Source organism: Apteryx rowi, unplaced genomic scaffold, assembly GCF_003343035.1.
Source record: "Apteryx rowi isolate R43461 unplaced genomic scaffold, aptRow1 scaffold_534, whole genome shotgun sequence".
NCBI lineage: Eukaryota > Metazoa > Chordata > Aves > Apterygiformes > Apterygidae > Apteryx > Apteryx rowi.
In genome coordinates, this window is record NW_020450799.1 from 415040 (window position 1) to 632071 (window position 217032).

At 36.4% G+C, this 217032-nt stretch overlaps 1 protein-coding gene across 1 annotated transcript; it reads right to left on the minus strand.

The window, feature by feature from the left end:
- Positions 1-51404: 51404 nt before the first annotated feature.
- LOC112973317 (A-kinase anchor protein 6-like) lies at positions 51405-213252 on the minus strand (the record flags this gene model as incomplete). The annotated part of the gene is made up of 11 exons (XM_026081047.1): positions 51405-51423; positions 53422-53461; positions 56544-59949; positions 81572-81787; positions 98647-98871; positions 102338-102484; positions 132458-132578; positions 138367-138515; positions 194242-194405; positions 195670-195766; positions 213130-213252. Coding segments are annotated over 9 exons (4608 nt in total), but the record flags the coding sequence as incomplete, so codon positions are not given.
- Between the last annotated feature and the right edge of the window lie 3780 nt (positions 213253-217032).

Consider the following 217032-nt stretch of genomic DNA (forward strand, 5'->3'; position numbering starts at 1 on the left):
CATCCCGCCCAGCGGGGCGAGGGGCCGGGAGGCCGCGGTGCGCGGCGGCGGCGGGGGGGCCGCGCTGCCTCCCCGAGGCCGCGGTAACGGGCGGCGCGGGGTGCGGAGCGGTCTGAGGGGGGCAGAGCGGCGGAGGGCGGCGCGCAGCCCCTGGTGCTCGGCGAGCCGAGGCAGGGGCAGCTGGGGAGGGGGAGGAAGAGGGCCCGCTCCCACGGGAGCGTCCCGCCACGGCTCCCCGAGCAAGGGCAGTCTCTACCCTGCTCCTCGGGGACTCCGACACCGCGACCTGTAGCTCCGCGCTGCTGCTGCTGGAGCTTAAACTGTAGCGTTAGACGTGTGCGGGAGAATGAGCCTTTTCGCCAGTCTAGTCACTGGACAACTGGAAAAGCACCTTACACACGCAGCAGCTGTACTGCCGGCTGCTTCCTGAGGAAACTGAGGCCCGTGCGACCCGCGACCCAGAGGAGCTGTGTGGGACAGGGTGCAGGTTGCACTCTGCAGTACGCCTGGTGTTCGGGAAGGCTATGGCAGCATTGCTGAGTGAGCAGATGTCCCAGTCTGTCCCATCACCCCAAAGGCATCATAACCTTTACTGCCATAAGTCAAAGCTGTCACCTGGTCCTGTCCCTCCTTTTCCAATGCAATTGTGTGCCTCCTGGAATCATAGGTTGGCTCTTAGGCTAACAATATCCTCTTATCTTGACTTTTCTTTCCATTTCTGTTCCAAACCAAATTAAGACACACCAACTTTATGTTAAAACAGAAACTTCATTCAAATCTTTTGTATTAAATAGCATCTGTGTTTGCATTCTGTTTTAATACAAAATGCTTTGGATTGCAGCTAATACCAGGAGATATGAAACTGGTTAGTCCCCACATGTTGCACATAAAAAGAATTCATAATGAGCATCTGTGGGATGTGGAATGGATCCCATGAGTTAGCTGAAGACCTCATAACGTAAGAGCTGAGAAGCCTAAGTGAATTATGACTCTCTTTCCTCGCAAGTAGGATTAATTTTCTATCCCACTTATATTCATTATCTATCCTGTTTATACTATAGGGACATCAATTGTTTGAGTGTTAAATATGAAGACTTTACAGAAACGTGTAGGTTAGCTTGTGGAGAAGAGGGGGGATGTTACTGCTAGGAAAAATGTTATTCCAACTCCATGTTTAAAGACCACATTAGATAAAGCTGCTCACTTTTTTGAAGGACTGCAAATTCTGCACTTTTCTCTTACAACATATTTAAAGTTGTAAGGTTTACAGAGTACCCTCCATCTGCCTGTGGCCCTCCCAGTGATGTCAACAGGAATTTTGCATGCAGATGAAGGCCCGTATATGGCCTTTAGAGAGCAGGTCARTAAATGGCTGGAGAAATAATTAAAGACTTCTGAGCTGCTCCTTTCCTTTTTCTTACAATATAGTACAAGACTGGCATGAATATAGGCTGGGATACCACTCTAATTGGCTGTGGAATAACACTGAAAGGAATTTAAATGTGGGCAGTAGCCATTTTCCAAATGATCAGTCCATTAGAGTAGTTTTGTCTGTCAATGTATGGCCAGGCAGTAGAGTGGATGTAATCATTTAGAAGTCCCCATCCATTGATTGTCACTCTCTACTCTGCAGTGGCAACTCTAACCAGATTTTCGTGTTTCAAAGGGACATCAAGGATAGAAAGCCTGCCCTTAGCCAAGCTTGCTTCAGCTTAGTCCTGAATTTCACCAGTTTTCATCCACACGAGCAGAACCAGACTCCCTTGATATTTAATAAGACCGTTTATGACTATTGCTTAATATCTTAAGTTAGCTGTTTATGTAACCAAAAAGCCAATCCTGGTAACTTTGCTACACGAGTAGCCTCACCAAGTCAGTGGAACTATTGACAGATAGTTTTGTCTGCTGTAAGACTAGCAGGATTCAAAGGTAGGTTTGTGAATGTCTACAGAATACAGAAGCRTTTTGTTTTTCATAGCCCTTAAAAGATAGCAAATAAATAATGTTATAACTGAAGAACAGTCCGTTTTGATTGTTCATATATTTTCTCCCAAATTAATCCAACAATAGTAAAACAAAGTAAGAGTTTTTGAGACTTTTACCTTATTTYGTCCATCAATGAAAATATCCATCATCAAGCTTATACTCTGTGCCATATTAAACAGTGTGGGCCCAATTCTCCTTGTTTTTCACCAGTGCTACAACATACTAAGATTAATTTAAATGAATTCACTGCAGTATGCTAGTGCAAATGAGAGGAGAATCAAGCCCTATATTTTTAATTCAGCTTATTTCTCATTTTGGTCAGATTATTGACAGATTCTAGTGTCTGAATGACATACTTTTTGTCTAAATACTGCATACTATTGTAAGATATTCTGCAAGTTGCTTTAGTATTGATTGAGCTAAGAAATGTTCTGGTACAGTGCTGCTGTTTCTTACAATGTGCTGTAGATCTTCCTCTCTTAAGGCAAAAACATAGTAAAGATAAAAATTAAAAACACATGACAGTGTAATATAATAACATTTAATATTTATGCTTTACATATATCTATCACAATTATATATTATATCTTTATTCTCGTTGTCAGTGTACTACTGTTCCTTTCTTTCACAGGTGAAAAAATCTCCTCTCTGGAAATTCATTTCCATTTACTTAAAGTTAAATGGTTTGACTTTGAATTTTCATTATCTGCTGTTGGAAGGAGCTTGTGACAGGTAGGAGAGAGAATGCTACAAAGCTTCATTCTATCATCTAATTTTTGCTTCACTTTAGTCAGATATCATTTAGGTAGAGAGTAAAATACTATACGTAGAACAGGATAAGATAGAACAAAACAGAACAGAAATAAAATAAAATAAAATGAAAATAGGATATATAATGAATTACAGTAGAAAAATGCCTTTATCTTGAAGTGATTTATTTTTTTTAGTTATACTGATTCCTCACTAGTGAGAAAATTGAACTAATTTTATATAAAAGGAATATGTCATAACAGGATATGGCATTTATCTTCCTCAGATAGGGGTGACCTCATCATTCACAAGTGGCGTAGCTATGAATGAGTAATCAGCCTCCCCACCCATTAAATGTAGATAAAGTCCACATCTTCTGTCTAAGTATTAAATATTCGATTTATTATTTTACAACTCCCCATCTTTACAAGTGTCTGCTGTTGCTTGAGTTGCTGCTACCAATATGTGTCGTTAGTGTGAAGCAAAAGGAGCTCCTCAAAAGGAACCCTGTGATGATAGTGAATGGAAGATGAGAAGGGAAGTGAAAATAACAGAGGAGAATGAAAGAAGAAGGACCATGCAGGAAAAAAATTATGGGCAGAACAGGGATAGGGAGATTCTTTAACTGACTTGTATTCCAAGAGCTTTATAACATACATGCAGTGAAAATATTTTTCATATTAATACCTCACATATATCAGCTACCTCATATCTCAAGTTATATTGCTGAAGTTATTCCCAAAGGAATTAATATATGTATAATGTGAGGGAAATATATAGTTAGGAAAGAATTTCTTTTCACTGTTTATCAGCAGTGCACATTAGAGAAGAGCTGCAGTTAAAAAATACAGTTTCTTTCCAGAACTACAGAAGATAACATAATTTTCTGCTTCAGATGATGTCATGTGCTGCATTTTGTTTTCATTCCTTTGTAAAACCAATGAGTGCAGTTTAAAGAAAATATTTGAAGTTTAATTTTAAATCAAAAAAAACTGTTCATCTATTTAGAGGGAAAAAACAAAGAAAGAATACCTTTAAATAGAACATGAAGTCAGGAAAAAAACATCAAAACTTAAATACAAAGTACTTAAATATTTTCCTTCTTTAGAAATCCTTGACATGTACTCAGGGCTGGAAGAGCAGATGAGGGAAAGGTTTTTTTCTGAAAGGTTGCCCTGGGAATGAAGGGCAAGATTAAGGTAGCCCCCATCCCCCCATATATTCAAAGGAAAAGCAAGCACAGAGTAAGATAGAAGGAAAGTGCCTGGGGAAAGTAGCATCACTATCGAAATCATAAAAGATGTGTAAGGACATCAGTGGAAGAACTAGAAAAACTATTAGAAGAATGCCCTACAGGGCTATCCCAATGGCTCAACGATTAGCACACTGCGCTGCCACTGGGAAACTACAGCTACGGTTTGAGGMTGATCTTAAGATCTTGCTCATTGGTATTGGCAGCCGAGAGCGTTGTGAGGGTGGTGAGTCCACAGTGCAGGAAGGATGAGACGTTGCTCGCACACCCAAAGGTACCTAGGTACCATGCTGACCACCAGAGCTATCTATCTCGGGAAGGAGTATCAGTCTTTTGCATTGTCAGCTATCCTAATTCCCTACTTATGTGGAAGCAAAAGAGCTGCTCTGGCCTACTATGTAATGACAAAGGACAGCTAATTTTCCCAGGCTAGAACAACTGCATTATACTTAATTTTTCCTGTGTTGTATCCTTTGCTCTGGCCAGAAATTTTAATTAACAGTTACTCTCTTAGTACCAGAGGATTCCTGAAGCATTGATCTCTCACAAATTGTCCAGCCACTCTAGTGGAAGATCAAAGGACAGCCAGGTAGTTTCTCCAGACTCTACCTGCTCCTGCAGTGAGCATGTAACTGCACATGTTCTCTGATATTAATCCAGGCAGTTTTTAACACCTCGCTATCCATTTCCCACCTCCTCAAGATCAGTGTTGTATGTCCAAAGTAAGATAATCTGCTCAATTCTTATCCTTTCCCTTACTGAATAGTCCTTCCCTTCTAATTCAGAAGAAACAGAAACCAAACATGCTCTGTTTCTCTTAATTCTTTTTTGATGAATGAATCCAAGTTAATTACACATACAGCATAAAAAGAACAGAGCTTACTCTCCAAGCTCTTTGAGACAAGCCTGATTTAGTCCAATGTAGCACCTCTCTTCTTTGGTGGCTACCAACAGTGCCGCTCTGCTGAGTCATGCAGCAGCGATCATGAAACAGCAAAATTGGCAAGACTACCTGTACCCAGGTTTCCTCCCCTGAGAAGCACATTGGAAGTCCTGGTCAGCCCCCAAGCCAATAGTGTGATAAGTGACAGAGTTGGGATCTCTCAGCAACAGGGGTGGTCAACATCTAATGCAGTTTAAAGCTGTGCTAGGTCCTTGAAGCCATGCTTCTCCACAGTTTCTCTGCTTTATGCTAACAGCATTATTTTTCCATTCACTGAAGACAATAGTGCATTGTGTTCCTGTGTAGCATGGTCCCAGGTGGGCAGCCATGTAAAGTTGGGACTCTGCTAATAGTTTCTGAAACTTCAAGCATATATAAGAGTCAGAAATAAATACTTTGATCATTGGTCCTAGTGTTCTTCCAAAAAGAAGCAAATCTTTCTCCTAAGGAAATGTATGTGTCAAAGACTTGAATGCAGGCTAGCCTTTCGGAAAACAGATCCTTGCCCAGGCACAGGAATCTCTAACAGAGCACCATTCTTATTTACAGTTATTTATTATTCCACAGTTTCGGTTCTCACTATTAAGAATCTGTGAGTGTCCAAATTCCCCCTTTATTTTTTTTTAATTAATCAAGTAATTCAAGTACTGAACTTACTCATAGGAGGCCTTCAAAGTTTAAACACATTTCAAATCTTATTCTTTCCATTTCAGGCAAGTTCTCTCATATTAAAAAAACAAACTACCTTTTCTGTACTATTTATAGATGGCCCATCAAAAGATAGCTTTATTCACTTCCAAGTTAGACCTACTTCCACATAACTTCCATTTCTGTCATTACTACCCATACTATAGTAACCAGTTAGAAGAACTGAATAAATGTGACATGCAGCACTCAGCCAAGTGTCCTTATTTTTCACTCTAGAATTTTCTTTCTTGAGGCTTTCATTTTGACAAGACAAGAAAATGATCTGAGATCTTTTTATTCTACTGCTAGACCTTTATTTTCACAGGTAGGGTAGCTCACAGACTGGTCATAAATTGCACCAAATTCAGAACACGCTGAACTCAGTCTCTAAGAGTCAATTCCTTTTTTGTTCTTTGGTCATAAGTCTTCTCACCACTTTAGAGTGTATTTTCATTATCAGAAAGTAGTCTGGACAGTAATTTCTGCCTAAATAAAGTTGATGACTTTACTGTATTCACTGGAAATTACCCAAAAAGGCTACCTAACATTTTTATCTTTTTATTGCCAGATGGCTCATATTCTCTCATTTTTATATAGATGAATGAACAACATAGAAAATGTCTTTATGACTTTTGAGGCTGACTCTGTAGGAATGGGCAATGTATTGGATGAAGAACTTATGTACTCTTTGAAGAAAATCAGACATGCAGTTGCCTGGTCATCAATACACTATTCCACTAAATATGGAATTTAGCCATTATTTTCTTGGTTAGAAAGTTTGAGGCATCATAATTTTCAATGCCTTTTCATAATGTTTAGGTGTAGAGTGCATGCATTATACAGATGTATAGGCAAAAAAATTATGACTTCTCTTAGGCCAAAATTCACTGAACAGGTTTTACTGTACCTTTTTTATTCCCCCCCCCCAAGACTGTTACTCATTTGTATTTATTAGCTTGACATTCAGTAATGTCTGCTTACTTTATTTTGTACATCCAGTAATGTCTGTTTACTTTATTTGTACAATTTTTTTGTTTGTTTTTAATTTGTTGACTATTTTACTAGCTTCCCGATAGGCTTGATTGGTACAAGTTACTGCTTGCTAAGGGTGTCACCTTTTTTTTCTCCATACCAGTGGATCCAATGCAGAAGAAAAAGCAAGGGAACTCCTACAGCCAAACTTTCATTTCTTTTGACATGGGTCCTTTATTTGGGAGACAACCTCCTACAGGTTTTCAAGTATATTTCATTTAATATAGATTTGGCCTTTTCAGGCTGGAACAAGAAGAAATATCAGAGAGTTCATACAAATAGATGTTATAATAACAACAACATCTGCACAATGACAGTGTTTATTTTTAGTTGCAACTTTTCAATTTCTGCAATAATTTTCTGGAAGAAATGTTTGTTTCAAAGTGTGTACTATCATGAGAAGTTTCATCATTAAAAAATAAGAAGAAAACTGACTTCATTTAACTGGACTAAATCAATATTTATTCCCCAAATAATTAAACCATATGTAGATACATAGATACGTAGATACATAGTTAACATACACACAGGTAAAACTACTTTTAAGTCTTTTGGGCAATATCCGTACCAGATAGCAATAATTCTTTCATTATTCAAATGCAATCACTGAATTCATTAAAAAAAAGTTAAAATTTTGTCTTGAAGAATGTTGCTAACAGTCCATTTTATTTTCTGTACTATCAATTCAATAACAGGTTTTTTCTGTGCATCCAGTCCTTCAACTATATGCTAACCAAGTATAGTGACTAAATTTATCGGGATTATACTATTATGTATTACTCTTTCTGAAGCAGAACTTTTGATTCTGATGAGTTTCATTCAACTGTTGTCAGTTTATGGAGAAGTACAAGGGGTGAAGATCTGCATAATAAAGAAGTTATTATATGCAAAAAAATCTTGAATTAATAAAATGACTAAAGTTGATATATCAAACACTCAAAGTAGAAAAAACAAGGTTAAGATTTTTCTTGAACTCACTGTGCATCTTACACTTTTCATGGTATACATTAATAACACGTACCTGAAAGTTTGCATATCTGAAGATATGGAAATAATTCAGTTTAAATAAGGATTTTCTGAAAGTTAAGAACAATTTTATTTACAGGTCCTTACTATTTCCACTAACATTACTTTTTTGCATTTGCTTTTTAGGTGAGGGAGATTCCGTGAGTGGGAGTAATCCAAAATAATTTGACTCCTGAGAGACTGTAAGCTCTTCAAACCTGTTGTTATAACAGATGATGCTTAACATTGCAAATCATTCTGTTTTCCTTTTATTTAAGTCCCAGTATCTCTAAGATACTATGTACATTCTTTCATATGGTGCTGTTTGGCTAGCAGAACACACATGGCTGGAGTCAGACCACCTGATTTATAGAGTTTAAAATTTCTGCTATCTTCACTGTTAGTTAGGAAGGTCTTTAAAAAAAATCCTTAATAGGGTTTTCTGGAAAAAAAAATATGAACAAAGGAAAAACATATCATATACATGCAAAAATTGCTAACTTGAATGTACCTTTATAACTAGTGAATGGTGCTTCGTCAGATTTGGACTGCATTTTGGTATTGCACGTTTTTTCACACACACATGCCATTCCATAATCTAAAACATACAGCTTAACATGGTCTTGGAAGTGGATGCCTACTGATTCGTTATTAGGTTCAGTTATGATGCTGGAAGAAGATGAAATTACTGCTAACTTTTCAAAAGGGGTCCAGGATTGAGTGCTCACTATTAAAATTGTAGAGAAACTAGAATTAGACTCCTGCATCTCCCATTAACTTCATTTAGAATCATGCGGGGATCAGCATCTTTGAAAGTCAAACCACCGCTGTTCATGAGCGAATATTGAGAAACCCAAGATGAAGACCACTTTTGATATAACATGCACTGTTTGGAAAGCAAAACTGAGGATTTCCTGGGGTTTTATGCTGGGGGAGAGCGAACTGTGGAGCAGATGAGCCAAGGCCTTTTCAGCTGTAAGTACTAGAGTTAATGTGAGTGTGAATCTATATTTCTTTGTTCAGAATTACAGTAAACGTTCTCTTGTGGAGAAATTGCTCAGACTAAGGATAATTACAGTTACGCAGTCATTCAGGTGAATTAGTGCAGGGAAATGAAGAAGACTGGCCTTGTCACTAATAGCACAAGTGGTATGCAGCAACTGAGTCTAAACACTGGGTATTCTGAAGTGTCCTAGCCTGGATATCAGCAATAGTATCTGCTCAGATAGCAGATGTATATGCCATTCTCAAAGCTAATTATTTCTGCAGGATGACAGTGTGATGGTGATTAAAATATATATTAATATATATGGTATATTAGACCTATAAATACATCTGTTCTGATTTATTTGGTCTGAGCTCATCTGTGAATTGTCTGGCTTCTGAAGAAAAATGGCAAAATTGTCTTGCATGTAGAGGGATAGATTTCAAGCTAAATCAGTAGTTACAACAAAAATCCAAATGAATGACCAACTCTGAAAGAGCTCAAACAAAGCAAGTTGTAATACACAAATAACAGAGAACATGTCTTGAACAGATACCCAACCTGAGAGCTGGATGGAAGAAGGAGGGAAAAGGTGAGATTATACTTCCCCTCAGAGAAACCAAGAACAAGAGCATTATGCTACAGAGTAGTGGTTAGAATTGCAGCACTCCTTATTCAATAATGAATTGGAATAATAACTGAGTTGTAGTCTATTGCAAGGGAGCAAGCAAGCATACTTCTCTTCCCCCAACTCTCTCTATGCTGTCAGTTTAATTTCTTGGAAGAATTAGACAGTTCTCAAGAAAATTAAAACTAAGCATCACAAAAAAAACCCCAAACCTAAATAAACATTCTGAATATGCCATGTCAGGTTTTTCATAAAGAAAAAGACAGGCCTTCTTAGTAGGGTATATAGAAGAATGCTGCTTTTTTTTGGGGGGGGGGGCAGGACGGAGGGGGGAAATACCATTCTAGGTTTTACAAAAAAGTATTTTAAAGAGTACTACCAAAAAGTCTGCAAGATAATTCTCATTTTCATTAGAGCTAATATTCAGCACTGTTTGTCTGGAGTCAACAAGCTACTACCACAAGCAGCAAGTTACCATCAAAGTATGCTGAAGTTTGTTTTTGTCTTTATGAATTGTTTGAATATTTGGTCTTGACAGTATGATAGTGGAATCAATGGTCTAATGCTATTAAAAATTAATCTCTATTGAAATGAATGGAGAATAATTTTCAATAGTGTTTCATTGAAGTCAATGGGCCAACACTATCAAGAATGAGTCTCATTGAAGTTGACAGAGATTCATTTTTGATAGCAGGCCGTTGAAGTCAAGGCTGGAGGAAGTAAACCCTATACAGTGCAATTACATTCAATACAGCATTGTCTTGTGGAGAAAAAGAGGCTTTAAGTACTGGATTTCTGCATAGTCACTTTCATGCAATATATAAAACCACTTACAGAGAAGTATCTTATATGTTAGTAGTGGAGTGACTTTGTAAACAGATGTTGCAGTTAAGCTTTCAGGATGTTCGTACAATATCATGTAACGGCACAGTTTGCATGTTTTTGAGAGAGACAGAGAATGTTAGGCAAGATATCACATACCCTGCACTCTTTGAGCAGTGCCTCAAGCTCTCACTTTTGCTAGACAGCCGTCAGAATGAGGCCACTCGAGTCTGATGTCTCATGCAAAGGGTAGCAATTGTAAAACACACATTCTCTGCTTTTCTCTCCCAAGACAAGAAGAATAAAGTCTTCTGGCATTGATCAAGAGTACCTTCATTTTAGAGTAATGCACGCACAGAACACTTACAGGGCTTGCAGCATTTGCTAATGCAGAATAAATTCAGCTGCTCTCAGCTAGGAAAAAGAATCTTCAACATTTCTTTTTTTCTTTTAAAACTTTTTTTGTTTTTTAAAAAGAGGTTTATTAGCTTTCTAAATGTTTAAAGGAACTAGTTTAAAAAGGGCTGATGCATGACTGCATCCTACTCTGAATATTTTGTGTGAGTTCAGAGTGACAGTGTTCCTTTGCTTTACCATTTCGTGCATGCTGTCATGCCCCAAATACTTATCACTATGTAATCACATTACAGTAGAAAATTTAATGTCAATGGGCAAATACTATACACAAACATGAATTAGCTGTGTGGGAGTATATAAAGAGCTCAAAGTGATTCCATGTTGTATAATTGACATGAGGGTTGTTTCACCCCCCCCCTCCAAAATGCTGCCTGTGCTCTGGGTCTGTTTCCCATTGATTAAAAATTATAGTACTGTACACAACAATTTAAATTTTAAAGTACAAGTACAGCAGTGTTAAGTTTCATTGAACAGTTCATTCTTTTTATTATTTTTATTCAATCCTGAGTGTCTTTGCAGCTCAGGAGTTACAACTTCTGTAGTTGCAGACCCACTAGAATAAAAGTGCATGGAGTGTTCCACCAACACTGGGACAAAAAGCACATATGCCAACTTAGATGGTATATATGATAACAAAAGATAAATAAAAGATGTGAAACCCAGTCAACACAGAACTTGACAAGCATACAGTCAGCTGATGTAGATTAGTTTAAGTGGTCTCACACCTATCCTCCAAAACTCCAGGTGGGCAATGATGAGAAAGAAACTGCAAAAAGTTTAAATGCCTTGTCTCCTTCAAGCATAATAGATGAGTTTTCTCATTCTGTCTTAGCTGCAGGGAGCAAATCAGGTATCTCAGTACAGAAGACATTTGTGTAATTTTAAAGTCACACCACCATATAACATGCTTTTCAAGACAGCATGAAAATGTTGGGTTCTGACCAGCCGCACTACTACAATGCTCTGTTACACTGCCCACACTGATAATTAGTCTATTAATGCCAACTGTCAGCAAAGGTTGCACAGAGATTTTCTTTTACCCTCATGTGGCCTTCTGATACAGCTGCATAAAAATAGATAGTTCTAAGGAAATGTCATTATTTTGGCCTTCATTACTTTTTTTTCATTGTTGTTGCAAATTCACCTAGATTCTTGTCAGTTTATAAGTCTTAAAAAACAAAATGAAACACAAAAACAAAGCTAAGAGCTATAAGGTATATCTGGAGGTGTCAGTCTCAAAAACTCTTCAGAAAGCAACATGGAATTGCTGAAAAATACCATAATCGCAATGGATTTTGAGAGAACATCACAGTCTATCCTTGTGCAGGTCACTGAACTGTGCCTGGCTGGATTTGGCTGGGGCAGCTTTGTCAGCTGCGGATATGGTCTGTATGCTAGCAGCTGCGCCTCTGTTCCTCCTGGGGCAGCACAAAGGCAGGACAGAGGCCTGATGATTCACACTATCAATAGTTTCTGAAGGACTAATATTACTGAAGAAAGAGTGAAAACTATGTTTTGACAGTTTAATACTCTTCTTTTTTATATATACAAAAAATAAACAAAATTAGGAAGTTAGGTGCCAGGATTAGTCAAATCAATGTGACTTGAAATGTCAGAGACAATAAACGCTAAAAAGCAAAATTTTTAATGGCAACTTTACCTCAATGTTCATTGTAAAAGGGCATACATATAATTATGTATGCATGGTAGAACCCCTATAAGGTAATAACTTCTAATGAACTAGCCCTGTTAAAATAATACATTTCTGGGCAACAAACCAAATATGTACAGGAATACAGTGCAAACCTTCTGAATGATAAAGCAGGAAACTTTAAAAAGAAAATAAAGAAAACTAACAAAGAAAACATTCAATAGAAAATTGAACTGATAAGCCTGCTTATATTAGTAGATGTACTTGTCTTCATGAAATCAAAATAAATTTGATAAAAGAAAACCTGTTAAAATTACTACMTGCTGAAGAAATATATGTATTGAAAACAAAAGCTTTGCCCTGTCAAAGTTGCTTCTAATTTTTTCTCTTGTTTTCTTGATTTCAGGAGAATTATACTAGGGACACATTTGTTCCTCTTAGAGTATTTGTTTCATACTATGTTTATGTTTGGCTTTATTAGAGCTGCACTGACACTGTTTGACAGAGATCCTCTCTCTCATCAGGAAACCTTATTCTACTTAAAAAGCCTGACCCTSTGCAGGGCTTATATCCAGGTCCTCAAAGGGTATTAAGTGCCCAACTCCTTTTGAAAATAAGCAGAGATACTACCCAAGATCCAGCTCTTCAGAAATACTTGGTTTCCTGAACTCTGGCAAGTGCTGAGGTCATCAAATCTCAGGAGGCAGCTGGCGCATTGATGCGTCAGACCTATGCTATCCTTCTCACATGCTGTTCAACTTTTTTCCCCAAACTTGGGAGCCAAAGCTGTCCGTGATATTATTTTGAGTTTGAGATTGATGGGATCAGGGTGTGTGCATGCATTGTCTTAGTTTTACAGAACTGACTGACCCAAGAGGGAGGAACTGAACGCCCAAAGATCACGTCAAGAAATGCGATTGGCTTATGAAGGTTGTCATTCAGATTAGAGCTTCCGGCACCTCTTGTTCTAACATTAGATTAATTTGTTGCTGAAATTCATTCTTATTTTAAAAGGGGTGGAGATCAGAGCTCTAGGAGCTGAAGAAGTAGCCCACCTGGTCAGCAAGCTTTCTTTTAAGTGACAGAAAAAGCCCCAAAAATAAAGATAACTCAAAAATGACAGGAAGTAAACTAAATTTGGAGAATGAATATCAAGGTGTGAGGGGAAAAAAGACCAGAGCCACAAATACTGTGGAGTAAGACAGCATCATAGTGAAGTAGTTTTTATAATTATATTTTGAAGTTTAAATATTTCCATAATAACACTCAGAGTGGCTTCAGAGTCATTTTTGTGCTTCATGCTTTCAGCACTTTGTTTTTCACATATTCTTGTATTTCAAAAAAATATTTTACCCACATACCATTGAAAACGTATTACTGGAAAGTTCTAATATATTATATGAGACAGGTTAAAAAAAGAAGATGTTTTAAGGATGATAATCTTTCATATCAGTTAAAATGGCTTCTTTTACATCTCTTTGTGGTTCTTTCCAAAGCCAGGACTATCTCTGTCTCCTGTTGCTGACTGTGATGTAGCCTTCTGCTACCATGATTTGTTCTGAAGTTCCATTAAGAGGCAGGTGGCAGAGCCTTGGATCTACATTTCTGTGGATGAAATATAGTAGATTAAGTGATTTGGAGCTGATAACTTCAGCCTCTATTCTTCTAGCTATTTCAGAGCTCTTGTGACTCATTGCCATTCTCCTGAAGTCATAGGGAAAGGACAGACGGTTTTAATTATGATCACAAAAAAAAGTCTATCAGGCATATGGAGATAACAGCCCAGAATTTTTACGAGACCTTAGAGAAGTTGGTTTGCCAGAATTTGAAACTCTGGCAGTTGACTTATTTTAGCTTGAGAGAAAATTTCCTGAGTCTCTGAATTTTTGCCAGGAGAATCTGAAAGTAAAATTACTAATATATGACCTTTGCTTAAAAATGGATGAAAGAGCAAAAGTATAGGTGACAATAGCTGTGGGTCACTATGAAGAATAAAGTAGAATATATATTTTTAAAAAAAAAGTAATGACAAGTTATTTTCAACTTTAAAACCCTTACTCATGAGACTTACTTGGAGCCCTACCATGTTTGACTGAAGTCAGTGAAATTTTTACTGTTCTAGAAGGATTGGGTCCTTGAGAATAACATTATAATGGCTTTAAAGGATTTGCAGAGTAGCACAGCATTTAATAACTTAAAGGTTTTTTTTTTTTTTTTTTTAAGTTCAGGTGAGAGGGCAAATGTTTCCTGATTTCCTGTGGAGTGTTCAAAACATGTATTTAAAAAAAAAAATTAGATTTGATAAAACTCAGAAATTACTTTCCTAACGGAAATGATAGTCCAAACAACAGTATCCCTGAAAGAAAAAGAATAGGATTATTCCTATTCTTGTGCGGAATATCTTCATTTTTGCTAATTTCCATAGGAATCAGCACCTTCTAAGGGAACATTTTTTAAATACRCTTGATTTACAGAACATTAAAAAGAGTTCAGAATCTAGCTAGATTTAACTTCATAAGAACAAGCTTTAGGAAGAACACATATTTAGCCAAAAATGCTAATATTTCAATCTTGTGATTTTAAAGAGCCTCATAATCTGGACTTTATTTTCCATTTTATTCATAGGAGGCTATTTTAATGGCATCCAGACAATATAACAGTTTGTAATTCCCAAAACATAGTGGAGGCAGATATATTGTATCAGAAGAGAAGCCCCTAATGAAAAGATACCAGAAGCAGAGGGTTCAGTTCATTTTGCAGCACATAAAGCTTCATTAAAATCCATGAATTCCTTAATTTTCATCTAGAGTAAGCATGTAAAATAATATTTWAAAAAATCACAGAAAACATAATGTGGAATAAAGTATATCAATGAAAAGGAGGAAGGACTTCTTTAAACTATTAGGCAATGTGCATAGTCAGCTTCCTGTTTGTTTCTTTTCGTGAATGAACACTACTGTCTGTGGGAATGTGCTCTGGCTCTATTTGACTTCAGGGAGAGAAGGGTTAGACTCCGACATAACAGAATTCCCGCTGGCATCGGTGGGTGCACTGCTCTTTTAAGGACCAGAAGTTTTGTCTCCATAAGGAGAAATAACCTAGCAGCAGTAAATTATGAGCAATCATTGAGCATTCAGAGTAATAACCAGTTTATTAAGGGAGCTATTTACAAGGGTACTGCAATTACAGCTAGCCTTCTAAGTGAATATATACAGACTGATTTCTCAGTGCCTCCTTCAAGTTCTTCCCTCCTGCAACCTACATTTCTCACAGACACATACAGACATGCAGGATAAATCCTGAGTAAACACAACCGTTTGTGTCTTTTACCTGAATCTAATTTCCCCTCCCTGCAAAGAAATTCAAGAAGAAACAAGAGACAATAAAGACTAAAGCCTGAACGTAGCTACAACAATGCTTTTTCTTGGATAAAAATCTAGGAAAACCAGAGTTAATCCCGCCAAATTCAGAAGTTATTATTCAGAGCCAAACTCTTGTACTTACAATAACTTGCAACTTACAATACTGGCTCAGCAAGCTCTCCTTGGAAACTGTGCCCATTGGCCCCCTTCTCCCACACAGCTGAAGAGGCCAGGCAAAGATACAGAGGCAGGCTTCAGGTGGAGCAGATGATTGCATGGCTCTCTTAACATCCACATAAATCTTGGGTAATCAGTGAGTCAGCTGGGTTTACAATTCAATGCTGCCTCCTACATGGAAAGTTGCTGTCCTGTTGATAAAGCTCTAGGTGGACTGTGTTTGGTCTGTGAAGCTTTCTCTATRATTTGTACAGTTGTGACTTCTCAATGTATTTTTCCCCATACAGTGAGTCACCTAGGTGTTTTCTCCTACTTAAATTCAATCTTTACTGAATGTGTAAAATTCCACATGGTGGCGAACACCTGCAGTGTCCACTGAAATCAAACAGTGCTGAAAAGTATTCAGTCCCTAGGTATCCCTGCTGGGTTCGACATCTCTCCCCAGGACAAACTGATAATTACTTTGAAATGCATGCTAGTCAACAGGGTTCTCTTTTAAAGGCATAGATTTGGGAATTAAGTACCTCTCAGAGCAGAGTTTTATGTCCATCATACATGGTGTCTGTCTAAGCAAGCAGGAGAATTGTGTCTTCTGAGGACAAGGGACCAGTGACCAASCTGCTATTGAAGCAGCTGAACTATAAGGACAATGAAGCCTGGAGCTGTAGCCATTTGGCGAAGAGCCTTATGATCTGTTGTACTGTGGCATGGATTCCCTGCAGAGTTTTGGCTTCATCATGAATGCCAGCAGCCATTGCCATCACTGTATGATTGAGGTGGGGATGGATTAACAAAATGGGAGTAGCATTGGGAAATTCAGATTTTTTTCCCCCTTCCTTTTTCARCTTGTTTTTCCCCTTCCATGTGTTTTTTATTCTGATTTTGAGGGCAGAAATAATCATGCACTTACCCTGTAATAATGTAGTAATCTGTCTTATAAATACCCTGCCATTATATGGTAATTATGGTTTCATTAAATGATCAACAGCTACCATGTTAGCCAAGAATAATTACACATTTGTGCCCTGTATCTTAAAGTGTTCTAAACTCCTTTTTTTTATTGAAAAAGGGGGGAAAATGTTCCCTTGTGAATAAGACCACAATTTGGCCCAATGTATGCATTTATTCAGTATGACTTGGAATGCCACAATCTCCTATTTTGACTTTATTCCACAGCATACCAAGGTCTCATTTAAAGGAGCTTCACCACAGCTATTATGGCTGCACATTTTCAAAGTTTCCTGAATAAGGGGCCATTCCACATTACTGCTTTTTTTCCTTTTCATTCCCAGTGCCAGAAATTACTTTCCAGAAATCTAATAACACACCAGTGTGTGGATTACAGCTCTCTGTACAAGCTGGTTTAATATTTGACACTGACCCAAACAATCTAGTAACTTGAAAATTTGTGCGATTGTCCTCAGCTCTGAATATCTTCTTATGGTTAGTAAAGAGAGACATTCTCAGTTTATGAAATCTTTACATTTCTTTAAGTCGAAATTGCAGATATAAGGAGCATATATAATATTCATATAAGAAGCATTAAATTATACTGAATAGCCTACTGTATGTAGATCAGCTAAATCTTACTGTGTAGACATGGTAAAAAAATTAACATTTTAGCTGTATGTTTTCCTACTGGTGACTTTTTAGCACAAATGCAAGATTATTCTTTGCATACAGTTTTTGACCATTCATTGAAAATGTAATGGGTATCAGTTGTTCTAATATGCTGGATAAGTATATGATGAGTGAATTTAGGGTGCAATTCAGATGCCTTACCTGGATCTAGCAACTTCCATTGAAATCAATGCTATAAATCCATTTCACTTAACTGGACCAAGATTTCCTCTCAGAGACATATGCATAAAAACTGGTTATGGAGGAAGGAAGGAAAGGAGCAGAGGAGAAGGGGGAGGGCAGGAAGGAAGGAAGGATGGAAGGATGGAAGGAAAGTTTCACAGATTCTCTAGTTTTTTCCAGTGATATGTATAGCTTTGGTCTTGCATTCCTGCATTTCTCTCCTTTTCTTCCACCGACTCATTTTTCTTATTCCAAATGCATTTCTCTGCAAAGACCTTACCCTTTTCAGATAGATACACTTTTCATCTTGATTTTTTCCTTTTTCTGCTCTTACTGAGGAGCCTCTGTTTTAGTTGGTTTGACCCATTTGTCAGCATTTTCCCTTTCCTTTTCCTGTGTAATCTGAATTGTCAATTGCCAAACTTAGGGAGCCTTCTGCTTCCAACATACTCATAGGCTCTGATTCAGGAAGATACTTGAGCCCATGCATAACTTGAGACATGTGACTAGCTCAAATGATTTCATTAAAAATACACATAAACTGAAATAATTTAACATGTACCTTACAGGACATTTTTCCAAAGCATTCCAGTTCACTAAGTAGAAAGAGCAAGGTTATTACAAGACATACTGTGTGTCATTTCTTTGTGTTTGTAGTAGAAGAATCTCTTTTCCTTCATGATAAACACAGATGACATTTACATTAAGTTAAATGCAAGCAAATTCTCAAATGCAATGCAAACGTAATGGTTGAAGATTGTCTTTCTGAAGTGTAGACTTTCACCAATGGAAAATTATTTCTTCATTTTACAGATATTTTCTCATATTAGATCTTTTATTTATTTCTTTTAAAATGACAGGAGGACTCAAATTCTGTAATACAAATAATTTATGCTAAATTAATAGGACCGTTTGGATTTTAAAAGTTCAGGACAGAATTTGGATGTTGAGTGTTGTAGTCTGGTCATAACATGCTTTGTCCAGGGACAACATTTGTACTGTTGTGTCCCATGGTTTAYTCATTTGTATCTGCACAACGTCACAGTTTCAAGTGAGATACAACACGCTTAGTAAGAAAAAGGTATCCTAATGCAGTCTTTCAGACCATATTGGTGCAACAGCCTGTTGTTAGTACAAATGCCTTTGAGGTAGGTGCTTCTTGGAAATAATGAGTACATGTATAAAAAAGGATAAACGTATATAACATAAGAGAATTGCGAATATGCAGATGTAATCCTTAATCTTTGTAAATCACCACGGATGCCATGTTAGGACACACAATGATGTCTTGGGCATATTACTGAATATCTAGGGAGGATCAGAAAATCCAGAGAATTTCTAGATCCTGTAGAGATATTTGTCCTCTGCTCTTATGTTATACTAAATCATAGATCTTGTTTATAGACATTTTCAGGGTATCTAAAAAGTATTTTCCAAGTGGAATTTATTCCCAGTCTTTGTTATTACTATGTGTACATATGGAAAAGAAAAACCTCTGCAACAAGGAGGAAAATGCAATCAAGAAATTCAAAGCTAGATTTGTACTCCCCCTCCCCAATTACCATTCAAGAGAGAAAACCTGACTGTTGAGAGGGGAACAGCAGCTCTGTTATGTTTTATTTATATATTTATTTATTTTTAAAAAGCTTTGCTAAGAAAGGGAATAATTTAATACCTGGAAACACACAAAAGAAAGATGACCACTGATACTATATGCAAGTAGAGCGTACTCAGGTAACTTGACCTATATTTAAAAATATATATATTTATTCTGTCAGTGGTTGCCAGCACAAAGGCTCTGGTCTTGCAACTGTTGACTCCGTGTTGAAGTCCCAGGCCTCTGTGGAACCCTAGCGGCAAAAGCATCCACAGATGTGTCCTAGATTGGGAGGCAAAGCCTCTAACAGAGCAACAACAGCTCTAAGGATGGCTTAATTGAACTTTCTGGATCCTTATAAACTGACTGTTTAAAAATAGCTGAATATAACAGCTGCACAGAGCTGGCGTCTTTTATCTTTATGTATCAGTCTTCCCCCCCTTTTTTTTCATTTATGGCTTGCACATTTTAAAAGTGAGCAAGTTATTAAAGATTTTACTGATGTAAGGGAAACATTGTCCAGTGATATAACAGAAGTGAGAGTAAAACATAAGAAGGAGGTGAACAATGATACAAGCTTTGAACTTGAAAACATTTTGTGTTGTAACTGAATGCCTAGGCAACCARCCATATGATATGCGTACAATCCACATGGGTGGTTCAAAATGCAAATGATAAGGATGCAAGGACACTTTCTAACACATTTATTCTGACACATAATCTGTTCTATAAATGTATATTACATCAAAAAGTTGTGCATTTAAGCTATGTTACAGTGAAAAATCAAATCAGGTAGTAAAACTGTTCAATAAAGGTGAAAATACAACCATTCCTACTAACATTGCCTTTTAGTGCTATGTCAAAGCATTGTTTTGCTTTTACCTTTACCTTTTTATTTTTGCTCAGTTTTTGAGAGGTTCTGTCATCTTTTGAAAGAGTCCTCCTTTTCAATATGGGAAATCCTGTTAGTAAAGAGTATCTCAAAASAAAAAGAATTTGAAGTGTGCATGAAAGACACTTGAAGTGTGACTAGTCCACAACCTTACAGATCATGTCAGGTGCAACCAGGCAGTGTTTAACAAGATAAGCACCTGAACTCAAGTGGGTGGCCCTCCATGGTTCCTGCCAACACAGAGAATTGGAATTGTCTTCACAAATCACTGGCTTTCAGGTTATCTAATTGTTGTGCTCTTTCTTTTGAGCTTCCTCAAGTAAATACTTATTAGAAACAAGGGGTACTGTCATTCTGATTCCGACCTCAAACAGATACCTTGTTCTTTCTTTTTTCTTTTGGCTAGACACATTCAAAGGAAACTCATGCTAGGATACCAATGACATTTTAGGTACCCCCCCCTTTATTTATAATGAATTAATTTTGGGGGAGACATTCAGACTAATGGGTGTTTGACATGCAGTATTCATTACAAGATAGTAGAGAAAATATCAGACTGTCAACAGTCTGAGTAATGGCATCTCACATAAAAGACTCCTCTTAGTGCACTAGGTTTGAAAAACAGTCAACAAGATAGTGTAGAAACTGATTTTAGTTTATGAAGCATCAATACTCATTTTTCTCTTGTACATTAAATCTTCTGGGGTTTGAGGAGTAGTAGTAGTAGTAGTAGCAGTAGCAGTAGCAGTAGTAGTAGTGGTAGCGGTAGCGGTAGCAGTAGCAGTAGCAGTGGCTCCTTTAGTCTTAAAGAGTAAGACTTGCCATTCAGGGACAGAATGGAAACCCATGCAACCCACCATCCTCCTTTCAATGGAGTAGTCAATAATGGATGCTTGGGGAACAGTATAGCCAGCAGCGTGTAGAGTAATCCTTTTCCTGGTATACACTCTTAGCAGTCAATGTTTTTTTCCCCAGGTTCTGCTGTCTTGCCAAAGTAGCTTATCCTAACCCTCAGAACTTATTTTCTGGAAGATGCTGAAGATCCCTATTGTAGGTACAGGACAAATTAGGGCTTAGTTCATCATAAATACTTTCTATTCAGAACTTCTAGATGTTGTACAATTATGCAGAGAAACCCTAAAGTATTTGGGAAATCTGAAAACCTAAAACAGCCGTATTTTACTCAGCAAGATGGCCCCTCTGTAGCAAAATTTATCCCTGAAAAAATGGTGTCACGGTAACAACAGGGAAAAAAAAATCCCAAACAAGAAAGCTTAAGTTTCTCTTCTAAGATCTCTGACATGGTGGATGTAACTAATGAACCAAAACCAGATCTGGTGTTTTTATCCCTACTAAGTTATGTTATAAAATACTTCGTATATTGTGAGAAATATTGGTGGGTTCTTCCTGTTGTCACATTTGATTAGTGAAAATAATGGTAGGTGCCAAGAATAAATTCAATTGTAGGGGAAACACTGTTGGATTAGATCACAAATTCTGCACTTTTGTTCATGGGAACATAACATCTAAGAAAGGCATTATTTCCCCTTTAATGAATAACAGCAAGGTTATTTAGTTTCTTATTGGTCTTTCTTTTGTCTTGCTATAGAGTAGTAGCTTTGTAAGTTCCTAGGTGACTCAGGCGCTTGACTCTTATTTTCCACAGTGACTTTGGCACTTAAAAAGTCACTGAAGGAAAATCAGTGGTATTTAGGGATTGCTTTTGAAAGTGAGACCAACACCTGTAGTATTTATGAACATACTATTGCATTTAGTGTTAAACTGTCACTTTTGCACATCTGAGTCCAGATAAAACTGCCAGCTGCTTTATTTTTTTCTCCCATTTCTTTGAATGGTAAAATTAATGATCAATTTTTAGATGCAGAGGGCTGGTGCTTAAAATGAAGAGAGCCCAGATCATCTTTTTTCCAGAGAACTCCTGAGTAATCCTGGGGAAACTGTTTACTCCCTCCCTCTCCACTGTAGTTCTTTTCTTTTTGTAATGGAACTAATGATGTCAAACTTCTCTTCTTCCTAGGTATTAGTCGGTGTGGAGTGGTCATATATTATGGGGAGTCATACTATAGAAAAGTCCATAAATACATTCTACTTGAATTATGTCACTGAGTGCAAGTGTAGTCTTCCTTGCCTTATGCACTCAGTATTGTCTTTGTCATAACTGGAAGTAATTGAGTGAGTAAGAATTAATTTCATGAAGGATTTAGGAACAGGTACTTGGATCCCTAGCTGTCTTGAATGGTAAACAGTAAAGTGCCTAATATGATTCAAAAAATTAAATTAATCCCATTCATGTGTATTTTTTGCATCTATCCTTTCCTTTCTCATCTTAAAAAAAAAACAAAAACCAAAAAACAGGTCTAATACTCCCAATGTAAAACAAAACCATATGTCATACTTAATTAAGTAATTGCTCTAAATTGCCATAACTAACAGATGCATGCCTAGGTAGATTCACATTGTGAATCCACAGAAAAGGGCATAAGAAATTAAGAAGTTTCAAATGGAAGAGAGATCACTAGATGAATTACTTTACCCTAAATATTGTAATTGGCCTCTTACAAGAACAGATATTTTAAAATTCCAGAAATGATGAATGAAGAACTTCACTTTACCCTTGCAGGAAACCCTCTTTATATACATACAATTTTTTTCCCCTCACTCCCTTCCTTTCTGATCTCTTCTTTTTTCTTTTTTCTTTTTTTTTTTTTTTGGCTGTAGATATACAAAGGAGTATCATTGTGATCCAGGATTTTGTTTAAAGAGATTTCATCTGGAATGGAGTCAAGCAGAGCAGTGGCAGGGGAGCTTTTACAGATTATGACCTGTAATCTGGTTAATACTCTGAAACACAAAGATCCAAATGTTGAATAATTTTGGACAAGACCACAGCCTATGTGGCTAACTGCCCTTCTGATGAGAGATCCTAGAGGCCAAGATGAAACCAGTTGTCTTAAAGGTCCAATATGAGGTGAATACTGTTGATATAAGTACTGACATTTAAATGTAATGCTTTCAACAAGAACAAGATAAAATTTTGATCACCTGACCATAYCTTTTATGCTGTGTCACCTTGCATGACATTTCTCCCAGCAATAAAAGGCTGCACAAGACTTTGTGCTAAACTTAGAATTTCATCCGGTACTGCTGAAGACAGCAGGGCAGTGACCATGGTTTGGTGGGACCAAAGCTTTTAATTTGCCTTTTGGCATTCACAGGACAGCAAACTAGTTCACAGAACTAGTGTTGGCTAGTTCTAGTTGGCTAGCTAGTTGGCTAGAACTAGACCTTGGCTCAGGTCCTCTATTCTTGAGTAAATTTCACACCCTTATGAAAAGCTAATTATGGAGATAGAAGGTATATTTAGCATCTCATGCTTGAGTAGCCATGACAATGTCTGAAAGAAGCCCTGTGACGAGATCAGAATTTTGTCTTATTGTCAGATAAAGAACACCAGAAATGTCATTACAGTTAGTAAATAGCTCCTGAATAAGTAGATTCATACTGAAGAAAACTTTCCTGGGATAGATGTATATTTTATATGCTGCAGAGCCTCACTTTGGAGGGACTTCTGGCATGATTGAGAACAGGTGGCAAAGCAACAATAGCTGTGAGAGGTAATCTCTCATTTTATGGGTTCTTTGGTCCTCTTCCCTCATCACAGAGAGAAGTATAAAGGCTATGGAGTACTCTAGCCAATACACTTGAGYAGCTAGATTTTTTACTCCAGATTATCTCTTCTTTTTGCAGAAGGATAAAGGATGCCACAAATTTCTCTCTTTCTGCCTCATTAATCACACTGAGTACTGAGGGCAACTTTTTTTTTTAACCACATCTGCACTGTAGGCTATTCCCGATTTTCATTTTTCTTTAGCCTATATCCAGGAATTAAATAAAAAATTTGTATTCCATTATTATTCAGCAATTTTCATAATAAACTTCTAAGATCATAAGTAGCTGTTCTGGATGACTTAGCTAATTCCAGCATAACAGAGACCATAAATTCTAGTTGAACTAGAAAATATATTTTAGAAAGACATCCCATCTTGACTTTAGGCTCAGTACACCTTCTTTTAGAGGATATAGGAAGCTAAGAAGGCCTATCCAGCACTTGCTTGAACGATACCCTGGAACTATGAAGTATCATAGGCACAAACTAAGGAGATCTGACCAGACCACTGATGCAGGATTCATCACTTAATCTTAAGTGTGTAAATTTTAGCTGTGCCAGGCTAAAGTTGTTGTCAGCATTACCTCTGTAGTTAGGGCAGAGAAGCAGACATCTCCTGAAATCAGTTCATCACATCCAAGATAGACATCCAAAAGTCTTAGACACCTGAAGTTAAGGGTGATGAAGCCCACCCTGAACAAGCGGTAGACCACAGAACAAAATAAGCTGAAAAGTCTTTATTTGCCTAGTTATTGTAATAATTAAAACAAACAAACAAACAAGGATTCCATCTTGATTTTTAACAAGAATCTAACACTCCCTGTAGTAAGTTAAGTGTCTTTATTCAACGATATTACTTTACTTAAAGATATACATGTCAAAAATATTTTCAGTTTGAAGTTTTCTAGCTGTACTTTTCAGTCACTGGCTCATTTTATGCCTTGTCTGCTTGAGTAAATAGGTCCTTATGATTAGATACAAACTTCCTRTATAGGTACTCAAGTCTGAGCATTTTGACAAGTAAATATATAGAGAGTAGGAAACACAGTTTCTTCTGTTTTCAACTTTAATGCAGGTTTTCTCAAATTGTTCCTGTGCTTCTCTGGGTCCTTCCAAATTTTTCCAACATTTTTTTTGTTTTGGGGAAAATAAGGAGGGATTATTTAAGTAAAGGTTTATCCAGAATTAATTATACCTCTTTTCTCCTCTCTGTTTTCTCACAGATACCTATTTATATAGCTAACTGTCACATTAGCTCTCTTTGCCATAGCTTTGCACTGGGAGCTCATGTTCATCCAATTGTCTGCAAAGATCTATGCCCACCCAGTTTAAACTATATTATCTCACCACCAAGTTTACAAAACAGACTAAAACCACAGTGTTTTAAAACAACATGGTTTATACAAGTGTGACTATAGAAATGTAAAAATATGCTCTGGACCAGCATATCCTAAAAAGTGATTACTGATATTTGATTCCCAATTTAAGAAGATCTGGACCAGCTTCCAAAAGCCCCAAAACTTAATAAATTAATCTGAAGTCAGTGGGAGCATTCATGATAAAATCTTCACATCAAACCAGTTGCAGGGAGTCTCAGGACAAGTACCTCAAAACCAGGACTATTTTTGAGACATTTTAGCCCAAATACATTGAATTGTCCAGATCTTTTGTGAGTCTCTTTGGCATAAATGTCTTCAGTTGTTTCAGAGTGATACGGTGCCTGCTTCTTTGATGGACAGTTGTTCTGTATCTCCTGCCTTCTCACGATATGCCATATATATTGTCAGCTCATATCACTGTAAATAAGGTCTGTTCTCAAGCCTACAGTGCTCCCATATGTGGTTCTGCACAGCTGCTTAACAACTGCCCTGTCTGCTCGTGGCCTGTACATGTCCACAATACCAAGAAGATTTAGGAACTGGATACAAGATGCCCCTACTGGAGGGAATTGACTTGAAAATAGGCTGTTGAGCTCCAATCAGCTGATCTGATTTAGTTATTTTATCTAGATGGCCAGCCCTGTGGAAAGCAGGCAGAATGTCAAAATTTTGCCTTTTCCCCTGTACCTATGATAGTAGCCATTTCTATAGGCAGCTAGCCACACACTGACTGCCTAGCTCTGAGTAATTGTGTCCTCCTAGTACTTTTAGATTGGTAGCCGTAGTACTCTCCTTTCATCCCTTCTCATTTATTTTAATAGCTTAGTAATAATAAAGGAAGACATGGAAAAACTATCAAGTGGTTGAAAACTGGAAAAGATGACAAGAATTAAAGTATACAGGATATTTCTCCTTAGTAACATGTATTTGAACTAGATGTCTGATTTAAGTTTCTTAAACCTCAAGTTATTCTAATTTTAAGGTCATTTATCACTTAAAAAACAAACTCTATACATCTGCTGCTGATGTTTAAAAGAAAGAAAAAAAAAAGGCTTTTGAACTTGCTGAATGTCAGTAGCCATGTACCTGGAGCCAGCATTTGTTGGAAAGCTAAGCCAGCTCCTGATGGCAGCCCTGCCTATAGGTTCAGGAAGATTATTTCCTTTGTTTCAGTTTCTCTAACTGGTTCAGTTCATTAGCTACATCTTTCAAAGCTGAAAAACTCTTTGCAATTTTTAAAAAGCAGAAAGACTTCTTTTAGGCTTCTACAGCTAGAAGAAAAGAATGAAAGTAGGGGAAAAGAATGAGTTTAGTTTACCACTCATAAAATATAGGACATAGTAGTCACAAAGTATCAGTTCTCCTACTTCCTGTCTTCAGTAAAATCAGTTTTAAATTAAAAACATATTTATATAAATGTACTGATAATTGCTTCTTGTCAGTTAAATAAAACAAATTTACATTTGAGGGATCTTAAAGAATTTTATTTATCAACATGTACCACTCACTTATTGGAAAGAATAAAATTTTCTTTAAGAAAAACAAAAGAAAAAGTACAAATGCACAACAAGACAATATCTAATTGTATAAATCCAGGCTTCCTGTGTGCTGATTTAAATCAATCCACCCTGAATTCAGTCTTTCCAGTCCCTACGCTTATGGTAGTGGAGTTTTCTGGCCTTCCTTCAGTTTCTGTGTCTTTGCGGTAATGGATGTGCCTAAGAAGGGAATGCAATGTTCCAGGCAAGTTCACACAGACATGCCTAGGGCCTGGTCCAAGCCCATTGACAGGGGTTGGAGTCCTTCCATTTGCTTCAGTGGACTTTGAATCAGTTATTGTATAAGGACATTACCTCCTGGCTTCCTGATGTGATAGATCTGCGTAAAGAGGCCAAATTTGCAGTGTTCCCTTCTTTTGTACTGTATCAAATAGAACATTCGTATCTAGCTTGTTCTCACCATAACTTACTATATCATTCAAATAACTGTTTTAGGTCTCCTTCYTAGCTTTAGGACATTTAGGATTAATGTACTAATTGCGTTACCTTGTATTTTTCATGATTGAATCTGATTTGATTATTTTTCTATCCACAAATCTAATTTTTCTAGAATTTCCTCTCTTATTACTTCTCTGTTCCTCAGAAGTAATGGCTGCTCCTCCCAATTCAACATCATTTATGAAAATTGTTAACTCTGTTTACTGTCTTTAGGAGATCATTAATGAAGTTAAACAAGGCCAAGCATAACACAGATTCCTGTGGTAACTTAGGGTTCTTGTTCTCATTTGCTGTGCTGCTGTTATCAGTGCACTTTCAGTTTGTCATATCAAGTGAAAACTATCTTCCAAGTCAAAATAATCTGAAGTAGTAAAAACTGGAAGTGAATATAGCCTAATACTTTATTAAAATCCAAATGTAATACACCCAGCACTATAAACTTCACCTTATACTCAACAAAACATTTAAACAGATGCCTATAGGCTTTCTTAGCTTACTAAATAAGGGCATCAGTCATTTTGTCAAAAAGTAATCATGTTCAGCCTGTAAGTTTTGTTAGTTTTAAACTCACAGTGCTTATTTCATAGGGCTCCTTTGTCCTCTAGGTGCTTATTGGTCTTGTTTCTCCCCTCCATGGGATACAAAGTAGTCGTCTGGGGCAGTCGTCCTCAAAGGTCAGTTAACTTTCATTTTTGAAAGTCCAAATGCTCTTTGCTCTTCTTCAGTTCTTGCAGCCCTGTGTGTCTTACTTTTCCAGGAATTAAAATAAATAAATACATCAGTGGTGCAACAACTTCATAGTTTAACTCATTTAGCACTGTTAGGGTGTCAGTCATCCTAAGCAGGCAACTTGCCAGTGCTTATATTTTTCAAGTATTCCTTTTTTCAGTCTTTACCAGTATAATTTTTACACGGTCTCTCTTATTTAATTTTTCTGAATCCTTCCTGTTTTTCATTCCTCTACATGCTTTGGAAAACTTATTTTTAAAGTGTTTGGTACAATGTCTCACACAGTTTTGAGGCATCACYTTTCTAACGTATATAGGAGTATGCATGGTTTCCTCTACTGGAAGGTTCAGGAATACTACCAAGCTCATGAGTCTTGCTATGTACTGTAGCCCAACTCTGTGTCAGGGTGAGATCCAGGCAGGTATCTCCCCACTTTACAACTTAGCTTCCATGTAAAGATAGCTCAGGAAAGGAGCTGTGACACACTCAAACAGATTCTTGATCTGGTCAATAAGGTGATACCTGAACACACACAGTGTAGACCCTGCCCATTTAGACAGACTGAATTTACCCCTGGTGTTACCAAGACAAATTTCTCATGATAATCCATTATCATTAAAGCAGTCATCTGAAATTCTATCATCTGCCTTCTCACTTCTACCAAGTGGTAGGATGTCTTTTGCACCATGTTAGCTTTATATTAAAGAAGAGCTGCTTTCTATTATTTTTTTTTCCAGATGAAATAATTTTATCTTATTTCATACATAGCGCTCCCACTAATATCAGTAGGAGACCTACCTGTGCTTTGATGAGGAAGTAGACACTTTTTTTTTGGAAAAAAGGAAAGAAAGAGAAAAAGACATCCGATATATTAGTTGAAGGAATAACTGAAATAAGTTCAAGAACCCTTGGTGAATAACTTTCATTCAGTCAAAAAAGTAAAGTGACAATGAGTCATTGTACGTCTTGAAAAAATAGAAGGCAATACCTCTGAGGACTGTAAGCAGTCTGCTCCTGCCAGGTTCTTTGTAGCATTAAAAGGGTGTAAGCCAACTTAAAAACATCAGTCACATCTAGATGGACAGCCTTAGAAGTGACTGAACTTGAGCTCTGGAATCAGCAACCATAGACAAGTGTCTAAACTTTACCCCTGATGGCAAATAATATTCTTCTCCCTTTTCTGGTACCCTGCTGTAAATGGTGACTGGTCCTCCTGGTATAGCTGTTTTCTTTCTTTCTTTCTTTGTAACGTAGGAGATGTTAAAATATAGATAATGTTTTAAAATAAAAAATCTTTAGAAAAGAAATATTAGTGAACAACCTTCCTGTAGAACACAGTGTCAGCTGATGTGAGCAGAGTGCTCTTTACATGTGATTTAACTTCAGCCTGTGAGAAAAAGTGACTGATTTTGTGACGGTCTGTGTGGCTGACTCTCCCAGTCAGCAGGTGCTCTTGCTCACCACACAAGTCCTAGCTGACTTCACGTTCACGTAGCACTGTGTGGAGTGGCAGGACTCTGGTCCTGAGTGCTGGTGCCACTGGGCAGAGCTCAAACACCAAACTCACCTTATGAGCCTTATATGTGGATGCAAGGCAGTTTCCTTTTGGCATTACAGAGCAGATTAAGAGGTCTGTGAACATCTTGCCATTGGGACTGATGCAACGTCCCAGGTTTTGGTAATGCTCCTTTGAGGAAAAAAAGTAATCATGAAATATGGTGGGGATAATTACCAAACTGAGAAAAGCGAGCTTTCAAATGAGCAGCAAGCATATTCTTGGGGAGAGAGAGGCGTGTGTTTGTTGTTTTTAATTACAGCTCATTAGACAATAGAGAATCAGCTTTCAAATCAGTGGGGAGACTGGCATTATTTCAGTAGAAGTCAGATCAGCCACCAAAATATCATATAAATCTGAAACTGCTTGCTTTGTTTTGAATTGTTTTCCTCTACAGATCCACTTCTATTGGCTGCACTATTTCATAGCAGTCAGACTTAGACATAGCCTAAGTCAGGTCTGTAGAGGAAAGCAGCTGGTGCTGAGGACCCAGCAGCTGCACTATATATTTTCTAATGTATATCCACCTGGAGGGTGGAAAAAGGGTTCTTTCAGACTAGTTCTAATCTGGTCCTATGCACTGAGAGGTCATTAATGTTTAGCACAGTAGATAGATACACTCTTTGGCATATTTTTAAAAATGTTTTACCTGAGAGGAATCCAGATTGCATGCTCTCATGCCACCTTGTAATGTGAACCAATGCCTGGTAAGTGGAACTCATTGGGAGCTACACTTCAAAAGTGCATTTTGAATCCAAACTAAAATGCTATTATAGGCATACTCTTAGATGGTCCTAAATATGAATGAACTGCAACAAAATGAGGCTAATGGTTGTAAGGGGTACTTTTGTAAAAATACCCTCAGCAAATGCAAGAGATATGGCAGCTGATTTTTGACCAGGAAATGTGCAAGCAAAAGCACAGGAAACTGTAATACTAATCCCACATTTGTCTTCATAAAGATAAACAGCTCCTTATTAAGTGATGTCATGAAATCACATCTCTGAAATATTCCTCAGTGCAATATAAACACTGCTAAACACACATTTGGTGGCCTGTCATTTGATTGTTGAAATTCTTCTTGATGTAAGTAGGAGTCTTAGGGCAGTGATTATAGAAAATTATTTACTCTCTTGAATGCAATCTCACATTTTAAATTCCCTGTGTTAGCATTCTTTTGAGTCCCTCATTTTTGTCTTTGTCATATATTTCTCCTTTTATTTGAACTGTGGAAGTTGATGGATTTGGTGTAAAATTGGTTTAATTGAGATTCCATTTAGATTCCACTCTATAATATGATGAAACACCAACTAGTCTAGCACTTTAATTAATTAGAAACCTGTTTAGGACATGGAATGGTATGTCTCAATTTCTAAATTGCCTATCAAGAGTATTGTATGAAATTTTTGCTGATGTTTTCATGAGGAAGCAGTACTGATTACTGCAATAAAACTCTTGGGGATCTCAGTTCAGGGACCAATCCTGAGACCCAAAGGAAATGAACTCCAAAGGATGCATAATATGTAAAGTCCTAACCTACACATTAATTTTGAGCAGTTGTAACCTTTGTCCCTCTTCTTCTCCACACTTTTCTCCATATCTCTTCCTTTTCTCACTTTCCCACGTGATTTATGTGAAAGATTCTGCCACACATAGAGGACATGAAGATTTCTCTTTGAGCTATGAGAGAAACAGGCAAAGAAGGAACTCCATTTGTAAGATATTTCAGAATGCCCTTGTGATCCCATGTGGTCCAAGATACTCCTCACAACATGTCTCAGATTTCAGAAAAAGACAGGCCCTTCTATGCTTAGTGCTCCTCCTGGAGGGCAGGGCCGGGGGGGCTGGGGGGTGAAGAAGGTGAATCTTATAAGCAGTTAGAGCATGATCACAACAGGCAACTGGACTGGGGAATTTGGAACAAAAATGGTCACTGTTGCAGTTCCTCTTGTGCTCGTACTAGGAAGTACCACAAAGGCTGACCTAAGCCTATATGTCTGCATAGAGCACTGGTCTAATGATTTTCTGGACCTAATTACCGTAATACCCATCTGTAAGAATTTATTGCAGGAAAGAGTGTGCTACACTGCTCTTGTAGTCCTTTGCTATCAAGAGTGCCAAGTGTGGCAATATTCTTGCCACAACAGAAAGGGAATTGATAAACATATATATTTTAAACCAGAGGCAGTGCTGGCTTTTTAACTGCAATTTACTTGTCTCACAAAACTGTTCAACAGAGAGCACTTGCTGTACTACACAAAGGTAGGCATTTCATACTAGTTAGTCTTACTTTAGCTTCTTGTTTAAAGTATTTGAAAACTGATTAAGTAATCTTAATGCAGGAAAATATTTTGAATAATTGTGGCTGATGTTTATGTTGCTTCTCTTGAAATTCCAATAGAAATATAAAGTGGCTAGCATCAGAAGAACAATAYTGCAGGATGCAGTTATTTTTCTGCATGCAAAAAAAAAAAAAGCACAGTAGAACAACTGTTATTATAGAGTGAACAAATAGAAAGATGAAGCTTTAAAGGTTATGGAGCAGCAATAGCTCTTGACTATATGTGTTGCAGCAGGATGGTGCARTGTTCAAATATGCTTTTCTGGTCCCCCTCCCAGAGAAGAGAGCAATAGTCTTTCTTCTGTGAAACACCAGAGCCTCCAAGCAAGGATTTTCAGGAAGCTTGGAAAGGAAACAAACAGGTGTCTGTTATATGTACTTCYGGCGGAGGTAAAACCTCTTAAAGAGGGAGTGAGTTACAGGGAGGTTATTCTTCATCCTCTACACAAAAAGCAATATTTTCTTTTAGTGTCAGACACTTCTGCTCTAGGAAATATCTTTGATATAGTAAGATAAGTATGGGAGGTTGGTTCCAGAGTACTAGATTATGAAATACTCATTTCAGTTTTTAGTTCACTTATAGTTTGATAGTCATGTTTAGAGTGTTGTGGACATAAGCCCTGGTGTAGTAAAGTCAATGTGCACTCTAAGACCTTCAAAGCCTTCTACCTTTTAATTTCTACAGCATTCCCACTGTCTATCTTCTCAAAGCTTGGCAGGAATCAAATTCTCTTTCTGTTCTCCTGCTAAGTTCCATTCCATTTTTGAGGCTTCTAGAAGCTCTTGAGAGAACAGAAACATTCAGAGTTTTGTCAAAGTTTCTAGAAATTCAGAACTTGATAATGTTAATTTCATTAAGCTACTGCAACACAGTGGAAATCTGTCTCTGATTATCTAAAAACTTAAATCAAAATGCATTGTATTTTCTTCTTGTTTTCCATATCTTTTATACTAAATCTTTTATACTAGAGAAAATAGAAGCTCAGCATTTGGAGAGGAAGCTACAGGGCACTGCAGTGGTTTCCTTGTCCCTAGTTTAGCCTAAATAAAAGAAAGTTTTCTAATATTTGTCACCCAAGAGACAGAGGCCAGGCTGTCTTGGCCTAATTTAAAATGTCTGTATAGATAGAAGAGCAACAGATAAGTACTTAAGCCTCCTTGATTTAAGATATATCTAAATCTATATAGCTGTCTTTAAACAGATCCATTTTTACTAGCAGGATTTACAATTAAAAAAATAGCAAAATTTATTTATCAGTAAATTAGTACATTATCATATTCATCATATGTATAAAAGAGCTAAAAGGCTTCATCTAGTTGAATTTTGGCAAGTGTCACACATTAGCTAACATAATTTGGCTAACAAAGTGGTCATTGAAGTAATTTAAAATTTCATATAACAAACTGTATATTCAAGACCAGTTCAGGAAGTAAGGAGAATCAGTTTTGCACTTGTTTCCTAAAGCATCCAACAGTARTATTTTCTTAGTTACCTTAAAAATGTTAGCATGTGTTCTTAAAAGTAAGGAAAAACTTCTAGCTCATAAACTAAGCCTACAGACAGCTTGAATTATGAATGTCATTTAGCAAAATCCAGGTGTTCTAACAAGCTTACTTCAAGTATGTCAGAATAGCTCCCTTAAAAAAATAAAATAAAAAATTCAGATTTCATAACCTATTTAAAAATCCTATCAGGAAAGTCCTGTCTTTGACAGGAAATAGCATAAAGTGTCACTAGAAGGATATGCATATTTTGTTACTATATTTGGAACAGTTGCGATGCTTGCAAACATCTCCTATTTCTTTAGACAGTATTTCTTTGCCAATACTTTGGTGCCAATGCAAGAAACCAGCAATGTGTAAAAAGAGAATCTTTTTTTCTTATCTTTCTGACACATATAAGTTCAGGAAAAGAGAATCCTTTAGCTCATTGTTTGAATATAGCGCTTTTGAAAGGTAATTTGGAGACTGAAGTCTGCTCTTGATCTACGTGACAGAATTGGTGACAGTTGTACTAATTTACCGATTACCACGTCACTAATTCACTCTTCAACCAAAAATTGATTGTTTTTAGAGCAAAACAGGCATTCAGATTGGAGACTTCTGCAATGGTTGCTCTCTCTTTGTCCAGACTTGACTAAAAACAATGATATTAACTCAAAATCTCTGATGTAATCAGTTTATTTATGAAATAAAAATAATTGCTGGAGTTCAAAACTCATCTTTCCTATGGTATTAGTTCAGTCAGCTGAGTGCCTGTCTACAGGAGACTCTAAAATACTGCAGTTGTTAACCTGTGTTATCAGGCTTCTCTTTTTTCATGGCTTTCATTTTCTCAGCCTAGAGAAGGGCTCTGTAGATTGAGACTGCCAGGGATGACACCAGTTCTTGCCGTTAGTTTGGCTGCTTTTGTAAAACATCAGCTAGGAAGCAGAACTACGCTTCCCATTTATGAATATATCTGTTCTAGATAATCTGAAGTTTCCCACACAGCATACGTGAAGTACTGTCAGYACGCAGGTCTAAGAAGTAGTTGCGTAAGGGTTGTTCTGATGTGGGTCGTTCTGATTAATAACAAGTTAATAGCATGTTAAAAAAATCTGGGAAATAATGTCAAGGTAGATCACAATCCAGTTTCTGCTCTGTATGACACAGGTTTAAATGCAGGATGAAGATCCTTAAGTTAGTGGACTTCAGACAGATGTGGTTACACGCAGCAGAATTTGTGTGGATTGGGAAATATCAAATAGAAGAAATCTGAATTTAACATTATTTGCTCAAAATAGAAGAAATGCATCATGTCTGCTTCCATGAATATTTTCTYTGAGGAAATAACTGTGTGAGGGGCTAATCCTCTTCTCTACACAGGCAAAACTCCCTTCAAGTCAGTGGGAGTTTTGCTGGCGTTAGGACTGCCTGATTGGTATCCAAATGTATTCAGTTTTCAGTTTGAAGTGTCATATAATCTTTTCAGCAAAAATACAATGCTTAACGGTCTCAGTCCAGTRAAGACATCCACACAGGCAGATTCTTATTTACAGCCAGGGTGATTCACAAGAGCAGAGACTAAATCTGCCATTAAGATCATTGACATAGCCTTGGTCAAAAGCAGGCCAAGAAACATTAGCGTAAAACTCTTCTTATTACTGAATGTTGTTTATAGTTATTCTGCCAGTGCTCACCTCATATAGATTCAGTACAACTGTTCATCTATCCATTCCCCAATGTCAATTTTTGTGTTTTATTTCCCCTTCTGCTAAAGAGGCCTAACTGCAATGAAGTAAATATTATTCTTCTGGTACTAGGAATACGGAATTCATACACAAATTCCATGAGAAGCTTTTATATTTAGGCAGGCCACCAACTTAATCAGATGATTAACTTCATCTTGTTTCATTAAGCTGCAAGATCATTCCATGTACAGTGGCTTTTTGGACACTGTGATAGTGCACCATTGCATATGAGCTTCTGCTCTGAATAGGAACTTCAAAGCAATCTAAAGATTTTTTTACGTAGCATTTCCTGAATATTCCAGAAAGATAGATTCTGTTCTCCTAGCATTGTTACAAGCAATTAATTAGAAAAGGAAACAGTTATTTCCTTTACTTGTAAACCAAGCCAGTATATCTCATATGGATACATTTTGTAGATWCCAATTTCAGTAGAGATGGTGAAAAAATGATCTCAATGACAGCTAATGTCTTTATAATTTTGAAGAAAAAGGTGGGGATATTTTTATGCTAATAGCTTAGACACATAAGCTAAGAAATGTCTTTCAAGTAAAGAATCTTCCAAAAACATGGGATTGATAGTTTTATACAGTATCTTGCTAATTTGAAGATACTTGATGATGTGTTGGGAAACCATTTTTTCCCTTTAAAGTCCCAACAACCATTGTGATGGCTGGTGTTCTTTCAAAAGAAGAAGGTGTCATCCTACTTCCAAAATCTCTGCGATAAGAGCAAACCCAAAGCATGGGAGAGAGAGTTTAATTTACTCTGCCTGAAGAGACTTGAACCTTCGTTTTCAACTGTTTGTCTAATGCTCTATCTGCAAGGCTGTCAGGATTTTGGAGTGAAAACTCTTGTGAGTCCTGCCTGTTGAATTATTAAATATTTATAGAGACAAAGATTGTGAGCGTAGCTCTGCACTGGTTAAGACACATATTGAACTGGATGGGGATGTGGTACAAAAGACCTCAGTTTAAATCCTCAGCCTTTTTCATTAAGAATGCAATGAAAGCAGACACTTTTCCTGGATCTTAAAGCTGAACTTTAATCCCCTACTGAATTTAAAACAAAAACACCTTGAACATTTGAGTAACTCCAAGCATGTTTTGACTATAGGATCAACATCATCCAGGACCAAGTGCTGAGTTAGAAATTTGAATGATACCTGGCCTTATGAAGGCAATGCACAATCATTCTGTTTTTGTGGCCTTTCCTGCAAGTGTAGGCCACATGTAATGGTTATAAGCAATGAGTTTATTTATATGCAGTCAGAACATTACATATTTTATCAAACTCATATACTGTTGTTATCTTTCAGAATGAACAGGCCTTATTAATTTTACTGCTGCTGTCTGTCATATTATACTTTTACCCCTGTAGGAGTATGTTATCATAATAGACACTAACTAGATCGTTGATTCTTTGCAATCAAGTCTATATTACTCGAGCAACATATTTCAGTTCCAGCCTACTGCATGCCAGCCATTCCAATAGCAACCCCTCTCAGTGCAGAGAGTTGCCAGTTATATTGGCTTTTGAGCAACAAATTACTTTTCAGAAAGTAACCTATAATTATAAGGTGATGCAAGTTGCAACCCCTGATATTTGAAAAGCTACTGTTGCACTTAAACAGAATTAATTTGAGTACAACCTAACTTCCTCCAAAGCAAATAGTTAAAAGTTAAATCAGACAAATGTGGCAAGTTATACAATTAATTATTGGAAGAGCATCTGGATCTTGAAAGATTTAGCAAGCACAAGGAAATAATTGTAGTAGGATCTTCATTAGTTTTGATATATTTTACATAACTTTTTTCTATTAAATTAATCRTTGCTATTTGTCACTCAACTATTTCTGAGGTAATTAACCTAACACACATCCTGGCTCTGGTCCATTACACACATCCGTAATGCTCAGGTCAGTCTCTGTGGGATTCTTGCTTCTTTCTGATATATCAAGGCAGAAGCATGATTTTGTTCTCCACAGCTCTGCTGAGTTTATAAAAGATGCTGAGCACAATGAGCCAGGTCATGCCTGCTCTTTCAAATGCACTTTGAAGAAGATTTAAGAGAAGAGGGACACACACACACACACACAAAAAAAAAGTGCTAAGTACAGTAGTCTGTACTCATTGCTGGAAGCATAGTCCATATCACAACAGTCAGTTTGTATTACCAGTAGTCTCGAGCTACATGTTGAGCTTTGTTTGCTTAGCGCTACATTGCTAAAATGAAGTATGATCTTTGAGATAAAAAGAGGAAAGGGGAGGAGGGGGCAAGGCCACAAGTCTTTTTCCATTGACAGCTACAGTTAATATTGCCCTCGATATTTAAGAGTTTTGTGACAGCTCTACACAGTATGCAGGTCATTAGACTTAATGACTTTGGGCACCTAAATTAGGTATTTTAGGCCTAGGAGCCTAAAGGAGTCTAAGTGGCCTAATTTGAAAGATTCACTGTCATTTAAATAGGGCCTAACCAGAATTTCTGAAAATCCAGTCTGTTACTTTAAGATTCAGATATGGATTGAGATTCTCAAATTTTGGAACTTACATTAACTTATTTTACTCTAGACCATTATGTCTTTTTTGTTTTTAGGTCTAAAATAGAAGGGGAAAATTGGGAGGGAGAAGGAAACCAACAGTGCTACAGCAGTATTTCTCTTCACATCTTGCTTTTGTAAGAATGGATGAGTTTGTGGGTTTGGGGGGAGGGGGGAATTTTTTTTTTTTTCTCCCTGTTTGCTTGAAGTGAAATGAGAGGGTATTTATAAGGGGGTTATAAAAACATTGGGGGCATATGGTGAGAAACTAAAGGAATATAGTGAAATTCTAAAACCTCTTCTGGGAAGATACCTATGTAGAATAAGGGGGGGAAAGACTGTTCTTTTGTCAGCCTTGATATGAAATGCCATAATTTAAGAGCTTTTAACATGAATTGTAAGCAGTGAGACAAATAGTTGCTGTTGACAGAAAGAACTAGGGCCCAATTATTAGAGAGGCCAAGAAAAAGTGGCACCTACAGGACTGAAGACATTTAACATCTTTGATTAAACATGACAGAAAGATGCTAACTGTGTCTTAACTATAAAATATTTATTATATATACACCAACTGTCATCAGCATCTTGTTTATAAAGATCCTCGTTCATAAAAGAGAAARGAAATTAGAAGAAAGTTTCCAACCATCAGGAATACAATGTTTTGAAGCAGCCCAGAAACTGGAATAAAATAGTGAGAGTTTTGTCCCATTAAAATGTTTTTGATTCATTTCAAAAGAATATTACCTGATGTGAAGATACTCAAGGATAAGATCAAGTGTCTTTAAAGATCTTTTCCATTCCTAGGATTATCCCTTTAACTGGAGTTTTAGTTATTGAAATGCAGCTCAGTATGTGTTAGCAAGGTTATGCTCCAAAATGGCAACAAACTGTGGATCTGTGCAGGAAGCCTTTTGCTGGTCGKCTCTTCACAAGGACTTCCCAGCCCACTCCTCCCCTCCCCTCCCTCATTAAGGGATTCTTAAGAGCCCCTCCTAAACTGAAAAGGCAACTTGAACCTGTTTACTTTCTAAGGCAGGCAGAATTTTCCATCACTTAGAATAAGAGTTTTAAGCCGAAATTTAACTGCAAAATTGTCCATTAGTCATGGGAATAAGCATGAGGTATTAATCTGCTTAGATTCCAATAATTTATCCTCCAAGGCACCCAATGGATAGCAAGTTTAGCCAAGTAGCTTGAGGGAATGTTAAATAGAATCATTCCACGTGTTAAACAAACATTGATGACTGACAGTAAAACATAAAGTCATAAGAAAAATAATCACAGAATCCATTGCTATGATAGAGAGTTTGCAAAGGTACGTGAAATCCCATTTGAAGCTAAACAATATAGCCCATTACTGTCAGAATTTCTTCTCCTTTCTTATCCTCACATCCTACTGACTTACTGCATTTTAAAAAAAATTTATGTAGCTTTGGAGTGTTTGGCCATAATTTGAGCTTCCCAGAATGGAGATATTATCAAGTGGCATTTGGATTGTTAACTACTCTGTCAAGATGGGAGTATTCAAAAATTTCATCAATTGCTATTTTTGCAGTAACTCAGGGAGTTTATCCCTTATATCCTGTATTTACTTTGAGACATATTTCTAAGTTGCCTCTATGCAGAATTTTTCTTTTCCTCATCCTCGATCTTGGAAAATTAGGTCAAACTTGATTTTTAGGTCACACCAGTGAAGCACAAAAATCAGCAACTGCCTCACACTGTGCCTTGTAATAACCCTTCATTTATCGATGATCCTGATCTTTTATCAAAAAGGGGAGAAGTCATGAGTTTCATACTCACTACTTATAAAAAATTCATATCATTTTAAATGACAAATAACACATCTTATCAACATATGATAACCTGAAGACTTCAGTGAGAGCTCAAAAATTTATTTTTTGTTTCAAGTTCAAAGACTGAACATTTTAAAGCTAGAATAATTTTTGGATGAGAAATCTTTTAAGTAGTTTACAATCAGCTAATACACTTCTATAAACTGCTATCGTATTATTGCAGTGTCTTCTGAATAGCTACTGAAAGTCCTTCTTCATGCACAATTTTGTATTTGCACCCTGTAGAGGTGGGGCCTGCGATCTAACAGATGAAATAAAGATGGCATTGCAAACCCCCTATTCTCTGAAATRTTCTGACATCTTGAATGGAGTTGATGGGAGCCAGAAATATAAATCAGGTAAGTTCATTTCAAGCTACAGTTAAATATCACAGTGATGATGCAGATGCAAAGCAGAAACACCTTATATACATTCAGTACCTTGCAGAATGCTGCTGACCAATGGCTCCTAGGTGCTGCCACTGTACAAACATTAATTCTAGAAACTGGGGGAAGGAGTACAAAAAAAACCAAACAACCCCCTCAAACCATACTCCAAACTTATTTCAAGGTTCTAAGAAGGGCTTTAAAATGTTAAATTACAGGCACTTCAAACTGTCCTTTTAATTTCTCTGTTCGCTTTATATATTTTCACTAGATTCTTATGAAAGAGAAAGAAAGAATGGCAGAACAGAGCTCAGCTCTGGCTGGAAGACTAGCAGAGGAGGGATGAGGAAAGCACAGTCCCTCTTTCTTTGTAGCACCTCTTTGCTATAGAAAACTCTTACCACTTCTTTTGCGATTTTGAGAGAGGTCAGAAAAGAAGAACAAACGTGACCCCTGGAAAATAATCTCTTTCATCTCCCTTGCTCCACTAAGGATACACTTCTTGTCTTGCAAATGGAGCCGTTTGACAATCATTGCTCTCAGTGTCTGGTTAAGCTTCATCTTTGGTGCTAACAACTAGCGCACTTTTGACCTCCCTATGCTGTCAGAGACATACAGTGCCAAAAAAGGTCAGGGAACAACTTTTCCACAAAGATTATAGTCTGACAAACCTTTTCCTCTGGGCAAGCCCAGAACTTGGATATTGGCCTTATTGGACTTGATTTTAAGATAATTCAAGGTTGCTCCAGTGAGAGCAAAGACAGTCATTCTTCTACAATTGCTGCAGAGCCCTCATTCTAGTCCCTTTTTTGAAGCACGCTTTTCTTTAGGCTTTCTCTAGTGTGTTTACATCCAGCTTTCTGTGCCTTTAAAAAGGGATGGGATGAGACTTTTCTGTTTCCTGAAAAAGTATGGGCTTTTCTAGCTGTGGTGAGAGCAAAGAGGCCAAAACTATTTGAAAAGGAAAGTAAGTGCATAGTTTTTGGAATCACTAAAATATGCAGCTGCTCAGAGTTCTTATAAAAACATTAGAGATATACAAAAAGTATTAAACATATAAAAAAATTTAAGGCTTTTGCTTTTACACTAATAAAAGATAAGCTTTTTAACAGTCTTCTGTAAATACTCTTAATTCATAGACTGTGAAACAAATTAATAGTGCAATCAATACCAATTCCCCTTTTCTGATTTAAAAAAATTATTAAAAGCTTATCCTCACAAAAGCGGCCAGATATTCAGGCACCATTCCATCATCTAAGCTGGGGGACTGATCCGAGTGATGCATTTAAAGGTCTTCTCCTGTCAGTACTTTCTTTTCTCATGTTTATATTCTAGGACACATAGTATGCCTGTATCAGGTCAAATGCAGTACACTTGGCCCATACAAAGACTGAGAAACTAGATTCATTATATGGGAGTTAGTTGATTTATTATTTAACTGGTATAATTTCTTTAGAATACAGCCAGTTATAGTTCCTTCCAGCATGGACTGCTGAAGCTCTTACTGCCTCTTTAGCATACCATAGGTGGTTATCTAGTTGCTCTATATACATTAGAGTACTACTGATATTTTAGATTCTCAAAACAATCCTGACTGAAGTATACTTGCAATTCCATAACATCAGTTTCATTTTTAAATGGATCTTTACAGATTAATAGAAGTGTGGGTTACATACTGATCACCTGTCTAATGGGAGACTGTGCCTCTACAGTCATGTACACACTAAGGTTAATTCTGCATCAGCAAGACTCTGAGCCTCTTTCTCCATTGCTGATTGATAAACACTAACAGCGTACGTATTTTCTACATTCCAGTTCTGCAAGACACTCACATTCTTATTTGTATGAAACAAACATATAACAAAAGCCTAAAAATACAAATTGACCTGTGGATCTATGTACTGACACAGCAAGTCAATAACTATTTCCCTCAAAAATATTATGTGACTCAATATTCAAATTCCAAACAACTATTATTTAATGTTTCCAAAGATACTTATAACATTAAAAAAAATAAAATTTGGTTATGAAGTAAGTTAAGTTTAAAGCCTTCTATTTATAATTGAACTTTCATTCTATATCCAGCTTGAAATCAGAAAAAAAAAAAAGTTCATTATAAAACTAGTAAGTAAGATGTAGCACCATAGTAGGCTTATCATGTTTAAAATGCCAGATTGTTAAATAATCAAAAGTGTTAACATATGATGAAGTATAGCATAGGTACAGCTGTTACAGCACAACCCCCCCCCCCCAAAAAAAAAAAAAACCAAAAACCAAAAAACAGTAGTCATATTTTAAAGAATATTGTATATAATCATGTTTAAGAATTTGGGCTAAGTAGAGGTGCTGCAAAATTTTTTTCAGTCATTTGTCACAACTGAAGTAGGTGCAGGCCCTGTGATACTATGGGCCAGATTCATCTCACAGTATTAGCACTCCACTGAGTTCAGTTTAGTTGATTCTGGTTTAGGTCTATGATGTAGTGGAAAAAAGTCTTGGATGAAGACTAATTATTTATGGGGGTTCTTTGGCATTTTTTACATCATAAGAATTATGCCTGTTAAAGTGACAATTTTCTAATCTCATCCTATTTCCCATAGTTTTATGTTGTATTACGACTTATTTGTTTATTTACACATTGTTTTGCACTAGTGAATACAAGATCTCACTATCTATTGTTCCACTTTCCAACGTGACAAAGGGAGAAGTACTTAGGGATCTTTTCTCCCTTTCTGTGTTGAAAACTGAATTTCCTGATAAGCAAAACAGCCAATGAGAGTCTATAGCCTGCTTTGTGCTGCAGCATTACTAGTAAAGGAAACAGCAAGAGCTCCCTTATCAGAACCAGTATTTATGGATTGTTATGCTGGAAAAACTTGGCTTTCATTCACTAACCTTGTCACAATGAAATTACATTTAAAGACTTAAGACCTGGTTTTAAATGTGGATAAGCACAAATGGAATAACTGTATACTATATAATTTTGCTTCTTCTAGATTTTGTAATTTGGCTGATGAGAAATGTTTCATGTGTCTATTTGGGAGTAGGAATAGAGAGGAAGTGCTGACAGATTTCTGCTTTCTTTTCTCTTTTTAAGAACAAGCAGATACTCTTCCAAAACCCAGTCTCGTTTCCTTTTGTGCAAGGCAAAAATAACATAGTCATAAAAAAAAGAATTGGAGAAAATAACTTGTAAAAGGGATGTTCATTTGAATATTTTGTTGTGAGGTCCCATTGGTAATGAAGCATAAGTTAATGACATTTTTATCCAAACCGATACTTCAGCAAATAATATTGTAATAACAATATCCTTCTCAACCCACTACATTTTAGATGCAAGAATATAATTGTGTAAGTATTAATAATTCTGTTAGTAGCCCACACCTACCTTGAAAAAAGGTCCTCTTGGTGTGTTCAGAAGCACCACCAAATTCTCTCTTCTCCATGTGCTGGCTCATATGCATCTCTTATCAAATTTGACTTTCTTAGCACCTGAGCTGTCATTTCATTCCTTCCTCTTAAAGATTGTCAGCTGTGGTTCACCAGAATGGCTGGAGAATTTATCCCATGCTCTTAAGCCTTTGTTTTCCAGCTCAACACACATATTCAGTGCTGAAAGTCAAACTTTTCCCTGAGGGCCTATTTTTCTGCAGCACCAGATCTATATGTGTTTGTTGCAGATACTAAATAACCGCAGTTCTAATACCTCTAAAAATGTCACATGTCAAACCTTCTTTTAGGAGAGCTGGATGAAATCTCAGCTGCTTTTCACAGATGCTAGGGTTTAACTGCAGATCTTTTTTAATGAAATCTCAGCTCCTGTTCAGAGATGCCAGTGTGCCAGAGTGCCAGTGTTTGCATTCAAAACTGTTTGTAGCAGGTGAGACAGGGCAAGCTACAAACACCGTTTTGGTAGTGGCAAGAGCAATTGGAAGGATGTTTCTGAAGCTACATTCCTTTATATCCTTCAGCAAACCGCCTTAGCACATGATAAAATGCGTAGATTTCCACGATTAACACAGACTTTCTTCACATCATCCTTTCAGTTTGACTAAGGTTAAGACATACACACAGAGATATTTCATTAGTGTGTTACTGTGGTGATAGGGATCAGAAAACATAAATACTATCAATCATCACTGAAAACCCATAAGAAAACCATTGTAATGTACATTGTATTCTAAAAGAACCACCTGAATCTTTGGGTGAGGATATATAAGTTTGGCTTGCAATTGTAACTATAGTGTCTTCTAAGAAAGTCTTAAAATTAAGAGTTCCAGKTGTATGTAAAATGTGGTTTGCATATGGCCTTGTTTTAAAGACTCATAAAGGAAAAGTCCTGGTATAAAATTTTCTTGAGGAAAAAAAAGAACATATGATTGCATAAAACTTTCAAAGTACAATGGAAGTCTAAGAGAAATATAATTATTATTGTCGGTTTATCACCTCAAACATGTTGTTGTAATGTCATTATATCAGATGAGTTTGGAAACAGGTTTTCCATTTTGCACTTTATTTGACAAGGTGATTCATTGTTTAGAGCAGTTTAAGATGTCAGTCCTTGTGGAAAGAATTGAGTTGTGCTGATGTGTATATGAGCATTCCTCCATCAAAGTATATGATTAAAGAAGGGTTATTCTTCTGAAATATTGTTACCCAACTTGCCTGAAATATGAGTGTTTTCTTTATTGAAATATAATTTATCACAGTTAGCTCTTTCTAGGTAACCATATATATATGTTACATATGGCATATGGAAAACTGGTTACAGTTATCCACAAAATCATATTTGAGATAATTTCTTATACTGCAGCACAATAGCTTGTCAAGTAATTGGAATAATTTGTTTCTGACAGATCACATCTTTACTCTCAACAGGGAATGAAAAGGAGAAAAAAAAAATCCAGGCATCTTCTAGGCATCTTGCAAGTATCTTGTGTCTGTCAGTGGTCCATTTTTAATTGCTGCAGAATGGCAGAAATCTTCCATCTTGCTTTGGCCATTTTTGCATAGGGTTTGGGAAATTTCCCCTGTTCTTTCAATGGACAGCAGCTTTCATCATGAAGAATGAAGTTTGCTCTCCACTGTCATTAGTTCGAACTAACCTGCTATCTTAGCACAGCTGCCTATTCTATATTTAGACTCCTTTACAATCCCACTAAGCTATTTGACTCAGTAATTTCTTGCAGAAATGAAATTCCACAGATTAATTATATACCGTGTAAAGTACAGTATCTCCTTCCATCATGCCTGAAATCACTAACAATCCATTTCTGTGATTGACTTGGTATTACATGGCTCCAGGATGAAGAAAGACAGATTTGTCTTAACCAAACTATTCATTATTTTGAATACTATCATGTCTGTTGTGTTACAAAATGCTATCAAATAGTTACAGATACATATTGTACACATAACTTTTTTTCCTCTTTCTTCTTCTGTCCTTCCCTTTCTTTTTCTTTCTTTCTTTCTTTCTCTCTGTCTGTCTGTCTCGACATATTACTTCTACAGTTCTCTCATTTGGCAACCTCTACATTTCCATATGCTGTTCTGTATATGAAAATCCAGTATACAGGGCTAAGGACAGCGCAGTCCTGCATTTGTCTTCCCCTTTTACTGCGGCTGTAAGAGTGGCGAGTGGCACAGAAATATGTACACACAGATTACAGATTGACTTTGCTCACAATTGAGGATAATTATTAAGACCACATCCATCCCCCCTCCAAAGAACCCCCACATAGATACCCCTCCCCCTCCAAGAAGAAACCTCCTCTTCAACACCCTATATTTAATGCAATCAAATGTTAATTAACTGACAATGGTACAACTGATTGATATGCTTGGCATACTGAACAGTAGATTCAGAAAAATGAGTATTCATGAATAGCATCACTTTACACTTTGCAATAACAAGTCTAGCAATAGAGATAAATCTGTTTCAACACAGTGTATGCTCCTATCATTCTACAAATATTTTTATCAGAGTCAGTTCCCATCAACCATCCTTGAAGCTCCTCCTCCTCCTCTGCTTGTCTCTTCTTTTTCAGGCACCAGCCAGCATGACATTTGCAGATCCAAATCCTCCCTCCAGTGTAGCTGGCACAGCTGCAGTCATTACATATGTAGCAGCCACCTTCTCTCTACTCCAACCCCCTATTSTTCCGCCTGCCACTTGCCCACCTTTCCAAAATGTTGCCTGGTAATTGCCTGCAGCTTTTGGAGCYTATCAGTTGCAAATGTGAGTTGCAAACCCTTTCCTTAATTACTGAATTGTGCATGTAGAGAACTGTTCAGCTCAGAGCTGCAGCCAGGGTAAAAGATGCAGGAAAAAGTAAAATGAGCAGCAACAAGTTTGAGAAGCATTTATACTCTAATTTATGGTAACCTCCCAGCCCCAAAGAAGTTTTTTTTTATATATATATATAGTCATATTAATACTGGAAAATAGAGCTCTATGGGCATGAAAAAGCTAGTTAAAATCTTTGTCTCCACAAAATATGGCCAAAAGCATCACAGATCAGCTGGAGCTGGCCCAAGTGCTCAGCAACCTAACAGAGCTGTGGGATTTGCTATGACTTTTGCCACAATTTAAACAATTGAAAAGACATTTCCATATCCTGTTTGGTACTTTGAGGTAAGTAAACCAAATGCTATGGAGAAACATGGAACTGTCTGGCATCAGTATGTCAGGATAAGTAATGATCAGTTAATAGAACTATCATAATCCTTAAAAAACTTACAGCACTTTTGATTAAACCACTGGCAGGGAACCATTAGGATTTACAGAAAGCTGCTTTTGGTTTTCTTTTCCTTTTTTACTTTTTTGTCTGCAAGCATATATTATTTAAAATCTGCTTGCTACAACTTCATTGTCAAGCTTGTCAGAAATGCCAGAGGCAGATATATCTTGGCCCTAATTTGGTCCCATTCCTTATGGAAAAGCAGCAAAACCTGTATAGGCAATTCTGGGATCAGGTTTTTGATGCTGAAGATATGGAGCAGAAGTTCAGGTACATATGCACAGTAGCCTTGTATCAGAAATTACCATACCACTTCACTTTAGGGCATGTTATTTCTAGTAACATTTATGTCCCTACCCCAGAAAAGGGATAGATGTGGGGTAGATGGTTGCTGCTCAATATGATTTTAATCATTCTGTAAATGAGGGGCATGATGAATGGTTTCTACTTTTCCACTACTGCTTGAAATCCTGTTAAATTCATTTCCCTTTTCCTGTCAGTCCCATAATGCTCTTTTGGAAAATGCTGTAACTGGATCCCTTGCTGCATTCAAAACATCCTCACACTAATTACAAGAAGGGGAAAAATCTTAAAAAAAATTGAATATGTTTTTAAAAGTTAGTTTAATTTAAGTTCACAATCCTAAAATGCCATAGAGACATGATCTCAATACAAGGCAGAAGTAGTCATTTGCTTGTATGACTGTTCTTTCCATACCATATCATTTCATTTTAAGTATAATGTAATTCTGTACTTCTTGTATTTTTAATTATTATTTTGGGAATAACTATAATATCCCAGTAATACTTATACATTTAAATTGCTGATTTATACTCAATTCTAACTCTATTTTTAACTTTCCCCACCCTGCAGAAATATAGTAATAATACTAGGAAATTACTTTTTTAAAGCATTGAAGCACTTAGAACTCATCCAGTGCACAGTCCTATGCAATACCAAGTCCATTTATGGTCTAGTCCTTAAAGATTTTTTTAAATTAGGAATGAGCATGCATATACTGAGCAAATAGTTAGTGGTCACATGAAAAATGTACACAAGTCAGGCTGACAGAGAAGGTATAAAAGATAGGGTGAGCCTGAAAAGCTAGAGGCACAGTACTGAAGGCAATAGATCAGATGTCATTTGTTGGCCAAAATCCCTCTCAAAGTGATGCTATTATTAGGAATAAGTTTGTAGAAACTTGTCAGTGAAGGAGATTGACTTGGCTAAGAACTTGACATCCCCTTTAATCCTCTCGAGCCAAGTATGAGTACTGTCTGGTCTAAACATTAATAACCCTTTTTCTGTGTACTGCAGCACAGATACCTTTACAACATTATTCTTGATATCTTCRATTCAAAAAGAATGCCCTTTTTAAAGATCCATTTAGTCAAAATACATTGCTTTGCTCAACACAGGGGAATTGGAATGAAATTCTAAAATGTGGGACACAGGACAAGAGGCTACGTGCTGTGTGAAGCCCTTCATCCCTCTGAAGGAGGAAGGGGGAGATGCCCTCCAGCTGACAGTGCCTGCTTGAGTTTATCGTGAAACAAACAGCAGCAGCAATGCCAGTATCTYTGCTGGTGGGCGTGCGATGTGTTTGTATGCTTAGGTTTACATGTGTATAAAATGAAAAGCACAATCCACAATACAGACATAGAGATGCCACCTGAATTTCTCTTACTATAACAAAGAGGCAGAGGCACTAGTCCATAAATACTCTTCGACCTACCTTGGGGAAAAGGCAGAGCATTAGGTGAGAAAGAGCCTGGGGACATGGTTCACAAGGCTATCCCAATATTAAACTACTGTGATTACAAAACACCTTTTAAATCATAGTCCCAGGCATGTGCTGTACCAGCAGTGTTAGTGCGCATTCCCTTTGCTCAGAGCTGGAGAGGTCTAGCTCTCCGTGGAAGGAATGTGAAGCAGGCAGGAATGGGAAATCCACGTGTCAGGGCCATTGCTGTCAAACGGGCTCCTCACACATTGCAGATGTTGTTCAAGCGTAAGCCAGAGAGTGTGTGGAATAAAAAGCAGCCTATGGAGCTTTGGGTGGGGATAAATGTTGCAGAAAGCTTGTAGCATGCTTCTACACCGCAAGAGAATTTCAGCAGAACGGAATGGGGTCTGTAAAGGAATCTATGTATGGGTTGACATTAGAGGTAATATTGGTACATCAACATTATTTTTACACTATACTAATATTTTTCTTTAGGGAGTTAGCACTAGAACTTCTTCCAGGTAGTATGCACAATTTGGCCATAAGCATATGACTTTACTAAGACAAGAACAAATCCTGTAGCATATGTGTCAGATATGTCTTTCAGAAATCCATTTTTATTGACATCAATATCCAATAGGTTCTAAGTGAGAAGAAAAATAAAAAAGGATAAAGCTTATAAGCTTGCCAGAAAAAGAAGAGTTGATAATGATGGGTCTTGCATCACAGTCATAAAAATGATAACTTTATCTCCTGAGACCAGCTAATATAGGCCTGGGAATACCACTTAAATTAAAATGTTCAGCATCTCTCAGAAAGGAACCACAGAGCCACAGAAATTTGAGTTGTGACCATATAATATTCCAGATATTGTATGATGAATATGTGGTTTATTGATTTGACAAGTACTGCTATTTTCCCCTAGGAAAAAAGTGATTTTGTGGCAAATAGCCTAATAGAATGGTACAAGTAATTGATGGAGTTCTGCACAGTCTGTTGGGTGAGGTGACAGATCTGAAAAGCCTCTGACTTCTTAGTTTTCCTGTCATCATAGTGTAAGATATGATTATAGTCAAAGTAAGTTTAAAAAAATACAATATAAACCAGAAAATGCTAGGGAGACAAAAGAATGATTCAGAACTCAATTCCCATGTCAAAACCATTTTACAAACCATGCTTGAAATAACTGATAAAGTAACATAATTGGCACTATAAATATTTTACTAAATTAGGTGTTCTATTCGGAATTACATTTTATATAATTTAAAAAATAGTTGAAATATGTTACAGTGATCTTTAGCTAGATAGTTATACGTTTTAGGTAGTTATAAGTTTAACCTAACAGATTTGTACATGATACAAAGATACGCAAGAGCAGAAAACTTTCCAGATCCAAAAGGCTCTCAAAAATTGACRCATATTATTAACATTTTTCTTCAAGCTAAGAGTTGTTTCTGCTGCCGTACCCATGTCAAGGTTATGTTGTGGAAATCTAAATTGGGAGATAAATAATTCACTCATAGCAGTAATAGGAAGTGTTAATCATTTGAAAAACACTTTTTTTTTTTTAATACCTGTTCCTTCAGTATTGTACAAATATATCAGGTGGTCAGTATAGTTCCTCTTTTAGGTACTAGCTAGGCTTATAACCTGACACTGCTTCTCTAAAGGAAGAAGAACGTTGGAACATTTTATAAAAATACATACATACATGGAAAAAATAATGATAAAAAGATGGTATGGGAGAGCATTCCCTGCCATTTAACTTTCCTGACACCCCTTCACAATAGTGCTTTTAGGAGATGAATGTCATGTTTTCAGAGATAGGTAATAAAGCTATCATCTGCCTTGTTTTAGTCACCCAATATAGTTTTAGCACAAGAAAAAAACACTTAAAATGTACAGTCCAAGTCATTGAAACAGCCAACTGTAAAAGTTATTACATAAAGATATATAAAGCTTATTTGATGTAGTTATGCAAATGAATGAAATTTTAAGAGTCAGAAAATGTCCTAAAACACAAGATCAAAGTATTAATGATAAAGAAATAAAGGTCCGATACAAAAGTGTATCATTGCCCACYGATAACTGCCATTGGCAGTGTACTAGTTAATCCACTAAATATTTGTGTCTCCCTGTTTGACCTAAAAGACCTGCAGAATCTTTAATGAAAAGGATCTTTACCTCTGAGTCAGGTAACACAAACCTTCACCTGGTATACAATCTCATGTCTCTAGGAAATATCTGCAAACAAAAAAGGTATCCTTTGGGACTTGGATGCAGTATTCTCTTCTTGGAACGCAGGTAAAACAGATCACCAGTTCTGCTTTTTTTCCCCAATAAAMTATGTTTATTATGTCAATTCTAATTACCATGCAATCTAATGGTTTTAAGGCTTATATTTTCCACATCACTGGACATCACAAACATGAAAGCATTTTATACTGTCATTATACATCAGTGTTTGCACTTGGTTATACATATATACAGAAATTATTCACACATCTTAACCTTGCTATTTCCTCCTTTCAAACCAACATAATTTTACTGTGAAAGCAGCTTTTTAATAAATGGTGTAAGAAATACAGCAAGGCACACATTTTTTAAAAACTTTTTTTCTCATTACCACCTCAAGAAGCATAAAAAAACAAAATGTTGTACTTAATTCAGTAGAATGTCAACAGTTCCTAATATACAACACCATGTAGTTGTTTCTTGAAGTGTTGCATAGATTAAATTTTAAAATAAAATAAATAAAATGGCATTTACTTTAATTGCTTAATTTTTAGATGTACTGAATCAGGAGAGCTTATGATTCTTTTTGCTGCAATCCAACAAAATTGTCATTTTAAACATAAAATAGTTTCAATAAACATATGCATTATACACATAAATATTAAATTTGATACAGAAAATATAAGAGCACTGACAGGTACAGTTCTGAAAAGATGAACCAGACTGATCATGAATTCTGTGGAACTACAAAACTTTAAAGAACATAACCGGTGATAAGTAGTACCAGAGCATCCAGTTTAGGAAGGGGAGGTCATTAGAGGTAGCTTGGGAGAGGAATCCATATGAAAGCAAATGGCTTTGCTACAATACAAAATAATCACTGAAATAGGACTAGCATATGCAGCCTGATCACAAAGCCAACATGGACGAATCACATTTGGAAAGAAAATTTATCTTGGGAGTCAGTATAATGAAAGGCAGTGATACAATGGAATTGGAGGTCATCCCAGGGTTTACAGGATGAACCTGCACCTGAATTGCAGCCAAGTTTCTAAAAGGAAACAAAAAAGTAATAGTAGGTTACAGAAAATGCAGTTTTATTTGCAAAACATAGCTCTTCCAGAACAACCACAGATAGTCATTAAATGATCACATGCCAAAGCCTTTAATGCAGAAGCATACAGTAGTCAAACAATAATTTTTAACAGCCTGAGGTACAAGTTAGTGTAAAAAATTGTATTGATGTAGAAAACTCATTGATTTTTGTAAAGACTTTGTTTCTAAAGAAACATGGGAAGTCATCAAATCTGACCTTTTCCCTGGATCCTGTCCTCAGCCTTACCTGTGAACTTACCTTCAGCACATTCAAAGGTGCACCGATCAATGAAAACATATGAATTTGCAAACGCCAAACAACAAAAATGGCTACCCAGCATTGAGTTCAATATTTATGTAAACATATACAATGAGATTTCAATGGAGAGGAGGAAAGGGTTGTCACAGAAATGGTCCATGAATAGAACTGTCAATGTCATTGCTATATTTTAAACTGTAAATTGCTACTTAGACACTTCTGGTACCAGCAATGAGTTAAATTTTCTTACTATAGAATTATCCAGCTTGGAGTTTAGGGTTAGACTATTCATCAAAGAGCAGAGGCTTATGATGAGGATTATGAAGAAATAACTGTCAGAATACGGCTCAAAGATTAGTGCAAAGTACATCTTGCAGGCATTTCCTAGGAGGCACTCCAGACATGCATTATATGTCTTCCAAATTAAGCAGGACTATCTGCATCTATCCATTTACCTTCTCCTTTGATCTTATTTGTTGTAACTGACCCCCCTCTATTTACAGAAAAAATATACTTACATGAAAATAGTAACAGTTTGTTTAGAAATCAGTGCAGAACAGATGCAAACAAAGAGGAAGATTGAATCAAAATGTTTCTAAAACTCTGGCATGAGTTTCATTATATCAATAGTAAGAAAAGTCTCACTGATGGACTATTTCATTTTTTTCAAAAATTATATCATTCCCAGACAATATGAGATTATCTGTTTATTCTATTTACATTTTTTGAATTCAGCTGCTGTAATGAGCTAAAAGGTCATGAYTGTGTTTTGAGCTCAGTAAAGAAACATTACTGCATCCAGTTCCCTATAAAAACTTCAAGAAAAAACGGTAAGAAAAGATTTAGACTACTTGTATAGTTCCACTTTCTAAAAGAAAGTTATTACATACTAGCTATTCTGTAAACCAACAGTACTTTGCATTTATGCATATATTTTATCTGTGGATCTCAAAAAACTTGAATCATGCTTCACAGGTCCCATCAGTCATTACTCTCCCTATATAGTCACTAAAGAAACTGAGGCAGGGAGGGAATAAGTCATACAAAGTGTCTATTGCTGAGCAGGAAATAACAGTCAGACCTCCTGAGCCCCAGTCCTGGGCAGCAGCCACCCTGCCTCCCGGGTTCCTTTGGGGTACAGTAAGTGGCAGGATATTCTGGCTAACATTGTAGTGTTGTCAGATAAAACCCATTTATTCTTAAGCCCAAGTAATATATTTTTTTTCAAATTAAGTTAAAACTTAAGTTTAAATTACACATTCTCTACAAAAGGAAGGAAATGGCTTTTGTGACTTATTTGTAAGCACTAACAGATAACGCACAAAAGTCTAAGGTATTTTCTAGAAAAGACTTTGGACACATCACATAAACCTCCTTAATGTATTGATCTCTGCACACAATGAATACGCGACTAAGAATTCCCATCCCATTGGTAGTCATGGGTCACAGTGACAGCAGAAGATTGCATGATCTAGTATCCAAAAAGATTGCTCTTTCAAGCTGTCCACTACTTGAGAAATAAAATCAGCACAGCTTTGTGAGCACCTCTGTTGAAGAACTCATGTTGGCTCATACAAGAGACTAATCAGTGCTGATAGGGGTATTTTTGAGCCCGCTTATAGAATTGCTAGTACTTTCTCATAACGGTCATTTTTTGTAGCATACTGCTAAATAACAAGATTGCAACTTACTTACATTTGGCAGAAATATTTTCTTCACTATTGCTTTTATCCTCCTGTACAGCCAAGGCAAATAGTATAAAATCAGACTACATTTGAAACTTTTTTTACCTTTGAATTCTGAGTATGCTTTTAAGGTACACATATACTATAGATTATTTTTTCTCTAAGTATTGCAGCTACACATGGAATTACACATTTAAATGAGCTTACAGCACAGGTGCTACAGGAAAAATAATGGTGTTTGCCATTTATCTTTCAAATTAAATAATGTGTTTTTAAATAGTAACTTTTTTCATAATACACTTATGGGAACAACATTTATCTGTCACATTTTAAAAGATGTATTAGTAATAAATGTAAATTACCTTTGGAAAATCAGTAATTAGCCTCATCAAAAAATAAACAATCTGCCACCAAAAAGATAATCTTTAGCATAGTTAAGTATAATAACTGTTATTTGAATAAGTTAACAAATTAGGATAGATTGCTTCTGTAATTCATTCCCCATAGCATGGGAGATGAAGTTAAAGCTCCAAGCTTGCAAATGGGGGGGGGGGGGGGGGGGGGGAAGGGAGCTCAGACTTTAGTGAAACCATATCTAGCAGCTCAGATTTTCAGTTTTTGATGTGCTTGAGATGCACTATATGTATCCTACGGCTTTGCAACTGGGAATAATACAGTACATAATTTCCATGGAAACAATGATATATATCACTTAAAAAACAATAAATATCTCCTTAAAAGCAAAAAGCCGGATGTAGTGCGATGGGCTTTGCTGTCTTAAAAATATCTTCCAAGCCTAGGCAAAAATTAAAACTGTAATACAACTCTATCAAACTGTCACATACAGCCTTTACATAACATTGCATTGCATTGCAGGGCATGTGCAACTGTCTCCATCTTCTATGCCCAGTCTTAGTCCTTGTGCCTTGTTAACTGCATATTGTCATATCCCAGTCCAATGAAAACACAGCTGGTCACCATGTAAGTATCTATGGAGTTCTGAAGAGTGAGGGGAAGTTTATACATTATTTTGAGATCCTCAGATGAAAAGTACTAATGAAGTGCAAAGTTATGTTATTATCTTCATCAGTGAAAGAATGAGAACAAGAAGAATATCGCACTCACAATAGTAACTATTCTTCCTCAAATTAGTATTATAAAAGGAGTGAAAAAAATTAAGAAACTAATAAAACATTAATTTAGGAAAACCTTATGTTTACAGTGTAATCACTTATCAACTGCAGAGTTTTATCATCTCAGTTTCCAGATAGAGACTTCCATATACACATTAACCTTTTAATGTAATCCTAGAACATAAAGTATCATCTTTAGGTTTTGTAATTTGCAGTTGATTTCTGTTGCTTCTCCAGTTATTTGGATGTGTTCAATTATTAACTTAAAAGTGGCAATCAACAGGCCATGAAAGCCCATTTCAAAGTCATTCAAGAAATATCCTTTCTCTTCTATCACAGTTCAAAGATAATGCATTATTTAAATAGATAGTGTCTGAAAGTGATAGTGGCAAGGTGTAGACTATTGCTGTCATAACCCTAAAGACTTTACTAGACATATTCATACATATGTAAATGTGTGAATGGTGGGTGAGCCACCAATATGTGCAAAACAAAACCCAAAACATAATAAAATAACATACCAAAGTAGGAAATGCAGAAGTTAAATATCCAATAGCAGCAATCTATTTTGTATGAATAGGCCCAGATCCTCTGTCACAGCTATACAGTTCGCAATAGGAGTGTACTAGTGGTTTTTTTGGGCAATGATAAATAACATACTGTTCCCCTAGAAATATCATAGAATCATAGAATAACTTTGGTTGGAAGGAACATCTGAAAGTCATCCGGTCCAACCTCCTGCACAAAGCAAGGGTATCTTCAAAGTTAGATCAGGTTGTTCAGGGTGTTGTCCTGTTGAATACTGAAACTCTCCAAAGATGGAGGTTCCACAGCCTCCCTGGGCAACCTGTTCCAGTGCTTAACCTTGTGTCTTATTGTAATTTCCCTTGCTACTGCTTGTGATAAGCAGCAGCATTTGGAATTGGAGTGGCATTTGGAGCTGTCATGATGGATCTGGTTTGCTGGAGAAGCATTTCCAGGCTAATGGTGATTCTCACATGCTGGCTCCTGGGCTGCTGAATAAATAGCAGGACACAAAGCAGCATTGTTACATGTCAGGATCTGGCCCAGAAGTTGCTTGGTAGATCTTTCTTTCACTGTTAAATGTGCAGCTTATTCTTAGACATTTATGTGAGGTCAGAAACTACATATCTGAACCACTTTAAAACTTTGGCAGAGATTGAAGCCACTTTTTCACCTTAGGCTCAAACATTTTACTTATATGTCAAAATGCATATCACAAAACAGAACTGAAGCAGTCAATACTGCTGTTGTGGCTACCAGTTTCCATCTGCTTCGGTGTTTGGGTCTTTACATTATTCTCATATTATACTCTTCACTGATGTTGCAAAGATTTCTTATTTTGGTAACCTCAACTTTTGGCCTGACATTGTGTCTGAGTAATTGTGTTCTTAATAATGGCTTAGTGATCTTAAATCATGGTAAACTGACATCAAGAGATGACTTATTATCTTTCTATTTATTCTCCAGTCTGCTTAGCCATTCTTCATGGCTTGTCTGTAAATATTGTAGAGCTCCAACTCACTGGTCACCCGAAATGCTTGTAAAACCAGAAGTTCAGCTTCATCAAGTGCTTTTGAATACCTCATAAGGCCAGCTGACTGTGGAGAAGGGGATCAGTGAGTAGAGCTGGTTTCTGATAGATTCCACAGCTCAGTTGATAAGGGAAGAGGAGGCTGATATAGAAATACCCCTTTTCTGGGATTCCCAAGTTCTGCAAGATAGTAGATTTGAATTATTCCAGAAGACAGCAGCTCCAGTCAGTGCAAAGCCAAAGGGCAAGAAGCAGTTCGTATTCACTGCATTTGTTGACCAGTGGCATGTAAATTGGGAATACAGTGTAATCAAATCAAATGATACGGCGCTATCTTAAAACAAAAGCCCTGTATGGTGATTCACCTTCTTTCACTGTACAAAAATGATCAAAAAGTAAAAAAAAAAAAATTAATGTGCAACTTGTATATTGTAGAGTACATACCTGTTCTTAGGATAACGTACGTGCCTGGAGAGGTTACATTCTATCTGTGCATATTTATGTGCCTTTCCTTATGAAGATTCAGGAGGTTTTCTTCACAAGTAAGAGTTTTAGTGTTCTGGTGCAAAACCTCCTTATCTTGTGAATGGCCAGGCTTTAACTGAAAGTCTACAGCTGAAGCCTCTTCAGAAGCAACAACGCATCCTTTGGGCTCTTCAATTCCAGGTGATTTTCCTGTACTACTCTTTTCATGTCCAAAACCTTCACATAGGCTGTCTGAAATCAGCAAATCAGCTGCAGCATTTTTCAAATTGTTTAATGATTTCTTTTTGTTAGCATTGGGGACATCTATATCAACATCATCATCACGTAAGAAAGATAAATCCCTGTCTTCTGTTGAAGTTTTAACTTCCCCTAATGACTCTAAGTCTTTGCATGACTCCAGAGATGCTTCAGGAGTACTGTTAGAAATGGATTGCTGCTGCTCAACCCGTTCTTCCTCAGGACAAGCTTGAAAAAAGCATTCAATGCTTTCTCTCTCATCTGTTAAGTCCAGTGGTATGGGAGTGCTGCTCTTTTCCTCTATATATTTGGTTACCTCTCCACAGTCACTATCATGAGAAGAAAGTGAAAGATAAGAATAGAAGTCACCTTTTCTTAGCTGGATGGGTCTGTGAGAATGTTCTAACACTTTTTCCTTGATCTGTGCTAAGGAAGCTGGAGCAGATGACTCACATTCAGGTTGTGACTTACTCTTCAAAGCTGTTGATGCCATGTCAATTATTTCCATCACAAARTTGTGTACTGAGCCATCTTCCAAGTTTCTTTTGTCAGAAGCATCAGATTCACAGTTACAGCATGAATCATGACCACTGGCTGAGGAGTTATCTTCTGCTTCACTAGATTTCAGGGCGGCACAGCAATCAGTAGATTTTTCAGTAATGCTTGTTCTGTGTTGTTGACCATTAAGTAAGGATGTTAGTAAAGCAATATCTTGTGCCTCTACAGAGTTCATTTCTGAGGCAGATTCAAGACAAGGCTTTTTGGCAGGAGAGTAAGCAGCACTGTGACCATCAGACCGAAGATAACTTTGACATTCTTTTGGAGGGTTTCTGGATCCGTCTGATGGCAGAACAGTCTCCTTGCCATCCATATGTGAATCATCTGAACTATCTGTAAGTGCTTCACAGACACAATATTCATTTTCAGCTTCCCTAGCATCAAGTGACCCATGAGTTCTGGGAGTTGCGGATGTTCTAACAAGCTCTTCCTTTTGACTGCCAAGAGTATTTTCAACATTGCCATTCTCCACATCATCCACAAGCTGATCTTTAGCAATCTGAGAGCTATCTTTCATCATGTGACCCTTTGTCCCCTTTTCATGATCACCTGATACATTCCTACTATTGCCATTATTTTCTGATATTTTCTGAACTGAACCATTCAAAAGCGTTTCAATGCTGAATGTATCTGTGGCTTTTGATGTCTCATTACTAACTTCTTTACTGCTCTGAATTTCATCACTGAGGTTACTTTTTCTCTTCTCTCTTGTCAAAGAAAATTTTGGTCTAATCCAAGTTTGGAGTTCATTTTTTATATAATCAAGCCCTGAAATTAAATTGCATTCTTCATAAATATCCTCATCAGTTGCTATACTGGAGTCATCATCTTCATCTTTGATACCCAGCTCTTCCTCAGTTAAAGTAAGGGTGGAACTTGAAAGCAAATCACTGTCATCTTCATCATCAGTACAAGCAGAAGTGCAGGAGACATTAACAATCATGCTGACATTGACATCGCTCTCATCAGCTACAGATCTATTAAGATGTTTTCTAAATGATGCATTTGAATCTGGTACTTTATTTCTGTGCAGTACAATGTCTTCAGAGCAGATAGAAAGATCCTCACTGCTGCTGAGTTCAGTGAGAGAAGCCACCGAGTCTTCATTGATTGAGGATGCAATATCTAAAGACAGCTGTCCAGTAAAAGACATTTTTTGAGAACTACTTTGGAGTGTTATATCAGAGATGCTGCGCTTTATCTTTTGATCTAAAGGACTCTGGATATTCTCTAAACGATTCAGAAGATCTAATGTCCTTTTGCTGAGCTCTCCAACAGAATCACTGCTTGCACTTATGTCTTCTGAGTCAAGATGACTAAAAAGATCTTCATTGCTTTTGTATGAAGTTAGCCAGCTCTCCAAAGAGGTACTTCGCTGAAGACCATCACCACTTTTAAAAATACTTGAGCTGAACAAATCACCCACTACAGAAAGAGATTCTAATGAAGAACTATGAGATAAAGTTGAAACTTGTCTTATATTTTGTGTATCAGTTAATTTCCTTACAGTTTCTGCAGATTTACAAGAACTGGGATCTGATTCTCCAGAGATATCTGTCAAAATATGGTCATGAATAAATCCATCTAGTTGTGACTCTCCAGACTGATGTTCAGATTTACCAGGTATTTTATCAAAACAAAATCCATGAAGAAAAGTGCCCTCTGTATGTGTTTTTTCAGTTTGCGACTGTTTCATTATCATCACTGGTAATTTGAATTTGGAGCCTTGAAGATATGAGTAATCATAGAATGTAAACACGTCATGTTTTCCTTGCAATTCTTCTAGACAGACAGGGTTACACTTGGTAATACTGTTCAAATCTCCATCATTTTCACTTGCACAACATGCAGAAGGTGCCAACTGGAAATTATCTGAGAGATTAAGGTGGTCATCTTCATCTTGTTCTATTTTTTGTTTTATTACATCAACTATGTCATCCATTTGAATTTCTTCAYGCCCAATTTCAGGATTACTTTGTGTGCTTTCAATACCATTTAGCAAAAAAATTTCTGAATTATTTGTAGTTTCTGTATCACATTCACTCACTATTCCACTCTCACTCTCAGAATGCCTGCTTATTTTTCCACTGTGGTATATATAGTTATATGGTTTTGCCAGTGTGGTCCCCTCTATTAGATCTGGCAGGGATTTGGTAGATGAAAATGAAGAGTCTTTACTAAGACTTTTATTTAAAATGTTAGACTGTGTTACACTGGGGAGTCTGGATGTTTTTTTCAAGAAAGCCATGTGTTTTTTTTCTGATAATTCAATGTTATGAAGACTATAGACTTGATAGATGTGAGGATTTGGAGGGGAAGTAATGTTGGGACAATAAAGAGGACTTCCATGATCACTGATACTTTCATCTTCATTCAAATCATTTTCACCACATTCTCCTGAAGTGGACTTCTGGCTTAGATCATCCTTCTTGAGCTCTTGATCAGATTCATTTAACTCTTCATGAATACTGATAAGCTTATTACTTATGTCAGTTTCGTCCCATTCTAGCGCATCTTCACTTGGACCATTTAGGTCCATCAAACTGGGATCGATAACGTTCAGAGACTCCTGTAAAAAAATTCAAAGATTAAAAATATTTACAACTCTATTTTAAGAGTGCTTCCATTGAAATCATATCAATAAATTAATGGAGTAAAGTGCATTTTTGGAACAATGATCACTAAGAGGTTTTTAAATTTATTACATATTGTGTACTATTAAAATGGTCAATTAAAATGAAACCCATTATGTTTTACATGATTTCTTAATTTTCTTATTTTTTCTTTTTTCCTTCAAAATATAATACAGAAATTTGATTTTTCTTTAACAGAGATTTATCTTGGTTAGTCATTTGACTAAAATATGTATAATAAGCTTTAGCCAATCCATGGAATCTCATAGAAATGTATTAGTAAGTAAAAAACACGCTATTAGCATTTTATTACATTGGATATATGAAATTATCTCTTAGCCTACTTAAGTTTAAAAGAGTTGAGATGTAAAGGACTTATTAAAGGATTTTTAAAATGTTTATAACAGAAACTTTTGTGGTGTCAGTCTTAAAACAACTATTCTAAAGCAGTGGCAGTCACAAGACTTGAATAAATTCACCATGATGAATTTCTGTTAGAATTTCTGTTTATTCTTTACTTGCTAATAAAGGCAGTACTAATAACCAGTTAGTAAGACTAATGAATGTTAAAATCTTCAGCTGTAAGAACAATCAATCAGTCTAATCACGTATTACATGAATTTCAAATATTGTCCATGCTGACACTATTCTCTGGGAGAGTGCTAATAAATAATTGAGCTAAGCTTAGGGTTTTGTTTTTTTTTTCCCCCCCAAGACTTTTGTAACTTTCCAGTAATATTTGCTATTATGGGCTCAGAACACCTAATCTCAAAAGTTGTTCCTTCTAGAAACACCTGCAGGAGAGAAAGAGCACCTTCGCAACTTTTCTCAGTCCTTCAATCCGGGTGATGTGCCAAACGGCCACAGTACAGATTCATGTGAAAATCCTCAAAATGGGACAGAAATGGTCCCTGATTTGGGGGCTGGCTCTCTGAGCACAAATTAGTTTCATTTTATCTTTCTGTTCAYTGAGTGGTCTCCGTTTTAAGGAAGATACTTGGCTCATACAGTAAATCTTGTAATAGGACTGTTACCTAATGCAGAACTATTTAGTTTAAATAATCTTAACAGAGCAGTGATAACTATATCCAGAAAAGCAAACACTTTTTCCAAAAAAATTTTCAATAATGATGTGTCTCTAGAGCTTTCTTGGAGCATGGTTTGTTTTTCAAATACAGCATTGATCACATGCCAAACAGCATTCTAAATCACAAATAACTCACGAAGTTATTGAAATACAAGCAGATAAAATGAGGCTATGGTCAAATGAAATACGGTTGTATGTAAGTTGGGTACTAACTTAGATTCATAAAGACTCAGCCAAGGTTAACTGTACAGAGGAAGGCACATATCTCTCTGACTGGGATTCTCAGCTGTGAATTCTCTCTTTAGAGTAGAAACTAAGCCTGTTCAGCCCTTTCAGGAGAAATCATGAGATATTCTCCAACAGCTCAATAGTTAGGGCACTCATTTTGGGTGTGGGAGACTTTGTTAAACTGGGCACAAGAGACATGAACCAGGTTCCCGATCTGTCAGAAGAAGTCCTAGCTACAAGCTGTTCTGAAAAGAAGCCTGCTGATGCTGTTTCATTTTCATAAAACAGTTATATATTAATTGGGTCATAGAGAGACGAGGAGATTTTCATCCTACAGTGCAGTGCTCACATTTGACTGGCATGAGGGATAGATAGGTTCAAATCCCTGCCCCAGTGTCTATTTAATTATGGATACAGGGTGGCACTGCTTCTGTGGGAGACACGAAGGGCAACCCATCCCAATATCCAGTAGACCAACGGCAAAAATGCACAACTGACATAAAGAACGATTATCTCCAAACTAGGCAGAATAGCTATCCACCATTCAGCAGAATGATATGATAATTGGTATATTTGATAAAATCAGACAGCTGCCATGTGAGATATATCTGTGTTCTCAGAGTCCCTTGAGCTTAGCTGTAAGGCAAGCCTCTGAGCAGTTCAGCTGTATTCAGATATTGCAAATAATCACAGGCAGAAATTTGGGTGCCAAAGAATTTTTGCATCCTGACAGGTCAGGAGGCTTTGGGGATCTTGACAATCATCTTTCACATCTAATGTTGAAGGCAGGTGTCTCTTTGTGGACCTATCCTAAAACTTTTATGGAGTAAATTCATTAAAGAGCTCTTTTCTACTGTGAGACATTGGCAAGTGGTAGTTTACATCTTAAATTCCTGTGAAAACACCCATTTGCCAGACAACTAAGGCTATCAGAGCAGTGCTGTATATTGTGGAGTTTAGCAGTCCATATTTGGAGTTGTCAGTTATGTTTTCATAAAGGCTTCTGGTTGGTACTTAGTTGGGCCTAGTTTCCCACTCATAGCTAAGGAGAGGCATATCAATTTATCAATCCTCGAGTAAAAACCAGTGCAAGGGAATGACAAGATTTAAATTAAGTTTGTTTGAAAGCCTGTTAAATTAAACAAAAAATCAGCTAAATGTACTCATTTTCTTTGTGGCATGTTTTACTACTCTGTCACACTTTGCATTAGGAAGACATTGCTATGCAAAGCATCCAAAACTGCACAATTTATTGTTTTAAGCTTCTGCCAGCTGCTAAAAGAAATTCCTGAAGGCAGGAAATCAGCAGCAGGTTCCAAGGATTTTATGTTCCACAGAATCTGATTTTGTTTCTTAAAAACAAAACATTTGGTCCTTATTGGTCAGGAAGATAACCTTCCCCCTGTAAATCAGCACTTGGCTGCCTTGTTTGTTCTGCAAGTCAGATGGACTAAAACAATAAAACATGTAGAGTTGTGACCTCAGCCCACTCATCTTCACCGAGTGCTCCTTACTTCAAAGCCTATTTTTTAGCCTTCAAATGCAGATGCTCTTCTGAGGCCTGGTATATACTTAGAAGTTTTACAGGCATAACTATGATGGTAAGGGATTTGATTTTTTTTCTGATTGTCACAGCTATACTGCCAAAGACTCTTGTGTATGCAGGTATGGTCCTTTTGCCAGCATAGCTTTCTCTGTCCAATGAACTGATTGAAACTGTACTGGTCAATCACTACTTTTCTTGTAAGCACCATGTCCCCTAAGGAGATATACCAGTATAACTTTAGTGGTTATCAGCTACACCGGCAGTCCTTATCAAGTGCAGACCAAGTTTTAACTTTGTCTGAAACAAACCATCCAGCTCAAGTCACAAACATTCTGGAAGTCATTTGGCATTTTTAGGGGTGGTATACAGTTCCCCTTTCTTTTTACAAAGTTTAGCAAGCTATTCAATCAAGAAAGAGAGTTTAGATATTGCGGTAGCTGTTGGAAAGAGCAGCATCAGGTAAACTCTTGAGTAAAGCTCTGGCATGAAGAACAGAAGGTGGTATCGCTCCAGCCCATGTTTGCACTGAGCAAAGTAGCAAGGTGAGAATGAGGAATCTCTGATGATTACTCTTACAATGTCAGATGTCTCCTTATCAGGCTGCTCAGTGCTTAGGTAGGATGCCATAGTATTCGAGCTATTGTGATCTTAATAGATCAGGTCTTCTCAACAGAACATTTAAAATTCCCCAAACCAAGCCTTTACTCAGTGTTATGCAGAGGATGGGAGATACAACCCTGCACTTGGCAGCTAGCTACATTCCGATTGCTCATGTCACAGTTCCGTGGAATGAGAATCAAGACAGAGAGGAGAAGAAACACCAGCATTTTTTTTCCGGTAAAGTACTGCATGATGCATCCTTTACATAAAACAGAGACAGATCTTTTATTGGGGTAAATTGGGAAACCTTTACTAACTTGAGTGCTGTACCATGCTCTTTATCCCATTTCAGTTAAGGATGAATGTGGATTTCCTAGAGAGTTTGCACTTACACACTCCAAAGCATGTTTTACTTAGTATGGCTCAAGATATTACTCCTTGAGCCACAAAAAAGTAGTACCCAGCAAAAAAAAAGTCTGTTACAGACAGACATGCTGATCTCCGTGTGTAAGACAGACTACAATTAAAGAAAAACTTTGAGTGTGCTACAGAGCCTCAGACATCAGTGGTGTGAGCTCTTACAGTCACTGCTAAGTCCTGGTCTTGTTGGAGGCCATGACAGAACATGGAGACCAAATTCCACCAAAGCAAAATGAGCAAATGAGCTTTCTTTGGATATCAGTGAGTGTAACCGATCGCATGAGTACTTAAATTTCCTGGAAGTTAGAAACTTGTTTTATATATATGTGTGTCTGTGTGTGTGTGTGCACACATATATACACACATTTATATGCATGTATGTGTGTGTGCATATACATATATATATATATAAATCATCTAGCTCAGAGCTTCATACTGTTAACTTTATCATTATAAAGTCACTAAACACAACTACTTCTAGAGTAGATCTCAATGGCCATGTGGTACACAGTAAGAAAAGGTAAATAGTTTTGACCAAGTAAATAAAAAATAATGATACAATAACAATAAAAATGCAAATATTATGCATATTCCTATTTTTATAATATTACTGCTAGACAAACAATACTTAGGAGGCTTTTACTGTCTCATGAAAAGTTTTCAATACAGTTAAACTGGCAATCAATTAAATTACACATTTGGAAGTGTGAAAGGTTGAAATCATTTTACTGCTATTTGAACGTGTTGCTTTAAGGAGTTTGGCTATTACCAATTTGAACCCTGAACTCTGAACGACTTTACTCAGGAGACTAGTCCCATTTCAGTGGGATAACTCACGTGAGCGAAGTTAAGGGTGTACTTAAATGCTCTAAACCACTAATCTACCAAAAATGTTAACGGAGAAAGGAAGATTATAAAGCCACATAAAGATGTTTCCTTAACCCTAGTGCTCTTTAAGAAAAAGACTTTTAAAATACATTTCTTTCTGTTTGTTTCCTTTACTAAAACACAGACAGTTTTGCTTTTTCTCTGGCAAATTTTATTAAACAATGATTCTCTGTTTCGGTCTCATTTGCATGTGCTACTCCAGTACAGATACTTTGTGTTGGTGAAACAGGCCTGTAATGTAACCCCTACGTACCATTATATTTTTTTAAAGGAATTAACATGAAAAAAAGAGCTTTTACAATAATAAATACAAACTCTGTTCCTCCCTCCCCCTCCAACATATCCTTCAGTTGCTGTGGACAAATTATCCAAACTCAACTGCACTTAGGGGCCAGGGGAAAAAAGAAAAAGAAAGAAAGAAAACCATCCCCCATCTCCAGGAATGTGTGCACATTCAAGGAAGACAAACATGATTTTGTCTTTTGAAAAATGCGAGCATGCCAAGTACTTCTGCTGAGGGAAACAGTTATGTGTACAGTACCCATTTCACCTCTGTTTCTCTTCTGCTCACGTTCTAAATGGGGTTCCCTATATTATAGCCAGTAAGAGAACTGTCCTCATTTCCCAACACCAATATTTTAATATGAATAAGCATATGCACAATATTGCATGTGCATGATACTGAAACAACCTACACATTACAATATGGTCTCAAAATATATGGAAGCAGTATACTTTATCACAGATCACTAGAGAAATCAATCCTTAACGCACCTATTTGTTATAATTACAGTTAAAATAGGAAGATATGTGTTTATATTCTAAGAAAGTAAAAATCCAAAACTGTGGTTCATATTTTCTCTTGCTTCATTTTACACACGTTATTTTGTCCCTCAGTGAAATAATATGCTTAGTCCTGCACATGCAGAACTTCCTTACATTTTTCTGTTAAGCGTTATGGATGTCTATAGGTATTGCCAGGGTCCTGCGTGGAAGGTGGTATGAACAGATTCTTGTCCCACAGAGGACACTGACTTCATTTGTGCTCCCTGCAGTCACAGATGTCACCTACAAGGGTCTCAGCTGGGTCATATGGGAACAGCTGAGATTTGACCATTGCTCAGTTTCCTCTCTTTAGGACAATGTTTGGAGTTTCATTTAACACTCAGAAACAGAAGTCCAGAGAATAGCATTGTCAGATCCAGATTTTAAAAATGATAATTTTCTTTATCATGGTAGTTGTTTTGTGGGCTCACTTTCTAAGCAATAGATGTAATAATTGCAGGGACTTTTTAACGGGATGCCCATCTGAAAAAAACTCTCCCTACTAGCAGCAGAAGCATTCAGAAGTCAGAGAAACCAGCCATTCCACTGCTCTTTAAATGTTGCTTAACCACATTCAGTAATGCCTGCATATGAGTGCTATGGGGGTCCCCCAGCTTTCCTGATGAGCTGCCCATGGTACCAGATGGCCAAAGGAAAGAGAGAAAGGCCCGACTCCAGTCCTCTACCCCTCCGCACCGCAGTCCATACAAATAAGTCAGGCTGAAACAGAAAGTGAGCTGTGTCAGAAAAAGACCTGCGGGAACTTACTCCTACCACAGACCAAGGCGAAAGTGGGGACTAAACATATTTTGTCACCACACTGCGCCTGGAGCACCACTGCTAACACACTATTCCTCGTCTGTCTTCCAGGCCTTGCGGAAGCAGCAGGCTCCAGTTCTGCCACTGTATCCTCACACAATTTTCTAATATCTTAGTTCCTCATCTGTTGAAGGAGCCCTTTAAATGCTACTAGAGAGCAGAAAATCATCTATAACATTTTTATGCAGAATCATATTGTCATCTGAATAGGTTTACAATCCCAGACCTATATTCTGAGTTGTATATGTGGGGCTTTTTTTTGCCTTTTTATGATGAGAAAACCTGGCCACATGGCATATTTTACTGACCATTGTTTTTGCTGCTTTGTAGTTTTCTTTTCATCTGTCAAGAGGTTACGTGACAGAGTTTTTCGCCCTTGAATGTCATTTTGGTCTCACCTTTACTTCTGAGGAATATATGATTTTCTTTGTGCAAGAATCCAACACAAGACCTTTATGAAACTCTTAGAAAAAACATTCCTAGCTTTATCCAAAAACAAAATATTGCGATGTACACCTAGTTCAGGCACTTCACCTCAGATGCACTCTCATGCAAGTTGGTGGGAGTTCATCCATGTGTCTCAGAATGTGGGCCAAATCACAAATAAATCAAAGATCAGTCTTTATGGTTAAGTTAAAGAAACCAAAACCAGGAAATCTGTGGAACTGACCATGCTTAAACAGATTTAACCACTGCTTGTCTACACTGCAGAGCTTCAACACAATTTTATACTGCTACACCCATATTGACAGCAAATCAGTTATATTCTGGAATCAAATGCTCACTGAACAAAGTTATAGTGGCAAAATAACACAGTGGCATAATAAAATCACTAATGTTTTGTCAGTCAATGGGCAGACCTTGAAGTGTATTTTAAAATCACTTCAGTAAAACCAGAGTGATTTTATAGAGATCTTTGTACTAATTGTACTAATTCAACAATATTTTCAATCTAGTATCATTTATTCTGGAATTAGTACACCTTTAATGGTGTACTCTTAGTTAAACCAGAACAACTCTGGGGACTCAGTAGACACAACAGCCATCTCCAACGTGCAACAGGCACATCAGGACACCTGGAATCACAGGGCTTTTAAAAGTGTTGTTTCAGTAGAATGGTACATTTGTGAGAAACACCAAAGATTGAGAATCACCATAGAAACAGATAGATATAAGGTACAAAAGGATAGGACATAAGCCTTGGGGAGCTTGACCTTAGAGAAAACTGGAGAGAAAGTTTCCTCACACAGCGCTGGAGGACAGGGGTTTGAATTTCTAAATAAAAATTCTTCCTGTATACAGGAGAGGGAGAGACTCTATATTATTTATGAATAACAGGACTGCATCAAGACTATCTGGCTCTATCATCAGTTTCTCCTCCTCAAGAAGCAGTCTGGAGACTACCAAATTTAGCCTCATTGATCTCAAAGAAAAGTGACTATTTTTTTCCTCTTTGAATTTTTGTCAGACTTTCTTTGTAATCTCAGTCCAGACACATCATGATGTCACTGATTCACCACCTGTAAATTTGGGGTATTGACAAGTAAGGTAGAGGGGAATCAATGACCAAGTATTGTGAAGTCAGAGGCTAGAAGAATGCTGCGCATTGTAAGTATTTTCACAGCCTGCCTACCTATGGATTTCCAAGCATTAAGTTAAACACCACTGCTGTCAATACTGGCAGAGAGTTCTCCTGGAGATGAATCAAAATGCCAATGGTAAGCACCTTGAGGCTACAATAATACTACTGCTCCTTGCCATTACAGAGCCTATATTTAGGAAAGGTTGCTTTTCAAATGTTGCAAAATAGAAACACCAGCCTTATCTCCAGGTGTAAGAGGTCCATAGGCAGAACTTTTTCACTAAAATCATCTTAACCTTGAACTTCCAGAAATTTATTCTTCTCTCCATCACTTATAAAGTGCCTGCTGTTCATAGTTGTTTCTGTACATAACAGATACCAACGCAGCCTGGAGCTGGCTGGAAAAAAAAAGGATTGGAATTTTTAATCTAATCTAGATTAATCTAATCTCTGCACAATGTGTGAAATACTGGTTTTACATATACTATTTAGTCTGGACCAAACTGAGAAATGACTTAGTATAAGCATACTCTGCAGAAATTCACTTAGAAGAAGACAAAGTAATGGACAACGGTGTTTGTTATGGTGAGAAGTTTCAATTTGCCCATTTTAGTTTGGCTGAATGCAGAGTTACAATGGGGAGTACTTCAGCATTACAACAATGCTATTATCTTTTGCCATTATGCAATTTTCTTCTATTACAGGAGGGTAATTACAGAGAGTATTAAAATACAGAGAGTATTAACTGATGTTGCTAATATGCCTGTCTAAAGTATAGAGCTCAAAGGCTTTTATCTGGCTGTGGAGCAACTCGGGTTTGCACTGAAACTGAATGTTTGTTATGCACTTTTGAGTAATGCCTAGATGTTCTGGAACAGTTTATGGTACTTGGTTCCACACTGAAGCAATATTTCCCCCCCCCCCTTTTAAAAATAAAAAAGGGTTTTCAAAAGAAAGAATCTTCCTGCATTGTTGAGTAAACCTACCAGATGAGCTGTGACTCCATAAAGTTTAGGAACTCATTTATTATGTTGCTAGATCAGACACTGCATTTATTCACACAGCGCATCTCTAAAACATAGCTTTCATTAGTGCTGTGGGGAGGCCCACTCTTTTGTCACTCGAGAAGGTGAAGCTCAAGAAGATAATTAACCATGAAACAATGAGGAGGCTTGCTGGGTAAGCACGAGTGTGAAAACAGTTACTCCTCACAAAAGAGAGGAAATTAGCTGGCTGGAAAAAAAAGGAAGTGTCAGATGGGAAGACTGAAAGGACTGCCAGCATAAGTAGATAGCTCTATGCATCATTAATGTAATTTTTTTTAACACTTAAACTTCACTGCTTTCTAAATTTAAATGCATTTAAATGTTATGTGTTAGGGGAGATTAATATGCCATTTTAAAATAATTTCTCTTAAACTTTCCATTTTCACGTTTCACCAGTTTTAGTCACCCTTCCCACATATAAAAAATCACCAGCCTCTTAGTATTGTATCCTTGTTTACAAAGCCAGCGTAAACAGAGCATTCTAAAAAGATTCAGCTTGCCCTTTCTATTTTACAAGCACTTTTTTTGCATTAATAGAGATATTTTTATGAACAGAAAGTTTGTTTTGATTTTACTGTTTCATAGAGTAAAGACTTAGGATGTGCATTTCCTTTCAGAACTTCCTTCTACTTGAACAGTGTTCCCTGAAGCAGCCGCATTTTTGGCAGAAATTCAGTTATATGCTATGCCAAAAGAAATAGAATAAACAAACACTGCTTAATGCAGCTGGCTAGGTAATTTACATATTACTGCACACTAAATACGAAGACCTGAATATGGATTAGAGCTACAGTGATGACACAAATGTCTTACATGTAAAGAGAAATAAAATTCAGATCATTGCTAATGATTTACATGTTATTATTTAATGTATATTATATTACCTCTGATATATAAATGTCTGTTCATATTTAAATATTAAATAGATGTATGTATTAAATTTTCTGTGTATTTTGCAGAAAAATATATTAGAAATATCTTTAAAAATGTAAGTGGGTACACTTACGTTTTCCTCTAATGAAAATAGCATACCTAAATGGCCACATTCCAGTCTTTGGAAATGGTGAAAAAAACAACAACAATGAAAACCCTCTAGGCATTCCTTAAAATTGTTTTGCTATGCAAAAAAATTTTTCGTAGGTAGGCCTCCAAACCTGCAAGCTTGTGTGCTTGCAAAAAGCATCTGCCATTTTGGGTCAGATCAACAGTCCAGTCAGCTGTCTTCCCCATCTCCTGTAGCAGCCAGTAGTGAATGCTTTCAGAAAAAGAAGAAAAAAAAAAATCAAACACCTATAAAATGGTATAGAGTCTGCCACCCCAGATGTCAGAAGCCAGCCTTTCCGAATTGGAATTTAGTGAGCTTTAATTGACCTCTCCTCCATTAATTTGTCTAACCGCATAGTGAATCCTTTCGTGTGCTCTCCACAACAACCTGTAGCAACAAGTTCTGCAATTTCATTACGCATTGCATGCAAATAGAATTCCCTTTTGATTGTTTTAAATCTCCTGCCTGATAATTTCATTGCCTACCTTCTACTTTTTGCATTAAGAGAAAGAGTGAATAATTGTACCTTATTCATTTTCAAACATTTTAAAAAAAATTTTGTTGTATTCCTCTCTTCTTAAAGCTGATGCAGCTCCTAGAACATCCTAAAATATTGAACAATGAAACTCTGATTATGCATATACTTACTGAAGATCCTGCCAAACATTTCCATAATGGTTGGAGGATGGGGGTCCTACCATCCAAAACTGAAGGCTCTTGTAGGGTGAGAATAATTACTGTACAACCTGTTAGAAAATAAGACTTCTTCCCTTCTTTCTAAAAACTGTTTTGCTTAAACAATAAACAATATATCAGAAAATTAGCTTTAATCATACTCACATATTGTTCCTTGCAGAACTGGGGCCCTTATTCTCCCCAGTACAAGAGGGATATGGCACTACTGGAGCAAGTCCAGCGAAGGGCTACAAAGATGATTAGGGGACTGGARCATCTCTCTTRTGAGGAAAGGCTGAGAGAGCTGGGCCTGTTTAGCTTGGAAAAGAGAAGGCTGAGAGGAGATCTTATCAACGTGTACAAGTATCTGAAGGGAGGGTGTCGAGAGGATGGGACCAGACTCTTTTCAGTGGTGCCCAGCGACAGGACGCGAGGCAACGGGCACAAACTGAAACACAGACGCTTCCATCTGAACATGAGGAAAAACTTCTTCACTGTGAGGGTGACAGAGCACTGGAACAGGTTGCCCAGAGAGGTTGTGGAGTCTCCTTCTCTGGAGATATTCAAAACGCGCCTGGATGCAATCCTGTGCAAGGTGCTCTAGGTGACCCTGCTTGAGCAGGGGGGTTGGACTAGATGATCTCCAGAGGTCCCTTCCAACCTCAGCGATTCTGTGATTCTGTGATTATAGCTGCAGTGTAACAAGTCATTAAATGCATTCAATAGTCACTATTTTGTGACTTTCTCTTTTAACTCTCATTTTTTAAACATTGCTGGCCTGAGGCATGATCTTATGATTAGCGGACGTTAGGTATCTGAGCAAAATACCAACTTCATCCTGTAATCTGAACACCATGCACTGCAATGAGAGTTGCTATCTGCTGAGCACTTTTGAATATCTGGCCCTATAGTTAAGTACCTAAAGGGGAACTGAGTTCTTTTGAAATATGTCCTCTGTCTTTGAAAACAAAAACCTAGTCTTATTTTTCTCTTTCATTTTTTAATGAGTTGTTTTTGACATTTAAAGAGTGACTGACAGCTCTTTCAGTATCTGCACGCACTGGAAACGTCAGATATCCCATTTCTGAATTGTACATACTTTGCTACTAAAACTGATCATTCCTGAGTATTCACTGGAAGATTTTACACATCTTACTGTTCTAATGCACAGGTTTCTGGAGCAGGGAATGTATTGTTATCAAAGCTGTGGAAAGGGCTTCACCCACGCCACTTCAGCCATTATTTAATTTGTTGCTTAGAAAAAAAAATGAACAGACTGACAGCTAGTTAGCGAAACCTATGCCACTATGCACTATAATGACCTAAATCTGCTGCTGTGATGTTGACTTTTCCCATCATAAAGTATAAAACTCATATTTCTAAATTTTATAGGATTGAATACTGCTGTCCTAAGACCTGGATTTTTGTAGTTATTTGATGAAAATTTGTTTTAAAAATCCTGCAACAAGCCAATTCACTAATACAGTAGTAATCTGAAAACACTCAGAAATTGAGAATGTTAGATACAGCACCAGTGAGGGTCAAATGCCATTACCCATGAGAGATACGCTACAGTGTTTTCACGATCATATGCCAAATTACAGAGCCATGTGATGAACTGGCACTTTTGATGGCCTTACTTACATTCTAAATATTTGAGGGTCTGTAAACACCAACCACTTAAAAAAAAAATCAGGTTGGTAGAGAAGTATTTCCAGCTTTCTACCAACTATGAAATTCCCCTACCGAACCCCAAAATGGCACTAGTCTGAAACACAGAGTAGTCAACAGTTAGCTGAGAAACAGGAAGATTATCTGCCAGCTCTGCATGGATGAACATAGAAGCTTTGTATACGCCGGAAAGAAAAGATTCCCAGCTTCTCACTGGGTAACGTAGCACCACTGCCTGGCCTTGAAAGTTCCTGAGATATTTCAGTTTGACTTGTTTAAGCAACTTTAAAATATGTTAGTTTTCCCTCTTTCTGAATCTATATATTGAACAAATTAAGACTGCATTAACCAGAAAAGGAATACAAAAGAAATCCAAAGAAGTAAACCTTTTAAAAAAATTCATATTTATATATATTAYATAAATACACCCCAAACTTTGTGGTATTATGCCAGCAAGTTTACATAATTCTTCCTCTAATATAATAGAGAATAATTGAGAAAAAATACAAAGTATCTATGATTTAAAGACAAGTCTTGTCAGTCACTGAAGCAGATTGCTCACATAGTACTACTAAAAACCATGAATATAGATGCACCATTTTATACCCACTTCAGACATACTATGATTTCAGCTAATTATAACAAAACACCATGAACCTAAACCTGTAATGCTGTGATCATGATATTTTCTGCCTTGAATACCTCAAGTCAGTTTTTCACTGTAGTATGAGCCGTACATAGTAGTTGTATGAGATCAAGCAACCATGTGCAGTTTAAAAATAATACTGGGAAATATATGCTTTATTTATTTTGCATTTGTAGCCTTTTTTCTTTAAAACCATAATCAGCCATTATGAAGCATTCCTAGTCTCATAAGAAAACCTGTCTTCTAAAAAGACAAGTAACTTTCAAGTACTGCACAGAAAGGTGTGCTTCATCAAGAAAAAGAAAAATCAAGGGGATTTGAGGGTAATAAGTATTGCAGCAATTGATTTTCTCATTAAAATAACTCATAATTTTTAATGTAATTCCATTTATCTTCCTGTGCTCATGCTCCCCAAAAGTAACAGTCACCTCTCATGCTACAAACTTTGCAGGATACCACGGAGAGGGCAAAAAAACTAAATGTGTTTGGGGAATTAACAAGGCATCACAGAAGAGGAACATGCATCTCAAGGGCAGTTATTTTGAGCCCAGTTGAGGTGGAGAGTGATTGAAACCTGTTACTATAGGCTGATGGTTGAATAAGCTGCAAGAAATGTTCTTGTAGGTTTCAGTATACTGGAATCCACAAATTCATTCATAATCAATGCCATCCTCATTAGCAGGAAATGTTGCTGTATTTGGAAATTTCAATATAGAAAAAAAGATTGAAAAATCAAAAATGCTGAACTGCTCTTTCAGCTCTAGGTAGTTTGCCTTATGGAGCAAATATAAGCTGCACTGAAAGGGTCCATGCTGAATCTGTTGCTTAGAAAAAAAAAAAACAAACAGACTGACAGCTAGTTAGTGAAATCTATGCCACTATGCACTATAATGACCTAAATCTGCCTAAGTTTGACCTAAACAGGAAGACTTTCTTTTCAGTGCTCCTTTTTCATTAACAGAAAAGAACAAAGGAGGAGAAAAAAAAAAACAAAGGAGGGGAAAAAATACAGGATGAAAAAATCTTCTTCAAATGTAGCTCCTAGTATAAGAGAGTACCTTCTACTGATCTACAAAGAAGTCTGCAGATGCACACACATATAAGCAACGAAGTAAAAAATTTCAAGTACAACATTTGCTTTCAAGCTTAACTGTTCAGCCTGTTCCCAAGTTGTCTTCACCTGGGACTCTACAGAAAGTTTAGGAGTATGGACCTTTACTTTCCATCCTCTCCAAAGGGAGAACTCAGGCCTGCTATGGCTCAACAGAGACTATGAAATAGTGCTGCCTTAGTCTCTGGACTCTGCATTAATCATTAGCCCCTTCTTGCCTAATCCAACCTAGTTCATTAGTTGTGACTGAAAGTTTCGTATCCTCTGGGGATGGAAAAGAAACTGCTAAGAAATGGCCTAAATTTATTAAATTTTCTTTCTATTCACTCTAAAACACTACTGCTGCAGATGACCACTCAGGATGTTTTCTCAGGAATGTAAGATCCACTAAGATTCTCCAAGTCTGCTAATTTTTACCAAGATTTGCTCAACAAGAGTTGCACTACCTTCAGTTTTGCCAGATCACCCAGACACTGCATACTGCCATGATGGCTGCATCATAACTGGCTGTTCCCCGAGAAAATCACGAGAAATACAGGATTTATTGCAAGAATATGGGGAATATCACCTATCTTCAATTAAAGTCCAAGAAAAATTTAAGCCTGAGTTCATCATTTAAGTAGTCCTGTTTTAGATCCTACAGATTACTTTTCCAGGTCTGAAATTGGGCATGCAAGGCCACTTAGAAGATGAAAAAGACATGGCACCCATTAGGATGGTCCAGTCTGATGCTTCTCATCACCTGCTCAGCTGAGCCTTGTATCTTCTGTCTGAGAAGAGGACATGTTTCTTGGCCAGGTCTCTTTCAAGAGTACACAGAGCTTAGAGAGAGTGATATACATCGCAGGCTCTACAGTCATATATCCACCCACTTAAAGAAAAATGTATTTTAAGCAAGCACCAAAGCCAGCAGTTTTCAGTGTTGAAATACAATGATTAGAACAAGATGACTGTGACAGAAACAAATACAAGCAATCAAGATTGTACTGTCATACTACAAAGAGGCCCAATATCAAAACAAATGTGACTTGTGATAGATAATGAAGAAACAATTTGTGACGGATTAAACATAAGTCATTAAAAAATTACTTGTGAGGGCTAGATGATGTAAGAGGTGTTCATCACTTTACAACATTCAGTGTGCCCTCCTCGGCCAATTAAGTTAATCTTTTCTCGGCACTTTGTTGTATCAGGCACTTTTGCTGAACTTCTAAATTCTTATGCAAGATTTTTAGCTAGATCCAACCTGACAAAATAATGGCTTGTGATAAAAATCGAATCATTCAGAAACTAAGTTTTTGTTTAGTGGAGCTTCCTAACAAAATAACTGAACAATAATGAATACATTTGTCACCTCTGCAGGTGGTTTTTTTGGTTTTAATTTTTTTTTAAGCTTAGATCAAGTATCAGTCCCTGGCTTGAAAAAAATATTGCACCAGTGAATTAAATATAGAGAAGCGAGGGGGATACTTCAGCTAGCACCATTCCCAGTATTATTAAAAACAGTTTTCTCTTACAGAAGGCCTCAGAGAAACAGATGAATAGAGAAAAGGGATAAAGATACCAGAGCAGAAGCGAAATAGCATTGTTAAACAACTTGTTTTTCAAAGTGCATTATAAAGAAAGAAACCTAGAGGAAGCTGGGAAAAATCCTAAACAGTGCTTTAAGGAGGCTCTTTCCCTTCTAAGAAGCAAGCACCCAAGAAACAAGTCTGTGGTAAAGAGAGAGGCGCCTTTTTTTTTTTTTTTTTTTTAAGTGAGCTGTCTCACTATTGCAGATTTTCCCAAGTCCTTACAACTCTAATTAAAATGTGGTAATTGGTTATGTTACCTCAATTACCATGATGCATGGACATTGATGCAAAGCGACACCAATTGAATCCCTTGGGTGTTATACCCCAAGGCCACCCCATTTATTGTGGCCTTATTATTTTCAATTATGTGGCTGGGTGTACAGCATCCTTTCAAGCCAATATACATGGGGTTTTTGCTGGACATACAGTGTAGTGTACACATAGGATGATTCAGGAGAAAAAGAAAAATGAGAAAAAAATTTGCATGAAGCATAGGAGTGAACTTAAATGATCAAAGGCATGAATATTTCAGACATTTTCAGGACCAAGTGAGAATTACAGCACGTTAACTCAAATTATCTTAGCTCAAAATATCCATTTTAAAAGCATGATTAATACTGTTCTTTCAATAATTAGCTCTCTCTGTTAAACAAGAAAAAAGATTGGCTGCTCCATAAAACAGATCACCTTTCTCATTCAATGCAGTCTGGAGAACAAGCAGTTTCTCCAGTCAGCAGTAAGGTAGGAATATGGAACTGCAACTTAAGAAATAAAATCCATTAGATAACACTGTTTTGGCTCCCTGTCACAGACAGCAATATAATAGCTTTATGTACTCCAACACTGATAAAACAGTCTTAGTGATAACAGCATTCACTGGTAGAGGATTCTCTCACACTGAAAAGTGAATTCCCATACTCAGTGCATTGTGGCTCCCTTTGCGGAGACATATCTGACATGGACAGTGCATCCCCAAACTGTCAGCAACTGTGGCTGCTGGAATAATCCACTGAGGCTAAAGGCATAAATTAGATAGGGTATGTCATTGGCTAAACACAAGATTAAAAAAAACTACATAAAACAAATTACATATTCCCACTTTGAGTTAGCTGTGGTAAACTTGTGGACACAACCATGATCAAGTCTGTCCCAAATCCTCCTTTAACTATCCAAAGTACTCTAGATCCTCTAAAGCAAAGTGCCTCATGAGCTAACGCTTCTCCAGATGTTGAGCAGGAATTTTAGACTGCAGCTTTGGGTTGAGTTAACTGAAGATTGCTGCTATTGCTGTTGCTATTGCCAGACAGACTCCTTCTTCTTTTAAGATGATTGCCAACAGGGTCTTGTTAAGCAAACTGTAAGGCATCTGTATAATTCTGAAGCTACAATTTAGGTGACAGATAACATTATATCAGCCAACTATGGAATGATATATTAGGGGTAAAGGATTTACCGCAAAAAAACAGATGGGGGAGATAACCTCTTCTGCTAGAAGAGATTAAAACAGCTTCCAGTAACAGAYAAGTGTCCTACAGTTTTTTAAATGTAAGTCTTGTTTTTATCATTGTGGGAATATCACGTTCTTTATAGCTAGATCAACCAACTGAATCTAATCACATTTCATCCTTTTGGGGTGATTCTTGAGAATTTAAGCTTCTAGGCATAACTTCTGGTTCATGAGAAGGGCATTTTCTGCCAGACTTCAGGTGTTTGTAGTACATGTTAATCTCTTGTYATTTGTAAATTTATGGTGCTTGCTATTGCAAAGGTTGAAAAAAACCTAAATACTATTGAAAAACATCAAGAAAAATGATTTGAAAGAAATGTAAAAGCTTTCTGTGGTCAGTTCTAGTATAACTTTGCAATGCTGTAAGTGTTCCAAATAAATGACTGAATGTAACAGGAGAKAGAAACAGGACAAAGGAAGATCCCAGTGCACAAATTAAGAAGAGAGTAGAAGGTGCAAGTGACTCTTGTACTTCTGTAAGGCAATGTAATCATCTGGGCTATCTTATTTACTGTCAGCAAGTCAGATGCCATGATTGAGTCAGATGCCATCATGGTATAAAAACATCTCATTTGTTTTCATAAGTTACAGTGTTTTGTGGGCAACCACACATAAAGACTTGTTACTAAGGGATACTGTTTATGTGCCAAGACTGGCACACCATCAAATGTAGAGAGATAGGGAAGCAGAAGAAACAATCCTGGTACCTACCCAAGAAATGACTACACAGGAACCGAGTGAAAAGGAAGGCTAGAACATGCCAACTCAGGCCGGGAAGACAAAGAAACCTGAATTCTGCAGTGGCTGGGGCATCTTTCGGATGCTGAGAATACAAATAGTTTTATCAACACGAGAAACTTGCAGATATCAACATACTTCAAAGAATCGTGTTATTATAAAACAAGCCTAAAATGAGAGGTTCTGAAACAAAACAGCCCACAATGAAAATTAAATGAGCATCATCATAGCTCTTAATGGCTGCCATTTCTCAGCAGAGAGAATGGTACACCCCCTGCCCTGTGAAAGACAACTCAGTCCAGACTCCCTCAGGCAAAGTGGGAACAAAGCAGCAGGCAGCTTGTGAAGTTCCACAGCCTTCTGACATCAAGCAACGCACAGCACTCATACCCCCGCTCTGCCTCAACTCCCCATCGATTGCAATCCCAAACTGAAACACAAGGCTCACTTCACTCCGGCTGCAAGAGCAGCGCCAAGCTCTAATTAGCACATAACAGTTTATTTAGAGCAACTGCAGCTACAAACAGCAAACTGCTTCTGCATGGCAGCTGCACACATGCAAAAGGTGAGAATACGCTTTCATCGCAGTAACTTGGACTTCTGTTTGGCACTTTCTGGGCTATCTCACAATTGCAACTGTTTCTCCTCCAGACCTAGGAGAACAGCTTTATTTATTACAACAATGATAAGTTTTGTAGATGAAGTCAGTTCAGCTACTCTGTGGTAGCTCCTCTAAAGGACAAATATAGAAGAAACCCTATCCAATCTCTCCTGGGGAGTTACAAACCCAGTAGAGACTCAGCCTCTAGCAACCAAAATTCAGGATTCTGAGAAATACCTTTTGGTATAGGCTGTTGCATAGTACTGCATACACCTGTTCTTGCAGCTCCAAAATTCACCTATTTTTTTTACTGCAGGTCACCTCATTAAGCCTTTTGTGTTCCATAGCACTAACCAACAGTTTACTATTGATATAATATATTAGCAATACGAATAAAAATAGTCAAAAGATGGAACTATTACAAAAACATAACAAACATTTCTCAAGAGGGTTAAAAAGCTTTACTATGGTATTTTCTTTGTTTAACAATCTTTTCTACTCCTCAGTCTTACATTCATCCTCTAATCCATTCACTTGCCAGTCTATTTTACTGCTGACTTCCCTTACTTCTGTTCCCATTTCTTGCTCTCCCAGATTCATTACCCAGAACTCAAGAAYGTTGTCTCTCTGCCACTGGTGAGATGGCATTTGTCTTCTTTTATTTCTTCACTTTCTTCTCATTTAAATGTGAATATATTGTTTACGCACCAGTTTCTCTTCAGCTTCATTCTGGATCCTCTCTAATTCTGTTTCTTCCTTTCATTCCACTGAAATGTCTCTTTTTCTCATAACCTTAATTTTGCCACTTTCTGTTTAATTTTTGACACCACTTGATCATCTTCTCAACAAATTACTGCCTTGGGTTTCTCTGCTCTCTAGATCTGTCTTTGACCTCTTCTGAATCTTCTGCTAATACCTCTTTCTTCATCTCCTGCTCCTCACAGGACTTTCTAACAAGCCTTTTTCCTTATCTGTTTCACTTCCTTCTTTCTAGATGATTATATATGTTCAGATACCTGCAGTTCCCGTCTGCGAACTGATGGCTCCTATGCATCTAACYCCACTCTTCTGCCTGTTAAGCATCTCCTTTCTCATGCCCTTAAACTAAGCACAGTCAAAATGGAACTCTTGCTCTTTCCTCCCCCAAATCTCCTCTTTCCTTAAGCACTGTCAGTATCACCGTTATCCCTCTTACTCAGTCTGGTAATCTACATCAGCTGTGACACTTACTTACATCTCTCTCTTACCAGCCCTATGAGAAGAATCCTCCTTCTTAGCATCATTAAGATTTGACTTTTTTCCTCTGGTCATATAGTGCAAGCTCTAGGCTGATCTCCTCTGGTTGTTTCCAATAACTTCCTCCACTGTGGCCTCTTCAGGAGATAATTCCCTCTCCCACAGACATGTATAAAGAAAAGCTGAAAAGTAATCTTTGCTTTTCTCTATATCCTTGTACAATCACACATGGCTTCATCAGCCTTTTATACTCCTCCCAACCAGGTCAAACTTTCAAGGACTTAAACTCTCCCCAATTATCTATTGTTCTTGCTTTACCAGTTGACTACTTCCATGCTCATCACACCAGCCTTGCTACTCAACCGCTTTTCAGTAACAATGTCTTGCTTCCGTGTTGCCTCAGATACATGCCCTTTTTGACTTAGTCTGACAGACTACTCAAACCCTGTTTTTTTCTCAAGTCCCATTTCTATCTCAATGCCTAAAGCAAATCAGCTAAACAGTTAACCAGACTGGCAGAGGAGCACTCCTGTTTTCTAACATTTGTTAAAGGTAGGCAGACAACAGATCATTATTACCTTCAACACTTCACTTCTCCACAGCATCCTCCTCATTAACTCACTATCTCTTGGTCTGTTTAGAGTGATAGCATTTTCAGTCAGGGACTGCTAGTGTTTCTGAACAATGCCTTGTGTATCTTAATGCTACACACTAACTCCAAGACAACTCCAAGAGAAATACAGCTTCTGTTATTTTTTAAAGGAACCTTACCAAAAGAAGTAAAAAGCAGTATTCCACTGTTAGTTACATAATTGTCAGGAAGCACGTATGTCAAGCACTTTGTTTATTTGCAAGATATACCTAAAAATTATGTAAGCTAAATATATGTCACTTGTTCCCATATCTCATCAAGGCTCTTCAGTGTATGTATTACATAGGGTTATTGTTGCTGCCAATATAGCTGCAGTATACAGACTTCAGCATTATGATAGCGGCACAAACCATGCTGAGCCAATTCATCCATTACAGTCAATGGTGTTACAGTAGGGATTATTTTGTCCCCCCTATGGTTTATTGTTTAAATGTAGATACTGCATTGTAATATGGTTTTATGCTGAGGAAACCTGTCTAATTTATGCCACTTAATGGCTGGTTTAAGCAGAATGCTATTTTGCCTCTTAGGAATCTTTTCCTTGAGATAAAAGCAAATTAATGCATTTTCTTTACATTCAAATAACACAGAACTGTATATTCATCACATACCCATGGCATTTTATGTGAAATACACATCTACTGCTGGGATGGTAATTAAAACCAGTCTTACTTACAGAGTAAAGATTTCTTCTGAAATATATTTGCAATTGATGAAAGATGACTCTGGGCCCAGTTCTGTTAAGTGTTGAGCAACTTGGCTTACACTGATCTCAACAGTAGAAGATTGTTCTCATTACAGGATCAGATATGATGAGACTAAAAATCCAGCAACAGGACATGTATACTGTGAGTTTATCTTCTCAGTCAATCAATCAGCTGTGTCCACAGAACACATTGCTTTGTAAAGAATACAGCTTTATTTGTTGTTAGGAAAGACTGCAAGTGGCATCTTCAGTCAGAAAATATACTGAAATGAATGTGTTTGCCTAGCACTGAAAAAATGTTTCCCATACGGAAACTGAAATGATGTAAGATCTTTTTAAAGCAAGCATCACTTACTGAGTCTTTTTCCAGTCTCTTCTGTAGCCTTGTCTGCCACTGGACAGCTTGCATGACAATGGCTTCCCACCTTCTCTCAAGGTTTACAATTATCAACTGCATGGATTGGTGATCTGCATTTAGGTTGCAGGTCTCCTGGTCGTCCAGGAGGTGCTGGCATAATCGCAGCACAGAGGCTACCCCGCGACGTCTCTGTTTGATCTCACAGCAAAGGGACTGCAGGACAGAGAGATGACAGATGTCAGTGTGGAATACTTGGCAAATGAAAACATTAATTATTGTTTGATATTTAGTGCAGACCTCTGTCTTACAAAAGTTTTTTCAGCTCTTCCATAAATTCCCATGCTTAGTGTCAAAGCTTAGTGTTTATTTTCAGATAACCACAATCTTAATAGCCCAGAAGGAGCAAAGCTACTTTCAGTTTTCTTCAAACAAATGCCATACATAACTAACTGTCTCAATAATGTTGAAATTTTTATGGTGTAGACTGGTTTATTCTTCCTTTTTCTATTCAGAAGGGACACATCTGAAATGAGTTACCCTGACAGTAATCAACTTCAGAAATTGTTCAGGAAAAAAACAGAAAAAAATTACATTCATACAATCAGAATATATATATATTTATAAAAGAATCAATAGAAATTATGTTTCATATGCAGCTTGTCAGAGGAGAAACCTTAAGAAAGAAGAGTAGAGAGGTTGGTATGAAATTCTTTATAGACGTTTTTAGTTATCATAAAATACTTCCAGGATAGCTCTATATTCAAGTAAATGTTGTAGGAATACTATGATAACTGCATCCTTCTTAAAGGTGTGTCATTCATTGCATTTATTTCATCATACAGATTACAGGGCCAGAAGGGATGCAGTCTGACACGAACTGCATTATGGGAGACAATTGCTAAGCCCTAACATTGCTGAGTATTGGTGGGAGTCGGGATCTGCTGTTTATACTCCAGAACCTACATAACTGCACTGAGAATCTCATTGAATAGCAGTATAAATAATGCGTCCTCCATRACAAAACTAAAGAGAGATCTACCACCCTGAAGTAGTTAATGGCATGGAGTGCTTTTGAGCATGGTTTTATCTACAAACAAAATCACACACTACAGTCATTTTACACCAAATCAAGATTTTTATTAACTCATAATATCTTTTTTACAATAATATCTATGAAGCTGGGTTACACAAGGTGCAAATGCTTATGAGGATCACTGCTTCAGCCCGGCTTCTGAGGCTTGAAACTTCAGAGCATTGCAGGGTTCAAGTATTCAAATACTATCACAGGCCTGTGCTACTCCTAACTTTAACCAGGACTGTGTTCCACACATGGGAGCTTTCCAGATAATTTAAATTGTAACTTGCCAACATCTGTTTCCCTCTGTGGGATGCCACAGATGAAAGTGCATGACCCTGTGAGAAAATTTCAATGAACATCTTTTTTGAAGACAGGGTACTTGCCTTTTAGCTTCCAGTTAATCACAATAAGCAAAAAAAAGCACCACCTCTCTCAAATCTGTTCAAAAGTGTTAACTGATAAACAAATAGGACATGCCCTCCTGAATTTTGTTAGCAAAAAAATAACATTCTATAGCCAGTGAATTCAAGTTCTAGATTTTTACATCGGTTTTGCTTTAAGAATGGGAAGTTAGAAGTGTTATATGTCAAAGCAGTATTTTGCTGCTGGAAGTATCTGCTTCATCAATAACCCTAAGCTCAAAGTCTAAAGGAAAACAGCGGCACACACATCTAAAAACACGTATCTTTTCTTTGCCTACAGATAGTGTGCAAGTGATTTTTTTATTCAAAGTCTTCAAGAGAAATGACAATTAAACCCACAAACGTTGCTGAATTACTAATCGACTTTCACTGGCACAATTGGACCGTTCTAACAGTTAACAGATTGCTTATTAATCAACAAGGGTAAACAAGACAATGCAATCTCATTTAGAGCAGAAGTTTTAATGCCTAAAAGTATTTGTGTTCAAAATGTTAATCCCGATAAGGCTTCATTAGAAGGCGTCTTAAAATGATTAAGTGCATTTCATTGTAAAGTACACTGAGTAGTATATCAGCAGGTGGACATTTCATACAGATGTTCCACTTATTGATATAATGCATTCTATAGCTATTTAAATTACCTAACTCTGTAATAGCTGGAATTCTATTATTTCTATAATGAGAGAACCCTGTACCTTTAATATTTCTGAATTTTAAATAAGGTGAATGACAAATTCCCAAACCACTATTTATGGCAAAATATGACCAGAAATTTTATTATTCAATTTATACCAGAGCTGCATTTTCACTTACATTTCCTGAACTTGCCCTTATTTATTTTCTGAGGGTTCATTACTAGTTTCCTACATAGTTCTTGATGTAACCACCATGTCTGACACATTTCCTTTCTGATGCTGTTCATTAGCCTAACATCACATCAGAAAAAAAACTACCTAAGGATAAAGTCAAGGTTCTTATTTAACACCGTACAACAGCTAAGCAGTTCCGTTTTATGAAAGCCATGATAAGTTATATACTGATGTCAATTAAATCTATGTAAATCTGCATTAACTTCATGGAAGTCAACAGAGCTCAAAATCTGGTCCCATAACATTAACTTATCTTCTTACCTGGATCTGATTATGTCATCCCTTATAAATATTGTTTGTTTTTGATACAATACCATATAATATGATGAGGTAAGGAGTATTTCATTCATAAGCCGTTATACAGGAGTTTAAATGAGGCCTTTACATTGTATTATCTGAAAGCAGAGCTACAGGACCCAAGTCATCTCTAATTTACATCAATTTTACACCAGCATAATAACACTAGCTTTACTGAAGCTATTCCTGATTTACATGGCCATGACAGTACAATTAGGCCTATGGCACTTTTGTTTCAATTTTATTACGTGATATTATGGTTAATATTAAACAGAAGAATGAAGTGCTTGTATCTAACCGTGTGTTGAAAGGGTTGACTATAGCAATACTTTAAAAGCCAGAGAACTTAATCATGTAAAGATGTCTTTAAATCCTGTGTAATAATACAGGCAACAGTGAATCTAAGCAGTACCATGGTCTGTTTTACAGTGTCCTAAAGGGACATAATAATTGCCTGTATCCTATGACATGACATCTCATAATGTGGTATATCCATTCATGTTCTGCAGCTGTTAAAATGGCATGCTTGTATAAAAACCTGTCAATATGGCAATTGTACATGCAAAGTATGCTTGCAGGCCTACCACAGTTATTTCTGCAAGGTACATTCTACATTGTGAATTAACAGCTATAATTCATGATTAATTAAAAATAAAAAAGGAAAAGAAAGCAAGGAAAGACAAGATTTTTCTGACAGAGTGTACAGCTGATAAATATCTCTGCTGAGGCCTGGGTCTGATATTCTACAGCTGCTATAGTAAGCTGTTGGGTACTTGACAGATCAGGAAATTAGGAGCTGGTCTAAGAGTAGACTGAGGAGCCTCACTTAGGGTCTTGTGTGTGAAAGTCTTGCTGAAGTATAAATTAAGAGACCAGACACATTTGATTGTGGCTCCTCGCATTATCGTGTGTCAACTGAGCTGCGGTAACTGTAAATACACTCCAAACCTTTGCAAATGTGGAAGAAACACATTCACTTAAATCATTTGCACTGAAACTTAAATTAACGTGTTTGACTTTGTCTGCTGCAGGCTAAGAGCATACACAGTAACTGCAGCTGCCGTGTATGAACTTGACCTTGTGTCTGAATCCTTTGCTTTCTAACAGATACCCTGATAACACTGAGGTGTTATTCATTACAATGTTATTACGAGTCATGTTTTCCCATACTGTGGATTTCTGTCTGTGCTGTCAGAATCTTGGGAGATTTTTCTTCCCTCTGCCTACTCCTATTTTCAGTGCTTTGAAGCTATCACCTGCATAGCTAAAAAGGGCTAGCTGAAACTACTTTCACAGCTTGTTAATATCATGCCTTAAATCATCTGGAAWAGCTCCTGCTGAGTGGAATGACATCTAACACTCTTTCCAAGCCATGGGCTAATGGCACTATCTATGGGGATGGAAGTAGCCATGATCTGAACAGAAGGTGTTCTGCACAGCTGCGTGACTCCTAAGTGCATGGCATAAGACTAGAAACATGTGTGCAGCTTTAGGCAGTGCCAGAGAGTGCAGGATGCATAGAAAGGGAATATCAGAGCCCCTCGAGCCCCAGTCCTCCCCCATGCCTCAGCCTTTGTGCAGTATATCACAGCCTGAGTTACGCAGCACCGCCTATTCTGCGTGACTGAAGGACAACGAGGTGAAGCGTGCTTTCTCATACAACATGGTAAATGAGCTGGCCACCGAGGCACTGCTACATCAAGGTTCTTGAGGAGGTGTTTAATATTAATCGTTTAATATAACTAAGATTCTACGTGAATTCAGTGGACTACTTGCACTTAAAATTAGTTTAAAAGTTACCTTAGTTTAGCTTAAATCCACATAATCCACATGTAACTACCACACAAAATGTTTAGATACCATTTTTGTAGCACCATTTATGGCTTATAGTTGTGGAATTCATTTGTATGAAGCCTAAGTTGTTTCAACCATTTCCATCTTTCTTGCTTTCACTTTACAATCAGGAATATCAAAGGTCCATGCAGAGGTGTCCAGAGCTTTGAAAAGTGGTTGGAAGATGACAAATGTTAACTTGCACGGATGGATTTTCTTTGTGCTTACAGGTTCAGAAGAACTGCCAAGCTATTTTGAGGCAAATGCTATTTCTAGGCTTATGTTGTGTTTCTGTATGGGCAATACTAGATGCTCTTAGGAAAGCACGAGAAGCTCCACTGTAGATAAATCTGGAATTACGAGCTCTAAAAGGAAGTTCCTGCCTAAACTTGTTTTGTGAAAGGTTTCACTCTTCCTCCTTGTTACAAGACGTGTGTATGGGAGGGAAGAAATTATATCCTTCCAATTGCACCAGTTGTTGCCCACAGCTAATGATGGAACTGTTGTTATTTAGTACAACCATACACAGACATTCAGGCAAAATCTGAGAATGGAAGCTGCGCTTCTCACTACAATGATCAAACTACAACTCTTTCAAAAAAAGTAATTTCCCCTTTTACACATGCTTTTTGGCTAGTGCAGCACTTCAGTTTTCATCAGAGCTAATGCAAAACCTGAAGAGTCATTGCTAATGTCTCTAATACAAGAGTAAGGGGAAAACAGGAAACAATACATCTATCAAGTTTTGGTAAAACTTAGTTTTCAGCATTTTCTGTGAAATGGCAATGCCTGTTGGAACTCCTTTTGCATGGGGTGACGTTTCCCCTTATTTCCAATTTCATTCTTACAGGACACGTGCTGAAAATACCAATTTCTATTAGTGAATAAAAAAGAAAACCAGTAATTCCTCAAAAATATTAGTAAGAAAGTAATTCCTCAAAATAAAAAGGTCAAATGGCAAAGATAGGAAATGAATGATGACTTGTCATCTTTTAGAAAAATACTGGCAAACCTGGGTGCTTTTGTTGATTTCAAGGTTAAAAGAAAATGTCAGCTAATATAGGAACTCTACTCAGTTGCAAACTGTGGGACTTAATCTATACTGAAGCTAAATATTCTATAAGTATGCAGTGAAGTGCAAAAAACAGCAATTGAAAAATGACATGATTAAATGGCACAACATGCAATCATTTGCTCTCAATTATATCAATGCATCTTCTTCATTTCAAGGAGTCAGGCAGAAATATTGTTTTTTAAATGCCTCTATTAAATTGGGCACCAATAATAAAATAGATGAGAGTCCTAATAAGCTCATTTACATAACATACATCACACACCACAAAACTATTCTCTCCAAACAGGGTTGCTCATAGATTTGTCTCCTGGTTGTCACCAGTCTTGGCTATATTAAAAGATTTTAAAAGCACAAGGCTTTGCAGACCATTCAATGGAAAACCTTTCTACAACTTTTCTGCTTAACCCTTGAGAGATCTTTAATGCTAATTATGGAAAAAGTACTGATATAATATCTTTGCTTTTATTACAATGATGGTCACAACAGAATCTTGGACTGACATTTTAGAAATATCATCTAACTGCAAGTCAGAAACACAGAATGACAGTTTAAAGTAGAATATGACTTCTTTCAAAACAGTGAACTGGTTCTCTTTATTTAAAAGCCATACTTTTAATAGCATTAGAACCATTAAATTCCTACACTGAGGATCTCTTTCTGTAGCTCACTGCATAGCAAAGTGTTACAATATTTCTCTGACAAGTCTGAGCACAGCTCACTATRTTTCCTTGAAAAATGTCCAGATTTCTAGTGATAAACTTCTCCTTTACATACACATTAAAAAATGACAAAGAACTAATAGAAAAAATATTTCTTTCTTCCTCTAGCTTCATGAATCTATACAGGAGCTTATACTCTACATATCATCAAGTGCCTAACACCATTCAGTTAAACATTAATTCACTCAGTTCACTAGCTATAAAAAAGTACAAGGAAATTTGTGTTTATGTTTTTTTCAATCAACAAYGCTATTAAATTTATTAATTAGGTAAATATATTTATTTAAAATATTTATTTTAAAATAGCATTCTAATAGTAACTGTGTTCTTTCTCATGTATCTCCAGAAGCACAATACATGGACTAAAAAACAGTAACTATCCAGAATTGATGCTTCTGGGCTCATTCCATGAAAGTTCCTATTACATCTATATGAGATTCTTTAATTTCTTCATTCCATTCCTTATGCTGGTTTAAGTATTTTAAAATATTTGTTTGTAAGAACACAGTCCAGTGGTCTGATACTTAGCTCATATTGACATGTAACTAGTAATATGTAACATACTTTTCTTCATAAATTAAAAACTATTAAAATTCTAGACATATAAAACAATATGAAGATTAAGTTACTATAAAAGAAACTATAATAGCTTACAGATTGCTTGTATCATTACTAAAGCGCTGGTATCTATTACAGTGTCTCCCTGGAATAAAGAATGCACTTTTGGCAATAATCTGTTAAAAAAGTGCCCATTATTGTTAAGATGTTCCTATCTTAACTCTAAACTAGTACGCAATTACAGGTAGGTAACTTTTAAAAATAAGAGAAAAAACAGTGTCGGATGTAAATGCATCTTCCCTACTGAACTACAAAGTACCTTTTCTCAAGCCTTTTTTCTGTGTTTCATTTGGGCATTAATTAAATTCATTTTCACATTGAAATATTTTAGGGCTATTTACTATACACTGCAAAGCTGGGGTTAACTTCCAGGGGATAAGTCAAAACATTTGGATGGAAGAGTAAAGGTGATGGAAGAAGGATCCATTTTTCTAGCCTGGCGCTCTTTTTATTTCTAAATGCCTTCAGTTCATGTCCTCTTTTCATTCAGTCTGAGAAGAATCTTTCCATAGAAAAAGATCCAAAAAAAAAGTACTGAAAGAAGTGGTACAATTTGTTAGGGTCAGCTCCCCTCCCCCTCCCCAAATGCTAAAATAAAAGTAGGGGAAGCATCAGATAGGTATGATGAATGTCAGTGCTGTGTTTGGCTTTTGTAATGAATCCTGAAGCATGTTACCCCAAAAGTTCATTTGCCTGTAGTGGACATTACAAATTTGAAATTTTTGCTAGGTCACTACATTGCACAGACCTTAAATGAACATGGGTTGAAATTCAGGAGAAGAAACAACTTAAGGTACAGCTAAAAATTTTCTAATACCAAGTGAGACATAAGTTGGGTTGGACTTTACTTCCAATTGTTGGCATTCACTTACATATACAGCTTGAAATAAACTAAGAAGTTTCTCAACAAACATCACAAGCAAGATGCAAAGAAACCCTTCAATTGCCTGAAAACAGTTAGGTATGTGAATTTCACCCATGTTTAATGAAGAGCTAAAATTGTTAAAGCTTGGTATCCTGCCTCAGAGCCATCTAACAAGTTGCCAAGGAAAAACTTCATTGCATGGAGGTACATCAATACCTGTAACCCTCAGGCTGAGGTTCAGATGTTGATATTGTACTTGCTCCCTTTCTTAATCTAGTTTTCCCACAGATGGGAGACCAATGCATTTTTGTTGTCCCTGTGCAATGGCCCCGGTATATTCCAAACTGAAGTGAAAATTCACCCTATTCTGAATGACAGGAGAAAAGCATCCTGCAGTTCATTGGTATTACCTTCTTATAGGAAAAAAGTGAATATAAAATAAATTAGACCATTTTTTAAGAGGTTTCAGTACCRGCAGAGTGGCAGGAAAATAAACACATATAATGAGTAAGGAAAAAGATTTCCTCTGTTTCCTTTGTTGTTTCTGGGAAGCACATTTAACCTGGATGCAAAAAGGTACAGCTTGATCTGCTCAGGGGTAAACAGAGAAAAAGATATTACGGTGCTTTCATGTGTATCCATATACACCAATGACAACAAGCAGGCTTTTCTAGAAATGGTGTTCCTCATTTTATTTCAAAAATAAAACAACCCACCCCAGAATGGATTAGTCATTAAATAAAAACATTATTTTCATTCTTTTGCCATATCTTAATCATAAATACACACACAGTTTGATTTCAGCATAAGAAAAAACTAAAAGTCCTCAACAAGGGCAGTTACTTGTAGTAGAATCAACCAGAGCCTGGCAGCATTGCACTGAAGTAGATTCATCCATATCTAAAGGAAGCGAGGCAATATCTTACTTGCATGAATAAGTTTTATACAAATGTTTGCTCAAATATGTTAAGTTTTAAATTAGCATTATCTTGCTTCTTGTACAAATTAGAAAGACATGATTGGGACAGCCAAGGCTGGAATTAGAGGTGAGGACAGAAGCCAGTGATGTCAAGATRAACTGTGATTAGGAGTCAGAAAGTTAAGGGCTGCCAAAACCCACAGGTCTGGATGAGATGACTCCTAATGTATGATGCTCTTAAAGGCTCCTCATTACTCAAATTATTGAACTTCCCACGGCTTGGAAGGTTGGTGTAAGGAGACCAGAGAGAATGAAAGAAAGGAGGACAGAAAATATGTTTTCTTTCCTTCAGTGAAGTTTAAAATAGAGAACACAATGAGGTTACTTTTCTGTGCTCTGAACATGAAAATAAGCATCACTGACAATGGGAAAGTTGGTACACTACAAATGACAATGCATTGCCATCAGCTGGTGAAAAACACAAAAAAATCCATCAGATTAGAGGCCAAGCCTTCAGTTTTAGTCTGAGATGAGGAAATGCAGCACTTTCCTAGCAGAGCAGTAAGGGAATCATTCTGTGAAGAAATCTACATACACGTTTATTTTCTTCCATTAACTTTATGCAGCAGGTATAATCCACGCTGTTCTGCTCTCTCTAGTAATATGTTGCCAGTCTGCAAATCCCATTCCTGACTGACATCTCATACTTGTGATACATAATATACCTGATAAGGATTGCAATAATGCTTCAGAACGTATACTGAAGGCCTGTTCTTTTCACACTCATATTCCTACTCATACTGAATTACACCGTGCCCTTCAAATAATTCTGCTGAAATCAATGGGTTCCCTGGCAGTCTGCAATGATATTTGGCGTGAATACCAGGTACTAATATGGTCTATAATATTCCCTGTTGGGAAGATGATCTATTATCTTACATGTAAAGATGAAATTTGGGAAACCTGTCTGGTACTGAGGCCAAAATTAGCAAATGGTCCACTAGGTCAGTGATCCAGCAATTAAAGAAAATTCTCCTTAGTAGGATTTAATGGCTCCACAGAACACTATTAAATCAATAATCCACTAATATTGGAGAGATTAGCACCTGAGAATGCAATACTATGGCTTCAAAGGGACAGTTATAGACAGTCAAATAAATTGTATAATCACATGCAGTAGTTATAAAGTGGATCCTTATGGAGACAGTACAGTGAATTCTTGTTAGCTCTCATATATTTCCAATCCAGACTGTACTTATTTTTCTATATGTTATCACTAACAAAGGAAATAAAGCTGAGAGACCAACAGTAGGACAATAAGCAGTAGCATTTTCTAGGAGTCATTTGGGTGGGTCAAAAGAAGAAAAAGAATTACATCTTCAAAGATTTTGACAATAACAAGTGATGGAACTAAGAATGTTCTCTCAGAAGAAGCCAAGTCACCCATTCTCACTTCCACATATCTGACTCTTCAAGACACCATGACTGAGATGTGAAATATAGCTGACAATCTGCAGAAGTCAATGATGAGAAAGGCTGGAAAAGGAACTGTAAGCCATTTGCCATAACAAAATTCCAGGTTTTATTTTGCAGTGGACAGTTTCTCTGTACGCCAGGATGTCCTCTGTGTTACTCAGCTTGAGTCAGACCTTGAGTCTTACATGCCCACTCATGACATGAGAATTAAATGCAGACCATCCCTGTAAAGTAAGGAAGACAGGGACGAGTGTGTCTCAGCCCCATTGCTTCCTTCTGACCAGCTGTAGCTAACAAGAAGGCCAGTGGTTCAGACAAGCACCCTATTGCATTTTCAGGAGGGTTGACAGGGAAACTGGGGCTCAACTCTTTGGGGGGAAAAAAAAGGTTGTAATTAGTGTGGGAGAACCTCATGGATATTAGCAGTCAATATTTCTGAGTTGGGATTGCAGTTATCTTGACACCTTCCAGATGCTCAGGTCTTAAAGGTATTCCTGCTGACTCCTTGAGTGGGATTGAGCTGATCTAATGGAGAAATCTACATCTGAGCTGGTCATTTAGAAGCAGGCATTCTGAGGTTCATCTCCTTTATAGGCATACGTCTACAACAGCAGAGACAAATTGCATGCTGGAAGTATTTATTTCTTTCCAATTACTATAAAAGAGACTCAGACAGAGATCTCAGCACTGTAGGTRTCTAAAGTTTGTCTGTTTTATCCTGCCTCTATCATATGGCTATGCTGACTGCAGGGTAATCATCTTGGTAAATCAGAAATAAGGGGATGGTGCATAAAAAAAGAGATAAGAAGGAAGTAAAATATGAACTAGTATTCTAAAAATAGCCACCAGGCCATTCTCCCTTATCAAAGGATTCAGTGCTTTACCTTATCTGAGCTCAGCTGAATTCAGGGCTCAATGCAAAAATAAAAACAAGATCATACTACAATAACATAATAGTTTGTAACCTCCCCCCMCACACACTCCAATCTTCATCCAGAAGCCTACTGCCACTACTGAATTCGAACTGGATGCAGATGTTTTATGATATATCTATGCAAACCCACAGCATACCAGATCTAACCATCTCTTGTGGCTAGATCGTCTGTGTCCCTTTTTTTTCCCAAGGATAGCCAGTAAAGGCAGCCCTAAGGCAGAAATGATTTGTGTGGAAAAAGAGTTTTAGACAACCAGATAGCACTTATAATTAATTTTGAGATTTTGACTGCTTAAAAACTAAGTAGCGAGTAATAAAACTCAGAAATTCACAGTTCAGGGCTCAGTCAAAATAGGATGATGGAATGCAAGCTGCTCTCTCAGATAGCATATTTAGTTCTAAATGGCAGTTATAATTCATATTATTGTTCCCTTAAATAGGGAGGTCTTATTGAAACACAAAAAGAACTGTCCTGGAAAGTAATAAGTACATTAAACTGAAATTTGAGATATAAGACATCTCCACTTCTTGGGGTTAAGGCCAAAATACCAYGTTTTTGACAAAAAATATGTACAGCAGCCTTATTGTAAAGAGGTGTAGCACTAAAAGGTTGGATTCTCATATAAGTGCTCTACAGAGGTGCCACTTTGGGATGGTGGGTCGTGTAAATTCAGCTGGAGTTCACTTCAATCCTTTGTAAATGGCACCCAGCTATATTTGACTTTGGAATCCTACCTTTTTTTCATAAAGTATATTACTGTATGACTTCCAGTTTGTTAAAATTTAATCCAAACAGAATTTGGGTAAACGTTTCTTCATCTGTGAAAAGATTTAGGGTTCTGAAGCCACACTCTCTTTCTGAGAAATTTATTAAAATTATTACAACAGTTTTTTTTTATCATCTTAGATATATAAAAAAGATTAAATCCTGCTTCGCTTATTTTGGACTTTCTGTTGGAAACTGTTTTGCATGCTTTTGTTATATGCACATTGAATTTCTGTAATTCTTTGATTGCAGCTCTGCCAGCAACATCATTCCAAAAATTGCAAAGGATCAAAAATGCAGTAGTGAAAGTGATTTCTGGCACCTGTAGGAACTGTTAATACATTTGTCCAATCTCTAAATCTCTGAGTCTTCAAACCTTTACTCAAAGTTAAAATTTGTCTTTGATTTCAATATGGCTATAATGTTATATGCTCTGAAACTCTGTTTTATTAGATAGAATTCTGTTTAACTGAATTGTTTTTAAAATGGGTAGTGCTGACTATCATGCAAAGTTTTCAGTTACAATGAAAAGCACCATACAAAGGTATTGATTAACTGACTGATTGTTAATTACTAATGCCATCTATATTTTTTCATCAGAAAGTTCAGTTGCTTTAGGCATCAGAGCAATAAGAGATGGTTCTGAGAAATACTTTTTTTTTAATGACATTGTGTCATCTGCTATGCTTAATCACAAATTTAGTGGAAAACACACACATTTCTGAGTGAGTCTAGTCATTAGAAGTACAGTTACCAGCATTTGTATTTTACTCTAATTAGAAGGCAAACAGAAATGGCTACAAATACTGCTAGCTATGGAATTCAATACACCATTTACTTTTAGAAAGATTATATGAGAAAATGTTTCCAGCATTTTTTGTTACAAATAAACAGTCCGATTTCTGGAATGAATACACTGACCGAAGTCAATGGGAACTACAGGCTTTCCGAACTGCTGAAAATCAGGCCACTCTTTTTTAAAAGCCCAAATACAGATTTTGGAGACAGGTATGACAATGTAGTATGTTGCTTATTGGTTCACATAAAACCAGATCAGAAAACTACAAGAAGWACATTATTGTTGCCAAGGAACATCATGTCAGAAACCTCTGCTAACATCCTGTTTCAGTGTTTTAACCAAGGCTGGAGGGCAAAGAGAACAGGGTATTTTATAAATTTGACTACCAACAAGCAACAGAAACTTTCTGAGTTCCACATGATTGAGAATGGCTTCTGAGATGGACAGATCCTTGCAAGTCTGAGCTTGCTCTTCAACAGCTGGTCTGTGAGCAAAAGCGATAACAACTACCTTTCTGATGCTGGTGGATCATTTCTTTATATTGAACACTTAGAGTTATGAGTTTTATGACAAGTGACAGAAATGTATGACTAATTATTTAGGCTCTCTTGCTCTCTTTTGGAGGGTATTTTGCACAGAAAACAGCATGCTTTTTGAAGTCCCAGACACATAAAAACAAATGCGGCAGAACACTCCTACTCACAAGCCAACAAGCACACAAATTTCTGGCTAGACTTTACTCAAATAATGAGATTTACTAAAACTTTCATGAAAGAAGGAGAATTTCTTTTTATTATTGCTCCTCATCCTTTCCTGCTCCAAGTCTCTCCTGACCCACAAAATTGCCGTACATCATTAGGTTAGGAAATCAGCTTTGTCAATTATTAGTCTCCTGACATTAGGTCTTTCAGCTGCTAGAATTATTTATTTACCTGAGAATCTTGTATTTCATTTAGAAAGTATGTTTCTCATTCTAGTCCTTATAGTTTCAGTGAAAAGCTGGAAAATATGAACTCTACGGACTCAAAAGGCAGATCAAAAATAAAAAAGACGAATAAATAAAATAAATATATATGCTCGTAGTTACAGAAATATCTTGAATATTAAGCCAATCTCTTGATTTTCTTAGTGTTTTTCATGTGTTTTTCAAGTTGCAACAGAAGAAAACAAATCAGGAGTAAGAGATCCATATTCCTTCTGTTACAGCAATAACTTCCATGCTGTACAACTTCTCTTCACTCTTTCCCCCTTTTTGACAGCAGCCTGGATTAGGCTAAATTTGGAATTTCACTCAATGTTGCTGTGAAATGGCCAGCAAGTGTCACTATAGACTGAAGTAAAGCTAATGTTTTTCTTTTGGAAACAAATGTGAAAATGTCTGAGGCAGCCAGTGGCACTGAAAGCTGGTGGACCATAGAGATTATGGGGCAGAGTTTCACCACAGAGTTTCCACAAAACCAAAAAAACCCCACAAGTTGGGTGATGGCTGCAATTAATAAAATTCTAATAATTCTAATACCTAACTATTGTAATAATAATGGAAGAAACCAACCAAACATATCCAACAGGAATTGAACTTTAAATATAAACAAGTAACAGTGGTTTGCACAAGGAAGCAGTCTGATTTAATCGCATATGAAAATGGAATATACTGAGAGGTAATCTAGAAGAAGGAAGGAAGGAAGGAAGGAAGGAAGGAAGGAAGGAAGGACGGACAGCCTTGTGGTTAGAGCAGAAGATTAGGGTCACAGCAGCTGGGTTCTATCGTAACACAGCCATTGACTTTCTGTAAAAGCCTGGAGAAGTCACTTAATCTCCTTGCATTTTATTTCGCTCATTTCTGAAAAGGGGATAATAATACCTACCTTAAAGGTTTATTGAGACTTAATTCACTAATATTTGTACAGCATGTACAGGTCCTTCGTTTGATGGTACTATAGAAATGCTAAGTATTATTATTGCACAGCAAAATTCCAAAAGAAAATTTATGCAGCAGTACATTCTTTAATAAAAAGAATGTTCCAGTTAATATGACATGATTTTTTATAAAGGAAAACAAAGAAATCAAAATAACTACGTACTAGTGAATTTAACAACCTCTCCTTACAACACAGTTTCTCATCTTAGGTCCCAACTGCATAAGAACTATACATTCAATTCGTCCTCCAATTGCCAAATGAAAGGAGAACACCCTGAAAAATGAAATAACTGTTTTTCCTAAGGCATAAGTGTAATTTGAAATATAATGTGATAGAATGAAAATCAACAGCATTGTTGAGTTTATTTTATTAAAAATGTTTCTCTGTGTACAGTGGCTACGTGTATAATCAGGATGGTGCAGTACAATAAATTTCCATTAGGAAACAATGATTCACTTACCACAGTGAAAGCAGTAATAAGGTTAAACTCTTAAGTTAAGTGGAAAGTAAGTCAAACTAAACCCCAGCAGGTTTCCTACTAGTGGCATAGCTAATGTTTTTGAAAATGTTCTAAATGTTCTTTCTCAAATATATGTATTATACATTGCAGTATTGTTAATTATATCCATTTTCTGTTTTATACACTTCCCCAGGAGATCAGTGAAGAATGGAAAACTTACTTATAGTGGATTTCAGATTTAATGAGACAAAGATGGTTTTAATATATATGACAAAGTGATGTGCTCTTACCATATTTGATAGGTAATTATTTTTTATACTYGAATGGCTACCATTTTGAAAATAATTAATGTATTATTTATGTAATTAATACATAATCAACCAAGCAATGAAATACTCTGGTTGCAACATGGTGGGTGGTACTATCCTGTTTAACATCTCTAGAGTTTTTGGCATGACATCATTTCTTATACATTTTAAAACATTTCCTTTGAAAGATTTATGCACATTCCAAATATGAAAGAAACATTGCTATGGTATTTCTGTTCATGTGTATATGCCTGGCTAAGACTTTAAAAATACGTTTTTTTGAAATTGGATTTTTAAATCCATAGTTAGGTACTTAAATAAATGCCATAATTTTCCACAGAAATAACAAGCATCCAGCATTTCCTACTGAAAATACAGATCTGTTGCTGCAAGATTCTGCAGGTCTATCAACAGTCCTGCATTAGGATTTAAGCTAGCATTTAAATCTACTCATAGAACAAACAGAATCAGCCTGAATATTTGCTTTTTTTCCTCATTAGCAGAAGACTACCAACCAGAAAAATACAAAACAATGTGGATGTCATAGCTAATCTTAAAACTGCATGCAAAGGGACATGGTCAGAAACTTGAATAGAGAAAAAACTTTATCTACTTGGACACAACCTTCTTTCTAACCCTCATAAAAAGAGGGAGACTTAGAGAATATCTAATTGGGAAGACTGTTGCTTTTCCTGCAGTTATTTTTTTGAACACACACCTGTGCAAAGATTATTTGTTTAAAGTGTTTGCTACCTGTGCTTTGAGGCAAACACTTAATAAACTCTCYGTCACCTGAAGAGTGCTGTTGCCCTAGACACCCTGATGTGCCAGCAGAAGAGAAAAACCTCTTTACCTCTAAAGCTCAACAATTACTCATGATTTCTTTCTTATTTCTTTGGTCAAAGATCACCTGCAGAGTAAACTGACCTGTGATGATGACACAGGTGAGTAACTGTTTAACAGTGATAGCTATGAACAGAAGAAAATCACATGGTTCAACCAGGTTTGTTTGCTAACTTAATAGCACTCTTTCCTAAATTGTCTCACTACTTTTGGGGAATGGAACAAAAGATAGACCTCCACAAAATCACTGGCAAAGCTGAATCCTGGCCTTCAGCTGAAGGAGCTTACCGGTCAGAATGTAGTATAATGACTACAATTTTTTCCTTCCTTTCCATAACTCTCCAGGCTTAGGATCAAGAGGTGGCCTAGATTGCTGCAAATCTCACAGCGTACATGTCTTTTTCCACATACCTGTTCATACCAAACTTGAATGTTTTCTCAGGTATGCTAAATTTATACCTCTGTAAACGTGATTTCAAATGGGCTATTCTTAATTCAGATGTGCAGAGAAATAGGCTATTAAACTGAACATCACACAACACATTAATTAAAATAAACTGTTGTGGGAAGTGAAATAAATAGTGAGGCTTTTCATGGCAAAACCCAAGTTCAGAGTCAGGTAGAATGGAAGACCCACATTGCGTTTCAAATTTTGGTGTTATTAGCCCTCTAAATAGTCTAAGAAACAGATGTCATCGTTAACAATCAATAAAATCCAAAATGAATGAACGCATGGTACAAAAATGTATGTGAAAATATGAATGTATGATTACATATGTACATGCATTGGATTATTTAATGTATCAGATAAATATTTTATCCTATTATAAAGAGAAGTCTCTCTATGAAAACTGTGATTGTTTTTTTATTACCTTAAAATATTGCAGTTGTTTCTCAGCATTCATTGTTCCTTCATTTTCTTGTCTCAGACAGGAATTGAAGATGAAAAGCTCTGTATCTCTCAGCCACCCTTTCAGCTCTTTGATCCTGACCTCCAGCTGCCTTACCAGGCTGCCGCTTTCAGGCGAGAGCAGGTCACGTGGACCTAACCCACTGTGCCCTACCATTGTGTCTTGGATCTTCTCTCCTAGGGTTTTCTAATGCATCAGATAAAGAAAACACAGATTAGTCTTACGTACCAAAACATATACAGGTTAGTGTGAAACAAGAAGCATCTGTTAGAAGATTAGAGGGTTTTTTTTAAATTACTACTAATATCAATTAATTTCATTCTTTGTACCCTTGTTTCAATCTCATTCTTTGCATCCTTGTTTCTCACTTCTGCCCCAGTGCTGCTCTCTCTGCAGTCAATGGACAAGCCCATTGACTTTGCTGGAAGCATGATAAATCCATGTTTATTAAGAACCACTATGGACAAAGACGACAAAATGGTACATAACTTTGCGAAGTAGTTACCCTACAGAATTTGTCAGTTGCCTTATACATCTGTGACCATAAGACTTACTGGTTCCTAGGCAGTGAGAATGGAAACTATGGCAAGCACCGAATTCACCAAACTTTTAACCAAGGTACAGTCTACATTTTTAAGGAAACACTGAAATACTAAAATGTTTTTTCTGAGGATGAGCTGTCAGGTTATGGTTTCCAAACTTGTAGACCCCCTAAGGTTGAATACAGGAACAGTTAGATCACAAAAGAGCTTGTTTGCTTTTAAAAGTGCATAAATTCACTCAGACACCAACAGGCTAGAAAATGCAYGGCCTCAATGTTCCTGAACATCAAGCCAGTTATTTAGGTAACTAAATTTGGATTTAAGTTCTTCATGTTAAGCATCCACTTGAAAAATAATGGACCAGAATAAACATTCATGTCTGATCTAATGAAATCAACTTCCTACAGCTTTTCAGGGTAGTATTTCTAATAAAAGAACCACTGAATAACATTTTGATAGTGGACATTGTGAGCATGATGAATATTCTGAAGGGGCCAAGGATAGAAAGTTACCTTCCTTTTCAGTATTTTGAAAGGCAATCCTTTAACATCACAAGGGAGATATACTGTTGTCTGCTTCTTCTATGATAAGCAGTATTTTATCTGACCTATAAGAGGCTGTCAGTCTGACACTTATTATAAGCACTAGATCTGTGTTACTGATTGTAGAATATTGAATATACACTGACAATCACATCCAATAACCTTTTAAACTGATAATTAGCAGTGGTTAATTGTTGTAACATGAAGATACAGTTTTAGGTGACCCAGTATGGCTGTCTGTTGAAAATATATGCTTTAGAAACTCACTGGAATATAATTTATAATGATGAAATTAACCTCCAAAAATAAGCTTTAAAAAAAAATAAAATTAGATCAACAGACATTAATCTATTATGTAGCATTCTGTAAATAACATCTTTAGGMGATCATAACTGAAAAACATGCTTTCTTGGCAACACCCTTCTATTTTCATGGTGCAAATATTGATAATTTGAAGACCCTCAGTGGAATCCRGCACTAGCTATTGTTTTTATGCTGTAACAAAAGTAGCAGCAGGAGGTGAAATCAATGCCCTTGGAGGGTAGGGTCACAAAAAAGAATTTATTGCCACTTTTTTGTTCTGGAACAGTTTGCAATCATAAATTCTTCATAAACAGAATACTTCAGAGAATGGTCCGTCTTCATAAATATACGACAGAGGACATCAATTTCATTTAATTCACAATTTGTGTCAGCACAGCAGATGCCAATGCCTGCCTTGATAGGGTTGTTTAATATGCAGTTGAGACAGAGTAATATTCAGCACAGGGGACAAAATTTCACAGATTAAACTGTACGCACCACTGACATTTCATTCTAATGTATTTCCATTCCACACTGTTCACCTTAGATGAAAGTAATATTAAGAACCATATCCCTCTATTTTACCATTGTTAGAAGTTAAAATCCTTGTCTTTAATTTTTTTCATGCCAATTAAAATGTAATCATGCCAATTAAAACAGTATGCCTAGTGCTGTTAGTTTCTGCAGAGGTTTTTATTAAATTATACAAAACTCTATCAAACTCTGCTTATTATTCATGAAATTGCATTTAGCAGGAAAACAGTAATACTTATTTTTTATTTTTGTGTAAATGCTGAAATTAATGGCAAAATTTGATCTAAAGGTATATTTTGATTTTAACATACTGAGAAATGATTTTTTTTTAAGAAGGTGTTTCTAGACTTCTAGAATTATTGATCAGTTGTTTATCTTAAAGTTTTATAACCTACCAGCTGTAATCAGTGCCACTGAATTAAAGTGATTAAATACATTAAAAGTCATAAATGTATAAGGCTTACAATGAAAATGAAAAAAAAAAAGCTGTTATGTTTATATTTAAAAAAATGGGTTAGTAAGACCTGTTTTTTATTAGTAGTAAATTTACTCATGTTCAAATACTGTGAAAATGCACCTGGTGATGCTGCATATTACTTTTTACAAGTAATAAACTAACTAGGTATAAGACAACTTCTATCATTTTCTGACAATTTCCCCATTTAAAGAATCAAGTAATTAGAAACAGCTGTAATCAGCTAAAAAAGCCCCACCCTCTGTAAAATGGTTATTGCATTACCAAATAAGCTAAAGTGACACAAGTCAGTATTTAAAATGATGTTGGCAGGTTGTACATACAGCTTACTTGCAATATATTAGAAATGTTTTTTAAACTAAGATAATAGCATGCAAAATTATGCAATATAACCGTATTGCTAATATCACACATCTATAATTAATCATTTAAAGTAATTTATAAATTTATCTTACCCTTGATTTGAAGTGAAGGTAATTAAGGAGAGAAGTGGATGGAAAAATATATAGTTTGACCTCTCTCTCTCTCAGCTGTTTTACAACAATAGGACAATAGTGTCTCCCGCACGGTGCCATCACTGGTCTCTGGGTAACAGAATCACTATATTGCTTTTTTTGCCAGATTCTTATATCTCACTCTTTGGCTGAGACCCAGCCCATCATAGCGTGAAATGAATTACATGAAACTTTTTTTGGCTTTTGTCAAAAGTGAGCTGAATACAGCAGCATGAAACACATCCCTGGTTGTATTCTTAGCTTCAGGTATTCAGATTTGTACTGAATTTGCATATTTGTTTTTGAGCCATCAGTGTGACCCGAAATATGCAGTGACAACCCCACTTTTCATCTTAAGGGTATAGTAAATAGTTAAACAGTAGATGTCTCTAACATGTACCTTCAGAATAAATTCTATTAACATTCACTCAAGCATGACAGTCAGTGTATATCAGATATACTGCATTATAGTTGACTTGGTGCATACCCATAATACACGGCATATTTTACTTACATTTTTTATGTATTAAAGAACTAAAATTATTAAAGTTAGACAGGAGACAAGCATGGAATAAAAAAAAATCAACAGAAGAGGAAAACACTATGGAGTTTTTATAATAGCATGAGTAACTTGTTTGAAATGTACGTGGCGAATTGAAAGAGAGAGATATTTGTGCCTCAAATTAGAAATCAGACAGACAGCGTACTTCAAAACACAAAAATGTACACATAACCCACAAACAGTAATAAAAATGCAAATACCCCAAGCAGTTCCCATTTTTCATTAATTGAATCTACTTTTTCAAGGAGATCATTTGGTAGTAAAACACCACTTTTCTTCAGAGCTTCAACCTTACTAAGCAGTTCCATCTTTTTCGGGAGCCTGATTGACATTTCTACATTGTATCTCTAAAATGAAAAAAAAGATAATATTAGCTGCTGAGAAGAGTTTTCTCTATAAAAATTTAAACATTAATTTTATATGCCCAGTTATGATCATGCTCACAGTGCCATCCTCTTCCTTTTTTTTTCTTTCTTTTAGCACGCAACCTTCTGATGACACATCTGGTGAGATTTAGGTACCAAACAGTTTGTCTTCTGGGTGATGTGCATATGAAGGCAGTTGATCACATATAGTAATACCGGACAGATCTCCTAAAACTCCCTCATCTGAAGCTTGATCTGCCTTTGTCTCACTCAAATCGGTTGCTGTCTTATTTTTTAAATGTGCTGTTTCAGTGAGAAATACTGATGGTTTCCATTGGGAAAAAAACAAGAAAATAATTTCATAATTATGCTTCCTGTACAGTTTATTTCTTCTCTCTCTCATTCTGGATTCTGACTTATATATGGGCCTCAAAAACTAAGGCATGTGAAAACATGAGCATTTCACCTTAGAAAAACAATTAGCCGTAACTTCATTGCCACAGAACAACAGTAACTTGATTTTATTGCATCGACCAACAGGAACAGTGAAATGGCACACAAACTAAACAGCCACAGTGCTCAGACAGTCCAATATTTTCTTCAGCCTGCAACTCCCCTTTATTTCCTGCAAGGCTATTTATCATTTAAAAAAAGGACAGAGGAAACAGAATTAAAAACAGAAGTCTCTTCCAAAATTACTTTAATATGACCTTCTAAATATTTAGCTGTTTATTACTTACATACTTTTAAAAAATGCCGTGTTGTCTACATGAAACACTGGCAAATGAATCTCTTCAAAATCCTTATTCTCTGAAAGCCTATATTGAGTACTACATATGATAGTTCTATAGTGATTAATTATGTTTCAGTAGCTGGTACAGTAAATCAGAAAATAAAACCTAACACACAGGCATATAGTCATATACATACACTACATATAGTTAAGCTAATTCCCTCTTGCTCTTACGCAAAGCATACTTACAGAAATAGGCCTGATATGGCCAAAAATGCACCTTTTATTCAAAGAAGAAAATTCAGCACCTATTCTTACAAAGGCGTTTACAATACATATGTAAATTATGCATAGCTATTAGCAAATTGCATCCTAAACATTAAGCTTTCCTTTCTTTAAAACCAGCCAAGAAAACTGCTATAGTAGCTCATATTGAAAATATTAATAACTAGGCTAAGTATAAAAAAATTAAACTAGAATAAGGAATGTTTAAAACATGGGTGCCTTTGCCAGATCCAAGAACATGTTCTGTAGGAAAACAAAACAAAAATACAATTGGAGACAGCTTAAAGAAAATAAGAAAGGTGTGAAATCACTGTTTCAGCTAACAGGTCCTCAGCATTTCCATGCATATGTTTGCATATTGTTAGTTTCATATTTTAATCTTTCATTTACACAACACATGCACATCATTTATATTATGTAAACTTCAGCAAATATTAGTCATTTGTGGATCATAGAGCAAATGTTTTAAATGAGGTGATTTAAACCATTTCTCATTATTAATGAACACTGATCAGGTGTCTGCATATCCAAAATTACATGAATATGCATAGTAAAAAACAAGGAATTGTTTACAAAGAACTTGTCTTTTGATACATGGCATACTGAGGCTACGGTTTTAAAAATGTACAGTATTAGGAAACAATCAGATTTGGCACTAAGGAACTGGATCAGCCAAGAGATAACACTGTTTTATTGGACTAAAATGTTCAACAAGTATTCTTCTTGGTCCTATATTATTGCCTTTTCAGCTAGAATGGTTACTGCAGGAGATTACAATCTTCTTTATGTAATCTGATTTCTATTTAAAGATGATATAGCTGAAAAGGATTTGCATAATTATTTCCATAAGTGCATGTAATATCAAGGGGAATCCAGAGTCCAATTCGCTAGGCACAGAAATCCAGTTCGTGCTACTCTCTCTCTTTTGTCAAGTGAATTAATAGACTGAGGGAGTCCTCTAGCTGTGTGACACTGGTGCAGGCATAGCTAGTTAAGACTTGTCACCTGTTATAGACTGGCAGTTGTTGCTGAGTGGACTGGGGTTCGTTATGTTCTTGGACAGTGTAGGGCTGGTAAAGAAATAAAATATGTTGCAAATGTTTCTTAACTGCAATGTTCTTGTTAACATAAAATGTTTCATTTAATTTTGGACTAGATAAAATAATTCTTCAGTGCAGCATAATCCAAATAGTGTGACATATTATAAAAGGTTATTACATTAAAAAATAAATAAGCTAGATTTTATGTACACTGTCTTTTTCACCGTGTAACCTACTGTATAAACAAGCATGATGAAAGTGCTGATTGACAGAAAATGCATTATACTGTAACAGTAAAAGAGGAAAGAATTCAGTTCATTATTAGATGTATTGGTATGTGACTGAGAGTCAGTACTGTTTCACTTATGGAAATTAACATGCAGTATGTATTTTAATTTAAGGGAAGAGCTTAATGTACAGGAGGTACAGTTTAAGAACTGATAGCACTAGATGCTATGGCTAATGCTATTTTTTAATCCATTAAACACCTACACTCTAAGCAGTTGCATGACAAAATTAGCTACCAGCTCTATCAGTGCTGCACAACCCTAGTCTAGTAGGACTACTTTATCCTGTGGTGAGAAGATAATTTAATCTTCAGATTCATTCTTTCCTCCGCTTTAAGTGAGCAAGGGCTGCTCTATTGTGACAGTCTGTGGATGCTACGATATAGATTACTATTTAATAGCCAAAAATGAAATTAAGAAAGTTAAAGCCACAAGATTTCTCACAATGGTTATAATAATAAATTAATGAGTATATATTTAATTTCCCACAACACCTGCCACATCGAAAACTGACAAAAACATACTGGAAAAACTGCAAAATATTTACAGCATGATTAGCTGTGTGCATGCATGGCTGATTTTGTGTTCCTGAAGCAATACAAAACACGGATATCTAAGTTAAATAATTTTGACTTTTTATTCCCTCTCACTCCACTTGATCTATATTTCTCAGAAGAAAAATAGTGGACTTTAAAAAAAGACAGTAACATTTATCCATGAATAAGTTTGGCAAGAATATTTAAACCACAAGAAGTTGAATTCCAAAACAAAGGAAGTTAAAACCTTATTTCCCCTGATAAAAATATTCTAAGAAATCTTAGCAGGCTTGATTGAGACACATTTTTTGACACTTCATACTAAAGCTATGCTCTTTTTTTTTTGCTTTAAAAATTATATAAAACATTTTTTTTGTGTGAAAAATCACACCCGAAAATTCTGCCCAAATGGAGACTGGAACAATGCCTTGTAACAGTGTTAATTGTCACCATGGAAACCAGAAGAATAAGCCATTTTGAAACTGGTATAGAAGGCACACATTGAGCAACTCAAGCATTTTTCAGCCTCCCTCAGTGTTAAGGAACAAGATGCCTAGTCACTGAGAGGTCAGAGAAAGAAATCATCGTGAAAGGTTCGTAGATGTGCACTGTCTGGTAAATAATAAAAAAACCCTGTACACAGTTAACAACTCTGTAAGACTACACGCTGCATCTTTCAGAAAGAGAAACACCACAAAAAGATGATCAGGACTGGGGTAGAGATTCCACCCCTCGAGCAAAACTTTAGGGCAATATTATGCGAACCTTGCCCCTAAAGCTCCCTGGGAATTCTGTTGTTGTAATAAAACTTCAGAAGAGGAAAGAAAAAAAGCCTGCATGATGGAATTCAAAATAATGCTCTAAAAGCACACAGAGAGATTAAGACATCCATTGTAAGACTTTTGTATGGTGCTTCTGTTGGTTATAGTGAAAGGAGACTAGACATACTGAACACACAGTGGAGCTATGGCTACGAAGTACAGAAGAATTAAGCCAGTGAACTTTCTCCATTATTGCAATAAGGGTGTACTATTTGTAGATGTTCTGCGTTCTATCAGTTACATACTAAAAATACATCTTCAATCAAATGACACTGTATAATACACAACTCTCATCAGGACTGCAATTTTATTTTTACCTGGATTATATCTTCACATTTTGAAAAACGTGCCTGTTAGAATGATTCAACCGCTGCAGACAGAAACACACACACACACACGTGTGCAGTGTATATATGTGCACGTATAGTCACCGTTGGCACACATTCACAAAATACATACTACCGGCATAAATTTGAGTAATAAATACTTCAGAAGCATATTCACCACACCTGAATTATAAATATACATAAACATATAGCAATGCATATGTAACGATATTTGTCCATCATCTCCTCACACACATTCTCACTTTGCTTTCTGGATAATGTTTGCACTCTTCATGCTAGGCTTCATGGTGGCCCCTTAGGAAGCCCATGCCTAATGCCATTCAGTGATGAACAAAGAGTCTTTTTATTCCAAAGTCCAGGGTCCAAAGCTCAGCTGTATACAAGCAAAGTGAAGGAATCTGCTAGAGGCCAGCCTCCCCTTCACAATAGCTCTTAAAGCTTCCACCTTTTTGGTACTATCAGGGTGAAACATTTTAGAAACCATCTAGAAGCTTGGTTATATTTCTTATGCTGTCAATACTACTAGAACCTCTGGACAACATTCAAGATCTTGGATGAGTGATCTGTCTAGATAAATAGCAGTCGCTGTTTCTTGCAAACTCCATGTATTTCACTACTAGCGATTTATGGCAAATAATTGCACAGGGAAATTATGAAGACTCCTACAATTGTCCTTGTAAATTAATAATAGGCTTTCTTGATTGGGATAAATTTGCTGCTGAGCCTTTGGAAAAATTAAAAAGTGCAATGTCATTTAAAATTGCCAGAACTCACACAGTAAATTACATCTGAGGTTAAGAATCAGTTTTTCCTCTTCTAGCTTATTCCATTTGCATGATCTGGAAATCATATTACATTGGCTATGTATTGTTAATTGGACATAGATTGCATTATCTTTAATATAAATCAAACTACATATATTAAAATGAATTGCAAATTCTCTAATAGAAGATCATAAAACAATCTTTTTTTAAGTATCTCCCATTAATAATTTAATTCCAATTATATCACTCAGAAAACTCAAGAAGGAGAGCGCTAACTTATTTCCATTTGCTTCCCCCCCCCACCACACACAAATAAGCACAGTAGTAAAATATGTGTTTATGTGTATGTGCATGTGTGGGTGTGTGCGCGCATGCAGGTAAAAGAAAACAAATCTTAGCACTTTTGTCATAAACCCCCACAGACACCTTGATTTTCTATTTCAGAAAGTAGCAAATGTGGATTATACTTCTGCTACAGATTCCCTTTTCCAGCAGCCAGTGAAATAAATATGTTGAAAGAAAGATTAAGTAACTTCATGAACTAAATTTTTCCTACATTAAAAAATTATGCAGTCAGTAGCCGTTGCTCTGCCTTTTTTTAAGGAAGGTGATCCCAATCCTTTAAATTTTACTATAAATGTACTATCTTTTTGAAGACTTTGTATGCCCTTTAATGAATTTATATTAAATATTTAATACTGTTTAGGGCATATCCACTACTACCAAAAACAGTTATATTCCCAGCAGTCCCACTGTTTCAGGCAGAGGGCTTGATTGATCCTCCTAGCCTGAATTGAGTAGAATGAAAAGAAGCAGTTGGAAAATAGCTGCAATCATTTAATGCAGATGACCTCTGACAGGCTCACAGCTCTTCTATCTGAACAGAAATTTGCATGGGGTCTCTGTGCAGAGGAACAATGTAACCTAAATGGTAGACAATCTTTATTCTAATGAAGTGGGTGTCAAGGTCAATGTAAAACTGCAATGATAAATGGTGCACCACTAGGCAAGAGAAGTTGCATAGGCATTGTAGTGCTTTCACATTAATTGAAGGCTGAAATGCACTGAGTGAAAGCACAAGACTCTCTTTTCACCATAATGTGTTAATGCACAAATGTTTAAATGTTTTATTCAAGCCTCTAGCCTGTTGGCACAAATCTTATTGCAAACAAAAATACAATAGTTGGCCAATAACCAGAAAAATAGAACTTTTTTATTAGCTTGCCTTATTTCTCAAATCCCTAACAACTTCCACAATCTACTCAGAGTACCAAAAGAATAACAAGTCTCCAGACACCTAATGTAATTCCCATGATCCTTTTTCTATTTAGGATATCTGTCTTTAATTAGTTCCAAACAAGCAACCCTTTAGACGACTCTTCATTAGATACCATTCCCAATGAACTAACGGCAAGAAGAAAAGTCATGCTTCAATATTATTATTTCCTAGATTTCAAGTTTTCTTTTAGCATATAGTTAACATCTCCAGGTGCCTTTTGTTCTCAGTAAGAATTAGACCAGTAAAACTGGGTTTTGTAATGCAAAGAGTTGTGTGCCTAGAGTGGGGACTAAACTACAATCTGTTATTGTGGCTTTGTCAAAACTGCAATACAACTATAATTATAGTACTTCATCAGTCGATCAAGCAATTTGTAGAAGGCAGTACATTTTGTCTTATAAAAATGAGGAGGACAGTAAGCTGCTTTTTAAAATCCTGAGCTGCTTAAGCTTGTTAAGGGTATATTGTTTGCTAATACACTCATTAGCAGCCAAGCATTTTAACTTCATCAATTAAACGGGAAATGGTGTTGCACCATTAGTTTCACAAAATGCTAAAATGCAGATAGCATTTTACAGCTAAGAATTTTAGAAAATCTATTTTCACCTGCAAGCTGCAATATACACTCCAATAGTTTTCTGCGCACTGGCATATACATGGGGTGTGTGTGTTTGTGCATGAATGTAGGTGGTGAAAGCCTTGTATATAGTTGTGAAGCTAATTATATATGTACACATATACACCCACTTAAAATTTCTCAAGTCCCATAAGGATTGCTGTTAAAGCACAGACTCATTTCTTGACACCGATGAACATTTACTCATCTGAGTAGTCCCAAAGATGACAGAAAGTTTGTTCCTGTGAGCAACTAACAGCTCTCCTGTATAACTAACGGGTTCACAATATGGATGATAAATTTTGCATATTTATCAGCYTTTATAGTTTTAGGCTCTTCTGTGCAAATAGATGTTAACAATACAATTACAGTTATTAGACAAGGAGCTATAGCTTATTACTAATTAAGAGTATCTGCAGTACTTTCAGTTTCTGGAAGACTCTGAGCGGCACGTACTGTACAATGCCATTTCTCTTTTAGAACTCGGCTGTGAAAGGGAATTTTCCATACGGAAATCAGTCTTCAGGATATTGCAATTCAGAGAATAAACTCCAGTGAAAAAAAGTATAGTGTAAAGAAAAAAACGTTACTGATTAAACTGTTTAAAAAACTGTACAGCTTCATCTGTGTGTGATTTGTCAGGTCTGAAGCTTTGACGTGCCCAAGGGGCAGACCCCAGCGGGGAGTAGGCTGCAGAGCTAAATAGCTGTGAAAGAAGTCTTAATGTAGGATGGAATTCAAACTAACCTTGACATGACCTCAGGAAAAATATGCAAAAAGTAAAATGAATGCACTCTGCAAGATACATCCTAATTTTGTGGCCAAGCTGGTTAGTTTCACAAACATAACTGGGACTTTAAAAGCAAAATAAAATACAAGAAAAAGGGGAAACTTAGGAATTCAGAGTAAAAACTTGAGCAGGCATGGTGTGTTACTGTGGAGGCATATGAACCATTTGGAAACAATCCAAATAAAAACCAACACTGAACAATATTGTTGTCAGCCTGTCTATTCAGGAAAATTGTTTTTTTTTAGGTTGAATATAAATGACACAAAGCCAAGATTACATCACTGCATTACAAACTCTGTTGTGGCTTTTAGCCGAACAAGCCCCATGGATCTACTGGCTGATGGCCGTAATTCAGTAAGAAGTTTTAAGGGCTTCTCTTTTTTTCAGCTTTATTACTGTAAATATAGAGGAATTGCATTTAAATACTGATTATTTTAAATTTTTTCCAATCACATCCCACATCCTGAGTTTGTTCTGCAAGCTTTCTACTTGATGCAAACAATAAAAATTTGAGTGGGTATATTAAGTCTTGATTTGGCTTTATTATGCACTTTGCCTGTCTTGCTCAGTGTTCAGTTAAGCAGGAAGACATCCACCCTAATACAGCAGCCAAGAACTGGCTAATTCACTAGATATATGGAAATTTTAATTGAGTGTCAACTTGTGTTGAAATTCAATCCCATTACCTTCACAATGCAATTTTGTAGCAATACCGGTTATTTACTACACTATTAACCAGATTTTAAATATAATTAAATTGCTAAGAACATATAGCCAAAAATACAGCAGTTTGAATTCCTATAGCAACGGTAATCAAATATCAGGTGCATAAGATTCCATTAGATGTATAAACGGTGGCCCATCTACAAATGAAGACAAACCCTGGCAGATGATATTAGAGCATGGTCCCACAATACAGGTTATCATGCAGTTCAGGGAAGGCCACACAGTTTGTACTTCACAGTGTGAAGTACACACAGTGTACTTCAAGTTATAGCAGCATCTTGATCTGGTAGATTGTTTATTTAACTGGGATCTTTGGCCAATGATGTACTAAGGAATTTCTGAGATTCATCCTGCATTGCTTGCAACAATACTGTTAGAGCTTTGACTACCATGTTGTTTTTTCACACTTCACACCAGAGGTGTGTCTTTTGCCACAGACTAATATTGATGCAATCTATAGACATGCTTAAAACACCAAATTTAGATTTAGCTTAATTTACATTTATTTAGTTGCCTGGAAAAGTATTGATGTAAGATAAAAATAGTGTTCTTCAGGACTTAATATCTACTATATCTTGGGATCAGTGCACATGTATATTTACTGAGGAAAAACCACAGAGTAAGGAGGATTCCAAAATATCGGTGTAGATGGTAGTTAGCCCATTACTGACTAGAAAATGTACTTGATGGCAGGGAAACTGCTTGACCTGGAAACAAAACGGTGAAGTTTCACATCTCCCTGGTATAATATTCTGAAATGCTGACCCTACATGTACCAAATCCAATATAGCTACACTTTTACAAAATAAAATACATTACAATATTATGGAGACATTTAAGAAAGTAACCAAAGAAACTAATTTATAACCTGAAGATCTCAACTCATCCTCCCTCCTGCTAAGCTGTGCCTAGTTTCGCAGTATGTATGAAACACAAAATCGGAACTCCTCTACACAAAGATTTAATTCCAAATGTACCTACTACTGTCAGACTGTGTATTACAGGCATCATTTTATTTTGAAATGGATGCTCCTTTGCATTTATCTTTCACAGAGTCACTCTTCTAAAGTCGTCCCTCCATTATTACTCAGCCAGAATGCTAATGGCGGTCAGTAACAGCCTCTTGTGAGTTAAGTCTGACTGAAAAGTGACAAATAAATTATCCTTTCTTCTAGCAATACCCACTGGGACATGCTTGACGGTAGAAAATCTTGAGGTCCTTCTTCTCTCCTATTTCCTATATTGTTTCACGGGAAAAGAAATTTCCCACTGCAAGAAGAGCCAAACTGATATCAGAAATCCTCAGATGGACATGGATAGAATGCAAAGTCTTTGCTGAAGGCCAGGAGAATCCACAAAGGACTTCTCGGTCCCTGATGGCTCCAGTATCCCTCCTCTTAAGGCACATTGACTCCTGTAATGTCATGCTACTATGCCTTGTCAGCCATGAAAAAAGAAAAAATAGCACTGGCCTGTGCTGACAGCTCTGCAGGCTGGTGAATGGCCACCTCCCTACTCAAGTCAAGACTAGACACACTCTACATCCAGCTTGCTCAGTCTCTAACCTCAGAATATGTGGATCCAAGTTCTCCTGACCTGTAGTATCTAGGGTAACAACAAGACGTTTGARGTATGCGAAATTTTTTCTACATGGGAGAACTTGCACCTATCTGTTAGAGGCCCCATCTAGGTACTGATCAGAAAGGCACAATCTGATGTTGACAGCAGATTTCTCAATTTGCCCCAAAGTTATAATGAAAAATATCAGTTTTATTTTACATGCACATACAGTACTGTATTAAGTAAAGTGAAAGCTAATAGTTTCTATAATGTGCTCTTTGTTTTGTTTCTTATAATTTCCCTTGAGTTATGTCAAAGTTGGCACACTCAGCAGGTCCACAAGGAGTGCTAAAACATCTTCACTGACTATCTATAACACTGGCAACCATCATCATTTCTCCTACAGCCATGCAATTATAATGTACTGCACCAAAACTATTTTTAAAGCATGTTAAAAAGAAATTTATGTAGTTAATTACTCAGTATCATCTCCAGACAGACATATACTGAACACTTGAAGAGACATAACAGTGAATAGCTATTCACTTTCCTAGTACAAATTAGTTTCTTATTAAAATAAAATGCAAAAGTTACCATCCTAATGTCGTCATCTGTGTTAACAGTGGGCTAATCCCATTTTAAGCTGAATTTTGAAAATTGTTAAGAATTCTACGTTTAGTTTGCAATACTATTTTAGGAAAAATTTAGTACTTTTATAATAAAAGAAAAATTATCAAGCTGAAAAATTATTTTTATGATCAGCTACAAGCCTCCTTCAAGAGCAAATTTATAATGGAAATGCTGACACAGCATAAACTATGGCTGTATGAATGATACAGAAACAGCTATTTCAAAAAATATTTCTAGCATTAGGAGAAGTCCAACTTCGTTTAAACCTGGACTTATTTTTTACAATAGCAAGTAATGTTAACAGCATGCTGAAAATGTTAACGCTAAGTGTACAGTGTCAAAATAGACTGAATCTCTCTGAAAGCTGGAAATTCAAGCTTTTTAAACATAATCCAGGTGTTTGGCTTTTAATCACATTTCAAGAAAGGAAACTTATGTGATACAAAATTCATACATACATATTTCATTAGTGCCTTTCCTRTCACTGAATTAAAAATTTCTAACATATGTTTTCCTCAACCAGATAATGTTTTAAATTAGAAACGTTGGCAAGAAGCTGTACACCTCACAAATGTCATTGAATTATTTTCACATGGAAGAAAACACTTCATTTTTGTAGAGTATTAATAGCGAATGCTGCTGCAGTGATCGTTTTTCCCTTATTGATAGGAAGTTCAGTAGTCCCTGAAACTAAGTATATGAAGATGACTGAACAGCAAGAACTAACAGCTAGTATTCTTCAGAATATTTGAGACTGATAACACCCTAAAGGACCCATGGGCATTTAACCCAGATGCTTTTCTCCTCCTCACTGTTRTGCAACACAGCATGACGCTAAGTCCAAGAAGCTTTTCTAGTAAGAGTCAGACTACCTTGCAGATGGAGAAATTGCTTCCAAGATGTATTTCAATTCTAGAACAGATACCAGTACCCTTATATTTGCTGAATAATATGTAAAGGATATTAGTGTGGTCTTTGTTTGAAAAAAATGACACGCGATAAATTATGATTATTTTAACCTTCAGTGCCTTAGAAAATTAGACACTGAATCCATTTCTAAAAGTGGACTTTCAGAAGGTAATAATATTTTATTTTTTTATATAATTTAAGATAGACAAAACCTAAGCAATAAAATTATTTGGGAGAAAGTATCACCACATAAAGGCCAAAGAAAAGGGAGAAAGACAAACAAACTCTGCTTCTGATTGCCTGCATGTTGCATTGGGCTTGCCCTTTAAAACCTTCAGAACTTCCTGGGGTTGTGTGAAGTGTGATCATGAACAGTCAGGAACAGAAATATGCACTCTGTTATTTTGTGAAGTGATGGAATGAGATGCTTCTGAACATAATTATGAACTTCACTTCTGTCCAGAARTATTGGGAACTAAACAATCCTGGGCATGCTCGAAGTCAATCTCTCAGTATCTCAAACAGCTGCTCTGCCTAGGAGAGGTGSTTAGCTTATTGCAGAATGGCCATCAGCAGGGGCATGTCTAATGCAGTCTGTTAGGGGCAGACTCTTTGCTCTTCCTATGCTCCAAATAGTTGCAGGCTTGCAACAGTCCTGTGAAGTGGAGAAACATTTTTCTCAATTTAAAATGGGAAACTGAGATACAGAAGGACTAGGTGTCCAGTGTCACAAGTATCTCTGAAGTGGGAACACAAATCTTTTCAGATCCATTCCAGTGTTCTGTCCAACTGAATATAGTCTAGTGTGGCTGAGCTCAAAATTAGTTAACGTTGTTTGTTTTCTACTAGACTGAAAAAAATAAAATGTATTATTGTACTTGTGATGCATTTTAGTCATATCTCATCTCTAAACTTAATAAATTTTTAGTACTACAAGATATTTTAAAAATCATACTAATACTTACCTCTAAAATGTACATGAACGCAGTGACACTGAATTCATTCTGTCTGCTGAACAACAACTTGTGAGACAGAAACTTCTGTGCTCCTGATTTCAGATAACTTTTCAAGGATTTATGCTGCTACTAAATGTGATCTCTCTTATTTGCTGGCATGGCAAAAACTGAAAGCTTCTTCTCATTTCAAATGGCATTCTGCCAAAATATTTTCTGACAAAACTTGGGTTGATTCACAGGTCTGAAGTCCAAGAAATTGTGACAATCTAAGCTAACCTGTATAAAATGAGCCTTAGAGTCTCACCTTCTCACCTGTATCAAGCTCACAACTTTGTGGGTTAGAAGAGATCTTTCAGGATTGCATTTAGCCCTGATGTAAAGATGCAAAAGATGGGAAATTCGTAACATTCCTTGGTAAGAAGATAACTAGCTTCCTTCACTGTTAGAAATTGTATGGCTTGCTTCTACTTTGAATTTGTTTAATTCTAACTTCCAGCTTTTTTTTATCTTATACTTTTGCCAATAGCTTGAATGTCTGTGCAAAGCATGACGGTACTACAAGAATCAAACATGAAACCAGATGACTTGCACTGATCTCAGATGAATTCTTTTTGGTGTTTCTGGGATTGCAACATACAGAATCAAAATATAGAGTAGTAGAACAATTTTGCAGAGGCTTATGAACTCAAGTACACATATTTTGGACATTCCTATGGCTCGATTCTTCCTAGGGCTATCAGAAAGCCAATTTTCAACAATCTGGCCCTGATATAAATGAAAAATAATGGATTTGGATTTAACTTGCACTTATGGACAATTCTGCCTATACTGACTTCTTGGTTTTTACTTGTTTGGCTCTCCTGTTTCAATTTATGATTTTTTCTGCTCCTGTTTATGCTGAGAAGGAGGATGGTGGGGATGAGAAAAAGGTCATAGTAGCAGGCAAAGTGGAGAGCAATGAAAATTTCACCCACAAGGAGAATATTTTTTAGTACATACTGCTGACTGTTCTAGATTCACTTTGGAAATTATAAAGTTGAACGTGAAGTGTTCTTGACAGACCAAGAATCTGCCCCTTTGTGTTTAGCATTTTGTAATGAGCCTCTCTGAAACCCATGTACAGCCTAACTGTATATTAATAGAACCTGTCTTTCAGTAATTAAAAAAAAAACCTTCTGTAAAGATACTACAATGAAACTGTACAGATGGATTTTAGAAAACAAAACACAAGTTCATCTTGACTTACATGGCCTCCATTGTTGAAATGCTAGTCTCCATGCCCTAAGCAGACTGATAAACTGGTGACTATAGCATCAATATTCAACACTACATACGATTTTCAACATCAGTGCCTTTAGAGTCTGGTAAATTATTGGTATTCTAGTATCTGAATTCTACATAAAGAAATGTAAAGGGCATGTCTTAAAAAATTGGAACAGTTATGCATATATTTGAGAAAGAAAATGCTTAAAAGGACTATAGCAGTAGGAAATATCAGGACACAAAACCAGTAGTGAAGTAATATGAAGCAAATTCAGGGTATTTTGAATCTACTTCAGCTGTAGAGAACACTAGTGAAGACATATGATTTTTTTTCTTTCTGGCATTCTCTCAAGACATTCTGGTCCTGCTTTTGTGGACAGCTAATCATGGTAACCATGCATGCCATGATAGCTGTGTGGCAGTTCAAATAGTAATTGGAAAGACCTGTGACCATTAAGACAAGCTAAATGCTTAAAGTAACCTGTACTGATGTCTTCAACTTTAACTGTTGCCTGCCTAGTTAATAGATGTTTATTATACTTAAATGTGTATTTAGAGAATTTATTAATTCCAAATAAATAAGGAAAAATGAAAGGAAAAAGAAAAAGGTGAGGGGGGGCAGAAGCAGATCCTATTGCTTATCCAGTGCTTTTGAGATTTTTTTAAAGATGACATTCTGTGAGAATATCAGGAAAAATAATTGACTATTTCTCATGGTGGCAGAACCTCATGAATGAGGTTCTCTCTGCACTTCAGTGACACATAAATAAAGTGGTTTTACTTAATTTCATATTTCCTAGTTTAACAATCATTTTATAATTAGTGATAATTATAAAAGAAAAAAAGGCACTGTTGAATCCCTCATGTTTTTAACAGTACTAGATTATTTTCATCAAATCTGTATCTGAATCTTAACTATTTTAGGTTATTCCTTTAGCTGTTATGCTAGAGGTATAATATGTTGCTACAGAACTGAAGTTTAAAGAAATTTAAGCAATGAATACATATTTCAGAACAGGCCATAGAGCTTTTGTACATTAAGAGACTACACTAGCACTACATTAACCCTATTAAAGGTAATTTTTCCAGCTCACTGGTGATTGGCATTAGGTACTGACGTCTAAAGAATTGCCATTGCATTGATTTTATTCTTTGCCACTTTAATAAAGTGTTGAAGAAATAGCGGAGGCAGAAGTTAACTGTCCTTTGGTAAAGTCATTAAGCACTTAAGAAAAAGGTTTGAACATCTAAGCCATGCAAAAATCTTTAAGAACATAATATATGTTTTTAATTTTGCAACCTTTCATAGTTAGGCCTGAAAAAGTCCCATTAGTATGAATACATTTACATTTGACTGGTACAACAAAAAGAGCCGACTTAACATTACAAATGCCACACTTCTGCACTCACAGAAGAACACCATCTAACAAGAGAAGTTTTAATAAATATTATTGTACACCCTTCTCAAGATGTGAGTTAGGGCATACGATGAACAATACAGTGTAGTAGGCCACCTAGTGGTCAAATAAGCTAATTATCTATTTTAAACTAAGAAAATTAGAGGACCATAGGAAGAAAAGATAAACATGGAAGAAATGCATTAAAACAATCAGTTAAAACCCACTGAAGGTAGAGTAAAGATATAGACAAGAGAGACTTGCTTTAGCTTATCTCAGGACTTCAGGGACTGGTTGCTGCTTAAGGCAGGATACCAAGGTCGACTGAGTAATGGTTTGCTGTGCTAAAAACAAACTGTAGCTAATTTCCTTGGCTTTTCCCATACCATTTTGTAAAATAAGGTTTCATAACAGGTCAGCTTGTCACAGCATACCCCTCAATTCCCTAGATAAATGTGGACTGAATCAAAAAAACCCATAACTCTTTTCCAGGAACTACCTTGGGAAGCCTGACCACAAACTATTCTGAAATGTGTTGACCAGTGCACTGCTTTAAAGGACCTTAGGAACTGAGACAACTTTGCCTCTAAATCTGTGCCCTGATATCCTATAGCCATACAAAACAACCACAAGAAGTATCAGTACAAGCTATTGTTGACACTGCACATTCAGACTCCAAGAAGAAGCGGACATGAAATGCAAGATAACTGGGGACTAGTGACAAGCAGCTGAGCTGTCTGAACAGAAGAGTTAAGGCCACAACTTTGGAAGGATCATCAACTGTTGGATGTCTGACAACTGAGGATCAAAAAATGGGACATTGACTTGAAAACCAGCATAATAAATGAGGTTTTGAGACTTAATAAGTCAGAATCTGCCAGTAGTAAAATCTTTAGCACTAGGGTAGTAAATTCTGGCCTTAGTCAGATGAAGTCAGCAAACTAAAAGGTACAGCTACAAAAAKAATTAAAATGAAAGATGCAGAAATCTCCGCAGGAACCTGGGAAAGGGAGCATATGCTTCAGGAGGGAAGAATTTAGAAAGCACCAGAGAGCAAAGCAGTATGCATGTGACTGAAAATGTTAGGTGTTCTGTGCTATTTTTAGCCTTATAAAATCATAAATATTAATATGAAAGTCTTTTCTCATAAGACCTCCATATCAAATCTATAAACAAATCATATGCATGATGTAAAGAGTCTTTGATGACTTTAAGCAAACTGAGTGCCAAAATCATGTGAAGATCTCCCATCACACTAGGTTTCCACATTTGGAGGGTACTCAGATAGTGAAGAGATATGCAGAATACAGGCATTCATGAGCACAGCAGCTTTTAAATGATGTGTAAGTTATCATAATAGTATACTTCCACTAACTGGCCTGAGGGGAGGGAAACTGGAAATTGGTAGAAGAGAGATTCTCTGGCATGAATTCACCTGGGTAAAGAGCAGGGAATTTATTTTCTCACTGCTTAAACATGCAGGGACAAACCAGAAAATGTTAGCTATCATTTCAGCATGCCTCAGCAGCAAGGTCAGGATTTCCACCTGCTGGCTTACCATGGTCCTAAAGAGGTCTGCCTATGGATCTGGTTCATCCATTGAGAATAGCCTACAGCTGAGTCAAGAAATAGTTGGGGGACACATTCCTTTTAAAAGAGACGCAAAAAGCTCTTCACATGTATTTCACCTGTCTTGCCTTCCTTGACCAGCTCTGTTCTGCCTCTCTTGTAATCTGGCTGCTAACAGGAAGAGTTGAATTTTAATTAATGTGTGCCAAACAGAGACATTTTCCCTAAAATGCCCATTTGGTTGCTTAACATTTTAATACTCTGAGTAACTTTGAAATGGGCCAGGAATACCAAAGCTCACTTATTTAGCATATGTGCTGTTAGAAAAGAAATATGTATATAGATGTGTCTTACAAAAAATGGACTAAATGGACATAATTGTCTTTAAATAACTGTAGTCTCTTTACTTTGCATCTATAGTAAGTTCCTAAACATGTCAATCTACTTTTATGGAGGACTCAGTACTATCCACTAATTTGTAGAGACACATCCAGCACTTGAATTGAGATGAAAAAAAAAAAAAGCTGGGGTATGGATGTTTGCAGCTAGCGGCAGTAGCTGGTGTCTTAAAGGTAAGATACTGCTCATCAGTGGTATATTACCTCTCCAGAGAGAACAGCATCCCACATTGTGTGCATAGAGGAAGCAAGCTGTGCTGTTGCTTCTGTACAAGGCAGAAATTTCTGTGTTCCTACAAGTTCAGAAACCAGGGCTAGAAGCCACTGCTTTGCAAAAACAAGATACCACTGATGAGCTGGTGCACAGTATTTTGCCTCTGCAGAGCACTGATTCCCACCTCATGCTGGGATCCAGGAGCCCCTGCTCCTCAGAGAGGCAGTCAGTCTGCATATATCAACTGAGTCTGTTACGTGTAGAAGGTCCAGTGTGGGATTCTCATGACCTACCATTTTCACATCTACAGGAAAGTGAAGGAAAGACAGTTTTAATTTACTACCTATAATGTTTCTCTCACCTTTAGATTAAGTCAACAATAAAATCACAATTGGGTAACATAAATCAGTTTACAGCTTTCTCTATTGTAAGCCAATTGATAGCTATCACTGGGAGGCTTTGGGGRATCTCTGTAAGAAGGAATGCCATTTTCATTCTTACCTCCTCCTGCTTATATTCACTATTTCTACTGTGATGTGAGGAAAACTGATATAGGAGCTGCTACAGGAGCTCTATATCACTAGGAAATTCTCCTAAAGCTCTGGAAATCTGTGTTGGGGATACCCTGCTTTTCTAAAGTGGAAGACCATAGCTCTAATTGCTTGAAATAACTGTACTATTAAAGGACTGATGTCTTGCTTCCAATTTTCTTTGCTCTTTTTATTTATTCCTTGTTCCTTTACTGTTTTCTCAATCACTCTGTTTTGACTATCTCAAGGTGCTTCTGTAAGGTGAGCAAAAAATTTGTAAAAATTGTTGTTCGTCTTTGTGAACAACTAGACTCTCCTGTCAAGTGCTCTGCCTGTTTCCTGAAGGGCTCCTGGTTTCTCAGGGCCAACAGCAAAGTCCCTCAAAAATCAACAGATGCCACCCACAAGAGACTCAGATTCTTTCAAGTTTTCTGCATTTAGATTCATACTCCTGTCCAGGTATCTGTTGAGGAGCTGCTGATGGATTGCCTCTTCCTTGACATTTCTGTTTCCTGTGTTTAGCTTGCCATCAGCTACCCACTTGAGGCACAGCAGTTTCTTTAGTGCCTGGTTCATATTATACCAGAATACCTCTAGGAGCTGGCTGAGACTGGTAAGCATAAAAGCCTGTGGGTATCTGACAAAGCATGTGGCAAAACAGTGGTTGCTGTTGTTCATTCAGATCAATATGCCAAAAAACATTTTTGACATCACAGTGAAAACTTTTGCCCTGAAAAAGTCTGGGAATATGCCCCAGACTTTCAGTATTTTGTTCAGTGATTTTGTAGTTTACTCTAGGATTTCCTGACCATAAGTAGATAATCTATCCACTCTGCATTAGTGTCTATGGGTACATCGCTACTTTGCCACCTTACCTTTTCCAGCACTTTTACTAGACCTAACAGAATTCTGTGTTTTGGTGGATTCTAGGGTGGTAATGTGGGATTTTGTACTAGCTTCAATGTAACATCTAAGTGCTCATCTTCTTCAAATATGATATATAGTCAGCTAGAATGCTAGGGAGGGATCACAGTGACTGTCCTCCTGTTTCTTTCAAATACTGCTTTGAATGTTGCCTTGCAATTGAAACCAGTGCACAGACCTGTGGCCCACTTGCATATAGAATTCTTGAAAAACAACTACTATAAACTTTAAGCGATGACATCTCTTATTTCAGGGTTCCTTATTGACTGACTGCATTTATCCACTGGCCTCATAATGATTTCATTGCACATCTGCAGTGCTTGGTCGCATCTCTCCAGTCTAATTTTGCTCCTTATCAGTGTTGCGCTGCAGCTGGCTCCACAATCCAGCTGGTATCAAATTAGTCATTGATCTAATAGCATAGTTGCAAATATAGCAATTGAATGCCTGGCAGCCTTCTGCATTGCTAGAACACTGAGAATCTTTAGATCTGCTTAAGTCACATTACAGATATTTCATTCTTCATTAAAACCTTAAGTTCTCAATGGTTTCAGACATTATATTTTAATTTCAAAGGTAACTGCAATATTCAGTCTCTCTGCCTGGCTCTTTTCTTCAAAAACATTTTTTTTTCTACCTTTCATGTTGCCTGTTACACTACATATGTTGCACTAAAATGCCTACATATTCCATCAATCTGCATCTACTCTGCTTCATGGGTTCTTTTGATTTACATCTATGTGTGTGTTTTCCTGTTTCTGTTTTAGCACTTTTCTGGAGAGTTCAGCCACTGTAACTAAGCATATATTACATCAGTTTCACTCTACAGTCTGCCCTGTGAATCGAAATTCTGTATTTCACAAGAGATCCTGGGAAAGAGATACAATTAAGAAATGTTTTATGTCTCCAGTTACACATGGGTGCTCTAGTTCCTGGCTCCATACCATATTCACTTTTCTGTTTCTGGTTTTGGTTAAGAAAACCTTTTTATAGGTTTTTATTTATATAGAAATATTTGTATCATTTGAATCCGTTCCTTTTACACACTAAAACATTGTTTCTATTGCCTCAAATCAAAGCCTTTTTTGTCTAGAGTTCCAGTTTTCCTGGAGCTCAGAGTCACTGTTATCTATCTTCAATTATTTTTGGCGTGTTTTGTTATCTGAGTAATCACAGACTCTTCCTTCCTTTGGGTCTCTCTAATGTGACTTTTGTCCCATATCTCATATGCTACATTCATGGAAATAACATGAGAGGATTTGATATTTCTAAAATTAAACTGTCTCTTTATTTACCTCTTGATTGATTCTTGAGCTTTGGTGGGCCCAGGCAGATAGTCATCATCTGCACTGAAATCTGCTCCTCTGTCTCTAATTGTCTGGACACCATAAGTTAATCATCAATCTACGGTGTGTATTCATGTGTTTTTACAATCAATTATTATGTTTTAAATTAGTAACTTTACTTAGTAACTTTTATATTAGCAACTTCAGAAGTGCTGTGGAACGGTTATTTGGCCATTTTTACAGAAAAAAATCCTGTATGTATATTAAAAGTGAATCAAATATTTATCATCACATCCATTCTAATTTTTAGTAGGCATCTTGTGAACTAAGGACACAGGAGACTATAAGGCCATACAAAAGCCATAGAATTTAGCCGATAAGGTTGCAAGGAGGAGAAATGGACAGAAATAGCTCAGCTCCATAGCTCAGCATACAAGGCAAAGGTAGAAAAGAGGGGTGATTTTCTTCACCAGTTTTATAGGGTTTTTTCTTTTTTCTAACTATTACATGTTTCACCCTCTGCCATTAATGCCTTACATATTCTACTAGATAGCTAACAAAAACCAGACACCTGGAAGTCATAATTTAAGATAAAATCATATAGAAGTTCTGAAAGTGGAATTTTTCTTTGACCGCAGCTGAAGCAATAAGGCAACTGCATCTTTTCAGAAAGAATGCTTTTCTATCAATGTTTTGCTGGGACCTTGAGTTAAATAAAGCATTTACTTTAAAAAACAAAATAGCTGAAGTGGAGTTCTTCAAATACCCTTCCTGAATTAATTATTCAAGTTTAGGCTCCTGCCTTTTGCAAAGTCTAAAGAATTAGAATTCTGCAATTATTCACATGTTCTTCTAAATAGTAGCAGGAAGGCACATCCACAAATTCGAAAATTTTTTTGGGGGTGGGTGGAGAATCTCACTGTTAACTATTCTCATACTTCCTTACATAGTATTAAAAAAAAAAAAAAAAAAAAAAGCTAAATTCTTCCATGCTCATACGCTGAGGAATTCAACTAATTTGACTATTGACTTTCTGGAGAAAAATGAAGCCTGTCTTTAAATTAGGTACATTTACCAAAAAATAAAAACAAAACAGTACAGATGTACTTTTGAGACAGAAAAGTGTTCAGGACCACACGACTAACTACTCTTCTCTTCTGATGGTGTTCATTAAATCCTTTCACACATGACAACAACCTAAGAGATCTTGGAAATTATTGTTCTTCAATATCCATAGCAGACCTATAGACCTCCTTGATGAAGGCCAGCAAAACACGTGTGTCAGTCCCAACACCTCATTCAAAAATATGAATGCTCATCTTCAGAAAGTCACCACCTGAAAAACTCTAACAGCTATCCTGTATCCATCATCTCCCATTTCTAAGTAAAATCAATCAGTAAAACAGAGAAGATCAGACTCCAGTGTAATGCCTGTCAAATTCTGGATGCATCACAGCAGGGTTTCAAACTGGGATATTGCATAGACGTGACACAATGGTACTAAAAGAACCTCTTTTCATGATAACTGAAGGAGTCAGTGAGAGGTAACATTAGGTGAGTGACGCTGATCTTTGTAACCTCTTTATACAATCAGTGGAGAGAGAAATAAGAGAGAAAAGGTTTCTTCTGAAACTATTTCAGAGTGCTTGACTTAAGCTTCTGTTCTGAATCACCCTTCAGAGGAACCTCCTTTTCTCACTGACTAGAGAGGCTAGTCTCCTTAGCTCCTGTGGTACTCTAAATCAGTCTTCATAAATGACCCCTTCTCCCAGTGTATCACTGTCCAAACTAAAACCTCTCCATAGCTTTCCCTGCGGTCTGCGACAGCATGCTGCTGGCTGCCTTCTCTGTGACACAGCTGGAATATGTTGTGCAAAACTGTAATGGCATCTATTCATTCTGCAACAATGAGCTGTGAGGGGTACAACTGCTGTCTTCCCCCAAAAGCATTTATCCATTGAGCCAACTTTAATATTTACAATTCATGGTCACTGGAATACTATAACAATCATGTTTTCTGTAATGCTAAAATATAAGTGCCCACAAAAGCTAAGAACACCACAGGTGTTTCTCATGCTGGCCACAGGAAGTGCCTGGAGCCTACGCCAGGATTCCATTGGACCAACTGCATGCAACTATGACTGCAACAAATATGAATGAAATTATAATGATTCCTTATTTTACCTTGTTAGATAGAGGGGTTAGCACAAAATACTGTAGCTATTTTTAGTATCGTGTATTAAAAATGTAGGTGTACAATGTAAAACCATCACCTGATCTTAGCAGGTGAAAAGAGTTTTTCAGGGGATTACAAACACAATTACTCTAAAATGAACTTCACATGCAACTTACTTATTAACATTTATATATATTTATGCATCGAATTATTGGGACTGCAAGTTTATCAGGAACTAGTGAATTTGGGTTTCATCTAAAAAATCTGTTAAAGAGGTTTTCCGTGATCATTTGGGTTTTCTTTATTTTAGAAAAATTACATCATCTCAATTATTTATGAGGAATACTGATGAAGAGTAATTCAGAAGGAAAATAGTATTTCATGTGTTATATTTATGAAACCAAATATCATGGATAGAGCACATAACCCCTAGGGCAATCTAGGGCAAAATACTAAATACTAGTCTCAGAGTGGGCAGCTCTCATGACTCCACAGATTTGTACTGTTTACATCTGGTCTACATGTGATCCAGTGGGTCAGGAAATAAGAAAATGCAGATAACCTAACTCCTTTAGACAAAAGAGTAAATTTTTGAAAGGTTGTGCTCAGAACAATATACATCAGAACATGCCCATGTTTTAGAGCATCATATGACCTCTTTACTCTGTTCAGGGGACAAAAGAACATTGCAGTGCGATTATTCTTGTCCCTACTGTTTAACTGCAGGTATAATAGCACTACAGACACCTTTTCTTAGGGACTCTTGGTCCAATGATTAAGCCRGAGTGCTGCTATACTTCAGCTATTCTTATCTGCTCTCTAGAGAACATGAATAATTTAGTCTATTTGAGACTAATCTTGAGCCCCTTCCACTTTGTTTGGACACTAAGCAGGCCTAGAATATTGAAAGCAATGAAGGTGGTAATTTTCATCATCCTTTGGGGTGAATTAAGGCCCTGTTTTCATTTTTTTTTAAACAATAAAAATGCTTAATGAACAGAAAATGGCTTTGGGCAATTTACTGTTGGGCATACGCACTCAAACCAGCATAACCGAGTGTCTAAGACCATTGCTTCAGTGTCGAATAACTGACAATGCTCTAAGGTCTCAATGCTTGGGACCTTATCCCACCATTTTACACCAGCAAGGGCACAAAGGCAGAGCATGTGGAGCTGACTAAGATGCTCGATGTGATGACTGTAAATTGTCCACGTTTTGCAGCTGTAGTAAGGAATGGTGATGACAGTCATGTGGTACACATTTACTTTTGTTTGAAGTCGAATGCCTCTTTCATTCTAGACGCACTGCTTTAATCTCCCAGAAGCTGTGCTGGCTTTTGCTACAAGCTCAGTAAATGCTGCTTTTCTACACTGTGAAGTTCATCTTCAATGTCATGCTGGGCAGAAATGGGAGAAACCCACTTACTCTTGTGAAATATGTAAAGCCACTTCTTTCAGAAATACAGAGAGCCTGCTCCACAGAAATTAAAACACTGCCTTAGAAATGCACGTATACATTTGAAATATATCATGGAAGCAASCAAGAAAGTGTAAAAATATTTTTCATATTCTTCTTTCTTCATCCATTCTCTAGACTTACTTTGTAATTCTGTAGACATGGTAATCAGTGTTTTCCTGTTATAATTATATGGGACATTAAAACCTAACATTTATCTGCTTTAAATAAGACTTTTTGCCAACAATTTTTCTTTGCTGCTTCTTAAAATATAAAATTTGCCAGAGAAAGCAAGAAATTTAATCATATTACAATGTTAAATACATGCACCACTGAAAAATGAGCTGGTTGTTATAGTAGGTGTCATATAAAGGAGTTTTTACTCTGTTCCCAGTGCAACTGAAGAGAAAATACTTATGTAGAAAAAGTTAAGCAATTTCATCACTCATTGCAATAAAAGACTAGGGAACTTTGCTGTGTCAGGTCCTGAACTCGTTTAGTTGATGCTATAATAGCAGTCAGACAATTATTTCTACTGCTGCTTGGGATTTCAGACATTTTGGAGACCTCTCATACAAAACAGTTCATTTTCCTAAAAAAAAAAACAAAACAAAACAAAAGCAAAAAAAGCAGTCTAGCACACAGAAATTACCAAACTTAGTCAAGAACAAAAACTGAGCTTAGAGTTTTCTGCACAACTAAGCTCAGTCATTCTACTGCATATAATGACAGTTAAAAAGATACTACAATTACAAAGTCAAAGAATAATTTCTATCAACACATGTATCAATCCATGTGTAGACATAAATAAGTGCTGTAATTTACTATTGTTAAGGAATATCTTCACCGATACTATCTGGCAAATTAAGATTTCTGTATTTTTTTTAAATGCAAGAAAGAATTACATATGCTTCATCAGATAAGCTTTTACTTTGGGACATAATTTGGGACGTAATTCACTAGTAGTATTAAAGTCATATTTCAAAATGGTGGCCATTTTTGCAAGCTAGCCTAAAAGTTTATTAGCAAGCTATAATGACTAGTCTGATTGCAATTTAAAAAACTCCCAAACAGGTCAACACACATAAGTGCTATCTGCAATCATTCAGATTTTAACATCATGGTTATTACTTATTATCAGGCTACACAATGAGATATTGATTACTTTTAACCTTTAGATCTAAGAATTCAGGAAAAGTCAAGGTAGTAGAACACTGCTTTTCCTGTCTAGTGAACTTATGGCCTTTAGTGGAATTCTAATGATTCCTATTGGCAAGGCAAATCTGAAATTAGTTTATTCTCTTGGCTCATACAGAAATGATGACATATTTAAAAATACTGCATGCATAGATTTGTAGTTACTACCTACAAGAGGCTTAATCCTGCAGTGTGCTGAGAGCCTCCTCAGGAGTGATGATCATCATCTTCTCCCACTGCCTGTTAACAGCTTTGTGTAGGCACTGACAGATTACTAGACAGACAGAAGGCATCCCGGACCCTGCAGAATATGCATCGTAGGAGCAAAAAGCTTCACGTTCTGTAGACTATAACCAACCCTCTAGGCATATTGTCCAAATATATCACTTTTCAGGCTGTTAATCTTTTAATAAGTTTTCTTTATAAGGAAAATCTGCTTGAAAAAACAACTGAAACACAATGTCGCTTCAGTAGGTATGCAGCACTTGTTTTAAATGGAACAAAGTAATCCAATTAAACTAATCTGTTTTACAAGTTAAAACGATACGAAGCACATTAACTGATCCTCATAGGCTACTGCAATTTGAGACTTCTTTCTATTTTAGTAGTATTTGGAACTGCTTTGCACATTTGTATCCTCTAACTGAAGAGAGCTCAGTCCTCCAGTTCAGAAGAATTACGGGCGAGAGAAACATAACTGTTATGTGTTAGATTAATTTGCAGAACACTTGGCATTATTATTGCCAAGTAGTCAAATTGTTCCAAGTTGTTCCGGAAGGTTGTTATTAATAGTATGTTTTCTGAGGAAAGTTCTGTCTACTTTTGGAACTGCATTTCTGTTGCCAAGGAAACTCCTTTAAGCGGAGCATTCTCGGAGCACACTGCTGCTTTTGTTTGCCAGTATCCTATTCATATCATCTAAGTAAGCACTTTACATACTTCAGCCTCCAGTTTCAAATGTTTAAGTTTTTATGTATTTATATTACTGCTTTAAATATAGTTTGCTCTTCTTTTAAACCCAGGAACTTGTCTAAGATTATTTTAGCTGTTGCATTAAAGGCCATTTTTTTCACAAGTTTCCAATAAATTAGTTTTAATTTGAATAATAGCTCCACAGGTTATAGCATTAGTCCTTAAGTGTTACTTATCTTTTCACTCTAAAATTAATGTAGTCATTTCCTACTGACTCCTCTACACCATTATGGAAGTGCTGAGGAAAACATGTCATTGAGTTCTGAGCCAGAACTGTTGTTGTGATTAATCCTGGTCACATGGCCAATCTCTGCCAAAAGGAGATCACTGAAAAAAGGTGACAAAGACAGTGATTTCCTGTCAGCAAAGAGTACGACAGGGCTGTCTAGAAGTGATGCAAATGAGCGAAACTTTCACCACGGTTTGTTTGATCCACTCGGGGCCACAGTGCACAGAGCCGGGGAGAGAGGCACAATGGAGCAGCAGCACACCCAGAGGAGAACGGGAACTGCACCTTCCCAGGAACCAGAGCTTCCAGCAGGAAAACAAAAACTGCTGGGAGGTTTTTTCCCCTCCACTTTTTTTGAAAGGTATCCTTCTGATGTGCATTTTGATGTTATTTAATACAGTGAACTGCTTCCCTTTGATGGAATAGTTTAGTAGTTAACCTGGTCAAAAGCCATGTCAACTAATTTTTCAAAATCTTTTAAGTTTTTTTTTCCCACTATCAAGTCCATCTTTGCTGAAGACTTAGTATTGCAAGACGTGGCTTACGCAGTTTGTATTACAGACACGATACCTTACTTGTAATCAAATAGAAAAATATAATTTCCTTTATTTGTTTTTTTAAAAAATGTTTGGTTAATTTTATTCTGACTGTACTAACAATTTTAACAATCATATCGTACTTATTTAAATGAGGTTTTAATCTAACAAAATTAAGTTTTGCAATTAATCTTCTGAGGAAAATGGAAGGAATTATCATTAACTTTTCTGACTAGTCTACTCATTTCTAATCTCCACAGCTCCAATAAATACTGATGTGCTTCATTTTTGAACATTCAAGGTAGAGAATTACTCAAGTTCCTGCTAAAGGACTAATTAGCAGAGTTTAAATTCTTTGGGTTTGATCCTCCAGTAATGGCATAAGAATCCAGCTGAAGTCAATGCAAGTTCTATGTACTTAGAGCTTATGAGATCAGGCTCACATGCAGTAGATTAAAATGAAGTAAACACTATACAATTGGCATTAAACTGAGCTATTAGAGCAGTACAAGGACGTGAGATTCCAAAAAACAACAGAGATGCTCCTTTTAAATTTTTTCTTAGTTAATAGATAAAGCATTATAGGACTAATAAACTGTCAGCTATTCATTCTGTGACTGGCTGCCATTTTAACAAACACTAGCTGATTTTCCAAATCATTAGTTAGTTTAACAGCATAAAGCTGAAATCATTTAGGGCTACAGGGCAGGGCAGGGAGGGGAATGAAGAATAGATTTCTCTTTTTGGAAGTCTGCCCTTGAATCTAGGAGATTTTAAATAAGAACCAACAATACTAGCCACTTTTGTGTTAGAGAGAGTCAGCATACATATTCAGAGTTAAAAAAAAATATGGCTGCGCTATATACTCCTCTTACATTTATGGACAAAATAAAACTTAGTTAAAGAGAGATAATAGAAATCCTAATAAAAACTAAGAAGCTCCTAGAATATTACAAAACAAAATTAAGCTGAGAGTTGACTTAAATCTATACTAAATCTGAAAATAGAGTACTGGGAAAATAGTCTAACCATGAAAGTACATTCTATTTTCCCATATGCAATTTTAGCATTTATATATTATGTTATGCTGCTTTAATGTATGCTCTTCCCTTCCGATTTACCTGTTTTATCATAGCTCCTTCCCATTCATAGATTCCTCAGGGGCAATGATTACTGTTGGTAATAGTGATACCACAGCAGGTTTCCTGGCAGAGGCAGCTTGCTGAGCTGGCTCAGAGGTACAATTACTTGTCAGCTCAATAACTGAGAAGAGGGATCTGTGGGTGTAGGAGAATCCACCAAAAAGCAGAGAGTACAATTAGCAGGTTCATATTTGAAGCTGTAACTGATAAAGAATGACTAAAGCAAGACCTGTGTTTTCATAACACCCCACATCATTGAGGAATTCTGATTATAATAGGTGCCTGAATGTCTCTCTACAGATTTCTTTCCCTACAGAGTAGAATGACTTCTGTGTTCACTGTGAAGTGTGGGCAGTGCTGATGCCACATAGCTGCTAGCACTAGGCAGACCAGCTAGGACTCTGAATAAGACCTCCTGAATAAATAGGGTGTCACTATGGATTAGAAGAAAGGTTTGCTAGGCTAGTTTTCTAGAACTATTAATACTGTTTTAAGGACATGATTCCTTTTTTTACTTGAATGTCTGAAATTAAGGATGATAAAGACTTAGTGATTTATGTGATCTTTCCTTTGCCAGTGCAGAATTGTTGCCTCAGTTACATTTGCTAATGTTTCCTTTTGTCTACTTTTAAATGTCTGAATTATGGGGATTTCAACACTACTTTGGGAGGTTTTTTTTTTTTTTAAAGGCTAGTAGATCTTAATGCCATTCACTCAAGCTTTTTACACTACCTGCAAATACTCATCCTACTTCATGGACACTCCTCAGTCATCTCTTAACCAAACTCCAAAGTTCTAGTTGTTTAGAATATTTGGGCTGACTGCTTAAGCTTTGTTCTTGTTCATATTGGCAGGTGGATTGTTCTCTTAAAATTTGATTTACATTTGTTGATTTTTTTAGTATAGGACTGAAACTAGTAGTTAGACTAGGCATGGTACAAACTGCTCTTATATAGACTAGCCCTACCAAAACACCTTATTCTGGACTCAAAAGAAACTTTTTATGCATTTCTGACATTGTTTATTCTGCCAGGACCAGGACAGTTAATGTGTAATTAAGTATGATTCGTATTTAGTGAGTTATAAAAAAAGATGTTATTACCTTTAAGAAATGACTGCCAAAGAAGAAATGGAGGCCACTGAATTAAACTCACTTGCAGCCTTATAGGCTGGATCTGAAACACATTTTCTATTTTAAAAAATATTTAACTCCTTTGACAACCTCCTCACTAGGTATGTTAAATAAAAGGACTAAAATTAGAATAAAATTTATGAAGAGCATCAAGAAATTAGGTTGCCAAAGCAAGAAAAAATAAATTATATTTAATAAATTATCAAATCATGCAACCACAGAAGAAAGAAAACAACTTCTATTTGACCTTGAATGTACCATTTATTCAATAAGAAATAAAAAAAAGCTAGAGGGTAGTTGTTTCTTGTCATTATACTGTTGCTGATTCTGTGGTTAGTTATTAATTTTATTTTTTATGATTCACAATCTGCTCTTTGAAATATGCCATATGCTCAAAGCAATTCAAGGATGACAACTGTCAGAATTATTCCAATAAAAATTGCCTAAATGAGGAAGATTTACTGCAGCCTGATATTTCTGTGGCAAGCCCCTCCTTTCTTTCCCCCACCACCCCTTATACACATAGACTAAAGCTTCTCAGACACACAGTGAAGCCTGAAACAGATCTAAGATCAAATCACGCATTTTGGGGAACTTCTTAAAAGTATTCACTAGCTAAAAGAAGTGATAAAGCTTCTGGGCTAAGCCTTCTATGACAAATAAGGGAAACAGTGTACCTATATGTTAGACAAAGACCCTACAATCAATATGCAAGTTCAAAATCATTTTGCTGAAATCACAAGCAAGTGTATTGACTTAACATGACAATGTCTGCTTTATGTATAACTAATAAAAATTAAATTGGAAGAGTCCTGTATCCTGGCAGCAGCAAACCAAAAAATCAAGGCAAATTTCTTTCTTCCCAGAAAAGGTCTGAAAGGTGGATAAAAATCCAGCTGAAAGCTCCAATCAAAACACATTTTGTTAAATGCAACCATTTCATTTTTTTTCCTTCATTTTGTTTCAGTCTATTTATTAATGCAGTTTCATTTATTTCTATTCATCTTGAAGACAAATCTTTGTCCTTCTATAGAATTACACCAAATAGAATGTGATAAAGGGAACTTTCTTGCAATTATGATGTCGGTGCAGGCTGTCAGCGCACAGGGGATGGAAATGAGGTTGGGGACAGGGAAGGGAATTCTAATAGACACCATGATACATACAATGAACGCAGAGATATCCTGTGAGAGAAAGACTTGTCAAGCTAATCAGATCTTCTATAGCTAGGTAAAGGCAGTAACGGTAGCGCTAACCTTGTAAAGATGCTGCTGCTGCTCCTCTGACATCATCAGGTCATGGCTGTCCATCACGATGGATTCCATGTCAATCAGCCAATCCCAGAGCTCCTGGTATTCGGAATCAAAGTCCAAAAGGCTGTAGATAAGGAATAAAATGTATTATGCATAAATACAGGGTAGTTGTTAAAATCTTGTATTAGAATAATATATTCTTGAAAACTCGTGATGTTCCTAGTTCTATTTCTAAAGAGACGTTCTGTATTTATACAGAGTGGATGAAAATGAAAACTGAAATCCAATTTAAGCCAGTGCCATGACCTAAATTCAGTGGCTGATGCTAGATCCTGACAACTGTTGGCATACTGCATTTGCTTCAAAAATTTTGAAATAGAAATCCCCCATAAATAATGTTGTTTAATAGTTTTTAAAGTGCTGACTTTATATTGAGCAAACTTTGCAACAATCATCTTGATATAATTCATATAAAAATATTACTTTCATAGAAAAATGACTCAATCCATTCAACCATCCCTCTGCTGTCTATCAGCCCATCTCTGTAAATATCCTACATTTATTTTCATGGATGAGTAGCTAGCATTTCAACCTAACGCCTTAAGATAGGCTTGAGTGAATATGGTAAGCCAGTGAGAACTAAGGCCAGATACAGTATTAGACAGGTGTTCCCTACAGACATGTAAGAAACAAAGGTAAGGACAGGAAGTCAAAACAATGAATCCTTGAATAGCTGGCAATCATTAAAATTCAAAGGAGGATCACTACGGTTTTCAACAAAATAAATCATTAGAATAAGGAGCTTAAAAGGATTAATGTGATTCTCTATTGAAAGTCTAGTGAATAAGTAAAGCATAGATTCTTCTAAAACACTGTGATACAAGACAGAAGGTACATGCTGAAAAACTGCACATTCGTCAGAAAGATACCCCTTGGAAAGGAATCTTTAAACTTGCAGAATTGGAACTAACAAAAGCCTTGTCGTAGCACCAACATCCCCCATAATAATCAAACAATATTGCGTGTTCCACCAAAGCTCATTTCTCCAATTCTTAAAAACTTTCTTAATTTTCCACATCTTTAGCAAATACCCGTGCAAAAATTAGCAGTATTGCAACAGAGAAACAAAAAAACCCCATGTTTTTATATGTTATTAATACTATAGCAGTTTCAGTTGTTATTAACTAGAGTATCATATGCATGGTAGTTTTGAAACCTTATAGATAAAGGTGTGACAAGTAGAACTGTCTTTTTGGAAGAAAGAAAGCAAGACAGAAGAAAGCACAGAAGAAAGCATCTCATTTTCAATGAGATGACAACAAAGAAACCTTGTATAATGCACAGGTGTCGATTCCTGCTTCTGAAGTAACTCTCTAGATTAATCCACTGTATTTAGTATACTTATACTCAATAATTTATGAGAGGCGTACTTGCTAAAGATTGCTCAGTGTCCTGAGAAGATAAGCAATGCTGCTATTATAAAGAAGAGCTAGCATAAAAGGCCAAGTTACTATTGTTGAAAAATAGTAGTTTCATTTGGAGTTCGGGGCATTTCTCCTGTTTCAGAAGGTATTTGGCTCAGATCTCATTTTGAAACTAAAATAAAACTAAACTCCATTTCAAATGGTATATATGCAATGAAACAATCTTTATCCATTCCTCAGAGAAATGTATAACCCTTCTGTATCTTCAGTATCTATTGCTTCTTTTTTTCCATTATGTCTTATCCAAAAATTATCCTAAGTCATAAAACTGACAGGTAGTTACTAAAAAACATATTTTATGTTGTAAGAGGCCAGATTTCATTTTATGTAAATTGGTATAGTTTCAGTTGCGCTTGGTCATTTTGTACCCGTTGAAAATCTGAATCAAGACAAGAAGATGACTGGAATCAAACCCTAGATCCAATGCTCAACACCTTCTGCCGCGAGAATGGGATGGGATGTGTTTGGAAACAAAACCAGAAGGTGGCCTGGAAATTTAACACAACTTGTAGAATACATGTATGTGCTCGATCCAAACACCTGCTTTCTCTGTGGGTCTATAAAACCACAGTCTAGATTTGTCCTCTTATCAGTGTAAAAGAATTAATTGATCCTTTAAAGACACAGGAAAGCAGTTGGCCCTGACCTTTACAAAACACATGTAAGCACTAGGAAACAGCTGAGCAGTCTGATTTCTAACTAACCTTCTAAACAGCAACTCAACCCAAAATGACGAGTGAGGGAAACAGGATGCATTGGAAAAAGCCCAAGAAGGGATGTAAGGCTTACAGGGATTTTTTTCATAGTTTAAATACTTTTCTCTTTCTTGTTTTCTGCTGTAAAATAAAGTCAACTGGAAACACTTTTAGGCAAACTATGGCAGTCATCTGCCTGAGCCTGAAGATAGTGAAGGCAGCCTACGAGCATCATCTATGTATTTTTTTGAATTTGACTGCAATATTTTTAATAGTTCTGAAATAACTCTGATTTTTTCAAAAAATACTTTCTTTTTAAAATTAATGCCCTACATCTAAATTGAAATGCTGATTACTATCAATTTGGAAAAGGATGTAAAGTAATAAGCCCCTAAAAAGATATTAACAAAAACCAGCAAATGTAGGATCAGTGACCAGTTAAGATTAAAATGTAACTGTCAGTATTTCTGTGGTATATTGAAAATTCCTTTTATATTGAGAATCAAGTTTTTTCTGTGCTTAGCAGGTCATTTTCATATTGCCTCAGGCAGAATCAAGGAAAGCATAACTTCTGAAATACTGTATCTGTGTTACAGATGCAGGAACCATACAAATGAACTAATTTTGGTAGATTATCCAAATCCACCAAGTGCTAAAAAAAGTCATCTTTTTATTTTATTTTATGCAAAACATAGTCCTCCATTAAAAGTACCCAAACATTGCCAGTAAGMATAGTATAAGATTAGCTAAAGGGCAGGTAACTACATCTTCCTTAGTGTAGATTATGGTTAATAAACTAAAATCATTAGCTACATAATAATTAAATGACATTAAGAAGTGTGTTTTATCTTGGTAAACAGGGAATCAGATATGCAGAGTTACATGTCTAATCCCTTGAACCCTAAACATATTTCTTAAAATGTGGACATCAGTTTATTATTTTGAATGAAAATTCATGAGCGCCCTTCTCATGAGAAAACCAGCTTGTCTATGGCATTAATAAATAAAAAGGAATGTGGAGCTATTTATTTCCATCAGCTTTTTTCCCCATGTTTAACACATACTTCCAGTCTGTTTTATTTCTTTGATGGCAAAACTCACATGGCATTTAGAAATACTGTAAGCATACTGGTACACCTGCCAAAAAATTCAGCCAGACAAAAAATTCTTTCATGTTTCTGGATCATCATTTGTTGGAACTCCTTTCCATACATGTGTTTTTTTATGGAGGTTATAGAAGAAATCAAATTTCTGACCTTGAAAACTTTAAAATTGCTTTATATTCTGTGCTTATTTGGAGCCTTCTATAATGCATTTACCTCAGAGCCCCATCCATAAAGCCCCAATACTAGCTGACGAAAAGATCCCAAGACCTGGCTTTCATGCTATGAAATGCTGTTATAGCATAATTCCCAGTGATATCTCTACAAATTCCTCACTGGTTTTGATGGGGTGGAAGATCTCCAACCATATCTGCCATAACGTTTTGCAGTTGCTCTCAGCTTTTCTTGGTTACTCCCTGTTGCCTGGATAGACATTGTTCTCATGCAATGGATACCCACTCTCTTCTCTTCATTGACCCTTTAGCCATTTTCATGTCATTGCAACATTCAAACTTCTACAGGAAATCTTCTGTTCTTCACCTTGGTCTGCAGATACCACCTTAACTATCTCAGTTTAGCTATTTCCTACACAAAATCTCCCAATCTTTTACCCAACAATGTACACAATTTTCCATCTACAGTAATGCTAGTTCTCCCTGTGAACACTTTTTTTTTTTTTTTTTTACCTAGCCCAAACTTCCATAAGAACAAATGGAATGATACTCTAATTTTCCCAGTTATTTAAACTGGCCCCTTTTTTGTAGAGACCTCAAAGTCTCTAGCTGATCATCCTGCTACGGAAATTCTGTCCACAGCTTTCATGCTGTAGGGAACTGTTGTATAAACCTTATTTTCAAAGAGCCATATGTTTGCAATTGAAAGACAATTCCATAGTGCTCAATACAATACTTCAAGCTGGTTCAACTAGAAGTTTTCCATCTGAATTCAGCCCAACGCATATTCTACACTGGCTGAAAATGTGGTATTGTATCCGTCTTTCTCCAGACCTTTAGCTCCGCAAGCCATTGTTGAGCCTACAAGGCCTGGCATGGCCATGAAGGCCCAGGGAGTTGGCCCAAGACTTAAATCTAGGTCACAGCATAGGAAAGATGGGGAACCCTATCAGATTACCATCACCAGTAATAGGCATGAAATTACAGGTGCATTCAAGTGCCACACTATTTGTTTTACCTGCAAAATCAGGTATGTAGAGGTATAAGTTGGATTTTTGCCATGAGGTTTAAAGCTTTGGAGTCCCTGTCCTCAATAAAATCAAAGCCTGTTAATGTCTGCCAAGACATTCCTATGTCCCATGCAAAATCCCAGCCTTAAGTCTTGCTCACTTTCAACTGTGACTGCAAAATTAGAAGCTGTTTTTGAACATTTAGCCTCCAGTGCACATTTATATACATATACACACCAATTCTGAACAAATTATTTTTACGGTTGGCACTAGCTACACTAGCACGCTTGAGAATCTGACAGATTTCTGCATATGTAATCAAGATCTCAGTAATCCTACATAATTAGCCCACATCAACTTTTCTAAAACAGTCATCTTTCCATATAATAGGAGGGGATGTTTACAAGGCTCATTTATCTTTAGAGTTGGTAATTTAATAAAACTGTTTCCAAGACCTCAACACTGAGTTAACGATTGGAGAAGGAAGTTCTGGAGATAAAGAGCTCAAGAGCACCTCAGTAAATGATTTTCCTTACAGAGGAAATAGAAGGGAAAAGTTCCACTGTATTTACTCGTTAGCAGAAAACTTGTATCGGGATGAGGATGTACCCAATCAGTAAGCACTGGTCAGCTCCTTTGAACTATCTTTGTCCAGCACTATCAGTGACTAACTGGTATGTTTTCGTGTACGTTTAGGGGAGCTGGCAGTTGGTAGGTATGGTTTTAAAAAGGTCTTCAAGAAAGTCTTAAACCAGAACAACAAGCAATTCTTGCTTGTGAAAAAGGGAGGGGCAGCCATTCTAGAAAAGCTTCATTTTAGCACATTTCAGTGATTAATATGTCCATGATTCTTTGCTCAAATTGCCAAGTAGTTGTGCATACATACATACATAAATACATACACACACGTGTGTGTGTGTGTGTTGGTTAAAAAACATTGAGATGACCAACTCAAGAGAAAACAGTTAAAACTGCATCTTTCTAAGCATACAAAACTGGGTAATATTTGAACAGGTAAACTGTAAGTGACCGTCTTCACATTCATCTTTCCTCTTCACTAGTGGAATTATGATTATAGAGAATTGGCTTTGAGAGGTACTAACATGTTATGAAAATACTTCACTGAAAGATACTAAGAAATAAAAAGAAATGAATAAATTGGAGGAGAAAAGCCTGAAGCCTAAGGACATGTAACATGTTTTAAATGGAAATATTGGATTGCTATTAGATAAAATTAGGTAGTCCTATGAACAAAACATAATTTAGATAAATTAGCCAGAACTCATTAATTTTTGCATTAATATATGAAAAAAAAGTATAGAGAGTTTCCCCCTGCCTCTTGGCCTAGGAAGGAAAATCCTGGTTAACTTAGAAGTAAGAAAAAGTATATCATGTAAAAAAAATACAGATCAGTAAGAATAAAACAACAAAAAGAATAGTTCCCTACCCATTACTTCCCACTGTGTGAACTTTTGACATATCAGCAAACTCTTCCTTTCGCTTGCTACTACTGTTGTACTGCTCACTGTACAGCTTTAAGGACATCTGTTCAACAGCATCTCTTTGTGCTTCCAGATAGCATAGCTGAACCTCAGCCTAGAGAAAGAAAACAAAGAGAAAAAACAGATTTATTTTTTTTAATTCAGAAAGAATGCATTTAAAACAACTACTTTTAGACTGCAACAAACAATTTAACCAAGAGGAATATTCACACTATAATTTTTCTCTTTGCATGATACTCAAAAAGGCTGAATCAATAAATCAGATGAAAGTACAGTGTATTCCCAATTGTTAGAAGTGAACTATTTAGGCTTCCACTGGAGCATGTGCTACATATTCCATGAGACGTACATCCAATCAAATGCTGCATAAAAATGTTTGGACGTGACTGAAAAAAATATTAGAAATCATACACTATGACAGAAAAAGTAGGTATATAAATAACATTTCCACAGGTTTCAAGACTCATCTTGTTAACACATTGCCTGTGCACCACAGTTAAAGCCATACTGCTGTAGATATTTTTGTTTTAAATAGTAAGTGTAAACAAAAACAAGCAAATTGGCATTATTCACATTCTGCTTTCTCCTATCTGGTTTCCACTGATTACTCAGCAATTTTGATTGCAAGGAAAAAGGCAATAACTTAGAGGTGCTGTTTTCCATCAGACTCTGACTGTCCAAAAGAATGTTGAATAATATTTGGCATCATAGCTTATTGAATAGACTATTTATTGCAGCTGTGGTGATCAGTTTGATTCTGGGGCTCAGCACCAGATGATATGAGGATGAAATCTGCTGTTTGCCACACTTGCCCTTAGGAACAGGGAAGAGAACAGAGGGTAGAAGAAGTTAAGAAGTACTTTGGGACCGATATGCTATTGTTTTCTTCTAATATGCTTTACCAAAAAAAAAAAAAAACCAAAAAAACCCACACATTACAAATTCTGATAATGCTTCAAAACCTGCTACTTCTGTGTAACTACATACCCTATTCCCATTAGGAGAATGCCTGCTTAGCTATGTGATACTACGACAAATAAATGCAACAAACATTGAGGAAATGATGTACAGGAGCTCTCCTACAAATTCTACTGCAGGAGGCAGGGAAGAGAAGGGCGGGGGGGGATGATGGGTGCTTGCCGACAGCTTGGCAGAGCTGCTGGTCCGTGGAGCCAGGGCAGCTGTAAAGAGAACAGAAGGAGAAGGGCAATTGCAAAGTCTAGACTAAGGAAAAATGCAGGCAAGTGAAGAGAAATAGGCATTGAAGACTGTCAGTAAAGTAAGTCTGAAAGAAAGCTGGAATGTCTTTATAAGCTTGTGATGACAGCAGTTATGAGTGTTTGCTTATACCTTGCTTTAGCACTGATACCATTTTTGCTGAGTAGTAGTATAACTGATGTGGAAATGCCATTTCCATTTTAAACTTCTCTTTCAAACATATACAGCTTTCTCTCCCAGTAGCTTCTTACAGTGAAGTTTGCTACATTTGGCTGTAAATCCCAAAATGTTTTTGAGAAATTTAAAAAAAAAATCTAGCAATTTTCCAAGGAGATAGGAGATGAAAATCTTAATTAAACCATTCAGGTCTTTTAGTGCATATGTAAATGAAATACCAGGTTTCCATACCTAACCCAAAGCAACATGGAATGAAACCACGCAAAGTTACCAGTGCAGAAGCAATACTTGAATACAAGACAACTAGTGGGGACTGGTAGGGACCATCCAGTTTGTGAGAGTAGATCACTACAGTTAAATAGAGCTTTAAAACATACTGTTTTCAGAAACTATAACTAAAACTGCTGTTTACAGAACTCAGAAACTACCAAAAGAAGCAAATAAACAAATAACATCTTATTCTGACTCCCCCACCACATACAAGTACATTTTCCTTTAGGTTGGTAAACAATCTCCTTCCATAGGCTAAAGGGGTTCCTGGTTGAATTTCCTTTTCAGAAGGATTTTTCACCAGCAAGGATAATCTTTCAGCTGAGCTTTACTTACTTTGATGCCTTTCTGCATTCTGCGCTGTCCGTGTAAGTGTTTGCATTTGCTCTTTTATTTTTACCAGAAAGCACTTATTCATTAACTTTTTATTTTAGTTAGGATTGAGGTGGCACTTTCAGTCTAAACCCCTATTGTGAGTGACTGGTAACTTTCCAAACAATTACCTTAAAAAAAAAAACTTCCATGATTACTTTAAGCCTAGAGGTGAATTTTTTTGGAATAATTAAAGCAAATAACTTCACTGGTTCTCAGGATGGAATTGGAAATGGAGATAACTAGAGCAATTATTMTTCTTGTTTTTTTTCCTATTTCAATTTTTTTTTAATTTAAATTATATACAAAAAACTCAATTCAAACTCAAAGTACTCTGAAAGCATGGAATTCCAAAGATTAGGCTTTCGCATGTAACCTAAACTCTAGAACATCCTGCATATATGAATTAAAACTCAGGTCTAAATTATATGAACACATGCTATTTCTCAAATAGCACAACTATTCCAGTACTTCAGACTCACATTTTTGGTATTTTCTAATTTCCCTTCCATATTTATTCTATATTTTAAAAGAAAAAAAAAAGAAGAAATAGAAAAGTCAAGGCAGCTGACTCTTTCAGTCAGCTTTCTCAGACTTTCAGTCTCTGCTGACTTGCAAAAATGTTTGCAAACAGGTAAAAACTTTAATGGATATGAAAAAYAGGAGAAGAAAAAGGAAGATGAAATAGAGTAGTGGGGAAAATGAAAAACAGGACAAAAAGAGTAAGTAAATATGCGGGGAGGGATGTATGAGTACCCACTATTTCTTCCTCACCGTCTCCACAGCTATCAGGCCCTCCTGTGCTGAAGATTATGAACTCCATTAACACCATATTCTATGACTCCTGCTCCTCTACAAGCAATTGTGTCCCAGATTCTCTACCTCAGAAATATGGTCCCGCTATAAATCAACTACTTTTATTTTCAAACCCAACTGCTCTCTTCAACTACTATGAACATTTACAGCAACTGAAACTCAGGCAGCATAGACTTTCAGATGGATCTCTCTGATTTCTTTTGTGTATGAATTCATCTATCACACTGCTGTACTTTTTCATCCCTGTTCTACTGATTTCAACTGCAAATGCAGAGAGGCTTTGAAGACCTTGAGGGGGTATTGATCAGCCTAAGTTTCAAAAAGCTACATTCTGCAGAAGCTGAACTAACAGGCACCGTCTAGAAAATGTTTGGTATAGCACAGATGTACAAGTAAATCTACTGCAGTTTATTCTCATCTTAAGATCTGTAGTGGTAATGAAGCACTAGCTTTGCAGTATTCTGGCAGAATACAGTAGCTTCTTTATTAATTGCTAATCAAAGATAGAAAAGTTACTTGTTTTACCTTCTACCTTATTTTGAGAGCGCCATGGAACAACGTCTGCATTTTCAGATAGATACACTTTCTTTTTACTTAACAGAACAGTGAGAACTTAATCTCTATCACTAACACACCACTATGAACATGGATGTCTAGCAAATCCTGAGAAAGGCTAATGAGATATGCATCACCCCAAATATATATAATAGAAATTGGGTGGGAGACAACTGTTCATCTTAATGTCCCAATGCAAAAGTGGAGTTTAACTCCTTCTTTCAGAGGAAGTAGTTAGTTAAAGCATGTGAAAAAACCAACTACATTAAAAGAAAAGAAAAGCAAGGAATGATAATCAGCAATATTGACGACTGCCGGGTCACCAGCTACAAAACAGAAATTAACTTTGTGCTTTCTGCTTCATGATGCTTTGATAAGAGATCATTCTTCCAATAAAGACACAGCTGAAAAGATGCTGGTGATGGTCAGGTTAAACACATGTACAGATTCTGTAATAGTCACTGTCCTACCATGAAGGAATGAGTTTACAGTATTCATTTGTAAATTAAATGGGGATACTTCCAGTAATCTGAGGACACAACTCTGATTTTTCTGAGTGTGGAAGATCCAGTCTCTGAACAAGACTGAAAAAACCGTTTTCTGTGGGGGAAAACTACACTAGTGCCAAACATTCTGTTTTAGTAATCGGTTAATAATGGTAAATATTAAATAAAGGCTGTCTTCAGAAAGCTCATTTTTCAAAAAGCAAGAGTTTATAAATAAACTGAGGGAGCCTGGGTGCAGATTCTGTTCCTTAAGACTGGCTCTGCATGTCAACATAAAATGTCCTTTACTATACAGGACACTATATAACACAAAGGGGTAATCACTGACAATAACAAATCAATGAAAATACATTGTATTTCTTGTTAGACCTACATGTTAGAATGACCTTATTCTGAAGTGAAGAAAGACAAGACACTGGATAATGGCTGTTGCTGTGTGAGGAAGGAAGGAGACGGAGAGGTTATATTGTATACAGAGTGTCAACTGAGAGACTCAAAATTTACACCAATGTAAACTGGAGATGAGAACTCAGTGCTAGTGTTGTTCTGCTGTCAAAAATTTTTATATTGGAATACACTAAAATAAATATTACTGAATTGCTGTAGAAAGGAAAATATTTTCAAACACTGTTTCCTAGGGAGCATAAGTCTTCTGTTATGAACTACGTTACTGTAAGCAAACTATTCTGTTTTTTAAATATTCAAATTACAATACAGTCAGTTGAATTTGAATTATGGAAGTAGCATATCTTGCATTATCCCTTCTGTACAGTGCTGTAGGAAAGCTATATTACTACTCTAGACTGTAATTACTATAGAATTACATATGAAATGCACACAAAGTTTAGTTCCTCAGCCATTAGTTGAACTTAAGCTGGATAAAAATACTGTCTCTTAAATTAAAGCACATGTACCAGTGTTTGCCAGATAAGGAGTGGTCGGATGGTATTCTGCCGCACGTACACTTCGAAGGTTCATCTATATGTATACTTTATAGCAATGCAAACTGAGTTGCATCATTCTAAAAGGATGCACATCCAAAGAGCTTGGCACTCTTTATATCCTTATAATTGGTGAATTTCTTGACAAATTTTATCCTTGTTAGAACTGGGAGTAATTCCTTACCAGAATTAAGTTGCATCACAGCAGCATTTATGTGGTCATATCTGTGCCTTGAAGGATTTTTCTTCTGTTTTCCATCAGAGTGTTCTGACTACTTATCCACATTATAAAGTTGTGGAGAAGGTTTTATTACCGGATACAAAATAGACCCTGACTCTGTCTCAGATGCAGCCACTGAATAAGATGACGTTGAGGAGCACAGGGCTCACAGTATCTTCCATGGAGATGCAGCTTACAGATGGACTTCTTTGGTACTCAGGAGTTTGATCAAAGGCCCTGCAAGGAGCTGATCATCCACCACACCATCCCCACTGCCAGCCAACAGGTCTTTTGTACCTGAAGACACTTAGGATGCAAGGAGCACTTCCAAGGCGTCATCTAGGCATTTTAAGTGTCATTATATAACAAGCATTTGTTTTTGCTCCTGAAGCAGGATAGTGACTCTTCTTTTTTTGTCTTTTTTTCCCCTCCCTCTCCATAATYTAAATGGGGACCTTGCTGCAGCTTATTTCTTTTTCAGTCTGTTACCCTTCCTGGTTTTGGCTCCCCTGTCTCTTCCATCTTTCATCCTGTGCGCTCTCTTCAGGACTGAATCAGATTAAAAAATAATCCTGTATCATAAAATGTGTTTACTGAGAGCTGAACATTTGATAGTCCTATTACAAAGGACACGCTGTGTTTTGATCATGCAGGAAATTAATTGTTAATCAGGGCATGCTTGTTACCAGTTAAAATCTTAGCAAAGTGTTTTTATCAGCATAAATCTCAGAAATGCTTTTATATCAGTAATAACTTTATCACTTTGTTTTTCAGCGTACTAAAAGTTTTGCAACAATATGAAACCTCCACGTAGAGGACTGTTACTGGTCAAGGTATTTAAACTCACTGTAGACCTACAGTAACATCACAATGAATTTTAAGCCTGTCCATGGGGCCATAAAATGAAATTTTAGGTAGAGTAGGGCTGTGTCATAGCAAAGAGGGCTGCCTTCTCCCAGGTTCCCAAACAGAGCCATAGAACTAGCATTAAAAAAAAAAAAAAAAAAAAAAGCCAGTAAATAATAGCAATATGTTTTTGCAGGTTTCCCTTGGCTTTCAGAAATATGTAGTTTTTGCTGTTTTGTTAAAAAGATTATGAACATGCTCTGTGACTTTACAACTGTCTGTAGAAGCACAAATGCAATTGGTAGCATGGCCTCAGCAGCACTGTCTGACCAAATCCATAGTGGTATTCTGATAATGCTGTTAATTTGAAATCTGGACCTCAGGTGTCTAATTCCTGGCTGTCCCCATGCCTTTGGCTCTGTTCAGTGTAAAATTAAATACACTACAAGAGTGTGGCATGCCCTGTGCAGCAAACACATCTCAGCTGTGGATCTAGAATAGTACCCTGTATCACAAATGCCAAAAACATTGAAGAAAAGCAAGAAAGGATTAACCTCTCCAAAGTCTTCCAAGATTGCAAATAAGTTCTGACAACAGCCTCTCAAAATTGCAAGGTGAAAAAAATCTTTGTAAGAAAGGAAACCGAACAGTGGGCAGTAACTTGCTACTTTTCTCGTCTTGCAGGTCTGCACCTCCAGCCTGCAGAACAGAAGAGTGACAGGCAGGACACAAAAGGAGGGTTGGTAATAATCAAGGAGCAGGTGGAGAAAAGGCTTGCTTTGACAAGGAAGCTCACAGAAGAGCTGCGATGACAGAACAGTGCCTGCTAAAACCAGGCACTGTAGACAAATTAACAAAGATGCAGATCCAGCTGAACACATCAACATATTTATTAGAGTGCATTTCATCAAATCTGCCACTTGCCTTCCAACTTCTTCAGTGACATCTCTTTGCATGCCACAGCAATCGCAAGCCTGAACAGTCCCATTCCTACAGACCTTGAAGAACATGTCCTATTAAAGTAGCAATTCATCAATACAACCTTCTGGCTTAGTTTTTTTCCAGTCTGGCAGAGCAAACAATTCATTACAGGAGGTCAGAACACAGATACTTGTACCCAAAAACAAGGTTAAATATATTTCCAGGCCAGCCTCAACATCCCCAAGTAGTCAGGAAAAGGAAAGACTAATCACAGAGACAGCAAGTCTTTCTTCAATGTGCTAAAATTGTAAACTTAATCTTACTTAATTAAACCCTCCATTATTTGCACAGTTTTGACTGTTCCTACCATTCCCTCTGTTTGCACTTTTAGAACAATGAAGTGGCTTAAAAAGAGATTGTAAAGAGTTTGCCTATCATCCAAAACACTGATATTTCTAAAAGTCATGTTTCTCTATAAGGTTTGTGTACCAAACCACACATACAAGCAATGCACCTGACTAGATCTGTAGGTCTGGGCATTCAAAATGGCCATGCACTCAAGGAAAAAGGTGCCAATGTTCAGAATTCAGGAGAGCACATATACATGCCAGAGAAATTCCACAGAGTGATAACGCACATCGCTCTGCAGCAGATTGACATGTACATTTCTATTTTAAAATGATGAGGGAAGGTAGGTCACGCAAAACCAATACCTTCTAGGAAAAACTACCCAGCACACCCCAGGAAGGCATGACTCAGCGAATATCAAAAACATTATGCCCGCTTCTTGGAAATTTTGCTCAGAACTTGTCACTCACAGTTGTTATTTAAAGTAGGGCATTGCACAGACTGCACAAAGCAGTCTAAAAGTTATTGAGGAGGCTTCGCAGCCTTCAGTAAATTCTCTGTACCAGTCTTGCTCCTGCTGCACAGGCCACATCCCAGAGCTCTCGTTTGGGGTCGGTACTGTGTGACTACCTCCAGCTCCCACCATCCAGCCTTCAGCCGCAGAGAGACAGAAGTCGTAGTTACCTTGCAGCTTTCTTGGCACCGTTTAAACAGTTCTTTTCTATGATAAAAATGTTCAGTAAAAGGACCCATTGGTCATGACAGCACAGGGTAAATGGGGCCTTCATGAGTAAGAGAAGGATTGTTGACACCATATATGTCCATAGGGTTAGCCTTTATTGCGAAATGCTCTTTTTTAGCAGGGGAAAACAGCTTTGTGCATGTTTTGGAGCATATGCACATATGCTCGAGGAAGATGTACTTTGAGCGTATCTTTTCTCACTGTTGGGAGCTGTACTGACTTATAGTGAAGTAAAATCTGATGGTTTATTTGTAGAAAGTGGGTTCAAAATTATGTAAAATCTAAGAATCTCATTTTGAAGTAATTATAAGATAATATTACTTTTTTAAGTTTACAATGTATGTATCTGAAGTTACTTTGATTATACATACTGTCTTTTAATTACTTTTACTGTATGATGGAACAGTACTCCTGTTTTATGTTTTGATGAACTGAGAGTTTTGTAGAATTCTGTTATTTATCATGCTGAAAGGAATCTACATAAAATGCAGTAATGACTAATAAGATGGTGCTGTAGTTACACTGCTTCATTTGCGAGCATGTTACATAGAAAATATTTTTAGTAGCATATAAAGAGTTTGATTTTTTCAAAGCAGCTCAGTTTTAAACTTTTATATGCTTAACAAATGTTTCATATTTATTAATTTAATCTATACAAAGACTATTTTTATAACAACCAGTTCCACAATTTCCTAAACATACAGACACTCACAAAATTGTAGAAATTTTGAGCTAAAGTCTCCTTTTGACTCAGTATTTTGAGTCAAATATGTTGAGAGGCTCAATAGTCTCTCTCAAATATTTTCAAGTCCAGATGCCTATACTGAGGGTATCTCAAAGATTCACGTTGAATGTTTATTTGACTCATCCTGAAACTGAAGGAACTTCTTTATGTGCCTAGCCAGCCTATTCAGTGTTACATTATCCTTAGAGTTGGAAATGTTTTCTCACTATACAATATAAATTTTTTTTCAAACTAATGTCACTTTTTCTCCTCTTACTAGAATGAGTAGCAAATGATTATCTTTCTTCCAATAAATATTTACATATTGAGCTACTAATGATATCATGCCTGCTTTTATGGCATCAACTTGTGCAGACTGAACACAGGACTCTGTCCACCCTGCAAAATCAAGTAAGAATAAGCAGACTATGAGGAAAGATGAAACCTATATGTTACTTAATAAACACATTTAATAATAACAGGGAAATGCAGGCTGAATACTTTTCTCTGTATATTATTTTCCTATGCAAATAAATGTGAAATTTTATACACACACGCACACACATATATAGTTGCTGAGGACAATTAGAAACAGAAAATTCACACTAATAATTTTTAAAGCTTCCCCAAAATTATTTTAAGGGCACAAAAATTATTGTAAAGCAAAGCTGACTTCACTGCAACAGCAAACATACAGCTTAATACATGGATTCATACAATTATTTTGCCTTGTGTAAAGAGCAGGCACAGACTGCTGCTGCTTTGAGTTTATTTATGATCCTCAGATGAGGAACCTCTTGAAGTATCTGACACCTGCTGAGGTAGAGAGAACTGTAAAAAGATAACTGTTTTAAGCATAAAATATTTGTATTGCTGAGAGGTCAGCTTTGCCATTGCTGACTTCATTGCAATTTGCATACTATTAAAGCATTACCCATAATGTTTGTAAAATTTAATTTTAAAGTTATGCTGTTAAAGTTGTTTGCTGAATTGTAAGCACCTAGGACATTTGGGAAATTTGTTAACACTTTGGTAGTTACAGTGTTTCTGCCTCACCTTGATTTTATTTAACACCCCCCCCCCACCCGCACACACACACACACTTTCTATTCTCTTCTTCCATTTACAACAATGGATCTCATTTTAATGCAAACTGAGATACTTAAAAAAACAAGTATATTGCATCAGTAAAATAATGGAGATAACTTCCCTTTTTATTTTCAATACATTTAAGTTTGTTAAAAATGCCACTAACTTATTTATTTACTTTTTGCTGGGGGGCTGAGATCCATTATACTCCTATAGACTAGAGTTGATGGTTATGATTTTCTACATCACTGTAATACAGGCTTTCTCATTAAAACTCACAGCTCAGTAATCACAGTCATCATATTTGTGTTACAGTGCTGCATTCATGCTTGTTTCCTCTTTCCCTGAATTTCCATCCCCCCTCCATCCCCCCAGCCCCGAGATCTTTATTTACTTCCTGGCAGAGACTGCAAAATTAGAGAGGTATAATATGAAGATACAATCTTTGCTTCCCTTGCTCTGCCAGACTAGCTCCTCACTGTAAAATACATTTACTCTGGGAAGTACTCATATTAACTCAGTTACGATAGTACATGAACTGTAGTTCCTTTGAAGTTCTATAAAAAAAGTTGTCCTCAGATGATAATGGAAGGGAAGGAATAAAGCAGAAAAAAAGCAAGAATTACTTTAAATACTAATAACAACAATTTAGTTATCAAAATAGTACAGAACAAGCATGCCTTTATACTATTCTTTAAAAAATTTAGCTTCCTAGGGTTCTAATAGTCTTTTCCTATGGTTCAGGAATGCACAGTAGCACTCAACCCAGCGCCTATATCTTTATTTCAAAGAGAATCATTCAAACTGACATCTACCCTGTCACGAATCTTGACTTTGAGCTGCTAATGCAGAATAAAAATCAATATAAATTTTGATCATTTGATGAATATTTACTTCTTTCTTTGGAGCTTAGGGATTTAGAATTGAAAACTGCTGAATCAAGTCATTTTATTTTTTTGTGTTTGTGCCAACATCAATTTACTACCCTCCTGAAAGTTCCTGAACAAGATGTCTCATGTGGCATACATGTTGTTTTTTCCTGTCAATCATAACTGTGTGCCAGTAGGGAACCATAAACATTTTCCTTTCATACTCTTAGTTCTCCAAAAAGGAGTATTTTGATTACTTCCCTGGAAAAGGTAAACTTGTCTTATTTATACATACTGTAGAATGCCTATGTCTATTTTTCTAGGAGTGCTGCTGTGCCTGAATTGATACTATCTATTAAACACTTTATTTTTTGTATGAGTTGCTTCATACAGGAAATAGTTTACAAAAAAGAAATCACTGCAAACAAAGCTCAGCAATGCAAAACAGATAAAGATCTATATTGACATTATCACTTCCCCTATGTATTTTATGAAAAATTGCATGAAAATTCTGACCAAATTGTACCAAATGTTTGCAAAAATGAAGACAGCAGACAGATAAATAGATAAATAGATCCCAAAAGCTGAGCAATTAAGATGTGACTCTAGTTTGCATTTCATCTTAAAAAGAAAGGTACGTTCAGTCTTAATAAAATGAGCTTCTAAAAAAACGTATATGCAAAGCTCCTATGTTTCCATAGTGATTGGGGGGGGGGAGGGGGAAAAAGAGGAGAAAGGATGCTTCTAAATTTAAAAAAGACCTAGATTAATTTAACAAGAACTGTAAATGCAAGCAATTTTCATCTTGCAAAATTTTTTTATATATGACTCAGTGGCAGACTGGCTTTATCTAAAGGAGCAATTTTTGGTCTCTTATAAATTAAATAAAAGTGGCAGCAGCTGTCTTTCAGAAGGCTGATATAGGTTTGTATAGTCATATGATATGTAGACAGATGTTTTAAATAAAATAAAATATTTAGATTGCTAGATACCTTGCTAGATACAAAGGCAATTATAGGATGTCTTTGTTAAATTAAATTTCTCATTCTTTTGAGAAGAAAAAAAGGGAATTGTTCTGGAAACTGTACCAACAGGAAATGATCATATATCTAAAACAGCTGGAGACTGCAACTAATATAAATTTACTTGAAAATAAAAATGCTGTATGCCTCTAGAGACATGCAGTAACATGTAGTAAAAACAGATGCAATATAAAATTATTTTTAAAAACCTCAGTTTACATCTACATTTTGTATTAAGATATGATCCACTCATGCAGAGAGATTATTCAGGGCTAAGACAAAGTGACAGAACAATTAAAACCCTAAAATATAAGAAAAGTGACATCTCTTTTATAAACAATAAAATCTTTTTTCTGACAAATGCTCTTTTACAAAAACATGTTAGATACCTTGCTTACTTTGACAAGGATTCTAAAGTGATTCCACTTTACTGCATTACCTAGACAAAATTTAGTGGAAATCTTTTATCACAGGTAGATTTTAGGTACCTAAGGTACCTAAGGTAGATTTTAGGAGATCTAAGATAGATTTTGATTTACATCATCCTTATGTAAGGAAGTTCCCCCCAAAGTTCCAAAAATAACTTTAAAAGAAAGTTCCGAAAAGCCAATATCCAGCATTCAAATTCTTTCTTAGTTTTAATTCTTTACATATTGAATTTAGGAAAATTTACCCTTGGGGTAAAAGGGAATTTTGCTAGAGTAAAGATCACACAGTTGGATCTTACATGAACCTTTAAAAAACATACCACACATTCTAGCCTATAAATATCTAATAGGATTCAACCAATTTGCTCCTCCCATTTTTGTTGAAAATGTTGGAGCATAGCAGATTGCATCAAAGATTCTATGCAATTATAGTTGTTTAACTTTCCTCAACAACTCAATTAGAAACTTGTCGTGACTCTTGGCCTGATCCTGAACATGTAATTTGGATAAAGCACCTAAGGTCCTGACTTACTCATAAAGCAAAAGTTAGGGGAGGAGTCCATAAGACAAAACATATGAATGAGCACTTTACAGATGCCTTTTAAATCACCATTGAAAATAATCCATCCAAATTTGCAGTATCTTCATTTTCCTTGTTTCCTAATACAATGATACTGTAGAATCACATTTTCAGGACACTTTTCACGTAATATCCTGTTTTGTATTTTTAACAAACAATGGATTAAACTTCTCTCTCTCTCTCTCATACATAACAAAAACACCCTTGTTAAATAAAACCAAGACCAAGTATACCCAAGATACTTAAACTGCTACATTATAGTCTCTATACGACAAGAGTAGTAAATGCTGTTAAAGATTCCTTTCAGAAAGATTCTAGTTGAATTGCTTTCTCTTTTTCCAATAGCCTTAATTGGCTAAGTGCCTTTGGGCCAACTAATACCCAGAGAGACCTAAACTCAGTAATCTTGTAAATACAATGATTTCAACAGATTTTCATCAAAGACATCACCATTACACAAGATACTGCCAGGTAGTGCTGTATATTTTCTGATTTAGAAAGCAGTTAATATTACCAAATTACTGCAAGCTTTATTGCTAAAGTATTCTGTGCTATCATGAATCCAAAAAGCACATGATATTTGGCTATTTTTACTTAAGTTTAGGCAGATATTTAAATGGTTGTGAATGAATGTTTTCATTTAACAAGGGAAAAGAGTCTGGGTCCAAAGCTTTGGGTGTTGTATAGAACACAGAGAATGACAAAATCACTGCTCTCAAGACATTAGCGACCACATATCACATATGCATGCAACAAATGTTCACATGACTATACAATTGCACAATGTAGGTTTTTTCCTTCAAACAATATGTAAGGAAGTCTAACTGAGATGACAATAACAAATCAAAGTATACCATGCATACCTACTTCATCTTGTTAGATTAACTCCTGACCCTGAAAATCCTATGAAAATGTGATATTTTCTGCAGCTAAAATAATATACATACTGACCCTCAGAATCCACAGTTTAACTACCACAAAAAGTATCTGTCAAAGGAAAGCTTTAATTAAAGGATATCAGTTTCCAGTAACCATAAATAAGACAACAATTTGTGTCCACACAGAGCATGTAAAATACACTATACTGTTAAAGTTGATTATCACTATTGAAACCATGCAGATTCTGGGCACTCAAATTATGAAAGACCTTGATCTGTTTCCAGAGACAGAAAACTGAGTTCTAAAACATCTAACATGACTTGGGGTACAAGCTTATTGGAAGTGAAAACAGTAATAAAATTCATTACACTGTGATTAATCCAGATGCAAGACAGGTAACATAGTGATAACTCTTTTATAAATGAAAAGTCATTACAATATTTTAAAACGAATATTTTAAATGTAGTTTGATAAAAGGGTTTCATTCTAATCTCACAAACTCTTTAAACTGATTGATTGACACAGGGAAGATTTTTTTGCCTTTGTCATAGCGTTAATTAAAATGGTGGCATTAAGCCTGAGTGTTACGGTAAATTGTTAGAACTTTTATTAATAAGCATGATCAATTCATTATAAAGATAGTCAGCATCCAGTGTAGTGGGATGGTCTAAGGACTACAGCCTGTTTTTAGAAAGAAAGTATACAGTTACAGGTGAGGGATCTAGCTAATAAAGCCAAAGGCTAAACTTGTATTCCAGCTAGTCTCCCTCTTTACTGAGCGTGTTTGAAAAATAACTTTATAGTGTCCTGTTCCCACACAGTGCACGCAGGAATGATGCCTACTTTTGTGTTATATTTATGAACAAGATTGGGAGCCTATCCCTGAACCCCACATCCATTCCTCAGCTGCATGTCCAAATAAACAAAAATTAGCATGGCTTTGATCTTGACATTCATTCGACCATCAATGTCTTACTGGAGTAGGCTCCAATTAAAACTTCAAGTTCTGGACCATCACTAATAATTACCACAGAAAGTTGTATGGTAGCAGGACATTACTGTCTTGTTTATGGAGCTTAGGTAGAATTTCCAATCAACATGATTGCATCTATTTCTAGTACTTTGTTAATCGCTTCCTGAAGCTGCTCATTAAAAGCTCCCATGTCAACACATAATGCTGTGGTGGCTGAAACCGAAATTGGGAATACAATCACATCTCTTGGCTTGGCTGAGAAGTAAACTGTAACATTGTTCAGTTAATCACAAATGCTGCTTTGCCATTTGATAAAACGGCTTACCATCTCATGGAACACTGGTCATTTATTTCAGAGGAACAAGCTGAATCTTCACCATTAAATGCTGGATGTGAGCAAACATCATTCTATCTTTTTCTTCCCCCCTCAACAATGGAATTGCAGCAAGACCCAAGTACAGCAATTTATCATCTCTCTTACAACAGCCACAGAAGTGATGACAGCCCTAGACAATAATCACTTGCCAATACCATCGTGCTTACCTACCGATGGTGAAAGCTCTCACAGCTGTAGTCAGTAACTGAACCGACCAATTCCACTGTGTTGCATGTGATTGGTGATATTATCCCTTTAAGTGTGTTATTTAAGTTTGCAATGCAGTTAATTGAAACCCTACTAGATGCAAATCAAAAGTTTCAGCCTTAATTGAGATATTTTGAAAATTGAACCCATTGCTTCAGGCAGGTGCTACATGAGATTCCATTAATATAGGTAATTAACATTAGCCTCTGCTTTAATTAACATGCACACTTTAATTAGTAAAGCATTAACCAACATTAAAAAATCTGATCTTCCTGCATCACAAAAACTGCAAAGTTATGACTGTTATTTTTTTCCAAGACTGTAAATCATACAACATATCAATGCTTTTTTTTAAAATACATCACATTATTTTAAAAAATGAGATATACATATAAAGTGTATCTACTTGTTTAACTGAATATTTGATATAATGGGAAAGATCACTTAAGAGTATGGAAAAATGAAGAAAGCTCACACAATATTTCAAAATTTCTGTCTAAAATTAATAAACATGCATCTACGTATATATCTAAATAGTTGCCTTGTAAACGAAAATAATTCAGTTGTAATCAGATCCACTGGTTGCTGCTAATTCTACAGCAGAGTCCAGGGCAATATTTTCCAGAACCTTGTCAACAGTAATAGCTGTCTTTCCCATTGTGTTTGTTTTAACACCTAACATTTTAACATCATGCTGTTCCCCAGGGTAAGTAAGCTTATGACTGCAAATACAGATTTGAAAACATGATCTGAATGTCTTGAGTTTGCACAGAGCCTTAAAACACCATGCTCGAAAGTGATGGGTTTTTGTGCTACTATGTAGCAAAGCCCACTGTTGGGCATCATCAGCATTGGGAGCTGGAGTCACTGGGCAGCTGCAGTGATGCAAGTGAGCTGATTCAGGGTCAGCCCTTCTGTAGCACAAGTCCCATTTACAGGTGTACAAGCTAAATATGCAGAGGAATTTAAACAAGTGCAGACACACTCATGTTTTCAAACCAAACAGGAGAATACTTTGCTGATACAGTCAAGGTCTTTATGACTCTAGGCAGCTTTACTATTGATTTGAAGTTAATATTCTTCTTTAGAAACACAGGAGGTTCCCAGACACATATGTAACATGAGGAACTCTGTCCGAGTCTGTGAAATTAAGTGATGCAGAGCTCCAGTATAAAAATCCTTCTTTAAATAAAGGTTAACCTCAGCATCTTTTGAAATACATTTCTAAATACCACAAAGATACCTTCATCTTACTAATACTTCACTTCTGTTATAAATTTACCCATCTGATRGTGACAGCTTTGCTTAAAATATGGTAAATTCCATTTCTATAATTTTATTATTACCACAAAGAAGACTTTCCGTCCACTCACTTTTAGATTCCCTCTGTTTCCTTTCACAATACACAGAGGTGGAACATGTACTAATTATTGTTATAAAATTCTCATAAGACGCTGGATATGATGGCTTGAATAATACAGTCAGTTGAAACATAGACCTATTTCTACAATTACTGCACATTCAGAATGTTCACCGCATTTGGCAGTGAAAGGAATGGAGGATCTTAAAGGACTGTATACTTTATTCATATTGCATCCAAGTATCTGGAGATCTCAAAGACAGTATGCACATGTGCAGAGAAAAGAGTATACCCTTAGACTAGAAGTTCTGAAGCTCCCAGAAGTACCACATTAATGCCACATCAGGGGTTTTGTTTGTTTGTTTCATTTTGTTAAATAGGAAAGAACTTTTGTGAAAGAAACATGAATAAAAATAGAAATGCTTTAAAACTTTAAAGATTTTTTTAAAAAGCTTTCATTCCCTTAATTAAATTTAAGCACTTTTTTTTCCATAGGACTAAATCCTACATTGTGTTTCATATTCACTACACACACACACATTTCTACTCAAATGTAAGATTTTCCGGACATGGCATCTGCAATGCTGCCCACTAAAAATGCTAGATCCCTTTGGTGCAATCTGCCAGATTTTGTGGGATTCTGCAGGACACTTTGTGGAGTTTTGAGAGTTCTCTATCAAATTAAAGAGCATTACAACTAAAAGAATACTTTACTGAGTGCTTTTCATGTCATACAGTTGAATTCACCACATTTTTAATCTTGCAAAACCACAGTGGGACTGAAAACAACATAAATAGAGTCAAAATCTGTCTTGACTTGCATGTGAGTAACCAGAGAGACCAGGGAGCCATTGTTCTCTATAAAGGACTCTGACACTGCTTTCAAAACAGTGATTTTAACCATACAGACTTCTTTGAATTCTGTGGATATTCACATTTACATGTAATACTGAATGAACTCACAAAAGCATTTTTTGTTGTCTTACTTGGTTGAATTTAACTACATATTTTCTTCCCATGAGAAGTAAGGAAGAAACAAGAATAAAATATGTAAGGAAAATTCTTAAAAAGTTCTAAACAGCTTCTTGAGAATTAACCTAGCCTTATCTGGGGTGGAGAACCAATAGTGTATTGAATGCACAAAGATCAAGAAGCCACAGAAAGCCCTGTCTGTTACTCTGTAGAATATGCAAAAGGTCTGCAAAAGGCCAGCTCCYCTACAGCCCCATCAGAAAATCATCCTCAACTCATCATAGCAACATAACGAAATAGCTGGCTCTACCTATCATTCTTTGATTGCTTCAGAGGAATCCTCCCTCCTCTTGGGCAATAGGGACAACAGAAGGATACAAGGAGGGACACTAAATTTGAGTGCTGAAATCTTCTGCAAATGTTGCTGGCTTTAGGGCGACAAAGACTTTCTGATTGCTTTCACAGCTGGTTGTGCTACCTACATAGCTTGAAGTTAGGGTGAAGGATATTACAAACACTCTATCTTCATCAGTACTAACACCACACAGGTAATATAATAATAATAACATGCTTCCCTTTTAATACCAAAGCAAAAGTTAGGAATAATTGGCTCAGAAATTCAACTGTTTTAAAATCAGTTCTTCATTCATCTGTGACACTGCTTCTGACTTTCCTTATAAAAAATATGTTCAGACTCTATTAAAATGCATGGCTCAAAACAATCCTAACATATTAAAAAACATACATGGCATACAGTTTTATAAACAAACAAATTCTAAGTGTGCTAAAACCATCAGCTCTTTTTAAATACTAAAATCAACCTCTCAAACTGGCCAGTGTAGTAGGTATGATGTGCTTCCTCAATAAAGTTACACATGTGTGAAAGAAGTTTCAGGTCTTCAAGTGACACAAGAATTATAGCCACACAGAGAACAAAGTGCATCTGATTCCTGTTTTTGAAAGGGGGGGCAGGAGGGATATTTCAGGGAAGTCTTCAAAGTGCTTCCCTTCAAATCTTCTAGCCTCTCTAAAAGAATAGGTTAAATGTAGAAACCTACAGCTAGATTCTATTCTGTCAATGACAATTTTATTTATTTCATGTGAGTAAAATATGTTCTTACAAATCATGTGACAAAAACATATATATTAACTCATAATTTCAAAAATATAGATTCTTGACACCAACATTTACATTTAAAGCTAGAAAATGCATACTGTAGTAGTAACCACAGTAGTCTAGGGATATAAGCAAAGCAAAGTTTGAAGGGAAGGGCAGAGGAGCCTTGAGGTTTTTCAGCAGTTACAGGAAAAAATGATTTCTGCTGCCCTAAGAATAAATTATTGGGGCTAGCCTACTTTTAGCTTGAGGAAAACTGAGGAAAAAGCAGGGTTCGGCTAACAAGTTGGGTTAGAACTTGAAATGTCAGCCTTCCTTCTCCTGTATCAATGCAGGAAGCAAAGGCTGTAGACAACAAACCTCCTTTGCTCACTGTGCATTTTACCTTCTCACGCTAGCTGCCACTCCATGTATGCCATCTCCTTCATTTGCAGCTATAAGCTTCCCACAACTTAGACACAAACAACTGCAGACAGCAGGGTCACGGCTGCCATAGATGACTGTCCATGGTGTACTGAGAGCCATCTCTTATGCTTTCTATTCTTTTTCTAACTCTAACAGATGGCCCAATAAAAGGTATTAAATTTTGCCTCCCTTGTTTCTAGTTCATAAACTGTCCTTGCTAGACTAAAGTTACAAGCAGTTTTGGACCATACCGAGTTTGACGTGTTCTGAAACACTACCTTAAACACTCCTGGAACACTTCTGTAATTACCAAAAGGAAAATGTATGTGTGATACACAGCATCTGATACCCTACTGGTAAGAACAATTACTTTTCTTAGGATATGAAAATATATAGCTAACATCATTTATGAAACCAAATGATAGCTGTTATTTGTCTCATGTGGAGGTTTATGAAAAATTTGGCAAAACGTGACTTAAAATTCCAAAAGCCACAATGCATACAAGAATATGACTTTTAAGTTAACTCACTAAACCTATTGTGAAAACCTACATTTTATTTTTCTACATTTAAATTGCCATGGAACTGAAACATTATAAACAATCAGCCTAAAAGGCAATACATATATAACACAGTATATCATTTGCAGAGCCACTTTTTTTTTCTTTTTTTTTAAGATTGCAGAACAGAGCACCTTAGGATATTCTCAAATGACACTATAGTATATACTTTCAGTGTGAGCTTATAATTCTAATTAGTGTCAATAATTTCAATATGATATAACTATGATATAACTATTTCTTATTAAATTAAATCAACCCAAAACTTATAGACCTACCACAAARTGGGAACACTCTACTTCTATGTTAATCTTTCTCTTTTGCTTGTATGGTTGTCCCAGACCCCTGGAAAGAACTCTTCTTTCTCTGTTGATCTGGCTACTTGCAAATAGTGGCATTCACTGTTCGTGTCTCTGGCAGAACTTTTGTTCATCACTTGTTGATTTGCTGTTTTATTAAGACATTACCAGAAGCATCTATGGGGAGTTTGCTGCAGTACTTAGAGAGAGTACTTTTTCCGCTTCTGTTTCCTTTCGTACGTGCGTAACAAGAACATCTGCCTTAAAAATCCTCTGTAGTAGTAATGTACATTTTTCCACTATATATTAAAAAATACAGAAACTAAATATTTCTCATCAGCTAATACATTTACTTGATACATTTCTGTTAAAAACAAGTTTGTTTAATTGCTAATAATTTCCTACCAAAGTTCAAGCAGAGCATGCTGACTTCATACAGGGAGGAGACTTTCTGCAATAAGTGGAAATACACCAGAATTCATTTGGCACAGTGTACTTTATTTGCATTTTGCATCTTTTTAAATGAAAGATGGAAAAGAAATTATAGAAACTTAGTGGAAACTTTGGAGAAAAATTAAAGGTAGATAAGTTTTGATCATGTATTTCTCCTTGCCAATTGGCATACATAATAGAAAAATGGTAGAGAATAGGTTAAACAGTCTAAAAGGATTTTAACCTTAAATTTGACAGAAGCAAAATGGCTGTGACATTGGGTTCTTCTACTTTATTCCAGCTAGTAATCCACCTTCAAAGTTCCTGTCAGGTAAATGACCTTGTATTTCATTAACTGATAATTAAATGGATTTATTCCACTAACGGTTTTAATTAAAATGCTAGAAATATTGATTACCCCTCTCATCCTTATTCCCCCAGATGAAAAAAAGGTTTTAGGAATGTTTATTTAGAGAAGACAGAGAATTAAATTAGATTGAATCTCTATGAGACCTGAAGACTGGTTCTTTCATTTCTGCTGCTCAAGCAGAAAAAGGTTTCAATTTTTTGATGTTTGATTAATTATTTTGAAATCCATTTATGCTTACCTTGGTGTTTAATTAAAAATGTCATTTTTAGCATAATTTAATTGGCTATCTGTGGAAGACTAACTTCAAACTTATATTTTTTAAATTTTTTTTTTAATTTGGGGTAAAAGAAACTTTTTACTTATTTGCTTTTGCTGTAAAGGTATCATCTCATGAATGAAGAAATAAGAAGGTCTAGAGCTTAACTGGATTTTCTACATTTGAATATGAGGATACATATGCTTATGACTAAAGCAGCTTTATTTGGCTGTACACTTGAATCCGTTACCAGTCATTCAGGAATTCTAATTAACAAATATGGAGCATGCTCCTCCAAATATGTTGGATTTATTGTTACCTACATTAACAAAATTATCTGCAGTGTATCCAGGTATGCTTTTAGTATGGGTTGGGATCCTTCTCTAAATTGGTTTAATTTACAGTGCATAGTACTGAAAGAAAGCATTCAGTTGCATTTATAACCAGCTACTCTCAAGAAACATTAGAGAGGAACACTTTAACTATTAATTGAAAATTAATTTACTTACCTTTACTAATATAAACTTACATATTTCCCTGTTTTTATAAACTATTTTCTTACCTAAAACTGCTTTCTATATGAGCCAATGATTCCCTGAAGAAGCAACTGTATTTCTTAAGTATAAAGCAGATTTAACTCAAATAGCAATGTCTCTTTTCAATACCAAATGAAAATATGTTGTGGTCTTATAAAGAACACGTAGCTTGGTGCCACTTGCTAGCACTAAAACATTTGATCTAGAATACTGTGTACGGAAAGTGACAGCACTTTGATAATAAAACAAAAAAAGCAATAACTAAAACCCTAATTCTACAAAACATACGCTTAACTTTAAGCACAGAAGTTGTACCATTTTGAAGGTCAATAGCATTAGTCCCATAGTTAAAGCTCTACACTTGCTTAAAGACTCAAGACCTTTTTGTTCCTTCTGTTTTATTTACTTGTGAGCTGAATGCTCCATGAATGTGGTCATCAACCTAAGAAGAAACTTACTATTATGGAAAGACTAATTGTAGTTGGTTCCTTCATTTCTAGTGTGAAATAGAATTAAGACATTAAGAATAAAGGCTCTGTAGACAATAAGAATTAAGGCTCTGTAGACAGATGTGACACTGGACTCTCTGGCTCATCGCAAACATATTAATGATCTATTTTATGCAGATAGCATAATTTATATTTCTCCTCTCTTTCTTCAGGTGTTTAATGAAGAAAAATTGTATAGCCTGATTCAAACCCCAATGAATCAATGAAAATATCCTTAGTCAAAATATGTCTCAAGAACTCCATTTCTTTACTGTTATTTTAAAATGCCACGGGAGCTTGGTGCCCGAGATGCAGTTAGGTAACAGCGGTTTGTGTACAGTCATGAGTCATTTAAGAACAGGGTGGTTTGTATGTCTTAACAGTTCTTACAGTTTCATTGCATGCAAAGTAGTCCTTGCCTTTTAATAAAAACTGCAAAAAGCAGGCAAACAAAAGGAAACAACCTATTCATTTGTGAACTGCAGAAGATTTAAGAAATTGAGGGGTTTAAGGCAGTGTGTACACATGCTGCTGCTGTTTGAAGTCAGTGGATGCCCCACGCCCCTGCTGCGCTCACTGTTACATTTTCCAAGCCCTGCACAGGGTTTTACTCCTGCAGCTTTCCATGACATCAGTGCGAGCCCAGTACCAGCACTCCAAGTCAGACTTATTCCTAGCAACATGTACTCGTAGGGGAACTTTTTTCATATAGCATCCCTTTTGAATTCAGTGCAACTCCTCCAGTGACTATTTCTTTCCACGTGTATAGGTTTGCAGGGTTGGGCTCTTAAGGCTTTGTTACTGTAAGTCTAGCTGTGAAAGGGGATGGTAAAGTTGGACCTGTTGTCCAAATGACACTCCGTACTAGGGAAGACAGCAAGGCCTGTCACATCTTTTGGTTTGTCAGGGTTCTGCTTCTTCGACGCACCTGATGCCACAACACATCTCTGTCACCTTTCAGCRAGGGACTACAGAGCTTGGTAGCAGCATTTTATTTCCGAGTTATTTTTCTATAGCTGCTCTCATTTTCATGACGGTGACTGTGGGGAAATGGAGTTAAAATGTTCTTTTCACTTAATTTTCTGCTATTGATCTGCTCACTATTTAACTGAATGGTTTTGCCTTATTTGGTTACATTTTCTATTTTATTGTGCAAATTTATTAAGTTACAGAACAACCTTTGAGCATGTGGTGCCTATGAATTAAAATTCTGACAGCAATGAGCTACTGGGTGTTTTCCATGTCTATTTTCAATGATGATTTCTATTATTACTGAAGCGAGCAAGGAAAATGCAAAATAAAGAGTCACTGTATGTTAGTGACTCAGAGGTCCATGGACAAAAGAGAACTGAAAAGACATGGAAGCTTTTCAAAGAGCAATCGCCATTCAGAACTAGAGAAATTACACAAGCACATCCATATAAAAATGCTGCCTTTACTATTGCTGCCATTGGGAGCTATTGAATTGGTTTGTTTTCAGAGGCATGAGAAATAATTTTTAAAGATACACATTGCATAGGTTTTACTGCCTTTTTTCTGATCTTTGAGAAAATAGCCAAGATGAATAACTTTATTTTTAACACTGATATATGACACATTTTAACCTGTCTACATACAAAAGTAGTGCTGTTAACAACTGCAACTTTCTTCAAGTATGCTGTGAATCACTGTATTCCTTTTCCCTTTTTTCATGCACCATTGCCACTATCTTACCTTCAGCGGTTTTGCTAGATTTCAATGAAGATGGAACCAGAGGGCACACATTAGAATTTTATATCAGTTCAAGAAGGGGAGAGAAGAAAGACATATGAAGCTAGAATGACATTCATTGAAGGTTCCCTAGGGAAGATAACACATGTTTTTGTCTTTCACCTGCTAGGCATGCTAAATCAGTGCAATGATAAGCTAATTTATGAAATGTATTTCATTGAAATCTGGACATCTTTACTGTTGCTAGTTCAGCTATTAGATTTCCAGAAATAAAAGATGCCTAATTTAAAAAAATGTTAAAAGACTGGTTTTCTTAGGTAATGCTTACAATATATGTTTACTAGGGCTCTGGGTTTCAATCTACAAAGAACCATTTTGAAAGAGATTAGGATTAGCTGAAAGTTAAAATTTACACACACTCCTTCTTCAAAAAAGTAATAGCTTTATTTCAAAATCAACAAAGCATTTTTACCCTATTTTTAAAAACACACTAAAACAAAAATGCAGTATCTGTAAGAATGGTGAAAGTGGTGAATGGTGAAAGCTGCCAAAACAGTGGCTCAGCCTCCTTCCATAAAAGATACATAGCAATCCAACACTGAGTTGTTCATTTCTTATCAAGGCAGTATTAGGCTGCCTTTTTGTTCCTCAGAGAGCCCAACACATAGAAGTTGAGTCTTCAAGACTCTTCAGGATAGCTCTGTTCAGGAACTGCATGGTAAAAGATTTCGAGATTTTTGTATCAATTATGAAAAAATGTATTATATTGCTGTTGATGCAACATGACACTAAGACAAAGCTGTGCAATTTACTTAACCATCAAAAAGAACACCAGAAAATATTGAGATACTTGTTTTTTTCAGTGAGCAAGAACACCTCAACACTTCATAATCCATGCTGAACACACACTCACAAGAAATGTAGAGATAGTCCATAATGCAGATGTGGAGACACACGACCCAAAAAGCATGTACTAATGAGGTTAAATTTTATAAAGTAACCTAGCTGTCTTACAGATAATTGTGTTTAATTTTAACAGTTTCATGATCAGACACAGATGTGAGCATAATATCAAAGAGGATTTAATGCTCACATCAGTTATACCTTATAATTTATTCTATTTATCATTTTTGGTGGTGTATTAAAAATTATCTTTATTTTTTCACTTAATGTTCCAGGCAATGGTTTTAAAGAAAAAAAATATATCAGAAATACTGGGCACATGCTCTTCCGACTGCACTACTGGAACTAAAATATTCCATGTTCTGAAAAAAACCAGGCTTGTAGAAACTGGAACACCCAGAAGCTGAACCATCACTGATAATATAGTTATCTTCACTACAGCTAGAACTGACTTCCCTAAAACTTTGTCTTTTATCTGCACTTCAGTTGGCTGTGTTTCTTGGCCCCAGTCAAGAGAGAACCTTAAGACTCATGAGCAGCTTCAGCAAGGTCACTGGGGCAACATACATGCTTAAAGTGTTAATGTATGTTTAAGAATTTTGGTGAATTGGTGCCATGGTCCTTTCCTGAGCATTTGTGCAAGAGACAGGAGAAAATGTGTCAGCTAAAATTATCTGTTTATTATAGGGGATGAATAAAATCGCTTTTGTCAAGTTTCCCTGGGTGTTTCCACATCTTTTCTGATGTGTTCTCTACACTCCAACATTTTCTTTTTAGTTAGAATTCATTTCAAGCATTGAAGACTTGCTTAGTTATATATATAGTAACTTTTAGAAACCCAGTAAGAGCATAATTCTCACCGAGTTTTATTTACTATTATTAATCCATATTGGGCGAATATCCTTTAAAACGTTTGAATTAAATCAGCCCATTTTTTTCCTCCCCTAAATTCAGTTTCCTTTGTGAGAATTTCCCAAAGACTGAATGTCTCTAAATGATATCTTCACTTCATGCCATCTACTGCACAATGACAGACCCTTGGAGACCCCAGTGCAGAAAGCTCCACAGAAATCAGTAGGTATCTGCTCCGGCATAAAGAGTTGCAAGATGAAGGCTTTAACAATTAAATACAGAGAGTGCTCAAACTGACAAATTTTCAAAGGTGATTGCAGTGTTTAGGAATTCAGCTGGGTAGTTAATGACATTTCAAAAGCATGTATGGATGCAGCCAAATTCCCGTTATTTCCTGGGGGATGCGAGTGCATAATTTGTAAGGGAACTAGGGGTCTATAGACTCCTAGGAAGTTTGGGCAACAAAGTATCTCAGCAAATCTGTCCTTAAATGACTGCAGAAGTAAAATATTTTGTTAAAACATGAAAATAACATACTTTCCGAGTATTTAAACTCCTCTCCTATACTTGTTAATTACCAAAACATATATTTGTAAATAGCACAGGAGTAACTGCTCTTTTAAGGACTCACCTACACCTGCCAGATTTTTTTTTGTTACGTTACAGCACATTGTTTCATGACAACACAATTCATCTTCCCAAAAATGACTGACATGTCAAATGCATAGGATTGTGGCATTACATCATGATTTGGCAATCATGAGACAGTAATTAAGAAGAAACATAATTTAAAAAATGTATATAAATAGCAGAAAAAATGATAGTTGTATGTTGGGATCAGCTGCACTCTTATAGAAGCAAGGCAAGGCTGAGCTGCAAAAATGAAACCAGGTCCAAACTCGTTCCAGAATTTGGGATTGCCTGGATTCAGACTGGGAACTTGGCCTTTGCACTGTTGCAAAAGGATAAATAGACAATATTCTTGATTGCTTCCTGGGATTTTAACGAAAGATTCTTTTTCAGAGTTTATATGACTTTGTTGCTCCAATAAGCTTTAGCCACTAGTACTTTTTAAAATGTGCACCTTTATGCATAGAAATTAATAACAGCTTTTTATGGTATATTTTTTCTGTGCACAGGGTAGCAAGTCCTTTTGACCTTTAGAAAGACCGAAAGCAGATATTCTTCTTCTACAAGGGGACTCCGTAAACATAAGTAATGTGCCCATGAACATTTTATGGTCAAGATAATAACAAAGGATTTAGGATTTAGGATTTGTATTCACCACCACAAAATAAATTTTTAACAGAGATGACTGTTTTGTAACTTCTCTAGCTGCATAAGCTGGTGGCTATACTAACTATCCCTTCAGTGCTGGCAACATTATGAGAACACTTGAAAAACCTTTCTCGTCATTAAACATTCTCAGCTGGTCTCCAAGAGAAGGAGTATCCAGCCCTTTATCAAAGAAAATGTCATCATAAGATTACGAGAAAGAGGGGAGTGAAGGTAAAATTAAGTAAATCAGGGGAAATGGAATTCTGAGGAGGATGTGGAAAGTATATTTAAAAAGAAGTGAAGATCAGCATCTTGCTTAGTCCACATTTGAATATTCCTACAGGAAAAGAGAATATAAAATTGAACTACTGATCTCTTGAGAACTGGACCATTGTAGAGAGGATATTTTCTTTTTCTAAATGGACAGATAGTATGTAGCTGACAACAGAAAGTAATTCCTACTTACTACCAGGAAAAGGTGTGTATATGCAATGATCATTACCTTGAAAGCAGACACAATGGCTTACATATACTAAATTTTTCAACCTGGTGAGGCAACAGGAGTGGAACTGAAAATTATCATCTATAAATTAGGATATGGAAGGCTAGATCCAAGAGCATTTTCCTACCATAACCACCAGGACAGCCTACAGGAAAACGGATAAACTTTAAGGCTATATTACCTTTTCCCCATGGGTTTTTCATGCAGTGGCTGACAGGAAAAGCCTGTGCTAATAACACAGTTAAGAATGCTGCAGACAATATGCACGCACAGAGCTGATACATAGTTGGCCCTTACATTGTGTGAATCCCTAAGATTTATGTTCTTTAATTGCTTTCCCTCTTTTAATGAGGTGAAAGAAGACTTTAAACCAACAAATAGTGAAGAGATCTGGAGAAACTCATTCTTTCAGAAGACGATCTGGTAACAGATATTAAGACAAAAACATTCATGCTTACAATTACATATCTAAATTATCACCTAGACATTAAAATAAATGGTCTGCTTGTCAGAAGAGGTGCCTCATAGCCCTAGTTACTGCTATGAAAATCTAAGCCATTCAGGCATCTAAGTGTTGATTTAAGTATCCAGTCTTAAGCACTCAGGTTTGAATATTTTCACTTATGTGACCTTCCCAAGGTAAGGAACAACTTTATGCATAATTCTCTATTGACTTACATCTGATCAATTCAGCACTCTAATACTGGGCTCTCTGCTGTTTATCTATCTTTCACAATATGAAAGTCATAACTAAAATCCCAAATTTGTCGTGACTTATATACATACTGAATAGTATGCACCTAAAAGGTGTGTAAAGTTAATGAGACCCAGTTCCACAGAGACATACACACAGCACAGAATTTAAAAACTGAATTCACAGTCCAAGTGAGGTGACCCACTTCTCCTTACAAGGCATGGAGATGATCTGGTAGTAAGAATGAGATATCTGACATTCAGTGCACTAAGCAGGATGTTATCTAAGGAACCAATAGGAAATGATGGAGAAAGGCCTAATTTTACAATATTGCATATGAGCCTGAACGAGACATCATGGAAATTTTGGAATCAGACCCTAAAAATGCCTCCTGGACATAAGAAATGCACACGAGTTATCCCTATATGGAATAGTATGGAAAACTAGATCACCGTTTTCTTAAAAAATCTGGGGATCAGTGCTGCTACAATTAATCTGTTTCTTGATAGCTTGGTAATTTAGAGCATTCGCTTGGGAAGCTGGAAATAGAGATTTGATTTCTCATAGCAACTGCTCAGACAGCTAGACGGCATGCAAGGTACTGACTGCTCTTCCCGTGGAAGCTGGGCAAGGACGATGAGAAAGGCAAGAATCCTGATGCCAGAGAACAAGCAAGAGGCCCCTGACTGTCCCCTGGGAGGAGGACAATCTTTTCAACAAATGGAGTGAGAGGAAAGGAGAACCTCTGTTCCCACCCCTAATCTGCAGCATGATAGTACTTCTTCAGCAAAGAGTCATTGGATAAATCATATAAACACACTGTGAAGAGATTAAAGAAAAACCCAGGATTTCTCCTTTTCAGAGAGGAAGGGTATTCCTTCTGCTATCTCTCCTTCCTTTTCTTTTATATATTGCTATGCATGTTATATATGAGTATATTTTAACTGTACCAAGCAATTTTATGATGCATACTAATTCTTTGACAGATTTTGGTTGACAAAAAACAATGAAATAATGAAAGATTGCCAACAGAATTTAAACTTTTAGTTCTGTTGAACATTTTCCAGTGTGTTGCACTACCATTATACATTTATGCTGGTAAATGTATACACAGACATACTCTACTAGAACATTCTTACAGCTTTGCTTATACAAGCATTAACATTTATTCTAAAATGTAACAGGCTTATTTACTGGAGGGACAATAAAACCTTCTGAATCAAGAATATATTCCTATGTTTACAAATTTATTGGAGGCCATTTAATGTTTTTTTTTTAACAATTCACTTTTGTGTGTTACTAATGACATAGCTTTTTCTACAGCATAACATAACAGTAACTTGCATGATTTTATAAATGGACTTTGTTCCAATTTGCTGCTATTCACATCACCCATTTAAACGGAATATACTTAATTTCAAGATTTTTCTGCCTGCATTTTATTAAATAAAATATATACACTACAAGAGAAATAGATAGCTGACAAGGAAATATCAGTGGAACAATTTTTCTATTGCCTGAAACAAGGAGGTAAGAAATTACATTAAAATTTTAAATGGAAACAGAACTTTGCTACCAATGTAGATAAAAATCTTTTAGAATTAAAACTGTTTTGACAAAACTGTGCAAATACAATGCTCCTGACTGCAAGCCTATTATTGAATGCAAGTGGAAAATACCAATAAGACTCCAAAAAGGGCAATACTAGTTACACAACATAGACACAACCACTGCAGTATAATTTTTCATGTTAACTATGTTCTCTTATCATCAATGTATAACTGAGTATAACGACACAAACAAGATAGCAATAAAGTTATTTTGCAAACATGAAAAAAAGCAAATAAAATAATACTGATCCCTAGTTAATTAGCTTAACAGCCCTTTTATCTTGTGGAATAGTTTCCCTCAAAGAAAAAGACTAGATTAACCATCTCTGTTCTTCTCTGTAAATGATACTGCATTTCCAGAAAACTAACGTTAACTGCTTTTTTCTTAATGGCAGAGCTGGGTTCTTCAATGCTCAGAGAGTTAGAACCCATTTTTCAGCATAAATACCTTAACATGACTACTGTGTCTCTTCATATAAGTAAACCTAGTGTCATAGCTTAAGTCAAGATTCCCTAGTCTTTCCCAAGAGGGTCTCTCTCCTTTCCTTCTCCAGAAATTTGTATACGGGCCTCACCTTTCTCAAGTAAAACACAGGATCAATATTTTTTTTCTGCTTTATTCTTTCAGGCTCATGATACCACCGTTACACCTATACAGAACTATAGCTGGCAGCTGGATAAACAAGCAGTGACGTAAACTGCAATATTATTACTGTAATTCTTTCACAAAATTCATGAAATTCTTGGGAATTCTTGAAGTGTATTTTTAGCCTAGGATGGAAACTTTCCTTAAAAGGTGACATGTCCTACAGCTACTCAAGAGGTGAACAGCAGAAATACAGATGTAACAAGTTTCTCAGCCTAGCTCACGTTCAAGCATCTTTCATTATTCACCACCTCCCGCCTCACTGCTCTCCTAAAAATCTGGAACGAGCCTGGGATCAACCAGCATAGTACACTCTGATGTGGATTCTCCAGTGCAGGCTCTTTACCATTGTTCAGAGATCTAATCTGCTTGTGACTAATTATTTCTAAAATAATTTGAATTTCATTTGAATTTATTTTTTTAATATGTTTTGCTCTGGCAAACATCCTACAAGTGATACATGCCTGTGCTTCTAATATTTGCAACATATGCGAACTGTACTGGCTATTTTGGCAATTCCATACATTACACGTTTGAAGAGAGTTCAAAACATGATTTAACCATGTAATAAATAACTGAATATACAAAACACTGAACAGACACAAAAGTATAATACAAAAGTATAACCGTAAAAACATCTCCAAGAGAATACACACTTCTGTGAATAAGTAACCTTCTCTGAGGATTGATTAGAACAGATGTTTATGTTTGTATTTACGTGCTGTTTATAGATAGTTACAAATGAAAATGGGTATTTTAAGTTTCTTTTCAAGCATACAACAGGCTGGAGAAAAATGATGACAAGTATCTTGGGCAAGCCCTTTAGATCTTAGATAGAAAAAGGAGGGGCTATTCTTTCCCAAGGCCCCATAATCATTTAAAATGATGAGGGCTTTTTTAATGATTTAATATAGTGAGTTGAGCTACATTCCATTAGATATAATTAGACCTAGACAGGAAAGGTAGATCTGAAAAGCTAATGAAATATTATTCAGATTGAATCTAAGACTGTTGATTAGGATAAAGCTAACCCTGATTAGTATAAACAAGATAGGTGTTAGAGACCTTCTTTTTCTTTTTCTTTTAATTTCATTTTTACGTTAGTCTGACGAGAGTCATAATTTACCATTTACTTAAAGGAGGTACATCTGGAAATATTATTTTCTTGATATTTCCTAATAATTTTTCCRTATATCCTGTTATACTTTCAAAGTCTTCATCATTTGACCTTTTTTATACCTGTACTCTCGTTTCATTATATATATTCCATATGGCTCCTAAGACTCACCACAGTCGTTCTCCATATGGCAAGTGCTCATTTTGCAATGAGCTGGCACAAGATCAGTGCTCTGCATAAGTCCCACTTAAGCCCTATCATAATTTCTTCAAACAGTTCGTAGCTATATAAACCCCTATGTTGAAGGATTAAGTAAGATCCAAGTGATGTATAGATTTTGTTCTGGCCTTCTGCACAGCACTGAATTTCCCCCTTTATCTGGTCCCACTCCCAGCTTTATACTTTCTTCATACTATTTCTTATGCTTTCATCAGCTTCCCAAATCCTACATGTCAAGCAACCTCTGAATCCTCATACAAATCTCCCTTTAAACCCATTTCTTTCATAAAATCATCCTCAGTTCCAATGCCTAAATACATGATGCTTTTGGGACTTGGAAAGCACTCAATCTAAAAAAGCCTTCTACTGAAACAATGAAGTGTACTGCTAGACTTTGTTTGTGTCCCCAAGTAAACCTCTGGTGTCGGTGTTCGAACAGGGAATTAAAGATGCTGCTTTTAGTTTACTACTTTCACTCTGGTCTTTCAAAACAGGCTTTGAAATGCTGCAAATGGAATTTGAGAAGTCCAAAACAATGCTAATTTGTAACAGGTCTTTCAGAAGTTTGGCACATACAATTTTAATAATGTTATTGTTCTTTTTTGCCTGCATAGAAATTTCCACCTTAGTTTAGAAGGTATTATTAAATTCCTTAATTTAGGAAGGAAATTTCTGGAATGTAACAGCTTGAGGTATATACTAATATTTCCTTAGACTTAATATATTCCACAAGAATGTTTATAAAATTATTGTCATGAATTATTTCTCACATGGTAACTAATCCAAGAAATATCCTGTAGATAACAGCCAACACTAGTGACTTTTAAGGGGTCACCTCATGGCCTCTGGGCAGATCTGAAACCTGAAAAAACAGAGCTCCTTTTTCATATATTACTCAGGATGAATTTTCTTACCAGATGAGAAGTAATAAATTGTCACAGTAATAAATTAAATGATACCAACCCCTTAGATACTGATACATATACATGTACATATACGTATAACCTTGGCTTAATTTCTACCCTGGATACAAATACACAAGAAGAGGGCTTTAGATGGATAGAATCCAATGATAGACTCAATTCAGTGACAAGCGACCATTATTTGTGCTTTCAATTACTCCTGCCTAGGAATTTTTTGAAGAAAATGGACAGCCTAGAGCACAGCTAATCTTTGTAGTCTGTGTTGCTGTAGGAGCATACAATGGTATAATGGCTTTATATTTCCAAGTCAAGGATAGAAGCTACCTTGGATTTATCAGACATAACTTCTATCAATGTTCTTTCAGATTACATTTTAATTCATTCCTCTAATCCATCTACAAAAGACTAATAGTCACAACTAATTTTCTAATACAGCTCTATTATAGGAAGTGCTTTCTGAAGTAACTCTGATTTTAATTAATCTCTATTGCGCACTCAGTCCAGATTTTGGAGTGACAGATATACAAATAAAAATAGACAACGAAATACACAAATACAAATCCTCCGTCTTTCAGGTGGTACCTATCACACTTACATGTTAATATGCCAAAACAAAGAACTGTGTGTCTTATATACTAACACTGCTGCAATTCTTTTTTATCCACAGTCACATAGCTCTACAACAAATATTCTATTTCTTCCTTCCTAAAACGAGCTCCTCACAGCAGAGATTTCTGGCAAGGGCTATGGAATTTAAGCTGTAAGCGTAATGTAAGGATGAAATTTAAGTTTGTCTTAAAGTTATAACTGTGGTGTAACTAGGAATCAGGTGTATCTATGATACCAGGTATGCCCGTGTAGACACCCCAGCGTACTTAGTCCTTAATTCCCTGGGTGGTCCCACCTAGACTCTGCACAGATGAGATAACGGGCTGACTAGAGACAGCAGGCCAACTCAAGAAAAGGCAGTTGCCTGAACATCTAACTACCTTCACAACAAAGTACTTCACCAATTTCAAGAACTCTCCAGGTGAGACTTTTGGACAGTCCTGGACATCCTTCTGTACATAATTAGGACAGTTAAAAGGATGTTTTGTATGTCATTTAAGATACTCAATAGCAAAGGATCCTACACGTGCTGAACTGGTCACATAGGACAATGGGCCAGTCAGTTATAAGAATTCAGCAGAACAGCAGTTTGGGGAGTCTCATCTGATCTAATTGAAGATGCTGTTGCAGGACCTTTACCCATTGCTATCAGGAAAGTGACTATCTTGTTTGAGATGTTTGATCCCCATGCAATTGTTACCTTATGTCAAGAACCCAATAAATGGAAAGGGTTGCTGTTGTTATTTATTTTTACAGACTGCCCATGAGTATCTTGGCTATTTATTTCCAGGAAAATTGAAACTTAATCTTAGAAAGTCAAACAAAAAAAAATAACATATCCAACAGTTCATTTTAAATTATGGTAAGTTCACTTTTCCAGTGAATGAGCTGTGCTCAGAAAAGCCGTGAATTATATTTGCAAGAGGACAAGCAAAATTAGAACAAAAGAGAACACCCCTCTCCATCCATCCCCATGTTGGTCTAAATTCATTCGAGAGCACAAACTCTGCAACGTGTAATAGATTTTCTTTTTCTTTCTGGAAACCAGAAAGACCAAAACACCTAACATACAAAAGTAAGGTTCCATTCAGATAGAAAATTCAAAGTGAATGCAAAGGTAGCAGCCTTTCCTGGTTAATCACAACCTGAATATCAACTCTAAATACATAAGCTAGATCTTGTACAACTGAGACTTCCTTTCATCACTTCCTTTCCCACAGGATCTGTAGAAACCAGCACAAGTCTCCAATTCATCAGCTTCTCTGAGTTCATAAGTCCTTTACAAACATTTTTCACACTAAATTTTTCATATGTGGACACTTACTGCAAACAAAAAAATCTTATTGCAAACAACAAAATCTGCTACATTGCTTCTGGTAAAAAAATAACTTTTAATAGCAGGACCTATTTCATCTTAAACTCCAAATTTAACTCCAAAATTTTATCATTTTGAGTAGAGCAGGTTGAAAATTGCTCATCAGTAATATTTTAATGGAAAATTGGGGTTTTGATTAATAATATTTTCTTTAATAATATTTTTCATTGTTTTGCAAAAAGTATGTTACAACAATTTTTTTACAGCTTTTTTTTTTTAGTCAAGATTATGGTCTAAAACATCTTAGTTTTCATCCTAAAAACAGTGCTCTGTTTTTTTTCAGTTAACGTATTTCATGGCAAGAACAAGATGATGGGACCTTTTCCAGCAGCAATAGTTGTGAGACATTAGGATCCCTCTAGACTTTTTTTTCTCTGCTATGATAACGAGAACATAAAAAACTAAAAACTTAATTAAGTTTTTAATTATAGGTATACTTTAATGAACTGACAACTCTGCATGCATGATGAATAAAGAATTATTACTCTCAGAACTTTGCTTGGTTTTGTTTTGGATTTTTTTTTTTTGGTGCACAGTTCCACAATCTGATTACACAAAGTATAGAAGAGGATAAATGAATATCTGTTTAACAACATAAATAGTTTTTTTGAGTACTGTTTTGGACATGTCTTGGCCTGGGATGGTAGAAACCAGGCATATCTTATAAAGCTCTTTTATTTGATGGGCACTTTCATCAATTACACTATGCAAGGTTAGGCAGTGGGGAAATGACCGGAGAGCTTGCTATGTTCCCTATTTAGAGCTAGACAGTTTCCTATTCAAACAGCTGTAGTCAAGATGGGCATTTAGGAAAATGATAGCAGATGAATGAAGTCAGACCAGCAACTGCTGTTATCCTTTTCATCTTTAAGTACCTCCATTTAAATCAATTTCCGTTTGGCTATTTTTCAACATCCAACTTCTGAACAGCTTTAGAGGAATTATTTTTACTTTGGGAAATAATAATAGCTACCAGTATTCATTCTTTATCTCCAATACCAGTTTTCTGTTCTAAATCCAAGATATGACTTGTGCAGTATCTTTTACTAAGCCTGTTTCAAAATTTACAAAAAATGGTCTGGAAAATGAACATTTTTTTATCAAATTCAACTGTATTGACAGGTTTACATCAAATTGCATGGATGTTCCCCCACACTGCTTTGCTTTTCATTGATACAGCCCAGCTTGGCAAATACAACTGTAATGGCTTGTATACTTATCTAAAATTATAGTACAGTGTGGAAGATGTATAGCTAAGCCTGTGTTTATTTTTACGTGAATTTTTTTCCCCTTTTAAAGATGATTGTGAATTTACTGAAAAGGAGCAAGTTGTCTTCTGACACCATTATGATATCAGCAGACATCATCTGTTTGAAATGGTGTTTTCACCATTTAATTTTTAAATGAGCCAAGGAATGGAACTGCCACATGTTTATGAACTATGTGCTTAAATTTTGAACTTTAAACATTTAAGAATATGTTCCTTCAGAAATTGTCATATTTGGAGACATGCAAAAAGAACTAACCCAGCTAGTGCTTTGGGAATCAGCATCTCTGGAAGCTGTCTATGGGCTTGTCTGCATGGGGACAAGACTTCCAAGATAATTAACTAATGCTTCAAAGCTAATGTGCAGAAATTAAAGTGCATTAATACCCCATGTGGACATTCATTCAGGAGCAAAGTGGCCTTAATTTGCTGTAGCTTAATCCTTCTCAAAGGAGCTAGAGCAAGCTAAGGCCACTTTGCTTCTGAGTAAGAACTTCCACATGGGAATTCAATGATCTAACTTAGGCACAGTAACTTCACAGATTTAGTTAGGTTTCCTAGGTGATTACCATGCAGACAAGCTTTTAGATGGAAAGGAAATAAGATCACTGCTGATCACTCAGTGTGTGATCTCTTCTACCACTGTTTGTCTGTGCTAATTAGGGATTTTAGTGCATTACCTTCATCTGTCCCGTTTAAATAGCATGCAATGGAGCTAAAAACGAAGCAGGTTAGGCTGGGAGAGTCTACACAGAGAGGAATCGAGAGTCAGGACACAGATTATGATGTCCTTGCTTCTATGTGAACTTCAGAAAAATGCCTCAATCTCTTTGTTCTGATTCCCTATCTATAAAACAGGACTAAGCTAAGTCTTACTTCTGATCCCCTTTTTTCCGGTACACATACTAATACAGGTTTCCCACACCATAAATTTTCTCACAGCATATACATGTGTCCTGAGTAGAGACTAGAAAAGATGAAATCCAGGCACAGGTGCAAGCCTGCAGTGCAGCTGTAATTTTCTGCACATGTCTGATCAGCACAATTTAAAACTTCAGTTTACAAATTTAACATGCAATGGCAAGATTAGTTCACAATCCCTACAAATCAAAGTCACAAATTGAAACCAGATACCATGTGACACTAAGCTATTTCAATTACAGTTAAAAATCAATAYATGTGGTCATTTGACTTTCCTGACAAAATGTTGCTCACATAGCACATACGAACAGAATGGTGCAATTCATATGGGAATGGTCAAAAGACGATTCATGTTTATTCATATGGTCCACAATTTTTACTGTGATTTTTTTCCATTCTTCTGTGGATAATATTATTAGTCCTCTTATAGGAACACTACTCAAGTTGATCTTGCACAAAATTCCCATAATAAACTGCAGAGCATGAAAATTGGCCTTATTTTATTTTGTATTACACACTTTTAAAAGAGATTGTGATCCTTGAGAAACAGGAAAAACACCATGCCCTTCTACTAATACTGGATGGGCATAATATTCATTCCAGCCTGCAGAGTCTTCTGCATATACAGCCTCTTTCTCTACCATCCCTCTGGGAAAAGTTGACAAGAACAGCTCAGCTTTTCCAGGGGAGCTCTAAACTCACCATCAGCTTGCAGCAAAAGCAGAGGGAAAAAGTTTTAGGGCTGCCTACCCTCTTCATCCCTGCTGTCTTTTCGTAAACGTGACTTCTCCTTACACACTTTCAGCATCATTCAGAACTGCTGAACTCTTATTTGTCCATGAAAGATTGTGTAACTAATTTGATAGTTCATTTGGTGTTGTCGTTCCTGTTCCCCACTGTTTTACCACCTCTGAAGAACATGAATACCCATGCATGACAGGTAGTGCACAGCAGCTCTGATCTCAACCAGCAAATCCCTTGCTTAGATAGAATAGTCAACAGCCAGGAAAGATAGTAAACTTATTTCTTGTCCCATTATTTTACTTCTTTGTATTGCTTTAATTCATTCTCTTTTCTATTCAATTTTTCATCATATTCACTCTGCCTTACATACCTCCCTTCTCCACAGCTTTTTCACTTCAGCCTACACAGTTCCAACCGGCAAATGTGAAAGGACTGTAACAATTCAAATAAACATGATTTTGACTCCTGATTTTTAGCTACTGTGATGCATACATGACAAGCCTACTCCTTATTGTTATTGATGGTTTTTTCCATTTCTCCAAACTCCCACTACCACTACTACTTGTTACCATTTATCATGGTATGTTCCTACATATGTTTCAATTCCAGCAACCCTTAAGAACATGCTTAACTTTACTCATGCTAGTAGTTCCTTGGTCTTTAATGAGACCATCACATGGGCAAAGCTAAATACATACATAAATATTTAAATGATTGGGACTTTAAAGTCAGGGATAATATCTTGCCTTTACCTGGTGAGGGCTATACCTCCTCAACTACTCATCTATTTGTACTCTGTTAAGGCCTCCTTAAAAGGAAAAAGCTGGGGATCAAACACCCCAAAGTGGTTAATTGCTAGTGTCATTGGGTTCAATTAAGAGACAGTAATAGCTAAGAACAATCACCTTATTTAATATTTGTATACTGTATCTTTTTAATGTTTGGGCTAATATAGAACATAAGGTCCAGTGAAAGATACATTACCCACCAAGGAACGCCAAGCAGCAACAAAAGGAAGAGGGTGGAGTTATACATCTCCTTGAATTAACAGCTGTTTACTAACCAGTTAAGAGCAGGAGAAAATTCCTAGTACAACAAATAGACATTTATATATATTTACCAAAGGGAAGCAAGCTCTGTTCTAATAAAAAGGATGACCAGAAAGTGTCCCCTACTTAAGGAGAAAAGAGGAGTTTTGAAGGATGAAGGATAAAAACAGTCTGGACCCTCCAGAAGATCTGAATGGGAGCTGCAGAGCATGCACAAGGCCTGAACCCCTATCTTCCACCATGTCAGGAGGCAAGTAGCAACCAAGCGGAAAGAGAGAGAAAGACCTTTTTGATATAATTTTAAAGAAGGCAGATTAGGTAAAGAACTTCTTTATCACTTCATTTATTTCCTCATCATCCACTGTGTCCAAGGGATTACAGAACTGGTCTCCCTGTAACAAACTATGCAAAGAGCTGGCACCAAAGAACCAGGGGAGGTGGAAACATCTTCCAGTGATTGTTGTTATAGGGAAGGCGCTCTGGCATGCAGCAGAATATTGGAATAATGTTGGAACCTCAAATGACACAGGAAAGAGGATGCCACTTTCTCTTACAGTGAAAGTAAGTCATTTATTTTGACTTTCATTTATTATCATTTTTACAGTGGGTTTATAATTTGACAGAACAAGCCCATGCAATGTGAAATAGAATAGCAAATTGATGAGGATCTTCAAATACATTAAAGTTTGTCACATAGAATAAAGTAACAATTCTCTGTGTCTACTGGAGTTAGGACAAGAACTGTGTATAAACTGCTCTGAGGTAAATTTAGATAAGACAGCAGGAAAAAGCTTTCAAATTTGCTAAGCACTAGAATAAATTGTTTTGGATGTTATAGAATACGCACCACTGGATTTGTTTTTGAGAACAATTTTGGACAAATATATAGTAGAAATGGTTCAGGCATAATTGTTCATGCACTGGGCAGGGCAGAGGACCAGATGACCTCCTGAAATCCCTTTAGTTTTCTGTTCTATGATTTTATGAAAATGTCATATGCCTCTGAAGTAGAACTACAAAGACTTGCGCATCACTTACTAGAACCCATCTTCCCCCAGTTAAAAGGCTAATACATTAGACACTGTACCAGGCAACCCCAGGAAAATGTCCTAATATACTCAAGTAGTTTTTTACATAGCAATATGCACACACCACTTCACAATTTTTCAAGAGGAGTCAGCATCTCAGCAAATCACATTGTTATGTTGTGTTATGATGCATGATGTTTTCATAACGACGTGACATGTCTAAATGACAAAAATCTGGCTTCCTACCAAAAATGTAAAGCAGTCTACATTTTTTTTTCCACAGGAAAAAGCCATTATCAGTTCATATAGCAAATTTGCCTGCAAGAAAATGGCAGCAGACCAATTTAATACAAAGTATTCCCCAAGTCTGTGATTACAAGAAAACAAAGAAGTTCACAGGATTTTAGAAGCAGAAGATGTTTTCATAGAATTGTGCATCACTCCATGCAATAAAACTATAGAAATACAAAACAAACAACAGAACTGCAACTTGAACATCATCCTGGAAATTCTGGAAACACCCGGAATATTTCCAAGACCCAGAAAATTTTTTCTGTAGTAAGGTAAACCGGCACTAAAAGTAGTAGTAACTGGGTTTTGCCTATCTTCTGTTCAGACTGCAGAAAACTGACAGACAATAATACAATCATTACTATTATTTGACCTTATTGCTTTTATTTGCCACAATAATATAAAAGCAGCAAAAAGTCTTTTGGATAACGTGTTTTCTCTCTCTCTCTTTTTTTTTAATATAAATATCTCATCCCCAGATTCTTTTTTCCTAGCTACTCTATAAGGCTGCTAGATCTCTTAGTGTCAGTTTGTCAAAAATACAGTATAGCTTTGGCTCTCAAATTGTACCTGGAAAATTTGCCATGACAGCATGGGGGATTTTGTTCAGCTTGCAATCCTCTGCACGCTATTCTCTGTAAAATGGTACAAGTTCCTTTCTTACCAAAGTCTCTTAGCACCTGCCCAGACACGCATTAGGCAATGTGATTAACTCCTATCATACATTAGCCATTCTTTTGCTCATCATTCCCCCATGCTAATGAAACATAGTGTTTAGGTTTTTGTTCTGGGAGAGTGCTGTTTTTGTTGCTGTTTAAATCATGCTACTTTAAATCATGTAACTATGTGCTTATGTTCAAAAAGGCAAGGAAACAAAGTTCTGTTGCTCAAAGACTAGAAGGTGGCCTGACATGCAATATTCCTTTGGCCCTGAGAGTTCATTGCACAGTGTCCTACCTCTTCACTAGCCCTCCAACACTTCAGAGCTACTCAGCAGCCCACTCTCAAGATGCCACACACAAGAAGGCAACACAAAGTCAGAGCAGGAGGGCTGCACATGTATTTACTCAATACTTCCACCTAGTAGTGCAAACTTCAGGTTCTTGGGAGTCCCAGTCAAACCCTGACCCCAGCTTTCGTAGTGAAAGGAAGAACAGTAGCTATACTGTCCCTGCTCACGCTGGGCAGGAGAATCTTTATATTACAAGTACTGAACTTAGTACAGAACTATTACCTAAATTCAAAATGAATTTAGTGTTGCTGCCTCCATGTATCAGGCTTCATGTTTATAAGACAGATCATTTTAGGAATCAAAGCATTTTTGCTTTAACTGAACAAGTGTTTTGAGATTACATGCAACTGTATTCATAAAAAGAAGTTCTTTTTGACCCAGAAAATATACCATCTGCATTTGCTATGGGTCAAGCTGGGATTTGTTCCTGAATCAGTCACCCAACCCTAACTCTAATAGAATACCTCTGAATAGTTTTATACTAATAACTGCTCTGTAGAGACTCTTGAAATTATAATATATTAAAGACCCATCTGCCTATCAGAAGAACATGTAGTTTTATGTTCATTACTTCTTGGTTCCTGACTATAGAATTTGGATGGTTGCACCTCAATTAAAAGTTGAATCAAAGTTAATATAATTTAAATAAAAACTTCAATAAAAAGTTAAAGTTCTGTTCTTAATAGCATTAACACCCTCTAATGACCGCTACGGTCATTACCACTAGATAACTGACCTTCTTGAACCTCTCTTCACATAGAAACCTTTCTCGCAACACAGTCAATTATTTAGCAGTAATGAGTGCTCTGTAAGAGATTATTGTTTAACCAAGTACCTTGACACACTGCTTTTTCTCTGTTATCTCTATTCTTCAACAAATGTTACATTTTTTTCCATTATAGGCTTTTCAGTTCTGAGAATAGAAAGCTGTAGTCTTATTCTTTCCATTGCAGAAGTTCACCATGTAATTGGCAAACTTCAAATATAATTAAAATCTTGAAAATTAGGGTGCTATGAAACACTGTCTGTGAGCAGCAACTGTGGCCCTGCAAGACACTGCAGTTCTGAGGGCTGGTTTGAGATACCTAAGGGAAATGAGAAAGAAAAAAAGAAATATTGTTAGGGATGAAAAGACACAGTATTCTGTGACAGAATATGGAGAAGAGCAGGAAAAAAAAAATGAATGAAAAAGAAAAGACAAAGATTGAGAAGCATGAAAGACATGAAAGGAAAAAGTGAATGAAAATATTAAAAGAAGAGGATCAAGGAAAGCAGGGGTGACAAATTAAATTTGGGTGAAGAGAATTCATTTTCATCAAGAAAGAAATCTTTTTGGCAGTCACRGGAGCACTAAATATTAATGGATCTTTGTTACTCTAGAAGTGTGAGAACTGCTGGTTGAGTGAGCTCAACACAAGGCTGGGAGACCAAACTCCTGAATTCTAAGCCCAGCTGGCCTAACGACTCTAACTGCGAGGAAGGCTCCTCTTCTCTCTGTCTCAGTTTGTCTGTAAAATGTAAAAAAAAAAAAAATAAAATATGGAGGGCTTCGGCACCGGCCGTCAGGGCTCAACACGCGAAACCCGTCACAACCTCGCGCTGCTGTCTTGGGGCTTAATTAATGAAAAACACAAAAAAGAAAAAAAAAAAAACCAACCCTTTTTCAAAAGGCATTGTAAGCCTAAGCATGTAGTGCTTCAAAAACATCAAGTATTAATAACTCCTAGTGCAACTGTGTCCTCTTCCTCATGTCTTTCTTAAAGACATCCGGCAGGTTATTTTGATTCCAAGTTTTTAAATAAGATTGATGAAGCATCTTCCAATTCAAATGCTCAGGTTGAAGTATCTTAAGCGTTTTGCACAAATGCAGTTAGAAATAACATTTTCCCTAAAAGAAAACTTACTTAATCAATTTAAGAGAGTAAGCATATTATAATCAGTTCATTTTGAATGTTTTGTTCGCTGTTGCTCCCTCTTGCTCCTCTACACAGCAGAGGGGCTTTAGTCAGATTACTGAACAATACTTGATCAATCTAGTAGAAATACCAGCATTCTATAGTTAGAAATAGATAATAAAGGTAAGATATTTTAAATCTGCATGGCATTATTTGCTTTGTGACAGGGTATTTGGGCACAAAATACAAGAATAAAGGTCCATATAATGCCTTAATCCAGTATACGGACAAGAATGTTCCACAATGAGTCATTTACTCATTTAAAGGCAGTAAATATCTTTTAACTTCTTGAAAGAATTCCCTTCTGCTCTTCTTCCTTGAAAGAGCCCTTGAAAACTAGAAGGAGGGAAAATGAATTTTCCTATTGCCAACACTACTGCTATTTAGAAGACAAGACAGGAGACATTTCTTTAAATGAGTTTTCTAAACTAATACCATGCTATCTCCTAAAAGTTCAGGGTTTTTTTTATCCTGTATCTGGTAGACATATGAGGTTTAGATATAGAGAATTTTTCTGTAAATAGAACGACTCTACTAAGGGGACAACAGAGAACAACAAGCAGAGGGCCTTCAAAGCAAACTGTTTATGATATATTTTCTATCTTAAATTGGTTAAGCTAGATTTTTTCTTAATGAGAAGACTGAAGGAGAGTATAATACACTATTCAGTACTGGAAAATACTACAGGTAGGATTGCTGTATATAGAACTCTGTCAAGTAAACAGTTTACTACACTGGAAGAAAATGGAGCAAGAAGGGGGTTTTTTTTATTATTTGTATAAAATATATTGTTCTTCCAGGCTGTACTGAAACAGTTTCTATTTAATTGCAGAGAAATCCTAAGAAGGTTACAGCAGTGAAACATTAAAATTCTAAGGGCAACTAATAACATTAAAACTTTATAGCCCCAGATAGAATAATTTAGACAAAAACAACATGAACATATGTTTTGTGTAATAATAACAAACATTTATAGCTGTCAAGAGAGAAAAACACAGGTTTATGCACACCTTAATGGCGTGCATGGGTGAGCATGAGTATATTTAAAACATAATATATTACAAAATTGACAGCAGGCATGACTCTTCTGGGTACTATGTTAAATCAATGAATAAATTACCAAAAGTGTGCTGTGGCTGTTTGGATGTGTAATTGAGCTTAACGTATGTAGTGTTATTTCAAAAGAAACTGTTCAAGGAGTTTCTAGACCAATCCACTATGCATCTTTACTAAGCTGTTTACAAATAACAATAAATGAAACTGTCGCACAGTAGGAAGGAAGTTTAGTTATACACATTACATAAATGGAAGAAAAGTTAATTTTAATATGTTTTTCAAGAATTAATATAATAATATCGCTAGTATTCACTGAGTTGGAAACCAACATTTTTCATGTTCAGTTTTAGATTTATGTTCATTAGCTGATACTCTGCAGATGAAAGCAATACAAGTCAGGAGCAGCTCCACTGAAATAAATGTGGATGCTTTGCATGATATCTATCCTAAGAGAAGAATTGAGGCCTAAATGAATTGACTAGCTAAAACAGGAACTGAAATAGATTCCCTTTATTTTCTTAACATATTTCTTGCCAAATAAACAAACACCATTAGATTAGAAACCTATGAAAGTAACTTTTAAACCTTATTGTTGTTGACTAGTTAGTAACAACAAATAATAGCAGTGTCACATTAATGTGATATTTAGAATAAAATAACTGGGTATATACTTCCACTCCTTGTTTCAGAGCTATTTCATCTTACTATACCCAGAGTTTAYAAAATTGAAAATTGATCCTATTTTATTGCATTTCTGTCTATATTCTGCTGTTCTAATAGTACGCAGTTATTATACCTTAAATGGTGGTCCTCAAATGTAAGCAATCATAAAGGTCCCATTCTGGACTTCTGTTGCAAATCATATCTTTAAGTCAGAATTTCAGAACACATGGTGCCAAACTCTTTAAAGCCTATCTGTACTATTTCATCTGTACTTTTCTCTCTGCTTTCTCACTATTTCTTTCTATTCCATAAGGGATGATCTCATCTGTCAGCATCAGCCATACTTCTGGTGTTCTTAGGCTCATAAACTCAAGGATTAGCTTTTCATTCTGTGCTAAATGCATGGATCCTTTCCATAATACCATTGCAAAGAAGAAAAAGGGGATGAAGAAATGAAGTGTCCATGTCCAGATGAGCTGTTCTTTCTCTGTGGCTTGATGATGGTTCATAAAGCATGCTATGGGGCTATTATAAAAGAATATGACAAACCACCTGTCTCCTGGTCAGAAATCCCATTCTATACTGAAAGCCATTGTAGGCTTAACTGTCATTAACATTTACAGCTACTCATGGGATGTGGCTAAGTACACAACTACCATATTCATTTGTCTGCAGTTACTTCCAGGCATTTAAGGAACAAGTCTGAATTTCTAAATGTGATGCAGTCCCCACTGTATCTCTCACATTCGTTGCACTCTCCTACGTAACTCTGTGTAATTATCAATAGGGTAGGACCCACTGAGATATTATAGCAAGGTTTAAATTAAAAACCCAGACAAAATACCAACCCCCCCCCCCAAAAAAACCAATAAAAAGAATTAGCCACAAGTTACTAGAGCTTGTACACAAACTTTTTAATGCTCTTTTATAAGCATTTTGGAGTCTTTTGCTACGTAAGTCTGTGCTTCACAAAGTGCTCTAATAAAAAGTTTGTTTATTTTTTTAATAATTTAGATACATATAACAGAAAGGTCAGTTCACACAATGCTCAGCATTGCATCGTGTTACCTTCTAATAGATTAGCTCAGAAAACTAGCAAAATCTAACATCACTCTGAACCCAAAGTGCAAGTGTAGTCAAGTGTGCAGTGCCACAAGATACTTAACAACAAGTCAGATTTAAAATGCAGGATGTCCAAGTAGCTTTTTCCTTCAAACACTGTTTTACCTGATTTCCCTTTTGTGATCACCCCAGTGAAGAATAGCTGTTTTATGTATACAGCTGAGACCAGAACTGAAAGATTTTACAGATAAAACGTTGCTAGAAGATGTTGTTCTTGAAAACTAGAATAGGAACTGAATTGAAAAAAAAAGGAAATGCTACTCAATCACATTGAATATAAAAGTAATTAAAAAATCAAAAAAGAATAAAAATATGCAGAACACAAAATTTACCTTTATCTAATAGTATCTTTGCTCACATCAATGTTCCTTTTGTTCTCTACTACACAGTTAATCACTCTTGGACATCAACCATAACAGCCAAAACTCAAATACTGAACTGTTAATTAAACACAGTAATATTTATAAGATGTTAGTTTATTCTGTAGATATGAACACTTAATTTCATGCACAAATAAAATGAAAGTAAAATTTCTTTTTAAAGATCACAAGAGTGCCATGCCAGTCATTCTTCAATTGAATACAGGAATATGTTTTGTTTTCAGAGCAATAATACAATTTTAATAAAATGACAAAGATAGAATGCTAGTAACAGAAGAAACAATCTTTAGTAATGACAATTGGTAATAGCATCCCTATTAAGTTGCCATTTTAAAGGTACATGATTCTTAGGAGACTGTCAAAAGGGGAAAACTAGCCTTGTGCCTTTAAAACAAACAAACCACCGTGGAACAGTCTGGCACCAAAAGAAAGCCTCGCAGCCCAGGAAGCAGGCTGAGTTTACGCCACTGAAGCCTGCTCTATCAGAGCTAATTAGCCTGARAAGCATGAGGGAAACCTGCATTGCTAATACCAGAGCTAGAAAGAGCAACACAGGCTGGTGGAGAAAGTAAAACAAAACCCTTAAAGCCCAACTTGTAGCCCTTATGCCACATTATCTCAATAATCCAAAATATTTATCTACCTTGATGACAGGTGAACATCGCATGGTTAGAATACACACTCAAAGTTCATGGCTTATTTGAACTTCTCAGGCTCAAGCTGGTCTGAGATCAGCGGCTCTGTCTATGAAGGACCAACTTTCAAACACAACTGCAGTGGCATCTGGCTCTGGCCAGGTAATAAACCCTGCGAGAAGGGACTCTCCCCACATGCTGCTGTATTTTGTTTCACCTATGATCCTGGTGAAATCATGAGGTATTTTGAAGAGCAACAGATGGCACAGGGGGCAAGGGAAAAAGGAAACTTACCTGAAAAGAGTTGAAATTTCAAATCATTTACTTCACATTAGTAATCGCTACCTACATTTTTAGTCATCTAAGCTTCCTTCTTTCCATTTGCTTATTTATGCATCTATTTTAGGGTGTTCCATAAATTTCTGAATGCAAACTAAAAAAAAAAAAAAAAAAGAAGAAGCTTTGTCGCTCCTGTGGCTGTAAAGACTTGGCTTTGAACGGGCACACCAGCAGGATGCTGAGCCTGCGCAGAGAGAGAGAAAAGTAATCCCTCTGGTAGACTAGCCTGCCTTGCCTCTAGTGGTGAAGCAGAGACTAAATTTCTGCTTTAAAGTGGGAGCTGCCCAATCTTCAAGAAACAAAAGTACGTACTTGTGTTACTAATAACTTATTAAAACATGCATTTCTCTGACAATCTGAACAGTAGGCAGACATAAACGAGAGAAGCACCATTTCCACCAACATTACTGGTGAAAATACATTCTATTAAAATTCAAAAATAATGGAATAAAAATACTTCAATATGGTAGTATAGAGAGAGCAGAAGGAACAGACACTGGCAAAATAAAAAATAAAGGGCCTTTTGGTGGCTAGAACATTCTTAGCTTTAGTCACTAAAATAAACGTGTTTATGTGAATACATGCACAAACACACTCATGTTTTTATATTTTTAAATACAGGTCAAACCCAGCTGGGCGTTTTGGCTAAATAAAACTTGTCAGAGTTGGTCCAGTTATGCCTGTGAAGTTACAATAACCTAATATACTTTCAGAGTTTCAGATAATAGTTTTCAAAGATTCAAATAGCATTATGATAAAATTTGCCCCTTGAGCACATGTCAGTTTAAATATCTGTTCTCATCAAGTCCTCAGTCTTTTCTTGTTCTCAATGGAGTGATTTAGACATCTTTCAAACTCAACTTGATCTATGCTTTAACGGAAACTAGGCCTCCTTATTCTCAAAGGTAAAAATCGTAAGTTCTTTGCTACTACCTGTTTAAGGATAGCTGTTTTCATTAACAGTGATGTCTGCTAAGGAGCCTACACGTGTGAAAAATAAACAATACACAAGATCTAGAATTGCCACCATGTAAAAATTATAGAAGCATACTATAAAGACTATAAAGACTATAGATACTTTGGAATCCTTGATAGTGTCCTCAGAATAGGATTTTTGTATGAAACCAGGTATTTTCCAGTAAATATTAGAAAATGTTGCTTTAAAAATGTATCTGTGTTTTATATCATGATGGCAAGAGCACCAGTAAAACTACAATGAGACTAAACATTGCACATAATAGTAGATACAATTTAGCTACAGAAATACAACTGTTAAACTGTGGCCCTCTACATTTTATACCTGGTAGCAAGCTTAATACACCAGAGAGGAGGTTTCTTTTAGATTAAATAGAAAAAATTGAGGACCGCTGATACAATTTCAAAGATTTGGCTTGTTAAAGATTACTAAAATTATTTCAGATACCAGCAAAACAATACTGTCCAGGAGTTTAATGGATATATAAATATCTATCTGAGGAGCTTGAGGAATATATAAGAAAGCGATCTCCATGAGCTAAAATGAGGGCCAGGTTAGCTTAACGGAGACTTCAGGGACACAATATTATGAAAAACTAACAAAAGGTATTTTACTTAAGTAGTGGCATGGACAAGTTTTAACAGGGCTTGTGTAACATTGAAGAAGAGGTTTAGACAGAAGTCTTATTTGTTTGCCTTCTCTTATTCCAGTCCAAACACTGACCGCTTAGTTTCATTCCTTCCTCCTTGTAAGGAGGCTCTGAGTTAAACGCAGAACTGTTTCTCCTGTCCACTGAAAGGCACACAATTATCAATTTAGGAGAAACAGTTTCCAGTAAATAGCAGCAAATCTACCACGTAGAAGCTGACTGTACATCCAACAGCCCTAAATCTTTTGTTGGGCACTCCAATTTTTTTTGCTTTCAATCATTCAAAAGAATCTGCAACTGTTTAAACAAAAGAAACATTTTCAAAATACTGTGCTCTCAGATGCATATAGCATTTGTATTCTTTCATCAACTGAAAAAGACTTCTAAAAGCAATGATAAAGCGTTACTAGTCAACTTACAAGCACATCTGCATAAGCGTGCATCCTACATCTTAGCCAGTTTAAAATATAGTTATCATCACCCCTTTTTACCCCAGAAATAATGGGCCGGATTCATCCCAGTGGCCTTGGTAACGCAGACTGGGGATTCGCCTTCCCTGGGGAGGAAGGCAGCAGGCAAGAACTGCACCATGTTCTTCCCCTGCGAAGCAGCCTACCGTCAGTGCCATACACAACAGGGTCACAGAGACGGAACAAGAAGAGGCTACCAAGGAGATGATTTGATTTACAGTGTTCTTGGAAAATCTCAGCTGTGTAAATCCGTATGAAAACACATCCAGAATGTAACATGCTTTCTTTGGGAAGGGAACAGTAGTTTTCACACCTGTCTCTCTTGGGGTGTGATGGAGAGAAAGCCCTTATAAAATAGCTGACAAAAGGAATGTCTTTGCTTCTTCCTCTGTTTCTGAAAAAGACCTTGGTCTAATGATTCTAAAATTCAAATTTTATGACCTTGGAAACTTACAATCTTTCACCCTAAAATTAGGGCTCAAATAAAGCATTTTAACCAAGCAAAATAAAGTTCAGCTATATACTTCCAATACTCTAGTAGGATATATACAAAATACAAGAGAGAAGAATCTTGGTGGTTTTATGATGAAGAAGAGGTTTTCTGTGAATATTATTCAGCATGCAGTATATCATTTTGAGATTGCATTTATTTAGAAACTTAAAGGAAACATTCTGTACATACAAGATCACATGGCTACCTTGGCTTCACATGCGTTTTTGAACGCTGCTTATCTGAAGACAATTTCCCTGCAAAGTATGATAAAAGATGCACTTTCTTGGCAAGGAACAGGTTTTATCAATAAAAACCCTGTACCACAGAGGTATTTAAAGGAGGATATTAAAACAGATCATGCAGCCTCTTTTTTGTAACTGCACTAAAAACCTGTCTTTCTTTCTATTGATACTTCTGTAAAATTTTCCAACTAATTCCCAGGACCAGGTACAGCACTTTAAACAGACCTTTTCTGCTCAGTTTTCCTGATCACATCTTTGATGCCCTTCACCAGATCTCTTCTCAGTTCTATGATTAAGACTCACTATAATTCAGTCCCATTCAGTTCCCACATGCAGCCTGTCCCTTTACCGATACCAGCTTCTGCTTCTTTACTTATTCTAAAACTTATTCTGGTTCCTTTTGTTCATCCATTTCTAAAATGGTCTATAAAATTATGCGTTCACCTTTTAAATGCTTCCTGAAGATCTCTTTTGTTACAACAAAGGCTAGGACTGTCCACACTCTAGCTGATGTATGTAAGATTAAAAATACATAGCTTATAAAGCAAGGTACTCAAAACTAGCAAACTGAGCACTGAAGTGTATAGTTGCACTAAAATGCACAAAACCATTCCTTCTTATAGCTGCTTTCCTGGGTTCTTGTGATTGTTACAGCAGCATAGCTTGTTTTGATTAGCCTGGAAACGCTGAAAGGATGTTTTCAATCCTACGTTTGGATAACAACTAATGCAACAAGAACTCGGTTGTATTTGACACACTAAAAGACAGGCTTATTCCAAGCAAAATCAAACTGTTTTCTGCTGATTTACAGAAGTATTGTGTAAATATCACTACGCTTTCTGTCTATTCGACCACCTCATCCCTGGTTCAAACCACTACCATGCAAGTCAACAGAATAAGGATACTGTAATGCCACATCCTAAAATATCCAAAACCGACAAAAATAAAAACCGTAGGCGCATTCTTTCCTAAGATGGCAGAATTAGCAGAATTATTTGTATTTAAAAGTAAGATCACAGTCTAGATATTTAATCTAGACTTCCAAAGTTCCAAAAGATTCAGAATTAAAATGTCACATGAATGATTTTAAACTGTTTAGCTGTTAAACACAACAATACTCTACTTATGTACAGACATTTTAAATATTCAAAATTTTGAAGACTATGCCTTGATGGCAACATAGCAGAACCTTCTGTTCTAATTACACTAAATCACTTTCCTTATTACCATCTTTTGGAGTAGTGAGTGGTGAGCTACTGACTTGCTGTAAAACTTTTCAGCCCTGTAATACTTTGTAAGGTATTATAGGGATATTTTTATTCACCAGTGAATAGTAGTAACTAACTGTGCTCAACAGTATGCAGTTGTTCCAAAAGGAAGAGACTACTGCATTCAGTTGAAACTGCAGAGAATTAAGGTGGCAGATGACAATTACTGATTCTGGGAGTATGCCTGGATAAAGGTGGTTGGGACTTAAGTTTAATGTCTAATCTACAAGGCATTGCATCCACTACATAAAACTCTTTCATATCTAGATGGCAGAGTGGCTCATTATGAACCCATTGCAGGAAACGACTTCTACTAAAGCACTAATACCAACTTTCCTTATCTATATACCTTCCAAGAAAAGACTTGATTAAACCATGAGATAACCACACACAAAGAAGTCATGTATATCACCAGATGAAATTCCCTTTCCATCTATACAATGCCAGAGATGGAAACCTGACTTCCATCTCATTGTCTTTCAAATTGTTATTGACAAAATGACAGCTATTTATTTGACATTATATTCCACAATATTAGTAACATGAGATATAGGATCAAATGCATACATCTGATCCTGAGTTTGTGCACATGCATGTGTGCACATATGTATCATAAGAGAAAGAAGAGAGACAGTAAGTGAAATGACTAAACTCAGTTTGGTTTGTGAACTTTTAAAATGTCCTGTGTGACATAACTCCCACCGCTCCAGCAATCTAAGTAAAATGATCCCTCTAGCAAATGCTCTTCTTGCCTTTTTGCTAGACATGAGTAATTCTAGGAAAAGAGAAGGAAGGCCAATTACACATATCATTTGACAGCTCCAAAGTACTGACCACTCTAATACTATATGCAATACTCCAATCTACAATGCATTAGAAACTCAGTTTTGGAAGTGGTTATGTAAGTAAAAATACTAGATTCTGAATGCATGCTACCTGTTACCTGCTGACAATATGTGAGAAGGCTATTCCAGTAATGGACTTCCCTCCTTTTAAATAACAGGAATTATGAGAAAAAAGCCTGGTGTTTTGGCTTTAACATAATAGGTCATGCATACTATATAGGTCTGCAGAATAGGAATCCAGAGCTGATAAAACACACTGAGAAAAATCAAAACCTACTCACATACATGACATTTCTCTGCACTGATCACAAAGATGCCAAAATACTTTACTTGTACATTCCTTTTGTATCATAGTATTAATCTAAATGTTGTAGTTATAGCAGCATGATTGGATGACGTGGACAAGTCTGAGGCAATAACGAATGGACTGTTACCATTCCCTAACCTTTTCTCTGTTTTGTTGTCCCTCTTGCAAATTCATTCTCATATTAAAAAGTTGAGCAGGATACAGTTCTGCCCACCAGGTTTGAGGACCAGCATTACTATAACATTGCCTCTTAATGAGAGTTCCCAGGACCATAAACTTTTGTAGATACTAAATAGTTTCAAGTTTTCATTTTTTCCATGAAAATCACTGTAGTTACTTTTCTGTATATCTGAAGACTGTTTAGAATGGCTGTAGAAACTGTAAAACTGTGTGCAGAGGTTTGTCTAACCACTTCAAACTATGCTTCTGACTAGGAGATCTATTTACTTTTTTAAACACATTTTTACCTCTTCTTCTAATATTCTTCAAATCCTTACTGATTCACATACTGACAGACATGTCCATTATACAGTTAAGTCTATCTTCACAAGTCTGCTCTTTGCCTGTTAAAACTAAGTCAGATTTCCGTGTTCTAAACATTAGGCCCAATATCTGAATGGGTTCCATACTTACTTCTCTGAGGTTGGAAAGGAAAACTAAAAATAATTTCCAGTGGTTTAGTAATTATTCTGGAAAAAAAACATTCAGAAGTACAGATTACATATATATTTTGAGAGTACACCATTATTCTATGAACCTACCAGCCTTTGGATTCCAATCCTATGCACTGAATTGTTACACCAAACAGTACTGTGAATCTAAACACTTGCTGGCAGAACAAAAATATACAGCTCTAGAAATTACGATCACAGGCTAACTCTCCAAACGCATATTGGGAATAGAACTCACAACTGGTCCTAAGAATACTGTTTTATACAATTTTGAATGAAGGCGAATGTCCATTATGGGCAAATACTATTAGGATTCTTATACCTTTTTGATGACATTAATTATGCAATTAACTCACAAGCTCTTCAGAAAGCAATGAAATTTTCCATCAAACTGTGAATTAAATAGATCAGCATGATATCCAGGCAGTAACACTCTTAGCCACTAAGCAAGAACATATATCATGTTATTTTTCAATACCAGCATTTACTGTTGATTGAAAGCAATATTGTTCCAGTAGGCCTTTCCTGCTGGACAGGTGGTGGCCCCATTCCAGAGATCAGGTACAGAACAAGTGGTCTCAGACATCTCTATAAGGTGGGAAAACACAGACAGGCACACATACACAAGCATTCCTCCTAATTGCCAGATATTTTAGAATATTACTTACTATTTCCATTAGGAGAAAACCTCTATTGTTAACTAAGTGTCTAAGGTTCTGAAAGAAAGATAGATGTATTGTATGACATGTTTACCACTAGTACTGTCAGATCAAGTACTTTGTTGAAAGGTAGCATGCGGCAATTCTGAGATTTATTTCTAAATGTACTTCTCAGTGGGGGAAAAAAAAACTTTACATACTCCAACTTAAGCTGAATACAGTAGTCACTTGTTTATTTCTAAAAATCATAAAATAGCAGCTTAAGTAAATACTTGTTAAAAGAAGAGATTTCACTGCATTTCTAGGAAATCACAGAGAGAATGTAGTGCATTAGAAGAGGAGGTATTAGAAACATTTAAAATCCCTTAAGTCTTCTGTAACAGCTGTTTAAGAGTATAAACTCACATGAAACTTACAATAAAATGAATAATCTCATAAGCAAAATTTGAATTTCTGAATACAAATGTTGATGATATATCTCCAGAATTGCAGAATCTCCCTCTCTCCCTTTCACTCTCCACTGCTTCTATAAAAGATGCCATAGTACTATGAAAAGACATTTAAAAAGTCCTAAGGGAAAAGTTTCCTAGGGTCTTTGAAATTCCTTCTTTTCCTATTTCTTTACCGATTTCTAACACCAACGCTGTTCCTGTAGTTTCTCAGACAAGGCAAGAAAGAAAAATACCCTCTAGATATAATCTTTAGATTTCCTATTATACTTTTCAGGTTCCTTCTGGCTTTTGAAATGAACACAAACTGAAGTCTACACAAACTGAAATCTACAGTTATATTACCAATTGTATTTTAATTTTAGTTAATCTTTCATCATGAAGAAGTAGATGCCTATTATTACTTTTGCCCTTTATTACTTAAAAGAATCATGTTGAGGTGTGGCTTAATGAAGAAAATTACCTAAGAATACTTTTTGGTTGGTCATTTGTTTGTTGTTTGTGTTTTTATTTAAGAGCAGGAACAAAAAAGCATTGCTTCAGGTTCCTACCTCTGTGATAAAAAGCATAGGGAAAGGACCACCTATCTGTATAAAAATTTTAAATATCCTAAACTATGCCTTCATTCTTCCCTTTTCAAGAAAATACATAAATATAATCCTTCTAAGCTAGGATTTCCATAATTTTCATAGCAAAATCAAGCTGGATTTTAGAACACCTTTTATGCTATTATTTTGGTTAAGCAGTTGGACTTTTGGCCATGGGTGAGTCAAGTTGTTCAGAGATAATATGCTGAAATGAATATTGGTATATAATGCAATATAGGGTCACATTACCATGTGAGTGACTAGGGATATTAGGTCAAATTGTGTCTCCTGCTTATAGGTTTTTTTTCCTTTATTTTTGTTTCTCTGTTATCCTTGGCTGTTTCTCCACCACCTCTAAGATCATTGTTGCTATGTAGAATTACGGCAAGAAAACACCAGAACATTTAATGCAAGCTCAGCCAAGAGTCACTCCACAAGTTAGTCTCTAGAAAGCACTGAATATCAATATGAAGAATTCTCTGGCATCGGAATCTGAAAACCTACTTAGCACCACCATCTCTTATTTCCAGAGACAGGAACCTTGAACTTTTCCACAGATCTGAGCTCGCTGCATGCCAAGATGTTAACAGTTACTAAACTGCTCTGTTGCACATTCATTGCTTAGAATGCAATGGAAAAATCAACACTTTCCAATGCTCCTTCCCTCATCTTTTCTTACTACTGACGGTAATAAAAGTCACTGACCCTACATCACACGTTTGTATTGTATGTGGTATCCCTATCCTGCTTGCACCAGTTTGAATAAGCATGCCCTGTATTTAAAATGCTCTTACAAGTACCAAGTTTGGCAACTGGTAAGTACTATAGCCCTCTTTGATAATTAATACCCACAAAATGATTATAGATGTTGATACTTTATTCTTAAAGTACTTGTTGTATTCAACATATGCACTGTTATGGAGGACTTAAACTCAGAGCAAAAAGATTTGTGGCAAAGCATATGACCTTCTTCCCACTACAATGGCCATCCCCTAATTAAGCAATGCATCTGATAGTCATTAACAGGAATGAGATAATGAATCACTTTCTCTCTTCTTTGTTAATTTGCTGTAACCAAGCGGCTAATGGATGTCAGAGCTGACTGATTGCACTGATTATAGTGATTTATAGTTGCAACAAAACAATTTAAAACCATTCTGATTATTCATGTTAAAGATGCTTTATGTTTTGTTTACTAAATGTTTTATGTTCCCCCTCATGCCCCTCTACACACAATGAGAAAGGTCTTCCTGGAAAACTTGAAAGTTCTAAGTTTTTTATTGTTTCAGAATAAGGCATTTCATTTTGTTTATAAAAAAAGTTTACCCAGTAGAAATGAAAAGCCTTAGGGTGGAAAGAAAACTTCAGTGGTGCCTAGTTCAAAAGAAGACGGAAATAAGAGGAAATAAGGCAAACTTCAAGCCACTTACCTTAGGGCTCCCAGTCCCTTCCTCATTCTCTGCAGACACATCAGTAGCCAGTATCTCTGCTTTGATGATATCCAGAGCCCTAAGAATCCAGCTGTGCTGCCGTTTGATTTGCCTCTGTAGTTCCTTCCATTGACTTGCAATCATCTGCAGCATCTCCTTCAGTCCTTCTCCAAAATGAAGGGAAAAAAGTAAAAGTTGTAAATTCAACTACACTTTAAAATATTATTCTTTACTCAAAGGGTTAGCAGAATATTTAAAAGAATAAACACAACAAGAATTTTAATGCATTTTCTCAGAAATAAGCCAAAGCATAACTATTGTTCATACTGGAAACAATACTACAGGGTCAAAACATTTCTTTAAGCCATCATGTTAAATTTTAATTACGCCTCAGTTGACAATTTCAAAAAAGTAAAATCCCACATAAACTATGATTCCTACACAGTAGGAAGGCAGTAGGTGGCTGAATCCCACCCTCTAATATCTAGTCTCTATTTCTAAACATGTCATTAACTTCCACATACATGTTTTTCCCTCCAACTCCTGTACATATTATTTACATTACTATTTTCTAAATATAAGATGACATGCACTGCTCTTCCCTGCTAAAGCTTCTCTACCCTTTTGGAACTATACAAATAAGTCACTGATTTCCCATAGCTTTCACATTACTGAAGTGTGTCTGACACTGTGAAACAACAGATGCAAAATGTATAACATGATCATAAAAATGTAGACCAAAGGACAACTTCAACCTGGATGAAAAGCATGCTAAGTAGGCCAAAATTAAGATGGCTTTCTGTAGCAGTACAGTATGCTGATTAGAATCCCATTATCATACAAGTCACGCTAACATCTAAAAATGTGGGGGTGGGGGAAAAGGGAGAGGGAAATCAGTATCTCTCTCCCCCTCCCCTCGATTTAAGGCCTCTGCAGAAAAAGACAAGCCAAACCAAAGGAAAAACATAATTTTAATCTATTCCTCATAAATACATTAAAATTGAGGTAAGAATTAGTTTAAGTGGCAAAATAAAGCTTTATCAATGCAATTACCCATGTAGGGTATGTAAAAAATATATATGTATATATTTGAAATCCTAATTCATTATCTTAATGTTATTTCCATAGCACCTACATCAAAGAATATGTCAGTGTGAAGTTTTCAGTGATGTGATTTCAATTGAAACTCAGCTGAGCAGCAAGACCAAAATAAAATGAACAGACTATTTGCAGGCAGTATTTCATTTTATAAGTATCACTGCATTGTATGCAGTATATGAAACATTTATAAATCTTGAAGGTCAATCTGATAATGTAAATATTAATAATACATAAGGAAGTGAATATATGCAGTAATTTACAGCAATGCTTCTTCATTCTTTAATAGTCTGGAGACATAAAGACTTGCAATATTTCAGAAGGATTTACCTGATTTGTGAGATACAATAAGCTCAAGAAGTTGACGTCCTTCTTCCACCACAGTTTCTTTTAAAGCACAGTGGCTATCTACATTCAACTTAAAACTCTGCAGAAAAAGAAAAAAAAAAAACAAAAAACCCTCAGCATCAGACATTGGAGAGGCAGTTAAACATAAAACACACGTATAAAATTACTTGCTGCTTTTTATCAACAACCGCGTCCCCATTTACCCAATAGCCAAACTAATTTGCGATACTAAAAGCTATTGATATTTTGGATCTGGGCTCAAAATGTTTCCATTAGATCAGCAAAGTGCATCTGTGTTGAAACAGCTGACAAATCTAGAAATTCATTAGGTTTTATGAAAAGTCACAACCCGTAGGCTATATCTGGAGTAACAGTGTTCTATAAAATACACTAAATTTATGCCATCACATATGAGCTCTGCTTTTTTCAAATTTCTTTGAAATGTTGGTGATAGCACTATTTATGAAACCATAAAAAAATTACAGCATTGAATATATTGGCCTTATGTGCACTCATACAAATCTATTAATATAGTGTTTCTGAGTTAACTCCCATATCCTTTTTCAAAGAACAAATCAAGCTACTTTACATCTCTGCATTCTCAATTCGTAAAGTAACTATTTTTCATTATTTTTGCACTAACATTTTTACTAGTTTACATGGGCTGTCTGCTTTAAAGGTGATTTTTTTGGTGTTTTTTTTTTTTTTTTTTTTTTTTTTACAAATTACATTAAAAGGTGTTAATAGAGAAACTGGAAGCATGTTCTGCCATAACTTATGCATCTCATACACCACTTAATTCAGTTGGATAAATTCGAGAATTATTTACCAGGAATTCTCTCTTGCATGTAAGGAAGAGAAGCAAAATACAATAGAGGAAGAAGGACTTGCCACACTTAATCACAAATCATGGGCAGCCTGAACACACACATACAACTCTCATTTTCTTTCAAATGTCTGTGAAAGGAATGAAAACAATATTCAACCCCTCAGAAAAAAGGGATTTTGCCTTCTCTTGGGAATGAATTAACTGGCAGAGATTAAAGGAGACTTTGCTAGTGCACATTTGTAGCTTTTGCTTTTTACAGAAGTGACCTGTACTTCTCCAAACACTGCTGACTATTCCAGTGCTTAAGTAGCAGACACCACAAAATACTTAAAAGCCCTCATTTCTCAGGGAAGCCACCATTTCCTTTCCTTCTTGACTCCTGTAGTCAGACCGAATGACATAAAAGAAAACAACATTGTCAGAACTGTAATAGAAGGATGATCTTTTACTGTTTTTGTCATAGCTGAAAGAGGCACGTTGCTCAAACARACTCCTACAGTCTTTCAGGCAGCACTGTACCTGACATTTAGTGACAGAGTGTTTTTGAGAATTCTTCATACAAATAAGGAGTAATAAACAGGAATTTTGCTACCTTCAGCATTTTGTCTAGCCCAGTTTTCTACATCTGGGCATCTGAATACAACGTTCTGTATCAGCTGTTGAACAAGCAAAGGTTTAACGGAACAGAAAGGAAGAACACCTTGAAACTCTAACTGGATCAGTCAAGAGAATTTAAAACAGAAAAAAAAAAGCTCAGTCTATGCCTGGCCCTTTCTTAAATCTAGATTCTATGAACCCAATTCTAGAAGTTCTTTTTCCTTCATAAGAGCATGTCTGAACAAGCACTGACAATATTTAATTTACTGTTTACTTAAAACAGGCTTGTACTGAATAGCTTGTAATCATGCACTTCACAGGAAATGCACCATGCGTGTGCCTCACGCAGCAAAAGAGAACCTAAAGGACCTGAGAGTAGGTTGTGTAATTTCATGTAATTGAAGCCGAGTATAGATGCAGCTGGATGTGGCAGTGTCTCAAGATGATGTGGATGTATTTGATAGGAAAATTGGAAAAGATGAGGTATTCTTTTTCATTAGGAAAAAAAGAGACTTGCTGTCCTAGTAAAGATTCATTTAACATAATGCACCACATCTACAATACAGCCTGATTTTCAGGTGCACCTATTAACCAGTAATAATGTTAACTGAAGAAGTAAAATATGATGAATAAAGATGGGGCCAAACTTTTGGGTTTTGACTAGCAATATTCTACTTGTGCAAAATTCCAATTTTATAGTTAAATTACGCATGGCACAAACACTGTGAACATGCATGAAATTTAGCAGAAATAAACTCATATAAACACATGGGCAGCAAAAGGAGGGAACCATCCATACAAGCATAAATACAAACAGAAGCGAAGGAAATTGTCAGATGTGTAATGAAGTACCAGCTTGGGTGTTAAGAGTTATATATCATTTTTGAATGGGTGGTATTTTCCTAAGAACAAGGAATAAATGGACAAGGAACCCTGGAAAGAACAGCCCTCAGTCAGTGACAAGGCCCATGGTTCCTCAAACCTCTGTGACTGAAAATGAGACATATGAAAGAAGCAGATACAGTCGAAAATGTAACAAGTACTGCATGTATGTGCAATGGAGACATGCAAATTTGCACAACTAAGGACAAAATTAGAGCAAACATTTGGAATGGAGGAGGACCTTCAAGCACAGAGATGCTGTCACCTTGGACATTTCCCACCGCCTACTGCTTACTTCTGGCATTTGGAAAATTGTAACTTTAAAAGTGAGTGACCCAGGAACTCTGCTTCCCTCTTCCCTGAGCCTTTGCATCTGAAGAGAGGAAAGGAGAAGAGGAAGGAAGTCAATCAAAGCCATTTTTCCAGATGCATTTGCAGCTATGGAGCTGGCTAAATATCACACAAGAGCACATATACATTATGGAAAACGCATGTGCATTGGCCTGACAGCAGGTTTTCAACACCACATTAATGTCATCCCTAGCACTACAGTCTATATAATGTAGTTTATCAGCTACAACAAGCTAATATTTCCTTACGAAGCTCTCTACACCTACTTTTCCCAGTCATCATGCACCTGCAAATAAATATTAACTGTTCTTGTTTAGCAAGAATGGAAAAGAGAGGCAGGGAGCATGCAATTTTATTAAAGCTATAGAACCACAGATGTGAGAACCTGGTATACAGACTCCAAAAGTGGTTAAATACTAAGCCCTAGGAGCRCTAACTCCTGTTGACTGTATGGGGTAAAGGGAGGCCAGCCTGCTCAAAATGAAGCCACAGGTCTCCTGACCATTAGGAAACTGATGAACCCATTAGACCACAATACTCCAGAATACTCCACGGGAAAAATAGCGGCATCCACCCATCCATATTGGGCTCTGAACACACTGAAACTTTTTTCTGTTCCTCCAATGGTATACAAAGTGTCACTATTAAAAAAAAAAAAAAAAAAATCCAGAATATGCAAACTCTGCCTAACAGCTTATTCATCTGTATGATGGGCAAAAGAAAAAATTATTTGATATAAGTTCCCCTGAGGATTTATTTTATGGCTGTAGATGGTTAAAATTAGAAAAACCTATATTGTACAGGTATTCTAAAGTATGCACATATTAATCTCTGATAAGAAATCTTTCTCTGTCTTACAACCCTCTGTTCTTAATAAATCCTCATAATTTTGTAAAACAAAACCTGGGTCTTGACTTATTCATATCTTCAGCAAAGACAGTCAATCATTAAATATTTTTGTTTCTGTAGGTACACAGACTTTGTATAAGCATTTTTTTTTTAATTCAAGATGTGTTTAAGTAAATATTTCCAGTGTACTGTGTATCTCAAAGACAAATAAACAACTAGGAATCACGGGAACCTACAATGTATATACAAATATAGATTGGTTTAAATGACACAGCAGTTCATACCTATTGCCAGACTAAGATACTGTACTAAAAAAAACTATTTGAATTTTTAATTTTCCCAGCCAGTCATACTATTAGCATGCCTGGGTTTCTGGGGTACTCTTGAGGTCTCATTTTCCTGATTTGAGTTCATTTTTGATGTACTTAAATACTTCTGAGAAAAGTATCACTGTTTCTAAGGCAAATATTTTTAGAGAAATGATATGGACAATTAAAATTATCTAAGTGGCCTATGATATTTAGAATTTGAAATGGAAAGCCTAATTTAAAATTTCCTAATACTCATTTGCACTTTTGGATAAAACCACAATAGTACTAAAATATAGATTTCTGTATTGAAGTAAAGTTTAATGTATATTTTGGCTAAGCATGTAGCCCTTTTAGTTATAAAATAGTTAGATATTGTGGCAATGGCCATGGAGTGCAAACTGTCACATTGACACTGATTTTGGAGAATGAACTAATATACATGGGTGTGTAATCTTTGTAATAGACTTTTGCAGGTACTTTGCTTATTGGAAAAATGATTCCAGCACTACACATTTCTACACACTCCTAAGATATTTCATTATTATTATAGGACTTCTGTTCATATTTGGATTGTAAACTGTGAAGTAAACCTGAGCTGTTCTACCTGATACAAACTGTGACTATGAAGCTATCTAAATACAAACTAAACTACCTTCAGGGCAACAGAAAAAATATTTGAACCACCAGCATGTTACAATAAAAATGCAATAYAGCTCTGCAACATGACGTTGAGAAAATTTCAGATGTGTATGAACAGCAGGGCATTTCTGTTAACCCTCTGTGTTACCGAGTGTTAAATATCCCTTCATAAAGCTGTTTAGGTTCTGCTGATTCACTRTGGCAGATACAATTCAATCGCTATCAATTTCTATCTTCTACAAAGTAATGCATATCATACATTACCAAACTGTATTTGACTTTTTAACAATTCAGAAATACCTTATTTAGGAGAGATTCAGATATTTCATCAGGGATATAAAGCTTACTTAGTATTAGGAGTTACTAGATGTGTTTTCCTGGAAACTAAATGTTACATGAGAAAAGGTTTCAGTCAATGTCTCCCTTATTCATGATTTCCATAAAACTTAGGTTAATACGAATAATTATTTTTTCTCTTTTGAACTATATTCCTACCTGAGTGACACTCCACCCATTAAACAGAACACCAGATGCACTTTGGAGATGCCTTAGGCAGCTTCACAGCCAAGGTTGATTTTTACCTCAATAGCAAAGTTCTTCCTTTGCTGTTTAAGGAAAACATGGTAAATCCTTCTCTGAAGCTGCAGCACCCACTAAGGATCATCATCATCATCTTCTTTCCATGAGACTAAGGACATGCAGTGTCTATAGCAATGATGGTCAAAGGGCCTATTATCACCAACTTTTAAGGATATTTCTAATGCCTAACACAATAAGGCCATCACTTAGAGGAACCACACAGTATTTCATTCTGCAATCGATGGTAGCTGGCAGATATTTAAAAAGATTGAATAGTTAATTGAAAGAAGCTGTGGTCTTCCACCCACTGAAACAGTGAGAAGAGTTTTAAAAGAAGATAAGTTCTTGGATTTCTCTGGGGCTAATTTCTTGCCTTGCTATCTGTGGGCAGATAAAAGGGGCAAAATAGCAATATCACTGTATATGTTGATTCAGTCATGTAACAATGCCAGATTATAATCTAAAGAGATCTTTAAAATTGATATAAATCTTATCTAGGAACCTCAGTACTGAAATCCCTTCATCACCATCTCATGCTGGCATCGTGCTACTGTAAATCAGAGGTAAGATGGTTTGAATGCTCAAACTATTAATTTCTTTGTGTCATTATATTTAGCTTTGTTTTAAATGTGATATTAAGTGAACAATCTGTGTTTAAAATGTTTGGTAATGAGATAATTATACCAATCCCTGGAATGATCTTTATGTTCTGGTTACTGATACATACTCTCCATCTTTCACTTGACTTGGCTGTATTTTTTGCCTGGGAGTACTAAGYACACTGATGAAGAGACAAACTGGTGGGAGCTTAGTGAAAAGCAAACACAGGATGTTAAAAGACAGAATGGGCAGATGGAAGATTTATAAGAACAAAAAAAGGTTGATTAAATGATGATTAAGAGGAAGAAGGGACATTACTGTCTACCCACATTTCATGAATCTGAACTCCAAGGAGAAAGATGACTTATTAACAGAGTACAGTATAAGAGGATATAATAGATGGAACTATAGAAATTAAATTTAAAAAAAAAAGAAAATTTAAGATAACTATCAGGGAAATTTCCTCTGACAGTGAGATCCTTTAGACTGTGTAATAATCTAAGCAAAACAGTGAAAGCCCTGATCCCTTGAGACTGAGACCTTTAAATCTAGACTGGATAAAATCTCTGGTTAAAGACTGCAATGTAATGGGCTGACAAGGCAGTAGCCTAGGTCTTTCACGGGCCACAGAATATGTGGCTGCCCAGCAGTGCTAAATAGAAAGGGGTAGGCTCTATCCCTAGTACTCTTACAGTAGTTTATACTTTTGCAAAAACCATCACACCCATTTCCTCTCTTTCATGGCTCCTGTCATTCTGATATTAGGTAATAAATGTTTTTCTCCTTTGTTACTTAACTTTGGACAGTACAATTTTCCTCACATGTTAAATACTTTATGACCCCCAATTTCTGTTTCTCATCTCCCCTCCACTTTGTTATCTCTTAGGCAATTCAGCCAAGTTTTGAATGCACAATTTTAGGTGTGGAGAAAAAGGATAATTACCACCCTCCCAGCTCTCCAGAGGGTGTATTTTGCACATTTAGTTTAGAAATCATAGTGCTTCTTTTTGCAGAAATTTCACCTTGTAAACTCAGGCAAAAATCTTTCTTGTGTTTTACTACATAAATTTTTTTCCTACTGTCTCTGCATTTTCACCTTGTTTTACACTGTTAACAAAAAATGTTAACTTGAGACTTCCTAAATTGAGCCTCAGTATAGTTATTATCAAGAGACAACAAGAGACAGAAGTACGCAGGCAGGGAAGCACAGGGACAAAATGGCTATACAGTGAAACAATGTTAAGTTGCCATAAGCATGGTGAGCTCCACATCCTGTCCACCATGACTAACTGTCCTTGATCATTTCTTGCCTTCTTGAGATACTCAGGAAACAATCTGAAAAAGTAACAGTCTTAGGACTCCTTTTTCCTTTTTGTACCTTCAACAGTTAGCATAGATATTGTTCCAAATTGTGAAGTCTGCGTCTCTGCTGTCTGTCCCATTTTCATTTTGTTACTGCTTCTGTCCTCCTCTGATGTCAAATATTGACAGAATCCTTGTACCATTTGCAGTTGAGATGCATACTTTATTCCTCCCCTGCTCCCCTTTATCCCCTTGGGAAAAAGACATCAGGATTTATACATACATTGCCTCTACTATGGATTAGCATGACTCTGTTGGGACTCACTATCCTTTGTTATATCTTAAGTGAGATTGTATACAAATTGCACCTTACAGGCGAAATCCTGCCTTCAGTTCTGCTAAGAATGGCAAGATGATGTAAGTGAAGACTTGTCTGCTGACACTATGTATTTCTAGGTACACCTTGTGCCACATGGATACCTATGACCCCAAAAAGCTACTTCACCAAAGCACGCCTACCAAACACAGAAAAAGGACAGTCAAGAGAAAAGAGTTTTCCAACCAAAAATAAATTCATGGGGCATAGCAGCCTTGGTAATACGAACTCACGAAGGTAGAAAAAAAMCCACAGATATTATTTAAGTATAAATTTACTAATTTACAGATTAAAAAGCACAGATTGGCACTAAATAACACTGTATAGTTTTAAAATAATCCTTGAAGAATTTTAGTTATATTAAAACTTTAGGAGAAGCTAAGGCAGATACAATCTGCTTTCTATATGTCTGCAGATAGTGTTTTATGCAATTTAAAGGTGAATTAAAATACATCCTTATCAAAATAAATCTATTATCTGAGATCCAAAACTATTATCACAATACATCTGTAGAATTAGAAATCAAAACAAAACTACTAAGAGATGCGAAGAGAAAAATTTACCAACCAAGACCTCCATTCATGCCCTGAAGTTCCTATATTTCTAAGGAAAGCTTTGGCAATTCAAATACCAAAACACGAACTGTAATTGTATTATTTCTAGTACTTAAGCTGTAAATGATATTATGCATCTGAGAGACACACTACAGAACTCATAGGAACTGACCATAGCTCTTGGAAGGTAAGTGAAAGCAAATATACTTTAAATGTTGTTTAAAATGTGCTTGTTTGTCATTTCAGATCCTAGCCTTATAATCTTCTAATGATTTCCAATCTCAGAATTTTTTAAAACAAATTTGATTTCACATTCAAAAACAAATTATAGACTACATCGATGCTGATCATATTAGCATACTAAAATTTCAAGCAACAGCACACTTCTTAATAGAAATATAAATTACAATTAAAAGTTTTTACATAAGCAATATATAATATATAATTATTACTTTCTAAACAAGTTTTTTAAAGTTGTGTCAAATGTTGTTACATTGATAAATTAAAGAGTATTACCAAGTTGTCATTCCAAGAGTGATTTTCTGCAATTGCTATAAAGCTTCTAATTCAGAATAATCTTCACTGAAATACTTTTTCACTGAAATTTGCTAATCAGGTTAATTAAAAACATTTTATAAAAACAGTTGGATTTCCCTATACTCTGATAGACACCGAATCCCCCAAATGTGAACAAATTCTATTGCAGTCCAGAGACGCCAGAGACSCAGGGGAATCACTGGAATTTTCACAGTGCTCAAACTACAGTGCCCACGGTTTGGGATAGTTTTACAATTTTGGGTGGTGAGAGTCAGAGGCGGGGTGGGGGAGGGAACCAAATATTCATCACACTGCCAAATCAAGTTACCCTGCCTTGCCCAGCTTCACCTACAACTTCAAATGGATTTAAATGCTTCCTGAAGTCAGAACAGTTTGGGTTTTAATCTATTCTATGGAAATGTTTGGCTTTCTTTTCTAACAAATCTACATCAGGCATTTAGTACACATTGTGAGGAACTTACTATCCTCTATTCTTGCACATAAAACAACACTATGTTTTAGTGACCTTCATCACTGCCTTTTCCAAAGCAGTAAATTTTAGCCTAAAAGCATCCTGGATAGTGATGACAAAGAACTCTAATTTATTCAAACCTCAAACATCATGAATTTAGAAAACAAAACTATACAGATATTCTCCATACACATGTCAATTTTTTTCAGTTGAAGGGAATATATTTCTATACACATGGATCAAAAGACTTCAAAATCCTCAGAAGTGATAGAGTTTAGATTTTGGATATCACAATTAATTCTCCTTTCTCCCTCAGTAGAAGCAGCAGGATTACTTCAGGATGGTGTCAGAAAGACTGAAATTTCATTTACTCAAATAATCTGATATGTTTTTTGCCTCTGGTTTAACTTCTCCCCTGCCCAGAGACAGCTGTAGTTCCACATCTGGGCCAGGCTGTCAGCTACAGTAGTTGTTTTTCCAAACAGAACTGCTCAGAGTCAGGCCATCTTACAAGATTTGCTCTTGCCTCCTTCTTTCAGAGCATCTAGGCTCTGAATGAAAGAAGTTGGGACTGTCTACTGTGGAGCACATCCTCTGATCCACAAATACATAATTCAGATACAAACAAACAAGAACACCAATATTTTAGTTCTAAGAAACAAAACCACTCCTGTCAAATACGGCACTTTGGGTGCTCTGCATGTTCAAATTACAAGAACAACTAATATATTATATATAGGTTCAACAGTGTTAACTTTTGTTATGGGATCCTACCCCTTTCCCATGCAAGGCTATGTAAATTTGGGGTGGTAGCAAAGAAAAGGAAAGGAGGCCAGGGGAGGTTTGAACCAAGCAAAGAAAATCCACAGATCTGGAAAGCAGGTTTAGAAAAAAGTGATACTCTTAACAGTATTCATGCTCTTCTGTCTGTGGGAAAACTATTGAGAAAGTATTGCTGGTGCTACAGGCTTACAAAAAATAAAGGGGATTTTCTCAGAGGGATTTTGTAGCAATAGCTTGTAGCATCCTTCATAAAGGATACACATATTAAGAACATATTAGTAACTATTTCTGTAGTGCTGGGAGGACAAGCATGACTCTGTCATGCAACACAAACACAAAAGGTATGTGTCAACTCATCTTTGCATGAGCTTACGGGAATCAATTTTAGATCTTTTAAAATCTTTCAAGGGCAGCATTTCTGTATTGGTCAACACAACAGTACTGTTAATAATAGGATATATACCTGGATTTTCTCAGTGTATATTTTTCTCTTATTTAGTCATCAAAAAAGGATTACAAGAATTTGAAGTTCAAAAGACAGTCCTAGCAGTTTAGCAACCTGTACTTTTCCCACTGTCAGCAACTGTACACACTCTGGCTCCAGCCTATAATACAGGTACAGGCTAATGCACTAAATGACAGCAATATTCTCTTTTGATGTTCTCAGCCACTTTAACTCAAGAAACAGAAAAACTTACATACAGGTTATTTAGTTTACAGGTTTTGTAAGCTAAAGAACAGTCACAGCCAAAAATATACATGCATTCCTTTTGTTTAATGTTGATTTCTTACTTCCTACTAAATCGTGTTATTTGCTTGTGTTATTTGAAATCTGGCATTTGTAGTTTACACTTCTGATTAGTATATTCTGTAGACTGCTTCCTGTACAAAATGACATAYGTTTAGGAACCCAGGCATATATAAAATGATCTTTCAAGATGATGGCATAAAATTCAGAAAGTCAAACTAACAATAGGCTAAAGAGATTTAAAGCAAAGTCTCTGGAGAAGCAAGAGATTAGTCCACTTGTGYTGCTCAGACTCTTGAGCAGCAGCATCCTGCAGATACTCTGTATATTTTGAGGAAAAAATCCAACTTGGCTGCCATGGACATTGGCAGCGGCCGTACACAAAAGCGTACTAAACTTAGCCATTTCAGAGGCTTTAACACCTTTAGGAAAATCACTGTTACGACCACTACCACAAAAAAAGCCGGTAGATTAGCCCAAGGCATGTGTATTTAAGCTTATTTTTAAAGAGAATGGGTATTTAATTCTTCTCTAAACTAACATGGGAGATAAGAATGATTTTTTTTTTCCACACATAGCAGACTTGTTACAAACCAATGACCCATTATCATGAGAAATCATAGAACCATCATTACTATGCCAACACGATTTCTCTTAAAGGTGAAAATACAACTTATTTTCTGTACAGAAGTGTTTGCTGTTCACAGCTAAGAAAGTGCTGAGCCATGAAGCGGCCAGAAATATTTATATTGAACTCAGGAAAATCCTTATTCCTTTTCTCTTTAGAAAATGACACTCTCAAAACTCCTGTATCTGAAGAACATTTGGGTTTTTATAAAGAAAAGAGAGCACATCTAAACCTCCTGTACAGAAGAAAAGTAAAGGCTGGATCAATTTATACAATTTGTTTTGAAATACAAGTGATACTTTCTTTTGTGATATTTTTAAGACTGTAGCATATAAAATAAATTTATCAATTGAGAAGGTTAATATAATGGAACAAATCTAGGCTAAAAAGCACTTTAAGGTGCTTTGAATTAAATTGGGGTAAAGAATACATTCAGGGATCATAAATTATATTAGAAAAGGAAACCGAGGAATTCTGATTCATGGAACTGATCATTTAGCATACCCAAACAACACTTTGTTCTGCAATGACTCCATGCAGTCCTAGCCAGTTGCATCAAGAGCGTGACTCACTATTCTGGTTTCAAGTAAACTGAAAATAAATTTGTGGCTAAGAAAAAACAAAACAAAATAGGAACAGAGCTAGGTGCGAACAATTAATTGTTTTCAAGTAGACCACCATCTCCCACTCTTTCCATGAATAAAAAACAATGCCTCTTTGTGCTATCTTAAGGAACAGGAAACCAATGTTCATCCAATAATGGGGGACTTAAAGTTGCCATCTTTTCTAAGGATAGCTTATTGTCCACAGTTGCAGCAAGAAGTGAAACATTTGCCCTCCTCCAAATTGCAAATTTAAACATAGGGAAGTTACGGCCACAGTCTTATTCAGAACAGCAAGAGGCAACAGCTCATTTGAAAGAAAGCACATCATCATGGGAATCTGACCATTCTTCTGTTTTGGGGAAAAAAAAAAAAATCTACCATTTCTCAAAAAAAACCAAAATCCTTCTGATATTCCCTGTACTCAAAATTTCAGGATTTTAATCTTACAGAAGTTTTCAAGAGTCTGTTATATTAATAAAGATTGTTAGTATGAAAATGCCTGACTACTGATACTAAATTTCTAAGGTGGCCATATTTTAATTAATTTTTAACTCCACTGAAAATACTATTCATCAATGCCAACTAATAACACAAGAAGGATTTAAGAAGTTGTAACAAATTTAAAAGAGGAGATTTTTCGTTTTAGGTTTTCATTAAAAAGTCTCATATTATCTAGCTCTAAGTATAACACTAAACACAAAAATGGCTTTAGCCAAAGGACCTAACAGCACTCCAAAGGAAGCTGCATAATTAGGAAGAGTAACAAGCAAAGAAAGTACTGTGTTAAGAACAAAAAGAAAAGTTAAGATTACGGAATTAAAAGTCTCAGGTCTCAGTGAATATAACTGCTTTAAAATGCCATTTATCTAAAGTTTTCTGAACAGTGGACCTTTCCATTTCCTCAGTTGCTTGCTTACGTCTTTGCTCTGCTAAAACAATGAGGAGTAAAGAGGAATAAAATGTCCATTTCAGTAAACTAAGATGGTGAAGAGCAATAGGGTGGATTCTTATTTGTTGAACTGGTAAGAAAGTCTATTTCATTTCACAAGTGCAGCAGTATTATCTGGATAGATGCCTTTAGTTCATAAGCTAGCTTCAGGATGCTGTTTTTGATTAAAACTGATTTGCATACCACCAAGACCATGCTTAGATTCTGCTAATAGCTGATTTTGATTAGGGTGCCAATGGGCAGAAATCAGCATAACAGAAAAGGAAGAGCTACAACAGGTAAAGCAAATCAGAAATCATTTTTCAGAAGTTCCCTGTTGGTAAGATCAGTGAAGATATCTTTTCATTAGGAAGTGATCTGAGCCAAACTGTGCATACAACTCATCACCTGCCTCACTTTTTTCACAGGTAGGGCTGATTGAATACTTCCTGGCTAAGTAGGTTTTTGCTGAAAAACATTAATGTTTTGCTAAAATATCTTAGTGCTTTCAATATCTGCCAGCTTGTCTGGCTGGCTGCAGAGGTGCCAGAAGTTCCAGAGTTGGCAGCCCCATATCAGCCCTCCCATACAGACCACCAAAACGGGAATCCCACAGCTCCCAAATCAGTTTCACTGATGTTACACAGTGGTGAAGACCAGTAAAATTGAAAGAATAATTTTATCCACTGTTAGTAGCTTCCAAGGTTCTCTGAGAACATATTTTAATTGGAAGCTTCAAGCTTTGGTGTATCTAAAAGAAAGCACGTATGGATTTCAGTTCTGCAAAAAATCGAGGGGCTAGGTTTTAAAATTTGCAGTGAAAACTGCCCTTCAAGCTGAAGGCTATCTATTTTGGCACATCTCACCCTAGGTGTAGACTACATACCTACTTGTAGAAAATTTCATATTCTTTATCAAATTGTATGGTTACCCACTGTGGCAAAAGCTCTGGAATTTATGTTGTAGCTGTGATATAAGAATGAAATGCAAGTTTGTCCTATAGTTACTACTACTAATTGTACTTGTGGTGTATTTGGGTGTCAGGGCTGTGTCTGTGTGCGCACCCACTGCACCTAGTCATTAATTCCCTGGGTGGCCCCAGCTAGTCTCTGCACTGATGAGGTAAGGGGCTGACTGGAGACAACGGACCAAACTGAGAAAAGGTGATTGCCTGAACATCTAGCCACCTTCACAACAAAGTACTTCACTATTTGTTACAGAAGCTCTCCGGATGGGACTTTCAGACAACCCTGGAGATTGCCACAGGAAGCTCTTGCTGTGCCTAGACCAACTGATAGACACTACTTGTATGCTTCAAAGTGGTGATTAACATTCCGGGTGGACAGTCTTGCCAGACCAGACACACGAATTCACCAAGACAACAGTTCAGGGAGTTCCGCCTTATTTAGCTGAAGACACCGTTGCAAGAATACCTGAAATGGAGACTCTCCTTGCCATCCTGGGTGAGAGATTTGATTCCCCATGCAAGTATTATTACCCCATGCAAAGATTCTAATAAATTAAGATTTGTTTGTTTTTTAAATAAATATGCTGTCCATGAGTGCCTGTACAACACCATTTCTCACTAAGTTCAGAATCACAGAACAGTTGAGGCTGGAGGAGACTGCTGGAGATTGTCTCCTCCAACAGCTCTGCTCGATGCACTGTCAGCCACAACAGGCTGCTCAGGACATTGTCCAGTCGGATTATGAATAGCTCCAAAGATGGAAATATTACAACCTCTCTGGGCCTGTTCCCGTGCTTGACCACCCTCACTGTAAAATGTTTTTCGTTATCTGCATTCTGGAAAAGCAAGGCTGAGTATTTTTAAAAGGACAGATTTTAGGATTCAATCTTTCATTTTACATTTGTATTAGGCCCCTATAATGATAATCAAGAATTTTACATATTGGAAAATTTGGGGGATGTTCATAATCTTGTCGTTATCTCTTCTGCAAGACTTTTCTCAGCCAATAACAAGAAAGAAAGTAAGTACATTTTTCTGTTTTTCCTGCTTGCTTATTTTCTCCTCTTAGATTGTGACAGCAGAGATTTAATTCCTGAATGCAAAATACTCTCTCTTTACGGCGCTAATTTTGTTTTGTTGGAAATATGCTTGTTGCAATAACAATATCACAGGTGGTGAAAAATAATTTGTGCCAAAGGCTAAGGCCTTGTCTCTACTAATAAAAATAAAAATACTAATCTACACTAAGTTTTCACTCCTTCTATGAGCAGGGAATGTATACCAGTGAGGAATCATAGTTATGAAGTTAGCTAAAGCAGATGTAGTTTATAGAGAAGAACCAACTCATTTTCCTCCTTTATTTTGCAGGTTAGTTTGCAACTGGTGTCTGTACTATGAACCCATAAATCTGGAACTTAACTTTATAAAGTACTAAGCAACCATTTACTTCAACAGATCTCGAGAGTCTGATAGCACGTAAAGTCTGACTTTCAAAAGAAGAAAACAAGCAGTATAAGTACTTTTGCAAAGCCCTTGATCAGCATTGACTTAGAACGCTCAATCAAGGGAAATTTTAACATTGAGCTTAATGTGAATTGAAGTTCATGTATTTCTGTTTAAACACAGATTAGAATTTCTGTCAGACAAATACCAGTGAAAAGTTGACAATCTAATTAATAYAAATAACTATCTTCCCATTATAAAAATGCTCTGTATTTTAATAATTCAATTCTGCTGTGTAGAAAGGAACACGATAGCATATGTTTTCTGAAAACCAAGAAAAAATGAGGCAGTAGAGTCACAACTGTGGTTCTTTTTTCCAGGTTGTGCAAAGATTTACTGACCATACAGACTATAAGAATAATCATAATCAAATTGAAACTGCAGCGTGCTTTAGACATTTTACTTCTTCACAGAAGGAAAGCAGAAAAAAAAGCACCCACCTTGCTTCATAAAATAGTCATCCTGAAACATGCAGTATCTCAGGTACACTCTCATAATTAGAAAAACAGAAAGATTTTCTTACCAAAAATGAAAATAATTATCAGTGGATATACGGAGTACAGCTGAGAGCCTAAGTACTTACAAGGGAAAGTGAAGTTGTACAGGTGCCCACATGTTCATTTATTCAGCCTACCTCTAGCACTGAAGTAATTGCCTCTGGGCTACTAGTCCACATTCCACTCTGATAGATGGCTTGAGCCTCAACTCCAATAGAACCACAAGGCAAAGTTGGAAGTAATTTGCCTGCAAAAGTTAATGCCTTTCCCTGTAGAAGACGCGGAAAACAAATCTGACTGTGACTGAGACTCACCAGTCTGGTTGTTGCCCTGTTCCTGGGATGGCACAGGTATATATTTGTTTCTTTTTATTCAGTCAAGATTGATAAAATTACAACTACTTGTAAAAGCTCATCTCTCCAAAAGTTTCATGTTGCAGAGTAAGAGGAAAACGATTTGAAACAACCAATGCGTTTTCTGCGGGCTGATCTCACAAAGCGCTCTGTGTCCTCAGAGCGCCTGCAGACATAATGGGAATCCATGTTAGCACATGGGACCACATAAGTGCAGTAAAAGGCAAAGATCCAAACTCTTTGCAAAAATTCCAAAATCTGCAATGTAAGGCAAAAATGAAAATCTTCATACTGCATTTTACAGACTATCACAATGGGGACTTAATCTGGTTACTGTCTCTAGGCACCACTACAGCAGAAATCTTCAAAAGACACAAAATAGTCTGCTGTATAGGTGAAATCCTGAAGAGAGTTGGGTTTTATTTTTATATGTGGTTAACGTATATTTAAATGATTAATTTAATAATGGTCACTTCAGTATTACAGTAGGGATTAAGATGAATTTTTTTTCCTGTAATGCATCATTAGATTCCTGAGAGTGTCAAATAATTTTTCACCATCTGCGTATCAGAGCCTGGAAATGAGACTGAGCTTTGGGGGCTGATGTGGGTTCAGCTAAGGCTTTGCCTTATCCAGCTAGTGTTTCTAGCTCAATGGCTCACAGTAATGCCGATCACCAGCTTCTCTTCCAGCTTATACTGGTGAGAACCTAAGATTTGGGCAGGGGGAGAAAGATTTTCTTAGTTTTTTAATCTCCTCCTCTTTCTGCCAGATGATAACATAGCTTACCTATTAAGATATCTACCCACTGCACAGCATACATTGATCTCTATTCTTTACCTATGGCATAAAATTTTGGTTTTGAGGACTGAATATTTGGTTTAAGTCGTGCCTTTTGTTTCACCTCCTTATAACCAGAAATTGCTCTTGAAATAATTCAGTTAAAGTCTCATGAGGTTTATCAAATGTTTCTCAATATATAATTCTAGCCTGTAATATATTCAGAAGATTATTCATCCAAGTGTTTTCTACTTCCACCCAATGTTTTGGCTTTTTGCACAAGAACAAGGTTAGTGACAGTTGTATTAATTACATGACAGAAATGCATATCAAGTGAAATGATTGAAATAATTATTTCAAATATTTTATTTAAATGACTCTGTGTTATAGCTAAAACTGTGGCAGAGAGAAAAAGAATTCATTCCTAATAAGAGCTTTTCTAACATTATAAAAATTGCAGGAAAAATCCTAGAATGGTCAGCAGAACTACCATTATTCTTTCTCCTTTTTTATCACCATTTTCTTTCATTTTTGGAATAATTTCTGAACTTCAATGTAATTTTGGTTTTTAATTTCATTTTAAAAAAAGCTATAGCTACATATTTCAAACAAATACAGTAAATAATTTGTTATTATTTTCATTAAACTGCAATGCTGCAAATCTTGTTTTAAAATATAAATGCACACTAGTAATTAAAAAATGATAATCAAATAAAAAGCACAGCAGAACACTTCAATTACTGATAGTAATCATAATATAATCTTGTCCTACCAAGTGTGTCTCCAGGTACAGTTTAAGGCTGTCTGTCTCTGCTTTAGGAGGAGTCCAATTCTCTGTTGTTTCCATGGCTTCATTTAACCAGTGAATGAATTCATCCAGCTTGCTTACAAACCCCTTACCAGATAAGAAAAAAGAAAGAACAAGAAAAGCATATTTGTTAGTGAAATGGCAAACTGAAAAATGTATGTTCTATTTTTTTAAGCCAGGAGAGTATAGTACAGTAAAATGTTGCCTTTTGCAAGCATGCAAGGAACAACAACGATCAGCAAGTGGCCTTCTAACAAGTTTCAGAAGATATGAGACGTATATGAAAAGCTGCATATCGATTACAATGAAAATTGAGCTAAAGATTTTGCACTGGAAAGACCAGGTGTAACACAACCACTCCTGACTGAGAAAAGTGCTGGACAAAGCTGTATTACCAAGTTATATTGTGGCAGACTGAGGAAGGAAACTACTTGTCAGAACTCAGGTCTTGTGATTCCTGTTTTGGTTCATAAGCCGAGACTTCGAAGGAAGAAATCAAACAGTAGGTGAGGTGGGATGTGCAGCATTGAATGGAAGTATTTCTGACTGTATTTGAGGTATACAAATGGTGCTCCTGTCTTCTCAGGGGCACCATTTATTGCAAGATTCATATCAATTATACATTAAAAATAGTGTCCCTGAATTTACATGATTGGATGATACCAGAGGCACATATTGAGTACAGATAACTTTACCAAAGTCTGTCATCCACTACAAAACAAGAGAGTTAATGGAATAAACTGACCATGATGCTTATAGCCAGCCTAAAAGCGGGCTTTGAAGAGTAGTGTCCGTCTAATACAAGCATCCAAAGACTGGGTTAACATAGCTCTAACACTGATTATATTATTAATTATTAACTATGATTCCACAGTCCTWTGAGAATTTTAATTTCCATTTGGATAACAACTCAGCACACATGCTCAGTATCTCACTTTCGGCACAGTATTTATGGAATGATTTCAGGTAGTTATTGGTCCATTCAGATAGCTGAAAACAAGCTAAGGATAAAATTTGCAGAGATTCCCAAGTGACTTAGGAGCCCAAGCCCCTTTCTCAGAGTGCCACAAGCAACTGGAATTCTAAACACCACAGAATTAGGACTTTGCACTGTTGGGACACAGCTGTGTTGTGCAAAGTACAGTGACAATAATTCAGAGCTAGCAGAAGCCACACTTCCTTCAAAATTCACAGTGGCAGAGCCATGGTGGCCCAGACTGTTTGCTGGGGCAGTTCAGAAAGGGGGGAGGAAGACACGAAACAGCCCACTGGACGTGGTGACCGAGATCATGTGTCTCCACCCTGGGGTAAGCAATGCAGGCAGCTGCATCTCCTCTCATGCAGCAGGTTGTGCAACAAGGTCTATGGTTCCCACATCAAGCCTTAGGACAGAGGGGGGCAGTGAAAAAGGGATATGATGTTCCCCTGCCTCCCACAAAGCACTGCTTTTTTTTGCTTTTTTTTTTTTTCCATTTTAGAGCAGAAAAAGTTACAAGAGCTGTGCAAGAGCTGGAGAGCATAAGAGATGCCAAACTGGCAGAGGACTGGGAGATGTGAGCTGATGGGGGAGAGGAGCAGGAGGAAAGTCCTTCTAGACCCTCCAATAAATCTCTGCCTGCATTTTAGCTATGTGCTGTCCTTGAGAGACAAGGTGATATGGTAAACACAAAAAATGAAGAAAGGCGCTCTCTTGTATATGCGTCATGTATTTTATGAAGACAGACACGTATAACATCTGCCTACAGTATTCGATGTCTGTATGCCTTCAAAGTCGTGCTCAGAAATGCTGCAGGATTGCACTAGTACAAAAGGCAACTATCAGCAATGATGATTATTTCTATCCTCTCACAAAACATTTGTGTGTTTCGGTATTGTTCCTTCACGTTTATCTTTGGAAACTCTCCAGCACCAGGCTTTTAGAAATCCGAAACAGCTCTTCTCTGCTATGAAACATGCAGTATCTGACTGACACCTGCCACACAAAGAGGTGTACAAAGAGGTGTACAAAGAGGGAGTGCCCAGAACGGGTAGGTAACCTGAATAGTCTGTGGTACAGCGTAGGCAATGGCTGAGGGGTAGCTTGGGGGCCTGAAAAAATATAGATACAATATCATGCAGAACTACGATGAACCAAATTCTTTTAGGAAAAATAATACAAATTTTCAAATACCAGTTTCCCTTGGCACGTTAAAATTGCTCCTAAAAACAAGCACGCCTGCGGTGAGCTCCCTGCGGAGAGGAAGTATGGGGAGAGCTAACCCTGACTACGTCCCTGCCACAGAGAATTATTTTCTGCTAGACAGCACAAATCACAATAATCCTACTATTTTTCAAATGATGGCTATAAAATTTTATTGAAACCATTCAAAAGAGCACCTCTGTAGAAACTGAAAATAATTCAGGCAGCGGCAGGCCCGGCAGCGGCGGCGGCGGCGGCAGCACCACCCCCGCCGTGCCTGGGAGCGCAGCGCCACCTGCCGCCCGCCGCCGCCCCGCGCCCCGGCTTCACCGCACACACCGCTCGGCCTTGTCGCGGGGCGGCCAGGGGAAAAATCGGCGGAAAATACGTCCAACGGAATGCCATAGGGTAGCAGTACAGACCATGTATTTTTCTTAAGCCTAGTGAAGGCAGTTAGAACGTATGCAAAACAGAAAGCTATTTTTATCTCAAATTAAATGCAAGATTAAATTGCAATAGTGCAGTTCTTGTTTCATGTGTCACAATTTAATGATCAAAACAATTTTCTTTTTTTTTTTTTTAAAGTAGTGCCTATGATTCCTTCTTATTTATTCTAATAGCCCAATGCTAGTGAGCAAAGAGCCACCTTTATCATACTACTACCAGCTTCATGCCTTGTTCTCTGCCCTCAAGGCAGTTCCAGTGCAAATGGAAACCTATGCAAATATAATCAACTGCAACAGGTCTGGAGCTATGGACTAGAATACAGTTTGCTCCTGATGCTGAACTCTCCCTTCTCTCCATTGACTTTTGGTCAAGAGGTAGTTATCTACAGGCTTTGAGATCAAAACCAGTCTTCACCATCACTTACAGCCTACATCTGAAACAAGTAATTCGGCCCCAGCCTGCCAAAGACTGGATGCTGCTCGCTCTCTGGTAGTTAGTTAGGAAGGGAGTAGCTGTGGTATTGGGGGTCCAAGTAGCTCTGACAGAAATATAAATCTGGGTTCTTATTCTCCTCAAATCTCCCAGACAGGAAGTCCAAAACATAACATCCTATCCATCACTGAAAGCCCGTTGCCCATCCAAAGACTGATAGACTAATACAGGAACTTTTATGCGTAAGCAAAGTGGCCTTCTTAGTTGGAACAGAGTATAATGAATGCTGTAGATGCACTGATGGCAAATTGCATGACAGTAGTCCCGTTTCTCATTGTTTAGGATGTTTCCCAGAATATGCATATTTAAAAGAAACGCTTTAGATAAAATAAGTTCTAAAAACTAATGGGAAGAAAACACTGTCTTATAATACAAAAAAATTTATATACTGAGGCTCTGGCAGAGCATAAAACTATGCTCAGAAAAAACAGACTGCAGCATCAATTGTATCAAAACAAAAGATAGGATTTAATATGCAATCCTGAATCCAAATCCAGGACTACTCAGTGAAACAAAGAAATTCATGTTGAYGAGTTGTGTCGTCAGGTAAGGGAGTTACGGGAGGAGGTCAGTAGGCTGCGCAGCATCCGAGAAGCAGAGCAAGAGATAGACAGGGTATTCTCGGAGACTGTACAGCTCCAGGAGTCCCAACCCCCTGCAGCAGTGGAGTTGCCAGAGGGCTCTGTGCCGTGTGAAACGGTACATCATAACATCACAGAAGAAGGCTGGAAACTGGTCACTGCTCGTGG